The sequence below is a fragment of the Balaenoptera musculus genome, chromosome 11 (assembly GCF_009873245.2).
Source record: "Balaenoptera musculus isolate JJ_BM4_2016_0621 chromosome 11, mBalMus1.pri.v3, whole genome shotgun sequence".
Taxonomy (NCBI): domain Eukaryota; kingdom Metazoa; phylum Chordata; class Mammalia; order Artiodactyla; family Balaenopteridae; genus Balaenoptera; species Balaenoptera musculus.
This window is the reverse complement of record NC_045795.1, coordinates 52,576,486-52,864,843: the sequence shown is the minus strand read 5'-3', so window position 1 is coordinate 52,864,843 and position 288,358 is coordinate 52,576,486. Positions and strand designations below refer to the sequence as shown.

At 39.2% G+C, this 288,358-nt stretch overlaps 3 protein-coding genes and 2 pseudogenes across 9 annotated transcripts in view; 4 read left to right on the top strand and 1 right to left on the bottom strand.

Moving 5' to 3' along the window:
- CLASP2 (cytoplasmic linker associated protein 2) overlaps window positions 1-98,080 on the top strand; it is a 176,983-nt gene extending 78,903 nt beyond the window's left edge. The window contains 31 exon segments of the mRNA XM_036868146.1: window positions 4,848-4,918; window positions 7,740-7,799; window positions 8,986-9,063; window positions 10,036-10,203; window positions 12,438-12,493; window positions 13,558-13,731; window positions 31,241-31,264; window positions 33,147-33,164; window positions 35,629-35,730; window positions 35,885-35,911; window positions 38,769-38,795; window positions 41,399-41,569; window positions 42,132-42,239; window positions 45,930-45,992; window positions 46,957-47,063; window positions 48,733-48,756; window positions 50,134-50,378; window positions 52,769-52,832; window positions 58,304-58,306; window positions 62,770-62,933; window positions 63,760-63,838; window positions 68,172-68,315; window positions 75,736-75,879; window positions 77,214-77,320; window positions 79,025-79,178; window positions 82,391-82,619; window positions 88,993-89,186; window positions 89,682-89,810; window positions 91,986-92,192; window positions 93,259-93,375; window positions 95,690-98,080. Coding sequence (XP_036724041.1) covers window positions 4,848-4,918; window positions 7,740-7,799; window positions 8,986-9,063; window positions 10,036-10,203; window positions 12,438-12,493; window positions 13,558-13,731; window positions 31,241-31,264; window positions 33,147-33,164; window positions 35,629-35,730; window positions 35,885-35,911; window positions 38,769-38,795; window positions 41,399-41,569; window positions 42,132-42,239; window positions 45,930-45,992; window positions 46,957-47,063; window positions 48,733-48,756; window positions 50,134-50,378; window positions 52,769-52,832; window positions 58,304-58,306; window positions 62,770-62,933; window positions 63,760-63,838; window positions 68,172-68,315; window positions 75,736-75,879; window positions 77,214-77,320; window positions 79,025-79,178; window positions 82,391-82,619; window positions 88,993-89,186; window positions 89,682-89,810; window positions 91,986-92,192; window positions 93,259-93,375; window positions 95,690-95,776 — 3,345 coding nt within the window. The 3' untranslated portion in view covers window positions 95,777-98,080.
- Window positions 98,081-123,040: 24,960 nt separating this feature from the next.
- Window positions 123,041-190,843, top strand: UBP1 (upstream binding protein 1). Of its 4 annotated transcripts, XR_005021773.1 has the most exons (17): window positions 123,041-123,644; window positions 139,811-139,962; window positions 164,769-164,845; window positions 168,533-168,638; window positions 169,825-169,931; window positions 172,273-172,425; window positions 172,528-172,638; window positions 173,081-173,188; window positions 178,368-178,471; window positions 180,785-180,839; window positions 181,088-181,181; window positions 183,874-183,964; window positions 184,718-184,827; window positions 185,870-186,012; window positions 186,729-186,780; window positions 187,538-187,702; window positions 188,816-190,843. XR_005021773.1 is itself a non-coding variant. In XM_036868232.1 (16 exons), exons 1-16 carry the CDS (start codon window positions 123,532-123,534, stop codon window positions 188,851-188,853), a joined length of 1,614 nt encoding a protein of 537 aa, XP_036724127.1. In that variant the 5' UTR covers window positions 123,050-123,531; the 3' UTR covers window positions 188,854-190,843. The 4 variants fall into 4 exon arrangements, 2 of the variants coding, with proteins under 2 accessions (XP_036724127.1, XP_036724129.1); XM_036868232.1 differs by lacking the exon at window positions 187,538-187,702 and having other exon boundaries at window positions 123,050-123,644; XR_005021774.1 differs by lacking the exon at window positions 173,081-173,188 and having other exon boundaries at window positions 123,052-123,644.
- FBXL2 (F-box and leucine rich repeat protein 2) lies at window positions 184,866-277,791 on the bottom strand. 4 transcript variants are annotated; one of them, XR_005021775.1, is made up of 16 exons: window positions 277,712-277,791; window positions 260,451-260,512; window positions 238,476-238,530; window positions 238,152-238,226; window positions 232,393-232,487; window positions 207,366-207,434; window positions 207,170-207,265; window positions 206,821-206,947; window positions 206,613-206,687; window positions 205,168-205,298; window positions 200,533-200,593; window positions 199,786-199,830; window positions 199,157-199,213; window positions 193,495-193,707; window positions 192,621-192,848; window positions 184,866-185,326 (listed from the first exon to the last, which is right to left on the bottom strand). XR_005021775.1 is itself a non-coding variant. In XM_036868235.1 (15 exons), exons 1-15 carry the CDS (start codon window positions 277,712-277,714, stop codon window positions 192,741-192,743), a joined length of 1,272 nt encoding a protein of 423 aa, XP_036724130.1. In that variant the 5' UTR covers window positions 277,715-277,791; the 3' UTR covers window positions 191,881-192,740. The 4 variants fall into 4 exon arrangements, 2 of the variants coding, with proteins under 2 accessions (XP_036724130.1, XP_036724131.1); XM_036868235.1 differs by lacking the exon at window positions 184,866-185,326 and having other exon boundaries at window positions 191,881-192,848; XR_005021776.1 differs by lacking the exons at window positions 184,866-185,326; window positions 192,621-192,848 and adding an exon at window positions 197,360-198,029 and having other exon boundaries at window positions 193,576-193,707.
- LOC118904605 lies at window positions 217,303-217,389 on the top strand (annotated as a pseudogene).
- LOC118903309 lies at window positions 248,550-248,937 on the top strand (annotated as a pseudogene).
- Window positions 277,792-288,358: the final 10,567 nt, after the last annotated feature.

The following is a 288,358-nucleotide window of genomic DNA, read 5'->3' as shown; positions in this document are numbered from 1 at the left end:
TCATATTCTACTTTGCATTTCTTGGATTATTAGAGACAGGTTTTTTTTTTTTCTTTAATAGTTTTTCTTTGGATTGCCAGTTTATACTTTGTGCATTTTTTTCCTCACTTATTTCTAAGGCCTTTTTTATACGTTATAAGGACAGTCAGCCCTCCTTATCCATGGGTTCTGCATCTGTGGATTCAACCAACCTCAGATCAAAAATATTTGGGGGGAAAGAAATCCCAGAGAGTTCCAAAAAGCAAAACTTGAATTTGCCTCCTGCTGGCATCTATTTATATAACATTTACAGTAATTACAACTATTTACTTATCATTTACATTGTATTAACTATAATAAGTAATCTAGAGATGACTTAAAGTATACAGGAGGATGTGTGTAGGTTTTATGCAAATACTGCACCATTTTATATAAGGGACTTGAGCATCCACAGATTTGGGGATCCTCCCAGGGTCTTAGAACCACCCCTGTGGACACTGATGGATGACTGTAAATTAATTCTATGTTGCAAATATTTTGTGCCAGTTTGTCAATTCTTCAAATATTGTTTAAGTTATCATTTGTTATATATAGAAATTTGAAATTTTTTTGCTTTGAGACAATGCTCCTTTTGTGGTTTTTGTTATAGTTAAAACAACCTTCCTCATTTCTCAATTATAAAAATATTCAATTGTTTAAAACTTTCATGATTTTGTTTCTTAGGTTTAGATCTAACTCAGTTTTATTTCTGTGTGAAATACAGGTATCTAACTTCATTTTCCCCCAACTACAAAGCCATTTGACCCAGTGGCATGTAGTGAATTACAGTTCAGTCTTTTCTTAAAATACCACTGTTTTCATGTAGTAAATTTCCATAAATATATAGGTCTATTTTTTAAATGCCTTTTCAGTTTCTGTGATCAGTTTGTCCTCTCCTGTTAAGTGATGTTTTTTTCTAATACTGCTGTACCAGAAGGTTTTTTCAGCAATTAAATCCAGTGCCTATGAAGAAATCTATGAATCTATCTATGGAAATGTTCGTTTCTTTCTGTTTTAATATTTTTGTAAGCTTCACTAAATCTGGCACCTTCATAACAGTGTTCAAAAATAGTGGAAATTATTGAAATCTTTGTTTTATCCCTGAGTTTAATGGGAGTAGTTTAAATATGATGTCTGGGATAACTTTCTCGATACTTTACATTAGGTTATGAGAATTTCCTCCTATTTCTATTTTGCTAAATTTTGGTCAACAATAGATGTGGAATCTTGTCAAATATCCCTTTAATATCTTTAGAAATGGTTCTCTTTTCATTTATCCATTGTACATTCATGAGCTAAATTCTGCTTGGCCATTGTACCTTATGATGCTGCTAGATGCAGTTGGCTAATTAAGATTTTGGTATTTACTTAATATAAGTCTTTTGTAGAATTTTCGGTAATTTTTTTGTTTAACATATTTTGTTATTAGGGTTTGCTGACTCTAAGTTATCCAGTAATATTTCTAGTGGTTTAGACTGGGCGTTCTTGCATCTCTTTTTGAAGTATTCTTGGTTATTTGTGTTTTCTCAGAATATCTATTTCATATAGATTTTAAGACTCCTTGGCATGAGGTTGTATACTGTTAATTTAAAAAAAAGTTTCTTCCACTGTGGTTATATTGCCATTTTTTCTTATTATATTATTATATGTTCTTTAAAAAAAAAAACAAAACACTTGCTAGAGGTATTGTTATGGATTTTTTTATAAGCTTCAAGTTTGTTTTATTGGTACCAATGGGTTCTTTAATTTTTTCTAGTTCTTTAGTTTCTACATTTGTGTTTCTAATTCCTTTCTTTGACTTGCTGTGGCTTTTACCTCTTTTTTTCCCCCTAGATTTTTGTGGTATATCCTTAGATAATTTGTCATAGTTTTTGTTGTTTAATATTACAACGCTTTCTTATTATAATGTTTTCTTCTGAGTTTGGCATTAGCAGCATCCAGTGACTTAGATTTATCACATTCTCTTTATTTTATAATTCTCAATCATTTGTAATTTCCATTTCAACTTTCTCTTTGAATTACATAAAGATATTGTTTGCATTTTCAAATGGTTCTTTTGTTCTTATCATTTTATAATCTCATGATATTCTGATCATACAATTTGGTTGTACAATTTCTTCTTCATTGAATCACCTGAATTTTGTTAGTATCCTAATACATCATAAATTTAGATAGATAGTCTTTTAGTATTTGCAAAATATGGAATTCATTTATAGGGTACTTTATTCATTACTAAATCTAGTTTGTTTATTATTCAAATTCTTCATGGTCTCATTTTTTAAAAAGCTGCTTTATCTGGAAAATTCTGATTCTAGTTTTTATCAACTTTATTTTCCTAACAATTCTTGCTTCATGTACTTTATGTATGGTGAAAGTTTTTGACTACTACCATCTTGAAATAGTATTTTTTCTTTCCTATCTTTTCTGTTTTATGTTCATTGTATTTGCTCCTTACCTGTTTCATTATTTTCTTAGAAGTTTCTTACTCATTGTCAGTGTCAGGAATAAAACCTCTGTTTTACTTCCCCAGCCTTTTAAAAAGTATATATTTTATCTTATTCATGTCATTTTTTCCCCTTAACCATTAAATTAAATTGAGCCAAAGACATTTTCATTTTCAGCAATTGAAATTAATTGCTTTTTTTTTTTTTTTTTTTGCTGCCTTTATTCCTGCCCAATCTTTATTAGGAAACTCTTCCCATTTAAAATTTTTCTGTGATTTTAGTGTGTTCTCAATTTTCATATATATTTATCTTTGCGTATTTCAAAATGGCTTTTCTTTGCCCTTTTACAGGAACTCAAAAACTGGACTTCAGGTTCACATTTCTTTTCCCTCAGAATTATGTCCTTTTCACTCAATTGTTTTCTTAACTTTTTATTGTTTCTAGAATAAGTTAGATATCATTTGATTTTTTAATTTAAAACAAAACACCACCTTAGGAAGCTTTATAGAAGAGTCTCTGTGTCAGGAGTTCCCTCACGGCAGGCCTTGGAGTAGATCATCTTTCATTAGTGCTTTCTTTACATAGTGGAGCCAGATTTCTGACTAAAATGAAGTTTCCTTAAATTTATGTTAGTTTTCATGGATCATTTATTTATTGCTTCTGTTTGTCATTTATCATTTCCTAAATATTTTTTTGTTTTCTGTCTTACAGCTGTATATGTTCTCAGGAAAAATTCCTTTAAATTCTACTTACTATCTTATGATCTCACTGAAAATACAAATCAGGTGTTTTGTTGTTGTTGTTTTACATTATTTCCTGTTTTCTATATTTTGTTTCCCAGGTTCTGACTTGGTGTTTGGTTGAATGCATCATCTGTAATTGTGAAGGTCACTTTTTATTTTCCTTTGGTATAGCTCCCCCGAGTATGGTGTAACAATAGTTAGGTTAGTCTTTTGCCCCATCCCTGCCACTGTGTTGGATGTGGGTTAATCAGTCAGCAGTAGGGTTTTGAGGAGGTTATGAGAGAGGAGGAAGAAGGTAGGTGAGACCTCCTATGTAGTATGTTGTGGCTAGGGAGTCTCCCTGGGCTTTAACGCCACAGTAATGTTTGGGGATGGGTTCTTCTGGATGCTCTAAGGGAGCCAGGTCCACAGAGCCCTTCCACGCTGAATGTAACAGTTGAATAATATGCAGGTCAGCACTGTGTTGCATTATCCTCATTTGAACAACTTCAGGTCTGTGGGTGGTTTCCCTCTGTAGGAACTGAAAAAAGTTTTCCCTCTAATTTTGGTTGAGTTAGTTGTGGCACACGCTGATGTGCCATTCACGTTCTCCTTCACTGAAAGACTTGTTTCCCCAGGACTGGAAGCAATGTGGGCAGACAGTCTTCAGCTGCCAGCCTCTTCAAGGATTGCCTCAGCTTGCAGAGAGCTGCCTTTCCCAAGGTCTTGCCCCTTCCTGGTTATGGCCCACGTCTAATAACTGATTGATGTGGAAGTATAGCGCTGTGGCTATCTTAGACCAATTTGAGACTACTCTGAAGGACCATTTTAGCTCCAGAGCTCCCCAAAGCTTCGGCTTTGGGCAAAGATGTCCTTGGGCCGTATCACAGATTGATTTCTTCTTCTGCTCACTCCTGCTTCCTTCTCCTCCCTTCCACCGGTGTTGATCCCAAGAGCACTTCTTAATATCCTGAATGCTAAACTCCATCTCAGAGCCTGCCTCCTAGAGAACCCAACCCGTACCATTAGCTCAGAAGAAAAATAGGAGATTTAAAACATCAAATACGTATGCTTAGGTTACTATTTTATTCTTATGTCAATTATGAACTTTTTAGTGTTTGCTTCACTAAAGAAGAACATAAGAATTACTAATAGAAACCAGAAGGTTGTATATACTGACCTTTACCTGAATTCTAGAGAGCTGTGGTTCAGCCAGGATGAAAGTTCAATTAAAATCACGATTTCAAAGTGCATTCCCAGTAGTTAATGTAGATTCACTCTGATAACCTGCTTTGATGACATAGCAGTTACTGTCTTCTCCAGCAGTAGCAGTACGTCAGAAAATAAGACCAGTACATGCCTGGTCCCTCTTAGTGCTCCATCCCCCCAAAGTACACTGTCCTAACAGTTCTCTGTAGTTATACAATTAACTTGTCTTTATTATTTAATATTACAATCACATCTGCCCTTCTGAAACTATATCATTACTATTACTTTAATTTGGGGAAACTTTTTGACTGGTCTTAATTTCTTTCAAAATCTGATTTTATGGTATTTTTGTTCTGTTGTAATGTAGCTAAATACTTGAATGCAAGGCAAATAGAAGAAGAGATTATGTAAAGTACACAGTATTTTTCAACCTCTTCTAAAATATCTTTTTCAGCATACTCATGTACCCAGACTTATACCTTTAATAACAAGCAATTGCACATCAAAATCAGTTCCTGTAAGGAGGTAAGTTTTGAAAAAACTTAGTATAGCTTTATGTTGAATATTGCATTATGTTTAATTCTTAGTTGGGTGCAAAAATTAGTTGTCATCAATTTCTTGCCTTCTAGAAACCTTATTAAAATTTTTTAATCTTATGTCATATAAGGGAAAAAGGAACAAAGTGCTTGTTATGACTATGCACATTTCTCAGTTTTATCCTATTAAGGTTTGGTTTATTTGGGCCACTAGTTGTTTGGTTTTCAGAGAGTATGGAGTCTAGAGTTAGCCCTTACCTAGAGTCCTACAACTGTGACTGATTGTCCTACCTCAGGCAGTTATTTTAACAGCCCTGAATCTCAGTGTCTTCGTATGTTAGTGGGGCTAATAATGTGGACCCTATGGAGTTGTGAGGGTTAAATGAGAAACACAATGGTAGAATTGAACATAGTGTTTGGCACAGAGTGTGCAGCCATAACACGTCAGTCTGTCAGTATCTCTCTCTCTCTCCTTATGGTTTCTACAATCTTTAATATCATCACTATCTCCATGAATAATAAAGACAGCAAAAACAAGATTTGTGCATTGGATATTTAAGAAAATTGTAAAGAACTCTTTCCCCTTATTTGTTTGATAAATATGTTTATTTAAGTACTTTGAATGTTAGGAAAAATAAGACATCATTATTACCTGTAAGTGATTCAGAGTTTTGGGACAGTTGTTTAATTACCTCTCTCTTATGTCAGGGGTCGGCAAACAACAGCCCACTGGTCAAATCTGTCCAACAGTCTAGTTTTGTATGGCCCACAAGCTAAGACTGTTTTTTACGTTTTTGAAGGGTAGTTAAAAAGGGGGAAAGAAAAATATATAAAATAGAGACTATGTGGTTCTCAAAGTTTAAAATATTTACTGCCTAAAATATTTACTATCTGGCCCTTTACAGAAAAGGTTTACCAATCTCTGTCTTACATTGAAGAAAATGGTAATTGGAGAAATAAGAATGTGACAGAGAAGAGGAAGTCAGGAAATGCATCAGAAAATTACCTTGAAAATGGGGAGCAATTCAATACCTGTAAGGGAAAAGAGTTGGATATGATGTACGCAGAGATGGAAAGCTATGCTGTGTGCTGCAGAGCCATCGGACAGGCCACTGAGGCCAGAACACATGATAAATGGGAGGATTCAGTAGGAAAAGAGGCTGACTGAGGGGAAGAAGGGGATAGATTGAAGTCAAAGTATAGAGGGCTTTGAATGTCAGGAAGAGAAATTTTGATATTGTTCCATTAGCAGTTTTTGGTGAGGAGGTAATGTCATCCATCCTAGTTTTTATTTCAGCTATGAACAGCAATTAAAAAGGGACAATGAGAAGCACTGGTTTAATTAAGTAGGACTTCTTACAGCTCGTGTAAGAGAGGCAGGGTCCGAACTAGAGCTGTATTTATGATAATTGATTGAAGGAGGTTTTATTCAATAAATTCAGGAGATTTCAGATATAGAAATGAGTCTTGATAATTGGATATGGATGAGAAAGGTGATGTCAAGTGCTTCAGACTGTGATCTCTAGAGTCAGAATGCCAGGGTTTAAGGCCGTGCTCTATCACTTTGGGCAAATTAATTTAACCTCCATGTTTCTCTTTTTTCTAATCTGTATCATATGGGCTCCAAGAGTAGAATTGAGAGGGTAAGAATTAAATTTGTTGTTTTGTATCAGTATGTAGTGTTTGAGTTGACACTCACTGCCTGTGTAGAGATGTCTGTGAGCTGGTTGACACTGACTTAATGGCTGAATTGAAGAACCAGTGCTGGAGATAAAGGACTAGGTGTGAGAAGTACAGCTGATAGAGCTAAGGGTACAGGTGATACTGCCCAAGAAAAGACTATAAAAGGGAAGTGGGCTGAGATCAGCACTAACCAGGTGAACACCTATGTAAGGGTAGGTGGAGGGAAAGTGTTAATAAAGGAAGAAAAACAGGGCAGAGCTGTGTCGTCAGATGCCAAGAAAGAACAAAAGCTCAAGAATGAGACAGTTGAAGAAGTTGAGAACCAGAAGGCTAAGGAGAAAACACCAAATACTTGATTAAGAATCATTTACATATATATTTAAGGGAACAAATGTAGAAATGGAAGATCCGTCGCAGCTTTCTTGGTCACCATTGTATGTCTTCAGTTTCTAGTACGCAGTAGGTGTTTGGTAAAATATCTTTTAAATTAAGTTAAATTGTATATTTGACAAACATTTTAAGTTAAAATTATGGGGAACCCTTAAGGTCTTTTTGAACTATTAAGCATAGGAATAATTGGAGCCTTAAATAAGTTAAGTGGGACTTCCCTGGTGGCACAGTGGTTAAGAATCTGCCTGCCAATGCAGGGGACACGGGTTCGAGCCCTCGTCCAGGAAGATCCCACATGCCACGGAGCAACTAAGCCCGTGTGCCACAACTACTGAGCCTGCACTCTAGAACCCGTGAACCACAACTACTGAGCCCGTGAGCCACAACTATGGAAGCCTGTGTGCCTAGAGCCCGTGCTCCGCAACAAGAGAAGACACTGCAATGAGAAGCCTGTGCACTGCAATGAAGAGTAGCCCCTGCTTGCTGCAACTAGAGAAAGACCGTGCCCAGCAACAAAGACCCAATGCAGCCAAAACTAAATAAATAAAGAAATTTATTTTTTAAATTAATAAATTAATTATTTGACAGTAAAGATATCTAAAAACATGTCTTATGCTTTAATTTAGGGGGCAAAGTGGAATATTATAGAAGAAAGTGTTAATTAACATTTAGTTATAAATTAATATAACTTAGTATATTGTTATGACATTTAGTTATAATTAACTTTTATTTTTCAGGCGTTCATTTGAATTTTTAGATTTGTTGTTACAGGAGTGGCAGACTCATTCATTGGAAAGGTATGCATTGACTATTCCTCTCCCACCACCCTCCCCTCCCCATTGTCACCGGTTCTTTAGAAATTGATGTGACTGGTTTTGCATTATTTCTCATTTTGCTTTAAAAGTTATTAGCACTGATTTTCCCTTAAAGCTGTGGTGCTGCTCTTATTCATTACAGCTGTGATTTTCTTCTTTGTGGGGTGAGTGAGGGTCTCTTAGTAAATGGGTTACATAGGTGTTCCAGGTTAAATTGGGCAAATATTTTAAAATGTATTTCTAGTCACGTGAGATAGGTTTCCTGAGGTGCAATTTATCAAGTAATGAATGATTTAAGATAGAAGAAAGGCACTTCCTTTCAGAGGAAAGAGATTAAAAAAGTGAGAGAGGAATTTCCTGGTGGTCCAGTGGTTAGGACTTGGCGCTTTCACTGCCAGGGCCCGGGTTTGATCCCTGGTCAGGGAACTAAGATCCTGCAAGCCTCGCTGCGCGGCCATTAAAAAAAAAGGTGAGAGAGATTTGTTGGAAAGTTTTTCCACACCAGTTGTCAGGTGTCATTGGTCAAGTATACACTGGGCAGCGTCTAGTGAAGCTCTGAGATGAACAAGAGGAAAATGTTGGTCACTGGCTATTTGCATGGCTGTATTTCCATTAATTTCAAGTTTGAAGCTTGGGATATACATGCATTTATGTTGAACACGTTGCTGATTTTCCATTCTCATGGAAATCATTAAATCTATTCATAACCCATTTCTAAAAAATAGAATTTGTTGTTTACTGCAGGCATGACATAATTCCAAATTTTCTTTAAGTTCTTTTGTGGCAGCTGCTATTCAGTTTGGTTAGATTATAACTGATCGTACTATTAGCAAATAATTTTATACATTGGTAGATTAGTGAGGAACCACACAAAAGGTTTTTTTAAATTCATAAAAAATTTGAGATTTGAGTGCTATATGTCTGGACTCCATCTAAAAATAATTATGTCCAGGTTTATAATGTTTGACTTGTCAGAAGGAAACCATACATGAATGAAATGTATGGGATGGATTATTAGGAAATCTTGCAATCTTAGATTTATTATTGTGTACTAATTATCTTTTTATCTCCCTTGCCCCTTTGTGATTGATGCATAATGTATAGGCAGTATCATTTATGGTGAAATACATAGTTTTACACATGAATCTAAAGGTGTTTTATTTTATAGACATGCAGCCGTCTTGGTTGAAACTATTAAGAAGGGAATTCATGATGCTGATGCTGAGGCCAGAGTGGAGGCAAGAAAGTAAGTCTATATTTTTGACAGTTTAAACATACTTTGGTCTTTTCTTTGACAGGAATTATATTGGGAGAATGAAAATATCATTCAGGTGTCCCAAGTATTCTATTTGATTAGCTCTTTAGTAAAATGGAGGTTGATTTTTCTCCATTAAATCTGTACTGGGTGTCTTAACAGTTCACGTAGCATTGTCATTTGTACATTCAACAGTATTCCTGTTCCATCATAACATACTCACTTTTGCTGTGAATAAAAATAACTAATTTATTGAACATTTAATATGTACCTGATACTGTGTAGGGCAGTAGGTATATGTTATTTTCTAATCCTTAAAATGATCCCACAAAGGTACTATCTCCTTATATTGGCAACTGAAGTTTGGAGATTTGGGAGTTTACCCAAGGCCACACAGGCCGTAAGGATTACAGCCAGCTTTTGAACTGAGATCTCCTTTTCTCAAAAGCTTGCCATCTTTCTACCAAAACTTGTTAAATATAGAAAGTATTCTACTTGGCACATTGTGGGTGTATTAAAAACCTATGGGGGACTTCCCTGGTGGCACAGTGGTTAAGAATGCACCTGCCAACGCAGGGGACACAGGTTCGATCCCTGGTCCAGGAAGATCCCACGTGCTGAGCGGCAGCTAAGCCCGTGTGCCACAACTACTGAGCCTGAGCTCTAGAGCCCACGAGCCACAACTACTGAAGCCCACACGCCTAGAGCCCTGCTCTGCAACAAGAGAAGCCACTGCGAGGAGAAGCCTGCGCACCACAACGAAGAGTAGCTCCCACTTGCCGCAACTAGAGAAAGCCTGTGTGCAGCAATGAAGACCCAACGCAGCCAAAAATAAATTTAAAAATTAAAAAAAAAAACCTATGGGCTTAAAAACCTTTGTTCTTCTTGAACGTAAACATTTTACGGTTAATGTCTAATAATGCAAAGTTGTTACTTTTTGTTGTTTGTTCATTTGTTTTACAGGACTTACATGGGTCTTAGAAACCACTTTCCTGGTGAAGCTGAAACACTGTATAATTCCCTTGAGCCATCTTATCAGAAGAGTCTTCAAACTTACTTAAAGAGTTCTGGCAGTGTAGCATCTCTTCCACAATCAGACAGGTCCTCATCTAGCTCACAAGAAAGTCTCAAGTAAGGTCATATAAATGATAATTACTGATTTCTTTGTCTCTCCAGCTCCACAAAGTTCAAGTTGGATGGTTGAATATCTGATTGCTTTCACTTGAAGCCTTTTTGAAAGAATGATGACTGAATGTGCTTATTTTCTTTGGTCTGTTTTCTCAGGGGTTGGATTACATACTTGTATAACTTCTCATTAGGTAAAGAGTATAGGGATTCAAATTTTGTTTGAATATGTTCAAACATGTTTTGTTAGAATATGTTCATGTCTGTGAAAAAGATTGGAAAGCATTAATTTGTATACTTTTCTTAATACCTGGAAAATAGTCAATATAGTAAGTAGCCCATTTCTAGGACACTGTAGTGGAAGAGTTATAACGGAGATTCAGAAGTCATCTTCAGAACTCTTACACAGCACTGTGACTGGTAAAAACTCCACTGCTTTCTTTCCTCGCCTCTTGCACGGTTTAAGATTTCAGCAGATCCCTCAAAGGGGCGAAATTATCTAGTATCTGACCCACTTCTCTGTAACTCCACTCATCATTATGTTGGCTACCTCAAACCCTTGCTGCCTTGGCTTACCCCTATTTTCTGTTTCTCTAGCCCTATGAGACTGCTAAGATCCCTAGCAGTGGCCACAAGTACCTGAAGATTTCCCCAGGGAAGAGCAGCTCACAGAATGTCAGTTTACCTCCCTGTAATTCCTATCTCTTTAGGACCTTAACCCCACAAAGATTGCTGTTTGCCTTTGCAACTCTCTGGTACAGAACTGGGACTGGGAGGCACCTAGGGCACAAAATTCAAGGAAGCACTCACAGGGTCTTGTGAGTACTGTACTAAATAAAAGTTCAGTGACTTACATGTTTTCGGAGTAAAAGCAGATATGATTTGATTTTAAAAACAATTCTTGTAGGAATAATTACCTATTTAAACTTCTCTTTAAATTTGTGATAAATCCTTCACCTCAAATGAGCTTTGTTGCTTTTTTTCCCTTTACTTTGATTTACTATACTCAAACTTTAAAGTGTATATGAATCACCTGAAGATCATGTTAAAATGCAGAATCTGATTCAGTAAATCTGGGATGGGACCTGAGATTTTGCATTTTTTACCTACCCCTGGGTGATGTCAATGCTTTTTGTCTATGGACCATACTTTGAATAGCAAGGATCTAAACAAGATATTTTCTTACTCTAGTAGAACATCTTTAAACATAAACAAACAACTTTAAAATCTGTGGACTTGAAGTGGTCTGCCTCAACCTATTAGAGTAACAATTTTAGGGGACAATTATAAAAATAATATAATACTGGGTTTAATAACCAACTACCAAATTTACCATTTGATAATAATAACTTAAAGAATGTTTTTCAACACTCTGTCATTAACCTCTCTTCCCCTTACCTTTAAAATTTGTAGACAGGGAATTCCCTGGCGGTCCAGTGGTTAGGACTCCATGCTCTCACTGCCGAGGGCCTGGGTTCAATCCCTGGTCAGGGAACTAAAACTCCCACAAGCCACACAGCGTGGCAGATAGATAGATAGATACATACATAGATATACTTTCCAGACTCTCTCACATACTTAGATATTTATTTATGGGCTTCAGAGTACCATAGTAATTAAAGATAAATAATCAAAAAAGATATTAAAGGAGGCAGTGGATTCTTTGAGTTGATTCTAGGTGTTTTGCTTTCTAATCATACATGTTATCCTCAACAGTAGTCCTTAGCTTTGTTTCTGTTGCCCCATGCAGTAACACTTAATAGAACTGCTATAGATGGTGTTATACCTACAGGGTAACTGCACGAGTTACCAATGGCCACAACCATTATGACTTCGGTGAAACAGGCCTTGGTTACACTGAATTCCCTGTGTACTAGCAATAATACTACCTTTCTCTCCTTCTAAGTAAAATATCTCAGAATAGAAGTGTTGGAGAGTGCTATTATTGAGTTCCCTGTGGTAGTGTGTGCTGAGGACCAGAGTGGACAACAGCAACCTGCTCCCTGTTTCTGTAGAGCTTACAGTCTTTATTCAATGCTAGTTATTTCATTTTTGCTTCACAGCTAACTTAGATACCATTGATATATGACAACAACTGTTCTAAAGTGATTTGTAAAAGGAAAATTGAAATCAGAAATACGTCTCAACTCTTCGGAAAACTCAATGGTATTTCATTAATTTTTGTCAGAGGAGTGATAAATTATGTCATCTTACTAAAAGTATTTCTTTTTACCTTGCAGCCGCCCTTTTTCTTCCAAATGGTCTACAGCAAACCCATCAACTGTTGCTGGAAGAGGTAAATTGCCTTTTTAACTAAGAGTCATAGCATATTTTACTTAATAGAGTAAAAGTGACTATAAATAAAGTAAAAGTTACTATGTAAAAAGATATTCTCACTCTGGGTCACATCAAGGGTTGAAAAGTTTAAAACACAAAGTTACACTTTAAAAGTTTTAAAAGCACATTAGAACAGCTTTAAAGCTAAACAGTTAAAAGCAGTAGCTTTGAAACTGTTTTAATATGAACCACAATGAGAAAATCATTTTACATAGTAAATACCACACCTAATACTATACCTGTGTTTGTATACCATATACATATACTACATGTCATATATACAATGTAGTGTATATAATTATATATATACAATATACATATGCTGTGTAGTATATTGTATATAAATATACATATATAGTATAATCCAAAGTTCCAGGAAGCCTGCTTACCCTTACTTGTGATGCATTCTCTTTTCTACTGTGTTTCATTTCTTTAAAATGCTGTCATGACCCATTTAGTTGATTTCACAGCCTATTAATGGGTCATAACTCAGAGTTTATAAAACTCCTCATTAAAACTGAAAAACTAAAGACCAGAAATTTAATGACTTAATTGGCATTACCTAAGAGTGGCAGAACCTGCATTATTTTCTGAATTATTCTACCCCCAGGCTAGCTCTACTTGCATTATTCTTATAGTTAAAAAATAGCCCCGCCGTCATCTATTTATCTTGTAACAGTGCCTCATTTTCATGAATCAATCATAAACATCATCCTTTCATCTATAAAACAGTCCTATGAACTTTACAAAGTATAGTTATTTTTTCCATTTTATGAAAGGGGAAAATGAGGCAGAGAAATATTGAGAAAATTGTCCAAGAAGAATTAGTTGTGACAGCATTGAAACTGAGGCATTCTGATTTTAAAATAATCTAAAGTACTTTCTAGTATCCATTTGGCCACTACTTCCTTTTTGACCATTTGTCATCATGGATTATCTCATGGTGATTTCAAGTTTATATAATTTTTGTGCCGTTTGCAGTGATTGAAATAATATAGGTTACCTTTCCTTTGTTTTTCATAGTATCAGCAGGCAGCAGCAAAGCTAGTTCCCTTCCAGGAAGCCTACAGCGTTCACGAAGTGATATTGATGTGAATGCTGCTGCTGGTGCCAAGGCACATCATGCTGCTGGGCAGGCTGTACGAAGTGGGCGGTTAGGTGCAGGTGCCCTGAATCCAGGTTCCTACGCATCACTAGGTAAGACAGCTAACTGTGGGAAATTGTACAACATTTTCTCCCTGGTCTCAGGGAAGCAGTGAATCATCATCAATTTCAGTGATTGATGATGGTAATATCTTTATCATTTCTATTTCATTCTTGCTAGTTAAGGATAGTCCATATGTTTTATATGATTCTGTCCTTGCAGTGTAGTTCTGAGGTATCTGAAGTACCTTGTTTCTACTTTTCCACCTGTTGTTCTCCTAATCATCTTAATCAAAGGAACAATTCTTTATTCCATGATTTGCCTATAGAATATTCAAAGTTCTGCACTACAGCCACATCCAACTGCTGGATACTAAGGGAGTTTGGTCTTGTACCCAGCTTCTCCATTCTCTTTCTCCTACTTCAGTTCCCTTACCAAGAAGTTAAAGCCTTTTGGAAATATGGGAAAACCGCAAAGCTGAATCATAGCCAAAGCTTAAACATAAATAAAATACCTAGGAATAAACCCACCTAAGGAGACAAAAGACCTGTAAGCAGAAAACTATGACACTGATGAAAGAAATTAAAGATGGTACAAACAGATGGAGAGATATACCACGTTCTTGGATTGGAAGAATCAACATTGTGAAAATGACTATACTACCCAAAGCAATCTACAGATTCAGTGCAATCCCTATCAAACTACCAATGGCATTTTCCACAGAACTAGAACAAAAAATTTCACAATTTGCATGGAAACACAAAGGACCCCGAATAGCCAAAGCAATCTTGAGAAAGAAAAACGGAGCTGGAGGAATCAGGCTCCTGTACTTCAGAGTATACTACAAAGCTACAGTAATCAAGACACTATTGTCCTGGCACAAAAACAGAAATATAGATCAGTGGAACAGGATAAAAAGCCCAGAGATAAACCCACGCACATATGGTCACCTTATTTTTATATAAAGGAGGCAAGAATATACAATGGAGAAAAGACAGCCTCTTCAATAAGTGGTGCTGGGAAAACTGGACAGCTACATGTAAAAGAACGAAATTGGAACACTCCCTAACACCATACACAAAAATAAACTCAAAAATGGATTAAAGACCTAAATGTAGGCCAGACACTATAAAACTCTTAGAGGAAAAAAACATAGGCAGAACACTCTATGACATCCATCACAGCAAGATCCTTTTTGACCCACCTCGTAGAGAAATGGAAATAAAAATAAAAATAAACAAATCGGACCTAATGAAACTTAAAAGCTTTAGCACAGCAAAGGAAACCATAAAAAAGATGAAAAGACAACCCTCAGAATGGGAGAAAATATTTGCAAACAAAACAACTGACAAAGGATTTGTCTCCAAAATATACAAGCAACTCATGCAGCTCAATAACAAAAAAACAACCCAATGCAAAAATGGGCAGAAGACCTAAATAGACATTTCTCCAAAGAAGATATACAGATTGCCAACAAACACATGAAAAGATGCTCAACATCACTAATCATTAGAGAAATGCAAATCAAAACTACAATGAGGTATCACCTCACACCAGTCAGAATGGCCATCATCAAAAAATCTACAAGCAATAAATGCTGGAGAGGGTGTGGAGAAAAGGGAACGCTCTTGCACTGTTGGTGGGAATGTAAATTGATACAGCCACTATGGAGAACAGTATGGAGGTTCCTTAAAAATCTAAAAATAGAACTACCATACGACCCAGCAATCCCACTACTGGGCATATACCCTGAGAAAACCATAATTCAAAAAGAGTCATGTACCACAGTGTTCATTGCAGCACTGTTTACAATAGCCAGGACATGGAAGCAACCTAAGTGTCCATCAACATATGAACGGTTAAAGAAGATGTGGCACATATATACAATGGAATATTACTCAGCCATAAAAAGAAACGAAATTGAGTTATTTGTAGTGAGGTGGATGGACCTAGAGTCTGTCATACAGAGTGAAGTAAGTCAGAAAGAGAAAAACAAATACCGTACGCTAACACATATATATGGAATCTAAAAAAAACATGGTCCTGATGAACCTAGGGGCAGGACAGGAATAAAGACAGAGACGTAGACAATGGGCTTGAGGACACAGGGAGGGGGAAGGGTAAGCCAGGACGAAGTAAGAGAATATCATTGACATATGTACACTACCAAATGTAAAACAGATAGCTAGTGGGAAGCAGCCGCATAGCGCAGGGAGATCAGCTCAGTGCTTTGCTACCACCTAGAGGGGTGGGATAAGGAGGATGAGAGGGAGACGCAGGAGGGAGGGGACATGGGGGTATACATATGCATATAGCTGATTCACTTTATTATACAGCAGAAACTAACACACCATTGCAAAGCAATTATACTCCAATAAAGATGTTAAAAAAAAAAAAGCTTAAACATATATTCCCAAAGCTATTCAGAGTTTGTTTTTTATATCCATCAACCCTAAAAGTTTGAAGTTGGTTATCCATATTATTTATCTCTGTTTTGTGCTTCATTTTTCTTTCTCTTGGGTAGTACTCATGGAACACTAGGCAGGCAGATCATTGGAACACAATAGGAAGTGCAGAGATTCTAGGTGTGAATGTGGTACATAATAAAGGTGGCATAGCTGCATTCAATGAAGAAAGCATAAATTATACAGTAAATGGTGTTTAGACACATGGCTTACAATTTGGTACAAAATTAAGTTAGAACCATGTTTCATACCGTATAAAAATTTATTCCAGATGACTTAAGAAGTTGAACAAAAATATAAAGCATCTTGACAAAAACATAGTAGTTGAGTATTCATGTAATCTCAGATTGGAGAAGAAATTTCTAAGCATAAAGAGCCAGAAAACCATGAGGGAAAATCTGTTAGGATTGAAATCTTAAGTGTGAAAATATAAAATCAAGTGACTGAAAATTAAAAGGGAAAAAAATTTTGCCAATACTACAAAAAAAGCTAAAATGTCAGCAAGTTTTATAAGTCTATGAGAAACAAATGAGCTTATTTTTATAGAAAAAATTTTTACATATATCGAGAAAAGCATATTTCAAAATTGCCCCCAAAACCCCCAAACAGATGTTGGACCTCCACTGTAATCAAACAAATGCAAACTGAAAGACCTGTAAATGCAACAAGAAAGTTAAGGTTAGTGCCTACTATTCATAAAGAATGTGTTTAAAAGTGCTGATGTGAAGTAATCATGGAATATACTTTATCTGAGTGGCATTTTAATAATACCCATGAAGCTTTTTTAAATGTTGAGAGTTTTGAGCCAGGAATTCAATGTTTATAGATAATTATGCCAAGAAATAAAAGGAATATTCATTATGTTTCTAAAAATAGATGTATTAGATTCAACCTTGATGTGTAACAAAGAGGGAGTGATTAAGTTATGATATATCCTTACAGATTCTATGCAGCCATTAACAAGTCATATTTTTTTAATTTTTAAAAAAATTTTATTTATTTTTGGCTGCATTGGGTCTTTGCTGCTGCGTGCGGACTCAGTAGTTGCGGCATGCTGGCCCTAGAGTGTTCGGGCTTCAGTAGTTGTGGTGCGTGAGCTCAGTAGTTGTGGCTCGAGGGCTCTAGAGCTCAGGCTCAGTAGTTGTGGTGCACGGGCTTAGTTGCTCCATGGCATGTAGGATCTTCCTGGACCAGGGATCAAATCCATGTCCCCTGCATTGGCAGGTGGATCCTTAACCACTGTGCCACCAGGGAAGCCCCAACAAGTCATATTTTTAGCAAAGATCAAATGATACGGCCTACCAAACAATGTGTGATACTTTCATTATTTTGTATAAAATTATACACAGATAAAAGACTGGACAAAGATGGGTTTTTTTGTTTGTTTTTTTGTTAAGATTCATCTATGTTGTTGCATGTAGCTAAAGTTCATTTATTTATATTTCTATGTACAATATTCTATTGTATGAATATATCACAATTTAGTTTTCTGTTCTACTGTTAGTGGGCATCTTGGTTGTTTCCTGGTTTTTTATTATTATGAATAATATTCATGAACATTCTTATATATAAGACTGGACAGAGATGTTTACAAAGATGTCAACAGTGGGTTGATTAGTGCTTTTAATTTTCATAAAACTTTTCTGTGGTAGAAACATTACCTTCCTGGAAATGCATTATTATTTCAATATATGAAAACTAATCAATATAATATACCATATAGTAAAATAAAGGACAAAAATCACATGATCATCTTAGTAGATACAGAACAGGCATTTGACAAATTCCAACACCCTCTCATGATAAAAATACTCAACAAACTAGTATAGAAGGGAACTTTCTGAACCTGATAAAGAACATCTGTGAAAAATCCACAGGTGGTATATACGTCATGATGAAAGACTGGATGCTTCACCCAACATCAGGAACAAGATAAGGATGTCCACTCTTGCCCTTCCTAACAGCATTAGCATGGAAGTTCTAGCCAGGTCAGTTAGGCCAGAAAAAGAAATAAAAGGTATCCATATTGGAAAAGAACTGAAACTATTTGTAGAAAAGATGGCCTTATATATAGAAAATCCTAGGAAATTCACAGAAAAACGATTAGAGCTTATTAATAGTTCAGCAGAGTTACCGAAGATAAGATCAATATAGAAAAATCAATTGTATTTCTAAATGCTAGCAATGAGGGACTGCCCTAGTAGTCCAGTGGTATAGAATCCGCCTTACAATGCGGTGGACACTGGTTCAATCCCTGTTCAGGGAACTAAGATTCCCACATGCCGTGGGGCAACTAAGCCTGCATGCCACAACTACAGAGCCCACTCACCCTGGAGCCTGCGCGCCACAACTAGAGAAGAGAAAACCTGCACACCACAACTAGAGAGAAGCCCGCGCACCACAACAAAAGATCCCATATGCTTCAATGAAGATCCCATGTGGCACAACTAGAGAGATGCCCGTGCACCACAACAAAAGATCCCACATGCCTCAATGAAGATCCCATGTGCCACAACTAAGACCCGACACAGCCAAAAAGAAATAAAATAAATAAATAGAAGATGGTGGAGTAGAAGGTCGTCTGCTCATTCCCTCTTGTGAGAGCACCAGAATCACAAATAACTGCTGAACAGTCATCGACAGGAAGACACTGGAACTCACCAGAAAGATACCCCACATCCAAAGACAAAGGAGAAGCCGCAGTGAGATGGTAGGAGGGGCGCAATCACAATAAAATCAAATCCCATAACCACTTGGTGGTTGACTCACAAACTGGAGAACAATTATACCACAGAAGTCCACCCACTGGAGTGAAGGTTCTCAGCCCCAAGTCAGCCTTCCCAACCTGGGGGTCCAGCAAAGGGAGGAGGAATTCCCAGAGAAACAGACTTTGAAGGCTAGCGGGATTTGATTGCAGGACTTCGACAGGACTGGGGGAAACAGAGACTCCACTCTTGGAGGGCACACACAAAGTAGTGTGTGCATCAGGATCCGGGGGAAGGAGCAGGGACCCCATAGGAGACTTAACCAGACCTACCTGCTAGTGTTGTGGGGTCTCCTGCAGAGGCAGGGGGTGGCTGTGGCTCACTGCAGGGACAAGGACACTGGCAGCAGAAGTTCTGGGAAGTACTCTTTGGCATGAGCCCTCCTGGAGTCCGCCATTAGCCCCACCAAAGAGCCATTAGCCTCCAGTGCTGGGTCATCTCAGGCCAAACAACCAACAGGGAGGGAACTCAGCCCCACCCATCAGCAGACAAGCAGATTAAAGTTTTACTGAGCTCTGCCCACCAGAGCAACACCCAGCTCTACCCACCTCCAGCCCCTCCCATCAGGAAGCTGGCACAAGCCTCTTTTTTTTTTTTTTTAAACGTTCATAGCAGCTTTATTCATAATCACCAAAACTAGAAGCAACCAAGATGTCCTTCAGTAGGTCAATTGATAAACAAACTGTGGTACATCCATGTAATGGAATATTATTCAGTGATAAAAAGGAATGAGCTATCAAATCAGGCAAAGAAATGAATAAACCGTAAACCCATGTTCTAAATGAAAGAAGCCTGTCTGCCAGGGTTATATACTGTTTGATTACATTTATATGACTTTCTGGAAAAGCCAAAACTCTACAGAAGATAAACAGATCAGTGTTTGCCAGGACTGGGGGGCAGAGCGATAGAGGAAGGTTGAATAGGTAAGGCAGAGGGGATTGTTTAGCTTGGTGAAAATATGCAGTATGATACTGTATTGGTAGATACATGACACGATGCATTTATCAAAACCAATAGAACTTTACAGCAGAAAGAGTGAACCTTAATGTATGAGAAATTTTTTAATAAAAACATCACTTAGGTAGTTGGAGCATCCCAGGATGTAATGACAAATAAATCTAACTATATGACAAAGGAATCTAACTGTATTACAAATGTATGAAACAATCTCACTGAGGTGGATAGGGGGAAAAGATGCTGACCTAAGTAACTCTGGAAATTAGTGGAATCTGTAAGGCAAATGCACAAAAGCAGTGTATTTCAGTTGATAAAGTTGTTTCCATGGAAGCATGTAACATAATACATGTGTACTGGAATTGAAGAATTAAGTAAATGGATGGCAGATGGTGGGAGCCCGTTTTCCCACTGTTGGAGTTGGAGGTTACAGATGAGCAAGAGAAGGCTAGAATGATCCATGTGGAAATGGACTAAAGTTGAAGACATCACTAAGAACTTACACTGAGCTTAAGAGAGAGAGAAATATTTATAGATATGTGTATATACATGATTGCACAAGCCTCTTAGATAGCCTTATCCACCAGAGGGCAGACAGCAGAAGCAAGAAGAACTACAATCCTGCAGCCTGTGGAATGAAAACCACATTCACAGAAAGATAAACAAAATGAAAAGGCAGAGGACTATGAACCAGATGAAGGAACAAGATAAAACCCCAGAAAAACAATTAAATGAAGTGGAGATAGGCAACCTTCCAGAAAAAGAATTCAGAATAATGATAGTGAAGATGATCCAGGACCTCGGAAAAAAGAATGGAGGCAAGGATCGAGAAGATGCAAGAAATGTTTAACAAAGACCTAGAAGAATTAAAGAACAAACACCTAGAAGAACTAAAGAACAACCAAACAGAGATGAACAATAAAATAACTGAAATGAAAAATACACTAGAAGGAATCAATAGCAGAATAACTGAGGCAGAAGAATGGACAAGTGATCTGTAAGGCAGAATGGTGGAATTCACTGCCATGGACCAGAATAAGAAAAAAGAATCAAAAGCAATGAAGACAGCCTAAGAGACCTCTGGGACAACATTTAATGCACCAACATTCACATTATAGGGGTCCCAGAAGGAGAAGAGAGAAAGAAGGGACCTGAGAAAATACTTGAAGAGATTATAGTCAAAAACTTCCCTAACATGGGAAAGGAAATAGCCACCCAAGTCTAGGAAGTGCAGAGTGTCCCAGGCAGGAGAAACTCAAGGAGAAACATGCCAAGACACATAGTAATCAAATTGACAAAAATTAAAGACAAAGAAAAATTATTAAAGGCAACCAGGGAAAAACAACAATTAACATACAAGGGAACTCCCGTAAGGTTAACAGCTGATTCCTCAGCAGAAACTCTACAAGCCAGAAGGGAGTGGCACAATATATTTAAAGTCATGAAAGGGAAGAACCTACAACCAAGATTACTCTACCTGACAAGGATCTCATTCAGATTTGACAGAGAAATCAAGCAAAAGCTAAGAGGATTCAGCACAATGAAACCAGCTCTACAGCAAATGCTAAAGGAGCTTAGCTTCTCTAAGTGGGAAACACAAGAGAAGAAAAGGACCTACCAAACAAACCCAAAACAATTAAGAAAATGGTAATAGAAACATACATATCGATAAATACCTTAAATATGAATGGATTAAATGCTCCAACCAAAAGACGCAGCCTCACTGAATGGATACAAAAACAAGACCCATATATATGCTGTCTAAAAGAGACCCACTTCAGACCTAGGGACACATACAGACTGAAAGTGAGGGGATGAAGAAAGATATTCCATGCAAATGGAAATCAAAAGAAAGCTGGAGTAGCAATACTCATATCAGATAAAATAGACTTTAAAATAAAGACTGTTACAAGAGACAAGGAAGGACACTACATAATGATCAAGAGATCAATCCAAGAAGAAGATATAACAATTATATACGCACCCAGCATAGGCACATCTCAATACATAAGGCAAAAGCTAACAGCTATAAAAGAGGAAATCGACAGTAACACAATAATAGTGGGGGACTTTTAACACCTCACTTACACCAGTGGACAGATCATCCAGACAGAAAATTAATCAGGAAACACAAGCTTTAAATGACACAATAGGCCAGATAGATTTAATAGATATTTATAGGACATTCCATCTGAAAACAGCAGATTACACTTTCTTCTCAAGTGCACACAGGACATTCTCCAGGATAGATCACATCTTGGGTCACAAATCAAGCCTCAGTAAATTTAAGAAAATTGAAATCATATCAAGCATCTTTTCCAACCACAACGCTACAATGAGAGTAGAAATAAATTACAGTTAAAAAAACGTGAAAAACACAAAACACATGGAGGCTAAACAATACTAAATAAGCAAGAGATCCCTGAATAAATCAAAGAGGAAATCAAAAAATACCTAGAGACAAATGACAACGAAAACATGATAATCCAAAACCTATTGGATGTTTATAGCAATATAATCCTACCTCAAGAAACAAGAAAAATCTCAAATAAACAATCTAACCTTACACCTAAAGGAACTAGAGAAAGAAGAACAAACAAAATCCAAAGTTATTAGAAGGAAAGAAATCGTGAAGATAAGAGCAGAAGTAAATGAAATAGAAACAAAGAGAACAATCACAAAGATCAATAAAACTAAAAGCTGGTTCTTTGAAAAGATAAACAGGACTGATAAACTTTTAGCCAGACTCATCAAGAAGAAGAGGGAGAGGACTCAAATCAATAAAATTAGAAATGAAAAAAGAGAAGGTACAGCAGACACTGCAGGAATACAAAGCATCCTAAGAGACTGCTACAAGCAACTCTATGCCAGTCAAATGGACAACCTGGAAGAAATGGACAAATTCTTAGAAAGGTATAACCTTCCAAGACTGAACAAGAAAGAAATAGAAAATATGAACAGACCAATCACAAGTAATGAAATTGAAACTGTGATTAAAAATCTTCCAACAAACAAAAGTCCAGGACCAGTTGGCTTCACAGGTGAATTCTATGAAACATTTAGAGGAGAGCTAACACCCATCCTTCTCAAACTCTTCCCAAAAATTGCAGAGGAAGGAACACTCCCAAACTCATTCTACGAGGCCATCACCCTGATACCAAAACCAGAGAAAGATGTCACAAAAAGAGAAAACTACAGGGCAATATCACTGATGAATATAGATGCAAAAGTCCTCAACAAAATACACGCAAACAGAATCCAACAACACATTAAAAGGATCATACACCATGATCAAGTGGGATTTATCCCAGGGATGCAATGATTCTTCAATGTACGCAAATCAATCAATGTGATACACCATATTAACAAACTGAAGAATAGAAACTATATGATCATCTCAATAGATGCAGAAAAAGCTTTTGACAAAATTTAACACCCATTTATGATAAAAACTCTCCAGAAAGTGGGCATAGAGGGAACCTACCTCAACATAATAAAGGCCGTATACGACAAACCCACAGCAAACATCATTCTCAATGGTGAAAAACTGAAAGCATTTCCTCTAAGATCAGGAGCAAGACCAGGATGTCCACTCTCACCACTCTTATTCAGCATAGTTTTGGAAGTCCTAGCCACGGCAGTCAGAGAAGAAAAAGAAATAAAAGGAATACAAATTGGAAAAGAAGAAGTAAAACTGTCACTGTTTGCAGATGACATGACGTGATACTATACATAGAGAATCCTGAAGGTGCCACCAGAACACTACTAGAGCTAATCAATGAATTTGGTAAAGTTGCAGGATACAAAATTAACGCACAGAAATCTCTTGCATTCCTATACTCTAACAACGAAAGATCAAAAGAGAAATTAAGGAAACAATCCCATTCACCACTGCAACAAAAAGAATAAAATACCTAGTAATAAACTTACCTAAGGAGGTAAAAGACCTGTACCCAGAAAACTATAAGACACTGATAAAGATATCAAAAATGATGCAAACACATGGAGAGATATACCATGTTCTTGGGTTGGAAGAATCAATATTGTGAAAATGACTATACTACCCAAAGCAATCTACGGATTCAGTGCAATCCCTATCAAATTATCAATGGCATTTTTTACAGAACTAGAACAAAACATCTTAAAATTTGTATGGAGACACAAAAGACCCCAAATAGGCAAAGCAATCTTGAGGGAAAAAAACGGAGCTGGAGGTATCAGACTCCCTGACTTCAGACTATACTACAAAGCTACAGTCATCAAGACAATATGGTACTGGGACAAAAACAAATATAGATCAATGGAGCAGGATAGAAAGCCCAGAGATAAACCCATGCACCTATGGTCAACTAATCTATGACAAAGGAGGCAAGGATATACAATGGAGAAAAGACAGTCTCTTCACTAAGTGGTGCTGGGAAAACTGGACAGCTGCATATAAAAGAATGAAATCAGAACACTCCCTAACACCATACAGAAAAATAAACTCAAAATGGATTAAAGACCTAAGTGTAATACCGGACAGTATAAAACTCTTAGAGGAAAACATGGGCAGAACACTGTATGACATAAATCACAGCAAGGTCCTTTTTGACCCACCTCCTAGAGAAATGGAAATAAAAAACAAAAATAGACAAATGGGACCTAATGAAATTTAAAAGCTTTTGCACAGCAAAGGAAACTGTAAATAAGACGAAAAGGCAACCCTCAAAATGGGAGAAAATATTTGCAAATAAATCACCGGACAAAGGATTAATCTCCAAAATACATAAACTGCTCATGCAGCTCAATATTAAAAAAACAAACAGCCCAACAGAAAATGGGTAGAAGACCTAAATAGGCATTTCTCCATGCAAGACATACAAATGGCCAAGAGGCACATGAAAAGCTGCTCAACATCACTAATCATGAGAGAAAATGCAAATCAAAACTACAATGAGGTATCACCTCATAGTGGTTAGAATGGGCATCATCAGAAAATATACAAACAACAAATGCTGGAGAGGGTGTGGAGAAAAGGGAACCCTCTTGCACTGTTGATGGGAATGTAAATTGATACAGCCGCTATGGAGAACAGTATGGAGGTTCCTTAAAAAACTAAAAATAGAATTACCATATGACCCAGCAATCCCACTACTGGGCATATACCCTGAGAAAACCATAATTCAAAAAGACATTCGCCCCAGTGTTCGCTGCAGCACTGTTTACAATAGCCAGATCATGGAAGCAACCTAAATGCCCATCGCCAGACGAATGGATAAAGAAGATGTGGTACATATATATGATGGAATATTACTCAGCCATAAAAAGCAACGAAATTGGGTCATTTGTAGAGACGTGGATGGACCTAGAGACTTTCATACAGAGTGAAGTAAGTCAGAAAGAGAAAAACAAATATCGTATACGAACTCATATATATGGAATCTAGAAAAATGGTACAAATGAACCAGTTTGCAAGGTAGAAATAGAGACACAGATGTAGAGAACAAACGTATGGACACCAAGGGGGGAAAGCGGGGGACGGGGGTCGTGGTGGTGATGGGATGAGTTGGGAGATTGGGATTGACATATATACACCAATATGTATAAGATAGATAACTAATAAGAACTGGCTGTATGAAAAAAATGAAATAAAAATAGTTGATAGAGTCAGAAAAAATAATAATAAACCATTTTTTTAAAATGCTAGCAATGAACAATCTGAAAATAAAGTAAAAAAGCAATTCCAATTATAATAGCCTCAAAAGGAATAATACATTGTATATAGGAATCGATAGAACAAAAGAAGTGTAAGACTTCTCTAGGATGAACCACTCTTATGTTTCTCCTTTACTCTTACACTCATAATATTGCTGACACGAGATGTGTGGGATTTTCACATCAAGCAATTCTCAGACAACACCTAGATGTCCTAAAATTCAATTCAGTTGTGACCCTAACCATAGTTAACACAGACCTTACAGGTTAAGGGCTTAGTCTGTTACGACCCCCGCCCCCACTCACCCACACCTCAGACATCAGTTGCAAGTCCAGGTTGTTACCTGTGCTTCTGACCAACTGGCTCTAAGTCACAGGTTCCCTTGCCCCCTCCTTGAGTTAAATTAATTTGCTAGAGTGGCTCACAGATCTTGGGAAAACAGTCTACTTACTAGATTACTGGTTTATTACAAAGGATATTAAAGGGTATGAATGAAAAGCCGGATAAAGAGATACAGGGGGCGAGGTCTGGAAGGGTCTCAAGCCCAAGAGCTTCTTTCCCTGTGGAGTTGCAGTGTGCCACCCTCCCAGCATATGGGTGTGTTCACCAACCCAGAAACTCTCTGAATCTTGTGCTTTTGGCATTTTTATGGAGGCTTCATCACATAGTCATAATTGATCATTAACTTAGTCTCCAGCCTCACACCTCTTCCCAGAGGATGGAGGATGGGGCTGAAAATTCCAAGCTTTAATCATGGTTTCATCTTTCTGGTGACCATCCCCCATCCTGAGGCTGTCGAGGAGACCACCAGGAAATGCCTTATTAGAACAAAAGACACTCCTATCACCCAGGAAATTCCAAGGGATTTAGGAACTCTGTCAGGTACCAGGGTCAACGAGCAAATATTAGAGACAAAGGTACTCCAAGTGCTCTTACCACTTGAGAAATTACAAGGGTTTTAGGAGCTCTGTGCCAGGAATTGGGCGCATATATATGTTTTATTTCACACTTGTGCACTAAAAACTACAACACATTGTTAGAAGAATTTAAAGCTCTAAATAAATGGAAAGACACACAGGTTATTTAAAGACTTAGTATTAGGATGGGAAATTGACATACAGATCCAATGCAATCCCTATCAAAAGTCCAGCTGCCTTTTTATAGAAATTGACAAACTGCTCCTAAAATCCAAATGACAAAGCAAAGTTTCCAGAATAGATAAAACGATCTTGAAAAAGACCGAACTTGGTGTACTCACACTTCCCAATTTCAAAATTTACTTCAAAGTTACAGTAATCAAGTCTGTGTGGTACTGGCATAAAGATAGATATATACACCAATGTAATAGAATTGAGAGTCCAGAAATAATCCCATATATCTATGGTCAGTTGATTTCCAACAAGGGTGCCAAGACCATGCAGTAGGCAAGAATTCTTTTCAGCAAATGTTGCTGGAACAACTCGATAGCCAGGGGCCAAGGAATGAATTTGGACCCCTACCTCATATCATATCCAAAAAATTAACTCAAAATGGATAAAAAACACAAATGTAAGAGCTAAAACTATAAAATGCTTAGAAGAAAACACAGGTGTAAATCTTCGTAACCTCTTAGATACTACACCAAACACAAACAACCAAAGAAAAGCTAGATAAATTGGACTTCATCAAAATTAAAAACATTGTGCTTCAGAGGGCACCATCAAGAAAGTGAAAAGACAACACACAAAATGAGAGAAAACATTTGCAAATCACATATCTGATTAGGGACTTACATCTCAAGTATATAAAGAACTCATAACTCAGTAACAAAAAGGCAATTCTATTTAAAAATAAGCAAAGGATTTGAATACATATTTCTTTAAAGACAATATACAAATTGCCAATGAAAGCACATGAAAAGATACTCAACGTCCTTAGACATTAGGGAAGTGCAAATCAAAAGCACAATGAGATACCTCTTCACACCCGCTAGGCTATTATCCAAAGAATGGACAATAACAAATGCTGGTGAGGATATGGAGAAATTGAAACCCTCATACACTGCTCCTGGAATGTAAGTGGAGCCACTATGGGAACAGTTTGGCAGTTTCTCAAAAAGTGAAACATTGAGTTAGCATGTGGCCCAGCGGTTCCACTCCTAGCTGTATACCCAAGACATGTGAAACATATGTTCTCATTAAAACATGTACACAAATGAATGTTCATAGCAACATTATTCATAACAGCCAAAAAGCGGAAACAACCCAAATGTCCATCAGCTGGTGAATGGTTAGGCAGGTATGTGCATACAATGAAGCAGAATATTACTCAGTCATAAAAAGGAGCACATTACATAAAAGTGAAATACTAATGCATGCTCTAAGAGGAGTGGAACTCGAAAACATTATAAAGTTAGACACAAACAGCCACATACTGTATGATTCCATTTACATGAAATGCCTAGAATACGTGAATCCACAGAAACAGAAAGTAAATTAGTTGTTGCCAGGGGTTGGGAGTCGGGAAAATAGGGAATGACATCAATGGGTATAAGATTTCTTTTTGGGGTGATGAAAATGTTCTGAAATTAGATATTTATGAGGGTTGTTAAGTCTTGTGAATATATTAAAAACACTGAATTGTATACTATGAAAGTAAATTTTATGGTACATGAATTATACATTAATTTTTTTAAGTGGGGAAAATGGAAAACAAATAGAAATAAAACATTCATCCTGAGTCTTAAAAATAAAACATTATATTTAGTATCTATTATTTTTTAGTACCAGAAAAAAATACTGAATTTGAAATGTTTTAATATGAACTCGAAAGCCATTTGCAGCAATTCTTTTTTTAAAATTTTTGGACATGCCACTTAGCTTGTGGGATCTTAGTTCCCCCAACCAAGGATTGAACCCAGGCCCTCGGCTGAAAGCACGGAGTCCTAACCACTAGACTGCCAGGAAATTCCCAGCAGCAATTTTTTTTTTTTCATAAGAAAGTCATAATAGTGCCATGAGATTGCTTAATTTGTTTCTTTTGGTTCTTTAAGGTTTGAATGGCATGTTTGCTTCTTTACAGAAGGGAAAGTTGTCCATCTATCCTCTTTTCTTCATCTGGCCCAGGTTCACACTCAGGCACAATGAGATACTTGTCTGTGCCTCTGTCCAGGGCTTAGAGAATAGATTTTCTCATTCTTTCTATTTCTATGTCTTTTTTTCTTTTTCTTCCCTCCCCCCCTCCCTCCCCCCTCCCCCCTTCCTTCCTTCCTTCCTTCCTTCCTTTTTCTTTCTAAACCCCCTCCTCCCCCTTCCTCAACTTTCTTATACAGATGTGACTTGTGTATTCCTTGTTTTCTTCTCTTTGAGCCTTGTTTATCATGGCTGAACATTTATGGATCCAGAGATATATGCTTCTATATTGAAAGAGTCTCTCAGTCTATTGGTAGGTTGCTAAAGGATGAGCAGCTAAAAGCTTGTTGAGTTTTACGCATTTTGAGTTTGAAACCCCTGAGACATCAAACTGGAAGTGTTCGGAGGCATAGTAGTATATGAGAAAGAATTACATACAGTGGCAGAGAACTCAGGAGAGAGATCTGTGCTTGAGATTAGACTTGGAAGTCATTAGAGAATTGTTCTTACTGTAATCTTTCAATATTAAACTCAATACATTTCTTAAAGCAGTTGCCACAGGATTTTTCATCCACTGAAGTACTGAATCCTTTGGCAATGGGGATATGATGAGTGTTTTGAGGTTTACCCTTGAAAACTTTATCCTGAAGAGGAAGCTTGGTATGATGGGAGACAGGAATTTCTGTTAAGGAAACCTTGATATATCTATGCATATTTATGAATATTTGTTCTCAACAACTAGGCCTGTGGGATTGCTTAAATGAAAAAGAAAATAAATGTTTTCAGTTGGAGTCATGTGGACAGAAGTCAGATTTCAGTTGATTGAGGAAGACGTTGGAAGGAGAATCTGTATAAATTATTCCTATGCTTAGCGGTTGAGAAGAGATGAAAGAAGATTGTAGGAATTATCCGTTGTTAAAGGTTAATGAACTTCTTGTTTTTTAAAATTGAGGGAGTTAAATATGTTTGTATACTAAGATGGTAGGATCAGTAGAGAAGGAAAAGTAAAAAATGGAAGAATGAAAGGAAATTGTTACGGTCAAAGTTCATATGAGAGACATAAGGAATAGGATGTATAGAGAAGAGCTGGGGAGTTAGTTAGCCTTGGATGTGGAAGGGTCATCAGTTTTACTGAGGTAGAAGGGAAAGAAATGAAGGGGGTAGATTCAGATATATTTTGGGCGGGCGAGCATCAAGAGCCGTGTCATCAGGAGGTAGCTGTGTCTTCATGTCTGAGGAGTCAGAGTCAGGACACTGAGCTAATAGAAAGTAGGGTGTCTGAGAGGTGGCTTGAGGTTTGGAATAGCAGTTGAGGAGGCACAAGAGGAGGGGCTCTCTTCTGGGCTTCCTGCAACCACCTACACATTTAGAAACTCACTAGAAGAACTCACAGGACTGTTAGCTGTACTCATGGCTGAGGTTAATTATAGCAAAAGGACACACGGCAGGATCAGCAAGGGAAAAAGACTCATCCGGTAGTCTGGAGGAGTCCAGGCACAGGCTTTCAGAGTTATCCCTCCCAGAGGCGAAAATGACGGGCTGCACAGAACATGCTCCTTCCTCCAGCAATGAGTGTGGAACATGTGCATAGTGTTTCTGTCCAGAGAAGCTTCCTTAAGACTCAGAGTCCAGGGTGAGGGTAAAAGGGCGGTCGTTATGCAAGCACTGTGCTGCACAACCAGCCACAATTACCAGAATTCCATACTCCCAAAAAGATAACAGGTATTCCCCTAAATCACATTGTCTGCAAAAACAATTCAGGCAAGTTGGTATAGCAGGAGTTCAATACCCCATCCCCAACACTCAAACACACAAAACAACCTTATTGATATAATCAGGATCCAAAACTAAATTCCCAAAGGCCAGCTAAGGGCTAGCCCTGTAACTAGGCTCTTCTTAAGAGTATCAGGCCTGGTTTATTAATACTTTTCTGCACAGTCACTAAAGGTCAAGCCTGATAATTACCCCAGTTTCTAGTAGTGCCAGTATGCATGACTTCGTGGTTTTGTAATTTTCTCTATTGGGGCACCTCAAAGTAGCGGGGTAGAGCAATTTAGTTGTTAGATTTATCCATATTTCGGGTCTTGAAGGGACTGAAAGTACTAAAGGATGGGGTGAGGAAGCAGCAACACGGTAGACAGAGGATAATGATGAGACAGCTAAATTTAGAGTAGAATTTGGAGGTGTGCTCTAGCCTATAGAGGAAAAGAGAAAGCAAGGCAAGGTGACTGTTAGATTATGAGAAACTCAGCAGACCCAAGCAAGGGGTTTGCCTGTTGGTGCAGGGGTCCAAGGTTGGGACATGGGCTTCTCTAACTTATATAGGCTAGTGAAAATCAGACTTATTGTCAATTCAATTCTATATATATATAATTTTTTTTTTGGTATCTTTATCTCACAAAGAAACCTCATCTCGTTTAATCTCCTATTATGTTTTAGTTGAAAACAAGCTTCATATATACGTGTGTGCTATGAATTCTGTGTTCTTAAAAATAATGTTTTCCAGGGGTTATAAAATCCTTTTCTAATATACTAAGTTTTCTTCCGTTCTTTGCTTGCTCTTTCATCAGAGGATACTTCTGACAAGATGGATGGTAAGAACTTCCTTTTCTAATTCACCTAAAAAATTTTATGGCTCTTGGATTCTACATGATACCTTTGTTCGTTCTCTTAAGTTCTGAAAATAGGCTGCTTATTTGGCAGCACTCTTAATGTGAAAATGGCTACGTAATTCTCTGATTTAATTTTGGGTTAATCATATCTATTTTGGGTTTCTCAGTTTACTCAAATACTAGGTTACTCTTTGTTATAAGTTAAATCAATTTTCTTAATTTTTTTTACCTGAGCTCTTAGAATATTCTTGATTTCTTAAGTCTTTCTCTGAAATATTAGATTCAGAAGAAGGGAAAGGAATCTCATAAGTCACTTGATTCAGTTCTTTAGTTTAATAACTCTGATACAGAGAGAGACAAATGACATATTTTACAGATTCATATGGTTATTTATGAAAATGAAATGTAAGTCACAGATGCTGTCTTTCAGAGAGTGAGTTTTAAATTAACATTTAATCAAAATTGAACTTACTTTGAGCTATGCCTTTTTAATTTCAGTATTTAGTTTATCTTTAGTTGCTTGATCCAGTATGGTAATTTTTATCTGTATGGTATTTTTGTCTAACACTAGACTGTGTATTATCCATACTTGCCCTTCACTTCATCAGATACCATAATGTTATCTAAGAACTTGAGCTTTTTTATAAGAACTTGTAAGAAGATCCTGAATCTGTAAGTCACAGTATGAGATCTAGAGAAAATGGAAAACTGTACGTTTTTCTGTCAATTATTACATAAACTCTGAAATTGGTATATCTTCCATTCTGATGAAATGGAAGATTTATTTAATCTTGGGTTGGGTACATGAGTGTTACTTATAATTAGTCTCTGTGCTTCTGTGTGTGTTTAATGTATTTCATAAATTTAAGAAATTATTAAATGAAAGAAAACCTAACCAAGAGATAGTTTCTATATTTCAGACCATTCAATATCACTTCTAACACTGAGATTCTAGATCCTTTAAAAACAAATTATTCTCCCATTCCAGATCAAAATGTTTTCTTTTGTGGGTTAGAAACATCAGCCTATTTGAGGAATCACCTGTGTTGTGTGATGTGTTACTCTCACTGATGTTTAATCCTGTGTTTTAAAAAAAAAATCTATATACACACACATGGAGAAACATCTGTTATTGCCCTATAGTAGTAGTGAGTTTGTTTTTTTTTTGGCCGTGCCGTGCGGCTTGTGGGATCTTAGTTCCCCGACCAGGGATTGAACCCGGGCTCTCAGCAGTGAAAGCATGGAGTCCTAACCACTGGAGTGCCAGGGAATTCCATTTACTTGATCATTTTTGCTAGTTTTCATTGACGTCTTAGGGAGTACAAAAATTTTTGAATAAATAGCTAATGGATTGATAGGTCTTTGTAATGCTTTGGTGAAAATACTGGGTTAATGAGACCTAGGTCATGGATTTGATTCCCATGTTTGTCAATTAGTTTTCTAGTTCTTTTACGGACTACCTTTTGAAAATGCACAGAAAGAATTCTTACATTGGAAAGATCTATAAAAATCTTCGTTTTGGAGAGAGCAATGAAAGTTGCATCTTTCTTGAGTAATTAATTTCTCTAATTTTCTTCACCATTTAAAATTTTAAGTATGAAGTATAGCAGACAAATGGGTTTGTTATAGAATTTTGCTATTTTTAATTGTCTAGTTTTAACCTTTTTTGTGCTATGAGTCATTAGGTTACCTCAAATTTTCTTTTATCTCAAAATGAATCTTTTAAAAGCTAATTTAAGGCTATCGAACTAGAAATTTTTTCTTTTGCCCTTTTGTTTTCGTTGGGTGGGAGGCGCGAGGAAGGTTTTAACATCAGCATTGGCAGACTTTGTTGAAATGTTATTGTTTTATTTCTCTTATTTAGGAACAGCATCTGAAGATGGTAAGAATTATACATTTTGTTAGTAACACAAATACCTCTACATTAATATTTTCATTGGTAGGAATTAAATATTAAAAACTAAAATAGGCTAATTTCTTTGCAAATCTGTATAATTTGCGAGCTGTGGTAGCTTTTACATTTCATGTTTGGTTGTGTTAGTTATACATGTGGATTTTTTTTTAATCCTTCATCCTGGAGTTTTGCTTTGTATCTTGGATCATCTCATGCTAGAAAAACATAAATGCTTAACATGTTTAACAATATCTAGTATAAAGTTACATAGTTTCATTTTTTTCTTGTAGTGACATTAATGCTTTTATTTTGTGTTTTTGTTTTTTAATTTATGCCAATTCATTTATACTTTGGGAGTGCACGTGCCATTGCTTTATCGTCTTTAAATATCCTCAGCATTTAAATGCATTTATTTTGTCAGCTTTTAAATGTATCTTTGATTTTGAATCAGTGACTGGAGAATTGCATATGACTTGAATTTGGGATTACAAAAACCTTGCTAGATATAATACTTTATTTTACTGAGCCAGTTTACCTTTTAAAAAATTATTTATTGCTTTTGAATTTGTAGAAAGGAAAAAATTCAGTTTTTATATTTATCCTGCCTGAAGGCTGTCTTATTAAGCCTCTGATATGAAACACATTTTTTTTTTCTAAATTTTACATGGATGACATTTTCTTGTGATACACGGCTAAGTAGATTTAACATTTTGGAGGTCTCATACTTACTCTGATATATTTGAAATATTTTCATATTTTAAGTTTTAAACTAGAGTACTAGTTTCTGGCACTGTGGCATTGTAATTTAGAATGGTAGTATCAAAATACTTAATTTATCCTAATTTTGTTGTACTGGATAAATTCTGCATTTCAAAAATAATAATTTTTTTCTATTTTACTTCTTAGTCAGGAGAACATTGTGTCCTATTCTAAACAGACTCTGTAAAAGGGTGAAAGTCCTGAATTATGGGCTTTTTAGGGGCCTCAAAGAAGTTGATAGAATGCTAGGATCTACCAACTGTACTTCTCCTTTTGCTTCATTTTATTCCTAGTTCCTAATTCTCTTATCTTCCCTCACTCATTTCTTAATTTTGTAATTTTTCCTTACTCTTTAGTGTATGTTTTCCTAGTTAATATTGCCATATTAGGCTAGCCCCTATATTGTTGGGGTTTTTTAAAAATTTATTTTGTTTATTTATTTTTGGCTGCTTTGGGTCTTTGTTGCTGCGTGCGGGCTTTCTCTAGTTGCAGTGAGCGGGGGCTCCTCTTCGTTGTGGTGTGCAGGCTTCTCATTGCAGTGGCTTCTCTTGTTGTGGATCACGGGACACGCAGGCTTCAGTAGTTGTGGCACATGGGCTCAGTAGTTGTGGCACACAGGCTTAGTTTCTCTGCAGCATGTGGGATCTTCCCGGACCAGGGCTCGAACCCATGTCGCCTGCATTGGCAGGCAGATTCTTAACCACTGCACCACCAGGAAAGTCCCCAGCCTCTATATTGTGATTGCCCTAAAAGTTGTGCCTTTTAACTAAAAAGTATTTTGAGTCCTTCTTTATGATCATGTTTGGTATTGGTTCTGATGTGATAGTGATTGAGACTGTTGCTTGAGAATACCAAAGTACCTGCTAGTAATATATTTTTGTTTTTTCTAATGACAGTTTACTTAAGCACTTTGGTAAGCATTATCTCCTTTGGTTCAAGAGCTCTAGAAACATCTTGCGGCTTGGTTTTGTGGAGGGGGATGAGGCAGTAGTAAGAGAAAAAAGGAACGCAACTTGGAGGTAGAGAAGGAAATGTGTGTAGAAAAGTGCCATCTCTTTGAGGATTGGTATTTCCTCAAATAATTTTATAAATGAAATTGGTTAGTTGGAGGAAGAGAAGAGTAAACGTGTCCATGTTCATCTGTAGTAATCTCATGTTTAGCACAGGATATAAAAAGATGAGATATTTTACCTAGTATTGTATCTTCTTGCAGATCTCTTTAGAAGTACATTTTCAGTCAGAAAGATTGTTTGTGTTGTTGTTTCCAAGATTAGCTTGTATTTTAAACTACAGGGTGGATTTGAGAATAAATTAAATTTCATGGAAACTGAAATTTTAAAATTGGAACTACCAATTAAGAATAAGTGCATGCCTGTGGTAATTATCTTAATTATAACTCTACTTTACTGGACTAATAATATCAAACTGAGAATGGAGATCTTTTAGTTTGACTTTATTCTTACCCGTAAAGGAAAGTTAGCTTATCGTGCAACACGTAAAAAGCAGTATGTATTTTTAAAATTTTAAGAGAACTATAATCTTATAATCTGTAAGTGAAGGTTACATTATTACAGAATTTAACAATACTTGAAAAGCACACCCAATTAGAAAATTATAGTGAGATTTTTTTCCTCATTACTAAATATTATTATAGAAAAAAGTCTTTAATTATGTAAATAATTTTATTCCTTAGGCCGGGTGAGAGCAAAGCTTTCAGCACCACTTGCTGGTATGGGAAACTCCAAGACAGATTCCAGAGGAAGAAGTCGAACAAAAATGGTGTCTCAGTCACAGCGTACGTATTGCCTATTAGTTCTCCCATATTTCTAATATGTTAGGATAAGCGTATTCCTTGTATGTTACTGTATGAAGAGATTGACCAATGGAAAAAGACAAAACTAATTTCAAAAAAGACAAGCCATATACTGAGTTCTTGTTCTGTACTTTAGGTTCATCATCACCTGACAAAAATGAAGGTATTTTTTTTTTCAATGTTTTGGGTCAGTTGTTGTGCATGTTTTGGAATTTTTGGAGTGGGTGTTGTCTTGTCTTTGGTGTGTTATTAGGGCTGCATCATTGATATCTGCACTTAGAAAGAAAAACTTCATCTGCTATACAGACTTTTGCATGGAGATATTTTAAATAGCACAAATCTTTTAACATTAAGGTTTTCACAGTCTACTCAGAAACTTGTAAATGTGGAAAATTGTGCTTTTTAGAGGCAAAATAATTGCCATATGTTAGCATCAGATCTGGTTGCATCTAGCTAATGTTGTTCAAGGGCAGATATGTGGTATCTTTGTACTTTCCCTAAAATCTGTTAGAATGCAGTTAGCATTTTTGGCAGGTATATACTGATTCATAAAGAGGAAACAAATTGAAATGACCAGTTTTGTTATATTCCTTTTTAAATTTAAGATTTATATTTTTGCAATTTCATTGGAAGCTGAGTTTCTTATAAACACAATTATTAAAAAGCACAATTTTGAATTCTAGGTAAAATGAATGATCCATTCCTATATATTCCAGAATAGTAATATATACACTTACGGCATAATTAATTTAAAAGAGTTCACATTCCTTCTTTATCAAGAGATTTTCCTTAGCACATACCTCTTAGAACAGGAATTTTTTCTAGGGAGGTAATTCTGGGGTTCTTCTATATACTTGGCCATTTTGGAAAGAAATAGATGTAGCTATCTTCCACTATTGTTTAGGTGACTCTTCCAGGATATAGATGCCCAATTTGTCTGTTTTTTTAACTTGATTCTTGAATCGTGGAATCAGAGAAAGGAGCTGGGCTTAGAGGGGGTCAGGGCAGTGATTAGACAAGTCCGGCCTAGCAGATTCTCCTCTTTACAAAGTCAAAAAATCTAGACAGAGTAATGATGGGAGCACTCAACAAGAGTCCTAAAAATAAGCAGAAATGCTTAGTAAAATTAGTTTGCAAATTGAGGGTTATTTACAAATAGGAAAAAATGGCAAATGCCCTCTGGGTGAGAGCTCTTCTCCCAACCAAATTAGGACTAGATCATACCACATTCTTCCCTGATCTTGTGTATTTTTAGGGTAACTGTTAAAGTAACTTAATCTTTAGGAGTATAGCATAGTAGTTTAGAGCCTTGCTATTCCAAATGGGGTACCCAGACCAGCATCAGCATCACCTGGGAAATGTACAATCTCATGCCACCACAGATCTATTGAATTCAGTCTTTAACAAGATCATCAAGTGATTTGTGTTACAATCAAGTCTGAGAAGTGTTGATTTAGATCATGGATTTGATCCATGGCTTTTCCAGGTTATTTAAAGTTGCTGTATTTCTATATACTTCTACTGTAACCAGTAAAATGAAGAGGATAATCTCACAGGATTGTTGTGAGAATTAAATTAGTATTTTGCCTGAGCACAAAGTATGTGCTCTATATTTTAGCTGGTGAAATTGATGTCCTTGTTTTTCTTAACCTAATGTCAACTGAATTTTATACTCCTATTGTGCACTTCTTTGTTGTTATTTCTTATGGCCTTCAGGAAACAAAAATAATGGTGAAGTTAGGAAATTTAAAGCAGAAAGAAAAATAAAGGTAGCAACCAGAAACTGTCTGTATCCAGCATCTTAAGGATAAAACAATTTTATATGAGATATTTTACTGAGTTCTCTTCTAAAGTAATACTAAGACTGAACTCATGGCAGAGATTCAAAGTGCTTTGTGTATGGTTTTTTAATATATTACTTAAGGAACTCCCTTTTAAGTATATTATAACTACTGATCACTTCAAGAGAATATAGAATAATTTTTTTACATTTGGTTTTTCACTTTGAAACCCAATCCACAATACTTGCAATCCTCTCCTAGAGTGTGAGAACATAATGATAGATTTTTAGACCTAGTAGGATTTTAAGATCAGAAGATGTTCCCACTATAAAATCACTTAGATTTTAAATCATATTGGTGAGGTTTTTGTTTATTTGCCTGCTTATTTATTTGAATGACTGTTTTTTTCATTTCAAATTCTTTTGAAAAAAGATATTGTGGCCTTGTATAATTTCATGCAAGTTTCTTTACACATATTTGCACAGAAATATTGCTGTGCTCTCCATCTTCACTTTGTTGTGAAGTAATTCATTAGGGTTTGCATGGTCTTTTCCATATTTTTATATCACCATTTAGGAAAAAAAAATCTCTTGGGTCACAGCAGGTATGTTCTGATGGCTAACCAAAAATAAATAAAAACAGACCCAGTGGAGAGACTTCCAGACTTAAATGTTTACGTAAATATTGTGTCTTTTGTTGTTGGTAGTGACTGATTATGTACAAATGATTGTACAGCCTGTCAGAAATTTTGTCTCTCCACCCCACCCCTCTACTGTTTGGTTTTTTTTTCCCTGTGTGTCTTAAGAAAGATAAAACCTGTAGCTTTTTCATGTAATTTTTCTTCAGCTAGAAGATGTTGTAGTTCTTCCTTACCTGTAGTTTTAAATTAAATGTTTAAATTATAAAAATTTAAACATTTAATTATTTAGATTTTAGGCTATCAATAGAAGAAAAGCTGAAGAATTTACATTTACTTTTGCACCTTCATTTCATCTGCTTTGTACATGAGTGTCTGATTTCAGTTTATCAGCTAAAAACTACTAAATGTTCTGCTTTTGTTACAGACATCAATGGTTTTGGGATTTTTTTTTAAAGTTTGCTTTTTTTGCTTTAGAATTTTTTATTTCCTAAGAACTGACTAAAGCTTTCTTATTTCCATCTGCCATTCATTTTAAATCTGCTTCTTCCCTCTTCATGGATTATAACCCTTACCCTAATTCTGCCTTTACACTTGTTCAGGATCACAATCTGCTAATACCATTGGTGGTAAGAATATATAGACTTTATGTGTGCATCTGTTGTTTGATCACCTATTTTCATTATCAAGAATGGGTTCTATTCAGCAGAAATTCTTAACATTTAATATTATATCATTCTGTAGCCATTATTGGGGTAAAAATCACCAGTTATGATTTTTCTTTGACCTGTCCTTATTTATTACCAAAACCCTGGGTTTTTAAAATTATCCATGTTGATGCCACAGGTGTAAACATTCAAAAACAAGGAGCTTTAGTAATGCCTTGAAAACATCTCATAAAAAGTATAAAATGGTAATTTGAAAACTTTAGGCAGCACAAGAGAAATTAGGTATCTAATTTCAAATTTCATAAATTATTTTCTAGTAGCATGCTATTCCCTAGGTACATCATACTCTTTTTCATCAACTATGTGGTTTTCCTAGAAGAAATAATTAGCCTTGGTAGTTCTTTTGCTGGAGAAAGAGCCTTGATATTTTCTTCTAAGTATAAATAATTCCAAAATGGGTTGTAGGCACTGGAATTAACACGCTGTTGGTGGGGGCCGGGGGAGGGGCTGCGGGTAATGATTAACACTGCCAATTTTATTTCCCAGGAGAGGGCATGAATGAATTTAAATATATAGAGAGTGAGCTTGCATAGTTTTGATAAATTCAATAAATCTAGAATAGGTAGCGTGATTACTCTGCTTCTATACTGTATGTTTCCTCTCTGCTGAATAGATCCACATTTCAAGGAATTCTCCAGTCTCCTACCAACACCGTCACCCCCTAAACTTACATTAGTTTTAACAGAATAACGTGTTGTATGTGTTCAGTTCATAATTTACTCTTTTTATATTGTTGCAAGTGTTCCCATAAAATATTCCATCAGCTTATCTTGCATTGTGAGTTTGTAGCATGTTGGGTGTTTGGGTGTTTTGGTGTGTTTGTTTAGTTTAGATGCTGCATGGAGAAAATAGGTGTCTTGTGAGTATCTCTAAGGTTATAACTGAAAGAAACTTGATTTAAAGATTCTTCACCTGAAATATCATGAAACAATTCAAATGAGTCATCATTTTAAAGTACACTTGTATAATTTCCCTGCAACAATTTAGAATTCCTTCTACACAGATAATAAATTGCTGATGTCATCGTAAACATTGATTTGTTTTACAGTATTGCTATAACCAGCGGAAGATGAGTTTCATTTTGTGTGCTAATAAAGTTTAGGAATTAAGCATGAGTTTAAATTGTATTCAGGAAGACCATGCCAAGAAAACGGTAGCCAGGGTCACAGATTAGCAGCCCATGAACCACATTCAGCCTGCCTCTATTCATGTATTATTTGGTCTACACAACATGATAAAAATCAGGAAATGTCAAAGCTTTCATTTAAAAAACAAAAAAGTCCCAAAATGTAGCCAGTATTACCTCAAGACAGAGCTGGCTTGAACTAAAAAGTCACCACTCCCTGCCTCACACTCAGCACTGCTCCCTGGTTGATGTTCCCTGCTTGTCCCCATTGGCTTTGAGTCTTTAATCTTTGCTCTGTGGAAGTGAAGTGTCATTGGGTAAGATTACACCAGGTGAGCAGTGACTGTGGAGAAGTTCCCAACAAAGAGGAAATGTTGCTTTCATGAAGTTTTATTTAAGTGCAAGTTTAACTTTTATAATGCTACCATCCAGAATCTAGAGTTAAATTATACCTTGGAGTTATCTAGTTCATTTTCCTTTTCAATGCAGACAAAAATGTTTTGATTGACAAGGAGCTTAAACACTAACGCGTGCAATTCTAGTTTAAAAGCGTGTTTCTTAACTTTTTTTTTAACTCTTACCCCAATCTCTGAGATTTTGTCCAGCTCCCTTTCTCTATCCCTGACCACGTATCCTTTGTCTTCCAAGACTGAAAATCACTGGTTTAGAAGGGGTCTGCCGCCTTTGACATTTATTTGCCCATTAGTCGTGTTTTACCCTCAGTATACATCTCCTTGGCAGACCGGCCACCCAAGACCCCTCTGCTATTTGAAGGCAAATAGCAAAATGCAAGTTTCTTTTTCAGCTGGCCCAACTTTGTAAACATTTAAAATTAAATCTTGTAAAAATTTAAAAATACACATAGTTGCAAGATAACCTTGTTATGCCCATTCAGAGGCATCTCAGCAGGCATACTTTTAACAGGAAGCACATTTTCATTACCATATTCTTAACAAAAATAATAACAGTAATAGAATTATTAATTTTTTCCTTTTAAATGTATAGCTTTAATATATAGCATTTTAACATATAGCTTTAGCTGCATGAAATGTATTGTTAGATAAGTTATTTCTTTGGAAATCTTTTCTACTATTTATGTTCTGAAAATCATAATAGTGTTGTCCTTATTAAACATAGCATCTTATACTCCCCAAACTGAAAATATATTTACATGATTTACCATTCAATCCTAGTATATATAGTATACCTTTTTATTCCAGGTTTTGAGTATATATAAACCTTCCTCAGTCTAATTCCTTTGAACTTAGAACTGCCATTCTATCACAGTTTTCTCAGGTGCACTTCTTGAATTTTTATCCTTTCAACAAGTTCTCTTGGAGTTCACATCTTAACATTTTTATGTGTGTTTGGTGTTTAGCTGGCAGCCGGTCTGGGTCTCCGGGCAGAGTTCTGACCACAACAGCCCTCTCCACTGTGAGCTCTGGTGTTCAAAGAGTCCTGGTCAATTCAGCCTCAGCACAGAAGAGAAGCAAGATACCACGAAGCCAGGGCTGTAGCAGAGAGGCTAGTCCATCTAGGCTCTCAGTGGGTAAGATTTTTGTGCAAAACTTGGGACCTTGTATTTCTTTAGTATTTCAGGCATTGAAGACTTCAATTTAGGCACTTTAAGTTAGAGGAAAACAACTTAAAATTCAAGGACAACTGAAATATAGGTTAAAAATGGAATTAGATATCTTATCTTGAAAGTATAATTCATTTATATTTTAAATCTTTTCATTTTAGTAAAATATCATTTTACTCTTCTAATCACATACAAACTAGAAGACTGTATTCAAGAATTTTAACGGTATTCCTGGTAATGCTTCATCAAGAAAAATTTCTTCTCAACCTTAGAAAAAACTTATTTATTAGTTTTTAAGAAAGAAAAGAATAGGGACTTACCTGCTGATCCAGTGGTTAAGACTCTGCGCTTCCACTGCAGGGGGCATGGTTTCGATCCCTGGTCGGGGAACTAAGATCCCGCATGCTGCATGGAGTGGCCAAAAAAAAAAAAAAAGAAAGAAAGAAAAAAAGAATAAAACCAAAATATCAAAAATACAAACTCTATCTCCTGTTTACTCCCCTTCTGTGCTGCTGTTGCTTCATACCAGCCCGAAGCAGTCGTATTCCTCGACCAAGTGTGAGTCAAGGGTGCAGCCGGGAAGCCAGTCGGGAGAGCAGCAGGGATACGAGTCCTGTTCGCTCTTTTCAGCCCCTTGGTAAGTGTTTGGGCAGGTGTGAGGCAAATTGCTTTCCTGTTGTGTTCCTACCATCTGATAACCTCAACACACCCTGGATTTAGTTGATGATTTCTTCAACTGTATCTTTTCCTCTATCTCTTTTCTGTCTTTTTGAAGACAGTCAGAAGGAAATTGTATGTTTGGGCAATTCCTTTGACATTTATCTGTCTTAAATGAGCAAGTTAGACATTGGATAAACAAATTGCCTTCATAATCAAGTAAATATCATACAGATTTAAACTACAGAATATTGAATTCAAGATTTTTCTTAACAAATCTCCCTATAAAATTTAAGGACAATATTTAAATATTTACTCTTAAGTGAAATATGGACTATTTAGTTTGATAAAAATAAAAACTTTTGTCCTTTGTAGCAGAAATATTAACATTTCACCTTAGATATTTCAGATTACTAGAAAGAATGCCACAAAATAATATATGAACTACTTATTAAAATGGGAGGGATTAACATTTTTACAGTATTTTACAATTTAACGTTTCTCATGCATTAGCTTATATCATGTCATTGCTGTGAAACCTGTCTGTCCCTGATTATAGAGATTGTATTATACCCTTGATTATAATACTATATTTACCTCAATTATAAAAATATTAAATGATTTTTTAAAAACTAAGTATTTTAGAGTAATTGGAGAGGCAGAATTTTTTATGTTGAAAATCTTTAGAATTTCTGTGTGGTCCTCAGCATTTTAACTAATACTTTGTTTATATGCACTTACCTATAGCCATTTCAGGTTTTTTCTTTTAATTCCATAAAATGTAGGTTATTGTAATACTTAAGAGAGTTGCACTTCAGACTTTGTGACACTTAATGTAGAGCATAGTTCCACTCATTATTTATTGGAATTATTATTTCCTTCAATAGACACATTAGTATAGAATTTCTAGAGGTTAATTTCTAGTTCTTTGGGCCATTTGGCTCAACTATATCACTACTAGACTATCCTGTACTGACCCTTTGAGCTAGGAACTCAGGCAGGGGTATCCTCAACCCTTGTTTGTGTTCCAGTCCCAGGTGCCAAAGAGTTTCCTTCTGTACTTTGCCAAAGGTAGATTTAGTTCATGTACAATATACAGTAGGCTTAGTCTGTAGAGTATCTGTGTATGTGTGTGTATACATGCACACACACATACATATACATATATATATGGTACATCCTCATGCATATATGTTTAAAAATGAAATAAATCTTACATTTGTATAAAGTAAGCATGCCACCTTGAAGAGTCAAAGGAAGCAGAGTGGGTGTGTGGTAGTTAAGAGCATATGTTCTCGGGTCAGATGGCCTGGTTGATACCCCACCTCTGTAGCTGTTTTATATCTGGGTTTTTCCTTATCTGTAAAGCTAGAATAATAATAGCATGTAGTTCTTAGCATTGATTTGAAGACACTGTAAAGGAGAGAATACATGAAAACTGTCCCTCAGAGCAGTGTTTGCACACGGCGAGCACGTGGTTATCACGGTCATCGTCACTGCTGCAACTGCTCTTCCACGTCTTCCCCCTGGAACAGTGCTTGCTTACCTACAGTTAGTTGTGTTACACATCAGTGGCGAGGATCTTAGATTTTTTAAATGGTATAATATTTACCTTTGTATAATGTAGAATTAGTAGAAAATGTGAGATATCAGGAAGATACAAAAATAGGTTTCTGTACCGTTTAAACCTGTGCGATAGTCAGAGATTAGAGGAAATTTATAACCAACTTCTAATTACTTAAAACATAAACATGTTAATATGCCTTTTTTTTTAACATCTTTACTGGAGTATAATTGCTTTACAATGTTGTGTTAGTTTCTGCTTTATAACAAAGTGAATCAGAACGTATACATATATCCCCCATCCCCTCCCTTTTGCTCCTCCCTCCCACCCTCCCTATCCCACTCCTCTAGGGGGTCATGCCTATTTTTAAAGAGATACGTTGTTCAGTCATTGATCTAGATTTACCTCAAAGCCACCATTTGGCAATTTAAATCATTTAAATTTTATTATTAAAGGAGGTAGTTTTCCCAATTGTGATGAAACATCCTATTTGGTTTAAAGGTGGTTAAACCTTTTAATCATATAGTTTTAGAAGAATTGAATTTTATAGCCCTTTATTTACATATGGATATTGCATAGTAAAGGTAGCAGATTAGTCCTGTTTATTACACAGAGATGAAGATAGCATTCCCAGAGATCAGGTTGTCCTTTTCATTCCCATTTTCTTCCATATTTGCCTACATTTTTCTCTTTCTTTATTTGGTGAATCCTTTTGTCGCCTCTGACTTGAATATGGCCATTCAGCAGATGAATCCCATAGCTTGCCATTTATTCAGTTGTAACACAAGGCCAGCATCAGGGCCCTAAAACTCCAGAAATAAATCAGAGCTAAACAAAGATGAACTCTGGAACTCACACTCTTAGTTTCCATCTGTTTCTGGAACCAAGATTCAAAAAAAGGCTTACATTATTACAAGCACGTGAGTGTTATCTTCAGCCACAGATAGCTATTGATTTCAAAAGGTTTTCAAAATTTTTTCATCTATTAAAGCATTTCCATATTGCTTCAACTCTTCCTTATCATTTTAGAAATTATTCTGTTGGGTTAAATTAAAACTATATATTAGTATGTTTTAGTAATGATACCAATCACCTTTCAGGGTCTGTTAAACATTTTATGCAACATTCTCTCTTTAATCCTATCTCTCAATCTTTTTGATCATTTTCTTATTCATTAAGGTCCTGTGGCAAAGGAAAGAGTAATTCATGTAATAAGAGTATTTTAACTGTTCTCATTAATATATCTGAAGCAGAGTAACTTTTAAAATGAGTAATATGTTTCATTAAATAATAAAATGATTTTTTCCTGGCTTATTTGTTTGCATGTGTAAGAAAAAGACTGACTTTATGATGTTATGAAAATCAGGATTTTAAGATCTAAAATTTTAAATATCCTAAATTTAGATTTAGAGAGATGTCATAAATATAAGGAGAAGTCAGAAGTTTCTAGGTTTTTTGATTAAATTGTTAATACTCCCCTTTTTTGGTGCTCAAAATGTGCTTTGATATTTAAATAATCTACTGAGTGCAGAATTTATATCCTGTGAACCATTATAGAAAACATTTATGTTAACATAAATGAGGTATGTTATCTTTTGAACAAGATGGTATGTGTACTATTTAAGAGCAAAGACCTTGAAAGACTACAGATACTGAGGTGTGGCCTTGATCAAATTAATTAACTTTTCTCTGTTCTTTAGTTTAGCTATTTGTAAAATTGAATAGTAACAACTGCCTCACTGGGTTCAGGATTAGAGGAGATGGGATTATTATTGGTTACTATTTACCATAGTGGTTTTTTTTTTTTGAAACTACAGTGTTCATTTTTTTGTCTCATGCTTGTACTTTTGACATTTCCTTCCATTTGAATACTTACTTTTTTGTCTCCTGTGAGCTTGTCTGTCCCCTTAGGTGTAAGATCTGTTGTGTGTCAAGGAAGATATTGCAATGCAAGTGTTCAGTTGCCCTAGTCTAAGGCAATATTCTGATCCTTAACTATTAATAGTAATACCAATGTGAACTAACTCTCCTTGCCTGACTGTAGTGCTGCCACTATTCCTTGTTTCTGTAGTAATAGATGAGGTTTGTATGGTCCTGTTATTCCAGCCTCCAGACACCATTCCAGATCTACTGGTGCCCTCTACGCCCCCGATGTGTATGGGGCCTCAGGTGAAGGATGAGTACATTTTCACTATCATCTGTGCATTCATCTTAAGTTTTTTGTCCTTGTCAGTTTCCATTGAGTAATCATGTTTTAAAATTGATTTGTTTTGTTTACATTTAATTTGTTGGAGAATAAGTCATTTGTGGGTTTTTAAAAAAATTTTCCCCCAAGTAACTTTTTTCCCTTCAGCAATCTTACTTGAACATTTTTCTCACTGGAGATGGGCATTTTTCTTTTGTATAACCTAAGTTATGTCATTTTAAAATATAAAGTTGTTTTATGTTCTCAGTTATGTACTTCATCTTTGTATATATGTTTAAAAAAAAAAAAACCAAAATGGTGGATGAAGTGTTTTAATTGTAAATGATGATATATTGTAGAAAGTAGCTGAGAGGAAGAACCCATCTATGGTTTGTCTTTACATACCTCAGAGTGTCGGGCAATAGTAGGTCCTTGACAAATATCCAATGATACATCTTAGTTACAGAATGAATCAGCCTATCTTGAAGGAGAAGAGATAATAATTGGAGGGGTTTTCCCTTGTAAATTCCTGGCGTTCCTTCGTTGAGCTCCCTAATCCTTACTGGTTTGAGAATTGATCTTTGTTCTGGGCTGCTCTGTGGCTCAAGCAAACAGATGAGATTTGCCTGACTGATAGAGCTAGATTAATTACAGGGCTATAGACTTGCAAGCCCTTAGTTGGCCAGCCATGCTTTCTTCTATCTTCTGGTGAAAAGTATATCATAGCTACTATTCTTTAAATTTACTTCCCACACTGTCAGTGATTTTAATTGCCTTTGCCCTTTTATTTGACCAAAAATAAATGTACCCAGAGAATACACTATTGCTTTTAAAATGCTTTGCCCCATTGGTTTTTTTTTCCTCCTCTTAAGGATCTTAAAGTTTCCAACGTGACCCTGTTACATTTATGGCTCTCTCAAAGCTATTTTCCTTCTTCTGATGAATTAGGTCCAGGGTATGGGATCAGCCAATCAAGCCGACTGTCATCCTCTGTCAGTGCCATGCGAGTCCTGAACACAGGTTCCGACGTGGAGGAGGCAGTAGCGGATGCCTTGGTACTTTTCTCCATTTCCTTATCTTTACAGATGTTCCAGCTGTGAAACTAATATATGAGTGAGCCAATCCACAAGTGTGGGAAAGGAGATGGGAAAACTCTTGCGGATTAAATCTAGGAAGATCAAATGTGGGCAATGTAAAAAGGAAAACAGTATAATTAATTCTTGATCTTTATTAATTGCCAAATTTTTAAGCCAGGGCCCATAGTAATTGATGGGATGTCAGGAATATAAATATTGATATTGTTAATATGGTGATATTTTTTATGCACTGTAATACACTGAGAATAAAGGCAGATAGATTAGTATATAAACATGTACACTACAAGTATGTAATTTCAAGTTTAGCTTAACCTTGGCTATTTAGGGATTGTTTTAGTTTGGGGTACAGTTTTGTTTAGTCTTTTACTTATTTGTATTTTCTGAGCTGAGAGAAAGTACAACTTCAAAACAAATTATATTTAAGATATCTTTCTGGCTCTTTATACCTGACACATTAAACAGTGAGGCTTAAAAACATAATCCGTAGATCTATGATGGTTTGTCAGAAGAGTGCTGTGCAGATATCACTGTAGTTTTTCTCACTTAAAATTATGAAGGAAGTATTAGAAACAGTGATTTTAATTGGCTTTTGCCTTTTTCCCAAGTCAGTTCAACATGATAATTTCTCTTTCAAATTATGATATTAATCCTATATTTGAGAAGTAAGCATTTACTCAGTTTTTTACACAGAACTTATAAAGGTGTCATCTTTGTTTTGAAATTTAAAAATACATTATGCCTTTTAAAAGCACATATCACCTCTTAACCAGTGTTGATAAGATATTTGCCACCTATATTTGAAAAACAAGTTTTTAAAAATATTCATTGATCATAGCTGTAATATATTAAATGTAATCACATGTAGTTCTGTTCTAACAGTCTGTATGTGCTGAATTTTTCTCTTTACCTTAGCCATCTGATTTTTCTAATCAATATAACTAAGTAGGAACTTTGTTCTCTTGAGCTTGGGACATATTGATCACATCTTGTTCTGGTGATATTAAATTAGTCATACGTTTTAAATTTACTATTCCTCATCAGTGTATTTCTCAAATTATGCTTTTTAGTTTCTTGTAAGTGGATGATTTACTAGTTAAATTCTGCTCACATAAATTTTATGAATTGAATGGATTATTCTTGAACTATTACTTGTCATAAGATGTTGTATTTGATTTATATGAGGAATATTTAGCCACCAGGGCTAAAAGCTGTATCCCAATAATTTGACTGTGAATACTTCCATTATTTATATAACATAGATATTCCAGTTATAACTATCAGTTTTTAGGAAAAGACTATCCAACTATTAAGTCTAATTGGACCTAGGGAAAATCATAGAAATAAAACTAACTTTGGAAACAACAAAAGGATCCAAATAGGAAGAAGACTTGAGTTTCTTTGGGAAAACTGGTTATGGGAATATTTCTGTAGCTTAGATTTTTTTCTTTGGACTAAAGGATATTGACAAGTTAAAGATATATTCTCCTAATAAGCAGTTCTTATGTATCTATATATTTAAAAAGTTAATGTTTCTAATTATGGGCATTGTTTATGCCTACTTCACTGTGCTGTTTAGCAAAATGTTTTTCATTATTTTCAATTTTTCTCTTTAAAAATCTGCTCTCAGCTCTTAGGAGACATACGGACTAAGGTATAGACATTGCTGTTTTCTGACATCTTACGATACCATAACTTTTTTTTCTTTCCTTCATCAGTTTAACAGATGATAGTCTTCTATAAAAAATTCAAATGGAAGTAATAAAATCCTTAGATATACATTATTTTTCTGTATATATGATTATATGATTATATGATTATCAACAGGGAGATAGTGCTTAAATAGAATGTCCTATGGGGGTTTTCATCCTTTAAGCCTGACTACTTTGTACAAATGCAATGATGTCATCGACACTGATGTCTATAACAAAACTGGTCTTGAAGACCAACACAGGAAATACCACATTTTTGCCATTCTAAATTAAGTTGGTGCCTCTAAAATCAATTTAGTGATGGAAATGTCATTATAAAACTATTTTTCATTGAGTTCAAGTTATATTTCTTTTAGATTTTAAACTTGGAGAATTTAAGTCACCTGGAGCTGTGTAAAATTATTGTGCTTAAATGTTTCTTAGAAATATCTTCACTGCTCACCAGCCTAAATTCAAATATCAGCTTACATAAAGATTTATTTCTAATTCTTCTAAAGAAATCTCAAATAAGCTATTTATTCTGTCTCATTTCACTTTTAATATTCAAAGTAAAATTAGCAGTTACATTTATTAAATAATAAGCTTCAGATGTAAAGAAATCAAAGGAATCTAAATATGCTTTCTCATAAATATTGAAATAGACAGTATAGACACATTGGGAAAAACATGGAGGACCCTCCAGGAGCTTGCCTCCTAAAAGTAAGAGTAAGCAAAACAGGCTCTCATCATTCTCTGTATTTTACTTCTCTAGGAAATGTCAGGGTTGGGTACAAGAGAAGAAAGAGTGGCAAGACAAGTGATAGTAGAAGTGAAAGGAGAATAGAGGAAAGAGAAGGTTGAGAGACAGAAAAAAATAGAACTTTACATGGGGAAACATGTTTTTCTGATCCATTGCCCATTTTCTGATCCATTCTCATCCTTTAAAAAGGTAGTAATTTCTTCTTAACAACTCAGAATTTTAGTACAGAGTCCATTTGTTTATACTCTTGTAGTTCTTTTTGGTTTTCCAGAAAAAGGAAAAAGAAAAGGAAGAACCCCATGTTTTTAGTGCTCCCCACTTTACATATCTGACTTCCATACAGTAGTCTTATTTTGCTTTTACCACTCCCCATAGTTAAAGAATATTTCATCATCTACTAACTCCTAAAACATGTTTTTTGAAGAAAAACTAAATATCAACATTTTATTATTACAATGATCAGCAGCATGCTTTACACTGATTTTTAAACAAAAACCAGTCTTTTTACGGTCAGTAGAAATTTGTGAAATACCGGCATATTATTTTAGCTACCACTAATGAGAGTCTTTCTGTGTAACAGAAAAAACCTGCTCGCAGAAGATATGAATCCTATGGGATGCATTCAGATGATGATGCCAACAGCGATGCATCCAGTGCTTGTTCAGAACGCTCCTATAGCTCTCGGAATGGTAGTATTCCTACATACATGAGGCAGACGGAAGATGTGGCAGAAGTCCTCAACAGATGTGCTAGCTCCAACTGGTCAGAAAGGAAAGAAGGCCTCCTGGGTCTGCAGAACTTACTAAAAAATCAGAGAACGCTAAGGTGAGTTATATTGTCTTTAAAATAATTGTCCTCGGGGCTTCCCTGGTGGCGCAGTGGTGAAGAGTCTGCCTGCCAATGCAGGGGGCACGGGTTCGAGCCCTGGTTTGGGAAGATCCCACATGCCACGGAGCAACTAGGCCCGTGAGCCACAATTACTGAGCCTGCGCGTCTGGAGCCTGTGCTCCGCAACAAGAGAGGCCGCGATAGTGAGAGGCCCGTGCACCGCGCTGAAGAGTGGCCCCCGCTCGCCGCAACTAGAGAAAGCCCTCGCACGGTAAACGAAGACCCAACACAGCAATATATTAATTAATTAATTAATTAATTAAAATAATAATAATAATAATAATTGTCCTCTCTGGTTAGCACTTTTTGACTTGACTTTTTCATAACACTTTAAAGGTACTGGTATGGGCTCATACGTGTCCTGAGTTCAGAAGGTGGCATCAAAATATTTTCCCAAGCCTTAATCCTTTAGGACCATCTATACTATTGTTACTTTTAAAAATTTTAATTAACTTGCTCTATTTAAAGAAACATTCTAAAAGGAAACTTTTTATTCACAAATAGATGTTAAATGAAAAATGTTATTAATTTTTTTAATGGAAATAAATAATAAAATATGCATAATATTAAAGCTGACTCATTATTAAAATTCATTCCTGATAAGTTTTTCAGTGAGATGAAAGAATATTTATGCTCATTTGGAAATGAAGGTGTATTCTTTGTGTTTGTGTAATATTTGAATCTTGGTATAATATGAAATGGATTTGGAGTGAATTTCTCTAAGAACAGAAGTTTAGGGACTTCCCTGGTGGTCCAGTGGTTAAGACTCCACGCTTCCACTGCAGTGGGTGCGGGTTTGATCCCTGGTCGGGGAACTAAGATCCCCCATACTGTGTGGTGTGGCCAAAAAATAAAGTTAAAAAAAAAAAAAAGTTTATATTGGTTTTTAGTTGGGTTTGATTCGGTTTCCTTTCCTAATGGCTTTTGCTTGCTTTTCCTCTCTAAATTCTTTATGTTTTTAAATTTATTTTATTTATTTTATTTTCAGCTGCGTTGGGTCTTCATTGCTGCGCGTGGACTTTCTCTAGTTGTGGCAAGAGGGGGCTAATCTTTGTGGCGGTGCGCGGGCTTCTCATCGCGGTGGCTTCTCTTGTCATGGAGCACGGGCTCTAGGCACGCAGGCTTCAGTAGTTGTGGCACGCGGGCTCAGTAGTTGTGGCGCATGGGCTTCGTTGCTCTGCGGAATGTGGGATCTTCCCGGGCCAGGGCTTGAACCCGTGTCCCCTGCATTGGCAGGCGGATTCTTAACCACTACGCCACCAGGGAAGCCCCTCTTTATTGTTTTTATCTGTGTAATGTTTTAAATCTCTATAGTCTATCCCTTTAAGAACATAGTTTCAGAAAATTCGTAAGTTTGAGTGTGGTGGAAAATAGCGGGCCACTTCCTGACTTGATACCTGAAATCAGAGTTTGATTTACTAGCTGAGTGTTTATTTTAGGAAGTATTAGAACTATATAATTTAAAATAAGTGTTTATCTATGTACTTCCTAATATATTTTAATGCTTTCATATCACAGTTCATGAATCACTACAATAAATCATCATATTGTTGTTCCCAGCCCCATCAAGATTAGGTTAGTATTAGGTTCAGTATATCATTTTAAATGGCAAGGAAATAGTCATAGTTTAGAAAGATTGTAGCCCTCAGGTGGCAAAATTTAAGAAAACATCATAGCATTTAAAAGGATAAGATTCATGTGCTGGGAATGTCATCTGTATACTTTCCTCTGTTGTGCTACATTAATGAAGTACAGTTGTATTTCTTTTCATATAACTTTCAACCTTTAAAATAGTGTCTGTTACTACAGAATTATTGTTGCATTTGATAAATTTGTATTTAGCCCTGACTAGTAAATCCCACTAATTTCTCATTTAGGAGGGATGATTTTTTTTTTAGCTTTTTTTTTTTTTTTTAGAAGCCCAGTTATATGTAAGGTCACTTTTTTTTTTTTTTTTTTTAGGCTGTGTTTGGTCTTCGTTGCTGAACGCCGCTTTCTCTAGTTGTGGCGAGCGGGGGCTACTCTTCATTGCAGTGTGCGGGCTTCTCACTGCGGTGGCTTCTCTTGTTGCAGAGCACAGGCTCTAGGCGAGCGGGCTTCAGTAGTTGTGGCTCTCGGGCTCTAGAGCGCAGGCTCAGTAGTTGTGGCGCACGGGCTTAGTTGCTCTGCGACATGTGGGATCTTCCCGGACCAGGGCTCGAACCCGTGTCCCCTGCATTGGCAGGTGGATTCTTAACCACTGCGCCACCAGGGAAGTCCCTGTAAGGTCACTTTTAAATGACTTCTTCCTACAGCAAGATATTAATTCCACTTTATTATTTTGACAGTCGAGTTGAACTGAAAAGATTATGTGAAATTTTCACAAGAATGTTTGCTGATCCTCATGGCAAGGTATGTTTTAGTATTTAAGATTACTCCTATAAGGTGTCATTATTGTATTGCCCCAAAAAAGAAGTGAATAATAACAAAAAACTATAAGCCATTTTTGTTTTGTTATTGCCCTAAAATGGCAATGATCTTTTCAAACATAATTGAAATTGAGTATTTGATATCATACTTAATTTAGAAATTGCTCTCTAGTAACTGTTTAAGCTTCTCCAAAGAGCGATTATCTAAGACTATAAACTGAAGAATATATAGTAACATGCAAAACTGTTATACACTTAGGGTGAGTATTTGTATTTCTAAAAACATTCTACTATTTGTAAAGGAAATAATTGGGGTAAGTTGAAAAAAGTTTCTAACTTTTTATTCAGTTTCCTTCTCTATTAACATAAATATATTCTTAAAAGAGCAATTTTGTAGAAAAGAATTGCCATTAAATAACAAAAAGCACAAAATATGGCTTCACCCATAGTTTGTTAGTAATATAAAAGAAGCATTTCATATATTGAAATAGTTCATAAAAATCTTCAGAACTTTGTTCAGTTTTTAATGCTGATTAAAATATATTTAAGTACTTATGCATAGTCTGCATGTATACTGTGAAATTTTGCTTTAAAATGTAAAATTTTGTTGTAAAATGGACTCATTTATTCTGTTTTCAGCAGTGTGTTTGACAATGGTGAAACTTTATTCAGTATCTTCCTTTAGGACACCAGGTGTCTACATGAGAATTTCTAACCTAAGTGAGAGGGAGATGTGGAAGGGAAATCATAAGAAAGATATTAACAAATTTCACTTTATTGTTTTTTTTAATTGTCTTCACTTTATTGTTGCGCATGTCATTTCCCCCTCATTTTTTTTTCTATTTTCAATATTTTCATTACTTGTGACACTACTTAAAGATACTAAAATCCTACTCTATACATAAACTGAAATCCAGCTAAGAATTATAAATTGCTTGTACTTTAACTTCTAAAGATTATCCTTTTATCAGAAGGTATATTTATTTGATCCAAGAATGCAAGGTTCCATTAAAGACAAAGATTAAAGTACACTAAGTTTATAACTTTCAAACTGAGCATGTAGATAACCGTACCATTTTATACTGATATTGCTACCACTAATTACAACTGTACGAATTGCTTTAATGGAAAAATTTCTGTAAATCCTGAACAAATTAGCTGTTGACATTTTTTGTTAGCAGTATGAGCCAAAGGACAAGACAATTATGATCTGGGTGGACCTGTTTTATTAAATGATGTTTTAATTAATAATCTCTACAACTTTTAAAAATAGAGTTTTAAAACATCTTCAAAAGTAATATAATTCATCTCTACTGGAAGGTATGAGAGTGTAAGGCTAGATTATTTCTTGAAGTCACAGTTTTTTATTTTTTGTTAGGACAATAATGCAATTTAGTTGGATCCTAGGATTTGCACAGTAATAAAGAGAAACACTTTTTTTAAAAAGCCTCTTGAAGAAAAAATTTTTTAAATAAAGTAAATGTTAAAATTTAAAAAATAGTCTCTTGAAGATCAAGTAGGAAAACCAAGTTTGATATTGGTGAAAGCACAGATGTTTGGCCTCCCTTAGTAGATGCAGGGAACCAGCCACAATCCTTCCGAGAGTTTTCGGGAAGGAGACTTTTTTTTTTCTGTGGGATTTTATAGCAACGTACAATTCTTATTGATCCATCGGCTTTGTTTGTTTGGTTTTGTTTTTGTTTTATTGGTTAGTTTCAGTGAATACACATGTAAAGGGAAGATTTTTTAATTCGTTTTGTTCAGCTTTTGTTTGGTGATTGTCCATCAGAGACTGCCGGTAATGTAATTCATTAAGAATAAACTGGATATATCACCATACTGTGCTGAGTTAAAAATATCAGGGTTTGATTTGAGCTTTTGCATCATATCTTTATATTATTAAAATAGTAGATATCCCCCCCCTTTTTAATTTTATAAAGTACTAACAGTCCAGTCATTAGGATCAGCAGCTGTTTTTGATGCTTCTTTTCTTTCCAAGTAAAATGTTGTTCTCTATCAAGAGTCGGCCTTTTTTGTTTGTTTGTTTTTCCCTATAAAGGGCCAGGTAGTAAATATTTGTAGCTTTGTGGGCCATAATGATCTCTGTCACAACTACTGAACTCTGCCATTATCGCACAAAGGTACCTATAGACAATATCTAAACAAATGACCATGGCTGGGTTGCCATAAAACTTTACTTATGAACACTGAAATTTTTATTTTCATAAAATTTTCATGGGTCACGAAATAGCCTTTTCTTTTGATTTTTTTAAAAAACCATTTTAAAATGTAAAACCATTTTTAGCTCTCAGACCATAGTTTTCCTGACCCTGTTCTATACAGTCAACTCTGGTCATTGACACTAAAATAGAAATATGTTCAAGAACCTCTGCTCGTGCTCATGCCACTGGTTGAAGATTAAGACTGTTGAAGGGAAACAATGTACTGGCCCCTGCTGGGTGAAATCAGCCCTGTTATTCCTGTATATTGTGCCATTCTCCATTTCTGATCTGTGATTTTTGTCTAAAAGCCCAGTGCTGCCTTGCCTCTTCCTCTAGTTTTTTTCTTCTGTCCTCCACAGAGACTGTGTCAGATAGTCTTTCCTCAGAACTCCAGCCCTGTTCACCTCTCCACCCAGCTCATGCCCCAAGCATATGTCCTGGCCTCTTAGCTTACCAAGAAAATAGAAGCCATCCAGCAGAAACTCCATTTCCTGTCTCCAAACTAGCAAAGTTAACTGCACATAAGCCCATTCTTTCTACCTTTTCTTCTATGGAAATGGCAGGAGGTCTTACCTTGAAGCTGTTGGTAGCCACATACACCTGTACTCCATTTTTTGCTAACATGGTCTTATCTGCTTGGTCTTCCAGGAATTTTTCATAAATTTCAGTTTGCTGTTTCACATCCCTTTTTATTTTTCAACCTTGTTGTGAGTGTATCCAGTGTATCTTTTCTGACACTTTAAGGAAAGGGATGTGGGAGAGATGGAAGAGGGGTGTTTTCTGTTGTGCCTGATCCAGTCTTCCTCACAGTAGACACCCTTTCTTTTCAGACACTTATCTCTCTGCTTGTTTTACTTACATTGGTGTTGCTTAGAGCATTGCCTTAGGCCCTCCTTTTTCACTCAGTACTTATCTGAAGCTTAAGTCACCCACTTTATCCTAATGACTCTCAAATGGTACTTCCAGCCCACATTGTTCTCCTGCACTTACTTAGTTACATGCCTTTTGCTCATCTTAAACCTCAAAACTACTTTTCCTCCTGCGTTGCTTTATCTCATTAGATGAAACCACTATCCTCTCATTGCTCAAGTGAAGAATTTGGGCATCATTCTAGAAATTTACTCAGTCCTAATTGATTCAGCCTTCTAAACATTTCCATTCTCACTGCTAATTCAGGACACAATCATCTTTGGCCAGCTGCACCTCCTCCCCAACTCCTATCCCTAAATTCTCTTCCACACTGCATCTTTGAATAACCTTTCTAAAAGGTAAATCTTCTCTACTAACTTAAAACCCTTCAGTGACTACTCATTACCCTCAAGAAAATATTCAAACAAATCATTTTTGCTTGTCATTCCCTTCTCACTCTCAACCCAGCCTGGAAACTACGTTCATTTCCCCAAATGTGCCACGTGCTTTTCCTCATAGCCTTGAAATAGGCCATCAAAGAGACTTCTCTTTTCTTCCTCAAGTGTGGGTTAGCTCTCCACTCTGAAATTGGAATCACTTATCTGTAACCTTAACTATCCTGAAACTCACAGGGCAGAAATCGTCTGAAGCCTTGCCCCCAGAATGGGCTGTAGTGTTTAGGAGACACCTCATACCATGAGGTTGGTTGGGTGGGTTTTCCCATGTCCTTTTAAGTTGAAGTCAACATTTCAATCTCTGTGTTAACAGCTTCTGAATAGTAGCTGGCTTCCATGTTAACTGAAAGCTGTCCTTACTTCTCCCCAACATGATTGAGACCACCTGCTGTCCCCAACAGGTTACTTAGAGAACCAGGGTGTGAGCAGCAGCCCCATCTCCTTTCATCTAGGATCACCTCCATCCCCCAGAATGTTTCTCTTATATGTGTTAGAGTAAGCATCTGAGTCCAACTGAAATATCAGGTGAGCTCCAATACACATCCCAGAAAGGAAGGGCTAGAAAAGAGCTTCTATTTCAACTTCTGAATACAGTTGAAATAGATGCTGGCTTTTTTCCTGGGACAGGAGTAATGTGGTTGGTAAATACAGTTTACAAGCTGAAATTATTTGATGTCCGTAACTTGATAAATACACTTTTTAAACTTTCAGATACTACTTATACAATCACAGTGTATGACTCTGTAAAGCCTCTAAATATTTTTCTAAGAGAGGCAGTACAACACAGTGATAGCAACTATGGGTAGTGGAGCTAGATTGCTTGGGTTCAAATTCTGCCTCCATCACTTATTAGCAGTGTGTGCCTTGGTTTCTTAATCTGTAAAATAGAGTTAATAAGATTGCGATGATGATTAAATGAGTTAATGTATTTAAAGCCCTTACAACACACCAAGCACTATATAAGTTTTTAAAAAATAAATAAGTTTGAAAAATTAAGGAATTCAGGGCAGATTTTTATTTTGATTGCTCTAGACCCATTTTTTCCTTCAAATGTAAGGAGTGTCAGATGCCAAAAGCTATCCCCTGTGATTCTGACATTTGACTCTGAAGGACCTACTTGAGAAGAGCCACCTTCACTAAAGTGCATGGTTTGATTTCACATTTTATGGTCTGTATAGTCCTACCTCTTGAAGTCTTGAACAGCTGGGGTAGGAATTCAATCTGTGGCTACTAAAATGCGACACAGTTGAGTTCCCTGCTTAGAAGGACATATCTGGTCTCCTGAAGAGTATCTGCAGTCTTAGGATCAGGAGACCACAACATACATCTTACCTGGGGAAAATTAAAAGTTGTGGTATAGTTACTTTTTACCTCCAAACAATAGTAATTATTCCAAGCCTTCACAGAAATAATTTAACTTGTGAATGCATTGTTTCTGAAGAGGAAAAAAAAAGATAAAAGAAAAATTCTAGATACTGTGCTTTAGAAGCAAATGTTTGCACTGTACAGAAATTTTGGCAGGTGTCTGTTAGTCTTAGATTTTTTCCAGAAGTTGAGCCTCAAGGATAGTAGGGTCTGGAAAAGAAGCAAGTTTTTGCTTGTTTTTTTGTTTTTAAATTTCCTTGGCAAGAAGGTGAGAGAGAAATATAGGAAAATCACATACTCTTCTCCCATACTATTCATTTAACTCTTGTTTTAAAAACTATTTTGAGTTTATCGTAAAACTTTGAAAAACATTTGTCACTTTATTTTCTAAGTGTTTTTCTTCCATACAGGAACTTGGCATTGATGGCGACTAATTTGTGTGTTTTTCTTTTTTTTCTTTTTTTCCTTTTGCATGCTGTCCCCTGTGTTGGAACTCTCAATAGAGAGTAAGTTGGTTCAATATTTGTTGGAAACCTAACTTTACTGCATGACTGTGAAATTAACCCTTTTTCTCTGTTTTCTCTCCCGAAGAGTTCATGCAGTGTTGGACCCTTTGCAATCCACGAAATGCTATTTGCAGTTATGCAAACTGTCATTCTGTTTGGAGATGTGCTTTTTAATCTACTAATTAATCTAATTGATTATGTTCTTCTGTTCTATATTTGATGACTGGCACACCTAAGATATAAGAGGTTAAGAAAAGGCTGCCTCAATTGTAATAGCTCAAATATTATAATTTTCCAATAAACTACAGTTATAAATTGATTCCATTGAAGGTTGGTTTCATTGAATTATTAAAAAAATAATTCCCAAGTTTCACAATTAATTTTTTTAATTGAATTCCAACCTCCACATATGCGCTTTCTAATATTCTATTAATGGCATTCCACAAAAGCAAACAGGGCTGTTTAAGGAGCAGTGATTCTCAGCTTTCTCTTCTGAAATCAGATTTTTAGCCCTAGTGCTATATTAATATGTCCACTTTCCTCTTTCTCCTTTAATCATAGATAAGGAAATGGGAGAATATCAGCATCTGACAGTGAACTCTCTGTGATAGGGCAGTCAAGTAAGAAATTTTATGCAAAATTTCCAATGCATATTTTGGGTGGATATATATATATATATGCATATATTTATCATTTAGTAAGTACCATTGATAGGATATAAGTATTTTGAAATATAATAGTGTAATTCTATATATAGAGTACCATAAATAACATGTCTACATTTTTATTCAGTTATACTCACATTTTATCTAATCAAAAGAAATTTCTACTTTTGATTAGAGATTCAGAGAAGTCTTCTTTAAGAAAATAGCAATTCATATCTTGACAGGAACATAAACTTTGGATTATGTCAGGATGAGAAGAAAGGGCCTCCCCGGCATGACTAGCCTGAGTCCAGAGAAGTGGGAGATGTCAGAAAGACTATAGGAAAGAAAAAGAAAATCTTGGCTGCCATGAAAGGAAGGTCTTACATATCTTCCCTTGCATTGAGAAAAAGGGTTGGCTACCAATTGTAGGGTAAGGTTTATTTACTTACGAGAAAATTCTTACTCTTTAAGGAACTTTTCCTGCACATTCATTGAACAACTTTTTAATTTGGTCCTCAGCCTCTGATAACTTTAGGCTTCGTTCTAATTGGCGATACAAGACTAAAAATATATAGTCTTTTTTCTCAAATGTTATATATTCCAGATGGGAAGATGATATAAATTCAGAAAAAGTGAAGTAGCACCATATATCTAGCCCCACTACAAGTTCCAAGTAGGGATGATCAGTGGCTGTTATCTAAAGAGGTCCAAGAAGCTTTTTGGCTGGGACTTGAGTGGTAAGCTTTGTAGAAAGTCATGCACTTTGTGTAAATAGGGGGATTAGGGAGTGTGGTAGGAAATCCGGAGTGTGTGTGAGATGTGTTCAGGGACAAAGAGTTTATGTTGCCAAATGGTCCAGCATGAGTCTGGAGAGTTAGAGCTTCGTCTAAGCCTTGGAGACTTTATTCTACAGACAGTGAAGGGACATGAAAGGATTTCGTTTCTATCAAAAGAGTGATGTCACAATCTGATGATGAGAAAGAAGTATGAGTTGGCCTGCCATCTGTTTTCTAAGTAAAGTTTTATTGGAACACAGCTGAGCTCACTTGTTTGCATACTGTCCATGGCCGTGCTACGATGACAGAGCTGAGTAGTTGCGACAGACACTATATGGCCTGCAAAGCCTAGGATATTTACTTTCTGGCCTGTTGCAGAAATCCAGACTTGCGGTCAGAAAGAATTGGTGCCTGTGATGATGTTGTGATCAACAGATTTGAGGAAGGCCAAAAGTGAGAGCTATTCTAGAGGTTATTGTGGGGCCTAGTAGGCTAGGACAGAGAGGCCCTGTCAAGGAAGTCATACTTTCGGTGAAAAGAGAATCAGGATGAAGACTGGCTCTTACATCTCTCCTTATTCAGGATGCAAAAGGAAAATGCCTGGTAAAAAGAATGAAAGAAGGAAGGGAGATAATAAGAGGAAAAACAGTGTCAAGCTACAGAATGGCTAAGCATACTAAGCTAATGAAAAAGCTATTACATTTCACGATTAGAAGATAACTGATGGGTGCAATAGGATGGAAATTGAAGGAGAAATTCTTGAGACAGTGTCTTCTGCATCTGTAAGCAAAGAATTTAAGTTGAGAATAAAAGAGTAAAGATAGAGGAGACCATACTTTAAAGAACAAGAATATAGAAAGCAAGATTAGTCTTAACAGAGGAATAAAATTGGCTCTTCCTTGGAGAAACAATTATGAGAAGGATAGCTATAGAGGAAATCAAAGTGAGGGAAAAGTCAGTATAGAATTTCATTATGAATGACAGTAAAGTAGATGAGGTAAGTTGTCTAGTAGCAGAGCGGATGGAACACAATTAAAAACCAAGTGACTTAGCCATTGATTAGCTGTGGAAACCTTGGGAAGTCACTTAATTTTCTTGTTCTCAGTTCCCTGAGAACCAGAGAAAATGGGAGGGTTGACTTGGGCATTCTAATGTCTGTGATTTTCAAAATGGATTTTGGCATAGAGAAAGCTTAAAGTTGGACTCTTCAGGAAAATAGGCAAGAGTTGAAACAATAAGAGTGAAAGTGAACCAAAGAATTAGAGTGTTGTACTGGTAAACCACGTTTGAGAGGGGGCAGGAAGCCCTGATTTGCAATGTTCGTTACAATTTTTGAGGTGTAAATATTCCCACATGGCTGATTTCAAGCCACCAACCAGCTCACAGAATTCCTGAATATTTAACATTTGACTTTCTAGGTAGGTACTGACTGACTCCAGGACATCACTTGACAGATTTGCCAGGTACCAATAAGAGTGAGTACTAGCTTAGACACGTGCACTTGTCGCAGAGCAGGTCTGGTGAAGTTCCTCAGCAGCGTTCAAGCCCTGAGGAGGGAGCCAGAGACAGTTTCAGTGAAGCTGTGGGCCACGGGTTGTGGGTGGGGTTAGGACCAGAGTTAATGGATCTGCATTGTGAATAAGAACAGTGTTGAAGCAGGTACTTGCTGCCTGGGGGTCAGAGGTGACAGGAAATTCAAAGTAGTCATAGTTTCTGCTTTTACAGATAGTGTCTTGAGCAAGTAGCTAAAGTGTACTTTTTCTAACTCAGATTCAAATGTTGAAAAACTTAGTTATAATTCTGATAGACAAAAATCCTTCATTTCTAACATAAGAAAAAAAAAGTTCATGTATAGCTATATAAAGGAAATTCAAGAAATAAAATATATATTGAGAACAAAACTCTTTAATTTTCAAATTAGCGTAGTTACTTTGGGCTTAACTTTTGAAACCATAGTTTTTATAATCCATTGTGATTATAAATTGTCTCATATAATACAACATGGCTGACATTGTCTTAAGAGCTTTTCCCTCTTTACCTAGAAATAAATTTTCCTGTATGATATTGAATTTATTGAGGAGATATAACCTTACTGTATGTCACTTTTCCTAAGTTTTGTTTTGTTTTGTTTTCTTTCATTTTTTGGCTGTGCCGCGCGGCATGTGGGATCTTAGTTCCCCGACCAGGGATCGAACCCCTGCCCCCTGCAGTAGAAGCGTGGAGTCTTAACCACTGGACCACCAGGGAAGTCCCCATAAGTATTTTTAGTGAGATAAAGCACTTATGAATTTTAGCTTCCCTTCCCTTAAATTTTTCCTGAATCTTACAAAAAGTTTAAAACTTGTAGATTAATATTGGAAACAGTATAAAACCTGTCAATAGAAATGGAGACTAATAGCATGCCATCTAGGACTTTTTAGAAATCATTAAAATGTAGGTGTAGATTTGTATCCTGATTTTATTTATTTTAGGTACAGTTACAGTTATCCCAGGTCATTTAAAATTACTTTTGGGGCAGTTTTAATAAATAATATGTCTTCTACCAAAAAATTTTGTGACCACTGACATTTTGAGAACTAAGAAGTCTCCTATTAACCCGTTATATCAAAATCATCATATATGTTAAGGTAGCTGTCAGCATAGTCAACCTCTGATTAACTCACTGCCACTCTTCCAAAGAGCTGAGGGCTGATGAGACCATAGGTAGTTCCTTGCCCTAAATTTCAGATAAAATAGATTTCAGTTTAAGCTGTGGCATCATTGACAACCTTAGGTGTGCCAGCCATTATAGCCAAAGTTTCTTTACCAAGTGATGCTGCATGGAATAGCTAATTGTCGAACTTCAGCAGAAGTTGGATAACAGTTCAGATATACTCTTGTATCACAGAGTCCAATGAAAAGCAAGAGAGATTGTTTTTCCGCTTGGCTGCCAATCGCTGTGCCTCTGATTCCTGTATTCCTTTCTATTTCAGTTTTGAATTGATCATAGAGGTCAATATTTCCTCCTTTTTCTCCTCCCTCCCCCGTTTATCCACTGTAGGTGTTCAGCATGTTTTTGGAGACTTTAGTGGACTTCATACAAGTCCACAAAGATGATCTTCAAGATTGGTTGTTTGTACTGCTGACCCAACTACTAAAAAAAATGGGTGCTGATTTGCTTGGGTCTGTTCAAGCAAAAGTTCAGAAAGCCCTCGATGTTACAAGGTAAGATTTTCTTCATGTATTTCAAGTTTACCCAGTAGTAATCAAGAATATTTCGTTTCTGTGTTAAAAGTTCAGATTTCTGAGTCCTTTCAAACTATGTAGTTTGCATGAGCTCCATTTGAAAATTATTGATGTTGCCCATTTACATGGTATATTTAATGCAATATTGATCCTTAGTTCAAACACTGCATTTAATCTATTAAAAAATTTTATTAACATTGGTTGCGTAATTCAAGGTAGTGTTTTATTTTAATTAAGATGTAACTGCAAAGTAGAGTTGAAGATTTTATTCAGTCTAGTGTAAAGATAAAAATATTTTCTAAGTTTAAAAAGAATGTTTTATTATGCATTCTTTTTTCAGAAGATTTTGAACCAGTGATATATTTCTACTTTCTTGTGTAGATTGTTGAAGTGACTTATTTCAAATATCCATTTACTAAGTTGAGGTGAGTCTAGAATTCAGATATTAGGTATGGAAACATCTCTGATAATGTTGAACTTTCTACTGAATACATTTTTCTGATTAAATCTATAAATGAGGCAAGAGATCATTCTTTGCAATATTGTTGCCTTTTAACCACCTACAGGGGGTTAAATTTATACTTACAGGGTATAAATTCAGACGTTCAGATTCTTCTGGGAGTAGCTTTTATCGTATACTTTACCACATAGACCATATACCACATACAGGTGCTACTTCATGCATGCTTTCTGAATGACATTGTGTTTTGTGTGGTATTAAACATAATCTTCTGTTAAGTTTGCTAAATGCTTACTTGCTGACTTAATTTTTATTTTATTTTGCTTTGTTCTTTCCTTATTTCAGAGAATCTTTTCCAAATGATCTTCAGTTCAATATTCTAATGAGATTTACAGTTGATCAGACCCAGACACCAAGCTTGAAGGTAAAAATTTGAGGTCTTCTGATGACATTTTAAGGAACTGAAATATTTTATTCATAAAGTTAATTTTAATATTTGTATTTCTGTCACACGAGAAGCTGTTCAATCAGTGGATTTTGTTTTTATAAACTTTCAGACAGTCAAGCCAGCACTTCGGGACCAGCTTCACTCTTTTTGGAGTTCCAAGGTTTTTTTTGGTTTTGTTTTAATCTGCATTATTTCTTTTCTTAACTCTCTTTACAAACTGCAGTGTTTCAGATAATGTTTGTATGCATCTATATATTCAACTACTAACCTTTATAAGCCTATAAAGCATGCATGGATTTGATTTCAAATGTTATTCGATACCAGATTATCTTTTGGAGAAGCTTACTGGGGATACATATTTAGAAGGCAACACAAGTTTGGCCGTCTAACCCTAAGCTGTTATGCAAACTCGCTCTATAAAATCTTATCTAATTTTATGTTTGTGATTTCCCAATCCTTTTTTTTTTTTTTTTTAAATTAGGAGTTTGAATAGTTATTCTGGGCAAAATGTCAGTTTTGCCTATGTATTTCAGTAAACAGAACTTTTTAAGTTTAATCTCAGAGCTATTCTCCAGTTCTTAACTGAAACAGTAACTTTTTTTTCTTTTTGCAATGTGATTTTCTAATGTGTGCATAAAATTTAGATTCAGGGTTAACTTCCTCCATTGTTATTAGCACACATTTTCTAGTTAATTTATGTGAAAACTAGGTAGATTCCAATTTTTGATTAAAAATAATTATTTAACATAAAAGAAAAGATAATATAAAAGATCTGCCCCTGCATTCTTTACTAAAGATGTTTCTTAGTGAGTTTTCTTAAATTAAAAAGAGGTTCAAGTCAGGGAAATAACAAGCATATGAGCATTTATAAGCCTTGTATTTTCTGCTCTATTCTGCACGAAGTATGTTTCTATAAGCATTATTGCCTTGGATTGATTTTCCTTTAAGTTTCTGGATATGATTTTGCCTTAAAATCACAATTATGTTTCTTGCCAGGGTTGACTTATACTCAACATAATGTTATTTTCTCAGAGCTGCTTTGTGAAAAAGGATCCATCTGTTTTGATTTTAAAAAGTGACCTGCAGAAGGAGAATAATTTACTCGATATTATTGATAAATACTGTTTAAACTTATTTTTTTGTCCAAGCCATTGTGCTAGGCATTCATAGGAATATAAAACTTACAATTTTCTATCATTATTGTTTATAATACATGATAAACTGTAAACTGTGATAAGAGTTATGATTTAGCTACTGGTGGTAGGTATTCAAGTGCTGTTGAAAACATATATAGAGATGTTTCATGGCCCAGTAGAAATGGAGGTCTAAACCATTAGCTTAAGAAATAAGGGTGATAGGTGAGTTGAAGGAGAGAATAAAGTTGCTGAAGGCCTGAAAAGAAAGACAGTGGAAAACATATAATTAAAACATCATACTACTGGGGCTTTCCTGGTGGCGCAGTAGTGGTTAAGAATCCGTCTGCCAATGCAGGGGACACGGGTTCGAGCCCTGGTCCGGGAAGATCCCACATGCCGTGGAGCAACTAAGCCCGTGCACCACAACTACTGAGCCTGTGCTCTAGAGCCCGCAAGCCACAACTACTGAAGCCCGTGCGCCTAGAGCCCATGCTCCACAACAAGAGAAACCACCGCAATGAGAAGCCTGCGCACCACAACGAAGAGTAGCCCCCACTCGACACTAGAGAAAGCCCGTGTGCAGCAATGAAGACCCAACACTACCAAAAGTAAAATAAATAAAATAAATAAATTTATTTAAAAAAAAAAAAGTCATACTGGAGACTCGAATCACAGACTGTTTCTCTAAAAGCCCTATATACATATACATATATATAATACATATACCTAGACTGTTTCTCTAAAAGCCATGTATACCTGTACGCATATATGTATATAGGGCTTTTAGAGAAACAGTCTATGTATAATATATGTGTATTATATATAAACCATAATATATAATACGAACATAGTATATACTTGGCTTTTATGTATTATATATACACACATATTAGCACACACATGTAAAGCTGTAGGGGAAAATCACTCTTCAACTCATAAATTGAATGTTTTAGGATAGCAAGGAGATGTTCTATTAGAGCTACACCTTATGCTGAAATAAAGGTAACTTCAGATGGTGACAGGATTAAGAATTAAAACTTAACAGGTTGTAGAAAAACACAAATAACTTGAGTATGAGATGCATAAAAATTCTTTATTGAAGAAGTGCTGGATCTTTCAGATAAAATTTTACATCTCTCACAGAGTATCATGTGGGTAAATGTCAGAAAAGAAGCAATAAAATAGGGGGAAATCACATACAGAGAGATTTTATTTGAGTAATATTTTTTAAAATAAATGGAATTTTGTTGACTTTTTTTTCTGAGTTTCACAAACAGGTTTAGAATTATACGCACCTTAGCAACTATATTGTTTTTCCTCTCTGAAGAAGAATGCATGTTTATGTTATTCAGAGTACAGACTATGTATAGAACCTTGTGAAATATTCTACCAAAATGAAAATTTTCAAAGATTTTATGTGTTTCATGGTTATTTTGCCTTTTGGTATAGTAAACAACACCTATTCTGTGAAACCCTTTAAAAAACTTTTACATGCCTCTCTATAAATTGCCAAGACATGGAATTGAGTCTCACATAGTGCAAATAAATTATTCAAAAAACAAAAATACATTGATGTTCATTCTTTGATTTACTATAGTCACCTTTCAGCCAGTCACACTGATAGAAGGTGACGTGGCTTCAAGAATCCAGAATGTTATGTGCTGCCATAATTTAGTTGGGCCTGCTACTGCAAAAGTAACCATAAATCTCTTTCCCTCTCCCCTCTCCACTCATGATGGCTGATAGGTTAATTCTTGTTTTTTTCAGTACATTTCTTAAAGTTATAGTTACTTCTTAAAATTCATTTATTATGAAATGAAGAATGTAAGTTGATGCATTCTGTTTTTTTAAACTGGAAGCAGAAGGGGGAAAATGTACAAGAGTCAGAATTTTAACATATTACTTCCTATATATTAACTTGGCTTAGTACTTCCCAGAGACCTTATTTGGATTGAGTGAGAAAAATGACATCTTAAGATCAATAATAAGGGAAGGAGTATAGAAACCTGATTACCTTAATCTTGACAATATTTTTCAAAGTCACTATTTAATCATATTTAAACCTTCCTTTTTCTAAGTCAGCAAATCAGCATTTAATATGTGTTTAGAATCTGCTGTATACAAGGACTGTGCACTGTGCCAGGTGCCATTTCTAAAGGGCACTGGTAAAGTCTTAGAGAACCATTACTTAGAAATCCTAGAATGTTAGATGTGACTTTAAAAACAGTGGTTCTCAAACTTTTTTTCTACCCCAACATACCTGAGAAAGGAGAGATTATTTAACAATGGCTTACTCTAAGGATAAAGAAGGCTGCATCTAAGAGAGAAGCATGTGTGCTTTGCCCCACCTCCTGCTTATTTTGAAGCCTGCATCCTACCACACACCTACCCACCATGCCACCCACACATCAGAAATTCCTGGGAGAATAATAAGACTTTTTAAACTCATATATGATAGTTCTTTTATACAGATAAGTATTGTCTCTCCTCCAGTGGTACTTGTGTAAAACTTTTTTGTCACGTTTATTTTGAGATGTAGTTCTAGCAGTTGATGGACCTATTAAGGAACCTGATCTCATTGTGTGAGTCTTACTGTATGTTTGCCAAAAACCTGTATTGCCCACCTTGATTACCCAGTTGATTTATAATACCTTATTTCCAAAATTCTTTGATTCATTTCCCCAAGAGGCAAATTGTACTTCGATTTATAAAGACTGGTTCCTAGGGAAATCTAGACAAGAGTCAGCTGTAAGCTCTGAAGGCAGACTCAAGGAGAAGTGTCTAATCTTATCAAGAGAGTCTTTAGCAGTTGTTCAAACATGGGGAATGAAACTTATAAGTTCTGCTGTGTGTGAAAAAAATCCACATTATCATATACTTGTACCTCTGGTAGGTAGGTGATTGTATAACTTCTCTTTTGTTGTTGCTTATTCATTGTGTATTTTGTCAAAAAAATAATCACCTAGAGATTCCTGACCGTCTAGTGGTTAAGACTCTAAGACTCCGCGCTTTCACTGCAGGGGGCATGGGTTTGATCCCCGTGGAGGAACTAAGATCCCACATGCCACACAGCACAGCCAAAAAAAAAAAAGTCACCTAATTATTTCTGAAGTGTTCTCATTGCCCCTCAATGACCAGCTGATTGTCCTCTTTCATTGTGCATCCCTCTGCAGGTGAAGGTTGCTATCCTCAAATACATAGAAACTCTGGCCAAACAGATGGATCCAGGAGATTTTATAAATTCCAGTGAAACTCGCCTGGCAGTGTCTCGGGTCATCACTTGGACAACAGAACCCAAAAGTTCTGATGTTCGGAAGGTATGTTTTAATTTAAGATTTAGAAGATAAATTAGAAAAGCAAGTCAGTCATTTTGGATTGCCAGTGAAGGAAGCTAATATTTTCAGGATGTTACCAGTTAGCATAGAGTTACTTACCTGGTGATATAAAGACCTTTTTAAAAAAAATCTTCTCTTTTAAATTTTATTTTAAATTTTATCCAATTAATATGAGTATAATTTTCAAACTTAGAATTAAAGATAACTGTCTTTGAAACAGTCCTCCCAACCTCTAATCTTATAGCCATTCAAAATATTTCCAAATCTTTCCCCTCGCATTTACCTATATATTTCACATAAGAGCTTGCACTGTTTCTTGATTATTAATTTTAGGCATTATTTATTGATCCGTTGATAAATTTAGTCATTATATATGTCTGTCTACCTTTATAAATTAAGACTTAACTTTCCCATATTCTTTCCTATGTCTTTCCCCATAACCTTCAAAATACTTATGAATCAGTTGTTGGTACTCAATAGAAAAGATTTAATTTTGACTGTGGAAATATTCACCCCTACGCCAAGTGGTTTATTACAGCCTCCTTCCTTACAGAAGCTTTATTTGTCCTGGTGTTAATAATTTACCTTTTCATTTTCCTTTTTTTTCCCCCCACATGTTTTTTAAGTACTTGTTGTTAGGTTCAACATCTCTGTCATATGCTCATGGCTAAGATTTTCCATATGCTCAAAAACATAGGTTATTTATTTTCTGGGGAGTTCCTTTCTAGACCCTCCTCTGTTCTTTTCACCTTCTTCCTGAGACTTCTCTTCAACCCTAATCATTCGTTTCTTGCATTCTGTATCTAGCTCTGTTGACAAAGCCAGAATAATCAAAACAGTATGGTACTGGCACAAAAACAGACACATAGATCAATGGAACAGAACAGAAAGCCCAGAAATAAAACCCATGCACACGTGGTCAATTAACCTATGATAAAGTAGCCAGGAATATACAATGGAGAAAAGATAATCTCTTCAATAACTAGTGCTGGGAAAACTGGACAGCTACGTGTAAAAGCATGAAATTAGAATATTGTCTATCACCATATACAAAAATAAACTCAAAATGGATTAAAGACCTAAATGTAAGACTGTACAAGTCCTAGAGGAAAACATAGGCAGAACACTTTCTGACATAAATCACAGCAATACTTTTTTGGATCCATCTCCTAAAGCAAAGGAAATAAAAATAAACAAATGGGACCTAATTAAACTTAAAAGCTTTTGCAGAGCAAAGGAAACCATAAACAAAACAAAAAGACAACCTATTGAATGGAAGAAAATATTTGCAAATGATATAACCAATAAGGGATAAATATCTTAACATTTATAAACAACTCATACAACTCAACATCAAAACAATGAGCAACCCAATTGAAAAATACGCAGAAGAACTGAATAGACATTTTTCCAAAGAGGAAATGCAGATGGCCAACAGACACAGCAAAAGATGCTCAACATCGCTAATCATCAGGGAAATGCAAATCAAAACCACAATGATATATCACCTCATACCGGTCAGAATGGCTATTATCGAAAAGAACACAGGTAACAAATGTTGACGAGGATGTGGAAAAAAGGGAACCCTGTTATACACTGTTTTTGGGAATGTAAATTGGTGCAGCCACTGTGGAAAACACTATGGAGGTTTCTCGAAAAACTAAAAATAGGGACTTCCCTGGTGGCGCAGTGGTTAAGAATCCGCCTGCCAATGCAGGGGACATGGGTTCGAGCCCTCGTCCAGGAAGATCCCACATGCCGTGGAGCAACTAAGCCTGTGTGCCACAACTACTGAGCCTGTGCTCTGGAGCCCACGAGCCACAACTACTGAACCCGTGTGCCTAGAGCCCGTGCTCTGCAACAAGAGAAGCCACCGCAATGAGAAGCCTTTGCACCGCAACAAAGAGTAGCTCCTGCTCACCACAACTAGAGAAAACCCACGCACAGCAACGAAGACCCAATGCAGCCAAAAATAAATAAATTAATTAATTTTAAAAAAAAACATTATTTGAAATGTTTGAAATAATTTGAAAAGATAAATGCAGCATTATTTACAATTGCCAAGATATGGATGGAAGCAACCTAAGTGTCCATCAGCAGATGAATGAAGGGACTTCCCTGGCAGTCCAGTGGTTAGGACTTCGCCTTCCAATGCAGGGGTTGTGGATTTGATCCCTGCTCAGGGAGCTAAGATTGCACATGGCTCAGGGCCAGAAAACCAAGACATAAAACAGAAACAATATTATAATAAATTCAATAAAGACTTTAAAAATGGTCCACATCAAAAAAATAATAATCTTAAAAAAAACAAACAAACAGGTGAATGGATAAAGAAGATGTGAGGTATATATATGCCATGGAATACTACTCTGCCATAAAAATGAACGGGATTTTGCCATTTGCAGCAACATGGATGGACTTGGAGGGCATTATACTAAGTGAAATAAGTCAGACAGAGAAAGACAAATACTGTATGATACCACTTACATGTGGAATCTAAAAAATATAACAAACTAGTGAATATAACAAAAAAGAAGCATATTCACAGATACAGAGAATAAACCAGTGGTTACCAACAGGAGAGGGGCAATATGGGAGTGGGGAATTATGAGGTACCAGCTATTAGGTATAAAATCAGTCACAAAGATATATTGTACAATGGGGAATAGAGCCAATATTTTATAATAAGTATAAATGAAGTATAACCTTTAAAAATTGTGAATCACTATATTGTACACCTATAACATATAATATTGTACAGCAGCTGTACTTCAATTTTTAAAACCAAGCCAAACAAGACAAAAAAACATAAAGATTAAGCAGAAATTAATAAAATAGAGAATAGAAAAACAATAGAGAAAATTAGTGAAACCAAAAGTTGTGTTTTTTGGAAAGATCAACAGTATTGGCAAACTTTTAGCTAGATTGACAGAAAAAAAGAGAAGACTCAAACTACTAGAATTAGAAATGAAAGAGGGAATATTATTACTAACCTTACACAAATAAAAAGGATTATAAAGGAATGTTACAACATTGTATGCCAATAAGTAGTTAACTTAGATGAAATGGACAAATCTCTAGAAAGACACAAACTACCAAAAGTGACTCAAGAAGTCAATAGAACAAGTAAAGAGTTTGATTTAGTAATCAAAAAACCACCCACAAAGAGAAGCCCAGGTTCAGATGGTTTAACTGGTGAGTTCTACCAAGCATTAATATCAGTTCTTCACAAACTCTCCCTTAAAAAACAGAAGAAGAAGGAACACTTTCCACCTCATTCTGTGAGGACAGTTTTATCTTGAAAAGAAACCCAAAGACATCGCACACAAAAAGAAAACTACAGATCAATGTTTCTTACAAATATGGACCCTTTTAATCCTGGCAAACCAAATTCTGCAACATATAAAAAGAGAATTATACACCAAGACCATGTGTAATTTATCCCATGAATGTAAGGTTAACATCTGAAAGTCTATTGTAGTACTCCATATCAATAGTAAAAGGACAAAAAAACCACATGATTATCTCAACAGAAAAGGCATCTGGCAAGATCTAACATCTTTCATGATTAAACAAAAACAAAAAATCGTAAACGTTTAGTTGTTTAAAACTATCAAGGAAGGGAACTTCTTAAACCCAATACAGGGCACCTCTACAGCTATTACTAATATCCACAGCTACTTAATGGTGAAAGATTGGATGTTTTCTCCATGAAGTCAGGAACAAGACATGGATGTCTGCTCTCACCATTTCTGTACAACATTGTAGCAGGGTTCGCCGGTTTCTAGCCAGGATAGTTAGGCCAGAAAGAAGAAAAAAAAGAGAGAAAGGAAGAAAAGTAAAACTATTTCTGTTTGCAAATGATACAATTTTATATATAGAAAATCCTTCAGAATCACTAAAAAACCATTAGAACTAATAAACACATTCAGCAGGGTTGCAGGATACAAAATCAATATAGGAAAATCAATTGTATTTCTAAACACTTGAAATGAACAATCCAAAAATGAAATTAAGAAAACAATTCCATTTACAGTAGCATTAAAAAGATTAAAATAGGGATAAATTTTTAAAAGGAAGTGCAAAATTTATAGTAGAAACTATGAAATAATATTGAAAGAAATTAAAGAAGATTTAAATAAATGGAAAGTCTTCCCATGTTCTTGGACCAGAAGACTTAATATTCTTAAGATGGCAATACTTCCCAAAGTGATCTACAAATTCAGTGTAATCCTTACCATATTCCCAGCTGGCTTTGTAGAAATTGACAAGCTGATTCCAAAATTCATAATGGAATTCCAAGGGACCCCTAATAGCCAGAAGAGCCTTGAAAAAAAAACCAAAGTAGGAGGACTTTACACTTCCAGATTTCAAAACCTAATACAAAGTAATAGTAATCAACACAGTGTGGTACTGGCATAAGGCTAGACATAAAGACCAGTGGAATAGAATTGAGAGTCCAGAAAAAAACCTGTGTTTATGGCCAATTGATTTCCAACAAGGGTGCAAAGACCATTCAATAAGGAAATCATAGTCTTTTCAACAAATTGTGCTGGGACAACTAAATAGCCACATGCCAAAGAATGAAGTTGAACCCGTACCTCATACCATATACAAAAATTAATACAAAATGATCAAAGACTTAAATGTAAAAGCTAAACCTAGAAAAATCTTAAAAGAGGGATAAATCTTCATGACCTTGGATTTGGCAATGGATTCTAACCAAAAGCACAAACAACAAAAAGAAAAAACAGATCAGTTGGATTTCATCAAAATTAAGAATTGGGAATATTCCAAGACCAAGAATACTGATGGGACTGTAGAAACCATTGACTGACATGTTTTAAGTAAGGGAATGATATGATCTGATTTATGTTTTTAAACATTATTTTGACTAATGTGACAAAAATGGACTAGCTATGTTGTGTAAGGGAGAAGAGGGTAGGAGAGGTAGGGCTGATATTGAACGGAACCTAAATTTTCATCTAATGTAGTAGGAAATCACCAGAAAATGTTTCTAACTGATAAATCAAGAAAAAATTATATAAGCCCATGTGTACCTAACAATCAGCAAAAACAAGCATTACAAAGAACTCTCTGGAGAGCTGAACAGGGGATTGAGAACTATAAAACCTTTTCTAAAGGTTTTTTGTTGTTTTTTTTTTAAATCCACGAGTATGTGTTACTTTTATTTAAAGACTGGAAAATTTATTTTTAAATAAATGTAAAATGTAGCTAGTAAAATAAATGTGACATTAAACTAACAGAAATGAAGGACTTCATCAAAATATACTAAAGCTATTGCAGGGACTTCCCTGGTGGTGCAGTGGTTAAGAATCCACCTGCCAATGCAGGGGACACGGGTTCGATCCTTGGTCCAGGAAGATCCCACATGCCACGGAGCAACTAAGCCCGTGTGCCACAACTACTGAGCCTGCGCTCTAGAGCCTGTGAGCCACAACTATTGAGACCACGCGCTGCAACTACTGAAGCCCACACGCTCTAGAGCCTGTGTGCCGCAACTACTGAGCCCACGTGCCTAGAGCTCGTGCTCCACAACAAGAGAAGCCACCGCAATGAGAAGCCTTTGCACCACAAGGAAGAGTAGCCCCTGCTCACCGCAACTAGAGAAAGCCTGCGCACAACAATGAAGATCCAATGCAGCCAAAAATAAATTTTAAAATTAAAATAAAAAATAAAGCTATTGCATTTTAAATCATGCGATTTAAACCTGTATTATTTGATGCAGAAATAGACAAAGATCAATGGAATATAAAGGAGGGTCCAGAGAAACAGGTTTATATAGAAGATTAGTTCATGATAAGGGTGTCACGTTGAGTCATGAGGAAAGGCTGCACTCATTGGTTTGGGAACAGTTGGACTGTCTGTTTCTAGAGAGAAAATAAAGCTGCATCTCATACACCAAAATAAAATCTAGGTGGAATAAAATATACCTTAACAATTATTAATTCATTTGCTCAAATTAACTTGAGATCCTTTCAGTGTTTAGGTTCCAAAAAGACACAAGATCATAAAGTTTTGTTTCAAAATGCAAATAGCTTTATTTAAACACTATTAACATGTTAGAGTACACACCCACACAATGTATACTTTGTTGTTGTTTTTAACAAAATGGGCTTATGTTACAGCTGTTTTATAATTTTTTCCTTCAGCAGTATGTAATAGTCCTCTCCCAGTCTCTTCATGTATAGAGCTACATCATCTTTCAAGGCTGTGTTGTGTAGTATGCCATTGTGCCAATGTAACTTAATTTCACCATTCCCCTCCTGTTGTTTATTAGCTGTCATAAACATGGAACACTTAGGTTTTCATAGAGTGGGGTCAGAAAGGGTCCAGAACAAGATGTGCACATTTACATACAAGTCATGATCGTGAACTATTTGGATTTCTTTCTCCTCTCAATTAAGTTTCTGTGTAATCAGAATTTCACAGTGTGGCTTTTAATAACTCAATTGATTACTTTAGAAGAAGAAAGGAAATTTATGTTTTCTTAACTGATCTGAATAACCTTGCTTTTGTTCCCATTTCCACAGAAACATTAGACTAGTTTTAGCTTTGAATTGTAGATTTGTTAAGATTAGCTGCTTTGAGAGAAGACTAAATACAGCTAGTTAATTTAAGAATCATATAATGGGACTTACGTGGTGGTCCAGTGGTTGAGAATCAGCTTTCCAATGCAGGGGACATGGGTTGATCACTGGTCGGGGAACTGGGGTTCCACATGCCGCAGGGCAACTGGGCCTGCGTGCCACAACTAGAGAGCCCATGTGCTGCAACTACAATGCCCATACACTCTGGAGCCTGCGCACCACAACTACAGAGCCTGCATGCCGCAACTACTGAGCCCATGCACTTTAGAGCCCACACACCACAACGAAAGATCCTGCGTGCTGCAACTAAGACCCGATGCAGCCAAAAAGAAATAAAGAAATAAATTTAAAAAAAAAAAAAAAGAATCCTATATTGAGAAAATGAAAATTAAAGTGCTAAGTTGCTCTTGATGGGCTTTGTATAGTTTAGGGATGTAGTTCCTTATTTCCATCCATCTTTCTTCTTGTAATAATTTTTTTAGGAAAACTGAAGTAGGAGCATATATTGACGGAGTAATCCTAGAAACTGTCTGGTTGACTTTTGCCGTTGATTGTTAGGTCGTATTTGTTATACTTTTCATATTCCTGTCTTACTTTCAAAAAATAAATGGTAAGTCAAATAGTTTTTGATTTTATTCTTCCAGCAAAGAAATTTGAAAGCATATAAGAACATCTTTTTCCCTGGGAAAGGTGGCCTTGCACTACTGAACAGAAATGTTGAGTGAAGAAAATGGTCTCCTTTGAATAACCAAAATATATTCATGTGCTTCTTGTATGTCTTTCTTTTCTAGGCAGCGCAGTCAGTCCTGATTTCCTTATTTGAACTCAATACCCCAGAGTTTACAATGTTATTAGGAGCTTTACCAAAAACTTTTCAGGATGGTGCTACCAAACTTCTTCATAATCACCTTCGAAACACTGGCAATGGAACCCAGGTCTTTTTCAGTTATTTTCTTGGCCATTGTATAATGTGATGACTAGTTAACAATAATTGCTTTTTTTTTTTTTTTTTTACATGAAGTAAACTTTGATCCTAATGTACAATTTTTGCATCTGCATTGGGCAGCATTTCCTGAGCAGAATTAAGTATTTTCCTGGAAAGAATAGAGTTCTTAGGCCTATCATGTTTCTATTATAATTTGGTATACATTAGGATGGTGGTGAACGGTGGCCAGGGTATGAACAAGGAAAGTGAAATGTAGCAGAACTTAGATGAGGGCATCAGCTTTACAAGCCATGAGAATTAGGGCATGTTCTTTAGATGAACCAGTCCTTATTTGAGGACCAGAAAGGATGACTTATTCCAGGAATAACAAATAAGGCCCGAGGAGGGTAGTGCTTTAAAGGGTGTGTTCACATTTAATAATAACAGGCTTGTCAGCCCATAGGTGGTTGGATAACACAGGATTTTGTTTTGGAGAAGTAAGATCTGAGTAAATGAAACATTAGTGTTATATCTAAATGGTATCAAACCATTTACATAATATGCCTGAAGAATTGAACTTAAGTTTTAAAAAGACAAAGAGAGCGATACCTTTGCTAATGGGGAAAGGAGAAAGTAGATGCTCTTATGGCAGGATTAAGGTAATGTCTAAGGGGAGAGCAATCTGAGAACAATTTCTTGGGACCAAAGTCAGTTTTTTTAAAAGAAGGGGGAATTCCCTGGTGGTCCACTGTTGAGAACTCTTCACTTCCACTGCTGAGGGCCTGGGTTCGATCCCTGGTCAGAGAACCAAGATCCCACAAGCTGTGCGGTATGGCCAAAAAAATAAAAATAAAAAAATTTTTAAAAATAAAAGGAGAAGGTATTGTTTTGTTATATTTTAAGAGATAGGAAAATTACTAACATGACCAGATTCTATTCCTTTGGTGTCTTTGTAAAAATCATTTGTAAATCAAACTCAGGAGGGAACAGAATTTGAGAATTCATAATGGTTGGAGGAAGGAAAATTGGCTCAGAAAAGGGAGCTAATTTAAAATTGTTAATTTGGGATCTTGTTTAATCTTTGAGGAAAAAGATATTGTGGTAATATTTTAGAGAAGGAAGTGTGTGAGGAGAACCAATAAAAAGGCTTAAAGAGCTAGATTTCTGAATGGGAAGAAAGTTTTTTCCCCCAGAAACTAGAGATAAGTACATGAATATTTAAAATAATGACCTATAAGTATGGCTCTCTCATGTTGTTCAACATCTTGATTGTATGGCTTCCTGAAGAGCCTTTTGGTTGAACTACCGGTCATATGTTAATGTTTATTTGACTCTGTCCATCAGGGTTCCATGGGGAGTCCTTTGACAAGACCAACACCACGGTCACCTGCCAACTGGTCCAGTCCTCTTACTTCTCCTACCAACACGTCACAGAATACTTTGTCTCCAAGGTAATAAAAGGGTTATTTTCCATCATGGTTTGTATTTGTAGATTCCCCATTCTCAGAAAAACAGACATTAATATAATTCCAGTTGATTTCTACTCAACTTGAAAGGTCTTAGACACATAGAAACTTAGCAAATTCAAAAAATGTTTATTCCAAAACTAACCCTTTAGATGATAATAATGTATAGGATATGGAACTGTTTTTTGTAAGTGACAGGAAAACTTAGGGACACAGCTTTTGGAAATTACTGCTTGTTGCATTAAATAGCATAGTTATGTTTCTCAGATATGCTGTATAAATCCATTAATTGCCAATTGTGTCTTTCAATTATAATACTCAATATAAGTGATGAGGTCAAGTTATAATGATGAATATTTAGATCTAATATTGGCCAGCCACCTCTAAAAATAGAAGAAAAAATTAACCTTATAGACAAAAATGTAAAAATAAAGAAAAACAAATAGGGAAGGGTTAAATATAAAATGGCAATATGTATAGTTAGGAAAAGATGTGACTGTGAGATTGATCCTTAATAAGACATGTGAAATTTTCACACACTTGTGCAGTTCAAGCATGGGCTATATTTCAGATGAAGTTCTTAACTCATTAATGGATTAACATTTTTTCCCGTCTCCTGGCCTTTTAAAAAATTTTGCCTAGAGAATTCCCTGGCGGTCCAGTGCTTAGGACTGCACGCTTCCACTGCAGGGTGCACAGGTTCAATCCCTTGTTGGGGAACTAAGATATCCCGCAAGGCTTGCAGCCAAAAAAAGTAAAATAAAATAAAATAAAAATTTAAAAATTAAAAAACTTTGTCTAGTGGGTCATATTTGTACTTACCAGCTTCATTTTTGTTATTAACCATATACCATAACATATGCTTCATCATATTCATTACAATTATAAGATGCTTCATTATACTGCAGACCAATTGCAAATTTATCATCTAGCCTGTTTTTTCCATGTTATACATATATGACAATTTTGATGGCTAAATTCCAGACTCAGTTGAATTTTAGAATCTGATTATAGAATTCAGATCAGTAACACTTATGTTCACTGTTAAAAATTCTCAGCCTTCTTACAGATTTGTGTAAAATACATTTATCTCCTCTTTAAGCAGTACCATTATTGTGAGTTAACCACAGGGGTTAGCAAATTCTCTGTGAAGGGCCATATGGTAAATATTTTAGGCTTTGCAGGCAATGCAGTCTTTGTCACCTCTACTCAGCTCTGCTTCTGTAGTGTGAAAATAGCCATAGATAATAGCTAAATAAATCAGCATTGCTATGTTCCAAAATTTTATTTATGGACACTGAAATTTGGATTTTATGTAATTTTCTTGTGTCATGAAATGTTATTGTTTTGATTTTTTTCTCAACTATTTAAAAATGTAAAAAAAATTCTTAGATTTCAGGGGTCGTAATTTGCTGGCCTCTGGTTAGTCAGAACATTTTTGAAGGTGAAAAGACAAGCCAGTTGTTAAGGGCTGTGCATTCTAGAGTCACTGTAAGCTGCCCTTGATGGGCAAACAGTGGGACATGTTCTTTAGCCATTTGTAGCTGTCAGGTTTCATTTTGCTCATTATGCTTTAGAGCATATACATTCTCTAATCCTGTCTTTATAAATATCCTGTGTAATCTCCTCATATGTATTTGTATTTTAAAACTACACATAAATAAAAATTAATTGTTGTCTTTTTCATAGTGCATTTGATTATGACACAGAAAATATGAATTCTGAAGATATTTATAGCTCTCTTAGAGGTGTCACTGAAGCAATTCAGAATTTCAGCTTCCGCAGTCAAGAAGATATGAATGAGCCATTGAAAAGGGATTCTAAAAAAGATGAAGGCGATTCAGTGAGTATTTGAACATTATTACATTGCACATGTTTTCATTAAGAGCTTTTGATTTTATTTTTAAACTTTGTTTTCTGTCATTTTCAAAGATAATTTTCCAGGGGTCAGTTACTCAGTATTTACTGAGTATCTACCATGTGCCAGGCACTGCTCTGGGCAGAGTCACTGCCCTCAAGTTCCTCATATATTTTTAGGTAGAGATGAGTACTGTGGAGTTCTAGGTTAGAATGTAAAGTGAATCTATTTTAGATTAAGTTGTAAGGGAAGATGACATTTGCATTGAGACCTAAGTAAAGCCATACAAGATCTAGGAGAGAAGAATTCCATAAATGAAATAACAAGTGCAAAGACACTTAGATGGGAGCAAGCTTTGTACAGTTGAGAACCAGGATGAAAGCCAGTATAGGAACATGGGCCAGATCACGTGGCTCTTGTAGGACAAAATAAGGTGTTTAAACCTTTTTTATTCCTGTTCAGTGTAGTGATAGTGATTTGTTTCATCAGTTTCTGCGGTTCCAATTAAGAACGTTATGACCCATCTTTCTGACATTTGTGAATATTATTGCTCAGTTTGTTACCCCACCATTATACAAAAAAGTTTTTTTTTTTTTAACTCTGCTTCTTCTTAGACTTTTCTCTCACAGCTTAGACTTTTCTCAAAACAAGCTATCCCACCATTTCCTGTGAATCTGTGGTTTCTCAGTGTTTACAAAATTATAGAACATTGCAATGCTTCAGCAAATCTCTACAGGGCTCCCTGCTCTGCTTCCTGACTTCTTTCCTGCTATTGTTTTTCTCCCCGTGCCTGTATGGCAGATGAGCCTAGTAAACTGGATGCCAAAAACCTGCTTATCACTCGTATTTGAGGTTCCCTACCCCAAAAGCTGCCTATGGTACCAATAACAGGTTAGTAAGAGTCACTGCTTAATTGAGACTTTCTCCCCAGTGATAGCAGGGTACAGTGTCAGGAGCCCAAGTAGTGGATTCTGGCAGAAGTGAGTTTGGCATTTACTCACTAGTCGGATTATCACTTCTAAGCCTCTATGTCTTCCTAAGGAAAATAGGGATATTACTGCATACCTTAAAAATTATTATGCATATAATAAATCATATGACTCCATCCAGCCCAGACCTTTCTCCTGATTTCCAGATTCATACATCCAGCTGCCTGTTTGAACTCCTGATCTTTCCTCCTAAACTGTTCTTTTCTATCTCAGTTGATAGCAGTGCTAGTTGCTCAGCCAAAAACCTTGGACAGAACAGTTGTCCTTGTCCCATCTCTTTTTCTCATCCTCCCTACTTGGTCCAGCAGGAAATCTGTTGACTCTATCTTCAAAATATAAGCCACAGTCTATACAGTAGACTTTTTTCCCTTGTTATCTCTCTGGCCTCATCTCCTGCTACTCTCCTCTGCTTTAGCTACATGCTTCCTTGCTGTTCCTTCAACTTACTGGGCATGCTTTTTTTTTTTTTTTTTTTTGGGGCTCTGTTGGGTCTTTGTTACTGCACGTGGGCTTTCTCTAGTTGTGGTGAGCGGGGGCTACTCTTCGTGTGGTGCACCGGCTTCTCATTGCAGTGGCTTCTCGTTGTGGAGCACAGGCTCGAGGCGTGTGGGCTTCAGTAGTTGCAGCATGTGGGCTTCAGTAGTTGCAGCACGCGGGCCCTAGAGCTTGTGGGCTTCAGTAGTTGTGGTGCGCGGGCTCAGTAGTTGTGGCTCGCAGGCTCAGTAGTTGTGGCGCATGGGCTTAGTTGCTCCACGGCATGTGGGATCTTCCTGGACCAAGGATCGAACCCGTGTCCCCTGCAATGGCAGGCAGATTCTTAACCACTGCGCTGGGCATGCTTTTGCCTCGGGGCCTTTGTCTTGGCTATTCCCTCTGCCTTAAACATTCTTCCTGCAGATAGCCATGGCCAGTTTTCTCACTTCCTCCAAGTCTTTGCTCCAGTAGCTTCTCAGTGACCACCCTATTTAATCTTCAGCCTCCTCTCTCCCACCTCGGCACTCATGATCCCTTTAATACTGTACTGCCTCCCATACACTAATTACCTCCTACTGTACCACATACTTTACTCATTCATTATGTTTTCTTAATGTCTGTGTCCCTCCACTAGAATGTAAACTTCATGAGGATAGACAGCATTCTGTCGTTTGTTCAAGAATATATCCCCAGTGCCAAGAGTAATACCTAGCATGGAATAGGCGCACAGCAAATATTTAAAGGATATTTGTGAAGCACCTAGCTAACGACTTGGCACAGAGTTGCTCAGTAGATGGTGGTAATGGTGATATTGATGATCATAATTGATATTTTGATAAGTATGTTAATGTACCCGAACTCCATCAGGCATCCTTCCAAAACTTATGCAGTCCTTTTGGGACTTTTTAATTTTTTCTTAAGTAGGCCTTTTTTTAATTTGGTTTTCTTATACTTTGTTGACATACTGTCATTGTATAATTTACAACCTTAATAATGAAATCTGGGAGCTTTTAGTTCTGTGTTGCTAATGAAAGTGTTGCTAATGAAAGTCCTTTTGTATCTTTAACTGGCATAGAGAAACTGTTGCTAATCACATTGTATATATTGCTTGATCAAGCCACTGGCAAGGAAACTATAGGAATCATTAGAGACAGCATTCTTTTTTTTTTTTTTAACATTTTTATCGGAGTATAATTGCTTTACAATGGTGTGTTAGTTTCTGCTTTATAACAAAGTGAATCAGTTATACATATACATATATCCCCATATCTCTTCCCTCTTGCGTCTCCCGCCCTCCCATCCTCCCTATCCCACCCTTCTAGCTGGTCACAAAGCACCAAGCTGATCTCCCTGTGCTATGCGACTGCTTCCCACTAGCTATCTATCTTACATTGGGTAGTGTATATATGTCCATGCCACTCTCTCACTTTGTCCCAGCTTACGCTTCCCCCTCCCCTGTCCTCAAGTCCATTCTCTAGGAGGAGAGACAGCATTCTTTTACAGTTCTTATTTGCCCCTATGGCTGTGGTTTCCTTACATCTCTTCTATAAACTGTGACTTTTTGAATGTTAAGTTTTAACTCATCATGTTGATTTCTATTACTTAATTTTTTTTTGGCTGGTTATTGTTACCTTTTTAAAATAGCCTTTGAAGCAGTAGGGAAATATCTTTTTAGAATTTCAAAGAGATTTAAAAAGGAGTTAATGTGCTCTGCCTTCCCCTTCCCATTAATAGACATGTGGCGGTCCTGGGATGTCTGACCCAAGAGCAGGAGGTGATGCTACTGACTCAAGCCAAACAGCCCTTGATAATAAAGCTTCATTGCTCCATTCGATGCCTGCTCACTCCTCTCCACGCTCTCGAGACTATAGTCCGTATAACTACTCAGATAGCATCAGTCCCTTCAATAAGTCTGCCCTCAAGGAAGCCATGTTTGATGATGATGCTGACCAGTTTCCTGATGGTATGTCCTGGGTCCTGCTGCTACTGTCTGTGTTTTGGAGGACTGGTAATCAACGAAGCAGACGAAATATGCATGCTCTTTTATTGTAACTCCCTAAAAAGTAAGGATCTTTGGGGGTGGGAACGTTCTCTCCCATCTTCTAGGAGCTCATTTCTAGTGGTTTGGTGGTTTTCTTCCCCTGAATAAGAGACAGATTAATCATCCTAATATAATTCTTGAAATCAAGAAAACCTCCGTGACCTCCCAGAAACAACTGAAACCAAGCTGTAGACACATTTCATTTAGTTATTAATTTTCATACCAGAATGACAAAACCCTTTGAAAGGATACCCATTCTTTACAATGGCCTTTTGAGTGTGAAGTCATAAACTCTTTAATAAGATACATTCAAGAACCAAATATGGGAAAAGCTACCATTAAGATTTGGAGTTGGCTTAGGTCTAAGCTCTGACACTATGCTGCATCACCTGGGAAGTTGGTTGACCTTCCTGAATCTCACTTGTCCCTAGGTTGCAGATGCTATGTTACCTGCCCTTCTGATCACAGTATGCAGTAAGGTTTGGAAAAGGTGTATAAGAACTGACTATAAAGTACAAAACACTGTAAATGTTTTACTTATTTTTAATAGTAAGGAGTTACATTCTTTTCCTCTACAAATTACATGATCCATTAATTCTTTTCTTAACTAAGTAATGTATAGTAATATATAACTTTATGTAGGTAAACATGAAAGTCTCCCCCTCAACACTCTCATGATTTCATACTTAGGTAATTTCTGATTTTCCCTTTATTCCCTCAGTGTTGCTGTCAGTGAACATATTTCTACATAAAATTTATGCACATATACAGGTAATTCTAAGAGATTTCTAGGGATAGAATTGCCCAATTAAGGGATATCTGTAAGTTTGTTTTGAGAGTTACTACCAATTACCAACTCAAAACACTTGGCCAGTTCAAGTAGTACTGATTTCCTCACCAACCCAGAATGTTTAAGTGTTTTTATTTTTTGTCATTGTGATGGATATAAAATAGGTCATCCTAATGAGCATTTCCTTAATTGTTAGGAAGACTGAGAAATTAGATATCAGATTATTTTTTTATTTTTCTAATTTTGATGAATAGAAAAATATCTTCACTTCTGAATTTCTTTGATTACTAATGAGGTCAAGGAATCATATTTTGGCCAACATGTCATGTTAAGAGACTTAATATATCACATATATCACAAAGGCAAAATTATGACAACATACCAAACTGTCTAAATTACATAAGAATCTATAAAATCGCCACAATTATGCACTTTGGTGTGTTTTAATCTACCATAAACAGTTGACTATGCTGTTGAGGTTTAGTCATGATAGCAGCATAACAGAAGTGTGTGAATTGGACCTAGCAGCAAAGTGCCCTTGGAACCCTGCGTAGTAGCAACAGCCTGGTGATTGAGACCTAGCTTTAGCAGCTTAATTTACATTGGTTTTAAATTATTTATGCACAGAGGTCACAACTGACATTTCTTGCTTCGGCTCCGCTGTATATGTGTATATCTCACATATATATGCACTATATAGGTATATATATACATATATATATATATATATATATGTATATATATACCTACATATATATATGTAGGCTTTTTTTTAAGTATTATTTCAAAATAGTCAAAAGCTTAAAAGTTGGGAGTACAGTAGAAGGAACTTTTTCTTGAACCATCTGAGAGTAAGTTGCCAAACTGACGCTCCATCACTTCAAATACTTTAGGACATACTTTCTATAAACAAAGACAGTCTCCTGCATAATTACAATATATTCGTCAAAATCAGGGAATTATCAGTGCTACATTAATAACTACCCATCCTTAGAGTTTTTCCACCTGTCCCGATAATATCTTATAGTGGAGTATCCAGTTCAGAATGTCATGTTGCATTTAATCATCACATCTCCTTCAGTGTTCAGTCTTTTCTTGGCTTTCATGACCGTGACACTTTTGATGGTTAAAGACCAGTTATTTTGTAGCATTTCCCTCAATTTAGGTTTGTCTGATGTTTTCTTATGATTGGATTCAGATTTTGTACTCTTGGCATCAGAATCACAGAAGTGTTAGTGCGTCTTTCAACTAACACATGATTTCCCTTTGCCCCAAGATTGGTGATGTAATTTTGATCACTTGATTATGGTGCTGCTAACAGGCTTCTCCACTGTGAAGTTACTCATTTTGTAATTAATAAGTGTTTTGTGGAGAGGTACTTTAAAACTGTAAATATCCTGTTCCTCATTAAACTTAAATTTTATTTATTTAAAAAAAATAAATATTTATAACTGTACAGACACATAGTTTCCTGTTGTATTCAATGGGCTATAATGTTTAACTGTCATTATTTATTTTGATGCTCAAATTGTCCTTAATTTGACCATCAGGATCCCATTCAAGCTGGCTTTTGTGTCCTTTTAACATGTCCCCATTCTTACATTCTGACACAGCAAAATCTTACACTGTCCTTGCTTCAGTCCTAGAATCAACTATTTCTCCAAGGATCGATCCTTGGTTTCTTTTAACAGAAAATGGTCTTTAAAGACTAAAGTCTGGGCACTAGGTGTACTCACTGCTGGTGGGACATCACTACTCCCCAGACCTCTAAGTGACTAGAGCTAGGGAGCGTGTGTGTTTGTGTGTGCATGTGCGTGTGTATACACGCATGCACGCTGATTTATATCTATTGCTGTATCTGTCAGAAGCTATGTGTTTATACCAATAACTCCAATTCTAGTCTAGCACCATGAGATTAATTTTAGTTTCTCCCTTTCCATATTAATAACCCCCTGTGAGAAACCTGACTTCCGTTATCTTGAATATACTTACTTATTTGATCAATCCTCCTGTATGCAACCAGTTCTCCATCTCTGCCACCACCTCCTCACTTGCGCGGATGCACTCCCCACCCTGCTGGGCTCTACCATTCCACCCTCAACTTCCTCGGCCTCAATGCCATTCTGCTTGGGCTCTGACACATCACACCTGGTTGCCACTACATGTGGACACGCTTCTTGTTCTAGCTGAGCTCTGAAACCCTATCTTACCCACTCTTACGTGTGGAAACCCTCTGTACTCTGCCTGGGAATCTGTCCCCAGGCCTGTAATTTTGATAAATGGAAAAATATCTTCATTTTATGAGATTGAGGAATTGTGTTTTTACCAACTTCTCATGTTGAGGCTTGATATATCACAAGTACCACAAAGCCAAAATTATGACAAATTAACAAGATCATTCCCTTATTGTCTAATTCTCTTCTCCTTTACTAAGGATCATATATTTCTCATTTGTTAAAGGAAAATATCTCTGGAAATTATATAACTGAAACCTAACTGGGTAGAATATTTTTCAACTTGAGAACGTTATTTCTTCACAGCATAATACTTGATTGACTTCTGAAACATTTGAAGATAGAGAAGCCTTCAGTTACACCAAAATAGTAGTTGTTCCAAGCTTCATATAGCAATTGTTTTCATTTACTGTCTATTTTCTTTTTTAAATTTGAGGTGGGGAAGACCTTATTTGACATTATTTTATTGTAAACATTGCTGACATTATCTTTTTTAATGTATTGACCTCCATTTTGCTGTTTTGATTTTTCTCTTATGCCCTGCCCCCAAGTAAAATTTCTCCTTATTTTGTTTTTAAAATATAAAACTTTTGGTGGGAGATAATTATTTTGTTCAAGTAGGAATTTGTTTTAAAATTCTGAGACTTATTAAGTATCTTTCTTACTCAGATGTGTCTGTACATATTACAGACAGATACACACATTAGTGATACATTTATCAAAACTAACAAGTCATACCCACTAATGACCAGTTCTAATTATGACCTTTGTAAAGTTTACCGGGGACTATAATATTCCAGAATATGTACTACCTCTAGTGAGGATGATACTGTTATTCAAGGGAGACTCATATTTCAGGCCCAGATCCTCACCAGGATCCTAGGAGGTGCGTGCTATTTTCCCATTTTACTGATAAGAAAACCCAACCTCCACAATAATTGAGAGCGTGCTCCTGTCACACAAAGGCTAAGGGGCAGAGGCTTGGTGAGACTCTAGAGCCTGTGTTCTTTTCACAGAACAGCAATGCTTCTGTGTGTCAGAAGAGGAAATACAGTTGATTATACTTTATCTTAATTAATTCAGTACGTTAGGTTTATCTCATTTGTATGACATAAATAGTTCAGTTTTTTATCAAATAATTTATGGGCTTTCTTTGGCAGAAGTTATTTTCCTGTCAGTCATCTGTCCAGACCATTATATGACAGGTCATTTCTAATTATCTTCTAGAGTAATTACAAAGCCTATATTCATGAAGAGGAGAACTGAGTTCCTTTGAAACAAAGCATTTTCTTGAGATTTCCCTTTATTCAGCTGAAATAAAATATACTCTTATCAGAATGATTTTATGACATCTTTGAAAGTCTGATAATGTAACTTCACAGGAGTGATTTTTGAGCGGTTTATAGAGATGCATTGATCCTGCTGCAATAGTTCTTGTTAAGCCAGTAATATTGTTCTAATGTTGGTCTATACAAATGAAATTATTATAAGACAGTTTTTATTCTCCAAGTTAAGATCTTTGAACTCAAATTTCTTATTTTTCATGGTTTTTCTCTGCATTTTGCAGAGGTTCTTCCTGATCTTCCAAAACCCTAATTTAGTTCTCCTCAGTGATCATTCTTTTCAGATTATCTCAAGTTTTTAAATTCAGTAATCACATTTTGTGCTCTGTGTATGAGTGTTTGGGGACCAGAAGTTCTTAGTGCTCTTATTATAGTTCCACGAAAGTTGTCCTAACAAACTTCCTTTTTTATAGGCAGTGAATATTGTCATTACATTTTGGTTCAATTTCCCTTCCCTATCATCTGTTAGTTTTATTCCAGTACAAGTCATCTGTTCTAGTAGTTCAGCTTGATTTCCTTTCCTCAGGTTTCTGAATCCTCTTAAGTGAAACATAACTTTTCTTTCCCTACTTGTGGTTGTGGGTTCCCTGAGACCTATAATGTCAGGCCATTGGTATCTCTAGGTCAGTGGCTAACCAGCTGGCAGGATGAGGCACAGTAGCTTCTGTTTTTATGGACCAGTTGTGAACCATCTGGCAAACTACAACCTCAAGGTTCATTTTTGGGAAAAGTGCTCTTTCCTCTTGAGCGTTTCCTTTTGTAGCCAGCAACCCTCTCCAAAAGGCCAGCATACTCATGCCAAGTGAAGCCACAGAGAATACAGCTCCACAGTGTTAGCTGTCTTTCCTGGAGACTTGGGAGAGGGAGTGACCCCAGGTGTACCTTCTAGGCTCAGGCACCGTGTTCTGTGATTATTTTATTCCAGAGAATGAGTTAGAAGGAAAAAGAATCTATGGCACAAGCTCAAGCAAATGCCTGCCCAAGTCCCTCAAACCTGAATTTATCATGTATTTTATCATCAAAAGAATTTAGGAAGAACTCTGGTATTTTTTAATGTTCTAATGTGAACTTTTGGATTTAACTGTCTTTCCTACAAAGATTTCTCAAAGCATTATCTGATGACTTTGAAAAATAAACAGTGTGTCCTTTAACATTCATAAAATTCATGAGTTCATAATTATACTTTAAAAAAAAGAAAGCAAAAACAAATGAAAACTCCTTGATAACCACTGGGCCCAACTCTTGACTCAGAAATTTAAAGGGAAATATATTAGGTATTCTGCCTTTTCTATCAAACAGTATTTCAGGGCAATCAAAATAGCTCTAGTTGATAAACTCACTCTCTCAGAAGAATTCCAACCCATTTTTAACTCCTAATAAAATAATTGATTCAGCAACATCAGTGGGTGAAATCATTAGTTAAAAGGTTGACGGGGAACTTTACAGTGGTGGGATCAAGTTGTTACCAGTTAAATCCAGTGATCATTTATTAGTATCGCTAAAAATTGAGTACCCAGACACTGTGAGCCTCCTGGCATGACAGCATAGAAGTGCATGCTGAAGTGTGTAAGGATGAAATGATACATTTGGGATTTGCTAAAAATTTTTCAGAAAAAAAGTTGGGTGGGGCACGAAGATGATGTAAGAATGGTAAAATCTTAATAATTTTTAAATCTGGGTGATGGGTACATGGGGGTTCATTATACAATTCTCCTGTGAATTTTTATTATAAATGGTTTCAAACTAGCATTGAGGTTTGGGGGATGACAAATGGAAAAGCATATTACTTGGTCATTTTTCTTTGTTTTTGGTTTTTTTTTTACAAGTAACTTTCTGTTTGTGTTTCATGATGTTATGACGTTGTCATCCCCATACTTGTGAAAGTTGACCTATAAAGTTACAGAATTAACATCATGTCCTTATGACAGATCTTTCCCTAGACCATTCTGACCTGGTTGCAGAGTTATTGAAGGAGTTGTCTAACCATAATGAACGTGTAGAAGAAAGAAAAATCGCCCTCTATGAACTCATGAAACTGACACAGGAAGAATCTTTCAGTGTTTGGGATGAACACTTCAAAACAATATTACTTTTATTGCTTGAAACCCTTGGGGATAAAGAGGTAAAATGGCAGAATATGTAAACAATAGCCTGTTTTTCCTGTCTTGGATTGCCTGTCATTGCCTATTAATCAAGTGCTACACAGATTTGGAAATTGGGAAAATGAGTCTTTTCTGCTGCTTCTTTCTGCCTGAAATTTTCACTGTAAAGTACTTTTTCTTCCCAACCAAGCAGCTCAGTGATTTTCAACAGTTGACAACAGGGAAAATGAAAGGTTGCTGACAAAATTTTTATAGGAGAGTACTTTTTTTTGCATATTTGAATTAGTTGTTCAAAAGTAAAACTTCCTTTTTAATAGAATGTAGTGGTTCTTGGTTTCTTTAAGAAGTATTCGTTTTCAACTAGAGATGTGAAAACTTGTGTAATATACCACATATTTTATGCAGTTGTCTACAATTCCCCCAACCCATATTAAGACCCTTAAGTTACAGAAATGGAAAATGTAAAGATCGTCTACAACCCAAAATATTAAAAACATTAAAATATTTCTTCTTAGCCTACAATCAGGGCTTTGGCATTAAAGGTTTTAAGAGAAATCCTAAGGCATCAACCAGCAAGATTTAAAAACTATGCAGAACTGACTGTCATGAAAACACTGGAAGCACATAAAGATCCTCATAAGGAGGTAAGTGACCTGATAGTACTTCTGATATTATTGCATGAAACATACAAACGTTGTTTGAAAGTACTCTTAGCAAGCATTTTCTTAATGTTCAAGGTAGTATCTGATTGAGAAGCAAACATATAATCTTTTCTGTTTAACGAATTATATTGATACCATGGCCTTTTACCTAAAATAGGTGAGCTCTAGGATATAATTTATCTGATTTCATTTTCTCCTATAATTCACTTTTAGATTTACATTTAGAGTTCACCAATCTTAACTTCACTTTCCATTTACCAATAAGAATTTGGTTTTTTAAAATAACTAATGAAGATAAGAATCATTGTTATTTTAAAGTGGTAAATTGCCTATAGGAGCTAGATGTCTGTTAGAAGTTTACTCAATAAAACAATGAGGACAGCTTTCCTGAAAGAGTCCTGTAAACCTGTCTTGTTACGTTATAGTCAGGATATCCCCATCATGACCAATGACACTGATGAGATAATCAGTGAGATAAGATAATCATAAGGACTTTTATTAAAATAATTAGAAAAGCAAGTTTCAAATAGGGAGTGCAACTCTAAGAGGAAGCATCAGAGCAATACATAAGCAAAAGACAAGTCAAAAAAAGGGAGTTAAAACAACAGTGAGACAAAATAGATTAAAGTTAAGTATAAGAGCTAAAACTGTAAAACTCTCAGAAGAAAGCATAGGTGTGAATCTTTGTTACCTTGGGTTAGGCAATGGTTTCTTAGATACAATACCAAAAGCAGAAATAATCAACAAGGAAAAGAAGAGTAAATTGAACTTTATCAAAATTAAAAACTTTTGTGCTTCAAAGGATGCTCTCAGGAAAGTGAAAAGACAACCCATAACATAGGAGAAAATTTTTGCAAATCATGTCTGATAAGGGACTAACAACCATAATATATAAAGAACCCTCATAACTCAACAATGAAAAGGTAAATAACTCAGTTTTTCAACGAGCAAAGGATCTGAGTTGACATTTCTTCAAAGAAGATATACAAATGGCCAATAAGCACATAAAAGGATTCTCACCCTCATTAGTCTTTAGGGAAATGCAGCTAAAACCACAATGAAATACCACACTTCACACACATGATGAAGAACGATAATAAGAAATGTTGGTGAGGATATGAAAAAATCGAAACCCTCTGGGTAATTCACTTTTCAGAAGCTGTGACTGAGTCTTATAGGAGAGTGAGCCATAACTTTTAAATCTACCTGGATTTTTAATCCGATTTTTTAAAAAATCCAGTTGGTGTTTAGTAGTGGTACATCTGTAGCATCTTGCTGAAGGCTTAAAAAAACTATGTAATGTTTGTACTTTAGTTATCCACCTTCTGACCTAAATAAGGCCTTGTAGCATACCAGTTTTTACCAAAGATAAAATTGACATTCTTAAGCTGTTACAGCTGAAATTAGCCCTAGGTCTTCTGACTTGCAGTGTATTTTCCACTATACCTTTATAAGTACCTCTCACAGATTGAGAGCACAAATGAGACAATACCAAAGTAGCAGCAAAAGCAATAATTTTTACATGTTTTCAAGACCATCTTTAGAGATTACAGATTCCAATAAAAATATAGATAACTGTTTCTTCTCTTCATTGCAGAACCAGTGTTTTACCCTCCCCAAGTCCAATATAGAAGGAAAGAAAATCATTATGAACAGTAGGGGAAATAGCCTGTTAACTTGATAACATATTAATGAAATGATTTTTATTTTATTTTGTTAATAACGTGATAAAAGGCACAAGCCCTCCTGGAGTTGAGGGTCTTAACGATGAGCAGGGTCTCAGAGGCTGATGCAGAGGACTCCAGTCACAGTGTAGTCTAGGTGGACAGAGCCTCCACTCCCCTGCAGAACTAGACCACAATATCATGTTAAAGTTGCTTTTAATCACTGAATCAAGCCAACATTAAGAGAGCACAAATGAAGGAAGAATGATGTAAAAAAGCACCATGTTTCCATCTTCTAGCTTCAACAGTTATCAACATTTTACCAAACCTGTTTTATCTGTACCCTCACCTTTTATGTTTGTTTGTTTAGTGTTTTCAAAGAAAATCCCAGATATCATGTCCTATGATGTATTTCATGAAGTGTATACATCCAGGACACAGTATAAGTTTTACAAAATTACTTCCCTGCTAAATGTTGACCTCTTTGTTTTAGGTGGTGAGATCTGCTGAGGAGGCTGCGTCAGTGTTGGCCACTTCAATCAGTCCGGAGCAGTGCATCAAAGTGCTTTGTCCCATCATCCAAACTGCAGATTACCCAATTAATCTGGCTGCAATCAAAATGCAAACAAAAGTGATAGAGAGAGTTTCCAAGGAAACCCTTAACCTGCTTTTGCCAGAGATTATGCCAGGCCTAATACAGGTAAGCAGCAAAGCTTGGAGGAATAAGCTATGTGTGATACATTTGGGACTCAGTTATTTTAGACACTTGCCAGGCAACACTAGTGGCATGACCAAGCCTTCCTGCTGTCTTAGGTGTTCAGAGCAAAGACTTTCCATAATTAGCTCTGTGTGTGTGTGGTAGAATATACAAAACATAAAACTTACCATTTAGCATGGTAACTTACCATTTAATGTGGTTTTTTTCTATGCATACAAACCCACACATATAAATACTTTTAAAAAATGGGATCATATTTTGTAACATGCTTTGCTTAACTTAATCATAGATTGTGAACTTTTTCCATCCAATAAATAATATTCTATAATGTAATTTTAATGACTAATATTACATAGTATGTATATTAAGATCCCTCCTGAAGAGAGTTAATCATTCATTTCTTTGTGCTTCTGTAGTATTACCTTTGTGACTCTGTTCTAAGCCGAATACTACTAAATTGTGAGGTCCTTGAAGATAAGATCCAAATCTTTTCCTTTCTTATCTGTGCTTTGGTGCTAAGAACAGAATATACATAATAGGTGTGTGTCATACATATAGTGGGTACTGAATAAATGTTTGTTGGATGAATAATTTAGAGTAATGGTAGGGATGGGCCAGATGTTAAGCTTAATTCAGCCTGGATTACAGGAGTACCTTGACTGCCAGGCCAAGGAGTTTAGGTTTTACTCAATAGTGAGGAGCTGTTGAATTCACTACAGCTGAAAGCTTTAGGAAGGTTAATTCAGAGGCTTCGGCAGGGTGGATTGGCAGAGGGGCAGCCCCAGAGTCAGAGGAGTGCAGCTTTCCAAGCTAAGTAAGAAAGAACCCGATAAGGAAGGCTGACAGTGGAGTGGGGGTGCCGAAGGGGAGGTGGAGGAGGGAAGGGCACGCCTCTGCCTGAAAAGGTGAGAAATTAACTTTGTCCAGTCAGTAAAGCTCTCTCTCCTCAGCACACTTGGGATCTCCTCTTTGAGTTGCACTTCTGTCTCTGTGGAATGGTACTTTCCTCAGATCCTGCAGGAGTGCTAACAAGGACTTTTCTTCCCAGGGTTATGATAATTCGGAGAGCAGTGTTCGGAAAGCTTGTGTCTTCTGCCTGGTGGCTGTTCATGCGGTAATTGGTGATGAACTAAAACCACATCTCAGCCAGCTCACTGGCAGTAAAGTAAGTAGTGCTGCTGTTCTAAAGAGGGTGGCTGTGGGTCCTTCTTCAAAATTTAGTTTTTTGAGTGTGTTAAAGAGTAAATTTGGGGGCTTCCCTGGTGACGCAGTGGTTGAGAATCCGCCTGCCAATGCAGGGGACACGGGTTCGAGCCCTGGTCCGGGAAGATCCCACATGCTGCGGAGCAGCTAAGCCCATGCCACAACTACTGAGCCCGCGTGCCACAACTACTAAGCCCATGCACCACAACTGCTGGTCCTGCACTCTAGAGCCCACGTGCCACAACTACTGAAGCCCGTGCACCTAGAGCCCATGCTCCGCAACAAGAGAAGCCACTGCAATGAGAAGCCCACGCACCGCAACAAAGAGTAGCTCCCACTCACTGCAACTAGAGAAAGCCTGCGCGCAGCAACGAGGACCCAGCGCAGCCAAAAATTAATTAATTAATTAATTAATTTAAATAAAAAGAGTAAATTTGTTATTCGGATTTTAATTAGGCTTTGCGAATCCAACTTATTCCTCTTACCATTTGCAGTTTAGCTGTTTGACTTTCACATCTGTTACTCAGGTGAGGTCAGTGGTTTGGTAGGGTGGTTGGTAGACTGCTGTGAAAAAAATGCCTACAGCTTCTGGTTATTTATTGATCACCAACTGACTCTCCTCACTCCCACACCCAAATCCTTACCCCCAAGGGCTGTTTAATTAAGAATAAATAGTAGTTATATATCCATGGATTTATATGTCCCCAAATATGGAACAATTGAACATTTAAAAAATCTTCCTTTACGAACTATGATAATCAAGTATTTGTTCTCCTCTTTCTGTTCTTATTATGATCACAATAAATGTTTAACTTTGATTTGTTATGTTAAAATAAATTTTCCAATTAGTCCTTAAGATGCAAAAAAAACGCAAAATCAGTCTTGCTTTCTTCATTTCTTTGATACTATCAAAACCTTGAAATTTGTTCTAAGGGGTAAGGATAAACTATGATTGTTGAATTATGGTTTATGAACCAGTTAACTGGCAAGACACTCACCTTCATATAAAAAGTTTCCCCAAATCCTAACAGTTGTCATTACCATAATCAAATTTATTTTTTAAGTAGCAAAGGGAAGAAAAAATACATAGAAGGAAAAAGAGCTCAGGTATATACCTTACATTAAATACCTATACAAGTTATAGATAGATTAAAGCAGTGGTTCTAGGGACTTCCCTGGCGGTGCAGTGGTTAACACTCTGCGCTTCCACTGCAGGGGGCGCAGGTTTGATCCCTGGTCAGGGAACTCAGATCCCACATGCTGTGTGGCGTGGCCGAAAGAAAGAAAGAGAAAGCAGTGGTTCTTAACCTTTTCTGTGTTACAGACCACTTTGAGCTTTAGGTATAATCTCATCCCAAGAAAAATAAATGCATACAGATAAATTTTACACATAGTTTCGTTGTGGGGGGGGGGCGTTCAGTGAGCCTCTGAATCTCGTGGACACTAGGTTTAAAAACCCTTCGGTCAAAGACAATGTTAAAAAAGCAAACTTTGAACAAAGTGGTTTTCAGAGAAAAATGTATCCTGAGTTTTGTCATAAGTTTAAGTTAGGTCCTGATAATCCAGAGTTGTCTGTAGAAGAATTAAAATTCAGCACTTTACCAGAATACTAGGCAGCCAGTAGTAATGTTGCATGTGAAGACAGTAGGTGGGAAAAATATCTGAGAATGACATTAGGTGAAAAAAAAGTAGAAAACAGAAATCGATGTGCTTTGATTCCAAACTATAAAAATATGATCTCGTACAATAAAGACTGCAAAATGACAGAGAAATCAAAAACATTCTTGTTAGGAGAGTAGTGACGTAGTTGTCTGAGATCTTGGGTGCTGGAGCCCAAGTGCCTCATTGCCTCTCCTGGCCCACTTCTCTCTACCCCTGTGACCTTAGGCAGGGATGGCACATCCTGTGTCTCGATTTCCTCATCTGTAAAATGTTGTGAAGATAAAAAGAGAGAATTTAAGACAGTATATTGTATAGCACATACTGCTCAAATGTTTATCATTATTGTCTTAATGGTGACTTCTTTTTCTAAGTTTTGTATGTTATCACTATAACATTTTCTGAAAAGGCATGCTAGAATACTCAGTCCTGAACAAACTGAGACTTAAAAATTTTTTTTTTGAAATTCTTAATTAGCAACAGTAACTGGGGCATTATAATAACCCCTCAGTCTAAAATATCTTTTGAAGCTCACATATGTATAATTTTTTTTAATGAGCATCTTACAATCATTTAGAGCAGCTTTCTCAAATGACGTGTTTGGCTTGAATCTGCAGATGAAGCTACTGAACCTTTACATCAAACGCGCACAAACAGGTTCTGGAGGAGCTGATCCCACTACTGATGTTTCTGGACAAAGTTAGTGAAGCTGATGGAAGTGAACCAGGTCTCTCAAAGGAAGGACAGACAGACCACCCTCATCAATGAAAGGAAATTTTCAAATACATCTTTTGGAAGTTACCATTGTTTCCCAGTTTTAGTTTTTTGTTTTGTTTTGTGTTTTCTGTAACAGAGGGCTATCCTCAGTCTGCATGTAACTTTTATGATAGTTATTCCAAATTCAGGAAGAAGCAGTATTAACATCAGTTGGTCAATACAAAGTAATTTTTAATCTAATTCATCATTTCACATGTTTTACTTCTTTGTCCTCCCATTAACCTTTGCCAGTGTTATGATTGTATCCATTTTTTTAAATGCTGGTTAAACAGGAATGCTTAAAGCTTTAAAAGTTTAACAGTCTAAAACATTTTTTGGCCTTTATTCAAATGCAGAATAATATTTTTATTGCTACTTTGAGTTTTGTTCCGTATCATGTCCTATGCTAGAAATATTGAAATGATGTGAAATAAAGCAGGACTAATCTGAACTACAGCTGGACTCTGTTGGTGTGATGGTGATACACGTCATTAATTAGTTCCAACTTCTTTGGGGTGATCTGTAGTTTAAAACTAAGACCTCAAAGACATGTTACAGAATCAGCCAGTTCTGTAAGGCTGATACCCTTTGTTGGTTGTTGATCTTGCCATCTTTATTTAAAACCATGTCCCCTCTATGATCCCTTAAGAAAGCTGTACCAAATCATCAGCCTGTATTTTTCTTGTTACTTATTAAAATAGAAGGTTTCATTGCAGGGTTTTTTGGTTTGTTTATCTTTGTTGTGAATGATGCTTTTTTTATTTATTAATATCAAATTCACTTATGAATAAACTTGATAATGGAAACATAAAAAAAAAATCAAGTGCATGTGTGTCCTTGACCGTCTTCTGTTTCTCATTTAATAAACAAACTAATTATTGAGACATGGGAGTCGACCAGCACCTTTTCTTTAAATGGTGGAACCTGGTTTCCTTTTACCATGAAATTGTCTTACTTGAAAACATTGATCCTGATGAGAGAGAAGATGGTGCCAAGGTTATTATCTTTGTATAATGGGCTCAAATTCTCTACCTCTTCAGGGCTAATACTTTTAACTGAGCTGCTGCCTATAGTGTCTTTTGGAAAACTATTAAAAGGGTGATTTTCTGTTACTTTTTAACAAATTTTTTTAATCACCTTTTGCTACACCTCTTATTTTCATGTGCAGCCAACTTTCAAAAATTACCAGTTTTGGTGGAAGGCAAATTAAATTAGGTAATTTGGAACCAGGATACTAATGATTTCTCATCTTGACTTTTTTTTAAATCCTAACATAAAGTGAATTTGACTGGAAAGGCAAATACCTATTAGGGAGGCAATTTGCTTTTGTTACAGAGTTATCTGTACTTTCTCTGTTTAATCGAAAAAATGTAGAAATGTATGTAAAGAATTTAAGGCAAGAGTTCTGAATGGATGATTTGTGATAGGCTTTTACCTTCCTTCGTTTTTGTTCTAGCAGCAGGAAAATAGTTTCTCTATATCCCCCCTTTATCTGTAACAATTTTGTTTTCTACTGTTAATTACATTGTGTATTTATAGTTCTATGCTTACTGTTGTGCATATACTGGCAATAAAACTGTACATAACATTACTTGAACAAATTAACAATGTATATCAGTTGTTTTTCTGTCTCACTGTGTGACAAGCCACTTATCTCATAACTAGGTTTTTAAAAATGTTTAGAAAGTCCTGTTTCAGTGGTATTCTCATGAATTTGTAAGTGCATCCAAGGAGAAAAGATGTGTCAGGGGTAGCAGTCACAGTCCAATGTATATAGCTCTATATGCATGTATATATTATAGCTTATCCTTAAAAAGAAAAGGTATTTTAAACATTGAACTTGTCTCAGTAATGCTTTATGTTCCATGACCTTTGGTATGTTTTATAATCATTTTGGATCTAAATATTGATCTAATTTTGACCTCTTCTTTAAGGTCCTGCTCTAACTACTGTTGACAACTAAATAGAGTGGCTTAAGCTGAATAATAACTCTACTTGAAAACTTAGATCAAACACCTGGCATCTAAAGGCAGGCACTCAAGAAATGAATGAACTGAGTAACAGAAGAGTATGGTTTAATGTGACGAAGTGAAAGCTAAGTCATGTTTAAAATTCTGTTATTTCAGTTGATAAGACTATAAGAAAGTTATTGTTGACTATTCAGATTGCTATATATAATACCTTTAATTTGTTCATTCCAGAAACATATTAAGATGTCGGCTATTAAAGAATGGTGATAAAAAGCTACTGGTTAAATTTTTTCTTTCTGCTTTTCTCCCCTAAGCTAATCATCAGTGTCATTCATTTACCCACGCTGCTGAGAACCAATTAAAAAAGCATATAATTCCAGGTTTTAAAACATGTTTGTTTCTTGTGGGTTTTCAAAATCTGTAATAGACTTCTGACATTTTCAAGTAAGATATGGTTTGGACCTGAGGTTTCATATTTGGAGTAAATTTGCTATATTCCTTCATATTTTATTATAAACTTCAGGTCAAAATGACTTTTCACCAAGTTATGTCTTACAGTATAAAACTAAAATCTTCAGGCCAGATCTATTTGTAAATTCAAGTGTTTCTTATTATTGTTAATTTAGAAAAACATTTACAGTAAATAGAAATGAGGATTAGTAATGTTATTCCATAATACATGAGGGTTTTTTTTAATTTAACCTTTGATAGCTTTGCTTCCTGTATTGTTTTAGTTCATTTTATTGCAGTTAATCAGTATAGTTTTATAGCCATGCAAATGAAAGGTCTAGAATTAAGCTTTAAAAAAAACTGTCAGTTAAAAAGTTATCCATCTCTATTGTGGAATATTTGGAAAATAATGAAAAACTGAGGGAAAAAAAATTACCTCTCATAGCACCACTTGAGATGATCTGTGGTGTTATTTTGTGGAGTGCTAAGATAATCAATTTGATTTAATGCTGAAAACTGTAAGGGAACATTAAGTTTTGTTAACCAGAGAATGACAAGATTAGAATTAGCTAAGATTTTGAATGCTTCTGTTCTGTGCATGCATTTAACAATACATTTTGAATATATTCCTTCTTTGTTTTTCTATAGGATGACTTCTAACAGCAGCAAAATATTCATTGGTATGTGTGCAGCATAATCCTGGGTTGTTGATCTTCACTGGATATTCTTATAACAAATAGCTACATCTTTGGCACATTTCCAATTATTTCCTACTTGGCAATTCTATAGATGCCTTTACTAGGAAATTACTAAATATAGAAAAACAATCCGGGGCTTCCCTGGTGGCGCAGTGGTTGAGAGTCTGCCTGCCAATGCAGGGGACACGGGTTCGAGCCCTGGTCTGGGAGGATCCCACATGCCGCGGAGCGGCTGGGCCCGTGAGCCACAATTACTGAGCCTGCGCGTCTGGAGCCTGTGCTCCGCAACAAGAGAGGCTGCGATAGTGGGAGGCCCGCGCACCGCGATGAGGAGTGGCCCCCACTTGCCACAACTAGAGAAAGCCCTCACACAGAAACGAAGACCCAACACAGCCATAAATAAAATAAATAAATAAATAAAATTAAAAAAAAAAAAGAAAAACAATCCTTATTTAAAGATATACTAATTACTTAAATAGCTGGGTTTAAATTACTCTTATAATAGTAATCTAAAATAGAACAGGAAAATACAAGAAATCTTTATATGTATCGGAATTTCAGTATTTCAAACTTACCTACATTCATCCATGCAGAAGATATGTGAGTAGTTGCCTTCAGGGAGACAGAGTAGAGCAAATAACCATGATACAGTGTGGTTAGTGCTATAGTAGAGAATAACACAGGGTGCTGATGGGAGCTAGGGAATGGGGGTGGGGGTACACATAAGGAGTAATCACAGAAGGCTTCCTAGGGGAAGAGGTGATGTTTAAATTTAGTCTAGAAACTGAATGGGTATGAGGCTCATTGGGGTGACAGGGTAGGGAGAGCAGAGGGAAGCCAAAGAGCAAGGCAGTGCTCTATGAAGTAAGAAGCATTACAGCATGTCCCTGGAACTTTTTAAACCATGATTTGTTTTGGAAAATGTTGAAAGAAATCTCATATACTCTCTTAAAAGTCCCCATAAAATATGTTTCAAAAAGAAAACAAAAAATCTGTGCATTCTCACAATCAAATCAAGAAAGCTTGGCTATAGCTTTTCTTTCAGGGGTTTAAAGCACTTTTCTTTTTTATAGCTACTTTATTTATTTATTTTATTTTATTTTTGGCTGTGTTGGGTCTTCGGTTCATGCGAGGGCTTTCTCTAGTTGAGGCAAGTGGGGGCCACTCTTCATCGCGGTGCGGGGACCGCTCTTCATCGCGGTGCGCGGGCCTTTCACTATCGCGGCCCCTCCCGTTGCGGGGCACAGGCTCCAGACGCGCAGGCTCAGTAGTTGTGGCTCACGGGCCCAGCTGCTCCGTGGCATGTGGGATCTTCCCAGACCAGGGCTCGAACCCGTGTCCCCTGCATTAGCAGGCAGATTCTCAACCACTGCGCCACCAGGGAAGCCCCTCTTTCAGGGGTTTTAGTTCAAAAGTTTTCCTCTTCTTACAAAGTTATAATACTGAATTTGCTTTCCAGACTGAATGTATCATTTGTGTCTCACCAGCTGGCCATCATTACACAGGTTGGTTTAGCTGGAACATGGGATGCCAGTGGAGAATGACCCCAGATTGAGTACTAGATACTCTGAGATATAATCTAACTGAACTAAGGAGTTCACTGAAGACTTAAACTGAAGAACAGCATGGTTAGAATTAACATCACAAACACCTCAATTTTACGTACTCTGAAAACTTCAGAAGTGAGTTAGTTTTTAGGTTACAATTTTTTTACAGATTGGTCTCTGTGAATCTGGTTCTGATTACCCTTATTTACCTACTAAATATTTGAGCACCTGCTCTGCATCTGACACCTCTAAAATCTGTCTGCTGTAAATATGTAGCTGTGGATCGGGTAATAGGAGAGATGCCTTAATGTGCTTTCAGAAATGTGATCGGTACAGGAGGGACCGGCCTGTAACTCAGGGTAGGAGGTGCTGCTTCTTGCAAACCATCCTGACCAGATAGCCCTGCAGGCAGCCCTGGTCACCCAGTATTTTTTCCCATAAGAAAGTGTGAATCTGTTATTTTTATTGGAAATGAGTGCAAAAAGGGATTGCTTGCTGGTTATAGTTTAAAGACAATTTTACAACATTAATTTTTATCTAAGTTCAGGTCAGAGTAGAGACTTAGAGTTGAATTATTTCAACAAAGCAAGAAATGTGCCTTTTCTTCTCCATCCTCCTAAAGCCATGGTTTTCGACTAGGGATGATTTTGCCCACTGGAAGACATTTGGCAATGTCTGGAGGTATTTTGGGTTGTCGCAACTCAGTGGGGGAGTGCTACTGACATCTAGTGGGTACAGGCCAAAGGCGCTGCTGAGCATCTTACATACACAGGACTGCCTTACCCCCCACCCCACCAGATGCAAAAAACAAGTATCCAGCCCCAAGTGTCAGTAATGCCCAGGTTGAGAAAACTTGCACCAAAGCAAAGGAGTTTCCATGGATAGTTCCACGGGTAATACAGCCCAGTTTAAAAACACTGAATCAGTTTTTTACACTAATGTTGAATACAAAGGTGAACAATCCAGAACTCATTTCCAGCTGAATTTTAGGATAAATTTTCCCATTTTTTAATACATATGGGCTCACATGCCAAACATTCAACACAAATCATTGATCCTCAACTCAACCCAAACTATTTTCTACTTTTTCTTCTACAACTTACTCCAGTCTAAAGTCTTAGTCCAATGCTGGGGTAGTCCTTCAGATTTTCCTCTAAGAGAAATGGTGATTTTTATTTCAAAGAACTGATTTCTAGCTCTTGAGGTCAGAGAATTTCCATACAGTGAGGCTTCCTCCAGGTCTGCAGCAATGTAGATGACCGAGGAGACCCAGAAGAATGGCCTTGAGGTTTGTTGGCCAGTATTAAGTCGATATTCAAATATTGTGTAATTCCACCTGTATGAGATACCTAGAGACAGAAAGTAGAATGGTGCTTGTCAGGGGCTGCAGGGTGGAGGGAATAGGGCGTTATTGTTTAATGGGCACAGAGTTACTGTTTGCAATGATGAAAAGAGTTCTGGAGAAGGATGGTGGTGACAGTTGCAAAACAATGTGAATATATTTAATACCACTGAACTAAACATTTTAAAATGATTAAGATCGTAAATTTCTTATGTGTATTTTACCACAATTAAAAATAATTTAAAAAATAATGGTCATGGGCTTCCCTGGTGGTGCAGTGGTTAAGAATCCGCCTGCCAGTGCAGGGGTCACGGGTTCGAGCCCTGGTCTGGGAAGATCCCACATGCCGCGGAGCAACTAAGCCCATGCACCACAACTACTGAGCCTGCGCTCTAGAGCCCGCGAGACACAACTACTGAAGCCCGCGCGCCTAGAGCCCGTGCTCCACAACAAGAGAAGCCACCATGATGAGAAGCCCGTGCACCACAACGAAGAGTAGACCCCGCTTGCCGCAACTAGAGAAAGCCTGTGTGCAGCAACGAAGACCCAACGCAGCCAAAAATAAATAAATAAATAAATAAAATTTCTTTTTTAAAAAGTGCCTCAAAGATTTTTTTAAATAAATAAATAATGGTCATTAAAATGAGGTCAAAATACAAAAGTAATTAAGAACTCTGTTCACCACCTGATTACTGTGAACAACTCTATGTAAAGATGTTTGGGTAAATAATATATCGAATGATACCTATGGTGTATAATATATATATATATACTGAGTATTTAAAAGAGCAGAGTAGGCAAATTGAAGCAACTCTTTAATTTTTTAATTTTTTGGCTGCGTCGGGTCTTAGTTGCAGCACGTGGTATCTTTCACTGTGGCGCGCGGGCTCCTCTCTAGTTGTGGCATGCGGTTTTCTCTCTCTAGCGGTGGCGTGCGAGCTCAGTAGTTGTGGCGTGCAGGCTTAGTTGCTCCACAGCATGTGGGATCTTAGAACTCCGACCAGGGATTGAACCCACGTCCCCTGCATTGGAAGGCGGATTCTTAACCACTGGACCACCGGGGAAGTCCCAAAGCAACTCTTGTAAAAGTTGCTGTGTTGAGATGTGTTGCCCACAAAGATTGCAAAATTTCAATCATGGCTTCCTCTCTTGCACTCTGCTCATTTTGTTCATTCACTGATTTCAGTGATTCTGACTTCACCACTGATGGGTTTTTCTAAATTTGGCATATGGAATCAGACCCACTTTGTCTAAGTCCTGCCTCCTTTAAGTTTCATACCATAGGTAGATATGCCACCTTCTGCCTCCTGTCACCACCCTTGCCTTCTGCTGTTGTATCAACTAGTTGGCATCTGTCCTAGATTTCCTCACCTTCCCAAGAGAGGATAGTAGCAGAGAATGGATTATGCAGTGAAGCTGCTCAAGTGCAAAGTCACTATTTCCACCACTTGGACAAGTTAATCTCTCAAAGCTTCAATTCCTCATCTACAGAGCAGCAAAAACAATAGCACTTATCACATAAGAATATTATGGGACTAAATGAAATAATGCCTGTTTCTTGGGCATAGCCTGACACTCCACATGTGAGGGCCTTTAGAGCTGCAGTCTTAGATGGGGTACAGCCATCCAGCTGACTCCCAGGGCTGCTGCTGTCTTCCTTTGTGCTCAGTAATTTCACCATCCTTGGACCTGAGCTGCTCCACCCAGCCATCAAAGACCCAGCATTTCATTTGCTAATTGCGGGGCTTTAAAAAAATTTTTTTTGATTGTGGTAAAAAACCATGTAACATTAAACTTAACCGCTGTAGCCATTTTTAAGTGTACAGTTCAGTAGTGTTAAGCACATTCACATTGTTGTACAACAGACCTCTAGAACTTTTTCATCTTGCAAAACTGAAATTCTACTCCCATTAAACACTAGTTACCCTTCCTCTAGCGCTTGGCACCCATCCGTCTACTTTTTGTTTTTATGATTCTAACTACTTTAGATACTTCATAGGAGTGGAATCATACAATATTTGTCCTTTTGTGACTGGCTTATTTCACTTAGCATAATGTCCTCAAGGTTCATCCGTGTTGTGGCATGTGCCAGGATTGCCTTCTTTTTTAAGGCTGCATAATATTCCAGTGTGTGTATATACTACATTTCTTTACCCATTCATCTATTTTGGAAATTTGTGTTGCTTCCAACTCTTGGCTGTTGTAATGCTGCACAGGCCTTTTTTTTTTTTTAAAACCATTTATGTGTTTCTAGCACTGTCCACAATACTTGAACATAGCAAGTCTTAATACTTGTTTTATAAATGAATACATGAATAAATTAATTCAGTGAGTCTTTAGAATATCCAAGTCTCCTAAAAACAATAAAATTGTTCTATGTGTCTTTACATTCTGACTTTTGTTGCTGCTTTATATTTTAGCATGAAAATATGTAATAAATACTGTATACTAATTGTTCTTTCCTATGTGTCAGGTTTTGTGCTGAGTACTTTAGATGCATTAACTTTTCATTCTAATCCTACAAGGCAAGTATTATTATTATCATCATCATCTCCAGTTTACAGAAGAGAGACTAAGACTTAGAGAAGTTAATTGATTTGCCCAAGTCATGTAGCTCATAAGCTGTGTTTTAAACCCAGACTGAGGCCAGAGATAGAAAACTTAATCTCTGTGCTATAAATGCTCTAGTTATTGTACATGAACATTTTTTAGGTCCCCTCCCAACTTTGTGAATAATGGTGCCTTTAAGATCTAAAAAAAAAAAAAAAAAAAAAAAAAAAAAAAACCACCTATGGCATTTCAAAACTGCTCTTTAGCTGCTGTATAAATAAATAAATAAATAAATAAAATTCAAAAATTTTAAAAAAAAACTGCTTTTTAGGTATTTTGAAAAACTGGTGCATAAGAATAGTGAGTTTCTAAAAAGGCACACATCTCACCTAGGGAAATACAGAAGTACTCAGAATAAGTAAAAATAATATCCATAGTAGTTAAAGAAGAGGATGCAATTTCCATATCCTCTATTGTCCTGGAAGCATTGATAAAATGAGGCCTTATAATTCAACCCAAACAACATTTGTCTTGGAGATGCCTGATAACACGAAGTGTGGCTAGGCAGGGCAGCTAAGCTCCAGCCCTAACATCTCGCTGAGACTAATACTTATTTCATCATCCTTTCTAACTGTGCTTCCTTCCTTTGCTTGCCTGTCTTCAAGCCTGGTTGGCAAGAGACGTCTCAGGAAGACACCATACAATAGCCCTAAGGAGGGGTAGTCAGCCCAGACTGGAATGCGGGTATAGTAAGGGAATGTCTCCAAGAAGAAGAGGGAAAGAGGGAAAGAGGGAAAAGAAAGAGGGGGATTCATGATGAGCCAATGTATTGAGAAGGGGTTTTCTCAGACTTTGGGAGTGAATGTAGGTAATTCGACAAGCAAATGAAAAGCAAATTATGTATCATAATATACTATATCCTTATTTGTGAGTATTTACACATAATGATGGTATTAATGAAAGCTGACTTCACCAAAAAGCTGCTTTAGCTCTGATTGGGTAGGAGGTATATAGATTACCCAATCCTTACCTTCCCTTGAAGAAAGTGAATAGATAGTGTCTAAAACCACATACAATATCAGGAGATATAGCTAAAGGTTGAAAGTGGCTGCTTTGGAAACTAGCAACGTCATGAGAAGGGAGGTTGGGGCAGGGGACTGTGCTTTGTTACTGATGGATGTTTTAAGCTATGTACTTTTACCACTTTGATTTTCTTAAAAAGTAAATGAATTACACCAGCACTTCCAGATGTGTATTGTTCATGGTGCAAAACAACAACCAAAAAAAAAAAAAAAAACTAACGTGTACATGATATATGATTTCAAAGTTTGGGGGAAAAAAAGGGTACATTCAAGATTGCAAATCTGGGATATAGAGACAGGAGGAACTGAGGAAGAGAGGAAAAAGACTATTTGAGATGTGGGGTATGACTTCATTTGTATGACTTCATATATATTTGTTTTATTAAAGTCTTATCCCTACAGAAGTGTAACTAAGACTTCTGGTCTTTTCCTCTGCTTCCTTGGCCCAATCTCCCTTTTTTCCTGCCTCCGTATTCAAACCAGTATTTATACATTACAAACACCAGTCTTTGGTGTATGACGTTTGGTCAAAAAAAAAAAAGTGGTATCTCAGTTCAGAAAATCCCTTACCACATCAGTGATGATTGGGGAAGATTGATGCTCGCTTTAGGTCCCCAGACCTTGGTTATTTATTTATTTATTTTTGGCTGCTTTGGGTCTTCGTTGCTGCATGCGGGGCTTTCTCTAGTTGCGGCGAGCAGGGGCTACTCTTTGTTGTGGTGAGTGGGCTTCTCATTGTGGTCACTTCTCTTGTTGCTGAGCACGGGCTCTAGGCACGTGGGCTTCAGTAGTTGTGGCACGCAGGCTCAGCAGTTGCGGCTCGTGGGCTTTAGAGCACAGGCTCAGTGGTTGTGGTGCACGGGCTTAGTTGCTCCTCGGCATGTAGGATCTTCCCAGACCAGGGCTCGAACCCATGTCCCCTGTAATGGCAGGTGGATTCTTAACCACTGTGCCACCAGGGAAGTCCCCAGACCTTGGTTTTTAACACCTTTCCTGCAAAAGAAGTATTACCTTTGAAATTTCTGATTTTAATATCATGTAAGATTTTGCTATTCCACGGAACAGCAGTATCCGCATCACTCAGAAATTCATCAGTGCGGAATCCCAGGCCTCACCTCAGAATCTGCATTTTTAACAAGCTCCCAGGTAACTCATATGTATGTTATGGTTTGTGGTTCACATGCATGCTCATGTATGAGAAGCAGTGATCTAGAGGTATTTATGATAAACAGCACTAATGTTATTTATATTGCATGGTTCTTTGATTTTAGAATCCTTTTATTTTAGCAATTGTCAAGCAGTTTATTTTTTTTTTTTTGGAATTCCTTTATTTTTTATTATTTATTTATTTATTCATTTATTTTTGGCTGTGTTGGGTCTTCGTTTCTGTGCGAGGGCTTTCTCTAGTTGCGGCAAGCGGGGGCCACTCTTCATCGCGGTGCACGGGCCTCTCACTATCACGGCCTCTCTTATTGTGGAGCACAGGCTCCAGATGTGCAGGCTCAGTAATTATGGCTCACGGGCCCAGTTGCTCTGCGGCATGTGGGATCTTCCCAGACCAGGGCTCGAACCCGTGTCCCCTGCATTGGCAGGCAGACTCTCAACCACTGCGCCACCAGGGAAGCCCTGTCAAGCAGTTTATGGACTCCACTTTGAATCTTTCCAGTTAGCACCTTTTTTTTTTTTTACATTACACATTCTCACAGGAAATCTATGCACAAATTTATTAACTACAACCCTGGGAATCCTGGTACTGCATCCTATGATCACACAACCTCTAACAATGAAATGTACGTTGTATCATGGTGAAGTATCAAGTAGGCTGATTCAAGTTACCAATCAAATTTATTGTCTGAGCAATAAATACTACAAAACATATGTAATTCCATTCCATTTTTTAAAAAGTCATTTATTCAACAAGTACTTGGGCACCTATTCAAATGTCAGGCATTGTTCTAGGCATTAGGAATATCACACTGCAAAACTGGAAAAAATTTCTTCCCTCATGAAACTTACATTCTAGTTGAAAAGATAAGTAAGAAAAATATAGCATACTTGAGAGTGATGAAGACTAAGGAAAAAAGTCAGGGAGGGGGGATGAAAAAATGTGAGGATGTGATGGAGTCTTACAAAGACTGGCAGTGAAGACCTAACAGAGCAGAATACTGAGCAAAGAGATGAAGGAAGTGAAGTATGAAGTGTCAGTGTAAAAATCAATGAAGAGCCACTCTAAGAAGGAAGTGGAAAGTTTAATTCGAGCCAACCTGAGGATTATAACCCAGGAGACAGACTTTCAGAAAGCTCTGAGGACTGTTCCACTCACTAGAGGTCAAAGCACAGTTATATAAGTTTTTGAGACAAAGGGTTGTACATCAAATAACATACTGACAGTTTACATAGTCCAACAAGACTAATAGTGGGTTATTGTTACCCTTTACAGGATTGAGAAAGGAATGTTGTCTCCTAAGGAGTTACCTTGCTGGTACCAGAAGGAAATAGCTTTTTTTTTTTTTTTTTGGTGGCATTTCTGTGTTTTTTAAGGGGATCTAGTTAATGTGTAATGCAGATGCACAATGCACACTAAAGGGGAGAGGGTAGTGACTCAAATGGGCAGAGAGGGAATTTTATGTTTAAAATTTCTTGTTCCATCTTAAAATAATTTATTTCATCAGTAGCAGAATAATGGCTCCCAAGAGGTCCATATCCTAGTTCTGGGAAACTGTGACTATGTTACTTTACATGACAAAAGGGACTTTGCAGATGTGATTAATTTAAAGACCTTGAAATGGAGAGAGTATCCTGGATTATCCAGGTGGGCCCAATGTAATCATTATAAGTGAAAGAAGGAAGGAGAGTCAGAGTAAGTGAAGGAGATGTGATGACCAGAGGTTGGAGTGATGAGGAGCCAAGGAATGCAGGCAGCCTCCAGAAGCTGCAAAAGGCAAGGCATCAGACTCTCCCCTAGAACATCCAGAAGAAACACAGCCCTGCCAACACCTTAACTTTAGTCCAGTGATACTGATTTCAGATTTCTGACCTCCAGAGCTGTGAGATAATAAATTTGTGTTGTTTTAACCACCCAGTAATTTGTTACAGTGCAGTAGGAAACTAATACAGGGAGCTAGACCTGTGGTTGTACAGACAAGTTATCTGCTTTAGCAGACATCTCCAAAATTACAATGGCTTTATAAAACAAACATTTCTTTCACTTATGGTGCCACGTACTGCACGTTGTCTAGGGGCTCTGCGGCACAGAAACATTCAGGGATCTAGCTCCTGTGGCCCAGTGAGTGCCTCCACCATCCCCTAGGCCTCACAGTCCTCTGCTGAATACTTTGAATCTGACTTGATGATACAGGAAGAAAGAGCATAGATGATCACAAAGGAGAATTTAAATGACTGAGCATGGAGGAGGCAAAAGATACCTCCACCTGTGTGCCGTTGTATAGAACTTAGGTAATTACAAGGCCACCTCTAGCATTCCAGGAGAGACTGGGAACTGTACTTTATGTGCCTAAACAAAAGGAAATTGGTTTAGTAACATAGCCAATCTGTTACAATCCACCTTTCACATGACCAAATGTCTGTGTATACCTTTATCCTGTACATAGAACATAGTCAACTCTTTCTGCAAGGGGTGTAACCCCAAGTCCCAGTCAATACACCCCACTCAAAGTCCAGATCTCCAGTGATGTGAATTTCTTTCCATCAGGTCTGGATGTTAAAGGAAACCAGAATATGTTACCCTAAACAGGAGAATGCAAAGAATCTCATGAGAGTTTTGAAATAGCCAGGGCTGGAAGTAACTCAGGTCACTCCTGACCATATTCCACTGGTCAGAACTCAGTCACATGACCACACAAAACTAAGGCAGTAGCTATGCTCAAGAAGAGGAGACAAGCACTCCAAGTAAGGGGATGAGTAGGAACAAAGGGTGGTTCTAGTCTTTCGTTACCTATCACTCGGATAAAAGTTCTGTTTACTTTACCAAATGAATTTATTTTACTTGCAGTTCCGTAGCCCTATTTACTTTTTCTTTTTAATTAATTAATTACTTTTTTATTTTTGGCTGCATTGGGTCTTTGTTCCTGTGCACGGGCTTTCTCTAGTTGCAGCAAGCGGTGGCTTCTCTTGTTGCAGAGCACAAGCTCTAGGCGCGCGGGCTTCAGTAGTTGTGGCGTGCGGGCTTCAGTAGTTGTGACACGAGGGCCCAGCAGTTGTGGCTCGCGGGCTCTAGAGCACAGGCTCAGTAGTTGTGGCGCACGGGCTCAGTTGCTCCGCGGCATGTGGGATCTTCCTGGACCAGGGCTCGAATCCATGTCCCCTGCATTAGTAGGCGGATTCTTAACCACTGCACCACCAGGGAAGCCCCTACTTTTTCTTTTTAATTAATTAATTAATTAATTAATTAATTTGGCTGCAGAGGGTCTTAGTTGCGGCACATGGGATCTTCGTTGCAGCGCATGGGCTCCAGAGTGCATGGGCTCAGTAATTACAGCACGTGGGCTTAGTTGCCCCATGGCATGTGGGCTGTTAGTTCCCCGACCAGGGATTGAACCTGAGTCCCCTGCATTGGAAGGCGGATTCTTAACCACTGGACCACTAGGGAAGTCCCTGTATTTACTTTTGTGGTTAGCACTTTATGTAAGGCAACTTATTTTGAGTATTTCATTTGTCCATGCTTTTCTGGAAAGAAAGCATACAGCACATATTAAAGAAAGTATTCATAGATACAGAAAAACATATACTAGTAAAATAGAATAATACAGTTTTTTAGCATTTAGATTCTTCTTCTCCTCTTTCTTTCCCAATATCTCTACTCCAGTTTTCATTGCAGTTTTTGTTTTAAATAGGAGAGAAGTTAGGATGAAAGAAGATGGAAGGACTTACTGTTCCAAGGCAGGGAGTGTGGTCAGCACACAGTCCCCAGCTGTCAGCCCCTTTCTGGTCAGCACATGCCTTCAGCCATGCTGAGGTCCTGTGCATCCTGCTGTAGGAACAGGGAAATGCCTGGGTTTAGTGTATGGATGGTTCATCTTAGTATGTGGTGCATATGGCACTCACTCAGGAGCGGCCTTGAAAGGTAGTAGTGAAAGGAAATCCACCCTGTGGGGGAGAGCTTCAGACTCATCCACTTTGTGCGGAAAGAAGCGGCTATATATATATATATATATATACACACACACACACACACACACATATATATGTATATACATATATATACACATATACACATGCACATTGTGTATGTGTATATGTTATATATAATTTTATATGCACACACACACTCATGGATAGTGGTGAATTACCTATCTCTCATCAGGGTACTAGAAGCAAAAATATTACAATATAGCTGTGTTAATAATTATTGTTAATTAGCCTTTTTCTGATATCCACATCCTATGAAATTGTAAAAAGCAAAAGCAAAACAAACAAAACTGACCCATCAACAATTTCAATTAATTATCCTAGCACAAAAAATCCATAAGGGTAATTTTCACGTGGCCAAGACAGCCCTATAGAGTGTTTTGGCTAAAAGGAAGAACAGAGAAGGAAAAATACCCCACATTCAAGACAGGCAGCACTACATTATTCAATATTTCTGGAAAATGGCCCTAGGTCATGATGACTCAAATTTAACTTGCCAATTTATTAAAAGGCTACAATGTGACTAAAAATAGCGCAACAGCTTGCTGTCCCTCTATAAAATTCTTCTTTATTCCAAGAGAATCCCCCTTTAAGAATGTCTGAGAAGCCAGGGTTTTTTTCTGATTCCCTTGATATCAAATGCGAGATGAGATTATGACAAGTGCTCATAATCTAACTTGTCTGAGATTTTTCTTTCATATCTGTGCCTATCAGTGCCCAGCTGCCCAGTTCTGGGACACTTAAATACTGAGATTCTGTTCTGCAATCCTTCTAACATAAAAGTATCTTTCCAAAAATACACTCCCAGTCCAAGGAGATGTATGGAAAATATCTCCACAATGTGTGACTCCTTGTGAAACCCTGAGTTGAAAATAATTCTATCTTTGCTTGAAGATCTAATTGCCCATGAGCTGAGTTCATCATGGATTACCTGAGAAGCTGCAGCTTATACACTGCTTTCCAGAGTTGCAATCTCTTGTAAATTACAAGAGTTGAGTGCTACTTAATCTAATAATACTGCACATTTAACCTGCTTTTTATGGATATTTATCAACCATGCTTTGCCAAACATTTGTCTACAAGGCACCTGCTTGCTGTTTTAACCAGGATGACTTCATCACTGTTGTAAATAAATGTAGACCTGTTGAATGATGGAGTGATCATAGTTCCTGCAAACTAAACAGGGACACTGAACCCAAGAGTTGATGTACCTCTAAGAAAAGTGGACATATACTGTTGTCCCTGCCAGATGAAAGCAAACTGCTTCTGGTATTCTGGTGATTGGGAAACAGAAAGAGGAATTTGCAGGTTAGTAACTGCCTGTACAACTATGGTGGTATTGCTTTGCTTCAGCAAAGAGCCATCTGAAACAGGAGCTAAATTTAACCCAGGGACAATGATTTCAAACTTCTGGGCCCCAGAATTTAAGAGAATACATTTGTGTTATTTTAAGCCACCTGGTTTGTGGTAATTTGTCACAGCAGCTATGTGAATCTAATAGTAGCTATGTTGAGAGAAAAGGAATGTTGTTGTTCCTGAATATAATGAACAATTTTCCAAGGTCATCTTTCCTGCTTCAAAATGGGAGTCTTGAACTTCTTAAGAACCACTTTCATCAGCTCATCACCGTAGTATCATGAGAGCCTTAAGTTTAAGGTTTTTGTAATCTGAAGCATGAATGTAAATAGATAAAGAAAGAGGATCTATACCTTCAGCTCTTACTTATTCACTCAGTGAGAACCTGGGGCTGCATCTAGTGATGCCCATGCCTGAAACATGCTACCTGTGTTTAGTATATTACAAAGGTTGAGGCAAAGGAATACTGTTGTGACTTTATAGGTTTATGTATCCTTTTATGAGTAAGTGCTTTTCAATTCCCATTAGACTATTCACAATACTCCCAAATGAATCTTTTTTTTTCACTAAAAATAAAAGAGAATTTACAGATATAAAGAACACCTAAAGTCAATAATTTAAAAACTCAGAATACAAATGGATGTAAAACAGGAAGGTATGAAAAGGGTTGACAGAACATACAAGAGAAATTTAATAAAAATTTCAAAGCAACTCAGAAAAGAAGACTAAATTAAAATTTCCAAGGAAGGAGATTTGACTGAAAAACATAATGAGAGATATTGAGGAGATAAATAAAGACAACCAAGAGAATGAACTGAAATAAGGACAGAGGTAAAAATGATCAGAGAAAAAGTCATAGTGATAGAAGATAGGCAAAGATGATCTAACATCCATACAATTGGAGCTTCTAAAAAAGAAAACAAAACAAGCAAATAGAATAAATATTTAAAACCAAAACCCAAAAATATCTTCCAGAAAGAAAAAAAGATCTGAATCAACACATTGAAAAGGCCCACCCTGTTCCTGGAAATATTATTCTGAAATGATCAATTCTTAGACATGTCCTAGTAAAACTATTAGACTTTAAAAGTAATGGGGGAGGACTTCCCTGGTGGTGCAGTGGTTAAGAATCCACCTGCCAATGCAGGGGACATGGGTTCGATCCCTGGTCTAGGAAGATACCATATGCCGCAGAGCAACTAAGCTCGTGTGCCACAACTACCGAGCCTGTGCTCTAGAGCCCGCATGCCACAACTACTGAAGCCTGCGTGCCCTAGAGCCTGCGTGCCACAACTACTGAAGCCCATGTGCCTAGAGCCTGTGCTGTGCAACAAGAGAAGCCACCACAATGAGAAGCCCACGCACCATAACGAAGAGTAGCCCCCACTCGCCGCAACTAGAGAAAGCCCGTGCGTGGCAACAAAGACCCAGTACAGCCAAGTAATAATAATAAAAATAAAAATAAAAATAAAAGTAATGGGGAAAACTCCTTGGGGCCTGAAAGCAAACAGATCAATGATTTATAGATAAAAGAAAAGCAGGAGGGCATTAGTCTTCTTGAGAACAATATATAAAGCAAGACAATAGTAGAGTCATAAAGAAATCAATGAAACTGAAAACAGGAAAACAGAAAATGTTTAAAAATCCAAAAGTTGGCTCTTTGAAAAGGTCAAACCTCTAGCCAAGCTAACCAAGGAAAAAAAGAGAGAGAAGACAAAAACTACCAATATCAGAAATAAAAGTGGAGAAACCTGACAAACACGACCTCAGCCAAGTTATCAAGGTCGACTATCAACATTGATAAATCATGCTGATACTGTAGACCCTTCATATATGTGATGGAGTGGCACTTTACCCCTGTGGTTTTCCTCTTCAAAACCTGTAACATTAGTCCAATCATGTGGAGAAAATCAGACAAATCCAATAAAGAGGCAGTCTAAAAAATACTTGACCAGTATTCCTCAAAACTGTGAAGGTCATCAAAAACAAGGATAGTTGGAGAACCTGTCACAGCCCAGAGGAACCAAAAGAGATGTGAAAACTAAATGTAATGCAGCATCATGGATGGGATCCTGGCACAGAAAAAGACATTAGGTAAAAATTAAGGAAATCTGAGCACACTATGAACTTTAATGAAAATGATAATAGTAATAAATCAATACCGGATCATTAATTGCAAATGGAACATACTAATAAAAAATGTTAATAAAAAGGAAATTGGGTGTAGGTTATATGAGAACTCTCTGTACTATCATCTCAATATTTCTATTAATCTAAAAAACAGTTATAAAAAATAAGTCTATTAAAAAAAAAATAGGACTTCCCTGGTGGCACAGTGGTTAAGAATCCGCCTGCCAATGCAGGGGACACGGGTTCAAGCCCTGGTCCGGGAAGATCCCACATGCTGCGGAGCAACTAAGCCCATGTACCACAACTACTGAGCCTGCACTCTAGAACCCACGAGCCACAACTACTGAGCCCTCGTGCCACAACTACTGAAGCCCATGCACCTAGAGCCCATGCTCTGCAACAAGAGAAGCCACCACAATGAGAAGCCCATGCACTGCAACGAAGGGGAGCCCCCGCTCGCCACAACTAGAGAAAGCCTGCGCGCAGCAACAAAGACCCAACGCAGCCAAAAATAAAATAAATAAATTTATTTTTTTAAAAAAAGAAAAAACATAGAGGCATAGACGTAGAGAACAAACATACGGACACCAATGGGGGAAAGGGGGGGTGGGAGGAATTGGGAGATTGGGATTGACATATTTACATTACTATGTATAAGACAGATAACTAATGAGGACCTACTGTATAGCACAAGGAACTCTACTCAGTGCTCTGTGGTGACCTAAATGGGAAGGAAATCCAAAAGGAGGGGATATATGTATATGTATAGCTGATTCACTTTGCTGTACAACAGAAACTAACACAACATTGTAAAGCAACTATACTCCAATAAAAATTTTTAAAAAAACACAGGTGGGCAGTGGGGAAAACTGCTTTGAAGGAGACTAAAGAGATTGAAAAAACAAATGTAATTGTGAGCCTTAATTGAATTCTGTATTAAAGAAAAAACTATAATAAACAATTTAGGAACAAATGGAAAGATTTGGAAATGAATGTTAATAGATATATTTAATGATATATAATAATAGAAATTAAATAACTCAATTGAAGTTTAAAATTTTTTGGATGTGATAATGATATTACAATTCTGTTGGAGAATTTCTTTGCTCTTAGAATACATTTTGAAGTATTTACATATGAAATACTGCAACTTAATTGTCATTGTCAGAAATATGCAACTTAATTTCACATGGTTAAGCAATAATAAGTAGGTAAAGAGAGAAAAAACAAAATATTAACAAGAGTCAAATATATGACTAAAGAATATACAGGTGATCATTTTTCTGTTCTTTCAGCTTTTCTGTAAGTTTTTAAAATTTTAAAATACATAGTTGGAGAAAAAAATATGAAAGGCTTGAGTTTTTGGAGAAGCATAATATTACATTAAATTTGCCTAGGAGAGAAAAAAATTACCTGTTCTGTTTTCCTCAAGATGAAGGGCATTTGGAAGCATATGAATTACCAGTTCCACAATTCTCCAGAGTCAAACTTTTTCAGTCAGTCATAACTGAGTAAAATATTCAAGCAACTGCCAAGTGGCTGGGGTGCCTCAGTGAAACGACGATAAACTGAAGACTGTTCACATTCACATACAGTCAAATAGCATTTCATCCTTTGTTGGTTTTTATGACATAGTCAAAGACACCATGAGCGATGTCTATGCTTGAGTTGCCTGCTTATCCAGGCTATAGTAGTCAGGTCATTCTTGTTGATGGGATAGGTCCAAGACTAAAAGCTCTTCAGAGATTACTGGGAACCGGGCAGAGTTTCAAGCTCAATCAATGTATTAATTTATTTAATCCTCATAACAACTCCATGAGGGAGATATACTATTATCTCCATCTTACAGATGAGGAAGCTGAGGTAAAGGGAGGTTATGTAACTAGCCCTAGATCACACAGTAATAATTGGCAGAGCTGGAATTCAAATCCAGAGCTAGCTACGGAGTCTAACCAGTGTCTCACATTGAAAAGAGTACCTGGCCCTTACTTGTGGTTACGTATTCCACATGATGTTCATATTCTTTGTGACATGGTCCCAGTTCTCAAAATCTGGTTGAGCGGCATTCTTCCTATGCACATACAGAACCAGGAAGGTACATTCTCATTTTAAAGGCAAAGGGACTTTGATCAAATCCCACCTAATGATAGTATTATCCATCAACCTCAGAATGAGCATATTTGTTAACTGTTCCAGGAACAAATTTTGCTAGTTTTATATCCAGCTGACTTGCAGTATTTCAAACATTTTCCTACCTAACTGGTTGTGGCATGTTTTTTTACAAAAATGGCCACAATTTCCCAATCCCGCCCCTATTTCTCTTAACAGAGAATCTGAAAAAACATGCATTTAATTATGTTGAAGCATTTTAAGAACCAGCAGACAAAAATCATCTTTGCTCCCTGTCAGCATTTATAACCTCATAATTGTTGTGATTTTGCATCTCCTCATGTTAAGAGGCAGAGTCTGTTTCCCCATCCCTTGGGTGTGGGCTGGTCTTATGACTTGCTTTGGCCAAGAGATTTCAGCAGAAGTGACGGTGCTCCCGTTCTGGGCCGATGAAGGCCTTACACTGTCCTGTTGTCTCTTGTAACCCATTCAACCGCCATGAGTATAAGGCAGGGCTAGTCTGCAGGAGGATGGGAGGCCATACCATGCAGACAAACCCCAGATGTCGGCGAGAGCCGGCCAAGATCAGCAAGGCCATCCCACAGCTCATTGCAGCAACATGAGGAAGCCTCACTGAGCTCACAATAGCTGCCCAACTGAGCCCAGCTAAATTTCTGACCTACAGAAGCATGAGCTAAGTAAATGCTGGTTGTTTAAGTCACTAACTTCTGAAATGGCTGGTTGCACAGCAAAACCTGACACTCCAGCTCACTGGGTACTTTGCACTGGCTTTTCCAAAACCTCAGTGTGTCCCAAAGGTACACCCAGCACCCCACTGTCTTAATCTCTTCAGGCTGCTATAACAAAATACCACAGACAGGGTGGCTTATAAACAACGGAATTTATTTCTCACAATTCTGGAGGCCGGAAGTCTGAGATCAGGGGGCCAGCATAGATAGGAGAGGGCTCTCTTCTGGGCTGCAGACTTCTCATTGTGTCCTCACATGGCACAAGGGGCTAGAGAACTCTGTGGAGTCTCTTTTTATGAGAGCACTTATCTCATTCACGAGGGCTCTGCCCTCATGATCTAATCACATCCCATCACCTTGAATTTTGAGGGAACACAATAGATACTAGCACCATGAACCTCTTAACAAAGAATCTGAAAGGATGCATATTTTGAAATGGTTAAGCAAAGCCCAAGAACCATCACACAGAAACTGTCTTTGCTAACTTGTCAGCATTTGAAAATCATGCTATTTATCACTGATTCTTCTCGAGGACTTCTTGCTGTGCAGAAGTCCAAGGAGGTAGCACTTTTTAATCCGGCACTCAAAGGTGAACATTTCTCAGACCCGATTTTCTCCATCAGGAGCTCGTCCTTCCTGTTTACCAGCTGTCTTCCTGGTCATTAGCTGTTACTAAGTACTGATTGGATGAAGTCTCTGTAAGAAGAACAGTCGTTCATTGGCTGATCTCCAGGGTCACATCTGAGAGGAAACAGTAGGTATGGGATCACTGACCATGGCAATAGCAGCTTTTCTGTTGAGAGCTGTAAGAGCTGCTCTCACAGTTTTGCAGAACAGCAAGAACACAGTGTTCTTCAGATGTGGCTAATCTTCACCATTACTGGCAACATAACATTCTAGTAGTGAGGTTTCAGGTTGTCCTGCAAGAGGTAGCCCCTCAATTTAGTTGCTCTTTTCAATGAAAGTTTCTGTGTGGGTATATCTCAAAGATGTGCTCCAATTTGTGTATTTTTTGGAGTTGAAGTGTACAAACACTGTTTTCACGGTACTTTGTTTAATCTATTTATAGGGACTTTATATATTAGGGAAATAAAACTTTGGTCCATGATCTAAGTTCTAAATAGTTTTTTTCTGTTCTCTTTTCATTTTGCTTATGGTGGTGTTTACTAGGAAGAAAAGTGCTATTTTTATGTTTTCAAATGTTATCAGCCTCTTAAGATTTCTAGATTTTGTGTCATAATTTAAAAAGCCTTTTCATCTCTGAAGGAAATTACGTTCCCCCTCTAAAATTATGTTCTCATATTTTCTTTAGTGTTTTATGATTTTGCTTCTATCCTTTCAAACCTTTTTGGAAAAACAAAAAACTTCAAGTCACTTGGAGTTTATTCTGGTATGTCTTTCAGATGGTTAATGTTGATTCCCAAATCACTTATTGAATATCCCATTTTCCTCCACGATTTGAGATGCCACTTTTTACTGCATAAATTTCCATATGCATATTGATTTTTCATTCTCTTCCCTTGCTCATCTGTCTATTCATTTACCAATGCACTCTTTACATGTTTAGGTTTTATAATGTCCTAATATCTTTTGACTTTTTCAAATTTTTTGGACTGTTTTTGCTCATTTATTTTTCCATATTAATCTTAGAATCAGCTTGTCCAGTTAAAAAATTCTGTTACTATTTTTACTGGAATCATATTAAATTTACTGGTTAGCTTAAGGAGAACTACCATTATAAAACTGAATGTAGTATTTTTTTTTTGGCTGCGTTGGGTCTTCGTTGCTGCGCGCAGGCTTTCTCTAGTTGTGGTAGTGATCAGGGGCTACTCTTCATTGTGGTGTGCAGGCTTCTCACCGCGGTGGCTTCTCTTGTTGCGGAGCACGGGCTTTAGGTGTGAGGGCTTCAGTAGCTGCGGTGTGTGGGCTCAGTCGTTGCAGCACACAGGCTCTAGGGCATGAAGGCTTCAGTAGTTGTGGCCCATGGGCTTAGCAGTCGTGGCTCATGGGCTCTATAGCGCAGGCTCAGTAGTTGTGGCGCACAGGTTTAGCTGCTCCGCGGCATGTGGGATCTTCCCGGACCAGGGATCGAACCCATGTCCCCTGCACTGGCAGGCAGATTCTTAACCACCGCACCACCAGGGAAGTCCCTGGATGTAGTATTTTTTGTTTTCAATGTACACTTGTGTTTATTTTGAGAATTAAAAAATTGTGCTCACATAGTTCTTTACACTTATTAGGTTAGTTCCTAGGTATTTTATCTTTTAAAATTACATTGTAGGGAATTCCCTGGCAGTCCAGTGGTTAAGACTCTACACTTCCAATGCAGGTGCATGGGTTCGATCCCTGGTCGGGGAACTAAGATCCCACATGCCATGCAGCACGGCCAAAAAAAAAAAAAAAAAAAAAGATTAAAATTATACTGTAAATTGATCCTTTCCTTCTATTATATTTTCAAACTTGTTTGTTTATATAAAGCTATTGATTTATGAATATTCATGGCATATGCCACTGTGTTATTAAATTTTTACTTGTTTCCCATGAGATTTCCACATATATGAGCATATAGTCTACAAACAGTGATAATCTTAACCTCCTTCTTTCCATTTCTATACCTCAAATTTCTTTTTCTGATCTAATTCTGCTGTTTTAGTGCCTTCAAAAACCTATTAAGTGGAAATTCCCTAGCGGTCCAGTGGGTAGGACTCCGTGCTTCCACTGCAAAGGGCACAGGTTCAATCCCTGGTCGGGGAACTAAGATCCCACAAGCCATGTGGCGCAGCCAAAAAAAAAAAAAAAACAACCAAAAAACCTATTAAGTGATAATGATGAATGTGGCTGTTCTGGTTAAAAATATGTTCACAAGTTCCTTGACATTCATCCCTTCAAAAGATGGACTCATCTTTTTGAATGAGGGCTGGATTGAATGACTTACTTCTATGGAACAGAAATAAAGTGAAAAGGATGGTGTGTGACTTTGGAGACCAGGTCATAAAAGGCACTGCAGCTTCCTTCCTCTCTCATGGTTTACTTACTCTGTGCCAGTGCCATGTTTTTTTTTTTTGTTTTATTTTTTGGCTGTGTTGGGTCTTTAGTTGCGGCGAGTGGGGGCTACTCTTCGTTGCGGTGTGCGGGCTTCTCATTGCGGTAGCTTCTCTTATTGCAGAGCACGGGCTCTAGGTGAGCAGGCTCAGTAGCTGTGGCTCGCAGGCTCTAGAGCACAGGCTCAGTAGTTGTGGCGCACAGGCTTAGTTGCTCCGCGGCATGTGGGATCTTCCTGGACCAAGGGTCAAACCCGTGTCCCCTGCATTGGCAGGCAGATTCTTAACCTCTGTGCCACCAGGGAAGTCCCCAGTGCCAAGTTCTGAGGACACTCAAGCAGGCTTGTGGTCCCAAATGTTGAGGCACTGAGGCTTCTGGCCAACAGTCATGCAAGTGAGCTTGGAAGTGGATCCTCCTGCCCCAATTAAGCCTTCACAACTGAAGCCCCAGCTGATATCATGACTGTGACTTTATGAGAAACTCTGAACCAGAACAATACAGTTAAGCTGCAACACCCCCCCCCCTTGTGTGTTGGTCAAGTTTTTGCTTATTGGACTAGATTATAAATTGATTCACATGACCCACAAAGTTTAAAATTGATTTTGTATCAGCTTGGACTGAAAGGGACAGTGACAGTACAACGTGAAGAGAGGTCTTTAGACCCCTGCACAACTATGGACAGGAAGCAGCTGAGAAAAAGATTTAACTGTAAACATGGGTACCTTTTATGGAACTGGAAGGATAACTCAGAGGGTGGAGCCAAGAGCCCAGTGGATGGAGAAAAGAGCCACTGAGTACTCTCAGGAAGTTGACAGAGTCCTAATCAAGGAACCGGCAACATTTACCCAGTTAGATTTCAGGAATTTCTGTGGACTAGTGACTACTATGTGCCTTTCATTGCTCTCCTCTTTGAAGGGAAATGCCTATAGAGGCACAGTCTCCCATGCCTCTCTCATTGCACGTGATGTATGTGGTAGTGGTTAGTGCAGATCTCCTGTCTTTTTAATTCACAGACCTTCATATGGAGAGGAACCACTTGAGTTACACCCAAGGAACTGCATCCAAGGGCTCATTTGCTCCAGGACCTCACAAGATTCTGGACCTTAATGCTGTATTGGAATGAGAACTTTACAGGGGTCTGGGGAGGGGATGAGTGTATGCTGCATGTAAAAAGAATGTAAAACATTTGTGGCCAGAGGGTGGATTCTGTAAGTTTTAAAACATGGGCCCCAAATTATTTAACTCTCCTCCCATCAGTCTGATTCTGTGGCTGCTTGACTAATAGAATACAGTGCAGAATAAAGATTCTGTATCAGTTTTTGGTCCCAGGCCTTACGAGTTTAAAAAAAAAAAAAAAGATAGCTGTTAAAGATGGTAAGCAGATTTTATTCAGGACGGTGACTGGTACAGGGACGACTGCAATGGGATTTTGCAGTGGGGGAGACTGGGCTCAACCTCAAATACAGCATGGTAATTGGGAATTTAGAGCCAAGTAGCAGGGTAGGGGTTAGCGGATGGAAATTCACTAAGAGGAAACATCAAAGGTAAGGGGGTTTCTGGTTAAACCTATCTAACAGGATTCTTGTTTAAGGTAGGCCAGGGTGATCAGATATTACCTAGGTCAGCGGTCCGCAACCTGACCAGGGCCCCGGGGACCGGTTTCGTGGAAGACAATTTTTCCACAGCCCGGGGGATGGTTCAGGCAGTAATGCAAGCAATGGGGGGGAAAGTTCAGGCGGTAATGCGAGCGATGGGGAGCAGCAGATGACGATTTGCTTGCTTGCCTGCTGCTCACCTCCTGCTGTGCGGCCTGGTTCCTAAGAGGTACCGGTCTTCGGCCCAGAGGTTGGGGACCTCTGACCTAGGTGATGATGGAGGCTAAGAAACCTAATCAGATACGGAACTAGAGGGTTCCCAGAATGACTTAGTGGGGTTCTTGCTAAACCTGAACTTTACAGATGGGACAGGAGGTCAGGAGCTTGACTAAAGTTTGGTCAAGCAAAGAAACTTTGTCCTAAAAACCCAGCAACTGCTACTTCCTGTCTTTTGGGACACTAGCTTTTGGAACCCGTATGCCACGCTGTGAGGAAATCAAGACCACACGGAAAGGCCACGTGTAGGCATTCCAGCAGGCCCAACTGAGGTCCCGGTCCACAGCCAGTATCAAGCATCAGACATGAGCATGGGAGCCCTTGATATGACTTTAGCTGCACTCATAGGAGACACCCTGGATGGGAATCCTCTAAGCCCAGTGAACCCCAGAAGCATGAACAATAACAACAGCGTAGTTGCCATCTGTTCCTGCGACCCAACCCCTCCTTTAGTTCAAACTCGCCAAACTACTCACGGGAATTAGCAGTTGAGGGAACTTTCCGGAGCCCTTCCTCGGGAGTGTTGATTGGCTTGCACTCAAGTCAATCAAGACTTTCTGCCCAATGGGCCTTTCAGCCTCCAGACAGGGTGTGAGCCTATTGGCTAACACAACCGCTCTCTCCATCTGTAGTGTGGGCAAAACCCAGAAAGTACCCACAAAGACCACACAGGACCAAAACACCTCCAGAAGTGGCGTTTAGGGCGGCTTCCTCCAGTGCGGTCCAATGAACTCTTTCTTTTGGCAGCAAATTCACTCCTCGAGCCCGCCCAAAAGGAAGAAGATCTTGACTGGTTGTTTAGCACAGGGGGACAGAGACCCACGGGAGCCTCGACCAAGCACTTGCCGTTATTGTTCAGATCGTCTGTCAATCAGCAAGCCTTTCTGGATGGGCGGAAACTGGCGGCCCTTTGGCACCGCCTCTTCCTGGGCTGGTGTGTAGGGAGGCCGCTAGGCTGCAGCGGCTGGGAACCTGCCGCGTGGGCGGGGCCGCGCTGCACTGCCCTACAGTTGCTTCAACGTGAAGCGTCGGGAGTGCAGCGAAGCTCGGGGCCGTGAGGGGGGGGGGGGGGGGGGGGCTTGGCCCGGGGCGAGCGCGGGGGCGGGGCCGCGGCCGGGGCGGGGCTGGAGGAGGCGGAAGCGGAGAGCGAGCTGGAGCCGGAGGCGTAGCGAAGCCAGCGTCCGGGCCGGCGGGACGGCGTCGGCTGGGTTGGCCGGGGCGGCGGGGCGCTAGAGCCGGGGCGGGCGGGCCGCGGGCCGGGGATCGGGTGACGGGCGGGCTGAGCTCCCGCCCCCGCGCGGTCCCGGGGAGGATGCGGCCGGGGGCCTCGGGGCGGGGCGGGCGGCGGCGGCGGCAGCGCTAGCGGCGCAGGGGGTGGGCGGCGGCGGCATGAGGCGCGGGGCCGGCGTCCGCGGGAGGGAGGCGCTGCCCGCGGCCCGGCCGCTCCCGCTGCAGCTGCTCGCCGGGTTCGCCGTGCCCTGCCCGCGGGGCCCCGGCTGTTCTCATCCCGGCCGCCGCCCGGGCTGCCGCTGGTGACCACTCGCCGTGCCGCCGGAGGCTTCACCCGCGCCCTCCCCCAGGACGCGCCCGCGGAGCTCCGGCCTCTTCGCCCCGCTCGCGGAGGCCGCGCTGCGCGCCGGGCGGCGGCGAGGCCGGAAGATGGCCTGGGTGCTCAAGATGGACGAGGTGATCGAGTCCGGGCTGGTGCACGACTTCGACGCCAGCCTCTCGGGCATCGGGCAGGAGCTGGGCGCCGGCGCCTACAGCATGAGGTACCAGTGCCCGGGCGCGGGCGCGCGGGCGGGCGGGCGGAAGCCTCTGTCTCCTTGGGAAAGGCCTGCACGACCCTGGGCCTCTGACCGCGCCATGGAGCCCCGCAGGCCTCTGCCCACGGTGGGGGCGGGCGACGGAGAGCGGCCCCGCAGGCTTTGGCCCGGGGACCGCCCCTGAGGGCTGCATTTTTGCCGTAAAATACGCCCCGCTGTTAGGATGGCTTGAGTTGGGGGAAGGGACTTCCTTGCCTTGCAAGTGATTTACAAGCCACTTAGAGCTGGAATACAGTGTACGAAATGCTAAGACTCGTGTTGGGAAAACACTTTCCAGGGTTTTGGCATCAGTTCCTACTCTGTTCTACCTTGTAGTCTTTATTGGTTGCAAATTTTAATCACTTGATATTCCAATAGTAATTATATCATAAGTGAAAGTAGCCACAGGGGGAGAAAAGCACATTAACTTGGGTTTTTTAATTGTCTCAAAGTGAAGTTTTTCACTGGGGGGACTACCCTCTGAGGCTGTTTACTTTTGAAGAAGGTTTTAAGATGCACTGATTGCACCACAAACAAGAGTTTGTTTAGTCTCAGCTGTCTGTACAAGCAGCCATTCATTTTGTTTAATTTTGATAGGTTGAAACAGATCTGAGCTTAGTCTCTCGCCTTTATCCTGAAGAACACTGGTTTTTGCTATCAGTTTGGCAGCTCTGTATTTTTTTTTTTAGCAGTTTTATGGAAATATAGTTTACTTAGTATACGTTCACCCGATTAAAGTGTAAAATTCAGTGGTTTGGCAGTTTTTCCTTAATGCGAATTAAATGAGATTTTGCGAAGAGACTCTTTAAAGTAATGACTGATGTCTTTGACGTGCTGTCCAGTTTCCCAGTAGCTTTCATACCTCTCACTGCAGCTCTGGGGGAGGACAGGGAGCATTAAAGTCCTGAAGAAGAACGACTTCTGGGTCAGAGCAGGCCTTGGATGGTAGGGGCTACTCCCTGAAATAATTTGGCTTTTAAATCTTAAACGGAAACTCTGAGCTGAAAAGTAGAGATGTTTCTTAGGGTGTGGAAGCACATGGATGAAAGCCTCAGGTCGCCAGTCTCTGACCCTGATTGGGTCTGTGCTGGTCTGCCTGAACTTGGCACTTCCTCTCTCTCTGCAGCTGTGCAACTTGAGGGCTCTGGATGAGGTGGCTTATTTTCTAGAACAACTGTCTTAGTGTTGAGGAAATTGAGCTACTGAAAGTCATAAGGTCACCCCAGTTGGCAGTACAAGAGGCACTGATTCACAGTGAAAACATGTGTGGGCCTCGAGGGCCATGCTGCTCCTTGAGACCCTGGACTTGCAGTGAAGGCAGAAGAGGGCAGGTGAGGCAGATTCAGTGTTTCTTCTCAATTATGGTTAAATGAAGGTTTGCTGCTGAGAGCTTTGCTTACTGAGGGTTATTCTGAGCTTTCACTTTTTTTTCTCGAGTTCTGTTTGTTTCAGTGATTCAGCCAACTAGTGAACTTTTGTTTATGGTCTAGAAGGAAAATCTTGATATTAAACCTTTTCATTACCTTGTCCTTAAAGGTATTTTCTGACATCTTTGTAATTCCGTGTCTTTTTACAATACTTTCCATGGGGACTTTTTCCATTGATTGTTTTTGGTTATTGGTTATATGGTATCTGTCATTTAATCTGAATTTTCTAGTATCTTTGAAGGCACATACCATTTTTAAGGAGCTTATTTAGTTTTTTGTACTTAATTGGGTCCTCAAGAGGAGCCAGGAGAGTACTTGCCTCTTGCAAATTCAAGGCCCATTATTTGAAATACAAATTTAGGAAAACTCCAAGATTGCCTTGATCTGGAGCAGGTCTGAAGAAGGCTTTAGGCTGTTGCAGTCCTCCTTTGATGGTCCTTACGCTTCCCAGCCCGGCCCTGGAGCTGGGGAGTGCCCGCCCAGCCTCTTCTCTCTGCAAGGGCAATGGCCTCCTTTCCTCAGGCATCGGGGAAGCGGGACATTCCTGAGCTCCAGGGAAGTAAGGCTCATGATTCTTGTCTATTTCATTTGTCCTCTCAAATTCAAGAAATAAACTTGAGGCGCTAAATTTGAAATTATCGGAAAAGTGACTTCTTGATAAAAATTTGCTCTGGAGGCAGCTTTCCATTTTTCTTTCAAAGTGAAGTATGCCTGAGGGACTTCCCTGGAGGTCCAGTGGTTAAGACTCCACGCTTCCACTGCGGAGTGGTAGGGGAACTAAGATCCCACCTGCCACGCAGTGCGGCCAAAAAAAACCCAAATTGAAGTATGCTTACTGTATTTGCTTTTTGTATGGCTTAAACCAAGAGGTATTTCTAAAGACTTCTTTAGGAAATGATTTCTTCAGCTTTGAAGGAAGATAGCATGAAAGAAACATGTGGTTTCTCTCAGTAGTCTGACAATTTAGAAATATATATTTGCATTAAATAATGTAGGCTGATAGTATTGGGATATGATGAGGCTAATTTCTGGTAAAATCTTTGCTTCCCTTTTTTTTCTACACCCTGGTTCTCATTGTCTGTTTGTGTTCTTCTGTGTGTATTCTGGTACCCTATTTGTATGTGAGGCATAGGCTGCTGCAGATTCTATTTGAAATAAGGCGGGTCGTAAATGTTTTTTAAAATCTTAGTTACAATATCAAGAGTCTAGAGATGGTTGAAGAGACCCTAGAAAGCTAATAGACCAATCCTTTTCTTGTAAGTGTGTAAACCAAAGTTTGTAGTTGTTAAAGCGATTGTCAGTGGCACCACCATTCCAAGTGAGGACTGAGTTTCCCCTCACTGAATGAAGGCCGAAACCCATTGTAACTTGAAATCTGGGTCATTCATGTTTTGTGAAGTAAGGAGCAGATAACCAAAGGACTTGAAAAAGTAAAACTCATTAAAACTCTCCTAGGAGGATCTTTTGGTCCACCTGGTAATTTTATTTCCATCTTAAGTGTTCACATGAAATGTATAATCTATAATAAGTTAACTTTCAGGATTTAACGAGTAATTTGAAAAATAAAAGTAATGTGAATTCTTTATGCATAAAAACTTTTTTAGTATTAAATTATTACTTTACAAAGGGTATTGGTCTGAGCCCTCTTAAACTTCACTATGGTATACATCTGTTTTGAAACAAAAGGTATACTTTATATATTCTTAAGTGAGAGGTACATTCATAGTTTACAAAAATTTGCTAAATCAAAACTGTTTTGGGGTGAAGACAGATTTTCTATATTGACTGAAAGATTAAAATGTCAGTTTATAGACCCTTTGAGGTAATGGGAAAATTTCAACTTTGATCAGTGTTAAGTTAGTAAAAGATTACAAAGGATATGGTTTATTATGTAGCTCTTAATAGCTTATAATTTTCTTTGGGTTTCATGCTAAAGCAGAATGTCCTTGAGTAGGTGACATTTCTTGGAAGTATAGAAAATTTTCAGGATAAGTGAAATTTGAACAATTTATTAGGGTGGTACCTGAGACTGCTTTCAGAATTGGCAATAATTTCTATAAAATTTCTCATTTCAAATTTTAAAAACTTTTTCTGGGTTTAATCTTGAAAGAATTTAATAAATTGTTGATAAAAAAAGATACTCACTTCAGAGTATAGTATCCATATTGGTTATTACCTTACAGCAGGGACTGGCAAATCTTTTCTATAAAAGGCCAGATAGCAAATATTTAAGGCTTTGTAGGCCAGAGGGTCTCTGTCACTCTGTTTTGTTTGTTTACAACCCTTTAGAAAAATGTAAAAACCATTCTTAGGTCCTGGTTGTACAAAAACAGGCCAGCTGCGTTTGGCCTTTGGGCTGTAGCTTGCTGACCCCTGCTCTAAAGGATAGATTCTAATAATATACTTTGATTGCCTTGGAAAAACATTTGCTGAGTATTGAAACCTTATATTCAAAAAGTAATTTTTATGTAGACTAAGAACTCACTCAGCTAATTTATGTACATCCTGTTGTTTGCCCATAGATTTTATTTTGTTCAATTTTTAAAATCAGGTGTTCCCTCCCCGCACTAAGAGTAAGATTCAGTACAGTTTATGCCCTTCAATCAGGGCTGTTTGAAACTTGGTAGTTTATTGATACGGTCTCATAAATGTGATATGTTTCATCAGAGTGACACTTGTTAGTTTGCTAGGACAACTTGTACATTTACTTTTGGTGGAAATACCATCTGATGGTTCATCTTTTTTTGCTGTAAGTTCTGTGACTGAATTTAAAAGAAGTTCTGTAATATTTATTTTGCTTGCTTTGGGACATATCTGATACATGGATGTGAAACTCTTCTGTGTTGAACCTTGGTAGTAGAGTCTTTTTGTTTTAAACTTTCTGAGTTTATGAGTTAGGAGTTTATGTTTACAAGTTAAAAAGATTGTGTAGATAGTTGACATATACCCTTTACCCAGCTTCTCCTACTTCCATAACCAGAATACAGTCTTCAAAACTACCTTGGTACAGAACTGTTACCTAAAGTGCAAAATTCATTTGAATTTCACAGGTTTTTTTTCTCTATTGCCCTTTTTCTAGTCCAGGTTCCAATCTAGGATCCCATATTGCATTTAGTCTTTACCTTCTTCAACAACAATTCCTTAGTCTTTCCATCTCTTTTATGACTCCAACACTTCTGCTATGTACTGGTCAGAACCGTTGTTTTTAAACACAAAAAATTTTTGGAAGCAACGATAGAATACCTATGAATACTATTTAGCTTTTAAAGGATCTCTGTCATTTTAGCAGAATGATTATTTTTAAAGGCTCACTTTTATTTTATTTTATTTTTTAATTTTTTGGCTACGCTGTGCAGCATGTGGGATCCTAGTTCCCCGACCAAGGATTGAACCCGCACCCCCTGCATTGGAAGTGCAGAGTCTTAACCACTGGACCGCCAGGGAAGTCCCAGCAGAATGATTTTGAGTAGAGTAGGACCACTGTTGATGTCATTCATTTATAGATTACTTTGTCTCAGTCTACCTGAATAGAATGGTATGCTGTGTCTTTTGTAGTCTCTTCATAATCAAGAACTTTTAAATTTTATTAATTTATTTGAAATAATTACAAACCATTATATATTACCACAAATATATATATATATTTTTTTTTTAATTAATTAATTATTTATGGCTGTGTTGGGTCTTCGTTTCTGTGCGAGGGCTTTCTCTAGTTGTGGCAAGTGGGGGCCACTCTTCATCGCGATGCGCGGGCCTCTCATTATCGCGGCCTCTCCTGTTGCGGAGCACAGGCTCCAGACGCGCAGGCTCAGTAATTGTGGCTCACGGGCCTAGTTGCTCCGTGGTATGTGGGATCCTCCCAGACCAGGGCTCGAACCCGTGTCCCCTGCACCGGCAAGCAGACTCTCAACCACTGCGCCACCAGGGAAGCCCAATATATTTTATTAAAAAACTTTTTTTGGAAACAAAACACTTTGTGAGAAGAGTGGTATTGTCTTACACTTGCAAATTTCTTTCTTTTTTTTCTTTAACATCTTTATTGGAGTATAATTGCTTTACAATGGTGTGTTAGTTTCTGCTGTATAACAAAGTGAATCAGCTATGCATACACATATATCCCCATATCTCTTCCCTCTTGCGTCTGCCTCTCTCCCATCCTCCCTATCCCACCCCTCTAGGTGGTCACAAAGTACTGAGCTGATCACCCTGTGCTCTGGGGCTGCTTCCCACTAGCTATCTATTTTACATTTGGTAGTGTATATATGTCCATGCCACTCTCTCACTTTGTCCCAGCTTACCCTTCCCCCTCCCCGTGTCCTCAAGTCCATTCTCTAGTAGGTCTTCGTCTTTATTCCCGTCCTGCCCCTAGGTTCTTCATAACCATTTTTTTTTTAGATTCCATATATATGTGTTAGCATACGGTATTTGTTTTTCTCTTTCTGACTTACTTCACTCTGTATGACAGACTCTGGGTCCATCCACCTCACTACAAATAACTCAATTTCGTTTCTTTTTATGGCTGAGTAATATTCCATTGTATATATATGCCACATCTTCTTTATCCATTCATCTGTCGATGGACACTTAGGTTGCTTCCATGTCCTGGCTATTGTAAATAGAGCTGCAATGAACATTGTGATACATGACTCTTTTTGAATTATGGTTTTCTCAGGGTATGTGCCCAGTAGTGGGATTGCTGGGTCGTATGGTAGTTCTGTTTTTAGTTTTTTAAGGAACCTCCATACTGTTCTCCATAGTGGCTGTATCAATTTACATTCCCACCAGCAGTGCAAGAGGGTTCCTTTCCTCCACACCTTCTCCAGCATTTATTGTTTGTAGATTTTTTGATGATGGCTATTCTGACTGGCGTGAGGTGATTCCTCATTGTAGTTTTGATTTGCACTTCTCTAATGATAAATGATGTTGAGCATTCTTTCGTGTGTTTGTTGGCAATCTGTATTATCTTCTTTGGAGAAATGTCTATTTATGTCTTCTGCCCATTTTTGGATTGGGTTGTTTTTTTTTTTTTTAATATTGAGCTGCATAAGCTGCTTGTAAATTTTGGAGATACATCCTTTGTCAGTTGCTTCATTTGCAAATATTTTCTCCCATTCTGAGGGTTGTCGTTTCGTATTGTTTATGGTTTCCTTTGCTATGCAAAAGCTTTAAGTTTCATTAGGTCCGATTTGTTTATTTTTGTTTTTATTTCCATTTCTCTAGGAGGTGGGTCGAAAAGGATCTTGCTGTGATTTATGTCATAGAGTGTTCTGCCTATGTTTTCCTTTAAGCAAATTTCTTTAATATTTGGTGTAGAAAAGCAGATGGATTCTCTTATCTGCTATCGGAATATATTGTTTTGGTTGACATACGTGAAGAAAATCCAGCCTCACGTAGATATGTGTTTGGAAAAGGGGAGATTATTTTAATAGCCCTTTCAGATCATTTTGGAAAGTCATCTGATAATATACCAGCACTTGAAAAGTGGTAGTTTCTTAAAGTTGCAGTGTGGAATCTGAAACTGTATCAATGTACTTTTTGTACTATTACATTAGAATCAATTTGTCTGTTTTGAACTTTGATTGGGTCTCTTACCCTGAGTAATTTTGAAATATGCATGCATTGGTTATTTGGAAAATAATGATTCCTTGAGTTATACAGATCTTCTAAATGTTGACATTTTTCTCTATGCAGTATCAAAAAATCATATTCCTTAGTATCACCACTGTCCCATCAGAGAAAGTACATGGTGGAGGCTGCAGATTTTGTCATCAGTAACAAATGCTGTCACAGTTGTTTTCCTTGAAATGATAGGCTCGCTTTATTCATTTTTGAGGAAATTTCTGTCAGATACTCAGGTATGAATAATCATAGTTTGTCAATATTTATTTCAAGTAAAAATGATATTCTGTGAGAGAAGCTGCTAGATCAGCTCACAGATCATAGTTTCATAAAAAACTTTTCCTTGAGACAACCATTGCACTTAGGTATGCAGCAGAAATACATTATACCTACCCAAGGACCAATATTTAATAAAATTAATGCTTTTTATACAATGACTGCTAGTGTAGCTTGGTGCCACTGCCTTGATTCATGCCAAGGCACCTGCAGTTTTAACCACCATTGGTTTTGTGCAAATGTCAACTGACTGAGAAAGGCAAATAATGGTTCAGTGTTATTCTGAGAATAGGTTTGACCTCCTGAACCCCTGAAAATCTCAGGTTCCCCAGGATTCCATGGACCACACTTTGAGAATCTCTGGTCTAATGTGTGCCTAGAGTTTGGATACTTAAAATATATTCTACTAAATTAAAAACAAACTAGAGTTCAGAGAGTCCCGGTGTCACTCAACAAAGGGCAGAGCTGGGATTTGAAGCTCCAGAGTTGGGATCTGACCTCCACTTCTTCCCATTGCACCCTTTGGCTGCCCACCAATGAATAACTGAGCAGTCTTCTCAAGGTAGAAGAAGGTAATCTTTCTGGATAGGAGGAAAATCAGTTGGGAATGCTATATTTTTTTTTTTCTTGTTGTAGCTTTTTTTTTCTCTTTTTCTTCTCTCCAGGATCTTGCTGAACTTATTAGTTCTAATAATTTGTAGGATCTCAGATTTCCTAGTTGATATCTTTAAATAATGATAGATTTATTTCTTCCTGTGTAATCTTTTTTTTTTTTTAATATTTAGTTTTTGGCTGCGTCGGGTCTTAGTTGTGGCGCATGGGCTCTTCTTTGCAGTGCGTGGGCTTCTCTCCAGCTGTGGTATGTGGGCTCTGTAGTTGCGGCACGTGGGCTTAGTAATTGCGGTGCACGGGCTTAGTCGTGCTGTGGCATGTGGGATCTTAGTTCCCCGACCAGGGGTCGAACCAGCATCCCCTGCATTGCAAGATGGATGCTTAACCACTGGACCACCAGGGAAGTCCCACTTCCTGTGTAATCTTTACATTTCATTTTCTTGCCTTAGTGTGTGGTCTAGCCTTCACTGCAGTGTTGTTTAGAAGCGCTAAGAACTTGAATCTTCAGTCTTCTTACTGATTAGAGAATGCTTCCAAAGTTTCATAAATAGGTTGTCTCTGTTTATAACTGAGATTGGTCCTCAATTTTCTTCTCTTTTCTTTTTGGGTTCTCCTGTCCTTTTAAAAAAGCATTTAGGCTGTATCAGCTTCAAGTGAGCAGGAGAGCTTTCTCTTTATGAGCTAAACATTTTTGTGTGAGGTGGGACTTAACTGTTTCTTCAAGGTTTTGTAAAGCTCACCTGGAATACAGCATTTGGTGATTTTAATTTTTTTTAATTTTTTTGCATGAGTAGATGTTTGACTGCCTGTGTAATTTATTTAATGGGCATAGGAAATACACAATTTATCTATCTTACCCAGCTGTGGGAATTTTTTTTCCAGTTTTTTTTTTTTAACTGATCTCCATGATGTTTGTGATTACTTCCTTTCTTTCACTCCATGTATTGCTTGTGTCTTTTCCTTCTTCTGTGACCTATTTCAGAGGTTTGTCTATATCTAGTATTTTGTAAGAAATCAAATTTTGGTTTTGTTTTTCTTCTCTATTGCATTTTCTCTTTTATTTTTGTGGTCTTCCTTCTTGTCTTGATTACGCTTGTTATTTTCCACCTTCTTTAGTTAGGTGCTTTGTCCTTGGTTTTTGGTGTGTGTTTTCTAATAGATGCATTTACGGCTACATATTTATCTGTAAGTCTCTCTCCCAAGGTTTTTTTTTTTTTGGCTGCGTCGGGTCTTCATTGCTGCGCACGGGCTTTCTCTAGTTGTGACGAGTGGGGGCTACTCTTCGTTGCAGTGCACAGGCTTCTCATTTCGGTGGCTTCTCTTGTGTAGCATGGGCTCTAGGCGCACAGGCTTCCGTAGTTGTGGCACACAGGCTCTAGAGCGCAGGCTCAGTAGTTGTGGCACATGGGCTTAGTTGCTCCACAGCATGTGGGATCCTCCTGGACCAGGGATCGAACCCGTGTCCCCTGCATTGGCAGGCGGATTCTTAACCACTGCGCCAGCAGGGAAGTCCCTCTCTCCCAAGTTTTGAAGGCAGTACCTTTGTTTTCATTCAGTTCTTTTGTTTTATCTTGTAGTTTTTTATATATTCTGGATACTAGCCTTTGATTATGCATATATGTCACAGATACTTTCTTCTACTCCTTGGCTTGCCTAGGAAAGCAAGGGAAATTCCCTTTATGTTGGCTTTTGAACAGAAGTTCTTGATTTGGGTATGGTCAGATTGACCAGCCTTTTCATTTATAGTTAGTCTTTCCCTACTCTGAGGGTATAAAAATATTCTTATAGTCTTCTCTGAAGATTTACTACTTTACATATTCCATCTAAGTTTATAATCTCTCTAGAGTTTTGTTTTTTTTCTTCTGCTTTGGTTTAGTATGAGAGGAGGCCAGTTAATTGCAGTTATCCTTGTATGAATATGCAGTTTACCTAATATAACTGAAAAGACTGTTTACTTCTCAACTCTTTATATTGCCCTTGTGTTATAAATCCAGTGCCCATCAAGTTCTAAATGTGGTGTTCTGTTTCCAGATTATGGATTCTGTCCTTGTGTTCCTGGGGAATACCCAACTAGATCATGTTTTGTCATGGTTTGTCATTATCTCTTGGATTTGACTTGTTAATACTCAATTTAGGAGTTTTGCATCTATCTTTATAGCTGAAATGAACTTCTCATTTTCTTTTCTAGTTTTGCTTGTACCTAGTTTTGATTTCAAAATTACTAAAGTCTTTATAAAATGAATTAGGAAGTATTTCCTCTGTTTCTGTCCTGTTGAAGGGTTTGTGTAAGAGCTGCCATTGAAAGTTTGCTAGAACTTGCCTGTGAAAGTTTACTCTGGGGGAATATTAACCACAATATCAGTCTCTGTAGGATGATTTTTTAAAGCTTTTTATGTCTTTTTTTTTTTTTTGGCTGCTTTGGGTCTGCGTTGCTGCATGCTGGCTTTCTCTAGTTGCGGTGAGCAGGAGCTACTCTTCATTACGGTGTGTGGGCTTCTCATTGTGGTGGCTTCTCTTGTTGCAGAGCACGGGCTCTAGGCACGTGGGCTTCAGTAGTTGTGGCATGCGGGCTCAGTAGTTGTGGCACGCGGGCTCTAGAGCACAGGGTCAGTAGTTGGGGCACGCGGGCTTAGTTGCTTCGCGGCATGTAGGATCTTCCAGGGCCAGGGATAGAACCCGTGTCCCCTGCGTTGGCAGGTGGATTCTTAACCACTGAGCCACCAGGGAAGTCCTGCTTTTTATGTCTTGAAGAAAACTTTGGTGTTACTTTTCCAGGGAGTTATTCATCTTATCCATATTTTCAAATATGTTGGCATAAAGTTGTTAATATTCTCATCTTATTAGTTTTTATATCATTAGTTATATCTTTTTTACTCATACTTATTAGTGCCTTCTCTTTTTGATCAGTCTCTCCTAGACATGTATCTCATTTTTTAGGGCACACTGGACCAGTCCTTTTGTGCACTTGATTCTTGTTTGTCAGGAGTAGGAGAAGTTCCAGATTTTTTTTTAATTTATTTATTTTATTTTATTTATTTTTGGCTGCACTGGGTCTTTTTTGCTGTGCGTGGGTTTTCTCTAGTTGCGGCAAGTGGGGGGCTACTCTTCGTTGCAGTGTGTGGGCCTCTCATTGCAGTGGCTTCTCTTGTTGCGGAGCACGGGCTCTAGTCGCGCGGGCTTCAGTAGTTTTGGCTCACGGGCTCAGTAGCTGTGGCTCGCGGGCTCTAGAGTGCAGGCTCAGTAGTTGTGGCACACGGGCTTAGTTGCTCTGTGGCATGTGGGATCTTCCCGGACCAGGGCTTGAACCCCTGTCCCCTGCATTGGCAGGTGGATTCCCAACCACTGCACTACCAAAGAAGCCCCACTACTACTGTCTTAATTCTTGGTGATTTCAAAAGATATTTAAATGGGACTTTCAGTAGCCTGACACTTCTGTTCCTTGATTATCTTTCTTACAATGACATGATCTCAGCTACTCAATCCTATGGTCATAGGTTAGACCTTGGCATTACCAGTCATGCAGCCGACCTGTAATCTCAAATTCAGAGTTCACCTGCTGCCCCCTGCCCTTCACTCGCTCCGTCATTACCCTCCTCCTGCCATCACTGAACCCATTAAGATCTACAGTCACTGCTGCTGCTCTCAGTTCACTGCTCCTTACCCTCTTGAACTCCTGTTGTCTTCCCCAGCCAGTTTAAGTTTCCCTGGTCAATCACTGTAATTACTTTCTGCATATACCCTTGTCTCCCTTGCCCCCTCTTGCTTTATTCCCCTCTCCTATTTTTTATTTTAATAAAACTGTAACCCTGATTAAATCTGATTCTTCACCTCTTTACTTAGGTAGCTGAATGTGGCTCTAGGGAAGCACTGATTGGGCCTCACTGGAAGCGCATGACCTCATCTCTCAAGTGCATCCTTTTGCTGCTCAGTGGTCTCACCTCAGTGCCCTTGTCCAGCCCCTCTCCAGTCCAGTTCCTTACCAGCTCTCCTTAAGGATGGGGTGGCTCCATCTCAGACCCACAACTCTTCCTCCTAGGGCCTACTCTCAGTTGATTTCCATACTTGGTACTTTACTGAGAAAATTGAACTTCCACATGACTGTACTGGCTTATAAGTTTTTCTTGGTGAATTTAGGTGTGGTTTTTAAAATTATTTATGTTGCTTTGGTTATTTGGGGTTCTTGAATCAGTGAATTAGTGTATTTCATCAATTCTGGAATTTGCTTACCCTTTATCTCAAATATTGCCTCTACCTCATTCTTTTCTCTTCTGAGACTTAAGTGTAAAATCCTTTCACTTTGTCTTTTCTTTCTTAACACCTCTTCTGCATTTTCTATCATTTTGCTCTCCATGCTGCCTTCTGGATAACTTCTTTTACCTATATTCCAGATTCCTTATATATCTTCATTTCTCTGTGAGCTGTTATTAAATGTGAGTTCTGAATTTTAGCAATTTTATCTTCTGGTTCTCCAGATTCTATTTGTTCCTTTACAGGTTTGCTGTCCCTTGAAATTTCCTGTTCCTTGCAGATCTTTTCAGGCTTATCTTTTATTTTTTTCAACAGAGTAAGCTTAATTTTATCATACAGGTTCAGTAATTCTGGCATCTTGAAGTCTTTGGTCGGTATTGGTCTATGTCCAATCAGGAAAAGAGAGAACACTGAGATGTTTCAAGCATAGAAGGATTTAGTGAAGTATTTGACTGCAAAGGTGCTAGAAGGGTTCAGGGAGGAGAGCTGGCTGCCGGAGGCATGGCTGCTGATACCCTGAGCTCTCCTTCAGCTATGGTTGCCTGCTTCTGCTCTTTCCCACTCCCTTTTATTTTCCCACCAGTGCTTCTTCCCTTTGGAGCAACCTAGGAAGATTCCAGCTGGCAAGAAGTCTTGTATATGTAGTTTTCAGGCCTCTAACCCTCTGCAACAAAGGCAGAAAAGAACTGAATACCAACAGACAGAGTCTTCTCTTGGTTCTCGCTCCTAAAGTCGTGTTTGTCTTTGTGTGCCTGGTTATTTTTGGATACTGGCATTTCAGAATTACTTGGAATAATTCAAAGCCTTGAGTCTTTTCATCTGCTTGTCAGATCCCTGGGTGGCCTACCTGTCTGGGATATGAGATGACAAAATCAGTTGAATACCAGAAATTTCTTATGGCTCAGCCTGGTAGAAATTATGACCTTAGATTATCTGGAGACCTAGTTTTTCATTTTATTAATAATTATCAGTGCTACAGTTCATTCATGAATTTAACAGATATTTGAGCTCCTTCTTTGTGCTAGATGCTGGATTTAGTCAGTGAAGAGAAACCAATTTGGGGGGTGGTTATATACTTATGGAGGATACAAATATAAGTCTCGTATACTGTTGGAAAGTGAAACGCTTTGTGGATAAATAGAGCAGGAAAGGGGAAACTGGGAGTACAGATGGGAAGATTACAGTTGTCACTGGAAAGGTGACATTTGAATGAAATGAGCCAGTAGGACATCAGCAGAAGAGGGGCCAATGCAGAGGCCCTGGAAAAGGTAGGGAAGGAGGCTGGCTGAGGCAGAGGGACTGAGGGTGGGTAGGTGAAAAGGAAAGAAGAGCAGATTGAGTAGGGCCTTGTCGGACCTTGTAGGGACCCTGGGTTCGAAAGTGAGCTGATGGGGAGAGTTCAAAGGAATGAAATGATCTGAATATTGTGTGAAGAGGCTTTCTCTGACTGCTGTGTTGGTTGGAATGCATTTTCTTTCTAATTAAGTAAAAAATTAATTGGGATTTCATTAGCAAATGATCTCTACGTGTTTATATGTTAAGTTTATTCAAGAGTCTTTTAGCACATACCATGAGCATAGTAGCCTATAACCAAGTGAATAAAATGGTGGTTGCCTTCTAGGATCTGAAGCAAATAAAATTTTATTTACTATGTGTAACAGTTTACTTACAAATAGCCATTCTTATGCAGTCTGATGTCTTATTTTGATGACCTGTATGTAATGATCAACCCAAGCAGTTAGCGTTAAGATCTTAAAATTATTCTCCATGTCACTTTTTAGTATAATTAACTAAATGCATCTGAGTTATAGCTCTCATCTTATTTTTTATTTCTTTCTCACCAAGAGAACTTTTTTTTTTTTTTTTTTTTGGCTGCAGCATGTCGCTGGTGGGCTTTTAGTTCCCCGACCAGGGATTGAACCCAGGCCCTCAGCAGTGAGAGCATGGAGTCCTAACCACTGGACCGCCAGGGAATTCTCTCACCAAGAGAACTTGAAACACTTACATATATATGACATAGAATATGTATGTATTTTCATCTACCATGGAGCCACTTTGACTGCTATGGTTGTTTTTAATAAAGAGAGCTGCTCTGAGTCTTAAAGTACCATTTGTAAGTTTCCTGAGAAGTTTTTGTATCTGCTCTAAGGTTTTTATCCCTGTCCTAGAGGAAGGCTGGGAACCATTCCTGACTATGTGTTCCTCAGTTATACTTTTGACTTAGGAGTGTTTTGACAGTTCCTAGGTATAAATAAAGGAGAAGGAGAATTAGTGGGTAATTCAGTCCCTGACTAATCAGTCTGGTGCTTTAATAGAAATGTATGTGGGAGGAGGGAATAGAGGGTTTCCCTTTCATTTCATTTATTTCCACATTTTGCTTTTAAATTGAATTTAATTAAAATGGGCTAACCAGATATCTGAGTCAGTTAACAGGTTGTAAGAAGAAATAAGCAGTTCAGACAAGCCTTTGCTGTTCTTGTTGTTATAGTAGTTATTCATTCATTTGGATATTTTGCTATTTTACCTTTTATTGAGGAATGGACATAGAAAAACCATCGAGATATAAATGTACAGCTCAGTGAATTATCTCAAAAAAAGAAATACCCACCCTTCATATGTTAATGGTGGGAATGTAAAATGGCGCAGTCACTTTGTAAAACAGTTTGGCAGTTTCTCAAAAAGGTAAAGAGTTACCATATGACCCAACAATTCTACTTCTAGGTATATATCCAAGGGAATTAAACATGTCTACACAAAAATACATGCAAGTGTTCATAGCAGCATTGTTCATAATCAAAAAAATGGAAACAAGCCAAAGGTCCATCATCCAATGATGGATAAACAGAATGTGGTATATTCATACAATGGAATATCATTCGGCCTTAAAAAGGAATGAAGTACTGATACATGCTACAACATGAATGGACTTGAAAACATACTAAAAGAAGCGAGTCACAAAAGGCCACATGATTCTTTTTGCATTAAATATCCAGAATAGGCAAATCCATAGAGACAAAGCAAATCAGTGGTTGCCAGGGTGGGAGGATAGGGAGTGACTGCTAAGGGTATGAGATTTCTTTCTGAGGTGCTGAAAATATTCTGGAATTAGATAGTGGTGAAGACTGTACAACTCTGTGAATATATTAAAAAACCACTGAATTATACACTTTAAAAGGGTGAATTTTGTGGTATGTAAATTATACCTCAGCTGCTTTTTTTTTTTTTTAAAAGGCAAACCAAACACATCCATGTGTGTTTAACTACCAAAGTTAACAGAATATAGACAGTACCCCAGAAGACCCCCCCACCCCCCTCCCGATCAATGACCCAAGTTATTCTTGGGGGGAAAAATAGCAGCTGTTTCTACTGCTACTGTTTGCTTCTCAGAAGAAGCCATTGTTTTAGACTAAGTATGAAGCTTTATGCTCTCAGCGTTTAGCTAGGACCAGCAGGGAACTTTTTGTAAAATACCATTTAATCAAATGCTTCTTTGTGATTTCATGGTGCCAGTGTGACCTACCTTTCAAAGCAGGTGGCTATGTACTCTTGCTTTTATTTATGTTTTAATAGAAATGAGTTTAAAGTTTTTAACTAATTTTTTTCACGTAACTTTTTTTTTTTTTTTGTATCACATGTATTATTAGCCTGATCTCTTTATCAGTAGTTTGGACTTAACTATTAAATATTTCTTATTTTAATTTAAATATTTCTTATTTTAATGCTCTGCCTAATCATAGGCACCACTCCCCCACCCCCACCCCAACTCACACTAGAGGTATGGTTTATTAAAACTATCTTTTGGGGGAGCCAGATTAGCATTAATAGTTCTTTAATTCTATGCATCATATATGATCTTAAATTTTAAAAGAAACTACGCCTAAATATTTTTATATGTTTTTAAATGTTTTAAACCCAGAATAAGGTCAGTGTTGATTTTTTTTTGCTTTTCAGCGATGTCTTGGCATTGCCAATTTTCAAGCAGGAAGATTCCAGCCTTCCATTGGATGACGAAACCAAACACCCGCCCTTCCAGTATGTGATGTGTGCAGCAACGTCACCAGCCGTGAAGCTGCACGACGAAACGCTCACGTACTTGAACCAAGGTTGGTACGGCCGCATCACACTTTAAGAGTTCACAAAAATCTGAAATACTGTTTTGGCATTGCAGCCTAGATTAATGGTAATAATTGAAAATTAGATTCTTTTTCTCAATTTTTACAACTTTAGTTGTAAAATTGTAGGAATTTTAGTGTGAGCCAACAAAGCAATCATTTGTGGAAACTTATTTGCACAAAGAGGGTCTGTGGAACAAGATTTATTACAGGATTTCTTTAGACAAAATCCAAAGGAGGAGCAGGTAAGAAAGGATGTCAGTTATTTTTAGGAACATGGTTTCAGTGTGGAACTTGAGAATGAATCAGAAGTCCAGCTAGCAAGGGACTTGGTCTCAGGAATGAAGCAGGTTTGTGCTGATAATAGACTGCAGCAAGGTGGAGTCTGTGGCTAAAGTAAACTGCGTCAAGTCTTGTCTACACTTAATGAGAACACGATGTTAACGGTGATATGAAAGTGAGAGTGGGCAGAATGGAAAATAGAGATGTGAGGGTAGGATATACAGTTGGAAAGAGTAAAGGATTTTTTTTGAGGTGCTCTCAGCAGTTTGGGCACTGGCCAATGTGACTTACCAATATAAACAAAAGTACTTAGTTATGCAGGAATTCATTTGTTGGAGACCTATACTGAAATCATGTTGGACTCTTATTTTTAAAAAGAATTGAACGTTTTTATTGTTATAAAAATAGTACATACTTCGTAGAAAAATTGGGGAATATGTCAGGGATAAAGCTGAAAATGGACTTCAGTTACATCCCCCTCAGGAGAACCAGTTAACGTCCTAGGTGTGTTTCCTTGTCTGTATATCTATTTTATTTCAACAAAATGGGAATTAACATCTATTCACTTAAGAGTATATTCTGATTATTTTTCTGTCATTAAATAGACTCTTTAATTCCTCAAACTTTTGGAAGGAACTATAGATTTTAGACTACTTACTAGTGATTATTCCGAAATGTGGAAGAATAGCTTCTAACTTTTCGTTTAACATATTAATTTAGAATTTATGAGGTTTTACTTCAGGTAATTCTAATCTGTAGCCTATGGCAACACTCTAATTTTGGTGTTAATATTATCTTAGGATTTGTTTAGGTAGGCATTCAATTTGAGACTTAAGGTTCTTTCAAATATGAAACTTAAGAGTCTCTATGGTAATCTGTTTTAGCTATAAAAATATCAGAAGAAACAGTGTAGAGGCAAGGCTACAATATTCAGTGTAGCTTTATTTCTAATGACAAAAAAAGGAAATAACCAGAATTTCTCTTATTTAGGGAATAGTTGAATAAGTTATATGTATACCATGGGATGAATGAGCACGTGCACATACACCCGTCTATTTAAAGAACGTTGGATATGTCTGTCTGTTGGCCTGGGGGAATATCCATAACTTATCACTGTTATTGTTAAACTGGATAAAGACATCTCACATTGATAAAAATTGCAGTCCACCATCTATAGTGATAATGTATTAGACCTACATTCACAGAGTGCTGACTGTGTATGAAGCAGTGTACTAAATACTATACATATGTTGTCTCATTTCCCACAGTAACCTGAGGAGAAGTGTTATTGATCCATTACAGATTTTAAAAACAGAAGCTTAGAGCAGTTGATAGACTTGCTCAATGTCAGTTTGGTCAAGCTTAAATTTTAAAAAAATAGTTATTGAATATCTACAGTAGTGTGCACAAGTCTTTTTTTTTTTTTTTTTTTTTTCCCTACATCGCCCAGCATGCGGAATCTTAGTTCCCCAACCAGGAATCTAACCTGGGGCTCCTGCAGTGGAAGCATGGACCCCTAACCTCTGGACCACCAGGGAATTCCCCACAAGTCTTAAGTGTACAGCTCAATGAATTTTTACACAGATCATTCCCTTGAAAATACTGCCTATGTCCAGTATTTCCAGTACCCTGGCAGGCTCCCTTGTATCCCCCTCCCAGCTGACACCCCACATTCATGATGATCAGTATAATAAGTGCAAGTGATTTTCTGGCATGTGACTATGCTCCCTGCAGTATTAATGGTGAGTATGTTTTTGGTTGTAGAATTGTGTTAATTTACCTCTTAATTTCTCCCAGCCTTTTAAGGAAAAAAAAGTGGAAAAGTGAACTGCATATGCAGGCTGCATTTTTGAAAACATATATTTGAATAATCATTAAAAATGCGTTTGAGTAACCATAAAGAAATTCTACTTTTATACACTTTTTAAAAAGAAATTATAATACTTTAAACTTACATGAATATCAGACAGTTCTTTCACAGGTTTCTCTGCTAGCATTTATCTCCTAGCATTATATTTTGACAAAAGGTTCTGAACCCAAGATTTTTTGTGAATCCCCTAAATCATTTTCAAATTTTTAATGAATGTATATTTTTCTAAAGAGAGGATCCATAGCTTTTCCTAGATTCAGGCTAAGTTTGAACCTGATTGAGATGTTGCTTGAGTGTCTTTCACCCCACCTCTTTTAAACTGATAAGTTAACAAAGGTCCGGACTTACTAGCAAAGTGTCTTTTTTTTTTTTAATTGAAGTATAGTTGATTTACAATATTGTGCCAGTCTCTGCTGTACAGCAAAGTGACTCAGTTATACACATATATACATTCTTTTTATCATACTCTTTTCCATTATGATTTATCCCAAGAGATTGGATATAGTTCTCTGTGCTATACAGTAGGACCTTCTTGTTTATCCATTCTAAATGTCATCGTTTGCATCTACCAACCCCAGACTCCAAGTCCATCCCTCTCCCTCCCCCTCTCCCCCCTTGGCAACCACAAATCTGATCTCTGTGAGTCTGTTTCTGTTTTGTAGATAAGTTCATTTGTGCCATATTTTAGATTCCACATATAAGTGATATCATATTTGTCTTTCTCTTTCTGACGTACTTCACTTAGTATGATAGTCTCTAGTTGCATCCGTGTAGCTGCCAATGGCATTATTTTGTTCTTTTTTATGACTGAGTAGTATTCCATTTTATATATTTACCACATCTTCTTTATCCATTCATCCGTTGGTGGACATTTAGGTTGTTTCCATGTCTTGGCTATTATGAATAGTGCTGCTATGAACATAGGGGTGCCTTATCTTTTTGAATTATCGTTTTGTCTGGATATATGCCCAGGAGTGGGATTGCTGGATCATATGGTAATTCTATTTTTAGTTTTCTGATGAACCTCCATACTGTTTTCCATAGTGGCTGCACCAGCTTACATTCCCACCAAAAGTGTAGGAGGGTTTCCTTTTCTTCACACCCTCTCCAACATTTGTTGTTTGTAGACTTTTTAATGATGGCCATTCTGACCTGTGTGGGGTGACACCTGATGGTAGTTTTGATTTGCATTTCTCTAATAATCAGTGACATTGAGCATCTTTTCATATGCCTACTGGTCATCTGTATGTCTTCTTTGGAGAAATGTCTGTTAAGGTCTTATGCCCATTTTTCGATTGGGTTGTTTGTTTTTTTGCTGTAGAGTTGTATGAGCTGTTTGTGTATTTTGGAGATTCAGCCCTTGTGGCATCACATCATTTGCAGATATTTTCTCCTGTTCCATAGATTGTGGTTTTGTTTTTTGTTTTTGTTTTTTTTTAATAGTTTCCTTTGCTATGCAGAGTCTTGTAAGTTTGATTAGATCCCATTTTTTTATTTTTGTTTTTATTTCTATTGCTTTGAGAGACTGACCTAAGAAAACATTGGTACAATTTATGTCAGAGAATGTTTTGCGTATACTGTCTTCTAGGAGTTTTATGGTGTCATATGTTTGTCTTTAAACCATTTTGAGTTTATTTTTGTGCATGGTGTGAGGGTGTTTTCTAACTTCATTGATTTACATGCAGCTGTCCAACTTGCCCAGCACCACTTGCTGAAGAGACTGTCTTTTTCCCATTTTATATTCTTGCCTCCTTTGTCGAAGATTAATTGGCCATAGGTGTGTGGATTTATTTCTGGGCTCTCTATTCTATTCCATTGATCCATATGTCTGTATTTGTACCAATTCCATATTGTTTTGATTACTGTAGCTTTGTAGTATTGTCTGAAGTCTGGGAGAGTTATGCCTCCTGCTTTTTTTTTTTTTTCCTCAGGATTGCTTTGGCAATTCTGGGTCTTTTATGGTTCCGTACAAATTTTTGGATTATTTGTTCTAGCTCTGTGAAAAATGTCATGGGTAATTTGATAGGGATTACATTCAATCTATAGATTGCTTTGGGTAGTATGGTCATTTTAACAATATTAATTCTTCCAATCCAAGAACATGGGATATAATTATAAGTCTTTCACCTCCTTGGTCAAATTTATTCCTAGGTTGTTTTTTTTTTGGGTGCAGTTTTAAAAGGTACTGTTTTTTTACTTTCCTTTCTGGTATTTCATTGTTAGTGTAAAGAAACGTAACTGATTTCTGAATGTTACTCTTGTATCCAGCTACTTTGCTGTATTCATTTATTAGATCTGGTAGTTTTTGTGTGGAGTCCTTAGGGTTCTCTGCATAGTGTCATGTCATCTGCATATAGTGACAGTTTTACCTCTTCCCTTCCAATTTGGATACCTTTTATTTCGTTTTCTTGTCTGAATCCTATGGCTAGGACTTCCAATACTCTGCTGAATAGAAGTGGTGAGAGTGGGTATCCTTGTGCCGTCTTTTGATTGGAGCATTCAGTCCATTGACATATGTATTTATTGCCATTTTAAACCTGGTTTTCCAGTTGATTCTTTTGTTTCTTCTTTGTTCCTTTCTTTTTGTTTTTGTTTTTCTTTTTGTGGTTTGATGATTTCCTTTTATTTTATGCTTGTGTTTTCTTCTTTTTGGTTTCTGTGAATCTTTTGTATGGTTTTGATTTGTGGTTACCCTGTTTTTCAAGTATGTTAACCCCTTCCTATATCTGCTTGCTTTAGGCTGTTAGTCATATAGGCTCAAACGCATTCCATTAAAAAAAAAAGGAATCTGTATTTTCTTACTCTCCTGTCCCACATTTTATGATTTTGATGTAGTAATCTTTATGTTTATCCTCCTGCTGTTCTGTGAGTTTATCATCACTTTCACAAATAGGTTTTTCTTTTTGATACTGGCTAATTTAAGTGATTTAGTTTCCAGTTGTGATTTCCTCTTTCTTATATCTTCTGGTTTCTTTTCTATTTAGAGAAGGCCTTTCAATATTTCTTTTAGGATAGGTTTAGCATTGCTGTATTCTTTTAGCTTTTGCTTATCTGAGACATTCTGATATCTCTTTCTATTCTAAATGATAATATTGCTGGGTAGAGTATTTGAGGTTGCAGATTTTTCCCTTTCAAGACTTTGAATATATTTTACCACTCCCTCTGGCCTACAGTGTTTCTGTAGAGAAATCAGCTGATAGCTTTATGGGGGTTCCCTTGTAATTAAGTTTTTCTCTTGCTGCCTTTAGAATCCTCTTTTTATCTTTAACTTTGCCATTTTTATTATAATATGTCTTGATGTAGGTCTGTTGGAGTTCATCTTGTTTGGGACCCTCCATGCTTCCTATATCTGTATATCTGTTTCCTTCTTTAGGTTTGGGAAGTTTTCAGCCATCATTTCTTCAAATACATTTTCAATCCCCTTTTCTTTTTCTTCTCTTTCTGGAATCCCTATTATGCATAGGTTGGCACACTTTATATTATCCCATAGGTCTCTTATATTGCTTTCCTTTTTTTTTCATTTGGCTGACTGCTGTTTTGCTTGGGTAATTTCCATTATTCTATCTTCCAGATCGCTTATTCTTTCTCCTGCGTTATTCATTCTGCTATTCATTGCCTTTAGCTCAGCTTTTGTCTTAGCAAATGAATTTTCTAATTTTTCTTGGTTCCTCCTTATAGTTTGTAGTTGCTTTTTACAGTAATGTGCATTTCTGTTAGTATCCTTTCTTGATTCCTTCAGTATTTTCATCATCTCCTTTTTGAGCTTGGTGTCTGTTAGACTGAAGAGGTCTGTTTCATTGTTTGTTCTTTCAGGGGAATTCTCTTGGTCTTTTAACTGGGAGTGGTTCCTCTGCTTCTTCATTTTACTTGTGTTTCTCTTAACTCTGAGTTCAGGAGAAACGATTATCTACTCTAGTCTTGGAGGACTATTTATATGTGGGAGCATCCCTGTGTAGCTTGTGTGGGCTTAATTTTTTTTTGGCACGAGGGCTGTTTTTGGTTTGGTTGCTTGCCATCTCTTTCCCCTATGTGTGCTGGCCGTTATCCCCTTGATAGGGGGTGTGCAGATGTGCAACCTGCACACACTCCCCGGAAGGCGGGGCTAGCGGTGGGCTCCCAGTTGCGGGACCCTCAGCAGCAGTGGCAGGTCGCGCACGCTCCTGGGTAGGCATGGACAGCGTTTGGTGCTCAGTTGCAGGATGCTCTGCGGCGGCAGTGATCCGTGTCCGCCTCTGGATTCTGAGATGGCACTGGCATCTTGCATCTGCCCCCGGAGCTCGTGTAGGTGGTGCCCTGCTGCCTGAGAGTGGGCACGGAGAAAGAAGCTTCTGTGGCGGCCCACCCCTCTCCTTGTATGCCCCCCACAGTGGTGCCTTGCCTCTCTGGCAGGCCTAGGCTTCTTCCTGGACTCCCTCGGTTGTAGCTCACCACACCCTAGCCCCCTCAGGCCGTCTCCACACAGTCAACCCCAGTCCTCTCCTCCGGGTCTGACCTCCAAAGCCTGAGCCTCAGCACCCAGCCCCTACCCGACCCAGCGGACGAGCGTCTCAGGCTGGGGAGTGCTGCTCTGCGGCACCAGCCATCTATGCAGGTCTCTCTCCACTTTGCCCTGCACAGACCGGTTGCTGTGCTCCCCTCCAAAGCTCCGAACCTCCCCCTCTGTCCCAGCTGATCTCCCAGGCAGTGAGGGGACTTCCCAGGTTGCAGGAACCTTTCTTCTTTCACAGCTCCCTCCCAGGGGCATAGGTCCTGTCCCGATTCATTTCTCTCTCTGTTTCTTTTCTTTTTTTTTTTTTTTTTTTGGCCCTACCCAGTTATGTGGAGATTTTCTTGCCCTTTTGGAAGTCTGAGTTTTTCTGCCAGCGTCCAGTAGATGTTCTGTGAGAAGCAGTCCGCATGTAGATGTTTTTTTTTTTTAACATCTTTATTAGAGTATAATTGCTTTACAATGGTGTGTCAGTTTCTGCTTTGTAACAAAGTGAATCAGTTATACATATACATATGTCCCCATATCTCTTCCCTCTTGCATCTCCCTCCCTCCCACCCTCCCTATCCCACCCCTCTAGGTGGTCACAAAGCACCGAGCTGATCTCCCTGTGCTATGCGGCTGCTTCCCACTAGCTATCTATTTTACATTTGGTAGTGTATATATGTCCATGCCACTCTCTCACTTCATCCCAGCTTACCCTTCCCCCTCCCCATGTCCTCAAGTCCATTCTCTAGTAGGTCTGCATCTTTATTCCCGTCTTGCCCCTAGGTTCTTCTGACCATTTTCTTTTTTTTTTTTTTTTTTTTTAGATTCCATATATATGTGTTAGCATACGGTATTTGTCTTTCTCTTTCTGACTTACTTCATTCTGTAGGACAGTCTCTAGGTTGTAGATGTATCTTTGATGTATTTGTGGGAGAAGGTGAGCTCCACATCCTACTCCTCTGCCATCTTGATCCGATCCCCCAGCAGAGTATCTTAAGTTGATCAGACTCACTTTTCAAAAGGAAACATTCTAAGTAGTGCATGTACAGTTTTGATTTTTTTTACAGAAGCCTTTCCTGAAATATATAGTGTAAAGAGAATCAGGCATAGATATGGAAAATAAAAATGATTGATTTTTATCTAGGAATTCCAGTAAAATTCCATGGATATTTTTTAGCTGGGTGACATTGCCCTGGGAAGTTTCTGCAAAGTATGTAAAATGTGTCTAAGTGACCCATTTTAGTATAGTATCATCTGTGTGTCAGCTTTGATAGTGTGACTGTTAAGTATTGACATAATTTACTCTTTAGTCTTCCTGTTCTTAGGAGTTAGATTTTTATTCAGATTTACTCATGAGTTAATTTTCTTATCTTCAAATGAACTCTTCAGCTCCACCAAGGGAAAATGACTCATCATGGCAGTGTTGCCTTGTTTATCAAAAAAGGATACAAAAGCTTTATAAAGAAGGGATTAGATAGGGCACTTGAAGTTGTTCTTCATCAGCACAAGTTTTAATTCCTTTTAAGCTTCCCCACTCATTATAATAAGTGAGAGGGAAATTAAGCAGTCACTTTTTTCTCTGTTACTTGGAAATAATAGTGACAGTGAAAGCACAGTTATCCCCAATTTATATTAAAGCTTTAGAGGGAGTAATTTTTTCCTACAGCTATCTTTTTAGATTGACCATGCTTTTTATAGCGACTTAAACCCAGAGATTTCTAATTCCAAATCTCATTTTCTTAACCACTGAGTCTCTTTACTAGAATAGTTCCAGTGTTTTCTAAATTTTCAGTTAATGGTCACCATTTGAAATTTAACAGTGTAACTAAATGATTTATATACATGGTTCAAAGTTCAGAAGGTATGAAAGAGTATACAATAAAACTCTTCTTCCCAGTTATCTAGCTCTGCTCACTGGCCCCAAGTAGCCATTGAATTAGAACCCTTTTTAGACACCTAAGAAGATTGTAATCCTGTTAAATGATACCCTTTGTGTAACAAAAATACTGTATCATTAATATTTTATTTATTCCAATAAACTTATTCTGTGATGACTGAATTATATGCTTAAGCATAGTTGTGGTGAATATAATGATCTTGTCACTACAGGATGAAATTTAAGAGAGAACTTCCATCCCTAAAGTAATGCCTGGTAGAAGAATGAGATAGAACTGCCCAGGATATATGCACCTCTGCTGCATATGGAATGTCTTTACACACATTATTCACATACCTTTTTGTTCCTTTTAAATGTGTCAACTCGTTACAGTGACTGGTGATTTAAATGTTTTTCTGCATGTAGTGGGGTGAGAGGTAGAGGGCAGCAGTGAGCGGTTGTCATCAGCTGTCTCTGGGGCCAGGCTGCCTGTGTTTAGATCCCATTACACCACTTGCTTGTCCAGGCAGTTTCCTTAATAAAATAACCCCCACCTAAGGTAGCTGAGAATTAAATTGAGTTAATATGTGTAATGCACTTATAAGGTGGCCAGCACATAGGAAGCACACTAGCCTTTGCTCCTGTTACTATTATTTATAACTAGATAGCTTTAATGGTTTCTGATTGTACTGGAAAACCAAGTGATTAGACCTTGGCTGACGTATTAGTTTTCTATGGCAGATACATGAGCAATTTTTACAAATGGTTAGAATGCAACCCTGGGACTAGATACCTGTGTAATGACTCAGGATTTTTGCTAGGTTTGTTGGCAAGTATGATTACAATTTTTTTTTTTTTTTTAATTTATTTCGGCTGCATTGGGTCTTTGTTGCTGTGCACGGGCTTTCTCTAGTTGCGGCGAGCGGAGCAGGGCGGGGCTACTCTTCGTTGTGGTGCAGTGGCTTCTCCTGTTGCAGAGCATGGCTTCTAGGAGCGCGGGCTCCAGTAGTTGTGGCTTGCAGGATCTAGAGCTCAGGTTCAGTAGTTGTGGTGCACGGGCTTAGTTGCTCCGAGGTATGTGGGATCTTCCCGGACCGGGGCTCGAACCTATGTCCCCTTCATTGGCAGGTGTATTCTTAACCACTGTGCCACCAGGGAGGTCCCTACAATCTTTTAAATAAGCCTGTAGCAGAGTTTGTTTGTTTGTTGTTTGTTTTAATATTTATTTATTTGGCTGCATCGGGTCTTAGTTGTGGCATACGGGATCTTTCGTTGCAGCATGCGGGCTCTCTAGTTGTGGCATGCAGGCTCTAGAGCAGGCAGGCTTAGTTGCCCTGTGGCATGTGGAATCTTAGTTCCCCGACCAGGGATCAAACCCACGTCCCCTGCATTGGAAGGCGGATTCTTAACAATATTGACCACCAGGAAAGTCCCCCTGTAGCAGAGTTTTGAACTGTAGAAATAACATGTTTGCACTGCTTAGCAACTGTGGCAGGTAGAATAATGGTGCCTCGAAGATGTCCGTATCCTAATCCCCAAAACCTGTGAATATTTTAACCTTATACCAAAAGGCACTTTGCAGGTATGATTTAATTAAGGCTGTTGAGATGGAGAAATTATTCTGGATTATTCAGGTGGCCCAGTGAAATCACAAGGGTCCTTAAAAGTGAAAGAAGGAGGCAGGAGAGTCAGGAGTCAGAGGGAGATTTGAAGATGGAGGAAGGAAGACTGCCACAAACTAATGGATGTAGGCTACTTCAAGAAGTAGATAAAGTCAAGGAAGTAGATTTTCCCCCACAGCCTCCAGAAGGAATGCAGCCTGCTGACAGCTTCATTTTAGCCCACTAGACCCATTCTGGACTTCTGAACTCTAGAACTGTGTGAAAATACATTTGCATAGTTTTAAGCCACTGAGTTTGTGGAAATTTGTTACAGCAGCAATAGGAAACTAACCCATCAACCAAGGCAAATGTGTACTATGTAGATGATCTCCAGAGTGGTGCATAATGAGCTACTGTTGTGTATCAGAGCTGTTTCCATAGTGTGGCTGTCATTTACTCTTAAGATTTTAGACAGAAACACTCTGCATACTATAGTACTTACTGCCTCCTAGTTTATTTCTGAAGGCCCAGTCAAAGCTGGGTCTTGAAAAGGGCATCTAATGAACCCTGAGCCCTTGCACGCATGAGTGTGTGTGTGTGTGTGTGTGTGTGTGTGTGTGTGTGTGTAAATGTGCACATATATGTATATTCAAATATATGGACTGTATACACATGTAATGAACATATATGAGGATAAGTGGATTTGTGGAGCATGTGTGTGTATTGGAGTGAGAGCTATCCTAGACTGTTACAGGATTTACAGTCCTGTCAAATAATAAATGACTATTTAATGAATTTTGGTTACTTATAAAGGAATCATAATGTAATTTACTTTAAACAGCTTTAGAATGACTTAGTTCTTAATTTTGACATAGACAAGTTATTCCCAGGAGAAGGTCCCGAATGCTTTGTGCTAGAAACAAACATTGACTGACTGGATAGTTGTAGCTTTGCACAGAGCAGTGGTCTCCAACGATAGCATGCATTGGGATCACGTAGAAGGCTTGTCAAACATGATTATCATGATAGAGTTTCTGAGTCAGTGGGTCTGGAGCGGGGCTGGAGAATTTGTATTTCTGATGAGTTTCCAAGTGATGCCGATGCTGCTGGTCTGGGGACCATGCTTCAACTTTTTATTACCTTGAATATTCAGGCAAATATGTGAGCGTCCCCTCACCACCACTTCTTATAGACAGATTTCCTCAGAAGAGCGTTGACACATAGGTGGGGCTGTAGCCGTTCTCAGGCCATAGCTTGGTCACTCCTAGTAGCCTCCCCTTCAAGCTCATTGCTCACCTTCTGCCTCCAGAGCAGCTGTTGCTAAAGAATATTTGCCATTGTGTAATACCATTGTGTAACATAAAGAAAAATAATTCTGTGTAGTCTTAACTTCATCAGTCAGGTAGAAATTGGAACAAGTGCTGATGCTTTTTAGAGTGTCGGTTTTTGTACTGTTTTGAATGATAGAAGTACAGAGTTTAAAAGCTGTATTTGTGTTTTTCTGGTTATGCCTGGGCAGCTGTCCTTCTCAGCTCTTAGGTAATGAGAAAACTTAAACCTCTAACTTTAAAAAAAAGTATTATTAAGTATTTATTTATTTATTTACGTGGCTGCGTCGGGTCTTAGTTGCGGCATGCGGGATCTTTCGTTGTGGCGTGTGGACTCTCTAGTTGTGGTGCGCAGACTGTGGAGCGCACGGGCTTAGTTGCCCCACAGCGTGTGCGGGTCTTAGTTCCCCGACCAGGGATTGAACCCACGTCGCCTGCATTAGAAGGCAGATTCTTAACCACTGGACCGCCAGGGAAGTCCCTAAACCTCTAACTTTGTGAAGTAAAAAAACTGTAGTCCCAATATGGAGCCACAGAAAGGGGAGTAAGCAGTTGCCTATCCCTTTGGGCAGGGATCTGGCTGGAATAGGCTGCCCCTTGTCCAGTAGCCCCAGCTGAATCCATGATGCTTCCCCACCATGATATGAGTGACACGACCTCTTGTTTTTTGGGGTTTTTTTAATAGGAATATCTTACTATTCATTTTTATTTATTTAATTTTTTATTATATTTTGGCTGTGTCGGGTCTTCGTTGCTGCGCACAGGCTTTTTCTAGTTGCGGCGAGCGAGGGCTACTCTTTATTGCGGTGCATGGACTTCTCATTGCAGTGGCTTTTCTTGTTGTGGACCACGGGCTCTAGGCGCACAGGCTTCAGTAGTTGCAGCACGTGGGCTCAGTAGTTGCGGCACGCAGGCCTTAGAGCATGCAGGCTTCATTAGTTGCAGCACACAGGCTCTAGGGCACGTGGGCTCAGTAGTTGTGGCGCATGGGCTTAGCTGCTCTGTGGCATGTGGGATCTTCCTGGACCAGGGATCGAACCCGTGTCCCTTGCATTGCCAGGTGAATTCTTAACCTCTGTGCCACCAGGGAAGTCCCATGAGTGAGACTTCTGATCTTAAACTGTTGATTTATTCCAGATCAGCTTATTGCTGCTATTAGATCAGAAATACCTGTTCATATGGAGGCCAAATTCTACTTGGAGCACCCTGTTAATTAACCAATATTAGCTACCTTGCAAACAAGTTTTAGGTCCTAGGAAATAAAGTAGCATGTCTACTAGATTAAAAATACTGTTAAATGATTGACGCTTCAAAAAAGAAAATATATTTTTTGGTAAGTTCATTTTACACTGTGGTAGATTTCCTTGAGGTTAGCTTTGGTTCTTGTTATAGATTAAAGTTCTGTATTAGGACCTTAGAAATAAATGCTTTGAACTTAACCAAGGTGGATCTGTCACACCTTGGGCTCCGTTTTGCTCTGGAGTCCATCTTACACTCTATATTCAAAGGTAGGTGGGGACATGAACTCATAGCACTTATATTTTTCAATTCTGTCAGTGCTTTTGCTTTTCTAAGCCAAGAAAGGAGTAAACAAATCCAAACGTGACAGGTAAATTCAGAAGATAAAGCTAAAAATAGGACTAGTAACTTTTAGAGTATTGCAGTTTGTGTTAAGTTTATACTTCGTTGGTAGTGGGACCTTTTTAATATTTCATTTGGAACCTAGGCTAACATTTCAGGAAGTTGTTTTATTAGAAGAATGATGGAGGGGGATCAAATAGAAGGAGAAATTGAACCAATGTAAGTCTGGTAGTATATCAGTGGATATTGCCATTGAGTAAAACTTGGTGGGGAAGGATTTCTAGATAGTGAGAGACGTGGGATAAAACTGAAGAAGGAAGAAAGCTAGGACATACATAGTTTCCAACAGGGAAATCATTTGAAGCATAATAAGTGTTACAGAGCCTTTTTTAAAAACCTGCTTTTGACTTCAGAAGAATAAAAATCTATAGTGCTTTAATACAGGAGCAGCCAAGCCTGAGATCTGTTCATGGAAACAGATTGAACTTTATATTGAGCACAGAAATATCCTAAGGTTGAGGAGGAAAAATAATACAAAAGAAGATAAGGCACATTGAGATTTCTTCCTTTGATCTTTTTCAATCCTTAGAATTTTGAGTTTTTGAGGACCACAAGGGAATCCTGGCGAGAGAAGTTCTCCCTCCCTCCTTGTGCATTTGGTCCACCTCCCATCTCACAGGCTGCTTTTCTTTGGGTTATTCTCAGATTTATAAATCAACTTGATAAAATGTATGCAGTCGCACTCCTTGATTTTCTCTCAGATCTGCTTCTTGTGATCTTCCCCGTGTCAGGAAGTTCCTTAGCCAGAAATCTGGAGTAACCCTCAGCTGCTCTTTCTCTCACACTTTAATTAATATACCAGAAAACGCATAGGCTCTACCTTCAGAATCTCTCCAGAGTGACAACTGCTTCTTAAACCATCTCCACCTCTACTGTCCATAGATGAGAGTGACTTTCCCTTTAGCCACGACATCTCAAACTGAGAGATTCGTGCTAATCTGATAGGTGAAAAGCCATTTCAGTGTGGCTTTAACTTGCATGTCTCTGATGGAGTTCAAATGTCTGAAGGTCTTTTTTTTTTTTCTTGGCCATGTGTCTCTTGCGGGATCTTATTAGCTCCCTGACCAGGGATATAACCCGGCATCCTGGCAGTGGAAGCACGGCATCCTAACTGCTGGACCACCAGGGAATTCCCAGAGGTCGAATGTCTTTTTCTTTCTTTTTTTTTTTTTTAAATAAATAAATTTATTTATTTATTTATTTTTGGCTGCGTTGGGTCTTCATTGCTGCGCGCGGGCCTTCTCTAGTTGTGGCGAGTTGTGGTTGTTACAGAGCTCGGGTTCTAGGTGTGTGGGCTCAGTAGTTGTGGCGCACGGGGTTAGTTGCTCCGCAGCATGTGGGGTCTTCCCAGACCCGGGCTCAAACCCGTGTCCCCTGCCTTGGCAGGCGGATTCTTAACCACTGTGCCACCAGGGAAGCCCTCGAATGTCTTTTAATATGTTTAAGAACTGTTGGCTTTCCTTCTTTTGTGTGAAGTACATGGTCATGTCATTTGCTCATTTTCTGCTAGGGTTGTTGGGCATTTGTTAGCACTTTTGTAAGAGTTCTTTTCCTTTGGTACTAGGGAGATAAGCCCTCTGTGACTAATGTGAGGTGCAAATATTCCCCCTCTTGCTAATCAGAATCCCTGAGTCAAAAGATGCAGTATTTAACTTGTTAACAGGTGCAGGCAGACTACCTTTCAGAAAGTTTATCAGTTTACATTTCCCCACATATTATGTGCTTATTTCTCCCCCATCTTTACCCACTTGATTTTTTAAATTAATTAAACATTTTTTGTTGATCTGATAATCAGCACAAACATTTTGTTAATTTTTGTGTCCTAAATTCTTGAGGTTGAGTGTAATTTCAGATATGTAATGGTGTATTTATCAATGATATCTATTCATTTGCTTTTTAAAAATCTTTTATTTTTTAACTTTTTAAATTGAAGTATAGTTGATTTACAATGTTGTGTTAAATACTGCTGTACAGTAAAGTGATACAGTTACACACACACACACACACACAGACACACACACACACACACACACACACACACACATTCTTTTTCATATTCTTTTCCGTCATGGTTTATCACAGGATATTGAACATAGTTCCTGGTGCTATATAGTAGAACCTTGTTGTTTATCCATTCTATATATACTAGTTTATATCTGCTAATCCCCAGCTCCCAATCCCTCCCCCTCCCACTCCCGTCCCCCTTGGCAACCACTAGTCTGTTCTCTATGTCCGTGATTCTGTTTCTGTTTCATAGATAGGTTCATTTGTGTCACTTTTTAAAGTCTTTATTGGGGCTTCCCTGGTGGTCCAGTGGCTAAGACTCCATGCTCCCAATGCAAGGGGCCTGGGTTCTATCCTTGGTCAGGGAACTAGATCCCACATGCTACAGCTAAGAGTTTGCATGCCCCAAGTAAAAGATCCCACATACCACTACTAAGACCTGGCACAGGTCTTATTTAAAAAAAAAAAAAAAAAAAAGTCTTTATTAAATTTATTACAGTATTGCTTCTGTTTTATGTTTTGGTTTTTTGGCCTCAAGGCATGTGGGATCCTAGCTCCCCGACCAGGGGTTGAACCCACACCCCCTGCATTGAAACTGGACCACCAGGGAAGTCCCCTGTGTCATATTTTAGATTCCACATGTAAGTGATATCATATGGTATTTGTTTTTCTCTTTCTGACTTACTTCACTTAGTATGATAATCTCTAGTTGCATCCGTGTTGCTGCAAGTGGCATTATTTTGTTCTTTTTTATGGCTGAGTAGTATTGTATTTTATCTGTTTACCACATCTTCTTTATCAGTTCGTTTGTTAGTGGACATTTAGGTTGCTTCCACGTCTTGGCTATTATGAATAGTGCTGCTATGAACATAGGGGTGCCTTTATCTTTTTGAATTATAGGTTTGTCTGGATATATGCCCTGGAGTGGGATTGCTGGATCATATGGTAATTCTATTTTTAATTTTCTGATGAATCTCCATACTGTTTACCATAGTGGCTGTACCAGCTTACATTCCCACCAACAGTGTAGGAGGGTTCCCTTTTCTCCACACCCTCTGCAGCATTTGTTATTTGTAGACTTTCTAATGATGGCCATTCTGACTTGTGTGAGGTGGTACCTTATTGAAGTTTTGATTTGTATTTCTCTAATAATTAGCTATGTTGAGCATCTTTTCATGTTCCTACTGGCCATCTGTATTTCTTCTTTGGAGAAATGTCTCTATAGGTCTGCTGATTTTTCGATTGGGTTGTTTGTAAATTTGGTGTTCAGTTTTATGAGCTATTTGTACATTTTGGAAATTAAGACCCTGTCTGTTGCATTGTTGGCAGATATTTTCTCCCATTCTGTAGGTGGTCTTTTCATTTTGTTTATGGTTTCCTTTGCTGTGCAAAACGTTGTAAGTTTGATTCGGTCTCATTTATTTTTGTTTTTATCTCTGTTGCCTTGGAAGACTGACCTAAGAAATATTGGTACGATTTATGTCAGAGAATGTTTTGCCTACGTTCTCTTTTAGGAGTTTTATAGTGTAATGTCTTTTAAGTCTTTAAGCCATTTGAGTTTATTTTTGCGTATGGTGAGAGGGTGTGTTTTAACTTCATTGATTTACATGTGGCTGTCCAATTTCCCAACACCACTTGCTGAAGAGCCTGTCTTTTTTCCATTTTATATTCTTGCCTCCTTTGTCGAAGGTTAATTGACCGTAGGTGTGTGGGCTTATTTCTGGGCTCGCTATTCTGTTCTATTGGTCTGTATGTCTGCTTCTGTGGCAGTACAACACTGTTTGATTACTGTAGCTGTGTAGTAGTGTCTGAAGTCTGGGATGGTTATGCCTCCTGTTTGCTCTTTTTCATCAGGATTGCTTTGGCAGTTCTGGATGTTTTATGGTTCCATATCAATTTAGGATTACTTGTTCTAGTTCTGTGAAAAATGTCATGGGTAATTTGATGGGGATTGCATTAAGTGTGTAGATTGCTTTGGGTAATATGGCCATTTTAACAATATTCAAATCCAAGAGCATGAGATATCTTTCCATTTCTTTGAATCATTTTCAGTTTCCTTTATTAATGTTTTATAGTTCTCAGCATATAAGTCTTTCACCTCTTTGGTCAGGTTTATTCATAGGTATTTTATTTTGGGGGTTGCAATTTTAAAAGGTTTTGTTTTTTTACGTTCTCTTTCTGATTTCATGGTTGGTGTAAAGAAATGCAACTGATTTCTGAATGATAATCTTGTATCCTGATACTTTGCTGAATTCGTTTATTAGATCTAGTGGTTTTTGTGTGGAGTCCTTAGGGTTTTCTATATATAGTATCATGTCATCTGCATATAGTGACAGTTTTACCTCTTCCCTTCCAATTTGGATACCTTTTGTTTCGTTTTCTTGTCTGATTGCTGTGGCTAGGACTTCCAATACTATGTTGAATAGGAGTGGTGAGAATGAGCATCCTTGTCTTGTTCCAGATTTTAGCAGGAAGGCTTTCAGCTTTTCACAATTGAGTATTATATTGGCTGTGGGTTTGTCATAAATGGCTTTTATTATGTTGGGATGTGTTTCCTCTATGTCCACTTTGGTAAGAGTTTTTTTATCATGAATGGATGTTGAATTTTGTCAAATGCTTTTTCTGTGTCTTTGAGATGATCATGTGGCTTTTGTCTTTTGTTGATGTGGTATATCACATTGATTCATTCTCACATGTTGAACCATCCTTGTAACTCTGGAATGAATCCAACTTGATCATGGTGTATAATCCTTTTTATGTGTTGTTGGATTCGGTTTGCTAATATTTTGTTGAGAATTTTTGCATCTATATTCATCAAAGATACTGGCCTGTAATTTTCTTTTTTCGTGGTGTCTTTGGTTTTGGTATCAGGATGATGGTGGCTTCATAGAATGCACTTGGGAGTGTTCCCCCCTCTTCAGTTTTTTTGGAAGAGTTTGAGAAGGATAAGTATGAGTTCTTCTTTATATGTTTGGTAGAAGCCATCTGGTCCTGGACTTTTGTTCATAGGGAGTTTTTTTTTTTAATTACAGATTCTATTTCACTTCTAGTGATCTATCTGTTCAAATTATCTATTTTTTCTTGATTCAGTTTTGGTGGCCTGTATGTTTCTAGAAACTTTTCCATTTCTTCTAGGTTGTCGAATTTGTTGGCATGTAATTATTCCTAGTATTCCCTTATGGTTTTTTGTATTTCTGCAGTATCAGTTGTTAAGACTCCTTTTTCATTTGTTACTTTGTTTATTTGGGTTTTCTTTTCTTCTTGTTGAGCTTGGCCAGCAGTTTGTCAGTCTTGTTTATCCTTTCAAAGAACCGGCTCTTGGTTTTATTGAATTTTTTTTCTATTGTTTTTTATTTTCTTCTCAATTTATTTCCTCTCTGATAGTTATTATTTCCTTCGTTCTGACTTTAGGTTTTGTTTGTTCTTCTTTTTCTAATTCTTTTAAGTGATAAGTTAGGTTGTTTGAGATTTTTCTTGTTTCTTGAGGAAGGCCTGTATTTCTGTGAACTTCCTTCTAAGAACTGCTTTTGCTGCATCCCATAGATTTTGTTTGGTTGTGTTTTCATTGTCATTTGTCTTAAGGTATTTTCTAATTTCCTCTTTGATTTCATCATTGACCCATTGTTTTTTTTTTTTTAAATTTATTTATTTATGGCTTTGTTGGGTTTTCGTTTTTTTTTTTTTTTTTTTGTGCGAGGGCTTTCTCTAGCTGTGGCAAGCGGGGGGCCACTCTTCATTGCGGTGCGCAGGCCTCTCACTATCGCGGCCTCTCTTGTTGCGGAGCACAGGCTCCAGACGCGCAGGCTCAGCAATTGTGGCTCACGGGCCCAGCTGCTCCGCGGCACGTGGGATCTTCCCAGACCAGGGCTCGAACCCGTGTCCCCTGCATTGGCAGGCAGATTCTCAACCACTGCGCCACCAGGGAAGCCCTGACCCATTGTTTTTTTAGTACCATGTTGTTTTGTCTCCATGTAATCGTGTTTTTTTTTCTCATTTCTTTTTCTGTGGTTTATTTCTAGTTTCCTGCCGTTGTCATCAGAAAAGATGCTTAAGATAATTCCTCTACTCTTAAGTTTGTTGAGGCTTGTTTTGTGCCCTAGTATGTGGTCAGTCCTAGAGAATGTTCCATGTGCACTTGAAAAGAATGTGTATTCTGGATATTTTGGATGTAACGTCCTGAAAATATCAATTAAGTCTAACTTGTATCATTTAGGATCTCTGTTGCCTTATTGATTTTCTATCTAGAAGATATGTTCATTGATGTCAGTGAGGTGTTAAAGTCTCCTACTGTTGTTGTATTGTCACTTTCTCCCTTTATGTTTCGTTAGTCTTTGTTTTATGTATTTGGGTGTTCCTTTATTAAGTGCATATATGTAAAATCATCTTCTTGTATTGATTCTTTTATCAATATATAGTGTCCTTCTTTATCTTTCTTTTTGGCCTTTATTTTAAAGTCTATTTTTTCTGCTATGAGTATTGCGACCCCCACTTTCTTATCATTTCCGTTTGCATGAAGTATCTTTTTCCATCCCCTTACTTTCAATCTATGTGTGTCCTTTGCCCTAAAGTGGGTCACTTGTAGGCAGCACATTGTAGCCTCTTATTTTTTAATCCAGTATGCCACTCTTTGTCTTTTGATTGAAACATTTAGTCCATTGACATTTAAGGTAATTATTGGTAGCTATGTATTGGGTTGGCCCAAAAGTTCATTTGCTTTTTTTCTGTAAGCTGGCTTTAGTATTGCTTAGTTCTCTTTAACTTCATTCGAAACAATTTTGTTACACTCTATTGTGACAGCTATCATATCAGCGTGCATTAAAAAAAAAATTATCGAAATTGGTGAACTTTTGTGTAGCTATTTTAATATTGAAGATTGAAGAAAAAAGCAACATTTTCAGCATATTATGGTTTATCATTTCAAGAAAGGTAAAAACGCAAAAAAAATTTGTGAAGTGTATGGAGAAGGTGCTGTGACTGATTGAACATGTCAAAAGTGGTTTGCGAGGTTTCGTGCTGGAGATTTCTTGCTGGACGTTGCTCTACGGTCAGGTAGAGAGGTTGAGGTTGATAGCGATCAAATTGAGACATTCATTGAGAACAATCAACGTTATACCACGCAGCAGATAGTTGACATAAGCAAAATATCCAAATCGAGCATTGAAAATCATTTGCACCAGTTTGGTTATGTTCATCGCTTTGATGTTTGGGTTCCACGTAAGTTAAGCGAAAAAAAAACTTCTTGACTGTATTTCTGCATGCGATTCTCTACTTAAACGTAACACAACTGTTCTGTTTTTAAAACAAAATGACAGGCGATGAAAAATGGATACTGTACAATAATGTGGAATGGAAGAGATTGTGGGGTAAGCGAAATGAACCACCACCACCAACCCCACCAAAGGCTGGTCTTCATCCAAATAGGTGATATTATGTATATGGTGGGATTGAAGGGAGTCTTCTATTATGAGCTCCTTCCGGAAAACCAAACGATTAATTCTAACAATTACTGCTCCCAATTAGACCAACTGAAAGCAGCACTTGACAAAAAGAATCCAGAATTAGTCAACAGAAAACACATAATCTTCCATCAGGATAACGCAAGACCACATGTTTCTTTGATGACCAGGCAAGAACTGTTACAGCTTGGCTGGGAAGTTCTGATTCATCTGCCCTATTCATTGCACCTTCGGATTTCCATTTATTTCGGTCTTTACAAAATTCTCTTCATGGAAAAAATTTCAATTCCCTGGAAGACTATAAAAGGCATCTGGAACAGTTCTTTACCTAAAAAGATAAAAAGTTTTGCAAAGATGGAATTATGAAGTTTCCTGGAAAATGGCAGAAGGTAGTGGAAGAAAATGGTGAATACATTGTTCAATAAAGTTCTTGGTGAAAATGAAAAATGTATCTTATTTTTACTTACAAACCAAAGGAACTTTTTGGCCAACCCAATCTTTATTGCCATTTTAAACCTTATTTTCCCATTGATTTTTATTTCTTTTCCATCCCTTCTTCTTTGTTCTTGTGTGTGTGTGTGTGTGTGTGTGTGTGTGTGTTCTGATGATTTTCTTTTGTATTGATATTATACTTATGTTCTCTTCGTTTTGGTTTTTGTGAATCTGTTCTATGTTTTTGATTTGTGATTACCCTGTTTTTCAAGTATGTTAACCCCTTCCTATATCTACTTGCCTTAGACTGATAGTCATATAGGCTCAAACACATTTTAGGGAGAACAAATTCTGCATTTTCTTCCCTGCTCCCCATTTTACAATTTTTAAAAAAATTCATTAATTTACTTATTTATTTTTGGCTGCGTTGGATCTTCGCTGCTGCAGGCGGGCTCTCTCCAGTTGTGGCAAGCGGGGGTCACTCCCTGCCGCGGTGCACAGGCCTCCCATCGCGGTGGCCTCTCCCGTTGCAGAGCACAGGCTCCAGGCGCACAGGCCTCAGCAGTTGTGGCATGTGGGCTTAGCAGCTGTGGCTCGCGGGCTCCAGAGTGCAGGCTCAGCAGCTGTGGCGCACGGGCCCAGCTGCTCTGCAGCATGTGGGATCCTCCCGGACCAGGGCTCGAACCCGTGCCCCCTGCATTGGCAGGCGGATTCTTAACCACTGCGCCACCAGGGAAGCCCCCATTTTACAATTTTGATGTCCTCTTTTACATCTTCATGTTTATCCTTTTGCTGTTCATTGTGGTTATCATCACTTTCACAGAAATTTTTTAATTTTTAAAAATCTACTGGCTTATTTAAATGATTTATTTTCCAGTTGTGATTTTCTCTTTCCTATAGATTCTTCATTTCTATTTAGGGAAGACCTTTCAATATTTCCTTTAGGATGGGTTTAGTATTGCTGTATTCTTTTAGTTTTTGCTTGTCTGAGAAATTCTTTATCTCTTCTTCCATTCTAAATGATAATCTTGCTGGGTAGAGTATCCTAGGTTACACATTTTTCCCTTTCAGGACTGAATATGTTGGGTTGGCCAGAAAGTTCGTTTGGGTTTTGCCATAAGATGGTATGGGGAAACCTGAATGAATTTTTTGGCCAACCCAATATCTTGCCACTCCCTTCTGGCCTGCAATGTTTCTGTATAGAAACCAGCTGATAGTCTTTTGGGGGGTTCCCTTGTAATGAACTCTTGCTGCCTTTAAAATCCTCTGTCTTTAAGTTTTGCTATTTTTGTTATAATATGTCTTGGTGTAGGTCTGTTTGGGATTTATCTTGTTTGGGACCCTCCGGGCTTCCTGTACCTGGATATCTGGTTCCTTCTTTAGGTTTGGAAACTTTTCAGCCATAATTTCTTCAGATACATTTTCAGTCCTCTTTTCTCTTTCTTCCTCTTCTGGAATTCCTAGTATGCGTAGGTTGGCATGCTTTATATTATCCCATAGGTCTCTTATATTGCTTTCATTTTTTTTTCATTTGACTTTCTGTCTGCTGTCTTGATTGGGTGGTTTCCATTATTTTATCTTCCAGTTCACTTGTTCTTCTGCATTTTTCTTTCTGCTATTCATTGCCTTTAGCTCAGCTTTCATCTCTGCAAATGAGTTTTCTATTTTTTCTTGGTTCCTCTTTATAGTTTCTAGCTGTTTTTTTTTTACAGTAATCTGCATTTCTGTCAATAGCCTTTCTTTTTTTTTAATTAGTTAATTAATTTATTTATTTTTGGCTGTGTTGGGTCTTTGTTTCTGTGCGAGGGCTTTCTCTAGTTGCGGCAAGCGGGGGCCACTCTTCATCACGGTGCACGGGCCTTTCACTGTCGTGGCCTCTCTTATTGCGGGGCAAAGGCTCCAGACGCGCAGGCTCAGTAGTTGTGGCTCACGGGCCTAGTTGCTCTGTGGCATGTGGGATCTTCCCAGACCAGGGCTCGAACCCGTGTCCCCTGCATTGGCAGGCAGACTCTCAACCACTGCACCACCAGGGAAGCCCTGTCAATGGCCTTTCTTAATTCCTTCAGTATTTCCATTGCCTCTTTTTTGAAATCGGTGTCTATTAGCCTGAAGAGGTCTGCTTCATTGTTTGTTCTTTCAGGGTAATTCTGTTGGTCTTTTAACTGGGAGTGGTTTCTCTGCTTCTTCATTTTACTTGTGTTTATCTTACTCTGTGAGTTTAGGAGAAACAGTTACCTACTTTGGTCTTAGAGGGCTGTTTATGTAGGGGTGTCCCTGTGTAGCTTGTACGTGTTTAATGTATTTGGTACGAAGGCTGTTTTTAGTATGGATGCCTGTTGCCTCTTTACTCAGCGTGTGCTGGTCATTACCCCCTGATAGGGGAGGGGGTGTGCAGATGCCACGGCTGGTGTCTGGTCTGGCAGCGGCTCAGGCACACCCCCAGAGCATGCAGTGGGAGCAGAGGCAGTTCGTGACCACTCCTGGATATTCATTTCCTTTTTTAAAGAAATTATTGTTTATTGTTTTTCCAGGTTCAGATCCATTGTTAAGTATGCTGCAGATTTAACTTTTTAAAAAATCTCTCTTACCATAAGGGTGTTTTTAGTTTAATCTCTCTCAGTGTGTTGAATGAATTTGACTGTTCCTTAGTGGTGTTTATAGCAGTTGTTTTCCTTCACCAACCTTGGAGTGATTTAGTTGTATTTTGGTAACTGGTATGTTTTGACCCTATGATCTTGTACTCTTTGTATATTTTTGTAAGCCCAGTGGAGTGTGGACAAGGTATTGGTAGTTTTATTATAAAGAGCCTCAACTTCATATGGTACTAGAAGCACTCTTTAATTACTACTAATTTTCTGCATATCAAATTATGCTGTCATTTTTATTATTTATTGACAGATAATCCAAACATCTTTTTTTGTGGATTTGGAGCATATTACTAACTTTTGGCAGCAGCAGCTTATTTTCCTAATTAAACAGATTGGTGTGTGAGTTTCTATTCGTGTTTTTTTTATGGACCCTAATTGAGCAGTGACAAGATGTGAGTTGGGTTCATTGGACACAAGGCAAAAAGCTCCAGGATTAAAATTTGACCTTGGTTTACACAAAAACCTGTCCACAAATGTTCCTAGTATCATTATTCATAATAGCCAAAAAGTAGAAACAACCCAGATGTCTGTCAACTGTTGAATGAATAAACGAAGTGTGGTGTATGCATTCAGTTGAATAATTTGGCCATAAATAGGAAAGACTGACATGTGCTACAACCTGGATGAACCTTGGAAACATTATAAGTGAAAAAGCCAGTCACAAAAGGCCACCTGTTGTGTGATTCCATTTATATCAACCGGCTAAAGCAACCAAATCCCAAGAGAAAGAAAGTAGATTGATGAGTGGTTGTGAGGGGCTGGGGGTGGGTGGATGAGAAGGGACTGCTCATGGGTATGAGTTTTCTTTTTGATGATGAAGGTGCTCTAAAATTAATAGCAGTTTTGGCTGCACAACTCTGCATTTACTAAAAACCAGTTAATTGTACACTTTAAAAGGGTGAATTTTATGGCATGCAAGTTATACCTCAATAAAGCTGTTACGAAAAATTGGTCTCAGATAATGAGTGTGAGAGGGTAACAGAGGAAAGTAAACTGAGGAACTCCTCAGTCTTCTTCGAGAGTGGAAGAAGGAAAGGATATGATTTGCAGGGAAGAGAAAGATTAACCTGAGTTTGCTTCCTTAGAAATTAATATTGGGCAGTCGTATGTTTGAGATGAATTTTTGTTAACACAGAGTGATGTTCTTTATATGGATTGTTTTTGATACACAATTTTTAATAATAGGTCAGTCTTATGAAATTCGCATGCTGGATAATCGGAAAATGGGAGATGTGCCTGAGATCACTGGAAAACTGGTAAAGGTAAGGACCATCTGTTTAAATTCCTAAAAGATACTGCAGTGACTCAAAAAAGTAGCAGTTTTGCTGCAAGAGTTTTGTTTTTTGTTGCAGGAGTTATTAAAAAATTAATTTCACTTTAAGAAAGTAATTTCTTTCACTTTAAGAAAGTAAGTTTTAATGGCTATATTAAAACTCTTTTGAGCTATATTTTGTTTACTCCTCTGTAAAATAGGAATTATAGTAATTACTGAGTGAAATAAATGTGAAGGCCCTCTGGAAACAAGGCGCCATAGAAAAGTTAGTTGCAGCTAAAGGAGGGAGAAAAACCCACTACCACAACAAAAACTTTGTTTCTCTTTCAAAGTAAAAGATAGTGTGGGGGGAAAATATAAGTGTTACTTTGAAACTTTTATTTCACCTCTTAAAATTTCTCTAAGTAAAATTTGATCTCTTCATGCTTCTGGTGTATCTGAATGAAGAGTCAGTTATTCCAGGCCTAGGAGGGGCAACCAACCCATTCCTTTTAGGATGTGTCTTCAGACCCATCCCCGGCCCCTGCAGTGTCATGCAGGGTGGGTCCTTCTAGCCTCTACCTGTCACGCACCACACAGTATCATAAACTCCAGAGCATTACAGGGCAAGGGTTACGGAAGAAGCTTAATTGGGAAAAGGGAAAACTTCATCGTGGCTAACTTGTTAGCAAGGGAGAAGCAGGATGAGTTCTCTCGGTCCTTCCATCTTCCTACAGAGAGGCCTGTTGGGGCCCGAGTGCTGCTGGGCCCTCAGTGTGGAGAGGCATTCCACTGGAAAGACCCATCCCTTTTCAGACGGGCGAGCATGGGGAAGGCAGCCTGCGGGGGAGTGGACAGCAGTACTAATGCTAACAAATTAGGCTTGTCCAGAAAGCAGCTGCTCAGCACTGGAGGCCTGAGAGTCTCTGGGATATTTTAGTACTCCTCCCACTGCTGGGGGCAGGAAGCTCCCAATCCTGTGAGAGGTTCTGGTCCCCAGTGGATCATTGCCTTGCCAACCTGGAGTAAGCTCCCAGGTTTCTTCTCACTCCCGGGGCTCCCAACATTCTCAGAACGGAAGGAGAGAGGTTATTTACCCATTCTCACGTGTGCCATCTGAACATGGAGTCTGTCATGTCTGTGTTCCATCAGTGGGTTTGATCATTTCCCTAAAGGGTGGGCCAGATGGCCTTGTTTTTTTTATCCCCTCCTATAGGCTTTCTCACCTGTATTGAACACTAATTAGATTCACCCTTTTAAAAAGGCATCAGCACTGTTCCCAGTGAGCAAGCCCTGTTGAATTGGTTATACTCTGCTGGACTCTAGTGACAAATAGCTATGGTTTGGTCAAGGAGCAACAGCTCTCATTTTTCAGAGTCTAGGAGGCTTAGCAGTGTTGAAGTTTCTCTCAGCATGTCTTGCTCCCAGCTGGTCATTGTCAGACAAGTACTGGGCACCCTGGCAAATCTTTGCCAAATTGTACCACACCTGGTTAAAATTCAGCCTAGTAATATATTGTTTAAGGGAAGATGTGGGTGAACTCTTTTGTCATTGTGAAAGTCATAGGGTTACTTTTTAAAAGGTCTTAGTTTCATCTTCCACTTGATAAGCCCACATGTCTGATTTTTGGTGGATGTGCCAGAATACATCCAGTTACATCCTGAGAGCTTGCCTGGGATTCAGTTACAGTCTGCTACTGCCAGAGACTACAGGATAACTTTCTTAAAGACCACATGCTTCTTCATCTAGAGGATCCCTAAAATACTGTGCAGCCATCTAGCAGCCATCTAGAGTTTAATTTCCCGGCCCCTTGATCTTTGACTCTGCTGTTAAGGGTGTGGGGGGGTCTTCGGGATCAAATGCTGCTGGTCAAAGGTGCTTTGGAACTTCTTGACCTTAAAATATTCAGTGATGTGCTTTCTCTGATTGTTCTGTTTCTGTCTTATTGTTAGGGCCCCTTTATCTGTGGCTGATTCTCTAGGTGTATTGTCTCCTTTTAGTCAGAACTTCCAGATAACAACTTTTCCCCTTCCAGTTTCACCACTTAAGAGGTTTTCTTTTATATCTTGCCATTTCTTAACTATGGTCCTCCATATTCCTTATTGTACTGTCTTATGTCTTAGTCTGACCTAGAATGGGGTTTAGTAAAACACTTAAAACTAATACCTGTATTCTCATACTATTTTCATCTGCATTCATGGGTTTGATCTGGTTCTTACTAAATATGGAAGAATCAAAATCATGACATTTTCTGTGCTGCACTTCTGAGAGATCAACCTGCTGGTGAATGTGAACCAGGAGCCACCACTGGCATCACTGTGTGAGGGCTTTGCTGCCAGCAGGCAGCCGTGTGAAGTGGGTGCTGGTGGGGAATTGGGTGTGGATCAGAGTGGCAACTGTGCCTTTACAGATGTCCACAGATGGTCCTAATGACTGACTTGGCTTTTTTTTAAACTATTTCAAATTACAGTATTTCTACTTTTAAATGGTTCCCTTCAAAATATTTATCAGCTATGTTTTGGACAGCATTTTGGGGGTGCGGAAGGCAGGGGCACTAAAGGTAGTATTTATATGTTATCGCTAACAAGTTATTTCCTGTTCAAACCAGCAGAGAGTCTACTGGAAATAAGATTATCTTACTGCATCATAGTCTGAGAAACAGTTATTTATAAATGTGTCAGAAACACTAATTAGTGCAAATCTGGTATCTGAATCCATTTTGATGACCTGTTATCCTGTTCTTGGAATGGAACAGCAGCTGGCAGCCCAAACCTGCGGGAGGTGAGGGAGGGATGGGTGGAGAGCAGAGAATGGTTTGTGGAGTAGAGTTAAAGCCTTCCCTAGGAATGAACCTGAGTGTTTGGATGAAGTTTACCTGTGTTTTATCTGTTTTGTTTTGTTTTTCCCTTGCTTACCTCAGATAACCTCACTTGCAGGTTAAATAGTTGAGGATGAGTTTTGCATATAGGTTCTCTTTTTGGGGTGTTGGGCAGATTTACCCCCCTGCCCTTGACTTTTTTTTGTGGGGGGGCCGTGCCTCACAGCACTCGGGGATCTTAGTTCCCCGACCAGGGATCGAAACCCAGGGTCCCCTGCAGTGGAAGCACAAAACCCTAACCACTTGCGCACCAGGGGATTCCCTGATGTTTTCTTTATAGAAATATAATTCTTACTAATTTTTTATGGACATGGACCTTAATTTTGAATTACAGTATCAAATTTTTAATAAAAATTTAACCTAAGAATCCATTTTATTTGCTCTTGTTATTTTTGAGTTATAATTCTTTGTACCAGGACTTCCCTGCTGGTCCGGTGGTTGAGGTTTCACCTTCGAATGCAGGGGATGTGGATTCGATCCCTGGTCGGGGGGCTAAGATCCCACTTGACTCATGGCCAAAAAACCAAAACATAAAACAGAAGCAATATTGTAACAAATTCAATTAAGACTTTAACAATGGTCCACATCAAAAAAAAAAGTTTAAAAAATGATAGTAATAATTCTTTGCACCAAATAATTGTACCCATACCCAGGTATCCAAGAACAAAACAGTGTTTTGTAAAACACTTACAAAATGTTTAAAGCGGAATGTGTTTTTGTATGCTTTTCTATTATAGGCTAATGCATAAGAAGTGAAAACACTTCTGCTTTGTAGCTGGAGCAATTTAAAAGTGCTCATTTCCCCTTCTTATTCCACAGAGCATCATAAGAGTTGTATTCCATGACAGACGGCTCCAGTACACGGAGCATCAGCAGCTTGAAGGCTGGAAGTGGAATCGCCCAGGAGACAGACTCCTCGATTTAGGTACAAGTGGCCGTGAGGAGACCACGGGGAGATGAGGCAGTTGTTTAGCTATGCCTGTTAATACGTTAGCACCACACCACGTGTGATTGCATGGAGAGTTTTAGTCACCTGTGTGACTTGAGTTGTTTTATGTATGTGTGTATGTATTTTAACATCTTTATTGGAGTATAATTGCTTTACAGTGTTGTGTTAGTTTCTGCTGTATAACAGAGTGAATCAGCTATATGCATACGTATATCCCCATATCCGTTCCCTCTTGCATCTCCCTCCCACCCTCCTTATCCCACCCCTCTAGGTGGTCACAAAGCACGGAGCTGATCTCCCTGTGCTATGCAGCTGCTTCCCACTAGCTATGTATCTTACATTTGGTAGTGTATATATGTCAGTGCTACTCTCTCACTTTGTCCCAGCTTACCCTTCCCCCTCCCCATGTCCTCAAGTCCATTCTCTACGTCTGTGCCTTTATTCCTGTCCTGCCCCTAGGTTCATCAGAACCATTTTTTTTTTAGATTCCATATATATGTGTTAGCATACAGTATTTGTTTTTCTCTTTCTGACTTACTTCCTCTGTATGACAGACTCTAGGTCCATCCCCCTCACTACAAATAACTCAATTTCATTTCTTTTTATGGCTGAGTAATATTCCATTGTATGTATGTGCCACATCTTCTTTATCCATTCATCTGATGATGGACACTTAGGTTGCTTCCATGTCCTGGCTATTGTAAATAGAGCTGCAATGAACATTGTGGTACATGACTCTTTTTGAATTATGGTTTTCTCAGGATATATGCCCAGTAGTGGGATTGCTGGGTCGTATGGTAGTTCTGTTGTTAGTTTTTTAAGGAACCTCCATACTATTTGAGTTGTTTTATAGTTAAAAATGAAGTTGTTTTTGGTGCTTAAAGAAACTGAGCCAGGAATTTTATGAGTTGTAAACCATTTATTTCATTTTTGATTGGCACCATCCATTATATTCTTAATAAAATGAAATAGAAATCATGGTGGGAGAAAGTATGATACACATTAGGTGGGTTTTTATGTTGAAGTGATGGACCATGGAGAACATTGAAGGGAAAAGTTCAGCAGGGAGGTATAATAATTTCATTAGAGCATAATCATAGTAAGTTGTAACCTTTTAATTATTCATAGTTTTGTTTCTGTGTCACTTCTTTTTAAAATACAGATATTCCAATGTCTGTGGGAATAATTGACACAAAGACAAATCCAAGCCAGTTAAATGCAGTTGAATTTCTGTGGGATCCTGCAAAACGCACATCTGCTTTCATTCAGGTTTGGATTTTTGCATTATTAGAGGCATACTGGCCTCGTCATTCAGAAGGCTGTGGGTGAGCTTGAATTCTTGATACGTGATATCATTTTCTTTAAATGCTTATTTGTAAACTATCTTGTAATGTTTTTTATACACACACACACACACACACACAGACACACACACAGCACACTCTGTTAAGTTAGAGTTAATCTACTAAATTCCTCATTTATAGACTAACCTGTAAAGACAATCTTGATATGTAAAGCATTATTTAAATATCACTTTTACCACTGGTAGTAACAATAATCAAAACTTCCATTCTTCTTAAGATGCATTTCTCTTGAACAAAACCTGCTGTTTTAAAGGATATGATTGAAAAAAGTGTAGTTTTAAGATTCTGTCTAGCTTTATTTAAAAATATTTTAATACTGACATTTTCAAACCCCCACAAAAGTGAGAGGATAATAATGAATCCTCTTGTGCCCATCTCCTGGCTTCGACAGTTATTAGTAGTTTCCCCTTTTTGGTTATTGGTGGAATACTGTAAAGCAACACCCAGGCATTTCATTTCACCCATGAATACTCAGTTTGTATCTCCTAAGACAGGGGTCCCCAACCCCTGGGCCACGGACTCGTAGTGCCCACGGCCTGTTAGGAACTGGGCCACACAGCAGGAGGTGAGTGGCCGGCGAGCGAGCGAAGCTTCATCTGTATTTACAGCCGCTCCCCATCACTTGCATTACCACCTGAGCTCCGCCTCCTGTCAGATCAGTGGCGGCATTAGATTCTCATAGGAGCGCAAATCCTACTGTGAACTGCGCGTGCGAGGGATCTAGGTTTGCACGCTCCTTATGAGAATCTAATGCCTGATGATAGAGGTGGAGCTCAGGCTGTGATGCTAGCACTAGGGAGCAGCTGCGAATACAGATCATCATTAGCAGAGAGGTTTGACTGCACAGAGACCATAGTAAATCAGTTGCTTGCAGACTCGTATCAAAACCCTCTCAGTGAGTGGCAAGTGAAAACAAGCTCAGGGTTCCCACTCATTTTGCATTATGGTGAGTTGTATAATTATTTCATTATATATTACAATGTAATAATAATAGAAATAAAGTGCACAATAAATGTAATATGCTTGAATCATCCCCAAACCATCCCCACCCCACCCCCGGTCCATGGAAAAATTGTCTTCCATGAAACCGGTCCCTGGGGCCAAAAAGGTTGGGGAGTGCTGTCCTAAGAGATTAGTTTTTGAAAAACAAATATGGTATTGTTATATGTAAAATAAAATCAACAGTAATTCTAATAGTATGTTCAAATTTTTAAGTGGTGAAATTAAAACTACTGAGTAGGTAATCTTTATATAGAAAAGGAAAATCACTTAATTGCTGACTGGCCGAAGTAGGCTATGATTTGTGTGAACTATAGAGAATTCAGTATTTTGCATTTTCGTGGTCTTCCAAGTAGTATCCCCCGTCGGCTAATAATCAGTAGGGCCATGGTTCATATTAGTTGAATATTTTCTCATATTGTTCATCTGACAGGGTGACTGGTTATGTGGTGAATGAGAGCGATGGAAGAGCTGGCCTTACCTCTCAGGTTGTGTACAGTCTCGGTGCAGAAATCAGTTTTAACCTTGCATCCTTAGAAGAGGGGGTGTGTAGCAGTCAGAAACGACCAAGGTCTTGTTACTGACACTGTGCCATGCCCTGGAGCTGTCACCGTGGTGTTGTTGCGAGAGTGGGCAGAAGTGGTGGGAAAATGAGTACTGCCCTCAGGATCCTCTGTGAACTGTGAAGCATTGACAGGAGAGTTCAGATGGATGCAGGTGGAGTGAGGAGTGGGCCTGGTGGACTGTGGAAGCTCCCCAGGCAAAGGATCACGGGTTGATGATCGTAGGAACAGCAGTGAGGTGACTAGCTGGCTGGAGTTGGGGTGATGGCAGTAGAGGGCAAACGGCAGGGGCTCTGGGTAATGAGGTGATGATTGCTGTGGATTGAGCCCCACGCAAGGCTGAGGACTGTGGGTCCAGTCTGGGGTGGGGGTAGGGGACAGACCCAGGAAGCAACTGTACTGATGCGCTCATCATTGGAGCAAGTCCTGCCTTTGAGGACGGCACTGGAATGGGGCAGAACCCATTCCCACAAAGTTCAGGAGGGCTCAGCCGGATTTGTGAAAGGAAAGTCATACGTGTTTAAAACAGTTAGAAATTCACGACAGACACCTGAGTAATATGTGGGAGTTCCTTTTAAAGGATCTTGAATTTATACCTGTGGCCCGACATCTGAAAGGGCGCAAAGTAGAAGGGTAATCAGTGGACAAGACTTTGAATCCATTTCAGCCTGACTCATTTTCTAGGTACACTGCATCAGCACAGAATTTACTCCCCGGAAGCATGGAGGTGAAAAGGGAGTGCCTTTTAGGATCCAGGTTGACACCTTTAAGCAGAATGAAAATGGAGAATACACAGATCACCTACACTCAGCTAGCTGCCAAATCAAAGTTTTTAAGGTAAGAGATGGAAACTAGGCTTTGAGGAAGTGAGGCCCAGTGTTGCTGGTAAAGGTGTTTGTCTGAAGCCTGATAGATGAAAAAGTCTACTTTGTTTTTAAGCCGAAAGGTGCAGATAGGAAACAAAAAACTGATCGAGAGAAGATGGAGAAGAGAACCGCTCATGAGAAGGAGAAGTACCAGCCGTCCTATGACACCACGGTCCTCACAGAGGTAATGCGGGCACCATTCCGGTTCTGAGGAGAAGCCGAGCTGTGCACTCTGGCACCACCTCTGAGGATGAGTTTGGCTGCAAAGGGTCTGGGAAGATTGGGTGGTAGATTGACATAATGTTCTTGGTGAAATTTGTGGGGAAAATATTCTCTTTAAATTTGGGGATTTTAATAGATTCGTTTCCTGGGTGGGATCGTGGATGAAGATGCTGAAATCCCAATCAGGTCTCAGAAACAGACCTTAAAATCCTTGGAGTTGATAGAAATTATGTTGGGGCCCAGAATGTCCGATGTTTGTCACTGCTGGGGTTTTGCATCTTCCTTACCTTTGAATCCTGCTAGTCATACGTTTGTTTAATCGGACGGCAGAGGCATAAACAGGGTATTAGATCTTTCTTTGTATAATGAAAAGACATTGATCCCAATCTTTGGTGTTTGTCCAGATGAGGCTTGAGCCTATAATTGAAGATGCAGTTGAACATGAGCAGAAAAAGTCCAGCAAGCGGACTTTGCCAGCAGACTACGGTGATTCTCTGGCAAAGCGAGGCAGTGTAAGGGCTTCCGCTTCTCTTTTCATTGTGCAAGAAACCTTGTGCAGTGTTAGATATAGGACCAACTTCCACTGAAAAGTAAAGCCAAATTTGTTTTTGATGTCCTTGTCTTGATTTAATTTGCTTTTGTTTAGACTTCCTGCTTTCTGTTTGTTCCTCACTGAGGAAAATTTCCTAAATCTAACACTTTCAAACAAAGTTGACCATATTGGGTGGTTTTGGAGGGACAACAAATGACACTCAGAAATGTGTTCCCTCCCTGTCTCCTTCCTTTCCTCCCTCCCTCTCTCTCCTTTGCACATACACTTCCTTTACGAGCACTGAAATTAATTGAAAATACTTTCTTTAGTAAAATAGTTATTTTTGTGTAATTAAAAAAGGTTTTTGCTTTCTCGTGTGTGTAACTGATAAGAAAATGTCACGGATATTTGGAGAAATGATGGCAGCAAGCTTGACGTTAACATACGCAGTACTTTGTGTCCCATTTCCCTGCATGCAGCGTAAGAATGTGTGTCTGCTTTTAAAAGCCTGATTGGCAGCACTGGTAGAAAAACAGTCCTTGACTGCATTAGTGTTTCCTCTTGGCACCTGCATTGTGACCTTATGCTTCACGCCAGCATAGGACACCTTGCTGCACTCAGCCCTGGTTCCCCGCTGTAGTCCAGGGGGGTTTTGGTTGAATATGAACTTTGCCAGCTTATTAAGTAGAGCAGATCTTTATTTTATAACACAGTTCTTCATCAAACAGTTGACAAAGGGTTATCTTGTTATATAAACGTAGATCAGCTATATACCAGCAGTAAATGTAAACAGAGAACATTAAATAATTTTTAAAAATAACTTATCATATATATTAATGGTTACTGTTTCATCATTGCAGTGTTTGTACTATCCAGGTGCCAGAAATGGAGTTTTCACTCTTACACATGTATCTGTAATTATCTGTAGACTATGAAAGCCACAGGCATTATCACAGGAACATTATTTCCAAATTAAAGCATTGAGTGAAAATATTTTAAATACTTCTATATGCATTTAAATAATATATGCAGTAAAACTGAAAATGTCCTCTCTGAGGGCCGGGGGAGCACACCATGTTGCATTTTCTTTAAGTGGGCTTTTTTGATTCAAATCAAAAGTTGTATGGAACAACTGTATACTCCTTCCCCAAAACGCCCGCCCCTCTAGTTTTATGTTTTTATTCTCCTAATTTCCTAGCTGAAGACACAAATGGTTCTTAGTAAACTTTTTTGGGGAGACACTGGTAATTCAAATCATTTTTCCCCTTTTGTTATAAACTAACTAATTAAAAGGAATGGTTCTGATAATTTGTAAATTAAAGAAATCTGTTATAGCCCAGAGCTCATCCGAAGATGCAAGTCTAAAGTATGCAAAACGTCAGCAGTTCACTGGCCTGGGATTTCACATCTTCCAAGTGTGCACTGCTTGCTGCCCCATGGCTGCATTTGGTTTGGTTAAGATACTTCTAGGGGTGGGTAGAGCTCTTCTTGGAAACCTGTTCATTAAAAGCAAGGTACAGATTAATCCCTTAAAAAAGAAAATCCGCAGCGTTTTATATATTTCTTCAAGCACCTACAAAGGAAGGCCAGCATTTCTTACAGTTCTCTGATAGTTACAATTGGCTTTCAGTAGAAAGGGTATCCAGACTTCCCTGTCAGAGCTACATGGTGCTGCGTGAGAGGGTCCTGCACTGAATAGAGGCAGCACTGTAGGTTCCCAGGAGCCACAGCACAACCAAACCCTTAGCGTGTCTGTTGGTCTCTGCCTCTGAGCTGTATTTCATGGGCTCAAATCTGGGCTGCCAGTGTCTACAGTCTGCAATGAGTCCTCATTTTCTAAGCTGCCTGGGGAGGGACTTTGTTCATAGTGCACCAAAGCTGCGACTCTACAAGTCCAGGCCAGATATCGCTGGAGCCTTGATGAATCAGTACCATTGCTTACTTTTAAAGACAGGGAAGAATGACAAGGTAGAAGAAACACTGAAAATATTCCTTGGTATGCCTGTACTCTCCTGGGTCAAGACTGTAAGAGAAACTTACGAAAAAAGCAGGTGGGAGAGTCTTGGTGTTTCATCCAGCCTGGCCATTGAAGAACTTGGAATCCATCATTTCTAAAAGTAGAGGCCTCCTAACAGGACCAGTTTTCATTGAATGCTAGTTTTCCTGTGTTCTGTGAATTGAGTCTCCTATTTATTGGGCAAGGTTTAGGTGTCAAACAGCCCTGCTTTTCTACTACTAGAAGAATCTAGATGTGTAAAAGTGAAATAGGTATGTTTGTGGAGTTTCAGTAAATTTGGTGTCTTTGCTGTATCACCTGCCATGCTCACTTGGAGCTTTTGATGGCTTTATTTCCTCAAACAGCTGGCAATAATTACCAAAGCAGATCTGGGGAGACTTGATGATACTAAAAGGTCTATACTGTTTTGATGTGCATGTTATGCCGTGTTGTAATATTTTGTATCTGGGGAGAATGGTGTAGCGGGAAGATCTTCCAAGTAGTAGAGGTGACCATGAGCATGTGACACCCGCAAGTTAGGAGACCTGCCAGGCGGCCCACAGCGTCTTGGGTTCCTCAAACTGTATAAGCTGGGGAGGTACTACTTTGTAAACTGGAAAGAAAAACAAAAGACCCTAGTTTAAAAAGAATGGGCATTGTGTAAAATGTCATTTATAGTGAAATTGGTACAACATGCAGAGAGGGTTTAGCAATGCATTCCAGCCAGATTAGATTTCTTTTCTGAAAGTTGATAATAGTTGAAACATTAAGTCTGCAGTCATTTTCCCCATTCCTGAGGGGATACCTAATGGGTAGTTGTAAAGAATGTTGAGATTATGGGATTTCTGTTTTATTTTCTTTGTACCCATGCTTTTTTTTTTTTTAAATTTATTATTTATTTTTGGTTGCATCAGGTCTTTGTTGCTGCGCATGGGCTTTCTCTGGTTGCGGCGAGCGGGGGCTACTCTTCGTTGCGGTGTGTGGGCTTCTCATTGCGGTGGCTTCTCTTGTTGTGGTGCGCAGGCCTCAGTAGTTGTGGCTCGTGGGGTCAGCAGCTGTGGCTTGTGGGTTCTAGAGCGCAGGCTCAGTAGTTGTGGCACACGGGCTTAGTTGCTCCGCGGCATGTGGGATCTTCCCGGGCCAGGGCTCGAACCCATGTCCCCTGCATTGGCAGGTGGGTTCTTAACCACTGCGCCACCAGGGAAGCCCTGTACCCATGCTTTTGATGGGTGTCAGACATGCTGTTTGAAGCTCCTGTAACCATTGAGGAGACTTGGTTTCTAAGCTCAGAGTCCTTCACACTAGTGGTCTTGACTTCACTCAAAAGAATTTTGAAAAAGAATATACTCCCTTGCACATTTTTAGGTTGACATCTGAAAGTTTTCATCATAAATTTAAATAGTTCCAAAGGATTTCAAAAAAAGGAGATATATGTATACATATAGCTGATTCACTTTGCTGTACAGTAAAAACTAACACAACATTGTAAAGCAACTGTACTGCAATAAAAAATTTTTTTAAATAGTTGCAAAGGAAACAATTTTCTGACATACTTGAATATTTGTATTTACAACTTAAGGTGAAGCCATCACTTTAGTTAAGTCTGAAATTTTACTCTGCTCTTCCTTCTTGATCTCACGTTTTCTCTTTCACTCCCCTTAAATAATATTGTCCAAATAGGACATACTTTCATGCCTGGAAATCTTTTAATGGTCACCTTAATTACTTTTTTACAACAAACAATATAACGTGAAATTTAATTTTTAAAATTTCCTGTGACCATGTAAGGCTTAAGTCAGTTGAGGAATTTAAAACTTATTATTTGTACCAGTTTATCAAAACAACAAATCATACAAATTTTGATGAATAATTTTTAACTATAAAAATAGAAATGTTATTGGAAATGCATTTTGAATGATGAGACAGGGTAGAACATATTTAAATTCTAGATTTTTTATAGGTAAGAGAAACTTTGTTTAGATACATTTATTTTTCTTTCAGTAGTGTCATTCAGGTCTTGGAACCCCTTCCGAGATACCTGCCAGAAATTCCAATGATCTCTCTTTGTATGATCTAATAAATTATTTCAGTGTCTGTCAGCTGACAAGACGTCCTCCTGAATTATTTTGAAAGCAAAGAATTGAAAACCCCCTGACGTAGAGAAGAATTTTTAGAGTCATGTACTTTCTTAGTGTCTACCCTGATTTCTTTGAATGGTCTTTAGCTTGGTTTTTGGCAGAGCCTTACACCCCACAGCCATGGAGAGACAGGATGCTGTTTTTGTGTGAAATGGGAGGAGAGTGCTTATGAAAGGGGACCTTTAAAACCCAGGGCGTTCTCAGTCTTAGAAAGAATACCCGTGGAGTGAGATGAATTCCCTCCATCCTCAGCACTTGAGACCACCCTGGCCTGCTCAGCATGTTTTTACTTTAGCTTTTTCAGTATTCCTAATTGGAGTAGTTAATGTGTCTTTGTATCTTGGCTCTATTTTTGGTCAGAATTGTGCCAAGGGCTGAAAAATATTTAAGTCCACCCTGCGCCTTCTAGAAAATATAAACAATAAACGTAGGTAGGTAGGTAGGTAGATGGCTACAGGCAGTACCATCCACAGTTGATGTATTTTGATGTTGGGCCTGTCTCATCTTACTTGGGGATGATCATGAACCTTAGAGAGATCGAGGAAGTACATGGGTACCAGTGAGGCTGCTCCTTGGGGAAGAGGGCGAAAAGAGCACTAGGTGGGACAGATCCACTGTCCTTGTCACCACGCGATGTCAGATGTTGCTTCTGAATCCTTTCTTGCCTCTGCTGTTCTTTAAACCTCGATAGGTACCTACTGGGGAATGGATGAAGAGGGAGGTGAAAGTTCTTGAAAGCACATTGTACTTAAACACACATTTAAAACACCTTTAGAAATGTTTGCTGCTCTCGTCACCTCAGGTCCTCTCTGAGAGTAATCAGTGTCTAGACACGCACAGCAGGTAACATTTTCCCTGCCACACACCAGTCGGTTTGATGCGTTTCTGTGAGGTTGCTTGATGAATGTTAGGTGTCTTGTGTTTCACGATCTTGCATTTGGCCAGACTAGAGAGTGAATTACAAGGATATTTCTCCCGTGTACTTTAGAAGCGAACCGTTAATTTATTTCTGTTTCTGTCCGCAGTGCTCTCCATGGCCCGACACCCCCACCGCCTATGTGAACAGCAGCCCTTCCACGGCGCCCACCTTCACGGCCCCACAGCAGAGCGCTTGCAGCATCCCGGACAGGTAGCCGGTGTGCGTGACGAGTGCCCGCGCTCCTTTATCTCCCTTCCTGTCAAGTTACGCAGCCTCTTTTGTGTGTATCTGGGGTATGTGGTAATTAGAAATAGCCTGCTGCAGGGCAAAACTGTCTTTTCTTCACCTTCCCGCCTTTTTGCTCCTAGCCCCCTTGTGCCTTACACACTCACAGCTGTGAAAATTGTAGAAAAGGGTGCATTTTCAAGATATTTTCTTTGTGAGATACAGTCAGCATTAATGGACTTCATGGATAGAGAGAAAAGGACAGTGAGTTATTAAGGTGAAACTGTGACTTGAATATGTTACAACTGAGTTTATGATAAAGTACACTTTAATGCTCACCATGTCGAACAAAGATTATTTTCTACTCTATTTCTTCTCCCTCCCAAAGACACTAATTTTTTTTTTTTTTTTAATTAAGTCTTTAAAACTTAAAGGAAGGACTTTCCATTTTAAAGGCTTGCTCTGGTTTTAGAAATGGGAATGGTGGGCTCTGTTCATCCTATTTTCTGGCCTTGACTGTTAGCTGCTGGTCAGCGGTGCCCCGGGGAGATCGTCCTTCCTGGGGCTTTGCTCAGGAGCTCCTGCTGAGTAGTCAGATCAGAAGGTCCCCGCTGTTATGACATTTCTTGCTGGGAAGTAAAATTGTGAAAGTTAAGACCATAAAGGAGGGAATTCCCTGGTGGTCCAGTGGTTAGGACTCAGCGCTTTCACTGCCGTGGCCCAGTTCAGTCCCTGGTCAGGGAACTAAGATCCCGCAAGCCATGGGGTGCGGGGAAAAGAAAGAGGAAAAAAAAAAAAAAAAAAAAAAGGAAAGGGTTCTCATTTTTATACTCTGGTCACACAAGGTGTTAGTCAGCTCGGGCTGCTATAACAAACACCAGGGACTGAGTGGCTTATAAACAATAGAAATTCATTTCTCCCAGTCTGGAGGCTGGGCGTCCAGGGGCAGGATGCTGGCCAGAACAGGTTCTGGTGAGGACTCTCTCCGGGTGCAGGCTACCGGCCTGTGTGCTCACCCAGCGGAGAGCAGAGGGGAGGAGGCAGACTCTTCTTACGACTCTTAATGAAGTCACTGATCCCATTCCTGGGGCTGCGTCCTCATGGCTTCGTCTAATGCTCATTACTTCCCAAAGGCTCCACCTCCTAATACTGTCCAGCACGCTGGGGGTTTTTGAGGGGACACAAACATTCAGTCTATAGCAGGGTCTGGTGAGAAAACAAAGAAGAACATGCCTTTTCCCTGAGGCGATGGATAGACCAAGAGGCAGCTTGTTTCCATGTAGGTTATTGTGCTTCACGGTAGGGGGACACTCCTGGACTCTGGGACCAGCATGTTAGCATGCAGGGGACTGAATAATCCTAGAAAATGACAACAGTTTCAGAGAGGAGCTGTGAATTCGTGTACACACTGGCTCACCAGATATTTCCCAAGAGCCCATGGTGCCCAGCACTGTTCCGGGCGCTGTGATGTGAGTGAGAGAAAGCCCTGTCTGAAGGAGCTCAAGTTCTAGTGCGCAGAGAAGGACAGTAAACAATCAACATGGTAAACCTAAGTAACTGGGGAACAGGTGCTAAGAAGGGACCAGAAAGGTGGATGCACTCCCTGAGCAGCTCTTCTCATTTTCCCCTGGAAACACAGGGTTAAGTGGCACAAGTTTGTTTCTTTTGTTCTCTTGAATTTCACCCTGTTTAATCATGGATAAATATATTCATTAAAGGGATATTATTTTTATTTTGGCTTAGGATTATTATATCATTTCTTGTAGCTCATTATTAAAGTAGATTTTTTTTGCAGTTGTTTTCAACTGTTTATCTTATTTGATTCTCATATTTTTTTCCCAACTAAAATGAATGAGTATCCGTCATTTTCCTGGCACCCCTGGAAATGATTGGAGCCCCTTTGTTTCATGAAACCTGACTTTCTTACTGGAACAGATGTAGGAGGAGAAGGCACAAATTAAACTGTCCTCTGTGTCTTAACGTTTTTTTTTTTTTTTTTTTTTTTTTTGGTCGCACTGCACAGCTTGCGGGGGATCTCAGTTCCACAACCAGGGGTTGACCCTGGGCAACATCAATGAAAGCGCCAAGTCCTAACCACTGGAACGCCAGGGAATTCCCTTCTGTGTCTTAATCTTATCAACATATTGACTCCTTGACCAGTTGTGCAGACACTCTTTTTGCATAGTTACATTGCTCTGTCCCACAGTATTATTTTAAATTCACCTAGTTTAATAGCCTTTAATGTCTTGATTAAAATATATATATCATAATAATCATTCTTTTCTTCCTTCTCCCCAGCAATTCTTCTTCCCCAAATCATCAAGGAGATGGAGTTTCACAGGCCTCTAGTGAAGTAAGTATCTTTACCCTAAACTATCATGCTTTCAGGGTCCTGCATTTTGAAGCCTCTAACAGGGGTTTGAGTCATTGTTTGGGTCACTGAATAAATCACACCTGTGCTCTTCGTGGGTGTTTTAAACTTTAAACCTGGAGGATTTCTGTGTTTTGTTTAAATGTTCTGTATAACATGCCAGTGACTTGGATTATTTTTTGTAAGCCTGAATAGTTTCTTCTGTTTGTGTTCATTTTCTTTGTTAATAGCAACTTCAGCCTTCAGCCACGATCCAGGAAACACAACAATGGCTGATCAAAAACAGATTCTCTTCCTACACAAGACTGTTCTCCAGTTTTTTAGGTATGTTTGTGTTTGTGTGTGCACACGCACACACACGTTGTTTGCTTGTTTGTTTTTGTACTTTTATTAGCTGTAATTAAATTTTGGGGAAGTAACTGTATGTAGATTTGTAAGAAGTTGCCCAAACCTGTACAGGGAGCTGCCCAGTGTCCCCAGTGGTAGTGTCTTGCAGACCTATGGTGCAGTATCAGAACAGGAACTCGATGCTGTTTCACCAGGCTTACAGGCCCTCATTTTTGTATAGGTGTATATAGTTATATGCAATTTTTTTGATTTTATTAACTTTTTATTTGAAATAATTTTTGCTTTGCAGTAAGTTGCAAAAATAACACAGAGATGTTCCAGTGTACCCTTCACTCAGTTTCTCACATACTTATAGTACAGTATCAAAACCAGGAAATTGGCATTGGTGCTATGTGTGTATACAGTTCTGCATCATTTTATCACATGTATAGATTTGTATGCCCACCACCACCGAAGTTAGGATGCAGAATCTTGTCATCACCACAGGGATCTCCCTAATTACCCCTCCCCCACCATCCCTAATACCTAGCAACCATTAATGTATTTTCTGTCTCCATGATTTTGTCATTTCGATGTTACATACATGGAATCGTACAGTATGTTAACCTTTTTTTTCTCTCAGCATAAGGCCCTTACTTCTATCCAAGATGTTGTATCAATAGTTCCTCTTTATTGCTATGTAGCATTAGAGGGTATGAATGTACTCAGATATGGTTTTTATAGACTTAAGTTTTTTTCTTGCCTAGTAAGCTAAGGGAGTATTTAGATGTAATTTCAGAAAGGACCGGGCGGTGCTGCTTCAGGTGGTGCTGTAGGAAGCCTGTTTGGAGGGACAGTAATAGATAACGCCAGCTGGGGCAGGGGCAGCATTTCCTAAACATACTTGGACCTGGGACCCTTTCCCGACAGAACACTTACTAACATGTCCTGGCCAAACTCCTCCTGGGCCACAGTGAAGCGGCAGCTGGCTCTCCTTAGCCCATGGTGTTGGGGGACCATCCAAATGCAGCTCAAGCCCTTTAAGAGGAGAGAACATGTGTGCACACAGCTGGCCTAGAGGAAAGCCTGGTTTCACAAAGAACGTGGTTTATTACGTCAGCCCTTTATTGCTGTGCTTGTGTCATGGTTAGTCATTCCCCAGGTAGCGCTTTGTCTCTTTAAAATTGAAGTGGTGGGTGAAAGTCGTTGGCTAGCTGGGATGCACATTTTTATGATCAAGTAAGCCTTTTATCTGTGAAAAACTAATTTAAAAATTTCAGCGTGTTTGGGGGGTGTGGGGCGCATCTTGGAGGCTCACAGGGGAGACAGGGAGAGCACCGCACAGTCGGAAGGCTCTGCCACGAGGGCCCAGGTTCCTGCTCTGTCAGACGACGCGTGTTGTAGTTCTGAGTGGTGATCACTGTGGCTTGGCCTCCTGCCTTTTCCTTCCCCTGTGAGCTTCCCAACGGTAGAAAGGCGAGGAGAGGGAGGCTTCTTTCTCTGAGCCTGTTAGGCAGTCATGTTTTGGAGAGGGCTGTGCACAGTGTCTGTCCAGCTGTGTGTGGCTGAAGGATGGGCACACACGTCTCTGGTCGCTCCCGGGAGCCCTGTTGGCAGAGGTGTGTGTGGAAGGCCCCCTGGCAGAGATGACAGCGTCTGTCTCTGCTTACCTCACTCCATAAACAGCTCCATCAGTGCTCGTGCCTCATGGGAGATGTGCTTCTCTGGTCTTTGTTCTTTTACAAACTAGAAAATTATTAGGCTCTTAACATTCAAGCCCTCAAAAGTAGATAACTCCATTAATCTCCATTATCCACACATGTAAGTGGATATTTATCATATGGAGGTCATACTTTAATCCCAGAGGGCATCTTAATTCTCCCAATAAACTACATCTTGAGCGCCAATAAAAGGGAAAACAAAAGACTGTGGACACACTCAAACATAAAACATAGAAGAGTCTGATGAGCTCCTGTGTCACCACACCCAGCTCCAGAGACGACCAGCCTAGGTCAGTGTCGTTCTCTCCCACTCCCAACACCTTCCCTTTCTGTTCTACTTTAAAGCAAGTGCTAGATACCATGTCATTTACACACCAAATACTTACGGGGGAAACCTTAAGTATAATATGCAATTCTCTGACATACTTTTGTATTAAAACTGGCTGCTGTGATGGAGTTGTTTGTTATAGAATGTTGGACTGTATGTAGCATGTTACAGTATAAAGAGACCTAGTCCTAGCTCTGCTGCCAACTTGTGTGCCTTTGGGCAGGTCCCCCAAACTCTGACTTCCATTTCTTCCTTTTGTAAATTAAAGATTGGTCTGGGTCATCTCAAGGTGAACTATCTGGGGTCAGAATCATGTTTATCTTCACGAGCTCCACCCAGCCAGAATAAGGCAGGCACTGAAATCCTGTACTGGGAAGAGACTTTGCTGTCGGCTCATTGCTCTGATTTTCCAGCCTCTGGGCTTCTGAGTTCCTTCTTGATAGAGAACATGGAGAGCCAGCATTCTTTGGCTGTAAGGGACAGGTATGTGTGTGTGTGTTGTTCATGTGTATGTGTATACACAGGAAACCTGGCGATGGCTTCGAAGGACATTAAACTGTGAAGACAGATGCTGCAAAGTAGCCTGTAGTGCTGGTTCTTCTCCCATTTCCTTGAGAAGATTCTTTTTGCTCTTCTCCAGGTGCCGACTTGTTAAAACTGACAAAGGAGGATCTAGTACAAATTTGTGGTGCAGCCGATGGAATTCGGCTCTATAATTCACTGAAGTCAAGGTAAATACCGTGTTTAAAATGAACTGTTCTGCTTGAAATGAGAACGTGCCCTTGTTCGCGCGGGGACCGCGGGCAGGATGTGTCCACGCCATGTCGGCGTGCGCCCTCGTGCTGCGCGCTGGCCCGCCGTGCTCACGAGGAGACTGTTTTGTGTGCACCTTCAGGCAGGCCCAGATATGATGCAGGCACTGAGGGCAGAGGTAGACTGTAAGACTAGAAATGCACATGGGCAGGACTGTGGTCTGGAAGACGACTGGGGTTGTTGCCAAGAAAACAAACTTCTCATTTAGGTGAGCTCTACAGAATCTATGGTTTTCAAGGTCATGTGACACTACTAAACAGTTATTAAAAATGTAAACTTCTAATTGTGAATTAAAATGATAGAACTGTAAACTGTGCTGGCTTTTAAGACCCATTTACTATCGTTGGTATTTCTAGACTTGTGGTGTGAGAATTCCATTAAACTGAATTTTACTGATGTTAAATTGCTGACATAATCTTGAAACTTAAATTTACCAGCATCTGACCGACCATCTCAATGGTTTAGAGTCTGGATCATCAGATTAGACCACCTGTGATAACCTGTGATAGTTGGTGTGAGGTGTGTGTTTTTATATTCTTCCTAGTAAATTATTTTGTATAATGAAGTAACGTTGTAAAGTTCTCCTAAGGAAATAGACCCTAGATTCTTGTAGCTGTCGCTTGCGCGTGCGGCCTTCCCGCCGGCTCACAAGCGCCATCTTCTGGTTGCAGGTCGGTGCGGCCCCGCCTGACCCTCTACGTCTGCCGCGAGCAGCCGGCGCCGCAGGGGCAGCAGCAGGCAGCGGGTGGCGGGGGCGACGGCGGCGGCGCCACGCCCTACGGTGGGTATGGGCGGGCGGGGGGCAAGGGCACTCAGCTTCCTGCCACTGCCCTTCTGAGTCGGTGGGGACCACCAGGTTGTCCTGGCAGCAGTGAGAGGCAGTGGCCTTTCTCGGCTGTTGTTCTGATAAAATTTAATTTTAAAAGAACAAGTGTAGGGCAGAGTATGGCACCCCTGCTTTAGAGCCTCTCTGTAGTCTTACCTTAATTGTAGTTCCAAATTCTAAGCAAAGGTTTCTGTACTCACACACATGAAAAAACCCTTGTTTGGGGAAGCAAAGTTAAAGCACTGATATTCCTGATCCGTGTTTGGCTTGAGTCAGTAGTAGAGCAGGACCTGCGAGACTCAGGCTCGCTGCAGATGTGCCTGATGCTTTGCAGACAAGGGCTGCTGCATCGTCACGTGTTCCGGAAACAGCTGGGCTTTCTGTGGAGAAGCAGGAGGCCTCATGGTCCACATCCTTAGCTTCTCGTGTGCCGTCTTCTACACTGTTTTTAATTCTTTAGGGGAAAGGAAGAGGGGAGAGGCAGCTTTTATTTTTTAGGATAAATTCCCAGTAGTAGGTTTACTGAATCAAAAACTATGACCTTTTTAGAGTTCTTTTTATATATGGCTAGAAACACATAGCATTTTTGAAAATGGCTTTCTTTCGGTGTAACTTACATACCATAAAGTCCTCCCACTGCAAGTACACAATTCAGCGATACTCTAGTTAGTTTACAGTTTTGCAGCCATCACCACAATCCAGTGTTAGTCCCATTACTCCAGAATGATCATCTGTGCCCATCTGCAGTCACTTCCTGCTTGCTTTTAAGATAAATTAAAACCTCAGATACTTTTGTACAGAGGTTAATGTTAATTAAATTATATGTGTGAGCATAAATAATGTATTATTATATTCACATGGGTAGTAAGGGGAGAAGTATTCTTATCTTTAATTTTTATATTTCTTTAGTACTTTGAAAGGAGTGATCTTCCAATAGATCATGTGGAAAATAGATCAAAGATTACTGCTAAAATGCTGTTCTTATTTTTTATTTCAGTTTATCATGCAATCTACTTAGAAGAAATGGTTGCTTCAGAAGTTGCTCGAAAACTTGCGTTGGTGTTTAATATTCCTTTCCACCAAATTAACCAGGTTTACAGACAGGGTCCCACCGGTATTCACATTCTTGTTAGCGATCAGGTAACTGGCATGCCCTTTCCCCTTTTACACTGGTATTTACTTTTATATGTATTACTGAAGTGCTATAGAAAAAAAATCTGTGACTTCTTTGGCAAGTACTCATGAGAATCATTTTCAGAGTTGGGACTCAAGATTGGGAAGAATTTATAACCGAGAGTTCTAGGTGTCCTGGGTGGTAGAAGGAATACAGGTAAAGGAGAACCGTAGCTCCGATCCCGCCCTCTTTGAACTCCCGACACTGGTGGTCACTGGGGGGCTCCGGGTTAGCGGGCCTTTGGCCCTTTTTAGCAAAGCATTTGAATGTGTTTTCCTTTTGTGTACTATTTGATGGCTGATTTTAAAAAGCTGTGAGGTTAGAAGGGCCGTTCACTGCCACCCCGTGTTCAGTGACAAGCAAGTAATAACAGAAGAGCACCTTGGCAGCAACTTTTTGTTAGTCACTATCACAGAACCCAGCAGCGAATGGCCTCCCCGTGGGCCAGAGGGTGACTGACCAGATCGCAGGGCCCCCATGGGCAAGCACGGTCACCGGGCTGGCCGGTACAGCAGGTGTAAGTCCTTGCTACCTCACACTGCCTATCTGAATTACCATTTTGGCCGTTGAGTCCCGTACTTGTGCAGCTATATATAGATTATGACATTTTTTCTTTTACTACTTTTACTCAGTTAAGAAAAGACAATTGGATCTTAATTATACATCTGCTTTATCCTTCTAGATGGTTCAAAACTTTCAAGATGAGAGTTGTTTTTTATTCTCCACAGTAAAAGGTACGTGTGTCTTGAAATGCGAGAATCATGAAAGATAGTGCGTGCCTGAAATCAGCAGTCATCTTGCGTATTTACTTTTGGAAATGCTGGCTTTACTAATTTTAAGAAGTCTGAAAAAGGAATCAAGGGAATATTTCTAGTGACTGAAATATTGTCGAAATTAACTAGCAAGTAAGGAAGAGGCATCAGTCCTTCTGGATGCCTGGAGAAAAATCCCAGTCCATTCAGCCAACATTTTACTGAGCACCTCCTGTCAGACACATGCCGTTGGTGCTAGAAAGGTCTTCCCCTCCTGTAGTGGGGAAAGGAAACCAGAATTGGTCCATAGATGCACACAGATTACAAATAGGTAATTTAGGTGCGACGAATGCATGGGGAAGTGGGGTTGCTTGTGGACAAGGGGGCCTGGGGAGGGGGACACGCAGCCGTGGAGGCTTCTCTGAGGAGCTGTCTGTCATGAACGCTGAGACCTGGAGCCCGAGGGGGAACTGAACACACGAGGAGCAGCACCCCAGCTGGCGCGGGGCCGGGTACAGAGGAAGGAGCGTGGCTGCTCTGGAGGCCTGAGGGGGCCCGTGGCTGCTGTGCAGGGCGAGGACGAGCAGAGCTGGAGGCGGGTCTGGTAGGCAGTGCCTGGCGGTGGTGGGAGTTTAGATTTTATTTGAAATGCATTGGAAAGTCGGTGATGTTGTTTAAACAGACGAGTAATGTGAATAGATTTTTCTTTTCTTCCACTCTCGCAACTCTGTGGAGACAGATGAGAAGGTGGGAAAACTGGAGGCAGGAGATGTCATCTAGACGAGAGGTGACGGGATCTTGGACGCTGGTAGACAGACAGGGCCCTGCTGGGCTCCACATTGGAGGGAGGAGTGGTTGTGACTCTCACAGGAGCAGCTGGGCAGGCGGTGGTCGCGGTGGAGAGGTAGGCGGGCTTGGGGGAAGCGGCCAAGGCTTCCGTTTTAGGACGTGGAAATCATAGCCGGCTGGGGCTGGCAAGAGAGGCCTGGGCTTGAGGTGTAAATCTGGAAGCCTTCAGCATGTCCGCCGTGACTCAAAGCCGTAGGAATTCTTGAGGTTATGGAGGGAGAGAATGTGAAGAGCGGGCCCAGACGGGGTTCAGTAGAGTTCCAGTTAAAGGGCTGGATAAAGGAGGGGTTTTTTAAATGTGAAGTTACTATGAGAAGAGACCTTTAAAAGTCTGATGAGTTAAGATCTAAAGCTGCACCTCAAAGAGCACGATGTCACGAGTCACCCTTTCCTGGGAAGTTACGCGAAGAGAGCAGCCCACCTTGAAGGGAGGGGCTGAAGTTAGGACTTCACCCTGTGCCTGACATGTCTCGTAAGCCACCAAGTTACCTGCAGGGCTGTTTAGTCTGTGAACTGGCCCACTTTATCTTTTCTTTTCACAGACATGTTTAGCTTAGTACCCTTCTGGCTCAATTTTTCCTTCTCAAAACAATGCAGTTTTTACTCTGCAAAACTCACACTGTCTATAAAAGAGGCAGTTCATACAGTGAACGTGTGGCTGCATCCTGTGAAGGCGGTGGGGTTTCTGGTATCAGGCATCACAGGATGTCCCCGTCCCGCTCAGTGTACTGTTTTCAGACATTGGTCCTTACGGAAAAATTCATTTGTTCCTTGATGAACGCCTGTACTGCTGCTTCTCGCCATCTCCTGAGGAACACTAGGCCATCGCGCAAAAGTAGTGATGTGTTTTTTAAAATGTTTCAGATCTACTTTTGAGGAGTTCAAAAATTATCTCCAGAAAAGGTGGATGTAAGCACCCAGTTTATTGGATAGTCTCTGCCCTGCGCCTTGCCCTCAGATGGGGGGCGGGGCGGGCAAAGGGAATGTGCACGTGACGCTGCCATTGGCAAGAGGGGCTGGAGCAAGTTAGCTTGTTTTCCTCTAGAATATTTAAAGGTACCCTCTGAACTGGGGCGGGGGGTTGTAGAGCTCTAGGAGTGTTCAAAGTAGTCTTGATACTCCAGCCTGGTAAAAAATTGCGCGTAACATCCCTTTCTTTTTTCTGCAGCTGAAAACGGCGGTGGCGTCCACATAATTTTGAAGTGACGTCTTGACGTAGTCTGAACTCTATTCAGCACCAGTTTAAAGTTACGCTTAAAAGTGTGTGAAGACTGAATCCAAGAAGTCTTGGGATTGGATTTTACCGTATGAAATGTTTCATATTGAAAACACAGGATGACCTTTCTTGCGAACTGGATGAGAGGCACGTCTCCTTCGCTTCACTGCCGCGGCCTCGCCCCGGGACAGTGAGCACGTCGGGCCCCGGTGCAGGTAGGCCGCCTGCTTCTCTGCCAGAGAGGCCAGTAGACACAGTCCCTAGAAGCAGCCTTCGCTGTCTTTTTACACTGTATGCGGTTTGGAAATGAATGTAAAGATGTACTGTGGGCATTTACCTTTCTGGGCCAGTTCGGCTTCTGCTGCCCGGACCTTATGCTGACCTGGGGGCAGGGGGGGCACTGGCTGCTGCGGGGCCAGCGCCGAATCCACGTGTGGAGAGAGTGAGGCCGGCGCTGATACGGGCCGATCAGTGGTCGGGAGAGGCTTGGTGCCTTCCTGGAAAAAACCACGTCTGAGGGTGCGCGTCTGCCGTGATCATGCCAGATCGGGGAAGCCCCAAGCCAGGAAGACGGGCGTGAAGCAAACTGCATTATCAAGAGTACCTTGGTGAGAGGATCAGTGTAAATCCTAATAGGTACAAAGACTTTTGTGTTTTTGCTCTGTCACAGATTTATTGAAAAACTTTTTGCTTCTGCTTCCATTTTTAGCATTTTGTTTCTGGTTTTCATTTTTGAAGCCCCGATGCCTTTTAAACTCATGTGGTTTTCTTTCTCCTTTTCCTCCCTCTCTCTGTCTCTGACCACCCACCCCACCCTGCACCATACTGTTGTTAAACTTTTTTAAAGCCCTGTCCCCAACATTGGAAATACACCTAAGCAGGAGAAAACAGTGTGATAGTTTCTGACTTGGTGTTAAGGGGTCTTCATTATCAAGAGTTGAAATTTATTTGTGGAACACTAGACATCACAAACACTATATTGTACCATCAAAATTCCTCACACTTCTCTAATATGGAGCTTTAGTACAATCATGGGTAACATTCTGGTGATTATTTAGGGACTTTTTTATACACCACATAATAGCTTCTTTTTCTATAAAAAGAGTGCCTCTTTCACAAAACCAAATGCTTGTTGGCCAGTATACTTTCCAAAGGGAATCACTGTTTTTGCAATTTTTTCTACTATCTATCATCAGTCATCAATCAATCATTATTATCTCATCTCTTCACCCGAAGCCTTCCCAAAATTCATCAGCAAGCATTTGAGGCCTGTGGTGTACTAGACACAATTTTCTTTTCAAACTTCGATTCCATTTTAATTATACCATCTCTGTCCGTTCACCCAGTGTCTTGGTTTTGAGTGTATTATTTGATCCTTATCTATCTTTGTTCGGGCAGAAATAGGAATGGGTAATTTTGAGTTTAAAATCTCTCCCAGAAGACAAAACTACTTCAGTGGGTGAAAGCTTTGGCATTTTATGTTTTATTCATAAAGGGGGTTATTTGATATGAAAAAGTAGTGTCTCTAAATATTCCATCTTTGGTTTGAAAATATCCATAACTTGTATAGACCCTAAAGCAGGAGAGCTTTCCTTTCCGTCATTTTCCCTTTGCTTCTGTATGACCACATGTTTTCTGTACCAGTCAGTCAGTCACTTGGGAAAGAAGTGAGCTTCTCTCTTAATTGTTTTAGAGTTTTGCTTGTCTATTTAGCATTCCTTTTTGAGTCTCAAGATTTATGGAACAATAAATGTCATTTTTAATGCTGTGTGCTATTTTGAATTCCTCATCAGGTTTTACAAGTGGGGTAAAAATAATTAAAAGCTCATCAAACTTGAAATGACACCAAGCAGCATTGAACATTAGTCTCTCCCAGTGAAACAGGTTAAATTATGGCACCAGCAAATTTGCTACTTTGTTTTTTTAATAGTAGGATGTACACATTTCAGTATAATAAATGTTTTCCGATTGTTTTGCAAATGTGTGTCTCATTTAAAATCCAAGTTCCTGCCAGTGTGTCACCTCATGTCATAGAATCAAGGAGTTCACTGTGTATGTTCTGAGTACACACCAGTCCCAATGTTGTTATAAGAGCTGATGGGGGTGTGTGTTTTCAGTTTGTTTCCTCAAAGCTGATGCAACTGAGGACAGCTTATCCAGTGACTGTGCCACACTTAAAGGGGAAGCAAACCTGATTTTTCTTAACAGAGGTTCTCCTGTTTTGTAGATGCGGTCCAGCGTCATTCAGCCAGAGTCCAGTAGCTGTGAGAGGTTGTGTCCGGGCTCAAAAGAGATAATGTATAGAAGGCCCTGGTCATTTAAATTTTTAAAATAGAAACTATATTCATAGCTTCTTGCAACAGCCATTTTTTCCCCCACACAGTGGTGTAAATGTATATTTAAATAACTGCTATGGTATACACACAGTAAGGCAGCAAAATCATCAGGACTTTAATGCTTATTCTGATAATCCTGCTAATTGATTTATGGAGTTGTATATCCATCTATTTGCCTTCTCTCCCCAGAATGCAGCTGAGGCCTTGTGTCCTAAATGCTTCTAAAACTCTCCACCTAATAGAACCCTAACCCAATTAGAAGTATTGCTGGTCATGGGGAAATTTCTCGTTTTTGCTGTTTCCCTCGGCTTCTCATGAACTCTGGGCTCTTCAGTTTGGGGAGTGGTTACTGAGAAGGGCTGGCTACCATTCACACAGAGATGCAATGAAGGTCACAAATGTGGACAGCACAGAGCAGAAACCAGATCATCTTATCAGATTTCAGGTAACATTAGGAACGCCTGAATCTGGAAGACGGTTTTGCTCAGATTTGTCTGCCATGAGATAATAGCAATAAAACCCTCTGACTTAAGCATTGCAATGGTTTATTCATTTTTATATAAGTCTCAAAGGTGCCAACACTTCACTGATTTTAGTTTTAAGTGTGTACAATTTTTGAATAGTCCTGGTGTAACTTGATTTCTAAGATTTTAAAATAAACTTGGAAAAAAATCACACCCATTCTACATGCATCCATTATTTTTAATTGATTATATTATAGATAACTTGAGCCTTAATTCTGTTTCTTTAAGGTCCCCCAAAGTTTGTGAGACATGACATGATTATAGCTTTTCTATAACAACAACACATTATGTGCCATAGCCTACGCCAGAGCTTATGATTTCCAATCAGGCAACACAAACTGAGTTGCTTTTGTTTAGTTCTTGGTCCCCAAAAGGATATATGACAAGTTGACAGAAACAGAAGGGTGAAGACCTTGCTCCACCCTGTTTAGAGTCCTCATTCTTTGGTGTCTCATGGAAACCTATTAACTTGCCTTCCACGTAAGTCACTACATAGAAAACTGTCGGGCATTATGAATTTGCAGTATAGTCACTTTGATAAAGTTGCTATTTAATCTTCAAAGTGGAAAAGTCCTGCTAATCAAAATGGAATCGTTGTGAATAAAAGTAGGCCACTGGCTGAAGTATCAGGTAGAAAATCAACAGCTTATTTTTCTGCTCAATTTGTGCTAACGCTGATGGTCTGTTTGAGGAATGCTGACAAAGCCAAGGGCAGGAATTTTGTACCTAGGGAGGCACCCACCTCTAGAGATCCAGGTTTCCTGCATGGTCCTGGCTGCACTATGACCACTCTTGCCCTGTGTTAATTGACACAAGGCTTCGAATTGATTGCATCACAGCAGAATAAAGGTAAAAACTATCATGAGAGTTACTGCAGTCCCTGCAGAAGTCTTTTACCTGTAAATGCCTTTCCCAATGGAGAATCAACAGATTTGGATGATGGTGGAGTACGTCAGAAAGACTCGGGTCCTCGGGAGGGAGGGACACCTCATGAAGCCCTGGGCTGGGCAGCTGCTGTCAGAGGATGACACAGCACCTGCATAGCCGCTGTCCACTTCCTCCCGCTGCTGTCGGCGGGGTGACAGGAGCAAAGTAGGCATGGACTTTGACGTGAGGGAGCTGGGCCTGAAAGTAGAAAGGAAAAGTGTAGTCATAAGATAGTTTGGGGATTATAGGCATAATCCTAGAAAAAGCCCACAGTTCTCCTATAGAATCTAGTTCATTCTACCATTAGGCAGATAGTCCCAATAGAATTTCCGGTGTGCGCTAACGCTGCTCCTGTTGACGTGCGCGTCTCCCCAAACGGCACCTTTTAAAGACAAAGGGGTGGTCACCGTCCCTGTGTGCAAACCGAGTAGAGATGTAACAGCTGTAGCACCTGGGGCTGCTTAGGGGTCTAAGTGCAAAGTTGCCTAAACTTAAAGCGTATTCAAGAATGATGCAGGTGAACTACATGCGGAAAGAACGCCACAGTTATTATGACACTTTATACCTAGAAATTAGCAAAAATCAAGCCTACTGATAATGGCCTTAAGTCCCTTTCCTTCTAATAAGTTTGCTAATCAACAGACCACATGGAACCTCCACCCAGACCCATTCTAGAAGTTGACTCTTTCCAGGGTGGGGTCTAATAAGGAAATTTAGAAGAAGTCTAAGAGGATAGTTTGCATAACTATTGGCCCAGGACAGAATGTAGAAAACGGATGTTGATTCTTGGTGTATTTGTCGTTTGCTGAGAAACTGCCAGGTGTGGCTGCTGCCCGACACTTACCCGCATCCGCTTGATGCCCGCGCGGGTGACCTGCTGGCAGTCGTACAGCTCGAGGCGCTCCAGGCCACGACAGTTCTCCAGGTGCTCCAGGGCCACGTCAGTGATGAGGAGGCAGTTGTCCAGTTCCAGCACCCGCAGCCTCTCGTGGCCGCAAGGGCTGTTGCTCAGGTGCAGGATCCCATCATCCGTGATGAGCTCACAGTGGGACAGGCTCTGGAATGAGGGGGAGCACAGATGTTTGCTGGACCCTCTCATTCCAAGGCTCACGGCCCAGGAAGAGCAGGGAAGCCGGCCCAGGCAGCGCCCCTGGGAACCACTGAGCAGCGGGAGGATGGAGCACAAAGCTGTGGGCCCATGGGCAGCGGCTTCTCTCACCTTCCCGCCAGGTAAAGATGGGAACCGACACTGCAGAGGGTGGTCTGCGCCGTGAGGATCCTGAACTCACCTCTTCCCGCAAACAGCGAATCTACAGCTACACAGGGAACAGCTTCCTCCAGAAAAAAACATAAAAACTGGCTGAACGACTCTCCACGCTGGGCAGATGAGAGAAGGCCCGCTTGGAAGCGGAAGGAGAGGCTGGGCCACAGTCTGTCATGAACCCCGGCCCCAAGCGCAGAGACCCCCGGGCAGGAGGGAACTCATAACCTGGAGCTTCTCACTGAGGAGCGAAGGGTTTAACCCCACATCAGGCACCTGAACGTCTAGCTGGAAAAACCAACGCACTCACCTCCGCGAGACCCAGAGACCACAGCAGTGTGAGGAGGAATCCAAAGGGCTTTCACGCCCGGGCCCTCCCCACCCCCAGGGCCAGCTGATGGAGGGGAGCCCAGGCCGGGTGGCGGAGGCCCGCCTGCTAGGTGACACACTGGGGGGCCTGCTGGGGTGCCCCCAGGGCCTGGAGATGGGCGGGGCCATCTTTGCACATTCCCTCTGCCGAGCTCCAGCCGCTGGATGACATTTTCTTTCTTAAATTCTGGGCTGCTTCCTTCCCGGTGAGCACTATTCGCATGCTCTCCCGGCCCTGCCTCTGCCTCGCGCCAGGTGCCATCCTCATTCTCTGTCTGTCTGTCTCTATGTTTCTCTCAGGGGGGAGTTTCACGTGTGTCTGGTGCCCCAGTTCTTGCAGCTGTTGCCAGGGGACACGTCCATCTCCTGGCCTGCGGGGCCCCACGGAACTGTAACCAGTGGAGAGACTGCTCAGTGGCTCCCATGTCCCGCGATCGGCAAGAGAAAACACCCAGGAGTCGTCCCGGAAAGAGGGCTAGGAGCTTGTCATCACAGCTGCAGCGAGGGGCACAGGCTTCTAATTAAACACACATCTAAGGGCTGACTGTAATCCTTTCTAGAGACCTTGGAGGCCGATGCTGTCTTTGCTCTCCCCTCTGCCACGCTCCAGAGCACCAGCATCTCCCAGAGGGGAGCTTTTACATCTGCCTGGTGACCTGGTTTTTATTTCTGGTGCCCCAGTCTTTGTATAAGGTGCCCATGGGATGCTCCTTGCTCACGTGGCCCTGATGGCCGAAGGCAGCTTGTATTCCTGGGTCCTATGGGACTTTAACATGAAAGAGTTCTTGGCAGGCTGCCACCCCCAGGGCACTTCACAGACAGCAGGCTGAAACACACCCCCAGCCTTTCTGGGAAAGAGGCCTATTTGCTTGTCCTGGAGCTTACAGGGCGGGCTTCAGGTCTGGTACACACCTAGAGGCCTACAGATGTGCTCTCAGCAAAGGTAGGTACAGGTACATGCCATCTCTGCACTCTCCCTGGTCAGTATCCCCCCAGACAGGAGTTTACGCCCTTATCTGGGAAAAGTACCAAACAGAAGTCACGGAGCTGAAGAATACAACTGAACTGAAAAATAAAGTAGAAGGTTTCAAGAACAGACTAGATGAAGCAGATAAAAGGATCAGTGACTTGAAGACATGGCAGTGAAAATCACCCAATCAGAGCAGCAAAGAGAAAAAGAAGGAAAAAAAGTAAAGATACCCTAACAGACTTAAGGGACAATATCAAGTGGACTAACGATCTCATTATAAGGGTAACAGAAGGAGAAGAGAGAGAAACAGGCAGAAAAGCTAACGGAGAAAATAATGGCTGAAAACGTCTCTAGCCTGGGGGAGGAAACAGACATCCAGATTCAGGAAGCCCAGAGAATTCCAAATAAGACGAGACCCACACCAAAACACATTACAATTAAAATGTCAAAAGTTAAAGGCTCTCAAGAGCAGCAAGAGAAAAACAGCTTGTTATACACACGGGAACCCCCGGAAGACTATCAGCAGGGTTTTCAGTAGAAACTGCAGGCCAGAATGGAGGGGCACAATATATTCAAAGTGCTGACAGAAATGAAAAAAAATTCCAACCAAGAATACTAAGCCCAACAAAGTTATTCAGAACTGAAGGAGAGATGGGAATTCCCTGGCGGTCCAGTGGTTAGGACTCAGCGCTTTCACTGCTGGGGCCCAGGTTCAATCCCTTGTTGGGGAGCTGAGATACCGCAAGCCGCACAGCGTGGCCACAAAAAAAAAATGGAAGGAGAGGGAAGTTTTCCAGACAAGCTAAAGCTAAACTAGTTCATCATCACTAAACCTGCCTTACAAGAAATGTTAAAGGGACTTTGTTAAGCTGAAAAGGGCACTAATTAGTAACAAGAAAACATATGAAGGTATAAATCTCACTGGTAAAGGCTGTGATAAATCAGGGTGAGAGATAAAACTCTGTGGCATCAAGAAAGTAATATAGTCTTTATTGGCTGTAATTCTTTATTCTTTAAAATAATAGCTAAAATGCTTAGATAGCTTCTAGGACCAATGAGCTGCATTAATATGATTTTTTTAAATTAATTAATTAATTAATTTTTGGCTGTGTTGGGTCTCCATTTCTGTGCGAGGCCTTTCTCTAGTTGCGGCGAGCGGGGGCCGCTCTTCATTGCGGTGCGCAGGCCTCTCACTGCCGCGGCCTCTCTTGTTGCGGAGCACAGGCTCCAGACGCGCAGGCTCAGTAGTTGTGGCTCACGGGCCCAGTTGCTCCGCGGCATGTGGGATCTTCCCAGACCAGGGCTCGAACCCGTGTCCCCTGCATTGGCAGGAAGACCCTCAACCACTGTGCCACCAGGGAAGCCCAATATGATTTTAAAAGTCAAAAAAACTGGCTCTGGTACTGAAGAGGAAACCAGCCCCCCAATTATCAATAGAACCTGCTGATGACATCCTACAAACTAAAAACTGAAGTAACAAAGAGGATCCTTAACCTCCTTTGAGCAAACTTCATGAACTCCTCTGTGTTCTTTTGAATCTGGAGTTCCCCTTGTTTGCAATTGTATATTCGACTTATTTTCAAAGAAACATGATCAGTTTCCCTTTCAAAACAGCCTTCTAGATTTGGTTTTTGTGAGAGTACAAGGCCCTTCCTCCCTTGAGGATCACAGAGCAGTTCCTGGAAGGGGTGGGGTATGTGCACACTTGCCGCCTTCACATGTAAAGAAGAACCTGGGAACTGAAGTTTAGCAAATGAGGTGTGATAGTTACCTGGCTCGGGGCTAGTGGTCACTTCCCTCATTTCTTCCTGCTTGCAGGTCTTTAGTAAAAGCTAAAAACCAGATTTCAAAATTCTGAATCTATGGAGCTTTGCCCCAACAGCATTGGCTCCTCTGAGCTCCCCAGGCTGGGGGAGGACTCCCTGGGGTGGACCCCCGGCTCCAGCATGGAGAGCACTGTCTGGCCCTCCCCCAGGGAGGTGGGGACCAGCTGCTCCTATGCGCGTGTCCCAGGCGCACCCGGACTGCCCCGCACCAAGACTGCACGTCTGTGCTCTGAGACCTGCAGCGGCAGAAATGCACGTCCGACAACCCTGCGCTTCCACTCACCCTTGGCTCTACCTGGGGGCTGACAGAGGTGCTGCTACCATGTCCGTACCAGGGAGAGCCCCTCGAGTATCCGTTAACAAGGATCCAGACACACACTGCTGTGCAATTTCTGAGTGATGATAAAGTCTGTCTCTTCTGATGAATGATCTTTTCGCTCTCCAGTGCCTAGAACAGTGCCCGGCGTGTAGTGGTCCTCAAGAGGTGTTTGTAGAGTGAATTTGATGAATATAATCAGATTTAATCCACAGCATTTCCCTTTTCTGTGCGGGCTACTAGGCATCTCCAAAGCTAAGTTTAGATTTCAACTGCAACTGTTTCCCTTCTTTTCTGCTAATAATCCTCCAGGTATTTTTCTTTTTTTTTTCATTTGAGGCTCTTATCTTGGACTTCTGGTTTTTATTATAGTTTATCTTTTACTCTAAGTCCCCTTTCTGGAATTCGCTTGTATGAATATCGGGGAAGATGGAGAAGATTTCAGTCACCAGAATCCCCGCTGGGGAGAACACTATTTGGAAGACATTTCCTGACCCGTCGCTGAGGTGGGCCTGCACTCCTGAGGAAGCAGGAGTTAGGGAGCTGGTGGAAGGCCTTGTCCCGTGCACACAAGAGACGACACTGCCGAAGGGGTGGGAGTCCAAGTCCAGGGTATCTCCGAGTCGGGGAGAGAGCCCTTGGGCAACAGGGAGGAGGGAGGTTAAAATATGAAACAAAGCACGGGGCTCCTAACCTTCCCCACACCTCTGAGAAGCAGGCCATCTCAGGGACACGGGGACAAGGGGTGGAGAAAGCACATCCGACAACTGGTTCTATCAATTATAAAACCAGATCAGAACTAATTTGGGAGTAAAGACATTAGAACAACAAAATTATCTGCAGGTGTGTAGAGGGAAACGGTTTCAGCAGAGAATCTGGAAACAGGTAGGTTTCTGACTATCTCTGAAATCTGACACCAAACTCAAAAGTCCCAGAGCTGTCCAAAGCCCAGCACACTTGTGCCTGAGGGAGAAGCATCCAGAAGGAATGTGGAAATAAGGAAAACTGGTGGGGAGAGTAACTCAAGGCCAAATGGAGCTTTAATGATGTTATAAAATCCTAGCCCTTGCTGACAGAGCAAGTTCAAAGGGGATAGAGAGAGCTGGCTTAAGAAAAATCTGTCGTGTATCTCAGGGCAGTGGAAAGACCAGACCCCACGGAAGCCACGAGATCTGGGGCCTTTGGGCGGTTGTATAAATTTGGGCAAGCTTCTTAACCGCTCTGAGCCTCAGCTTCCTCACTGATAAAATAGGGACGTCCATGGTGCCCGCATCACAGAGCTGTGCTGGGATTCAGTGAGTCAGTGTATCTGGTGGGAGCAGGCAGCCAAATGGGGACTCCATCCCTGCTTCACGTCCAGCAGCCGGATGGGAAACGTGCATGCGATGTCTGCATGGTTAAGAGTGTCAATGACACTTTTCACTGCTCATTCTGGATCTTTCAGTATATTCTAATTCCCCCCCCCATAGATATTTGAGCAGATATGAAATGTAATATAAGGATGGCCTCATTTTAACCATGCTAACTTTCACTATACCCGACATGATGAACATGAATTTGAGTAAGGACGCTGGTCCCTATATTAGGTTCACACCCTAAAATGAAAGCAGTGACATTTAGATACCCTGCCTCCCAAGTGAGCCCAACGCACAGACCTTTGAAACCAAGAATGATGACACCCTATGGAAAGGAAGGTTCTTGCCGTAGTACGGGGGTTCTTTCATCCCTAAGAGGTAAGTAACGTCACAAAAAGCTCAGACTCACCAGGGCTTGCAGTTTAGGACAGTGAATGGAGAGCTGGATGAGTGTGCTGTCGGTTATCTGGAGAGAAACACGCGGTGTCAGTGTGGCTTGTACACCAGAACTTAATACCTAATCCTGCTTCTCCTGAATACAAGAATCAAAAGGCGCAAAAGAGAATTAAAAACTCATCTCAAGCACACTCGGGCTGGGAGCTCCTCTCTTCACCAACAACCTCAATTCTGCTCATTCCCAGAGATGTGAAGGTGTTCTTTGGTCTTTCCTCTGGTGCCCCAAGGGGGACAAGGGACAAAGAGGGAGTGGACACAGAGGGTCCCCCAAGATTCTTCTCTGTAGAGTCACCTCATCACTGGACATGCAAGCTTATTTCTCCCTTAAGTTTTGTGAAAATGAGTCCTTTTTTTTTTTTTTAATGTTTGGCAAAAGATGGTGCTATCCTGAACTTGGCTGTAACTCTGATGACTGAGAACAGCCCAAAGTTTATGCATCCCCCTCCCGTGGCCCTCACAGGTTCCCAAGCCCTGACACCTATGCTGGGGCAAGGAGGGTCCAGACAATGGCCAGTTGGCATCTCTGGTTACGCCTGTCAGTGGCTGAGGGGCGCCCTGCAGAGCTGTCAGGAGTCCACTCACCAAGATGCATTCTTCGAGATCCATCTTCTCCAGGTCATGACAATTCTGAAAAAGTCCATAAGAGTCCATAAGACACCCCGTTCCGAAAGTGACCCAGTGAGCCAGCACTTTTGAGCAGGTGCCCTTTGAATCATATTCACTTTCGATATGGGCATTAGGGCTGCATTTCCTTCTCTCATCCTGGAAAGGCAGTTGTCTGCGCCTTCCCAGTGGCTCACAGGTATCAGCACAGAGATTTCAGCCATGGAATGGGCTCTGGGAGGTCGTGGGGGTGGGCGCCCAGCCACGGTGGGGATGGTGGAGGGCTGGGGTAGGAGGAAGAGTGTATCAGCATCCCCAGGAGGACATGGGTTCTGGGCAGCAGGCCACAGGGGCCCCACAGTGGCTGGCACTGGCAGGGCAGTGTGGAGACAGGGGGCAGAGGCAGAGCCCAGCCCAGCTAAGGGATGCCCCTGAGAGGCTGAGTCGGGGTCTGTGTGAGGAAGGGCATCTCCGGCCAGGGAGCAGGCTCCTCTCATTGGGGTCCCACCTGACCAAGTGAGAGTGAGGTCCACGCCTGGTACAGGACCTGCCTAGCCTTCTGGCCTGCTGGGGAAAATGCAGAACATACCCCCCAAGGACTCCATTCTACTTGGTGCCTGTCATTTCTGAAGGTAGTTTTTTGTACACTCCAAGACCACTCCAATTCACTTTGACTGAGGGAGGTGAATTAGAGTTTGGTTTGATTTTGTAAAACCTCTGTCTTACCCGAGCTAAAAGTGTAAAGCCTGCATCAGTCAAATGGGAACATCGGGCAGCCTCCAAGATCCTGGGATAAGGAGTGCACAGAAGACAAAGTGGCAACTGGTTAACAACAGAAAAGCGTACTTTACAATGCTTGTGAGTTTATTCCACTCTGTGACACAAAAATGAGGCTCAGGGAGGAATGCGAACTGCCCAAAGTCCCATCCCAAACTTGCTCAGTAAATCCAGGAATCTTCCCACAATACCAGCACATGGTTGCTGTTGTTTTTAGATATTATTCTAAGATGTGTTGACTTCTAAACAATTAAAATGTACTTTCACTCAACAAAACCATCTTGATATACTGCATTTATTGAAATTCCCAGTCACCCTAAAGGAAATTTTAAAAATTTACAGCCAATGAAAACATCCATGCTTAACAGGGATAGATGCTTAAATAACATTTTTAAGTTAAATTACTCCCTTATAGCAATAATTTTGACCTCCTTTCTGACCAGTTTTGACCACCTAGATTCCTTCTACCATGCAGAAATATCAAAATTCTCTAGAATCTTCCCTAATTCAACAGTAAGAAAAATGGGGAAAAGGCAAAATAAGACAACCCTTAGAAGGTATATAACCAAAAAAAAAAAAAAAGGGGCGGGGTGGGGGGTACTTCTTTGGCAGTCCAGTGGTTAGGACTCCGCGCTTCCACTGCAGGGGTCATGGGTTCAATCCCCCGCCAGGGACCTAAGATCCTGCATGCCATGTGGCGCAGCCAAAAAAAAAAAAAAAAAGATATGTAACTGGTGTAAGCATGAAAAATGGATCAGTTTCACTGATAAGGAAAGAGTAACAAAACAAGTATCTTTTTTCTGCCTCTTCTGTAGGGGTTAAGGTTGCTGGTTCTAAAATCAAACTCTACAAGTTCAAATTCTAGTTTTACTTCTTACTTATCATGTGACCCAGGATAAATTATGTGCTTTTCATTGAGTCTCAGTTTCTCCTCTGCAAAACAAGTGAGAATACAGTACCTACCTCCTAGCAATGCGGTGAGGACTAAGTGAGACAATGCTTGTGAAAGTGCTAACAAAGAGCCTGGAACATATATGAATTCAACTGATGTTAAGCATGATTAGCATTTTGGTGCCATTATTAAAGTTTTAATATTCACAGTATTACATGGAGAATCAGAAAATAAATCATTATTTGTTAAAACAAAACTTTTCTTCTTGCTAGGGAAAAATGATAAATAAGGTGGCTGTGATTTTTCCTCCTTCTGTCCATTTAGCAGCTGGTTTAGAGGAGAACCTGGTGCCATTTGGACGTGAGGCTATCAGTCTGCTCACATGTCAAAGTAATATCAGGGCAACGAACAGCCAAAGCAATCTTGAGAAAGAAAAATGGAGCTGGAGGAATCAGGCTCCCTGACTTCAGACTATACTACAAAGCTACAGTAATCAAGATAGTACGGTACTGGGCTTCCCTGGTGGTGCAGTGGTTAGGAATCCGCCTGCCAATGCAGGGGACACGGGTTTGTGCCCTGGTCCAGGAAGATCCCACATGCCACGGAGCAGCTAGGCCCGTGAGCCACAACTACTGAGCCTGTGCGTCTGGAGCCTGTGCTCCGCAACGGGAGAGGCCACAACAGTGAGAGACTCATGCACCGCGATGAAGAGTGGGCCCCGCTCGCTGCAACTGCAGAAAGCCCTTGCACAGAAACGAAGATCTAACACAGCCAAAAATAAATAAATAAATAAATAAAAATTTATTAAAAAAAAAAAGATAGTATGGTACTGGCACAAAAACAGAAATATAGATCAATGGAACAGGATAGAAAGCCCAGAGATAAACCCACACACATATGGTCACCTGATTTTTATATAAAGGAGGCAAGAATATACAATGGAGAAAAGACAGCCTCTTCAATAAGTGGTGCTGGGAAAACTGTACAGCTACATGTAAAAGAATGAAATTAGAACACTCCCTAACACCATACACAAAAATAAACTCAAATGGATTAAAGACCTAAATGTAAGGCCAGACACTATAGAACTCTTAGAGGAAAACATAAGCAGAACACTCTATGACATAAATCACAGCAAGATCCTTTTTGACCCACCTCCTAGAGAAATGGAAATAAAAACAAAAATAAACAAACGGGGGCTTCCCTGCTGGCACAGTGGTTAAGAATCCTCCTGCCAATGCAGGGGACATGGGTTCGAGCTCTGGTCCGGGGAGATCCCACATGCCACGGAGCAACTAAGCCCGTGTGCCACAACTACTGAGCCTGTGCTCTAGGGCCCGCGAGCCACAACTACTGAAGCCCGCGTGCCTAGAGCCTATGCTCTGCAACAAAAGAAGCCACTGCAATGAGAAGCCCACGCACCGCAACGAAGAGTAGCCCCTGCTCACCGCAACTAGAGAAAGCCCGCATGCAGCAATGAAGACCCAACACAGCCAAAAATAATAAATAAAATAAATTTATAAAAAATAAACAAATGGGACCAAATGAAACTTAAAAGCTTTTGCACAGCAAAGGAAACCATAAACAAGATGAAAAGACAACCCTAAGAATGGGAGAAAATATTTGCAAATGAAGCAACTGACAAAGGATTAATCTTCAAAATTTACAAGCAGCTCATGAAGCTCAGTATCAAAAAAACAAACCACCCAATCCAAAAACGGGCAGAAGACCTAAATAGATATTTCTCCAAAGAAGATATACAGATTGCCAACAAACACATGAAAGGATGGTCAACACCACTAATCATTAGAGAACTGCAAATCAGAACTACAATGAAGTATCACCTCACAACAGTCAGAACGGCCATCATCAAAAATCTACAAACAATAAATGCTGGAGAGGGTGTGGAGAAAAGGGAACCCTCTTGCACTCTTGGTGGGAATGTAAATTGATACAGCCAGTATGGAGAACGATATGGAGGTTCCTTAAAAAACTAAAAATAGGGCTTCCCTGGTGGCGCAGTGGTTAAGAATCAGCCTGCCAATGCAGGGGACCTAGGTTTGAGCCCTGGTCCGGGAGGATCCCACATGCCGCGGAGCAACTAAGTACATGCACCACAACTACTGAGCCTGTGCTCTAGAACCTGCAAGCCACAACTACTGAAGACTGTGCACCTAGAGCCCGTGCTCTGCAACATGAGAAGCCACAGCAATGAGAAGCCCGTGCACCGCAACAAAGAGTAGCCCCCACTCACCACAGCTAGAGAAAGCCCATGCACAGCAACAAAGACCCAACGCAGCCAAAAATTAAAACAAAAAACAAAACAAAAACCCACTAAAAATAGAACTACCATACGACCCAGCAATCCCACTACTGGGCATATACCCTGAGAAAACCGTAATTCAAAAAGAGTCATGTACCACCATGTTCACTGCAGCTTTATTTACAATAGCCAGGACACAGAAGCAACCTAAGTGTCCATCGACAGATGAATGGATAAAGAAGATGTGGCACATATATACAATGGAATATTACTCAGCCATAAAAAGAAACAAAACTGAGTTATTTGTAGTGAGGTGGATGGATTTAGAGACTGTCATACAGAGTGAAGTAAGTCAAAAAGAGAAAAACAGGGGACTTCCCTGGTGGCAGAGTGGTTAAGAATCCGCCTGCCAATGCAGGGGACACGGGTTCAAGCCCTGGTCCGGGAAGATACCACATGCCGCGGAGCAACCAAGCCCGTGTGCCACAACTACTAAGCCTGAGCTCTAGAGCCTGTGAGCCACAACTACTGAGCCCGTGTGCCACAACTACTAAAGCTCAAGCACCTAGAGCCTGTGCTCCACAACAAGAGGAGCCACCGCAATGAGAAGCCTGTGCACTTCAATGAAGAGTAGCCCCTGCTCGCCACAACTAGAGAAAGCCCGCGTGCAGCAACGAAGACCCAATGCAGCCAAAAATAAATAATATAAATAAAAATAAATTTAAAAAAAAAAAAAGAGAAAAACAAATATCGTATGCTAACACATATATATGGAATCTAAAAAAAAAAAAATGGTTCTGAAGAACCTAGGGGCAGGACAGGAAAAAAGACGCAGATGTAGAGGATGGACTTGAGGACACAGGGAGGGCGAAGGGTAAGCTGGGACGAAGTGAGAGAGTGGCATGGACATATATACACTACCAAATGTAAAAGAGATAGCTAGTGAGAAGCAGCTGCATAGTACAGGGAGATTAGCTCGGTGCTTTGTGACCACCTAGAGGTGGGATAGGGAGGGTGAGAGGGAGACGCAAGAGGGAGGAGATATGGGGATATATGTATATGTATAGCAGATTCACTTTGTTATAAAGCAGAAACAAACACACCATTGTAAAGCAATTATACTCCAATAAAGATGTTTATAAAAAAAGTAATATCAGGGCAAGGCAAATCAGGTGGGCACATGAGTGAAGTCCATTAGGAAACTAAGGCTCAGATTCCCTGGTGGTGGACAGTGTGGGACTCTCCACACATCCTTAAATGAACCAGATTACAGTGTCCCACCCCTATACATCTGACAAAAGCCAACAACACAACCACTGCCTCCGCCACCACCTATTCAACCCACTGCCAGGCCTTTCTCCTTCTGCAGGAAGCCCTCCCAGTCAGCCCCAAGCTCTGAGTTGCAAAGCTGAAAACGTGGCACACTCACTGAAGTCTTGGGCAGTTCAAGGCTAGGGCTGTGAGGGAGGCATCCGTGAGGTTGCCGCAACCAGACAGGCAGAGGGCCTGCAGCCGGTGGCAGCCCCTGCAAATCTGCACCACGCCTTCATCCGTAATGCGCTGGGGAGAACCAAAGCAGAAAGGAAAATCAGAAGGCACGGGCAACAGTGAAATGGGAGCCGCAGACAAATGGAGTCTCCTGTTAGTCAACTAGTTTAGGTTGCCAGTTACTAGCATTTTATCCTGATAATTTAATCAAAATAAGGTGAAGTACAGGGAAGACAGATATTTATGTTATTTCTGAACAGCTTTAAAATATTCAAGCATTACTAATGGAGAGTAAAACTTTTAAATTCCATTTTCCTACCCAGAATCGTTCGATTTTTTTTTTCAGGAAATATTCATAAACTTGTGTTAAAAATCAGATTTAATAAAGAGCTCATGAGACTTGGTTAAGTGACATTAATTTTTGGTTGAATTTCTACATATTAATGCTTTAGATATCTACTATATAAATCATATATGTGTATTTTTATATTGCCTGAAATGTTTTAGAAAATAGCAAAATTAAGTAAATCACTAAATTATTAATAAATGGCTTAGAGTTCTATGAATTTAGCCATGAAGATTCAAATTAGTATCTTTATTTAAATATGCTAATTTATGCAGAAATAAACAGATACATTTATATCATACTTCAAGCCACCTGCCAGTGCTACCCTACATGCAATTCAAGGTCCTATTTTTGAACAGTGCAGCCCCATAAGGTCAATATTTGCCCAGAAGATAGTTTCTGCTTTATCTCCCACCATCAGGGAACTTAGGTTTATGATTCATTTACTAAATGCCAAATACAAGGGATTTCTCTTACTTTTCTCAAAATTGACATTCTCCTTGAGAAACCCAGTTGGCCATAGCAAGCACCCTCTTCAATTATCAATATTCACAATGGCAGTGAAGAAAAATCATCCTTCACAGGCTAATAATGCACTGATGAAAATCACACCTTGCTCTTGAATATGTCCTTTATATTTCAAAGCACTTTCATATCTGTTATTTCATTTTATCCACTGAGACACCGTGAGAGGTGTCATCACCCCCAGTTTATAAGTAAAGACAAGACACTGAGACCTTACCAGGAATTGTTTAGGTTAGTGACTGGTTCACAGCATTCCTGATGTCTTAAAATAAACCAAGACCCTGATCTATGCTATTTTTAGGGGAAATGCCCATGGCTTTGTATTGGCCTTTTTGTTTAGATTGCTGTTCTTCCATCTTGTGGGAAACCGGGAGATCACATAAGGACACAGGATGTGAAATAAGGGTGTGGCAATCCTCCCACCTGCCTGGGCTGCTTCCCAGCAGGGCCCCAGCAGGTTCCTGAAGGAGGGAACAGGAAAAGGAGGGAGCTCACGGAAAAGGCACGTTACTTACTGAGCAGGACTGCAGGTTGAGGCTCACAAGCTCATGGCAGTAATTCTGAATGTGTTTCAGAGCTTCATCTTCTAGCTGAGTGAATGGAGAAAACAAAAGAGAGATGGAACCAGGTGAGGGGACAGTGGGGCACAGTTTCCATAATCACGTGCGCACACCTAACATTAGATACACGTTAGACAAGCCAGGCCGTGAGGACTCCCGGTACCTGCGTGCAGCCCCTCAGCAGCAGGGCTCTCAGGCCGCGACAACCCCGCACCAGGGCCTCGATGCCATCCTTCGTGATCTGATCACACCACGACAGGTTCAGGTACTCCAGGTGCCGACAGCCCTCACTGGAGAACAGGAAACAAAACCACACGTGTGCAGTCCATCCCACAGAGAGTTTAGGACCAACTCTGAGCTTAGTAGCCCAAAAGCAGTTCAGGGGAGAGAGACCTCTGTGACCCGAGTCACCCACTTCCTGCTCCAATGGGACTGTGAGAAAGGTTTCAGACACACCAAAATGCTCAGAGCTTTGGGTATTTCTCATGACCACTAACAACAGGTACTCTTACCTGATCCCCTTTAAGGAGCTGTTTGTAATGGACACACAGGAAGTCAGATCCAGATGTTTCAGCTTGGAACAGAATCTGCTAAGGCTGTAACACGTGCTGAAAAAAATCAGACGCACTAAAGGTATTTTCAACCACCTTTCTCTCCCCTCACTCTCCCCATGGCCAACCAGTCACCAAAGTAATTTCCACTACTTACCTGTCAGTGATTTTTGTGCACCCATTGAGGTTTAAATGTTCAATGTTTCGGCAGTTCTGTGCAAAGGTCCTAAAATGAGAAAACATTTTAAAACTCCCTGCAAGTTGCTAGGCAGCCACTAGAGGGCATGTATAACCATTTACATTTACAACAATGCTCTTCAAAATTTTATTTTATTGTGGAAAGGATACTTAACGTGAGATCTACTCTCTTAACAAGTTTTTAAGTGTATAATATATAATTGTTGACTACAGCTACCAGTGTGCTTCAAACTCTGATGAGCACATGAAACAACTGAGGTTCTTCTCACAGTGCAGAATCTGATGGTAGATCTAGGCAAATTGCTTGGTAGTCTGCATTTCTAAGAAGCTCCCGAGCGAGACTAGTGCTGCTACTCTGGGGACACCACTTTGGGAAGCAAAGCCCTAGACTGACTACGTATCAGTTGAAACTCTTCTTCACTCAGATTTTGGCAGTCATCTGAGAGTAGAGGTCTCGCTCCCTGTTCCTTCTCCTCTGTAGAAAAATCAGCTGGCAGCAAGGGGGCTTGAGTCTTGTGCCATGCTGTCACTTGGTTACCCCAGGGCCCTTCTGGAGAAGCCATCTCTGGCCACTGATAGGGTCAGTAATTGATCAGTATCAAGAACCATCATTTACTGATGAGGACACTGAGCCATGAAGGGTGATATCCTCAATGATTTGTGGGTTGGCAGCAAGGCCAGAAGCAGAAAATTAAACATCCCTTACTCGCCACTTATTCCTTAACATATTCAGCAAGGACTGGCTCAGGTCATCTGCATTTTCCTGAAATATGGCTTCTGCAGTATCTTACAGGATTGAATCCTGATGCTTCCATGCATACCCCTAAGTCTCCAAAACCTGGCCTCAAACCAGATGTCACTCTTACCTGTTATTTCCGCTCTGCTATGGTACAGGGAAAGGGAACTCAGCCGGAGCCTGGTGGACTCCCTGAGCTGAGGATATGGAACCAAAAGTCTGAGCAAGGCAATCAGAGGTATCAGAGAAGAGTACAAGAATGGAGAAAATGTCAGAGATCTGCAGAGCGTTCCCCTCAGGAATTCAGTAGAGTACTAGTCAGAGTGCGCATGTGAGGAAATTACCCAAAGCCAGGGAAAGACTCAACAAGCAGCATTAGAGCGGACAACAGCCAGAGCTCACCCAGGGCCATGAATAGTACCCATTCCCACCACACAACAGTGAAAAATGTCATAATTTGTGGGGCACTGGGTAGAGTACTGAGAAGCGTCTTGCTTCAGGAGTGGAGTACAATTATCCCTAGACTAACCACTGCTTTGGTCCAACCTAACAAATTAAAAAAAAAAAAAAAAAAAAAAAATCTCAAAGGAACTATGTCCAAGTAACTCAACTGCATCTCAGAACAAAACTCAAGTATATTTATAGGAATACAAAAATATTCTGCACCCAAAGTAACATTCACAATGTCTGGCACTGAACAAAAAATTACCATCCATTCAAAGAAGAGGGAAAATACATCCATAATGAGGAGGAAATTCAATCTATCAAAGCTGACCCAGAACTGACACAGATACTAGAAATAGCAGACAAAGGCATTAAAAGTTATCATAACTATGTTCTGTAGAATACAGTTCTATGAAGCTGGAGTGAAGACGTTACATTAAACATCTCATGTTTATTAAACATGTTATGTTTATTAAACACATTATATAGAGACATGAAAGATATAAAAAGATACAAACTAAACTTTTAAACATGAAAACCACAATGGCTGAGATGAAAATTTACTGGATGGGATTAACAGCAGATTAGACATTGTGGAAGAAAAGATTAGTGAATTTAAAGACACAGCAGGAGAAAGTATCCAAAATGAAATATGGAAAGAAAACAAGAAAAAAAGAACAGAGCATGAAAGAACTGTGGGACAGCTTCAAACAACCTAATGAACGTGTAAGTGGAGTCCCTAAAGAATGGGAGATAGAGTGGGGGGGGGGGGGGAATCTGAAGAAATAATGGTCAAAAGTTTTATGAAAATTATAAACCTACAGATCCAAGAAACTCAAAAAATTCCAAGCACAAGAAACATGAAGGAAAATCCACCAAGGCATAGCTTAACCAAATTGGTCAAAACCAGTGACAGAAAAAACATTAAAAGCACCCAGAGAAAAAAAGATATGCCTAATACAGAGGAATAAAATAAGGGTGATAGAAGATTTCTCACTGATAACAAAAAAGCAAGAAAACAGAGGAGTAGCATCTTTAAAATACTGAAAACAAAAACCTGTCAACACAGAATTCTATATTCAGCAAAAATATTTTTCAAAACTGAAGGGAAAATAAAGATTTTTTTCAGGCACAAGTGCTGAAAAAATTCATCAGATATGCAGTGCAAGAAATCTTAAAGAACATTCTTCAAGCAGAAAAAAAAATGACATAAGATGAAAATTTGTGTCTATACAAAGAAATGAAGGATACTGGAAATAGTAACCACTTGAGTACAGAGAGCCAATTTTTAAATTATTTAAATCTCTTTAAAAATAATTGACTGTTAAAACAAAAATACTAACAATCTAGTGTGGATTTCATACCATATTTGGAATTTTAAAGTGGATGGCAATAACAGCATGAAGGCTGAGCAAAGGAAAATGGAAGAAAGATGTAATATAATTTTAGGGTAGACTATAATAACTTTAAAATCTACAATATAAACTCAAAAATAACCACTAAGATTACAAAATAATGAGTTATAGCTACTAGGCCAAAAAAAAAAAAAACAGGATATAAAATGTAATCATAAAAAATACTCAACCTAAAAGAAGGCAGGGCTTCCCTGGTGGCACAGTGGTTAAGAATCCACCTGCCAATGCAGGGGACACGGGTTTGAGCCCTGGTCTGGGAAGATCCCACATGCTGTGGAGCAACTAAGCCCATGCACAACTACTGAGCCTGTGCTCTAGAGCCTGCAAGCCACAACTACTGAGCCCACACACCACAACTACTGAAGCCTGTGCGCCTAGAGCCCATGCTCCACAAGAGAAGCCACTGCAATGAGAAGCCCTCGCACTGCAATGAAGAGTAGCCCCCACTTGCCGCAACTAGAGAAAGGCCTGTGCGCAGCAATGAAGACCCAATGCAGCCAAAAATAATTAATTAATTTAAAAATATATATATATGTTACAAGAAGGAGCTTCCACATTAAGAAACTAGAAAAAAGAAGAGCAAATGAAACCCAAAATAAAGGAAATAATAAAGACCAGAGAAGAAATCAATGAAGTAGAAAACATAAAAACAATGAAAAAAACCAATGACATCCAAAGCTGGTTCTTTGAGAATATCAATAAAATTAATAAACCCCTAGCTAGACTGACCAGGAAAAAAAGACAAAAATTACCAATATCAGAGAAATTTACTCATCTTTACTCTTTAAAAATTGGTATTAATGTCAGTAAAAAATTCAAAGAATATATATATTGCAAGAGGCACTATACAATCATTGTGGCACTATACAATCATTGTGATTTTTATTAGACGTGGCAACTACTTTCATATAGTAAAATCAAAAACAAAAAACCAACCAAAGTTACCCAAATCAAGGATAAAGAAAGGAGATATCACTACAGATTTTACAGATATTAAAATGATAGTAAGAGGGTATTACTCACAACTTTATGCCAAACGTTCTAGAACTTAGGTGAAATGGACAAAATCTTTGAAAGGTAAAAACTACACCAAAGCTTACTCAAGAAGGAATAGAAAACCTGAACAGTTCTATATATATTAGAGAAATAGAATTTGCAGTTAAAACCCTTCCACAAAAGAAACATGCAGGCCCAGCTGGCCTCAATGGTGAATTCTACCAAACATTTAAGAAAAACAATACAAATTCTAAATAAACTTTTCCAAAAACACTGAAGAGGAGAAAACACATTTCAACTCATTCTATAAGGCCAGTAGTACCTTGATACCTAAACCGGACAAAAATACCACAAGAAAAGTAAACCACAGAACAATATCCCTCACAAACACAGAGGTAAAAAATTTTAACAAAATTTTAGCAAATAGGATCCAACAACATGTTAAAAATACAGTATGTGACAACTCAAGAGGGACTTATCTGAAGGGTGGAAGGTTGGTTTAACACTGAAAAATCAACCAATGTAGGAAGAAGGGGATCAAGATGGCGGAGTAGGAGGATGTGGAGCTCACCTCCCCCCATAACACATCAAAAATACGTCTACATGAGGAAAAATTCTCACAGAAAACAAACTAGAAACTGGCAGAACTCCTAAATAACCAAAGCTGCAAGAAAAATCTCCATGTAACTGGGTAGGACAAAAAAAAAGGCAGGGGGCACAGGGTGGGGGAAGGGCATCAGGTAGGGATCTGCACCCCTGGGAAGGATCTGAAAGGAAGAGAAAGTCCACGCTGGTGGACCCTTGCCCTGGGGAGGGAGCAAGTCGACTCACAATCTGGGCATCCCAGGCCTGGGGTCTTGCAAAAGGAGACAAGCCCCCTTGCCTGTTGGGAATCCACTGAGGCAGACAGAAGGGCTGGAGTAGCCTAGTCTCTACTTGTGAGGAGTGTGCACGTTCTGGCTTGCTAACAATCAGGGTGGAGAGAGCCTTGCACTGGCGGCTGCTGCCTTGCTGCACTTCCCAACCTGAAGGGGCGAACACCTCGGCCCTGCTCACTCCACGCCACAGCCTGGCGTGAGATCTGGGCAAAGATTCGGTCTAGCTATGCAGACACACACCTAGGGTGTGATCCAGGCAGAGCAGCAGATACCGCTGTCAGCATTCACATAGGGCAGCGGGTCTAGCTGCGGCAGACACTGTCCGTGCGCACGCTGGGGAGCACTACAAGAGTGTGCAGCAGCTAAGTGCTGAATCCCAGGCAGACAGGCCCTGGGCAGCGGTGTGCAGCATTTCATTTTCCAGCAAGAGCACTCTGACTCCACCCAAGGCCTCCACCTCTAGCTTCGCCCTAGATCTGGGGCAGACAGGCCCTGTGAGAAGACTACCACAGAGGCAGCCCAGATCTCAGGTGGCAGCACAGCCACCTCAATTCCTGCAGCCACAATGCCCTGGCCCCGAGCCCCAGCCTATTCCACACCATGGCCTCGCACTAGATCTGGGATAAACACAACAGAGAAAGGGATGCAACCTTGGGCTGCTTCAGAGCGGAACTGCCGATGCCTACACAGGTGGTACACAGGTTTGCTGTGACCACACAGGCCTCACCTGCTTCAGCAGTAAGCTCCTTTGGCGCAGGACATGCCCTCGAGGACAATGGAACCTGATCAAACCTGACCCTCAGAGCTTCTACTCCAACATCCGGGGAGCAGACCCTGCCCTCGACAGGGTAGTGACAATGACAGAGCAAACAGAAAGCCCCGCCTCACATCCAGCACAAGCTCAAGACACTGCAACGCCAAACACAGCCCCTATCTGTGTTTGTACCCTATCAAGGGTATACCACCCAGCACACTCTGAGGAAAGATGTGGCTGGCATCCATACCAAGACCAGCCCTCGCACCAAAAACACTGGACACAAACTGTCTACACACAGATGCTCCCACACAAAAACAGCCCTTCAAAACCACAGTAGATGTTTCTCCTAAATTCATAGAGACAAAGAAAGTTAAGTAAAATGAAAAAGCAGAGGAACTACTACCAATTAAACAGTGACAGAAATCTCCTGAAAGAACAAATAATGTCTACTAGACCCCAAGTTCAAAAAGGAGATAATAAAAAAGACGAATCAAGAAGGATTAGCAATAGAAATACATAGCAAGGTCACTGTAACAAGGAACTAGAAACTATAAAGATGAACCACTCAAAAGTAGACAATTCAACTGCTGAGAAAAACCAGTCTAGAAACAATGGAGAGCAGACTAAAAGACAAAGAAGAATAAATAAGTGATCTGGAAAACAGAATAATGGAAATCACCCAATAGAAGAGCAGACAGAAAGACAAATGAAAAAAACTGAAAGCAACATACAAGATCTATGGGATAATATAAAGCATGCCAACCTACACATAATAGGGGTTCCGGAAGGAGAAAAGAAAGAGAGGGGGATGGAAAATGTATTTAAAGAAATTATGGGAGATTGGATCAAGATGGTGGAGGAGTAGGACGTGGAACCCACCTTCTCCCACAAATACATCTACATGTGGAACACTTCTCACAGAACATCTACTGAACGCTGGCAGAAGACCTCAGACTTCCAAAAAGGCAAGAAACTCCTCATGTACCTGGGTAGCGCAAAAGAAAAAAAAAAGAGAGAGAGAAAAAATCGAGATGCAACCTGCACCCCTGGGAGGGAGCTGTGAAAGAAGAAAGGTTTCCACACACTGGGAAGTCCCCTCACTGGGGAGATCAGCTGGGACAGAGGGGGAGCTTCAGAGCCTTGGAGAAAAACGCAGCAATTGGTTTGCAGAGGGCAAAGTGGAGAGAGACCTGCACAGAAGGTCAGTGCCGCCCAGCACTCCCTGGCCTGAGACGCTCATCTGCTGGGGCAGGAGAGGCTGGGTGCAGAGGCTCGGGCTTCGGAGGTCAAATCTGGAGGAGAGGACTGGGGCTGGCTGCATGGAGACAGCCTGAGGGGGCTAGGGTGTGGTGAGACACAACCAACGGAGTATGGGAGGAGGCCTGGGCCCACCAGAGAGGCAGGGTGCAACTGTTGGGGGGCAAGCAAAGGGCAGGCCACCACAGGAGGTTCTTTCTCCATGAGCTCCCTCAGGCAGCAGGGCACCACCTACACGAGCTCCAGGGGCTGGTGTGAGCCACCGCACTGCCATCTCAGACCCCAGAGGCAGGCGCAGACCGCCGCTGCCACAGAGGGTCCTGTGACCAGGCACCAACTCCTGCCCCCAACTCCCTGGGAGCAACCATGACCACCACCGAGGGTACCGCAACCCAGTGCCAACCACTGCCCTCCCCTCCCCAGGAGCGAACACAGCCCGCCACCACTGCCACCAAGGGTCCCGCGACCAAGAGCCAACCACTGTCCCTGCCTTCCTGGAAGCATGAATGGAACACGCACCTGCACACCCTCTATCAAGGGGATAACAACCAGTGCACGTGGAGGAAAGAGACAGCAAGCATCCAAACCAAAAACAGCCCTCACAGCAAAAAAATATTGAACCTACACAAGCTATGCAGGGATGCTCCTGCATACAAATGTGGTCCCTCCATGACCACAGCAGATAACTGTTTCTCCTAAACTCACAAAGTAAGAGAAATATAAGCAAAATGAAAAAGGAGAGGAACCATTCCCAGTTAAGACCCAGAGAATTCCCCTGAAGGAACCAACAACGAAACAGACCTCTTCAGTCTAATAGACACTGAGTTCAAAAAGGAGCTAATGAAAATACTGAAGGAATCAAGAAAGGCTACTGACAGAAATGCAGATTACTGTAAAAAGGAACTAGAAACTATAAGGAGGAGCCAAGAAAAATTAGAAAACTCATTTGCCAAGATGAAAGCTGAGCTCAAGGCACTGAATGGCAGAATAAACAATGCAGAGGAAAGAATAAGTGATCTGGAAGATAGAATAATGGAAATTATCCAATCAAAACAGCAGACAGCAAATGAAAAGAAATGAAAGCAATATGAGACCTATGGAATAATACAAAGCATGCCAATCTATGAATAATACGGATTCCAGAAGGAAAAGAAAGAGAAAAGGGGATTGAAAATCTATCTGAAGAAATTATGGCTGAAAACTTTCCAAACCTAAAGGAGGAAACAGATATCCAGATATAGGAAGCATGGAGGGTCCCAAACAAGATGAACCCAAACAGACGTATATCAAGACATATTATAATAAAAATGGCAAAGTTAAAGATAAAAAGAAGATTCTAAAGGCAGCAAGAGAAAAACAAAGAGTTAATTACAAGGGAACCCCCATAATGCTACCAGCTGATTTCTCTACAGAAACACTGCAGGACAGAAGGGAGGGGCAAAATATATTCAAAGTCTTGAAAGGGAAAAATCTGCAACCTAGAATACTCTACTCAGCCAGATAATCATTTAGAATAGAAGAAGAAATAAAGATTTTTTTCAGACAAGCAAAAACTAAAAGAATACAGCAATAATAAACCTATCCTAAAAGAAATATTGAAAGGCCTTCTCTAAATAAAAAAGAAACAAGTAGATATAAGAAGGAGGAAATCATAATTGGAAAGTAAATCACTTAAATTAGCCAGTATACAGATCAAAAAGAGAAAACAAAACCAAAAACAACTGTGAAAGCGATGATAAATACAAGGAACAGCAAAAGGATAAACATGAAGATGTGAAAACGGACATCAAATTCATAAAAGGTGGTGAAGGAGAGTAAGAATATGCAGATTCCTTTTTTTTTTTTTAATGTATTTGCACCTATATGACTATCAGTCTAAAGCAAGCAGATATAGGAAGGGGTTAACATACTTGAAAAACAGGGCAACTGCAAATCAAAAACATACAGTAGATTCACAAAAACCAAAGAGAACACAAGCATGAAATAAAAGGAAATCATCAAACCACAGAAAGAAAAACAAAGAGAAAGGAACAAAGAAGAAACAAAGAATCAACTGGAAAGCAAGGTTTAATATGGCAATAAATACATATGTATCAACAATTACCTTAAATGTCAATGGACTTAATGTTTCAATCAAAAGACACAGAGTGGCAGAATGGATCAAAAAAAAAGAAAAAGCCTAATATATGCTGCCTACAAGAGACCCACCTTAGGGCAAAGGACACACATACATTGAAAGTGAGGGGACTGGGCTTCCCTGGTGGCACAGTGGTTAAGAATCCGCCTGCCAATGCAGGAGACATGGGTTCAAGCCCTGGTCAGGGAAGATCCCACATGCCACAGAGCAACTAAGCCCATGCGCCACAACTACTGAGCCTGCGCTCTAGAGCCCGCCACAGCTACTGAAGCCTGCGCGCCTAGAGCCCGTGCTCCGCAACAAGAGAAGCCAACACAATGAGAAGCCCACGCACCGCAACAAAGAGTAGCCCCTGCTCACCACAACTAGAGAAAACCATGCACAGCAACAAAGACCCAACGCAGCCATAAATAAAATAAATAAATAAATTTAAAAGAAAGTGAGGGAATGGTAAAAGATATTTCATGCAAACGGAAATAACAAGCAAGCGGGAGTTACAATATTATATCAGACAAAATAGACTTTAAAGCAAAGGCTATAAAGAAAGATAAGGAAGGACACTCCATGATGATAAAAGGATCAACACAAGAAGAGGATTTTACACTCGTCAACATATATGCACCTAATATAGGAGCACACAAATACATAAAACAAAATACTAACAGACATAAAAGGAGAAATTGACAGGAATTCAATAACAGTAGGAGACTTTAACACCCCACTCACATCAATGGACAGATTTTCTAGACAGAAAATCAATAAGGCAACAGAAGTCCTAAATGATACAAGAGACAGATAGACTTAATTGATATTTTCAGGACATTACATCCAAAAACAAACAAACAAAAAAACAGAACACATTCTTTTCAAGTGCATATGGACTGACCACATACTAAGGCACAAAACTAACCTCAACAGATTTAAGAGTATAGAAATTATTTCAAGGGACTTCCCTGGTGGCGCAGTGGTTAAGACTCCACGCTCCCAATGCAGGGGGCCTGGGTTCGATCCCTGGTCCAGGAACTAGATCCCACATGCATGGTGCAACTAAGAGTTTGCATGCTACAACTAAGGAGCCCATGTGCCGCAACTAAGGAGCTGGTGAGCCACAACTAAGGAGTCCGCCTGCCGCAACCAAGACCCGACACAACCAAATAAATAAATAAATAAATAAATGTATATTTTTTAAAAAAAAAAAGACAAGCCTCTCACCCTTAAAAAAAAAAAGAAAAGAAAAAAAAGAAAGAAATTATTTCAAGACTCTTCTCTGACCACAATGGCATGAAACTAAACTGACCACAGGTTTCATTGTGACAAGGGGCACAAAACTTGTGGCCTTCCTATGAACAAATACCAAACATGTGTTCCCATGCACCTCCATGTGGCTGCTGGGCAGGACCAGTGGGACAGGGCTCAATACTGCAAGAAAAGCTACAGTATTTACTGGGGGAATTTGCCACCTAGAGCCGTGGTTCATGTATGGGCAGGTCATGAGCGGTCTTATAAACATAAAGGCTTTGAAGCTCTCTTTTCAAGGAGAAAGAAAAAAGAACAATAGATTCCAACTATATGCCATTCTGGAAAAGGCAAAACTATGGAGACAATAAAAACATCAACGGTCACCAGGAGTTTGGGAGAAAGGGGAGATGAATACACAAAGCGCATAAGGTTTTATGAGCAGTGAAAGTACTTTGAATGACATTATAATGATGGATATATGTCATTATACTTTTGTCCAAAATAGAATGTGCAACACTATTCACTTCATTAAAGTGAACCCTAAGGTGAACTGTGGACTTTGGTGGGTATGATGTGTCAATGCAGTTCATCCCTGTTTTTTTTTTTTAAAAAGTACCACTCTGTTGATAATGGCTATGCATGTGAGGGGAGTGGGTATATGGGGAATTTCTGTACCTTCCTGTCAATTTTGTTGTAAACCAAAACTGCTTTAAAAAAAAGTCTCAAAAAAAAATTAACACTCAGGGTAGACGTTTTTGGCAAAACATTTGTTTCACTTTTAAGTATACATATTATATATGTATGTGTGTTTGTTGGATTGTGATGTAAAATGTATTTTTTAGATCAGAACAGTTTGCAGGCCACTGTAGTTAAATTATGCTGGCAAATAAAGGCACAAATTAACCTCAAAAAAACAAAAAAAAGAAAGAAAAGAAATCAACCACAGGAAAAGAAATGAGAAAAAAATGATTACATGGAGACTAAACAACATGCTACTAAAAAACCAATGGATCAACGAGGAAATCAAAAAGGAAATTAAAATACCTTGAGACAAATGACAATAAAAACACAACCACACAAAATCTGTGGGATGCAGTAAAAGCAGTTATTAGAGGGAAATGCATAGAGATACAGGCCTTTCCTCAAAAAACAAGAAAAATCTAAAATAAACAACCTAACCTACCACCTAAAAGAATTAGAAAAAGAAGAACAAACAAAACGTAAAGTCAGCAGAAAGAAGGAAATAATAAAGATCAGGGAAGAAATAAACAAAATATAGATTAAAAAATCAATAAAACCAAGAGCTGGTTCTTTGAATGGGTAAACAAAATTAACAAACCTCTGGCCAGGCTCACCAAGAAGAAAAGAGAGAGAACCCAAATAAACAAAATAACAAATGAAAAAGAAGAAATCTCGACTGATACTGCAGAAATACAAAAAACTCATAAGAGAATACTATGAACAATTATATGCCAACAAATCTGACAACCTAGAAGAAATGGACAACTTTCTAGAAACATACAGCCCATAAAAATTTAATCAAGAAAAAACAGATAATTTGAACAGACCAATCACTAGGACTGAAATAGAATCTGTAATAATAAAAAAAAAAACTCGGGCTTCCCTGGTGGCACAGAGGTTGAGAATCTGCCTGCCAATGCAGGGCACACAGGTTCGAGCCCTGGTCTGGGAAGATCCCACATGCCGCGGAGCAACTGGGCCCGTGAGCCACAACTACTGAGCCTGCACATCTGGAGCCTGTGCTCCGCAACAAGAGAGGCCGCGATAGTCAGAGGCCCGCGCACCGCAATGAAGAGTGGCCCCCACTTGCCACAACTAGAGAAAGCCCTCGCACAGAAATGAAGACCCAACACAGCCAAAAATAAATTAATTAATTTTAAAAAAATCTTAAAAAAAACCTCCCTACAAAGAAAAGTCCAGGACCAGATGGCTTCACAGGCAAATTCTACCAAACATACAAAGAAGAATTTATACCGAGTCTTCTCAAACTCTTCGAAAAGATTTAAGAGGAGGGAACACTCCCAAAGACTTGTGATGAAGCCACCATCACCCTGATGCCAAAACCAGACAAAGGTATCACCAAAAAAGAAAATTACAGGACAATATCAGTGATGAATATAGATGCAAAAATCCTCAACAAAATATTAGCAAACCAAATGCAACAACACACAAAAAAAATCATACACCACGACCAAGCGGGATTCATCCCAAGTTCACAAGGATGGTTCAACATATGCAAACCAATCAATGTAATACACATTAACAACAACAACAAAAATCAAAAACCATATGATCATCTCAATAGATGAGGAAAAAGCATTTGACAAAATTCAACATCCAATCATGATAAAGACTCTTACCACGGGCTTCCCTGGTGGTGCAGTGGTTGAGAATCCGCCTGCCAATGAAGGGGACACAGGTTCAATCCCTGGTCCGGGAAGATCCCACATGCTGCAGAGCAGCTAAGCCCATGCGCCACAACTACTGAGCCTGTGCTCTAGAGCCCGTGAGCCACAACCACTGAGTCCACGTGCCGCAACTACTGAAGCCTGCGTGCCTAGAGCCTGTGCTCCACAACGAGAGAAGCCACCACAATGAGAAGCCCACGCACTGCAACGAAGAATACTCCCCACTTGCCACAACTAGAGAAACCCGCGCACAGCAACAAAGACCCAACACAGCCAAAAATAAATAAATAAATAAATTTATTTTAAAAAAAAACAAAACTCTTACCAAAGTGGGTATACAGGGAACATATCTCAACATAATAAAAGCTATTTATGACAAACCCACAGCCAATATAATACTCAACAGTGAAAAGCTGATAGTCTTCCTGCTAAAATCTGGAACAAGGATGCCCACTCTCATCACTTCTATTCAGCATAGTAATGGAAGTCCTAGCCACAGCAATCAGACAAGAAAATGAAACAAAAAGTATCCAAATTCGAAGGGAAGAGGTAAAATTGTCACTATATGCAGATGACATGATACTATATATAGAAAACCCTAAAGACTCCACACAAAAACTACTAGGTCTAATAAATGAATTCAGCAAAGTAGCAGGATACAAGATTACCATTCAGAAATCGGTTGCATTTCTTTACACTAACAATGAAATATCAGAAAGGGAATGTAAAAAAAAACACAATACCTTTTAAAATCACACCCAAAAAAAAAAATACCTAGGAATAAATTTGACCAAGGAGGTGAAAGACTTATACACTGAGAACTATAAAACTTATACACTGAGAACTATAAAACATAATAAAGGAAATTAAAGAGGATTCAAAGAAATGGAAGATATCCTATGTTCTTGGACTAGAAGAATAAATATTGTTAAAATGGCCATACTACCCAAAGCAATCTACAGATTTAATGCAATCCTTATCAAATGACCAATGACATTTTTCACAGAACTAGAACAAATAATCCAAAAATCTGTATGGAACCATAAAAGACCCAGAATTGCCAAAGCAATTCTGAGGGGGAAAGAAAAAAAAAAAAAAAGCAGGAGGCATATCTCTCCCAGACTTCAGACTATACTACAAAGCTACAGTAATCAAAACAGTGTGGTACTGGTATAAAAACAGACATATGGATCAATGGAACAGAACAGAGAGCCCAGAAATAAATCCACACATCTATGGCCAATTAATCTCTGACAAAGGAGGCAAGAATATAAAATGCAAAAAAGAAAGTCTCTTCAGCAAGTCATGCTGGGAAAGTTAGACAGGTGAACGTAAATCAATGAACTTAGAACACACCCTCACACTATGCACAAATATAAACTCAAAGTGCCTTAAAGACTTAAACATAAGACATGACACCATAACAAGAGCATAAGCAAAACATTCTCTGACATAAATGTTTTCTTAGGTCAGTCTTGCAAGGCAATAGAAATAAAAACAAAAATAAACAAATGGGACTGAATCAAACTTACAAGCTTTGGCACAGCAAAAAAAAATAAGACAACCTACAGAATGGGAGAAAATATTTGCAAATGATGCAATCATCAAGGGCTTAATCTCCAAAATATACAACAGCTCATACACTCAACGACAAAAAAAAACAAACAACCTAATCAAAAAATAGGCAGAAGACCTTAACAGACATTTCTCCAAAGAAGACATACAGATGGCTAGCAGGCACATGAAAAGATGCTCAACATCACAAACTATTAGAGAAATGAAAATCAAAACTACAATGAGGTACCACCTCACACCAGTCAGAATGGCCATGATTAAAAAGTCTACAAATAACAAATGGTGGAGAGGGTGTGGAGAAAGGGAACCCTCTTACACTGTCGGTGGGAATGTAAGTTGGGGCAGCCACTATGGAAAACAGTACAGAGGTTCCTCAGAAAACTAAAAATCAAATTACCATATGATCCAGCAATCCCACTCCTGGGCATACCCACAGAAAACTATAATTCAGAAAGGCACATGCACCCCTATATTCATAGCAGCATTATTCACAATAGCCAAGACATGGAAACAACCTAAATGTCCATCAACAGACGAATGGTTAAAGAAGACATGGTACATACATACAATGGACTACTACTCAGCCATAAAAAAGAATGAAATAATGCCATTTGCAGCAACATAGATGTAACTAGAGATTATCATACTAAGTGAAGTAAGTCAGAAAAACAAATACCATTTGATATTACTTACATGTGGAATCTAAAATGTGGCACAAATGAACCTATCTATAAAACAGAAACAGACTCACAGACACAGAGATCAGACTTGTGGTTCCCAAGGGGGATGGGGAGAGGGAGAGAGATGGACTGGAAATGTGGGGTTGGTAGATGCAAACTATTACACTTAGAATGGATAAACAACAAGGTCCTACTGTATAGCACAGGGAACTATATCCAATCTCCTGGGATAAACCATAATGGAAAAGAATATTAAAAAAAAAAGAATGTGTGTGTGTGTGTTTGTGTGTATGTATATAATATGTATGTATGTATGTATAACTGAGTTACCTTGCTGTACAGCAGAGATTGACACATTGTAAATCAACTACACTTCAATAAAAAAAAAAAGAAAGAAAGAAATTATGGCTGAAAACTTCCCAAACCTAAAGAAGGAAACAGATATCCAGAAACCACAGAGGGTCCCAAACAAGATGAACCCAAACAGACCCACACCAATACATATAATTAAAATGGCAAAAGTTAAAGAGAGGATTCTAAAGATAGCAAGAGAAAAATAAAGAGTCATTTACAAAGGAACCCCCATAAGGCTATCAGTTGATTTCTAGCAGAAACATTGCAGGCCAGAAGGGAATGGCATGATATATTCAAAGTCCTGAAAGGGAAAAACCTGCAACCTAGGATACTCTACTGACCAAGCTTATCATTTAGAATAGAAGGAGAGATACAGAATTTCCCAGACAAGCAAAAACTGAAAGAATTCACAATACTAAGCCTACTTTAAAAGAAATATTATAAAGGATCTTCTCTAAATAGAGAAGCAAGAAAGCTATACAAAAGAGAAAATCACAATAAGAAAGGCAAATATATAAAAAGATTGAAGATCACTTAAATAGATTAGTACACAGATTAAAAAACAATCAAAAAATTTTGTAGAAGCAATTATAAATACAATAAAGAGTAAAAGAATAAGCATGAAGATGTAAAATAGAACATCAAAATCATAAAATGTGGGGGAAGGCAGTATAAAAAGGTAAATCTTGGGAATTCCCTGGCGGTCCAGTTGTTAGGACTCCACACTTCCATTCCAGGGCGCACAGGTTCGATCCCTGGTCCAGGAACTAAGATCCCGCATGCTGCACGGCGCAGCCAAAAAAATTAAATTAAATTAAATTAAAATTTAAAAGTAAATCTTTTAGAATGTGTTTGAACTTGTATGACTATTAGTTTAAAGCAAGTAGATATAGTTATGGGTCAGCATACTTGAATTCCAGGGTAAACACAAATCAAAAATATACAGGAGATTCGCAAAAAAACAAAAAGAAAGGAACTCAAGCATACTACAAAAGAAGAACATAAAACCACAAAAGAAGAAGAAATGAACAAAGAAGAACTACAAAAACTGGAAAACAAGAATTAAAATGGCAATAAATACATACCTATTAATAATTACTTTAAATGTCAATGGGCTAAATGCTCCAATCAAAAGACATCCAGTGGCAGATTGGATAAAATGTAAGAACCTACAATACACTGCCTACAAGAGACTCACTTCAGGGCGAAAGACACACACAGAGTGAAAGTGAGGGGATGGAAAAAGATATTTCATACAAATGGAAATGACAAGAAAGTGGGGGTAGCATACTCGTTTCAAACAAAATAGACTTTAAAACAAAGGCCATAAAGAAAGACAAAGAAGAACATTATATAATGAGAAAGGGTTCAATACAAGAAGATATTACACTCTTTAACATAAATGTACCCAACACAGGAGCACCTAAATACATAAAATACTAACTGACATAAGGGGAGAAATGGCCAATAATACAATAATAGTAGGAGACTTTAACACCCCACTGACATCAATGGACAGACCATCCAGACAGAAAATCAGTAAGGAAACAGAGGTCCTAAATAACACAACAGAACAGTAGAACTTAATTGATATCTACAGGATACTACACACACACACACCCAAAGGAATACACATTCTTTTCAAGTGTGCATGGAATATTCTCTAGGATAGATTACATACTAGGTCACCAATAAAAGCCTCAACAAATTTAAGAAGATAGAAATTATTTCAAGCATCTTTTCTGACCACAACCAGAAACTAGAAATCAACCACTGAAAGAAAAAATAAATGAACAAATACATGGAGACTAAATGACATGCTACTAAAAAAACAGTGGGTCAACAATAAGATAAAGAGATCAGAAAATACCTTGAGACAAAAGAAAATGAAAACACAACCTACAAAATCTATGCGACACAGCAAAAGCAGTTCTAAGAGGGAAGTTCACAGTGATACAGGCCTTCCTCAAGAAACAAAAAAAATCTCATATAAGCAAACTAAACTACCACCTAAAAGAATTTTAAAAAGAACAGACAAAAACCCAAAGTCAGGAGAAGGAAGGAAATAACAAAGATCAGAGAGGAAATAAATACAATACAGATTTTTTAAGAAATAGAAAAGATCAGGGACTTCCCTGGTGGTCCAGTGGTTAAGACTCCACACTCCCAATGCAGGGGGCCCGGGTTCGATCCCTGGCTGGGGAACTAGATCCCACATGCATGCCGCAACTAAGAGTCCGCATGCCGCAACTAGGAGCCTGCATGCCACAACTAAGGTCCCACGTGCCACAACTAAGACCCAGCACAGTCAAAATAAATATAAATAAATTTTTTAAAAAAGAGTTCTCATCACAAGGGAAAAAAAATTTTTTTAAAGAAATAGAAAAGATCAAGAAAACCAAGAGTTGGTTTTTTGAGAAGATTATTTAAAAATCGATAAAACTCTAGCCAGTCACCAAGAAGAAAAAGAGTGGACCCAAATAAACAAAATAAGAAATGAAAGAGGAGAAATAACAACTGATACCACATAAATATAAAAAATCATAAGAGAATACTGTGAACAGTTAGATGCCAACAAATTCAACAACCTAGAAGAAATGGAAAAGTTTCTTAAAATATGCAGCCTGTCAACACTGAGTCAAGAAGAGACAGATAATTTGAACAGACCAATCACTAGAAATGAAATAGAATCTGTAATTTAAAACAACAACAACAACAACAACAAAACCTCCCTGTAAACTAAAGGCCAGGACTGGATGGCTTCACTGGGGAACTCTACCAAACATACAAAGAAGACCTTATGCTGATCCTTCTCAAACTCTTCCAAAAGACAGAAGAGAATACTCCCAAAGTCATTCTATGCAGTCACCATCACCCTGATACTAAAACCAAAGACACTACACAAGAAAAGAAAATTACAGGCCAGTACCTTTGATGAATATAGATGAAAAATCCTCAACAAGATATTAGCAAATCAAATCCAACAACACATAAAAAGGATTATACACCATGATCAAGTTGGATTCATTCCAGAGTTACAAGGATGGTTCAACATATGCAAATCAATCAACATGATACACCACATCAACAAAAGACAAAAGCCACACGATCATCTCAAAAGACGCAGACAAAGCATTTGGCAAAATTCAGCATCATTCATGATAAAATGACTCTTACCAAAGTGGGTATATGGGGAACATATCTCAACAAAATAAAGAACATTTATGACAAACCCACAGCCAACATAATACTCAATGGTGAAAGGCTGAAAGACTTCTTGCTAAATTCAGGAACAAGACAAGGATGCCCACTCTCACTTCTACTCAACATAGTATTGGAAGTCCTAGCCATAGCAATCAGACAAGAAACAAAAGGTATCCAAATTGGAGTGGAAGAGGTAAAACCGTCACTATTTGCAGATGACATGATGCTCTACGTAGAGAAGCTTAAAGTCGCCACATAAAAACTATTAGAACTAATAAATGAATTCAGCAAGGTAGCAGGATACAAGATAAATATACAGAAATCTGCTGCATTTCTTTACACTAACAATGAAATACCAAAAAGAGAAAGTAAACTAAAAAATTCCATTTAAAATTGCATCAAAAAAAAAAAAAAACCTAGGAATAAACTTAGCCAAGAAAGTGAAAAATCTATACGCTGAAAACTATAAAACATTAATAAAGGAAACTGAAGATAATTCAAAGAAATGGAAAGATATCCCATGCTCTTGGACTGGAAGAATTAATACTGTTAAAATGGCCATACTACCCAAAGCAATCTACAGATTTAATGCAATCCCTATCAAAATACCCATGACATTTTTCACAGAACTAGAATAATCCTAAAAATTATATGGAACCACAAAAGACCCAGAATTGCCAAAGCAATCCTGAGGAAAAAGAACAATGCTGGAAGCAGAAGCATAACCCACCCAGACTTCAGGCTATACTACAAAGCTACAGCAATCAAAACAGTGTGGTACTGGCACAAAAACAGACATACAGATCACTGGAACAGAATAGAGAGCCCAGAAGTAAACCCATATACCCACAATCAATTAATCTATGACAAAGGAGGCAAGAATATACAATGGGGAAAAGACACTCTCTTCAACAAGTGGTGTTGGGAAGCTGGACAGCTGCATGTAAATCAGTGAAGTTAGAACACTCCCTCATATCATGCACAAAAATAAACTCAAAATGGCTTAAAGACTTAAATATAAGACATGACACCATAAAACTCCTAGAAAAGAGCATAGGCAAAACATTCTCTGACATAAATTGTAGCAATACTTTCTCAAATAATTTTCCCAAGGCAAAAGAAGTAAAAGCAAAAATAAACAAATGGGGCCTAATCAAACTTATAAGCTTTTGCATAGCAAAGGAAACCATGAACAAAATGAAAAAAACACCTACGGAATGGGTGAAAATATTCGCAACCGATGTGACCAACAAGGGATTAATTTCCAAAATATACAAACAGCTCATACAACTCAATATTAAAAAAAATAACAAACATTACAATAAAAAAATTGGCAGAAGACTTAAATAGACATTTCTCCAAAGAAGAAATATACATGGCCAAAACTCACATGGAAAGATGCTCACATCACTAATTATCAGAGAAATGCAAATCAAAACTACAACGAGGTATCACCTTACAGTGGTCAGAATGGCCATAATAAAAAGTCTACAAACAAGGAATGCTGGAGAGGGTGTGGAGAAAAGGGAACCCTCCTACACTGTTGGTGGGAATGTAAATTGGCACAACCACTATGAAGAACAGTATGGAGATTCCTTAAAAAACTAAAAATAGAGCTACCATATGATCCAGTAATCCCACTCCTGGGCATATATCTAGAGAAAACCATAATTAGAAAAGATACATGGACCCCAATGTTCATGGCAGCACTATTTACAATAGCCAAGACACGGAAGCAACCTCAATGTCCATCGACAGAGGAATGGATAAATAAGATGTAGTACATATATACAATGAAATATTACTCAGCCATAAAAAAGAATGAAATAAGCCATTTGCAGCAACATGGATGGAGCTAGAGATTATCATACTAAGTGAAGACAGACAAAGACAAGTATCACATGGTATCACTCATATGTGGAATCTAACTAAAAAAATGATACATGAACTTATTTACAAAACAGAAACAGACTCACAGATTTCAAAAACAAAGTTATGGTTACCAAAGGGGAAATGTGGAGAGGAGGGATAAATTAGAAGCTTGGGATTAACGTACACACACTACTATATATAAAATAGATAACCAACAAGGACCTACTATATAGCACAGGGAACTCTACTCATTATTCTGTAATAACCTATATGGGTAAAGAATCTGAAAAAGAATGAATATATGTATAACTGAATCACTTTGCTGTACACCTGAAACTAACACAATATTTAAACCAACTATACTCCAATAAAATTTTTTTTAAAAAGGCATTGAGGGCTTCCCTGGTGGCGCAGTGGTTAAGAATCTGTCTGTCAATGTAGGGGACACAGGTTCAAGCCCTGGTCCAGGAGGATCCCACATGCCGCAGAGCAACTAAGCCTGTGCACCACAACTACTGAGCCTGCGAGCCACAACTACTGAAGCCCGCGCTCCTAGAACCCGTGCTCCACAACAAGAGAAGCCACTGCAATGAGAAGCCCGTGCGCTGCAACGAAGAGTAGCCCCCACTTGCTGCAACTACAGAAAGCCTGCGCTCAGCAACAAAGACCCAACGCAGCCAAAAATAAATTATTTCACTCATTAATTCATTAAAAAAAAAGGCATTGATCGGAAACAAGAAAAACTATCTTCATTTACAGGTGATATGACTGTCTACATAGAAAATCCAAAGTAATCAACAAAAAAGCTACTAAAACTAATGTGAGTCTATTCAGGTTGCAAGATAAAAGATTAATGTACAAAAATCAATTATATTTCTATTTACCAACAAAGAACAATCAAAAATTGAAATAAAAAATGTCATTTACAATAATATTTCATAACACTTAGGGATACATATGACCAAAGATGTGCACAACTTGTGCACTGAAACCTGCAAAACATACTAAGGGAAATTTAAAGACACCTAAATATATAGAGAGATATACCAGGTTTATGGGTTGGAAGGCTCAGTAATGTTAAGATGTCAATTGTCCCCAGATTGATCTATGGATTCACCATCATCCTAATCAAGATGCCAGCAAGCTTTTTTGTAGAAACTGACAGAAGATTCTATAATTTATATGGAAATGCAACGAATCTAGTCCAGCCAAAACAAATTTGAAAATGAATTAAGTTCGAGGACTAATAAAACCTGATTTCAAGACTTATTATAAAGCTACAGTTATCAAGACAGTGTGGTTTGGTGTAAAGATAGACAAATAGATCAATGGAAAATACTGAGAGTACAAAAATAGTCCCATAATTATTTGGACAAATGATTTCAACAAAGCTGCAAAGGCAATTCAGTGGGAAAAGGGTGGTCATTTCAACATATGGTGATAGAACTGAACATCATACACAAAAAAAGTAAGTATCAGGGCTTCCCTGGTGTCGCAGTAGTTGGGAGTCTGCCTGTCGATGTGGGGGACACGGGTTTGAGCCCTGGTCTGGGAGGATCCCACATGCCGCGGAGCAACTGGGCCCGTGAGCCACAGCTGCTGAGCCTGAGCGTCTGGAGCCTGTGCTCCGCAGCAGGAGAGGCCGCGATAGTGGGGGGCCCGTGCACTGCGATGAGGAGTGGTCCCCGCTTGCTGCAACTGGAGAGGGCCCTCGCACGGAAGCGAGGACCCAACACAGCCAAAAATATAAATAAATAAATAAATAATAATTTTTTTTAAACAAAAAGTATCAATCTATACCTCACACCATATACAAAAATCAACTCAAAATGGATCATAGGTCTGAACTACATAACTTCTGGAAACACAGGAGAAAATCTTTATCACCTTGGGTTAGGCAGAGATTTCATATGTAATACCAAAAATATGACTCATAAGAAAAAAATTGATAAATTGAACTTCATCAAAATGAAAAACTTCAAGACAGTTAAAAGAATAAAAAGGTAAGCCACAGACTGGGAAAAAAATATTTGCAAAACACATATCCGATAAAGGATTTGTATTCAGAACATATTAAGAACTCTCAGAATTCAGTGGTAAGACAACATACAATCTAATGAAAAAAAGGGCAAAACAACAACCAAACATTAGAACAGACATTTCAGCAAAGAAAATATATGGATAGCAAAAAATACATAAAAAGACACTCAACACTCATTAGTCATTAGAGAAATGCAAACTAAAACTACAATGAGATACCACTGTTCACATCCCTGGGAATGGCTAAAATTACAATAACTGACCCACCAAGTACTGGCAAAGACATGGAAGAACTGGAAGTATCATACACTCTGGCGGGAATGTAAAATGGTACAATTTTTTGAGAAACACTTTGGAAGTTTCTTTTTTTTTTTTTAATTAACTGATTTATTTATTTATTTATTTTTGGCTGTGTTGGGTCTTCCTTGCTGTGCGCGGGCTTTCTCTAGTTGCAGTGAGCAGCGGCTACTCTTCGTTGCAGTACGCGGGCTTCTTATCGTGGTGGCGTCTCTTGGTGCAGAGCACGGGCTCTAGGCGCACGAGCTTCAGTAGTTGTGGCACGTGGGCTCAGTAGTTGTGGCTCACGGGCTCTAGAGCGCAGGTTCAGTAGTTGTGGCACACGGGCTCAGTTGCTCTGTGGCATGTGGGATCTTCCCGGACCAGGTCTCAAACACGTGTCCCCTGCATTGGCAGGCGGATTCTTTATCACTGCTCCACCAGGGAAGCCCTGGAAGTTTCTTAAAAAGTTAAACACACACCTACCAAATGATCTAGCCATTCCACTCCTAGGTATTTACCCAAGAAAAATGAAAGCATATGACATACAATGTCTCGCACAAAAATCTTTATAGCAGCTTTATGTGTAATGGAGAAAACTGGAAAAAATCCAAATGTCCGTAAACAGATGAATGAATGAATAAATTGCATTATATCCCATACAATGGACTACTACCCATCAATAAAAAGGAATGAACTACTGATATACACAACATGGATGACTCTCAAAACAATCATGTTAAGTGAAAGAGCTCAAGCAAAAAGGAGTACGTACTGTATAATTACATATAAAATTTTAGAAAATGCAAACTAACCTATAGTGACAGAAAGCAGATCAGGGGTTGTCTAGAGATGAAGCAGAGACAGGGGTGGGAGGAAGGGAGGGATTACAAAGGCACATGAGGAAAATTTTGTGGGACGTGAATACATTCATTATCTTAATTATAGTGTTAGTTTCATGGGTATATTCATATGCTAAAATGTATCAAATTGTATACTTTAAAGATGCACAGTTTATTGTATCTCAATTATATCTCAATATAGCTGTTAAAAATCCATAGGACTTCATATATAATGATGGAGCAGGAGTAACAGAGAACATACATGCAAGATCCATTAGAACCGAATTTTAATCGATTATAATTACTACTGTATCTCCAGTGCCTAAATCAGTGCCTGGCATAGCAGAGGCTCAACAAACGCTTGTAAACAAATAACACCCACTCACACCAAAACAACAATACACACGCAGGGGCAGGATAGAGGCCAAAGTTGGTTCTAGGTGATTACAATCAAAAAGTGAAGGCAAAACAAAATTCTCTCTGAATCATGATCCTGTGATTATGCTTATAATTATTTCTCACAGTAATCTGGCCTCACATATTAAAAATTTATATAGATATTAACATAGATTTCTGTTCTAAAATTTATGGTAAACCAATAACATTCTTAGCTTTACAGGATAGTTCTGCTATAGTTTCACTTTATAGGATAGTTTTTTCCTCATCTTGGCTCTATTCCAAGTGCCAAGATGAGAATGTGTTTCTCTGATATTCCTCACTGACAATCTATATCTTCACATTTATTTTAGTTTCTTTAATGGAACCACTATTAGATTTATGTTCTCTATTACAAGTCGTCTTAGGACCTATCCGGTACATTTAAGCTTCCTGTTAAAGCAGAATCAATCTATTCCACTGGTTTACAAAGCTTTTGAAGTATCAAAAAATTCTGATGATCTGAATTGATTAAAAAAAAAAAACCCTGTGTTCCATAACACAGAGGGAATGTTTTGATCCTTAAAAGATATTGATATTATGAATTGATTTTCTTAGCAATGGTGCAGCAGATGTTTCAATTACAAATTCTACTGTCTGAAATCACTGTACACTGCACATTCTTACTGGAGGTCTGTGACTGATTATACTGTGCTATGCTTAAGTCTCCAAGAGGCAGTCCGTTCCAAGATTCTAGTGGCAGTGTGTGTTCTAATTTAGCCAACCTCAAGCAATACAAGAGGCCACAAGGATAAAGACAGAAAAGTATTACGTCCTGTCTCCAGAAAAGCTCAAAGCACATGCCCTTAACAGTGTAGTGATAACATTTCCAATAAATAATGGCTATCCAGTAAGAGGTGGGCAAGCATTTGGTTGCATAGGGATATCCAACTATTATAAACTATTATAAAATGAATGTGATAATCACATCCCATTATGGTTAAGCAAAATCCCAGGTTATGCTAAGGAATTTTTTGAAAGAATTATTTTGTTAATTAGTATCATTTATACAAGAAGGTAGCCACGATTATGAGAAGGAACCTAGGAAGATGGGAAAGTGAAGAAGGGAAGAGAGGTGAACTAATATCATAATATGATTATGTGCCAAGTACTACATACGTGTTATTTCATGTGATACCCAGGACATTCCCATGAAAGAGCTATAACTGCCTTCTCTTTCCAGAAGAGACAACTGACAACAAAGTGTTTGTCCCAAGGTCGCATCCCTGACAACACTGGAGCTCGGTTTCTAGGTCAGGCCTGTTGGCTCCAAAATCATGATATTCTCACTACTCTACGCAAATTACCATAGAAAGATTTTAACAGAAGAAAAGCAAATAATATGCTTGGTTTATTTTTGCTGATGGAAATGTCAGCTACAAGCTGCCACGACAGAGTGAGTCACGGTGGACTGACTTACTTCAAGGAGGAATCTCCAACGCCAATGCAACCTCGCAAGCTGAGCTTCCTCAGGAATCCACCGCATCGCTTTGAGATGTTTTCCACCACTCGACCCTTCAATGGAGAAAGTTGGAAAAAATCTTGTTTCATGCTGCTTATCTAACAGCAAAATAACCTGAAATTTAGGAACTGAATATGTATTTCCAGGTGTAATAGAAGATATTTTGGAACATTCCTCCAACATCCCACTTCTGCTCCTTGTGTATAAAGGGGTTGCAAGCACCGAAAAAATGTTTTCAATGAAAACATTAAGTATTTTTTTTAAATCACACACTATTTTTTGAAAGCCTTGACTTGGAGTTAGGCCTTCCCTAGCCAGGGCTCATGGCTACTCCATCAATTACAAGGCTTTTTGAGGTCAAGGTTTTTGGGAACACTGCTGTGCTGGGAACACAGAGATCTAAAACAATGTTGCTCAAAAAAAGAAATTCTATTTTAGCTAAACATTACCACTCTAAAAACTTGAAGATGTATCATAAAATCTACTCCTCATTCTTCTTAGCAATCCCCTATTTAAACACATTTGCTTTAAAAATGGGAACTTTGGCTGGTACTGGCAGATACATTAGAGGAGGAAAAAAGAAAATGAACACTGATTAAGCACTTCTACTTTTTCAGGCATGATTTTAACACTTTCTTGTACCTGCTATGGCTCATTTAATATTCACAACAACCACATGGACTACCGCTCCACACTGAAGTAAGGAAGAGTGTATGTATGGAATACAGGAAATCCCTTAGGATATCTCTTAGTATTAATATGCCCTCTGATTAAAGTCAATGGAAAACTAAAAGCCAATCCAAGGAGACTACTCATGGCTTCAGGAACGATGGTTTGGGTCACTCTACCAGGTAAGGAACCACGACCAGCTGAGGTGCTTGCTGAAGACAAAGAGAATACAGAATGGGAAGCAGAAGGTAGTTATAAATACCAACTCTGACCACATGAGCAGTTACAGAAATTAGGACTATAATTGTCATAAGTATTTTCTCCCTATTTTATTATGAATGCGTGTGTGTGTGGTACAAATATTTTTTTCCCTCTCTTATCCCCTTATCATGTGACATAACATGTACTGACTTTATGTCATAAGTATTTAAGTACTGTCAATTCTACATCAAAGTATTTAAGGCACAGAATATCAAGAGGAGTGAAATTGACTCTAGGACTTTACCTCCTTTTCTGAGGAAGGGCTGAGTGTCTTTTTGGTTGTACGCTGGATAGCTGTATCATATTAGGTGGCATTATGACCTTTGTTATCGTCTTTATTTGGAAATTAAGTATGGTTTAAGGACATGCCTATGGGTGCCAAGTTGACAACGGGTGAACTTATGATGATTAATTTTATGTGTCAACTTGACTGGGACACAGGGTGCCCAGACATTTGGCCAAATATTATTCTGGCTGTGTCTATAAGGGTTTCTGGATGAGATTAGCATTTGAATCAGTAAACCAAGTAAAGCAGACTGCCCTCCCTAGTGTGGGTGGGCCTCATCCAATCAACTGAAGACATGAATAGAACAAAAAAGGCTGATTAAGAGAGAACTCCTGCCTGACTGCTGAGCCAGACATTGGTCTTTTCTGGCCCTTGGACTTGGACTGAAACATCAACTCCTCTTGGATCTTGAATCTGCCAGCTTTCAGACTGGAATTTACACCACTGGCTCTGCTGGTTCACAGGCCTTCTGATTCAGACTGGAGCTACATATCAGCTCTCCTGGGCCTCCAGCTTGCTGACTGCAGATCTTGGGACTTCTCAGCCTCCATAATCACATGACCCAATTCCTTATAATAAATCTGTATGTCTATATTAATATACACACTTTTTTTTTAACATCTTTTTTTTTTTTAACATCTTTATTGGAGTATAATTGCTTTACAATGTTGTGTTAGTTTCTGCTGTATAACAGAGTGAATCAGCTATACGTATATATATATATCCCCATATCCCCTCCCTCTTGCATCTCCCTCCCACCCTCCCTATCCCACCCCTCTAGGTGGACACAAAGCACCAAGCTGATCTCCCTGTGCTATGCGGCTGCTTCCCACTAGCTATCTATTTTACATTTGGTAGTGTATACATGTCAATGCCACTCTCTCACTTTGTCCCAGGTTACCCTTGCCCCTCCCTGTGTCCTCAAGTCCATTCTCTACGTCTGCATCTTTATTCTTGTCCTGTCCCTAGGTTCTTCAGAACCTTTTTTTTTTTTTTTTAGATTCCATATATATGTGTTAGCATACGGTATTTGTTTTTCTCTTTCTGACTTACTTCACTTTGTATGACAGTCTCTAGGTCCATCCACCTCACTACAAATAACTCAATTTCGTTTCTTTTTATGGCTGAGTAATATTCCACTGTATATATGTGCCACATCTTCTTTATCCATTCATCTGTCGATGGACACTTAGGTTGCTTCCATGTCCTGGCTATTGTAAATAGTACACACGTATCTTACTGGTTCTGTTTTTCTGGAGAATCCTGACTAATACAGATTGGATCCATTATCTTCATTTTTCAAATAAAGAAATTAAATGGTTAAATTGCCAAGGTTACACTTTAGTGAGTAGTAGAATTGGGGTTTATAACAGGTTTAACTGACTCTAAAAGCTGTATGTTCTGCACAATTACCACCTCCACAAGGGAGAAAACATTGAAAAGGCCATTTTGTTTCATTTTTAATACTTACTATCCTCACTTTATAAAACAGCAATCTTGACACTGAACTCTAAGCACTAAGAATTCACTAGGACACATCAAACCACAGTGTCACAGAAGCAGGGCTCACACATATTATATCTGGCTAATAACTTAATTAAGTTGAAAATCCAAACTCTGATATTGCTGGCGACTTTATCTATGCTTTCTTGAGTCTTATCTAAGTTAATAATTAGTTTTTGAACCAAAACTCCAGACACCTATAAAATAAATTTCTGTCAGTGGGAGGAAAAACATTATGACTTGGAAATCCAAGATAAATATTTAAGTACTAAATAAAACAGCAAAAACAACTCCACACCAATGTCTACAAATAGAGCACACCATCTATTTTCTCCATTTCAAGTTAGTCACGTTTATAAAAACTTCCTATTCTTCCTTTTTTGGAGTAAAAGTTTTTGTACTGGAATAAAAAAATTACATTCAGAATTTTCTGTTCCACTGTTTCCAACTTAGAGAAGAAAATGAGTAAATCCTTTTCAAATGCAAATGACACTGTGTAACATCTATTAGATAGTATGTTGTAGGCATGCATTTTAGAAGGAAGGGCTTTACAGAAAAATAAGGCCTAATGGAGAGACCCTTGGACTTATGAGTTTTAGATAACATACTACTTGGTTATTTCTCATTTTTGGCCTCACAGAATCTTTAATGACCATGAAGACTAACAACAAAATGTTCAACTTTTAAAGGCATGGAAAATGCCTACACATCAGGGAAACCACACTTACTTAGGAAAGAGTGATGCTCAAGGAGAGGCCCAATGCACATTAGTCACCTGCATGTGCTAGTCTGTCTTTTCTTTGAAATTCAAGTCATGAAACCCACTGTTCAAGGTACCTACTCTCTCTTCTTACTAGGTGAGTGACCTCAGGTAAGTTACTCAAACTTTTTGTGCCTCAGTTTCTTCAACATGGTGTTTCTGGGAGGATTAAATTAATTAATATACAAAAAGTGCTCAGAAGAGTGCCCGGCACACAGTAAATACTCTTAGTCCTGATCCTTGGCACCTTCTCTCTTCTCTCAACAGATCCATAAATCACCACTTTCGTCCCAAAGAAACGAATTTGAGACCATGAGTTTATCCATGGGATGCTTCCCAGTATAAGCCTCCAGAGGGTCCTGTTAGTGTCTACGGGAGGCCCCACACTTGGTTCAGAATCCAACCTGGATTCAAAGTGGTAGCCCAAAGGGGGAACTAAATAGTATTAGACTATATTTTTCACATGTAGTTCTCTACATAACTGGTAAACCATAAACTGGTCTGTCGTTGGTGGAAGTACTCAAGTACTTCTGCAATGTGTTTATATAGCTGTAGTCAGCAGTCAGCTAAAATTATGAGATCAAATAATGCATAAGGTAATGATATTTACTTGAAATAGTTTTTTTTTTTTTTTTTGACCGCACCGCACTGCGCGGCTTGCAGGATCTTAGCTCCCCGACCAGGGATCAAACCTGCATGGAGTCTTAACCACTGGACTGCCAGGGAAGTCCTGAAATAGTATTTTTTAATATCTGAATTTAAAAGTTGTTTATGTGCATTCCAAAAAGCTGTAGTTTGGAAAAATCATCCAAGAAAACTGAGGAGACAATAAAAAAACCACAGAAAAAATTTTTTTACAAAATTTTTTTAAAACAATGACTCTTTGGCCAGGAGAAATGACCACAATTTTTGGAATTTAATGTTCTTCTCAACATCACTAAGTAACACAATGAACCATGAACTACAGATTATCAGTTTGAAGGGGAATTACATGTCAGCATGTTTGGGTAGGGCACTGTTGCAATCGTGAAGTCTGGAAAGTGCATTAAAGAATTCCTGATTCAGGGACCAGAGTTCAAGCCAGGAACTAGAGCTTATCTTTCCAGGGAGCGTGAGAAGCCCTGAGGCCCCTGCCAGCTTCCAAGCTCAGAGCACAGTAACCTGAGCAGTGGGAAATGCTGTACTCAGCCCCACCGGTTTGAGATGGGACCAGAGCCTGGCAAGCAGCAAGTAACCTAGAGAAGGAGGTGAAGGGCCTCCACCACTGGCCATTAGTTCTTGTAGGTAACACCAGCTTAAGTGAGTCACAGGAAATTGTTTGGGCCCCTCTCACTGTTAAACACATTCATTTCCTTATCCATTAAAAAAGATACAAAGCATATACTTCAATAAAAACAAGTGATAAACATGCTATGTGGGTAACTGAATTAAAATACAATTCCACTATTGTAACTGAGTTGGCTAAACTAGAAATCAATAAGGTTTTACTAACATTGGGTAGATAATAAACTTCAACATCCCCAGACCCTTAAAACAGCACTCTCAACAATTACTATGTACAATGCTCTTTATTACTTCCCTGTTTCTTTTTGGTTATAAATTGGTATTTAATATTAAAGTTGTTTTAAAATAAACTTTTCTCATTTGATCTGGTTTACCACTCTTAAATGAGGATATTTACATATTTCCAAATAAATACACTAGAATCCTGGAATTATAAAGGCTCTAAAGATTATTTCACTTCTTCATTTTATAAATAATAAAACTGAGGCACTGAGAGAGTAAATGTCTTAAGTGGCTGAGCTGGATTTATATCTCTTATCTCCAGCCTCATTCCTGAGTCCCTGCTTCTGCCATTTCTCCATTCTTGATGCTGAATTAGAATTCTCAATGGAGTTTTCAGATCAATAAATATGTCAAGAGTCTCCTAAGATTAAAGCATTGAACCAGGTGTTAATGATACAGGTGTGAGGCTTTGAAAAGCTGAGTGGTAAAACTTAGATTATAAACATGATCAAGGGGGAAAAGTAAAAGTCTGTTACTGATAAAAGTAAAAAGTAAAATGCAAACAGAATTTTGGTCTTGAAGTATGCAAATATCTTCCAGGTTTTTTTCCTCTCTATTCCACCTTGGCACCTTAATATTAAATCTAAATGCAGCAAAATAAAAAAGCAGGAAAGAGTGAGCAGTTTACTTATCTTTTAAAAAAGTCTTTTGTCTAAAACAAGGTTAACTTACCTCTACATCTGTTTGAAAGTTAAAAAGGTCTATTCTTTGCCAGTTGCTTCCATCCAGGGCTAAGATATTCCAAGCCTGGGAGGTTGGGAGAGATAAGGGTGAAAAAGATACATTTATTGAGACTGTTAAAAGAAAGTCTTGATTCAACCTTTATATTTCCAAATGTTTATTCATGATAGACATTAAGCTGATCATCAAATGTGGAATTATGATAACATTGTGTTATGTTACATATAAAAGCTGACATTTTAATTTTTAACTTGAACTCATCCTCATTCTAATAAAACTTGTATTTCTTGATTACAAATTTGGTTAATACTCTACCTTGGAAATCTGTGCACATCGGCACAAAGTTACTATATCCAAGAAGGAAAATATTCTAGGAAGGAAGGGAAAAAAAGCACAAAAATGAGATGGTGTTAACATTTTAGAATATTTATAACTTGAAAGGTAAAATCTAATGCGCCATATGGATATTCGTAACTTTTTCAAGATTCCTCAATTCGTAATACACAAGTGCACTATAATTGTTCATCACTACTGTGACATATTAAATGTTTGCACATTCCAAAGCTGTTTTAGACGCACTACACAAATCCCCTTAAACCAGAATTCATTAAACTTTTATTTCCCTTGTTCTAAGTCATGGACACAGAACAGTAGATCATAACCTGTTCTATTCAAAGACCAATCTCTCGGGACTTCCCTGCTGGCGCAGTGGTTAAGACTCTGAGCTCCCCAATGCAGGGGGCCTGGGTTCAATCCCTGGTCAGGGAACTAGATCCCACACGCATGCCGCAACTAAGAGTTCACATGCTACAACTAAGGAGCCGGTGAGCCGCAACTAAGGAGCCCACCTGCCACAACTAAGGAGCCCGCTGGCCGCAACTAAGACCCCGTGCAACCAAATAAATAAATAGATGAACACAGCATCAATCAGTGAGCTGTGGGAGACAACTTAAAAAAAAAAGACAAAAAAAAAGACCAATCTCTCACCTCCCAGGCATTGAGCCTAGTGAGGGCTAAATCATTCTAATTCCTATGCCCCTAACACACAGTGCAAACCCCACTTTTGGTGGTAGATGCACGAAACAGGCTCAGCTGCCTGAGCCTCAAATAACACGGCCAAGAAAAGCTCAACAATAAAACCCTTTCACTTTTTATCTATTTGTTCACAGGGCAGAAAGATGGAGCTCATTTCCTGAGCAAAAGCCAAGAAGCTACAGAAGATGGGAAAGATGGGGAAAAAGAAAAGCAGAGAGAAGCAAACAAAAGCTCAGTTGACACCAGTAGTCCCCCAGTGGAAGCAGTAGCTGCCAGCATGGCAGGGTCAGAGGGAGGTCCTGATATTCTGGTAGTGGAGATGAGTTGCTGATGATAGCACAGTGGCAAATAGCTGTGTGTGCCTCAGCGCTCCGCAGTCACAGCTGAAAACAAACAGCAGCTTTCCTGAGAGACAAAGAGTGGATGGGGATGAGGTCAGGGACAACAATAGGGTCTCAATCCCCATAGTACCGGAAGGTAAATATGAGAGTCTGTGCCTGTGTGTGTGGAAGGTGAAATGGCAAACAGCCACCTAAAAAGTTCTCCAAAATTCTTCAAAGGTAACAATCAGCAGTGCGTGGAAAATCCATGGGCTTGGAGAAGATAGCAGATCCATAAAACACCAGAGCACTGCACCCTACTATAAAGCACCCACAGGCAGCACCATGGGGCCAGTGACAGTGTAGATACTGTTCTACAATATGGGCTCCAATCATTTTCTAGAGAAAAGCAAAGGACAGAAGCATAAGGGCTGCACTGATCTTAAAAGACTCAATGGAACTTTGTACATAGGAAAATGCTGACGGCTGAAAATGTGTACTTATATATATTAAACATATTTCAGGGTGTCTGCACATCTACATTGCTTCTGTGGTAACACATCTTGCCCTACCACCACAAATGTCTGTGTTCTGTGCCATACGACCATTCCACAATGAGCCACAACTGATCGTCAGCTCACGAAAAGACCAAGGACCAGATAGAGAAATGAGTATGGTACAGTAGAATCATATCACACACTGACATTGGGTTCTAAAGCTGAAGGTAGAAAGGAGTTAACTAAGTTTCCCTTGAAAATCCCTCAAGAATGTACCACCTTGGAGACCAACATACTCTATCACCTCTCAGTAATAATAACAATACTGATAATCATAGTTAACACTGATTATGCACTTACATGTGCTAGCTGTCACTCTTTAATTGTCACAACAATGCCATGAGGTGCTATTACGATCTCCATTTTACAGATAGGAACACTGGGCACCTGCCAAGGCCACACAGATAGGAAGAGCAGAGCCAGAATTTGAACCCAGGTAGTCTGGCTTGAGAGCCCAAGCCCATGACCCTACACAAAGTGCCCTAGAAAGTTTAACACAGCTGTTGTTCCCTCAGGATTAGACTAGAATCTATTTCTGCAATTGCACAGCAGATGAAGCAGTCTGTGTTGAGTGAGCATGCTGTATGGAAAACATGTTTCTTTCCTTCTTCCTCCCCTTCTTTCTTGATATCATGTCTTTCTTTCCCTATGGCCAAGCTGCGTGGCTTGTGGGATCTTAGTTCCCTGATCAGGGATCGAACCCAAGCCCTCGGCAGTGAAAGCACGGAGTCTTAACCACTGGACCTCCAGGGAATTCCCAAAACATGTCTCTTTAAACACTAGAATCACACTAACTCAAACAAGATGCTCACACACTTGGACACAAGTGAGAATCAACAGCTGGAACACAAGTTTACATTTCTCATCTCATGCTTACTACCCAACGTTTTGATTACTGAATGAAAAAGTAGATTGCCTTCATTATTTACATTATCCCCCCCCCACACACACACACAGATACTTGAATGTGCACAAGTTAAATAAGCATGATGAGGGACTTCCCTGGTGGTCCAGTGGTTAAGACTCTGCACTCCCAATGCAGGGGGCCCGGCTCTGATCCCTGGTCAGGGAACTAGATCCCACATGCATGCCGCAACTAAGAGTTCGCATACCACAACTAAGGAGCCCACCTGCCACAACTAAGACACAGCACAACCAAATAAATAAATTAAAAAAATTTTTTTAAATAGGCGTGATAAGATTCCAAACTGCCAAACTAAGCCAAATTCCCAAATCATGTTCCAATGAATAAAATAAGCACCCTGAATGACAGAGCCTGGAACATTGGCAATAGAAACAGAGATAGCTAAAGGAATAAGAGTAGTCAGAAATCAGGTTCTGGCCCTTCCAAAACTTTTTTTTTTTTTTTCCTGGAAATCGATTCCTACCTCAAATGTGTTAACTTCACCCTTCATTAGAAAAGCACTAAAACTGCAACTTGGTTATAAATAAATACACACAGGGGTATATAGGAATGGATGTACTTCTGGACTTTGTATTCTGCTTCACTGGTCTGTCTGCCTCTGTGCCAATAAGACCCTGTTTTAATCATGAAGCTTTAAGCTCTTGATATCTGGTAACGTTAAGCCCAACTTTGTTTTTCTTTTGTTAAAAATATTTATTTACTTACTTACTTACTTATTTATTTAGGCTGCCCTGGGTCTTAGTTGCGGCTCGTGGGATCTTCACTGCAGCATGTTTAGTTGCGGCATGCAGACTTCTTAGTTGTGGCATGAGGACTTCTTAGTTGTGGCATGTGGACTTCTTAGCTGCAGCATGCGTATGGGATCTAGTTCCCTGACCAGGGATCAAACCTGGGCCCCCTGCGTTGGACCACCAGGGAAGTCCCCAACTTTGTTTTTATTCATCAAAATTACCTTGGTTATTCTCGGTTACTCTTTTTTTTTTTAAATTTCCACTTATGTTTTAGGATCAGCATATCAATTTCCACAAGAAAACTTTATAAAATTTTATTGGAATTATGTTGAATTTATAGAAACTTTGGGGAGAATTGAGATCTTGACAATATTAAGTCTTCCAACCCAGAAACATGATATACTCCATTATTTATTTAGGACTTCTTTAATTTCTCACAGTAATTTTTGTAGTTTTCCACATAGATGTTTTGTTCATTTTTAGATTTTTCCCCCTGGTTATCTGATGATGTTACTATTAAAATGGAATTTTTTAAATGTCATTTTCTAATTGTTGCTAGTATATATAGTTAACTTTCATATACTACATCTTGCATACAGAAACATTTCCAAGTTCATTTATATATTCTAGTGATTTTCTATAAACAAAATCAATACATTTGAGAATAATGACAATTTTCTTTCTTCCTTTCCAATAATTATACTTTTTATTCTTTTTCTTGCCTTACTGAAGTGGCTATGATCTTCTCTAGTACCAATAATTGTAATGAAAGACATCTTTTTCTCTTTCCCATCTCAGAAAAAGCTGTCACTCTTTAATCACTGATTACAATGTTTACTATAGGGCTTTCCCCCTGCCTTTTTAATTTTCTAAAGTTACTTTGTTACATGCTATAAAATACCTCAGCTTTGCACATGCATGGTTTTAACAACATCTCTTTAACATTTGCTTATTTCCCCTTTTAAAAACATATTAAATATAAGAACAGATAGTACATAGAGTTCCCATATATTACTGCCATTTTGAGAAACACATAACACACACACACAGTTTCACCTATTATTAACATCCTGCATTAGTGTGGCACATTTGTTACAATTAATAAACTAAGATTGACACACTTATTAACTAAAATCCATAGTTTATGATAAGGTTCACTCTTTGTATTGTACTAGTCTATGGATTTGACAATATATCCACCATTATAGTATCATATAGAATAGTTTACCACCCTCAAAATCACCTGTGCTTCACCTTTTAATCCCTTCTATCCTCCTCATGAACCTCTGACAATGACTGTTTTTTTTGGGTTTTTTTGTTTTTTATAAATTTATTTATTTTTGGCTGTGTTGGGTCTTTGTTGCTGCACACGGGCTTTCTCTAGTTGTGGCGAGCGGGGGCTACTCCGGTGCGGTGTGCAGGCGTCTCACTGCAGTGGCTTCTCTTGTTGCAGAGCACCGGCTCTAGGCACGCGGGCTTCAGTAGTTGTGGCACACAGGTTCAGTAGTTGTGGCTTGTGGGCTCTAGAGCGCAGGCTCAGTAGTTGTGGCGCACGAGCTTAGTTGCTCCATGGCATGTGGGATCTTCCTGGACCAGGGATCAAACCCGTGTCCCCTGCATTGGCAGGTGGATTCTTAACCACTGCGCCAACCAGGGAAGTCCCAACTGATCTTTTTAATGTCTCCATAGTTCTTCCTTTTCCAGAATGTCATATAACTGGAATCATAAGTATCATAAGTAGCTGTTCATATTAGCCTCCTTCACTATGCACATGCCTTTAAGGTTCCTTCATGTCTTTTAGTGGCATGATAGCTCATTACTTTCTATTGCTGAACGATATTCCACTATATGGATGTATCACTGTTTAATCATTCATTTATATGACAGCTTGGTTGCTTCCAGGTTTTTTTGTTTTTTTTTTTTAATTTTTATTTATTTATTTATTTATTTATTTATGGCTGTGTTGGGTCTTCGTTTCTGTGCGAGGGCCTTCCCCAGTTGTGGCAAGTGGGGGCCACTCTTCATCGCGGTGTGCGGGCCTCTCATTATCGCGGCCTCTCTTGTTGCGGAGCACAGGCTCCAGACGCACAGGCTCAGTAATTGTGGCTCACGTGCCTAGTTGCTCCATGGCATGTGGGATCCTCCCAGACCAGGGCTCGAACCCGTGTCCCCTGCATTGACAGGCAGATTCTCAACCACTGCACCACCAGGGAAGCCCTGGTTGCTTCCAGTTTTGAGTGATTATGAATAATCTTGCTATAAACATTTGTATGCAGGTGAATATGTTTTCTACTCAGTTGGATAAATACCTAGGAGTGTTGAGTGCTAGATCATGTAAGTTTAGAAGCTGCAAAATTGTCTTCCAAAGTGGCTATACCATTTTGAATCACCAGCAATGAAAGTTCCTGTGCTCTGAATCTTGCCAACATTTGATATTGCTCAATTTTTAAATTTTAGCCATTCTAATACATGTACAGTGATATCTCATTGTTATTTTAGTTTTCAATTCCCTAATGACATGATATCAAGCATCTTTTCATATGCTCATTGCCATCTGTATATGTTCTTTGGTGAGGTGTCTATTACGACCTTTTGCCCATTTTTTAAATTGGTCTGTTTTCTTGTTGGATTTTAACTGTTCTTTGTATATTGTGGACATCCATCCTTTATCATACATGTCTTTGCAAATATTTTCTCCCAATCTGTGGCTTGGCTTTTCATTCTCTTAACAACGTCCTTCTCAGAGAAGAAGTTTTTAATTTTAATAAAGTCCAACTTATCAATTTTGTCTTTCACGGATCATGCTTTTGAGGTTTTATCTAAAAACTCACTGTCAAACCCAAGGTCACCTACATTTTCTCCTATGCTTTCTTATGAAAGTTTGATAGTTTGGGATTTTATATTTAGGCCTATGATCCATTTTGAGTCGATTTTTGAGAAAGGTGTAAGGTCTATGTTTACATTCTGTTTTTGCATATAAATGTCCAATTGTTCCAATGCCATTTGTTGAAAAAATATATATTTTCTCCATTAAATTGCTTTTTCTCCTTTGTCAAAGATCAGCTGACTTTGTGTGGCTCTATTTTTGAGCTCTCTATTCTGTTCCATTGAGCTGTCTATTCTTTTGCCAACACCACATGTGGTGGCCCCCAAGCTGTAAGCTTATTCAGCTTTCTGCTTTCCGGAGAACTGCTTGTCTCTTTCTTGGTATGCACTCCTGACGCTGCGGTATTGAGCGTAAAAAAGGAAAATGGCTTGCGGCCAGTTTCGTTCCAGGTGCCTGCTCTGGATCTAAGAGCCCCTGGTTGTTCCCCAGAAGAAGGACGTGCTGCCCTGAGGGGGAAGTCTGTATCTCCGAAGAATGGCCCATAAGGCATGCTGACGCATAGATAGTGGCGCATAGATAGTGGCGACAGAATTATGTGGAAATACAAGGTTTACTGATTTGTTGCCTAGTGTTCGTTCCGTGCTGAACCTATGTATACATTCATGCTCTTTGAATAGACTTGCCTTGCAACCATCAGTTGTCTTGGCCCTTCTGACCCCATACTGGTGCTTTTCAGTTCCTTACCCCTCACCGCCAGGAACTTCTAGCTTTCTGCAGCCGGTCTGCGGCAACCACACTGTCTTGATTTCTTTTTTTTTTTTTTTTTAAGATTTATTTATTTATTTATTTGGCTGCAGTGGGTATTCGTTGCTGCGTGCAGGCTCTCTCTAGTTGCAGCGAGCGGGGGCTACTCTTCATTGTGGTGTGTGGGCTTCTCATTGCGGTGGTTTCTCTTATTGCGGAGCACAGGCTCTAGGCACGCGGGCTTCAGTAGTTGTGACACATGGGCTCAACAGTTGTGGCTTGTGGGCTCCAGAACACAGGCTCAGTAGTTGCGGTGCAAGGGCTTAGTTGCTCCATGGCATGTGGGATCTTCCCGGACCAGGGATCGAACCCATATACCCTGCAGTGGCAGGCGGATTCTTAACCACTGCCACCAGGGAAGTCCCTGTCTTGATCTCTAAAACTCTAAACTAAGTCTTCATAGGTCAGTAGTGTCAGTCCTCCAACTTTGTTCTTCTTCAGTAACGCACTGGCCTTTCAGAGTCTTTTGCCTTTCTATACAAACTTTAAAATAGATTCGTCAATATCCACAAAATAACTCGGTGGTATTTTTTATCAGCATTGTGTTGACTCCATAGATCAACTTGGGAAGAATTAACATTTTAACAATATTGAGTCTTCTTACCCATGAATGTGTAACATCTCTTCACTTATTTAGACCTTCTTTGATTTCTTTCACTGGAGCTGGAGTTTTCATCATATAGATCTTTTGCTAGATTTATACTTAAGTATTTCATTTTTTGAGGCTAATGTAAATGGTATTGTTTTTTATTTTAACTTCCAGTTGTTCACTGCTGGTGAACAATACCAGAAATGGCAATAGGAAAGCAATTACCTTCTGCATATTAACCTTGTATCCTGCAACGTTATATAACTGCTTATTAATTACAGGAATATTTTGTCAATTCTTTTGGATTTTCTACATACACAATCGTGTAATCTACAAACAAAACCAATGTATACCTTCCCAATGTATACTTCTTCTTTTCTTTTCTTACTTAATTGTATTAGGTAGTACTTCAGCAGTACTGTGATGAATAGGTGTAGTAAGAGGGGACATCATTTTCTGGTTCCTGATCTTGGGGATAAAGCAACCAGTTTCTCACCGTTAAGTACACTGTTAGCCTTAGGGGTTTTTTGTAGATATTCTTGATCAAGTTGAGGAAGTTCCCCTCTATTTTTGGTTTGATGAGACTTTTAATCATGAATGAGTGTTAAAATTTGCCAAATACTTTTTCTGCATCTACTAATATGACCATATGATTTTTTTCTTTGTTAGATCATTGATGTGATTGATTATGTTGATTTTTGAATGTTGAGGCATCCTTGCATGCATGAAATAAATCCCACTTGGTTATAGTGTATAATTCTTTTTATACATTGTTCAATCTGATTTGCTAACTTTTTTTGAAGACTTCTGCATCTATGTTCATGAGAGATATTGTTCTGTACTTTTCCTTTCTATAATGTCTTTTTCTGGTTTTGGTATTAGGGTAATGCTAGCTTCACAGAATAAGTTAGGAATTATTCTGCTTCTATTTTCTGGATGACAACGTAGAGAATTAGTATCATTTCTTCCTTATGTTTGGTAGCATTCACCAATTAAATCATCTGTGTCTGATGTAGTAATTACATATATGTAATTGTGTCTGAAATGTCTGAGAGTACGTTGTAGACACGATGTTCATTTACCCCTAAAATACTCAAGTACTTCCTAAAAACAAGGACGTTCTTTTTCAGAAACACAATACAATTAACAAAACAAGGAAAACTAACACTGACACAATACTATAATCTATAGATCTTATTCAAAATCTGTCAACTGTCCCAATAATGGTCCTTAAAACAAAAGAAAAACTTTTTTCTCTGGCCCAGGATCACATATTGCATTTATTTGCCACGTCTCTTTAGTCTCTTCTAATCTAAAACATTTTTTCAGTCTTTATCTTTCATGACTTTGCTACTTTTGAAGCATACAGCCAGTTACTCTGTAGAATGTTCTGCCGTGTGTCTAATATTTCCTCATGATTAGACTCAAGTTATAATTTTTGTCAGGAATGCCACAGAAATGACATTGTGCTCTTCTTGTGCATTACATCAGGAGGCATATGGTGGACATTTGTCCTATTAGTGGTGATGCCAACTTTGATCACTTGGTTAAGATGATTTCTGCCAGAGTGCCCCATTATAAAGTTACATTTTTTCCCTCTGCAATTAATATATATCTTGTGGGAGGATTAGTTGAAACTATGAAAACGTTTTGTTTCTCAAATGTCGTACCTTCACATATCTCATTATTTCGAAAACTGGTAAATAAAGGAAAAGAATGTCAAGCGTTTATCCTGCCTTTCTTCTATATAAACTGTAGCACTGTGTAATCAAACAGAAGTGAAGTAATTCTTTATAAAAGCATTCCATATCATATGATATCGTTTATACATGGAATCTAAAAAGAAGGGTACAAATGAACTTATTTACAAAACAGAAGTACAGTCATGGATGTAGAAAACAAACATGGTTACCAGGGGATAAGGGGCGTAGGGATAATTTGGGAGATTGGGATTGACATATACACACTACTATATATAAAATAGATAACTAATAAGAACCTGTTGTATACCACAGGGAACTCTACTCAATACTCTGAAATGGCCTATATGGGAAAAGAATCTAAAAAAAAAAAAAAAGAGTGGATATATAACTGATTCACTATGCTATACACCTGAAACTAACAACACTGTAAATCAACTATACTCCAATAAAAATTTTTTTAAAAGCATTCCAACTAATAAATGAAGAAAAAGAATCAGAATAACATCATTTTGCAGCCCCAATAAGTTAATGATCTAGGCAATAAGCATACATAGATGCCAGCACAAAAAAAGGAAACCAAACATTGTGTAACTCCTAATAAAAGAACACACCACCACATAGTCTTACTAAAGGGATCGAACTGGAGTCTGATCAAACCTCTGGATCCAGCTATCAATTTCCAAGAAATACAGATAAAGGAAACATGCTGAAAGTGCACCATGAGGCTGCAATTAGCAAAACCCAGACTGTGGGAACTTCCACAATACATATCAAATAACCCAAGTTCTTCAACAGATAAACCGTGTAGAACAGAAAGAGATGGACAGGAGACCTGCTGATTATCAGAGACTTAAAGATATATTAAATGAGCAAGACTAGCTGTTTTTTCCAACTGGAGCCCAGCAGGATGACTCCCGCAAAGAAGGGTGGCAAGAAGGAGGAGGGCCGGTCTGCCATCAATGAGGTGGTGACCACAGAATACACTATCAACATTCATAAGCACATCCATGGAGTGGGTTTCAAGAAGCGTGCCCCTCAGGCACTCAAAGAAATCCAGAAATTTGCCATGAAGGAGATGGAAACGCCAGATGTACGCATTGACACCAGGCTCAACAAAGCTGTCTGGACCGAAGGAATAAGGACTGTCCCATACCGTATCTGTATGAGGTTGTCCAGAAAAATGTAATGAAGATGAAGATTCACCAAACAAGCTCTATATGTTGGTTACCTACGTACTTGTCACCATTTTCAAAAATCTACAGACAGTTGATATGGATGAGAACTAACAGCTGATTGCCAAATAAAGTTATAGAACCGCCAAAAAAAAAAAAAATGGGCGAGACTAAACTGTAATGACTAGGGATGCACATATGGATGATAGATCTATAAAGAAATGAAAATACAGTGATAGCTATAAAAGTCAAGAAAGTGTTACTTCTGGAGAGGGAAGCAGTTATCATTTGGATGAGAAATGGAGGTGCTTCTCTGGTGACTGGCAAAGTTTTATTTATTGACCTAAGTGATGGCTAGGGTATTTGTCTAATATTTGTGTTTTGTGTGGTTCTCCAACTATATATTATACTTCATAATAAAAACATTTTTAAGAAAAAAATGTTTCAAAGAAGCAATAATGGAAATTGATAAATACTTGAAACTGAATAGCAAAAACAAACACTAAACTTCAAAACTTGTGAAATTCAACAGAAGTAGAGCTTTGAGACTATCGCTCAAAGAACTTATCTATTGTTAGATGAGGGAGCTGAAAAATAACGAGCTAAATGTCCAACTTAGGTAAGCTAAAGAAAACACAGTTAACCCAAAGAAAGACAAAGAATGGGATTTAAAAAGCTAGGAGTGGAAACTGTTAAAAAAGAAAACAAAGAAAAAAATAGAAAATAATAAAACCAATGTCATCAAGAAGACAAGAAGATGTAGAGAAAAGGGAACGCTTGTACACTGTTGGTGGGAATGTAAATTAGTTCAGCTACTACAGAAAACAATATGAATGTTCCTGAAAAAATTTAAAATAGAATTACCATATGATTCAGCAATTCCACTTCTGGGTATATGAAATAAAAACACGATATTGAAGAGATATATGGCCTCCCATGTTTATTGCAGCATCATTTACAAGAGCCAAGATATGGAAACAACCTAAGTGCCTGTCAACCGATTAACAGATAAAGATGTGGTAATACTTACAATGAAATATTACTCAGCCATGAGAAAGAAGAAAATTCTGCCCTTTGTGACAACATGGATGGATTCTGAGGACATTACGCCAAGTAAGATAAGTCAGAGAAAGACAAATACTGTACGATATCACTTATATGTGGACCTAAAAGAAAGACAAACTCATAAAAACAGAGTAAAATGGTGGTTACCAGGGTCTGGGGGGAGGGGGAATAGTAGAGATGTTGTTAAGGATACGAACTTGCAACTAGTAGATACGTAAGTCCTAGAGATCTAATAAACAGTATAGTGATTACAGACAACAATACTGTAGTATTAAGACCAAACATGCTAGGAGACTAGATCTTACTTAATTATTCCCATCACAAAAAATAAATGATAATTATGTGGTGTTCGTAGGTAGCTAACACTACAATGGCAATCATATTACAATATATAAATGTACCAAATCAACACGTTGTACACCTTAGATTTATACAATGTTATATGTCGAATACATATTTTTTAAAAACTGTTACCACCTTTGGAAACACTGGCTTTATCAAGAGCTGTAAAAATGTTCTCCTCCTTTGATCCAGTAATTCCTCTTCAGGAAGTTATCATAAAGAAATAATTCAACAAAACAAAAAATTTTAAGTGATTATTTCAGCATTATCTAAAATTTTTAAAAAGCAACAAAAAGGTTAAGTAAATCATGACTTATAAACTCCATGGACTATTAAGCAGCCATGGAAGTGGTAATTATGAAAAGTATGTGGTAATAGGGGAGAGTAATCATTAAATGTTAGGTAGGAAAAAGCTCAGAGGAAAATGCTACATTCTATGCACTTCCAACTAAGCACAAATAAATATATATATGGACCAAGAGAAGAAGGAAACTAAACTGTGCAAGATTTCCCAAATACAGCATGATTTTTTGCAAGCTGTTTCCTCTGCCTTGAATGTTTTCACACACACAGACATACATATGCACACACACACACATAAGTATACATTGAGATACATTCCCATATACAAATAAACATGCCCAATACACATACTCCCATACACACATATGTACTAATGTACACAATGTTCTGGGCATAAAAACAGATACATAGATCCATGAAACATAATAAAGAGCCCAGGAACAAACCCACACATATATGGTCAATTAATTTATGACAAAGGAGCCAAGACATACAATGGGGAAAGAGCAGTCTCTTCAATAAATGGTGCTGGGAAAACTGGACAGCCATATGTGAAAGAATGAAACTGGACTCCTGTCTTACAACCACAAAAATTAACTTAAAATGGATGAAAAGACTTGAATGTAAGACCTGAAACCATAAAAGTCCTAGAAGAAAACATAGAGGGTAAGCTTCTTGACCTAAGTCTTGGAGATGATTTTTTGGATTTGACACCAAAAGCAAAGGCAACAAAAGCAAAAATAAACAAGTGGGACTACATCAAACTAAAAAGCTTCTGCACAGCAAAGGAAACCATCAACAAAATGAAAAGGCAACCTACTGACTGGGAGAAAATATTTGCAAACCATATATCTGATGAGTTAATACCCAAAATCTATAAAGAACTCATACCACTCAATAGCAAAAAAAAATTCAATTAAAAAATGGGCAGAGGATCTAAATAGACATTTTTCCAAAGAAGACACACAAATGGCCAAGAGGTACATGAAATATGCTCAACAACACTAATCATCAGGGAAATGAAAATCAAAACCACAGGGAGATATCACCTCTCACCTACTGGAACTGCTACTATCAAAAAGACAAGAAATGAGTATTGGCGAGGATGTGGAGAAAAAGGAACCCTTGGGTACTATTAGTGGGAATATAAATTGGTGCAGCCACTATGGAGAACAGTATGGCAGTTCCTCAAAAATTTAAAAATAGAACTACCATATGATCCAGCAATTCCACTTGTGGGTATTTATATGAAGAAAATGAAAACATAACCCAAAAGGTACACACTATCATGTTCACTGTAGCATTATTTACAACAGCCAAGATATGGAAGCAACCTAAGTGTCTATCAATGGATGAATGGATTAAAAAATGTGAGATACAGATATATATATGAAAATTATTCAGCCATAAAAAAGAATGAAATCTTGCCATTTGTGACAACACAGATGGACCTCAAGGGTATTATGCTGAGTGAAATAAGTCACACAGAAAGAGACAAATACCATATGATCTCACTTATATGTGGAATCTACATATGTGGAATAAAACAAAACTGAGCTCATAGATACAGAGAACAGATCTGTGGTTGCCAGAGGTGGTGGGAGGGTGGGCAAAATGGGTGAAGGGGGTCAAAAGGTACAAACCTCCAGTTATAACATGAATAAGTCATGGGGATGTAACATACAGCATGGTGATTATAGGTAATAACACTGTACTGCATATTTGAAAGCTGCTAAGGGAGTAAATCTTAAAAGTTCTCCTCACAAGAAAAAAAGCTCTGTAACTATGTACGGTGACAGATGTTAACTAGACTTATCGTGGTGATCATTGTGCAGTATGTACAAATATCAAATCATTATATCATACACCTATGTCAATTATATATATATATATATATAAAATCTCAATTTTTTAAAGAAAAGATTAGATTTACTGTGTTATGCAACATAAAATCCAGGACAAACACAAGAAATTATAACATGTTTAAAGAACCTATATACACACTCAAGAGGGAGAGAACATGGCCCTAAACTTAGGGAAAGCCTTAGGTTGAACTAGGTAAAAGAAGGGGTGAGCAAAAGATTAGCACTTTCTCTATAAATAACAAATGCTGCAGAGGGTGTGGAGAAAAGGGAACCCTCCTACACTGTTGGTGGGAATGCAAGTTGGTGCAGCTACTATGGAGAACAGTATGGAGGTTCCTCAGAAAACTAAATACAGAATTACCATATGATCTAGCAATCCCACTCCTGGGCATATATCCAGACAAAACTACAATTCAAAAAGATACATGTACCCCTATGTTCATAGCAGCACTATTCACAATTGCCAAGACATGGAAACAACCTAAATGCTCATCAACAAATGAATGGATAAAGAAGATGTAGTACATATATACAATGGAATATTACTCAGCCATAAAAAAGGATGAAATAATGCCATTTGCAACAACACGGATGCAACTAGAGATTATCATACTAAGTGAAGTAAGTCAGAAAGAGAAAGACAAATACCATATGATGTTACATAAGTGGAGTCTAAAATATGACACAAATGAACCTATCTATGAAACAGAAACAGAATCAGGGACAGAGAGAACAGACTTGTGGTTGCCAAGGGGGAGGGGAGGGGAGGGATGGAGTGGGAGTTTGGGGTTAGCAGATGCAAACTATTATATATAGAATGGATAAACAACAAGGTCCTACTGTATAGCACAGGGAACTATATTCAATACCCTGTGATAAACCATAATGGAAAAGAATATGAAAAAGAATGTACACATATGCATAACTGAATCACTTTGCTGTACAGCAGTAATTAACACATTGTAATTCAACTACACTTCAATAAAAAATAAATTTAAAAAAAAGATTGGCACTTTCAAGAAGGAGAGTGAACATGGGAGAGAACAAATTAGAGAATGACATTTTCAGGGACTGGAAGTAACTCAGAGTTGCCAGACTTACAAGGAAGTTGGAAAAGAGTGAGAGATGAGATAGAGTAAGAGATAATAAGTGGACAGTTCTGGGAGAATAATTTAAGTCATAACAATTTATGCCGACTTTACACTAAAGGCAACAGGAAAGGTTTTAAGGAGGAGAGAAGCAAAATTAGTAAGATAAAAAAGAAATTAAAAAATAGAAAATTGCAATAATAATCACAATAATAATAATCACAGTGAATAGAATACTTGTTTTAATCATTAAAACCCCAAATTATCCTCTTATAAAGATTATTAAATGGAGACACTATTTGAAAAAACTGGATGAAAAGATGTAGATGATACAGTAGTACTAAAAACAAGAAAGGGAAAGAAAACAACTCCTACAAACCAGTAACAACCCAATAAGCAAAAAATATATACAAGCATCTCACAGAAGAGGAAATACACGTGACTGATAAATATACAAATAGATGCTCAACATTACTACAATTCAGGGAAATTCAAATCAAGAGCACAATGAGATGCTATTCTATACTTAAGACATCTAAAAACACTAAATTTTTGAAAGGAACAACTCAACTGAGTCTCTTAGCCATTGTTCGTATGAACACAAATTGATAAGACCACTTTGGAAAAACAAGATTACTATATGAAGTTAAGTACTTGTACAGTCTATGACCCCCAGCAATTCCACTCGCAGCGAGTGGAATTTCATACATTTATTGGCCATTTGTATTTCTTCCTTTGTTCAGACCCTCTTCAAACTTTTTCTAAGAGCTAATCCACCTCATTCTTAATAATTTTTAAGAACTGATGTATGTGTGTGTGTGTGTGTGTGTGTGTGTGTATGTTGAAGAAGATAGCCTGTGCTTATAATGCGTATTCGAATCATTTCACCTACCACTATGCTGTTTAACTTTGGTATGGTATATTTTGCCATATTTTACTATTCAAAGAATCAAACTTCCCAATCTTTTCTGTTTTAACTACTGAATTCACAGCTTTTAAATTAACAGGTCTCTAACATAACCCTCCAGGGATAAAGCTCTGGAGTAGAATGTACTAGTTCTATCCTTCCTATCTGTGGAGCTCTACTGGTGTTTCATGCCACCTGAGTGTAGATTTAAAAATCCAAAGGCATCATCAGAGTTCTAATGTATAAGCATAACCCCAACCGAGACTAAGGAAGATTTGCCTCTGCCATGATTTGGACTTAGATGTCAACCCTAAAATAGTACATAATAGTATACAGAGGAAGGGCCTTTAAGCTTCTGCATCTGATTTCAACACACATTAATTTGGTCCTGTATTGCCTCATGCAAGGTAAAAAATAAATAAATAAATAACAACAATAAAAATGAACAAACCAAAAAAACCTCTTTAACAAAAAAGAAAAATCTGCATAGATGTTTAAACATGAATTTGTAATATGTACCCCCAAAAGATCATCTTACCTGTTAGGCTGCCTTGGAATATATATAAGGCATCACAGGCAGCAGGAGGTGTAGGTACCAGTCCTTGAAAAAGTCCATGGAGTGCTGCAACCAACCAGCAGGCAAGAACACCCACTCAGAAAAAATCTATGAGTTTTTTTTTTCATCTGATCATCTTATTGCTAGTTTTAAGACTACCCAATATTATTAATTCACAGATCCCTTCTGTTACCCATTTCTAGTTTGTACTTAACAAGCTTTTACATTTGCTTTTTCTATCCTGCTTTCACTTATAAATTAAAAGATATTCGAGGGCTTCCCTGGTGGCGCAGTGGTTGAGAATCTGCCTGCCAATGCAGGGGACATGGGTTCGAGCCCTGGTCTGGGAAGATCCCACATGCCGCGGAGCAACTAAGCCTGTGTGCCACAACTACTGAGCCTGCGCGTCTGGAGCCTGTGCTCCGCAACAAGAGAGGCCGCGATAGTGAGAGGCCCGCGCACCGCGATGAAGAGTGGCCCCTGCTTGCCGCAACTAGAGAAAGCCCTCGCGCAGAAACGAAGACCCAACACGGCCAATAAATAAACAAATTAATTAAAATAAATTAAAAAAAAAAAAAAGTAGCGATGGAGGGAATGTCGCAAAAAAAAAAAATCTTAAAAAAAAAAATGATATTCGAGTTCTCCCTCTCTATCCTTCACTCTCACACAGTTCAACAAATAGCTTGTAATTTTACTGTCATTTTATAATTTTCCCTAGCAAACTAGTAAAACTGCCAAATTATAGGTAATTATGTAGTTGATTCCATTTGCCCAAAATGATTAGCCTCACCTCTCCTGTTTGAGGCAATCAAACCTTCCTTCATCAAGCCAACAAATATGATCAGGATTTAATTTTGTCATGGATCCACATACTTTTTATTTTTTTTTCACTTTTTGGACATGCCGCACAGCATGTGGGATCTTAGTTCCCCAACCAGGGATAGAAACCGCACCCCTTGCATTGGAAGCTCGGAGTCTTAACCACTGGACCGCTGGGGAAGTCCCCACATGCATTTTTTTAAAAGGAAAGAAAATTATACAGATAATGGTGATTTAGTTTTTAAAAATATGTCTAATAAGAGGTTTCTTTATTATTTATTACTAACAAGAGCCATGTCTTCTCAGAACGTTTTAAAATATTTACTGCATGTAGCGCTCCCTATTCCTATGAAGTTTACATGCATTTTCATTTCATCACTAGCGCCTGAGAGCAACCATAACAGAAGTAAAAACTTAAGGTCAAACAAATTAATATTAAAATTTATAATCTGAGTTGTGAGCCAATATTTGCTCATATAAGACTTTTCTCAAAAGAGGAATGGTTCCTTCCAGGAGACTGCCTTTTTTATAATACAAAATAATTAACAGTTGTCATAATACCACCACTACTCTGCTCAAGCTCCAGTAGTTGTCAGTTTAATGTCAGATGGTAGTATGCAATTTCCATTGAGACTGAATTAGTGTAGGTTGATGAAATGAAGCACCGGGCTACATTAACTTACTTAATAATCAGGTTTTTTACTGAGACTGTTAGCAGTAGCATATGTTAAGATCCATATCAGGACAGCTTGCTTTTTTCAGTTGTTTGTATTAAAACCAACTGCACTGTCAACAGTATTTATTAAGTTTTCAGAGATCCAAAATTGATGTTAATTAATAATAATAAGAGGGACTTCCCTGGTGGTCCAGTGGTTAAGAATCCACCTTCCAATGCAGGGGACGCGTGTTCGACCCCTGGTTGGGGAACTAAGATCCCACATGCTGCGGGGCAACTAAGCCCATGTGCTGCAACTAATGAGCCTGCACACCACAACTACTGAGCCTGTGCACTCTAGAGCCCGTGCCACAACTAGAGAGCCCATGTGCCTCCACTAGAGAGAAGCCCGTGTGCCGCAACGAAAGATTCCGCATGCTGCAACTAAGACCTGACACAGTCAAATAAATAAATAATAAATATTTTTTAAAAATAATAATAAGAGATAACATTTATTTAACATTTATTGAACGCCAGGTACTCAGAGCCAGCCAACAACCCCCTAAGGTAAGAACTATTACTATTACAGATATGGGAAATTATGGCCCAGAGAGTGAAGTCACTTTAAGGTCACACAACTAGTAAATGGGGAGAGCTGAAATCTCAAGCAAGTTTGGCTCCAAAAGTAATAGAGACAATAACAACAAGGACAAATACATGCAAGGAGAACCCAACTCACCAACAGATATAGAGATTACAACAAACTATATCTTCCCATTGTTGTAAGCATTATATAACTGACTCCTCAGGAACAGTAAAATTACAAACTATTTGTTGAACTGTGTGAGAGTGAAAGGTAGAGAGGGAGAACTCGTCTATCTTTAATTTATAAGTGAAAGCTGGATAGAAAAAGCAAATGTAAAAGCTTGTTAAGTAACAAACTAAAAATGGGTAGCAGAAGGGACCTGTGAATTAATAATATCGGGTAGTCTTAAAACTAGCAATAAGATGATCAGATAAAAAAACTCAGATTTTTTCTGAGTGGATTCAAAGTGATATAGAGAGATGAAAAGTGCATAGTTCCAGGGACTTCCCTGGTGGTCCAGTGGGTAAGACTCCATGCTCCCAATGCAGGGGGCCTGGGTTCAATCCCTGGTTGGGGAACTAGATCCCACATGCATGCCGCAACTAAGAAGTCAGCACGCTGCAACTAAAAGATCCCGCATGCCACAACGAAGATCCCGAGTGCCGCAACTACGACCAGGATCAGCCAAAATAAATAAATAAACAAACAAACAAACATTAAAAAATAAAAATAAAAAAATCACATAGTTCCAGGTTTGCTAACGGTTCCAGAGGGTAAGCTGAAGCTTCACTTGATATGATCAGTAATGGAAGCTAGCAGAGAATTTAAGAGGGTGGTAACAGATGCAGTAAAAAATGGCAGAAGAGAAAATGACCTTGGCTGCAAGCAAATAAGATTATCATAAACTCAAGGAATTCACACCTATTGATGAAGTAAGACTGAAAGTAAATAGGAATTCAATGAGAACAGGAACAACAGTCTGCTCTGTCACAAAGAAGTCTGCTATATGAAGTAAAAATGTAAGCCTAAGACAGACTGAAAGTATGAAGACATCATTTATCTTAGCAAAACCAATCAACACTTAAGCTCCATGAGGTGGGGAATTTGTAGCACTCACTCACTTTGTTGTGGAATTAACGAACAATGAAGATGTCTGCTTTGGTAATCTGGCTCAAATCCTTCTTCAAAATTTTGCTTAAAAAGGGTAGCCGGGAAAGGGGAGAGCTACTGAGAATAGAAAGTCTGAGAGTAAAATGGCAGAAATGATTTAAAGACCAACAAAAGTTAATATCTGGCTAGAGTTAGTTTTCAGACTGAAGAGTCAGAGAAGACCTGTTGTAGCAGTACTTTAAAATTTAAATTCCCTTTACAGACTCCAAAATTAGAATAGAAGTGGGAATGCAAATCTATGAACATTTGCTCCCAACTGACAATTCTTTTTTAAAAATGATCTATGTATGAGCCTTAGCATAATTCAAAAACTATAACTCCAGGATTTTTGAAAGCTGGGTCCATCATGGATGTTTAAAAGAACTAATATTTCTAAAACGGCAGTTCAGAAATCACACTAGCACGGAAAGTGACGTAATTCCAACACCCGCCCCGCCCCCCACCCGGCCCTTTTTGGTCAGTAGGTAGAAACAGTACCATGGCTGAGTACAGTATAAAAGCTAACCTTACCAAAAGGGAAAAAATATTAAGTTAGCAGCCTTGAGTCAAAAATAGCAGCAGTATTCAGGAGAAGGGTGGAGTTTAATCACGCTCCAGTGTTAAATGACTAACGTGGGTCGGCCTGAAGCTGGTTATGAGTCCCCAGGGTAAAAATGACATATTCACATTACAGTTTGATGTCTGTGCTAGAAAAATGTTCAGACCAAGAATGAAACATTGCACAATTCTGGGAAACATCACTCACTCTGTGGTCTGTTGTGGATGGCATCGCCTACCGCTGCATAGTAACAGCCAGCCCACCCTAACCACACTGGTTCTAACAGCTTACGGTGCTTGATTAAGACCCTGTGGGTTTATGTGATAAACATATCATTCCTTCCTTGTTACCACTTTCTTAACTTTAAAACGGTCTAAAATGCCAAAGAATATTCTCTCTTAACTAAACAAATATTTATTTTGTTGAAATAAAACATAACTGCTGTATTTTTCATGTGATCCTGCCATGAATTAATTTTCTTTTTTATTGAGTAGAATGAGCTCACGGCAACAGTGTCAAACAACACCTGATGACTAATGAAATGCCACCCTGAAGCCCCTAAAATGTGATCACCACCACAAAGACCCTAAGCCTTCACCCCATTCCTGACTCAAAAACAAAAGTCTAACATACAAGGTGGAAAAGGTGAGCAATCCGTGGCATTTATAGAGCAACACTGTGATGGACTCCAACATGTAAACAAAACACACATTCATACTCATCCCCTAAATGTTAAAATGAGATTTAGCACAGCCAGGGAACAGAGTAAGCTGCTCAATCTCTCACTATATATCAGCATTTCCCAAAAACTTTTCCAAGGAATATTAAAAGCGTTCCATGGTCAGTAAATCTGAAATGCCACAACTATTCATCTGGGAGCATCACCATGCACATTAGCCTATTAGAGCTCCGAGAGGTCATGTAGTAAAGAAACTGGTTTTGTTAACCCAGTTTTTCCCATACTTACTTGATCACAAAACCTGGTTTTTTGTTTTGTTTTGTGAAATATCAGTGATATGAAGAGTTTGGGAAATGTCACTCAAAGATTACCATGTATACATGTATTAATTGTTGGTTAACAATTAAAATATAACATCCAAAATTAAATAAGATTTGCCTGATGCTTGCAGAGTACTAAAGGAAACTGCAGTGCCTTAGGTTCAACAAATGTTGGTTGATAGCTTTACTTCCCAAAACGACAAGCAAAATACCATTAACTGTATATTCAGTAATGCTAAAAATAAAGCACAAAAAGCCTGTTCTATAGTAGTATCAGCACATAATTCTCATAAAGTGAATAAAAACATCAATATTTGGGCTGATAGCATTTTAAGTGCTCAGTAAGAACATATAGTGTAATTACTGATCAGAAAACATCTAAATGTCTATGACTTCAGGAGCTCACAACCTTAATAATCTCTCCTCGTGTTACCGACTACATTGAGATAACCTACTAATACCCAAACAGTGGCACCTACTGAGGATTATTACAATACTTACCACATTACAAAAAGAATCCAGACCAATGCTACGTACATACTTAGTACATTCTGGATTAGACCAAGTAAAATTTAACAACAAGCTGAACAGCATTCTATAAAACAAAAACAAAAAGTCAGTTAGGCTAATTCTGTCTGTTTTTCTAAGCTATGGACTCATAGTGAGAAAGAAGATTGTCTTGGAACTTGATGACTGAATCATATCTGAAATCTTTAAAGTTTATCTACACTTACCTCAAAAGAAGTTCTTTGGGTAACTTTTTGTTAATAAGGCCTTCATCATTATTTGAGAAAACCTACAGGAAAAAAAAAAGGGGATATTATAAAATGTTCCTCAATCAAAAAAAAAAAAAGGATACACGTTTTGTAGACCAAAACAGCCCCAATCACTGTCCTACAATTATGATGATACTAATTTCATGAAGTCACCATTCTTCGACATTGATGGATATAAAAATAGTTTATACCCTATTACCATTTAATAAAAACAGCAAACATTTAGAGAAGAGTTAACACACAGCCATATCTACACTACATTATATTACAGATTTTAGCCAAGGCGTTTAGCAAGGAAAATAAATAAAAGGCATGCTGAACGGAAAGGAAGAAATAAAACAACTTCTATTTACAGATGACATAATCTTGTATATTGAAAATTCTAAAAAAGAGACACAAAAAAACTATTAGAATAAAGGAATTCAGCCAGGTTGCAAGATACTATATACAAATATACAATATATTCATATAAAAATAAATTGTATTTCCATATATTACCAATGAACAACCTGAAAATGAAATTAAGAAAACAATCTCATTTGTAACAGCAAAAAAAAAAATACTTAGGGGACTTCCCTGGTGGTGCAGTGGTTAAGAATCCGCCTGCCAACACAGGGGACAATGGGTTCGATCACTGGTCCTGAAAGATCCCACATGCTGTGGAGCAACTAAGCCCGTGAGCCACATCTACTGAACCTGTGCTCTAGAGCCCGAGAGCCGCAACTACTGGCCCCACGCGCCACAACTATTGAAGCCCGCACGCCCTAGAGCCTGCACGCCGCAACTACTGAGCCCACGCGTCACAAATACTGAAGCCTGTGTGCTCTAGGGCCCGCATGCAGCAACTACTGAGCCCGTGTGCCACAACTACCGAAGCCCACGAGCCTAGAGCCTGTGCTTCACAACAAGAGAAGCCACTGCAATGAGAAGCCTGCACACCACAACTAGTGAAAGCCTGCATGCAGCAACAAAGACCCAACACAGCCAAAAAAAAAAAAAAAAAACTTAGGAATACATTTAACTAAAGAAGTGCCTGACATTATATATTGAAAACTTACACTAAACACTGTTGTGAGAAATTAAAGAAGGCTTGAATAAACTGAAACACATCCCATGTTCATGAATTGGAAGATTTAACAGCATAAAGTTAGCAATGTTCCTCAGCTTTGTACTTATTCTGCTTGGGGTTTGCCAACTATGTCCAGTCTGCTATTAGGCCCATCAAATGAATATTTAATGTCTGATTCATACTTTCACTTCTAGCATTCCCTGTTCGGTCTTTTTATAGTCTTCCATCTTCCTGCTAAAATTTTCTAACTGTTCATCCATTCCAACTGTTCAACATCTGGACCATCACTGACTGTTTCTCTTAGCTCTTCTCCTGACCATGGGTCACATTTCTTTGTTTCTCTCCATGTCTCATAATTTGTTATTTCACAACAAATATTGTGCGTAAAAAAATAATTAATTTACAAGGATCAATGAAACTAAGAGATGTTTTCTCTGTAAAGAAAAAATTGACAGAGAAAGGGAGGAGAGACTGGCCAAGATAGCAGAGTAGAAAGACACTGAGCTCACCTCCTCTCCTGAGCACACCAAAATCACAACTATTTGCAGAACAACCATCAATGAAAAAGACCAGAATCTACCAGAAAAAGATCTTCTACAATTAAAGGAGGAACCACAACAAGATGGGTAGGAGAGGCAGACTCTCAATATAATCATGTCCCATACCACGGGGTGGGCAACCCACAAACTGGAGAATCATTATAATGCAGAGGTTCTCCCACAGGAGTGAGAGTTCTAGGCCCCACATCAGGCTCTGCAGCCCAGGAGTCAAGCACCAAGAAGACAAGCCCCCAGAGCATTTGGCTTTGAAGGTCAGCAGGGTTTAACTTCAGGAGGCTCAAAGGACTGGGGGAAACAGAGACCTGGCTCTTAAAAGGTGCACACAAAATCTGACATGTTCTAGAACCCAGGGCAAAAGCAGTAATTTGATAGGAGCCTGGGCCAGACCTATCTACTGGTGTAGGAGAGTTTCCTTGGAGGGAGGCGGGGGGGAGCTGTGGCTCACCCTGGGGACACAGACACTGGCAGCAGCCATTCTTGGGAGCTCCTTCTACTGCATGGACAATGGTGCTGCCAGGCACCATTGTGGAACCCTCCCTCTAGCTCATTAGCACCAAGACCTGGCCCATCCAATGGCCTGTAGGCACCAGTGCTGGGATGCCTCAGGCAAAGCAACTAATTGGATGGGGACACAACCCCACCTATCAGCAGACAGGCTGCCTAAAACTTCCTGAGCCCACAGCTGCCTCTGAACATGGCCCTGCCCACCGGAGGGCTAGGACCCAGCTCCACCCACCAATGTGCAGGCACCAACTCTGCCCTCCAAGAAAGCTGCTCTAGCCATTGGACGAGTCTCACCCACCAGGGGGCAGACACCAGACGTAAGAAAGCCACAATCCCACAGCCTGCAGACCCAGCCTGCCCACAGCAGGCCAGACCCTACCCTGGGACCAGCTGGGCCTCAACCCTTCCCACTAGCAGGCCAAAACAAGCTTCCCAACACCCTGGACCCCATACTCAACTGTGTCAGGAAACACTCCACCCCCCACACACACCAGTTATCTGACACCAGCTCTGTGATCCCTGGGCACTACAGCCGGACTCCAGGACCCAACTGTGACTGCTGGTAGTCCGGCATTAATCCCAAGACCTGGCTTCACCCATCAGTAGGTGGGCAACAGCCCCAAAGTTTTCTGGACCCTGATTCCACCCACCAGTGAGCCAGGACTAGCCCCAGGGCCCCCTGGGGTACTGCAGTCAGCTGCCTCGTGACTAGGCTCCACCAACCAGTAGCCAACAGCTTCCCAAAGCACGGCCAAAGCATGGCCTGGCAACCAACCGGAGTAGGGGCCAACCAAGCCTACCAGACTGTCCACACAGTCAGCCTGCCACAACAGAAGGAAGCATGCAGCCCTCATAGGGGGAACTGCTAGAACATATAGCTTGGCCATGATAGGGGAGTGCACTGCTAGGATGCATAGCACATCTCCTACAGAAGAATACTTCTCCAAGGTCAGGAAATGTAATTAACCCACCAGATACATAAAAATACAAACAGCAACTTAGGCAAAATGAGGTGACAGAAAAACATGTTCTAAATGAAGGAACAAGATAAAACCCTAGAATAAGAACTTAGTGGAGACACGCAATCTACCCAAGAAAGAGTCCAGGGTAATGATCATAAAGATGATCAAAGAACTCAGGACAAGAATGGATGCACAGAGTAAGAAGTTAAAAGTTTTTAACAAAGAGAAAACATAAAAAAAAAAAAAGAGAAAGATGAAGAACACAATAACTGAAATGAAAAATATACTAGAAGGAATCTACAGTAGACTAAATGATACAGAAAAATGGATCAGCAAGCTGAGAGATGGAGTAGTAGAAATCACTGCCACCTAACAGAAAAAAGGAGAAAGAATAAACAGAAATGAGGACAGTTTAAGAGCCCTTTGGGACAATATCAAGTGTACAAATATTCACAGTATAGGGGTCCCAGAAGGAGAAGAGAGATAAAAAGGAGCTGAGAACATATTTGAAGAAATAACAGGTGAAAACTTCCCTAACCTGGAAAAGGAAACAGTCATCCAAGTCCAGGAAGGGCAGAGAGTTCCATACAGGATTAACCCAAAGAGTAACACACCAAGACACATTGTAATTAAAATGACAAAAAATTAAAGATAAAGTGAGAATCTTAAAAGCAGCAAGGTAAAAGCAACAAATAACATCCAAGGGAACTCCCATAAGCCTATCAGCTGATTTTTCAGCAGAAACCCTGCAGGCCAGAAGGGAGTGGCATGATATATTTTAAATGATGAAAGGGAAGAACCTGCAACCTACAACCAAGAAATACTCTACCCAGCAAGCCTCTCATTCAGATTTGACAGAAAGATCAAAAACTTTACAAACAAGCAAAAGCTAAAAGAGTTCAGCACCATCAAATCAGCTTTACAACAAGTATTAAAGGAACTTCTCCAGGTGAAAAAAGAAAAGGCCACGACGAGAAACATGAAAATTATGAAATGAAAAAGCTCATCAGTAAAGGCAAACACACACTAAAGGTAGGGAATCATCCACGCATAAAGTGAGTAGGAAGGTTAAAAGACAAAGGTAGTAAAATCACCTATATCAAAATCACTTAAGCAGTTAAGGGATACATGAAACAATTAGATAAAAGATATGATATAAAAACAGTAATCGTGAGGGGAGAAGAGTACAAAGACAAGGTTGTTAAAACACATTTGAAAGTAAGAGATTAGCAACTTAATCACATATATATAGATTGCTATATAAAAATCTCATGGTAACCACAAACCAAAAATCAAAAATAGATACACACACAAAAAAAGAAAAAGGAATCCAAATATAACACTAAAAATAGTCAACTCACAAGAGAAGAACAAAAGAAGAAGACAAAACAAAACAATTAAGAAAATGGCAACAAGAACATACATATCAATAATTACCTTAACTGTAAACAGACTATATGTTCCAATCAAAAGACATAGCGTGGCTCAATGGATACAAAAACAAGACCCATATATATGCTGCCTACAAGAGACTCACTTCAGATCTAAAGACACAAAAGACTGAAAGTGAGGGGATGGAAAAGGTATTCCATGCAAATGGAAATCAAAAAAAAGCCAGAATAGCAATACTTTTATCAGACAAAACATACTTTAAAATAAAGGCTGTTACAAAGAAGCACACTACATAATGATCAAGGGATCAATCCAAGAAGAAGACAGAACAATTGTAAATATATATGCACCCAACACAGGAGCACCTCAATATATAAGGCAAATATTAACGGGCATAAAAGGAGAAATCAACAGTAACATAATAGTAGAGGAATTTAACACCCCACTTACATCAATGAACAGATCATCTAGACAGAAAATCAATAAGGAAACACTGGCCTGAAATGACACATTAGACGAGATGGACTTAACTGATACATAAAGAGCATTCCATCCAGAAGCAGCAGAATACACATTCTTTTCAAGTGCACATGGAACATTCTCCAGGATAGATCACATGTTAGGCTTCAAAACAAGCCTCAGTAAATTTAAGAAAACTGAAATAGTATCAAGTATCTTTTCCAACCACAACGCTATGAGACTAGAAATCAACTACAAGGAAAAAAAATGCAAAAAACACAAACACATGGAGACTAAACAATATGCTACTAAACCACCAATGGATCATTAAAGAAATCAAAGAGGAAATCAAAAATACCTAAAGACAAATGAAAATGAAAACACGATGATCCAAAACCAATGGGATGCAGAAAAAACAGTTCTAAGAGGGAAGTTTACAGCAATACAAGTTTACCTCAGGAAACAAGAAAAATCTCAAACAACCTAAACTTACACCTAAAGGAACTAGAGAAAGAACAAACAAAACCCAAAGTTAGTAGAAGGAAAGAAATCATAAAGATCAGAGCAGAAATAAATGAAATAGAGACTAAAAAAATAGAAAAGATCAATGAAACTAAAAGTTGGTTCTTTGCAAAGATAAAATCAATAAACCTTTAGCCAAATTTATCAAGAAAACCCAATAAAATCAGAGATGAAAAAGAAGTTACAAGTGACACCACAGAAATACAAAGGATCATAAGACAACAGTGATCAAACAACGATATGCCAATAAAATGGACAGCTTAGAAGAAATGGACAAATTCTTAGAAATGTACAATCTCCCAAGATTGAACCAGGAAGAAATAGAAAATAAGAACAGACCAATTACCAGTAATGAAATTGAATCAGTAATTTAAAAACTCCCAACAAAGAAAAGTCCAGGATCAGGTGGCTTCACAGGTGAATTCTACTAAACATTTAAAGAAGAGTTAACACCTATCCTTCTCAAACTATTCTCCCTCCCAAAAAAAAGGAACTGCAGAGGAAGGAACACTTCTAAATTCATTCTGTGAGGCCAGCATCACCATGATACCAAAACCAAGGATATCACAAAAAAAGAAAATTACAGGCCAATATCACTGATAAACAAGATGCAAAAATCCTCAACACAATATTAGCAAATTGATTCCCACAAAACATTAAAAGAATCATATGCCATAATCAAGTGGGATTTATCCCAGCGATGCAAGAATTTTTCAGTATCTGCAAAATCAATGTGCTACACCACGTTAACAGACTGAAGAATAAAAACCATATGATTATTTCAACAGATGCAGAAAAAGCTTTTGACAATATTCAACATTGATTTATGATAAAAACTCTCTAGAAAGTGGGCCTAGAGGAAACATACATCAACATACTAAAGGCCATATATGACAAACCCACAGCTAACATCATACTCAATGGTGAGAAGCTGAAAGCATTTAGGTGGGTTAATTACATGCCCACTCTCACCTCTTTTATTCAACAGAGTACTGGAAGTCCTAGCCACAGCAATCAGACAAGAAAAAGAAATAAATCCAAATTTGGAAAGGAAGAAGTAAAACTGTCACTGTTTGCGTGATACGAAGTGTAGAAAATCCTAAAGATGCCACCAGAAACTACCACAGCTTATTAATGAATCTGGTAAAGTTGCAGGATACAAAATTGATATACAGAAATCTGTTGCATTTCTATGCATTGACAACGAACTGTAAGATACAGAAACAGGGACTTCCTTGGTGGGGCAGTGGATAGGAATCCACCTGTCAGTGCACGGGACACGGGTTCAATCCCTGGTACAGGAAGATCCCACATGCCACGGAGCAACTAAGCCCATGCACCACAACTACTGAGCCTGCGCTCTAGAGCCTGCATGCCACAACTACTGAGCCTGCATGCTGCAACTACTGAAGTCCGCATGCCTAGAGCCTGTGCTCCGCAACAAGAGAAGCCACTGCAACAAGAAACCCACGCACCGCAACAAAGAGTAGCCCCCGCTCGCCACAACTAGAGAAAGCCCACACGCAACGAACACCCAATGCAGCCAAAAATAAACAAAATTCATCGTGGTGCGCGGGCCTCTCACCATCGTGGCCTCTCTTGTTGCGGAGCACAGGCTCCAGACGCGCAGGCTCAGTAGTTGTGGCTCACGGGCCTAGTTGCTCCACGGCATGTGGGATCTTCCCAGACCAGGGCTCGAACCCGTGTCCCCTGCATTGGCAGGCAGATTCTCAACCACTGTGCCACCAGGGAAGCCCAAATTAAATCTTAAAAAAAAAAAAAAAATAAGGAAACAATCCCATTTACCATCTCATCAAAAAGAATAAAATAACTACAAATAAACCTACCTAAGGAGGTAAAAGACCTGTATTCGGAAAACTGTAAGACATTAAAAGACTATAAAACTATAAGGTGAAGAAAATGAAGATGACACAAACAGATGAAAAGATATACCTTGTATTCTTGTATTGGAAAAATTAATATTGTTAAAGTGACCATACTACCCAAGGCAATCTACAGATTCAATGCAATCCCTATCAAAATATACCCAGGGCACTCTTCATAGAACTAGAACAAATAATCTCAAAATCTGTATGGAAACACAAAAGTCATCGAATAACTAAAACCATCTTGGGAAAGAAGAACAGAGCTGGAGGAATCATGCTCCCTGACTTCAGACTATACTACAAAGCTACAGTAATCAAAAAGTATGGTACTAGTAGGAAAACAGACACACAGATCAATGGAACAGAATAGACAGCCCAGAAGTAAACCCACACACTTATAGTTAATTAACTTATGACAAAGGAAGAAAGAATATACAATGGAGAAAAGACAGTCTCTTCAATAAATGGTGCTGGGAAAACTGGACAGCCACATGCAAGAGAATGAAACTGGATCCCTGTCTTATACCATACACAAAAATTAACTTAGAATGGATGACAGGCTTTCAATGTAAGATCTGAAAACGTAACACTCCTAGAAAAAAACAGGCTGTAAGCTCCTTGACATAAGTTATGGAGATGATTTTTTGGACTTGACACCAAAAGAAAAGGCAACAAAAGCAAAAATAAACACGTTGGACTACATCAAACTAAAAAGCTTCTGCTCAGCAAAGCAAACCATCAACAAAATGAAAATATAACCTACTGAATGATTTTGCAAATCATATATTTGATAAGAAGTTAATATCCAACAAGAAATCCAATTAAAAGATGGGGAAAGGATCTAAGGAGATATCTTTCCAAAGACATACAGATGGCCAACAAGTACATGAATAGGTGCTCAACATCACTAATCATCAGGGAAATACAAATCAAAACCACAATGAGATACCACCTCACACCTGTCAGAATGGCTATTACCAAAAAGACAACAAATAACAAGTGTTGGTGAGAATGTGGAAAAAAGGGAACCCTTATGCACTGTTGGTAGGAATGTAAATTGATGCAACCACTGTGGAAAACAGTATGGAGGTTCCTCAACAAATTAAAAAATAGAACTACCATACGATCCAGGAATTCCACTTCAGGGTATTTTTCTGAAGAAAACAAAAACATTGTTTCAAAAGATATAGGCACGCCTATGTTCACTGAAGCATTATGTACAATAGCCAAGATACGGAAACAACTGAAATGTCTATCGATAAATGAATGGATAAAGAAAATATGGTAGATATATACAATGGAATATTATTCAACCATAAAAAAGAAGGAAAATTTTCACACTTGCAACAACATGGATGGACTTTGAGGGCATTATGCTAAGTGAGATAAGTCACACAATGAAAGACAAATACTTTGAAAGACAAATGATCTTATATGTATAATCATAAAAAAAAATGAGCTCATATATATACAGATTTATGGTTCCAGAGGTGGGGAATGGGAGGGTGGGCAAAATGGGTGAAGGGGGTCAAAAGGTACAAACTTCCAGTTATAACATGAATAAGTCATGGGGATATAATATACAGCATGGTAACTATAGTTATTAATACTGTATGGCATATTTGAAAGTGCTAGAAGAGTAAATCTTAAAAATTCTCCTCACAAGAAAAAAAATAATCTATGTATGGTGACAGATGTTAACTAGACTTATTGTGGTGATCATTGTGCAATATATACAAATATCAAATCATTCTGTTGTACAGCTTAAACTAATATGTTATATGTCAATTACACCTGAATTTTTTAAAAGTAATTTACCTCCATATAGGGCAGTTCCTCCTTCAATTAGGTTGCTGGGGAGCGGGGCGGGGGGCGGGGGGCGGGTATTGAATCCTTTTAATCTCTAGTTGACCTGGGTTTCAGATTTGTTGTAGCATTAGTCAGATTCAGTTCAAGAATGTTTTAAAATATTTTTAGGGTGAGATCAGAACCTCACCTTCAGGAGAAGTTGGGATCTGAGCACTAGTAAAACTTCACAGATCTCTTTGAGCTGTACAGCCAGGCTGCTAGCTTTCTGATACGTGAGAGCACTCTCTGTTTTACATTCTGGCTGCCAGCTGGGGAGTACTTTGCTCTGCAGAGGCACCCTCTACTGTCCCTTCCTTAAGAAGCTCTCTCTCTGCCCTGTTACTCTAACTCCACCGTCTGAAAGCCTTTTGGCTTGTCCTGATTGAAAACCTGGAGAGCCATAGAAGGACATTTCTCAGCTCTCCCGCGGGCCCCATCCGTTGTGGCCCTGCCTGACACTTGGTGAAAGCCCCTAGTGCCTCAGAGAGGTTTCTGCTGACTCTCCTGCCCTGCCCCAAGCCTTCAGCGGGCTCCGCGCACCTCAAGGATGTTCTGGGCTCTCTTCCCTTGGCCCCAGCCTCCAGCACACGTCTACATCCATGTACTCAGTGAAGGCCCATGCGAAAGAGAGGTAGGTGCAGCCTAGCTCTGCGGCTGGGGCTCCTCAGGGCTCCAAATGTCACTCCAGCCCCCATGCAGTAAAAGTTTGGCTGATTTCTCCAAGCTGTCTGTAGCAGAGTCTTCTTCCTCCTGCTGTCCCCACCACAGATGAAAGTTACCTGTGTGTCTCCTTTTTTCTGGGAAGGGCACATTACATCCAGGATTTTAATTCATTTAGATTTCTTTGTTTCCTCAGCTCTCTAGAGGGTTTTTAAAGAACTGTGATTTTCTAGCTTCTCTATCTTTTCCCATTGTTAGGGTAGAAACAGCAATGTCTAATTTTTGCAACTTTCCAAGTCCTAACAGAAAGTGGAAGTCTTTATTACCCATTCTGATGGAAGAAAAACAGACTTGGAGCAGATAAATGACTTGCCCAAGGTTTAGCACTAAAAACAAAAAAACCACCAAAAAAAAAAAAAAAAACTCAGAAAAACTACAGTATAAACTTGTATCTCCTGACTCCAAGTCTAGGGTTCTTTGTCCTGCACAACAGGTAGTAAAGGCTATTTGACTCTGGGGAAGGCATTTAACCTCTCAGTATTTCTAATTTGTAAAATGAAAGGATTGTACTAGAGAAACTCAAAAGTCTCTTCCAAATCTAATTATTTCAAGATTCAATTAAGTTTGTGTTTTTAAAATATCCCACTGTTTCTGAAAACATAATTGTGTGTCTTCAGGTGCCTTTCAATTTTAGATGTCTAATAAGGGTCACAAATTTATCAAGTCCAAAACCAACTCCTTTCTTCATCCCTACGCTAAATTTACTCCTCCCATAGTCTTCATCTCAGCAAATGACAACCTGTTCCTATTGCTCAGGCTCAAATCACTGAACCATCCTTGACTTCCTTTTCTTTTCTATTCCACAGCCAATTCTATGGATGACTGCACCAATAATGTCCTCTCTGGTCTCCTCTGCTCTTGTCCTTTCTCCCCTCCCTCCTACCCCACATGTAATTTCCACATAGCAGATGGAATGGTCCTTTTATAAAATATAAGTCATATTCTGTCATTCTTCTTAAACTTTACCAATCATTTCCCCTTCCCTCAAAGGGAAAGGCAAACTCCTTTAAATGGCTTATAAGTCCTAGGCGATCTGGTCTCACTGACTACCTTGGTCTTCCCTCTTGCCATGCTCCTGTCTTACTCCACTCCAGCCTCACTGTTTTCCTTGCTGTTTCTCCAACACACCAGACAGTGCCCCAGGACATTTACACTTGTGTCCTTTCCTGAAATGGTCTTTCTCTAGGCATTCCCATGATATATCCTCTGCTCAGATGTCACCTTATCAGAGAGGTCTTCCCTTCCACCTACATAAAAAGCAAGTCCTCCCACTTCTCACCCATCCTGCAAAACTTCCTTTCTCTTATTCAGCTTTTTCTCCAAAGCACTCTTCACCACCTTATCTGTATGTTTATTGTCTGTCTTCCCACTGCTAGAACATAAACTCCATGAGGGCAGAGGCTTCCCTGTTTCATTCACTACTGGATACCCACTGCCTAAAACAGTGACTGGCACACAGTGGGACACACAAATATTTGATGGACAGAAAACCATGAGACAGAAAATTTAATAGAAAGACACAATTACACGGGCAGTATTGAGAACTGGAAAAGCTGGGTTTGAACCATGAGTGTGACCCCACAAAAACTTTCCCAATGACTGCCCTGTTCTGCTTCCCTAGACCCCTCTGCTCCAACCACCCCAGTGCTGGAAGTGGCAGTGGCTGAGGTGGACACTACACAGGGTAGAGGTGAGACACAAAATGAGGCAGGGAAGGCAGAAGTAAAAGTGTAGCCCAACCCATGGCTGCCCATATCTGAGCTTTGGTGGTCTGCACTGTTATATAAAAAAAAAAAAAAGCCAAGTAAATCCTTCAGGATGTCATTACACAACATCTTAATAGAGAGTCTGTCATAAAAGAAAAAGAGCTTGCTGGCTCAGCTGACAAGACACCAAGACTCTTATTCTTGGTGTAGTATGTTCATGCCAGGCACTGGGCACAATCTTTAGTTTGGGAAGAAGCCATGGTGCTATGGTCAAGATGCCAGACTTTGGAGACAGACTAGTTGAGTTCAAATCCTGGCTCTGCCACTCACCAACTATGTGACCTTGGGCAAACTGCCTAATCAACTAGGCCTGTTAAGTGGGTACAATGATGTCAATCTCATAGCGATGTTAGAAGGGTTAAATGAGATAAACGTGAAGCGATCAGCCTAAAACTGGGCACAGTGGAACGGTTCCATGAAAGCGAGTTATTGTTACAATTACTAAAAATTATGTGTCCCCCACCCTAGTGCAGCCAAAAGCGAGACCAATTTTGACAAGAATAGAAAAATTAATACATAGAGAAATGTCTTGTCATATCTATTAACATAGATCTCATTATATAATCCCTCTTAACTATACCATGTGATGGCAAAGAGACCAAAACTGCCTGTAAAATAAAATATATTTTATTGTGCTTCTCAACACCTCTGAGAAGTCCTAACCACAGGCAAATACAGAAAGGAAAGGCCAAAACAGGGAGAAAATCCAAATAAAATGAATTAAAATGGGAAAACTGTATGATACGTTATTTTATTATTTACAAAAAATAAATCTGCCTTACGAGCTAAAGTGGTAAGCAATAACAAAAACCTGATGACAAGAGGTATCCCAACGTATATTTTAATCCATATGAATTAAAGTTTAAATAGTTATTTGATGTCTTTTTGTAACAGTTTTAGCATATACAACTAAAATAAATGTGAAATTTTTTATTAGGAAAAATCTCAGAAAATAAAATTTTACTTTTAAAAATAGTTTCATCCCCCAATTCTAAATGGCTTTACATTAAAAGCTGGTCTTATAAATCACACCAATGTTTTCTTAGGTCAGTCTCCCAAGGCAATAGAAATAAAAACAAAAATAAACAAATGGGACCTAATCAAACTTACAAGCTTTTACACAGCAAAGGAAACCATAGGGGAAAAAAAAAAAAAAAGAAAGAAAAGACAACCTACGGAATGGGAGAAAATATTTGCAAATGATGAGACCAACAAGGGCTTAATCTCCAAAATATACAAACAGCTCATACAACTCAACAACAAAAAAACAAACAACCCAATCGAAAAATGGGCAGAAGGGGACTTCCCTGGCAGTCCAGCGGTTGAGACTTCACCTTCCAATGCAGGGGATGCAGATTTGATCCCTGGTCAGGGAGCTAAGATTCCCACATGCCTCGTGGGCAAAAAACCAAAACATAAAACAGAAGCAATACTGTAACAAATTCAATAAAGACTTTTAAAAATGGTCCACATCAAAAAAATCTTTTTTAAAAAAAGAAAAATGGGCAGAAAACCTTAATACAGGGGTCCCCAACCCCCGGGCTGTGGACCACTACTGGTCCGTGGCCTGTTAGGAACAGGGCCACACAGTAGAAGGTGAGCAGCAGGCAAGTGAGCGAAGCTTCATATGCCGCTCCCCATCACTCACATTACCGCCTGAACCATCATATCCCAGCACCTCCCCCTCCACCCCAGTGGAAAAATTGTCTTCCATGAAACCGGTCCCTGGTGCCAAAAAGGTTGGGGACTGCTGCCTTAATAGACATTTCTCCAAAGAAGACATACAGATGGCCAGTAGGCACATGAAAAGATGCTCAACATCACTAATCATTAGAGAAATGCAAATCAAAACTACAGTGAGGTACCACCTCACACCGGTCAGAATGGCCATCATTAAAAAGTCTACAAATAACACGTGCTAGAGAGGTTGTGGAGAAAAGGGAACCCTCCTACACTGTCGGTGGGAATGTAAGTTGGTGCAGCCATTGTGGAAAATAGTATGGAGGGTCCTCAGAAAACTAAAAATCGAATTACCATATGATCCAGCAATCCCACTCCTGGGCATATACCCAGAGAAAACTATAATTCAAAAAGATACACGCACCCCTATGTTCATAGCAGCACTACTCACAATAGCCAAGACATGGAAACAACCTAAATGTCCACTGACGGATGAATGGATAAAGAAGATGTGGTACATATATATAATGAACTACTACTCAGCCATAAAAAAGAATGAAATAATGCCATTTGCAGCAACATGGATACAACCAGAGATTATCATGCTAAGTGAAGTAAGTCAGAAAGAGAAAGACAAATACCATATGATATCATTTATATGTGGAATCTACAATATGACACAAGTGAACCTACCTATGAAACAGAAACAGACTCACAGACATAGAGAACAGACTTGTAGCTGCCAAGGGGGAGGGGGTTAGAGGAGGGATGGAGTGGGAGTTTGGGGTTAGCAGATGCAAACTATTATATATAGAATGGATAAACAACAAGGTTCTACTGTATAGCACAGGGAACTATATCCAATCTCCTGGGATAAATCATAATAGAAAAGAATATTTTAAAAAAAGAATGTCTGTATGTGTATAACTGAGTCACTTTGCTGTACAGCAGAGATTGGCACCACACTGCAAATCAACTGTACTTCAATAAAATTTAAAAAAAAAAAAAAAAAAAGCTGCTCTTTGTGATTCACAAAAGCAGGTGCCAATTCCTGAGCACAAACTGAAATGACAGAAGAAACTTTAAATGCTATTACAGCCATGAGTATGAACCCTAATCCAATATCTGTCTTCACTGATGCCTCTTCATCTCATCCGTGTGAAAGAGGAGAGGAGAAAAGGTTAGGAGTGCCTACTCTGTTCTACAGCATCCAGTCCAGCGCAAAGAACAACAAAATACAAGTAAGTGTTTGTATACATAAGTGCTCAAAACATTAAAATCCAAGTAAGAGAGAAAACTAATTTCCTAACATATAAATAGCATACATATTGAGGAACATATAATGATACTCTATACATTATAATCCAAAACCATAAGCAGGTTGTTTTTTAATTAATTAATTTACTTATTTATGGCTGCATTGGGTCTTTGCTGCCGCGCACAGGCTTTCTCTAGTTGTGTCGAGCGGTGGCTACTCTTCGTTGTGGTGCGTGGGCTTCTCATTGCAGTGGCTTCTCTGGTTGTGGAGCACTGGCTCTAGGCGCACGGACTTCAGTAGTTGTGGCACGCGGGCTCAGTAGTTGTGGCTCACGGGCTCTAGAGCGCAGGCTCAGTAGCTGTGGCACACGGGCTTAGTTGCTCCGCAGCATGTGGGATCTTCCCAGACCAGGGCTCGAACTCGTGTCCCCTTCACTAGCAGGTGGATTCTTAACCACTGCGCCACCAGGGAAGTCCCATAAGCAGGTTCTGAGACAAGATGCCTGGTTTTGAAATCTGGCTGGGTGACTGGGGCAAGTTACTTACCTCTCTGTGCCTCAATTTCCTCATCTCTAAAATGGGGAAAAGGTATTCTCCTCATAAGGTGGTTGTGATGGTTAATTAAGACACGTAAGGTGCTTATAAAAATGTCTCACACATAAAATGTACACAGTAAATATCAGCTCTCATTATTATTTAGAGGCAATAGAAACAAGTGGCTTAACTGAAGAAATTTTCATTGAGAAATAGCTAAGCTGAGTTCCAAAATTCATGTGCAAAGTCATAAATATCAAATGCTAAAGCTGTATGTTTATATTCAAGCACTTAATGAAGGGTTATGTTATGATCTCGAATACAGTTTGGGGTTACAGAAGCAGCCTCCTCATCCCCGCTGCTATACCAACCATTCCCCTTTTCCCCTGGAGCCCAGGCATCACCTTACCACCCAATTAAATCCCTTCCATGAACTGAATTCTTAATGCTTAAAGATATACAAAAAGCAAAGCATTTCTAAGTTTAGCAAAGCAACCACTAGTACATAAGTACAATAAAATGCTTTTATTTTAGAGTAAATAAAACTCTAAAATTTACAATAGTGAATCAAGGTGGACTGTGGGTCAGGATGGAAGGGGTAGACAAAGGAGAAGAAAAGGAAAATGGACAACAGGAGGAATATGAGACTTCAGAGAGAAAGCTGTGAATATGTAACTCCTGAATATTCTTTTTCTCCTTCCTATAATCATAAGGGCTTTTCACACAGATAACATGTAAAAGCAAGGCACTGCAACATTTAAAACACTTAGATTTTTGTAATATTCATTTCCTGAAACTCTTGCTGGCTCCATTAATTTTCACTTAAAGCAATTCAGAATTTGAAAGAAACATACACGAAATAAAGAAGGCACTGCTGTTAATTTGTAGGTGATTTTTTTTTCCTGCTATCAACAGGCCACACACCTGGCAGTTGTTTTTCCAGAGTCAATGAGATACAGATCATCCACATTCCCTTACTATCTTAATTATTAAGAAAACACAGAGCTAGCCAGGATGCCAATGAGCAGTTTCTCTCTCCAGAAGGCTGACTGCCACTTGGGGAGCACCCTGCATCCTCAGCTTATTAGCTCTTCCACTAACCCCTGCAGATAAGGAGCAAATCTACACGAAATTACGAACAGTTACAGAAACTGTTTCTCAAACTAGGCATTTTCTTATTCTCCACCCCCGCTCCCTCTCAAATATTCTATACCAAAGGTGTGTCCCCAAGCAGAGAATCCAGCCCCTCTCTTCTTTCACACCCTTTGGAGGCTTCTGGAGAATTCACACATCTGGTTGGCAATTCCCTGAATTCTGCCTATTCAAGCCAATACCTGAGCTGAGTCTTCAGATTAGGTTTTAAAAAAACGTGCTTAATGGGGACCAGGTGGGAATGTCCATTCACTCTCAAGTTTATTGAATAAAGGTAATGATTTAAGACGTTTACCACGCACTAATTATGAATTGAATCCCTGAGTGAGGGTGCTGCACGCACGAAAAAACTCCAGCTTAATGTCCCCATTTTTAAAAAGGAGGGAGGAATCTCCAAAATTACAAATTTAAATTTCCACATGCTAAAAAACCTGTCAGAATGATGAATTTCAAAGAAATACCTATTTGTATGTTACTAACATAACTGCATAGACACAAGACAAGAAGAACGTAGACTGCAATATACCGTTGATATGAATATATATGGCATATGATATTCATACATATCCTTTTTTATTTTTTTCTAACCACACCCTCTCTGAGTGGCTTCCTAGGCTCGCCGGGGCCAAACAGCGTCACGCTGTCCGGCGACCGGCCGGTTGGGGGTCCCAGCCAGGCACTCAAAGGTGAGAACGCGGTCCTGGGCAGCGGGCGGGCGCTCCGGCTCTCCAAGGGGTCCCCCTCCCGCGGGTCCGCCCAGTCCTGCCCTGCCCGGCAGCCCCGCAGGCCGCGGCCCGGCCTCTCTGCGACCCCGGCGCCGCCCGCCCCAGCCCAGAAGGCGGCTGCCCTGCGACCCAACCCGGGCGGGGAAGGGCCAGGCGGCCGGGCTGCGAGGGCCCCAAACTCACCATGGCCGAAGAGCCACAAGCGCGCCCACAGCCCAGAGTCACACGGCGCCGGCAACGCCCGTTGTCCTGGTGACGCCAACTGGGCGCCCCGCCCCGTCCCCTAGGTGGGCTCAGAGGCGGCCATTGGCTGGCGGACAGCACATGACGCGCAGGGGCGGTGCCCTTTGGACCGCCCCCCGCCCCCCACGACTCGGCTCTTGGGCGGGGCCTCTTTGGCTTTCCGCCTCTGCATCTGTCCCTCATCACCCTGATCACCTTGACATCCTTCACCTGACAGATGACCCAGCCTTAGACTGACCTGCTGGGAAAGACCTTTATGGACTTACCTTATTTAAGAAACCTTATTTAAGTTACCTTGATTACACACGTAACACATGATTATTTGAGACATTTTATTTATCTATTTAAATTTATTTATTTATTTATTTTTGGCTGCGTTGGGTCTTCGTTGCTGCACGTGGGCTTTCTCTAGTTGCGGTGAGCCGGGGCTACTCTTTGTTGTGGTGCGCAGGCTTCTCGGTGCGGTGGCTTCTCTCGTTGTGGAGCACTGGCTCTAGGTGCACAGGCTTCAGTAGTTGTGGCACGCGGGCTCAGTAGTTGTGGCTCGCGGGCTCTAGAGCGCCGGCTCAGTAGTTGTGGCACACGGGCTTAGTTGCTCCGCGGCATGTGGGATCTTCCCGGACCAGGGCTTGAACCTGTGTCCCCTGCATTAGCAGGCGGATTCTTAACCTGTGTGCCACCAGGGAAGTCCTGGAGACATTTTAAACAATAACGAATTACAAAGAATAAAACCACACCAAATCTCAGCACCTGATATAACCACTGCTTATATTTTAGTCTATCTGCTTCCAAGCCCGCAACAAAATGTACATTATTATAATACGTTGTATTCTTGGAAATGGAAGCAAACCATACGCACTTTTATTATCTACTTTTTTCAATTTAAAAATTATCCTTGCGTGCCAATTCATGTCATAGCATTGTATGTATACACTCTAATTTATTAAATCATTCAGCAACGTGTTGGATGTTTTTAATATGGCTGACAGGAACTTTAGATATCCTCAAATCCAGCCCATTAAGTCTATGAAGAGACATACTCAACAGCAGATCTGACATCTCCCCTTGAATGTCTAATAGACATCCCACACTTAAATATAGCCCCAATAAGACTTTTGATCCAAGTTTCTTACTCTCCCTAAACAAATGGACAACTGTAGCCCTCAACAATCAACACCAGAAAGCCCTGTGAAGAGGAAGAGAATTTGTAGTGATGGAAGGTAGATTACTGGTTGTTCACAGCTGGGGGAGGAGTGGTGGAGGAAGAGATAATAACTAAAGGGTATGAGGTTTCTTTTTGAGGTGATGAAAGTGTTCTAAAGTCGACTGTGGTGATGGTTGCACACATCTGTGAATATACTAAAAACCACTGTGTTGTACAGTTTGTGTGAAATGCATAGTATGTGAGTTATATTTCAATAAAGCTGTGTGGTTTTTTGTTTTGTTTTGTTTTTATAAATTTATTTATTTTAGGCTGAGTTGGGCCTTTGTTGCTGCACGTGGGCTTTCTCTAGTTGCGGCGAGTGGGGGCTACTCTTCGTTGCAGTGCACGGGCTTCTCATTGTGGTGGTTTCTCTTGTTGCAGAGCACCGGCTCTAGGCACGCGGACTTCCGTAGTTGTGGCACGCGGGCTCAGTAGTTGTGGCTTGCAGGCTCTAGAGTGCAGGCTCAGTAGTTGTGACGCATGGGCTTAGTTGCTCCGCGGCATGTGGGATCTTCCCAGACCAGGGCTCGAACCCAGGTCCCCTGCACTGGCAGGTGGATTCTTTTTTTTTTTTTTTTTTAATTTATTTATTTTATTTATGGCTGTGTTGGGTCTTCGTTTCTGTGCGAGGGCTTTCTCTAGTTGCGGCAAGCGGGGGCCACTCTTCATAGCGGTGCACGGGCCTCTCACTATCGCGGCCTCTCTTGTTGCGGAGCATAGGCTCCAGACGCGCAGGCTCAGTAATTGTGGCTCACGGGCCTAGTTGCTCCGCGGCATGTGGGATCTTCCCAGACCAGGGCTCGAACCCAGGTCCCCTGCACTGGCAGGTGGATTCTTAACCACTGCGCCACCATGGAAGCCCAAGCTGTGTTTTTTTTAAAGCTATGTTGTTGCTCATACATACTCTCAACTTTAATTAATCTTGATAATTTGTCTTTGTATCAATATGATATATCCCTCCATGGAACTTTTCACTTTGAATCCATTTATTCTTTTTTCCCCAGCTTTACTGAGGTATAATTGACAATTTAAAATTGTACATATTTAAGGTGTACAACGTGATGATTTGATATATGTATACATTGTGAAATAATGACAATTCAGTTAACATACCCATTACCTCACATAGTTACCACTATTTTTCTTTCTCTCTTTCTTTCTTTCAGTGATAACTCTTAAGATCTACCTTCTTAGCAAATGTCAAGTACACAAAACAGTATTGTTAACTATATTCACATTGTTATACATTAGATATCCAAAACCTATTCATCTTGCATAACTGAAATTTTGTACCCCTTGACCAGCATCTCCTCATTTCCCTCTACCCCTAACCGCAGGTAACCACCATTCCACTCTCTGCCTCTGTGTGTTTGACTATTTTAGAATGCACACATAAGTGAGATCATGCAGTATTTGTCTTTCCGTGTCCAGTTTCTTTCAATTAGCATAGTATCCTCAAGGTTCATCCATGTCACAAACGGCAGGATTTTCTTCTTTTTAAACACTGAATAACATTCCATTGTATAATATATAGATTTCCCTTTCTAAAAGTTTATATGAATGTATTCATACAATAATTAGGATTTTGAAACTGGCTTCTTAGCACATTTTCAAGATTCATCCAAGTTGTAGCATGTACCAGTACTTCATTCCTTTTTATGGTCAAATAACATTCCTTGAAAGGATATACCACAGTTTTGCTTATCCATTTGTTCACTGATGGTCATTTCCATCTTTTGGCTGTCGTGAATAATGCTGCTATGAATATTTAGGAACACTTTTTTTTGACCGTGCCATGCGGCATACAGGATCTTCCCTGACCAGGGATCAAACCCGTGCCCCCTTCATTGGGAGCACAGAGTCTTAACCACTGGACCTCCAGGGAAGTCCTGAATACATTTTCATACAGACACGTGTTCCTGTTTCTCTTGGGTGTATATCTAGGGTATATATCTAGAAGTAAAATTTCTGGGTCATAAGGTAATAACTCTGTTTCAGCATTTGAGGAACTGCCAGAGTGCTTTCCAAAGTGGCTGCACCATTTTATATTCCCACCAACAGTGTGTAAGGATACCAATTTCTCCACAGCCATGTCATATGTTGAAGAAAAAAGTAGTAAAAATGAAGGCAGTTTAAGACAATTAAAAAATAAGCCACAGATTGGGAGAATGTGTCTGCAAAACACATATCTGATGAAGAACTTGTATCCAGAATATACAAAGCACTTTTAAAACTCAACAATAAGAAAACAAACAACCCAACTTAAAAATGATCAAAAGATCTGAACAGACACTTCATCAAAGAAGATATACAGATGGCAAATAGCATATGAAAAGATAATCAAGGGTGGCCAAGATGGCAAAGTAGGAAGACCCTGAGCTCACCTCCTCCCATGGGCAAACCAAAATCACAACTATTTACAGAGCAACTATCTATGAGAACAAACTAAAGACCAGCAGAAAAGATTTTTCACAACTAAAGATATGAAAAAGGAACCATAATGAGATGGATAGGAGGGGCAAAGATGCAATATAGCCAAGACCCATACCCTCAGGTAGGTAACCCACAAATGAGAGGATAATCATAATTGCAGAAGTTCTCCCCAAGGAGTTAGGGATCCTAGCCTCAGATTGGGCTCACCAGCCTGGGGTCCTGCACCAGGAAAACGAGTTCCCAGAACATCTGGCTTTGAAGGCCAGTGGAGCTTGCATAGGAGAGCCAGGGGGCTGTAGGAAACAAAGACTCTGCTCTTAAAGGGCACACACAAAATCTCACATACTCCAAGACTCGGCTGAGAGGCAGGAATTTCAAAGGAGCCTGGTTCAGATCCATTTGCTGACTTTGGAGAACCTCCCAAAGAGGCAGAAAGCAACTGATACACCTCCTGGGGACACAGATGCTGCTGGTAGCCATTTGGGGGAGCTTGTCCTACCACAAGGACACTGATGCAAGCACCATTCTGGAGTCCTCCCTCCAGCCCAGGGGTCCCCAACCCCTGGGCCACAGACCCGCAACAGTCCATGGCCTGTTAGGAACGGGGCCACGCAGCCAGGAGGTGAGCAGCGGGCGAGCAAGCAAAGCTTCATCTGTATTTACAGCCGCTCCCCATTGCTTGCATTATCACCTGAGCTCTGCCTCCTGACAGATCATCGGTGGCATTAGATTCTCATAGGAGCACGAACCCTGCGGTGAACTGCGCATGCGAGGGATGCAAACCCTACTGTGAAATGCACGTTCAAGGGATCTAGGTTGGGTGCTCCTTATGAGAATCTAATGCCTGATGATCTGAGGTGGAGCTGAGGCAGTGATGCTAGCGCTGGGGAGCGGCTGCAAATACAGATTATCATTAGCAGAGAGGTTTGACTGCGTGTACATTAAAGTACATGCCCTTAACTCACATCTGTTTGCGCAGCTCTGTGAGGAGATGGATGCAGAGCACACACATCTTCTCTTATACACAGAAGTGAGATGGCTTTCTAAAGGTAGATCACTGGCCAGAGTTTTTGAGTTATGAGAGCCACTCCAGAGATTTCTTTTAGAAAAACAGTCACCACTGGCAGCACATTTCAGTGACACAGAATGGGTCGCAAAACTTGCTTACTTGTGTGACATATTCAACCTGCTTAACGAACTCAATCTGTCACTTCAGAGGAGAACGACAACTGTGTTCAAGTCGGCAGATAAAGTGGCTGCATTCAAAGCCAAACTGCATTTATGGGGGCAACAAGTGAACGTTGGGATTCTTGACATGTTTCAAACATTAGCAGAGATTTTGAAAGAGCCTCAGCCAAGGCCTTCTTTCTCCCAGCTGGTGCATGATCACCTATCTCAGCTTTCAAAAGAGTTTGAGCATTTGAGAGTACTTCCCAACCACAAAATACCCCCGAACTGGGAAGGAATGGATCCGCAACCCATTTGTGAATAAGCCAGGTGAATTGACTTTGTCTGTGCTAGAAGAGCATCAACTGCTTGAGATCACAAATGATGGTGACCTTAAAAGTATGTTTGAGACACCTTCAAATCTCCATACGTTCTGGGTTAAAGTTAAGGCAGAATATCCTGAGATTACCACAAAAGCACTGAAAAGCCTGCTTCCATTTCCAACATCCTATCTCTGTGAAGCAGGGTTTTCTGCAGTGACAGCAACCAAAACGGATTACAGAGTAGACTGGACATAAGCAACACACTTTGGGAGTAACTGTCTCCCATCACCCCCAGATGGGACCATCTAGTTGCAGGAAAACAAGCTCAGGGCTCCCACTGATTCTGCATTATGGTGAGTTGTATAATTATTTCATTATATATTACAATGTAATAATAATAGAAATAAAGTGCACAATAAATGTAATGCGCTCAAATCATCCCGAAACCACCACCCATCCCTGGTCCGTGGAAAAATTGTCTTCCACGAAACCAGGTCCTGGTGTCCAAAAGATTGGCAGCCCATTTCAGTGACACAGAATGGGCTGCAAAACTTGCTTACTTACGTAACAGGTAAGATTGGGGACCCTATTATCTCCAGGGGCTTACCCACCCACCAGCAGGCCGGCAACACAGCCGGGGTCCCCTGGACTCCAAATAGCCAAAACAATCTTGAGAAAGAAGAACAAAGCTGTAGGAATCACGCTCCCTCATTTCAAACTACACTACAAAGCTACAGTGATCAAAACAGTATGGTACCAGAACAAATACAGACACATAGATCAATGGAACACAACAGAGAGCCCAGAAATGAATCCACACTTATATGGGAAATTAATAACTTGCCCTACAACAAAGGAGTCAAGAATATACAATGAGAAAATGAGAACCTCTTCAATAAATGGTGTTGGGGAAACTGGACAGATACATACAAAAGAATCAAACTGGCCTACTCTCTCACACCATACAAAAAAAAAACTCAAAATGGATTAAAGACTTAAGGGAATTCCCTAGCTGTCCAGTGGTTAGGACTCCATGCTCTCACTGCCAAGGGCCCGGGTTCAGTCCCTGGTCGGGAAACTAAAATCACACAAGCCACGCAGTGTGGCAAAAATAATTAATTAATTAATTTTAAAAAAATGTTAAAAAGAACTTAAATATAAGACCTGAAACCATAAAACTCCTAGAGGAAAACATAGGCTGTAAGCTCTTAGTCATTGGTCTTAGTAATGGTTTTTTGGATATGTCTCCCTAGGCAAAGGAAACAAAGGTAAAAATAAACAAATGGGACTACATTAAACTGAACAGCACACAGCAAAGGAGACTATCAACAAAATGAAAAGACCACCTATTGAATGGCAGAAGAGTTTCCAAAGCATGTATCTGATAAGGGGTTAATATCCAAAATATGCAAAGAACTTATACGACTCAACATCAACAAAACAAACAACCCAATTAAAACAAAAACAAACAAACAAACAAAAACGGGCAGAGCACCTGAATAGACATTTTTCTAAAGAACACATTACAGACAGCCAACACGCACAGGAAAAGATGCTCAACATCAATACTCATCAGGAAAATATAAATCATAACCACAATGAGATATCACCTCACACCTGTCAGAATGGCTATTATCAAAAAGACAACAAATAACAAGTGCTGGCAAGGATGTGGAGAAAAGGGAACCCTTGTGCTGTTAATGGGAATGTAAATTGGTACAGACACTGGAAAACAGTATGGAGGTTCCTCAAAAAATTAAAAATAGAACTACCATATGATCCAGCAATCCTACTTCTGGGTATTCTTCTGAAGGAAACAAAAACACTAATTTGAAAAGATATATGCACTCTTATGTTCACTGAAACATTATTTACAATAGCCAAGATATGGAAGCAATCTAAGTGGCCATCAACAGATGAATGGATAAAGAACATGTAGTATATAGAGAGAATAGAATAAAACTCAGCTATTAAAAAAAAAAGAATGAAATCTTGACATTTGGGACAACATGGATAGACCTGCAGAGTATTATGCTAAGTGAAACAATAAGTCAGACAGAAAAAGACAAATACTGTATGATATCACTTATATGAGGAATCTAAAAAACAAAACAGATTACCATAACCAAACAGAAGCAGAGTCACAGATACAGAGAACAAACTAGTGATTGCCAGAGGGGAGTGGTGCGGGGGGATGAGTGAAATAGGTGAGGGAGATTAAGAGGTACAAACTTCAAGTTGTAAAATAAATAAATCACAGGAATATAATGTACAGCTTGGGGAATATAGTAACATTGTAATAACTTTGTATTGCAACAGTAACTAGACTTATCATGGTGATTGCTTTGTAATATACAAAAAATACTGAATCACTATGTTGTATACCTGAGAGCATAATATGGTAAGTAAATTATACTTCAATAAAAAAGAAAAGAACAATCTCCACACAGTCAGGTAGCTGCCCACCCCTTAGAGAAGCCTGGAGGTTTATTACCTGGAGAAGGTAAAACAGGTTGGGGAGGAGTAGGAGGTAAGATAAAACAGGTAGGACCCCTTTCTGAAAACAGAGGGATTAGGTAAATGCTTACATGTTGAACAGTAAGTAATCATCTCTTTTTTTTTTTAATTTTTATTGTAGTATAGTTGATGTACAATGTTGTGTTAGTTTCAGGTGTACAGCAAAGTGAATCTGTTATACATATGCATATATCCACCCTTTTTTAAGATTCTTTTCCTACATAGCCCATTACAGAGTATTTAGTAGAGTCCCTGTGCTATACAGTGGGTCCTTATTAGTTACCTATTTTAGATACAATAGTGTGTATATGTCAATCCCAATCTTCCAATTTATCCCTCCCCCTCCCCTTACCCCCTGGTAACCATAAGTTTATTTTCTACATCTTTATTTCTGTTTTGTAGATAAGGTCATCTGTACCTTTTTTTTTTTTTTTTTTTAGATTCCACATATAAGTGATATCATATGATATTTGTCTTTCTCTGTCTGACTTACTTCTCTCAGTATGACAATCTCTAGGTCCATCCAGGTTGCTGCAAATGGCATTATTTCATTCTTTTCTATGGCTGAGTAATAGTCCCTTGTATAACTGTACCACATCTCCTTTATCCATTCCTCTGTTGATGGACATTTAGGTTGCTTCCATGTCCTGGCTATTGTAAACAGTGCTGCAATGAACATTGGGGTGCATGTGCCTTTTTGTATTATATCAAATAATTATATCTTTTTGAATTATGGCTTTCTCCGGATATATGCCCAGGAGTGGGATTGCTGGATCATATGCTAACCCTACGACTACTAGAGCTCATCAATGAATTTGGTAAAGTTGCAAGATACAAAATTAATACACAGAAATCTCTTGCATTCCTATACACTAACAATGAAAGATCAGAAAGAGAAATCAAGAAAACAATCCCATTTACCATCTCATCATCAAAAAGAATAAACTACCTAAGGAGGCAAAAGACCTGTACTCAGAAAACTATAAGATTCCGATGAAAGAAACAAAAGATAACACAAACAGATAGAGAGATATACCATGTTCTTGGATTGGAAGAATCAATATTGTGAAAATGACTATACTACCCAAAGCAATCTACAGATTCAATGCAATCCCTATCAAATTACCAATGGCATTTTTCACAGAATTAGAACAAAAAACTTCACAATTTGTATGGAAACACAAAAGACCCTGAACAGCCAAAGCAATCTTGAGAAAAAAAATGCAGAACTAGAGGAATCAGGCTCCCTGACTTCAGACTATATTACAAAGCTACAATAATCAAAACGGTATGTTACTGGCACAAAAACAGAAATATAGATCAATGTAACAGGATAGAAAGCCCAGAGATAAACCCACGCACCTATGGTCACCCAATCTATGACAAAGGAGGCAATAATATACAATGGAGAAAAGACAGTCTCTTCAATAAGTGGTTCTGGGAAAACTGGACAGCTACATGTAAAAGAATGAAATTAGAACGCTCCCTAATACTTACATAAAAATAAACTCAAAATGGATTAAAGACCTAAATGTAAGGCCAGATACTATAAAACTCTTAGAGGAAAACATAGGCTGAACACTCGCTGACATAAATCTCAGCAAGATCTTTTTCGATCCATTTCCTAAAGTAATGAAAATTAAAACAAAAATAAACAAATGGGACCTAATTAAACTTAAAAGCTTTTACACAGCAAAGGAAACCATAAACAAAACAAAAAGACAACTCTTAGAATGGGAGAAAATATTTGCAAACGGAGCAACCAATAAGGGATTAATCTCCAAAATATACATCAACTCATTCAGCTCAATATCAAAACAAACAAACAAACAAACAACCCAATCAAAAAATGGGTGGAGAATCTAAATACACATTTCTCCAAAGACATACATATGGTTAAAAAGCACATGAATAGAAGCTCAACATCACTAACTATTAGAGAAATGCAAATCAAAACTACGATGAGGTATCACCTCACACTAGTCAGAATGGCCATCATCAAAAAATCTACATACAAACAATAAATGCTTGAGAGGGTGTGGAGAAAAGGAAACCCCCCTACACTTTTGGTGGGAATGTAAACTGGTACAGACACTATGGAGAACTGTATGGAGGTTCCTTAAATCACCTCTTAATTTATGTTTTTTTAAATATGAATTTTCATATGTGAAGTTTGTTAACTATAACTAAACTAATACTTTTCGGAATACAGAAAGTGTGTCTATGTTTATTTTTTGTTTGTTGAAAGTATACTGTATATATATATACATTCTGAGTGGGGTCTGGGGCAGCCCCCTGTAATTAAACAAATTAATATTTCTGTAGTGAAATATATGAATGAATAGTCACAGTAAGTGTGATAAATGAGGAGTAAAATTACCCTGTCTGTTTGGGTCAAGTTTTGCTGCCAACTTAGTTTTCATGCTAAACATTTAAAAAACAAAAGAAAAGAAAAATAACATTTGGTTTTCAGAGCTTTTGGTATTTCAGAAATCTAGAAATGGAATTATGAATCCATACTTGGATATAGGGGCTACTACCCTTCTATCATGATGAAATTTAAAAAATAAGCTACTCAAGTTTTCTGTGCCTTATTTGCTTCTATAGACCAAGTTAAAGTATGGCAAACATCTCTGGAATTAGATATTTTTTTAAAAAAAAGAAAGAAAAGCTGCTCAACATCATATATCATACAGAAATTGCAAATTAAAATAACAATGAAATAGGGACTTCCCTGGTGGCGCAGTGAAGAGTCCGCCTGCCAATTCAGGGGACACGGCTGTGATCCCTGGTCCGGGAAGATCCCACATGCCACGGAGCAGCTAAGCCCGTGTGCCACAACTACTGAGCCTGCACTCTAGAGTCCACGAGCCACAACTACTGAGCCTGTGTGCCACAACTACTGAAGCCCGTGTGCCTAGAGCCTGTGCTCTGCAACAAGAG

What these genes read in the sequence shown, in the direction of transcription:
- UBP1 (XM_036868232.1), top strand. Translation starts at nt 123,532, where the DNA reads ATGGCCTGGGTGCTCAAGATGGACGAGGTGATCGAGTCCGGGCTGGTG. An exon ending in TCACTGGAAAACTGGTAAAG is followed by an intron (nt 164,846 to 168,532) that starts GTAAGGACCATC and finishes CTTATTCCACAG; the next exon opens with AGCATCATAAGAGTTGTATT. An exon ending in TTTCACAGGCCTCTAGTGAA is followed by an intron (nt 180,840 to 181,087) that starts GTAAGTATCTTT and finishes CTTTGTTAATAG; the next exon opens with CAACTTCAGCCTTCAGCCAC.
- FBXL2 (XM_036868235.1), bottom strand. An exon ending in ACTTTCAAACAGATGTAGAG is followed by an intron (nt 232,488 to 238,151) that starts GTAAGTTAACCT and finishes TCTCCATTGAAG; the next exon opens with GGTCGAGTGGTGGAAAACAT. An exon ending in ATCTCGAAGAATGCATCTTG is followed by an intron (nt 199,214 to 199,785) that starts GTGAGTGGACTC and finishes GTTTCTCTCCAG; the next exon opens with ATAACCGACAGCACACTCAT.